The sequence below is a fragment of the Miniopterus natalensis genome, chromosome X, assembly GCF_054644295.1.
Source record: "Miniopterus natalensis isolate mMinNat1 chromosome X, mMinNat1.hap1, whole genome shotgun sequence".
Lineage (NCBI taxonomy): Eukaryota > Metazoa > Chordata > Mammalia > Chiroptera > Miniopteridae > Miniopterus > Miniopterus natalensis.
The window spans coordinates 16,625,739-16,914,096 of record NC_142103.1 but is presented as its reverse complement, the minus strand read 5'-3'; the positions used below and the strand labels follow the sequence as shown (position 1 = coordinate 16,914,096).

At 43.8% G+C, this 288,358-nt stretch overlaps 6 protein-coding genes and 4 pseudogenes across 11 annotated transcripts; 5 read left to right on the top strand and 5 right to left on the bottom strand.

Moving 5' to 3' along the window:
- Nucleotides 1–1,079: 1,079 nt before the first annotated feature.
- On the bottom strand, nucleotides 1,080–1,323 carry LOC107529331 (small ribosomal subunit protein eS27 pseudogene; annotated as a pseudogene).
- A 32,132-nt stretch (nucleotides 1,324–33,455) lies between these two features.
- LOC107529321 (heterogeneous nuclear ribonucleoprotein K pseudogene) lies at nucleotides 33,456–35,170 on the top strand (annotated as a pseudogene).
- A 1,857-nt stretch (nucleotides 35,171–37,027) lies between these two features.
- On the top strand, nucleotides 37,028–70,521 carry SLC25A43 (solute carrier family 25 member 43). Its single transcript, XM_087813650.1, has 5 exons — nucleotides 37,028–37,302; nucleotides 43,913–44,154; nucleotides 47,439–47,611; nucleotides 68,158–68,292; nucleotides 69,244–70,521. The coding sequence occupies exons 1-5, from the start codon at nucleotides 37,028–37,030 to the stop codon at nucleotides 69,442–69,444; spliced, it is 1,026 nt and encodes a 341-aa protein (XP_087669776.1). The 3' UTR covers nucleotides 69,445–70,521.
- A 9,352-nt stretch (nucleotides 70,522–79,873) lies between these two features.
- Nucleotides 79,874–82,639, top strand: SLC25A5 (solute carrier family 25 member 5). The gene is made up of 4 exons (XM_087813651.1): nucleotides 79,874–80,055; nucleotides 81,057–81,543; nucleotides 81,766–81,906; nucleotides 82,274–82,639. The coding sequence occupies exons 1-4, from the start codon at nucleotides 79,945–79,947 to the stop codon at nucleotides 82,429–82,431; spliced, it is 897 nt and encodes a 298-aa protein (XP_087669777.1). The 5' UTR covers nucleotides 79,874–79,944; the 3' UTR covers nucleotides 82,432–82,639.
- Nucleotides 82,640–129,551: 46,912 nt separating this feature from the next.
- Nucleotides 129,552–147,918, bottom strand: STEEP1 (STING1 ER exit protein 1). Its single transcript, XM_087813435.1, has 7 exons — nucleotides 147,772–147,918; nucleotides 143,292–143,409; nucleotides 135,217–135,258; nucleotides 133,373–133,511; nucleotides 132,562–132,651; nucleotides 131,882–131,974; nucleotides 129,552–130,836 (listed from the first exon to the last, which is right to left on the bottom strand). The coding sequence occupies exons 1-7, from the start codon at nucleotides 147,893–147,895 to the stop codon at nucleotides 130,774–130,776; spliced, it is 669 nt and encodes a 222-aa protein (XP_087669561.1). The 5' UTR covers nucleotides 147,896–147,918; the 3' UTR covers nucleotides 129,552–130,773.
- Nucleotides 145,390–146,401, top strand: LOC148090422 (glyceraldehyde-3-phosphate dehydrogenase pseudogene; annotated as a pseudogene).
- Nucleotides 147,919–157,504: 9,586 nt separating the features above from the next.
- UBE2A (ubiquitin conjugating enzyme E2 A) lies at nucleotides 157,505–167,357 on the top strand. Its single transcript, XM_087813575.1, has 6 exons — nucleotides 157,505–157,656; nucleotides 157,773–157,853; nucleotides 158,273–158,298; nucleotides 164,098–164,187; nucleotides 165,339–165,427; nucleotides 165,736–167,357. Exons 1-6 carry the CDS (start codon nucleotides 157,613–157,615, stop codon nucleotides 165,862–165,864), a joined length of 459 nt encoding a protein of 152 aa, XP_087669701.1. The 5' UTR covers nucleotides 157,505–157,612; the 3' UTR covers nucleotides 165,865–167,357.
- Nucleotides 167,358–170,227: 2,870 nt separating this feature from the next.
- On the bottom strand, nucleotides 170,228–185,467 carry NKRF (NFKB repressing factor). The gene is made up of 3 exons (XM_087829316.1): nucleotides 184,868–185,467; nucleotides 174,311–174,441; nucleotides 170,228–173,213 (listed from the first exon to the last, which is right to left on the bottom strand). Exons 1-3 carry the CDS (start codon nucleotides 185,131–185,133, stop codon nucleotides 171,256–171,258), a joined length of 2,355 nt encoding a protein of 784 aa, XP_087685442.1. The 5' UTR covers nucleotides 185,134–185,467; the 3' UTR covers nucleotides 170,228–171,255.
- A 6,500-nt stretch (nucleotides 185,468–191,967) lies between these two features.
- Nucleotides 191,968–253,751, bottom strand: SEPTIN6 (septin 6). 6 transcript variants are annotated; one of them, XR_015716479.1, is made up of 11 exons: nucleotides 253,594–253,751; nucleotides 239,188–239,302; nucleotides 230,758–230,953; nucleotides 219,419–219,605; nucleotides 216,721–216,882; nucleotides 209,035–209,131; nucleotides 206,974–207,142; nucleotides 205,508–205,640; nucleotides 203,551–203,741; nucleotides 201,062–202,298; nucleotides 192,569–196,898 (listed from the first exon to the last, which is right to left on the bottom strand). XR_015716479.1 is itself a non-coding variant. In XM_016202696.2 (10 exons), the coding sequence occupies exons 1-10, from the start codon at nucleotides 253,621–253,623 to the stop codon at nucleotides 192,201–192,203; spliced, it is 1,293 nt and encodes a 430-aa protein (XP_016058182.1). In that variant the 5' UTR covers nucleotides 253,624–253,750; the 3' UTR covers nucleotides 191,968–192,200. The 6 variants fall into 6 exon arrangements, 5 of the variants coding, with proteins under 5 accessions (XP_016058182.1, XP_016058179.1, XP_016058181.1 ...); XM_016202696.2 differs by lacking the exons at nucleotides 192,569–196,898; nucleotides 201,062–202,298 and adding an exon at nucleotides 191,968–192,213 and having other exon boundaries at nucleotides 253,594–253,750; XM_016202693.2 differs by having other exon boundaries at nucleotides 192,569–202,298.
- Nucleotides 253,752–283,884: 30,133 nt separating this feature from the next.
- LOC148090421 (large ribosomal subunit protein uL23-like) lies at nucleotides 283,885–284,569 on the bottom strand (annotated as a pseudogene).
- Between the last annotated feature and the right edge of the window lie 3,789 nt (nucleotides 284,570–288,358).

The following is a 288,358-nucleotide window of genomic DNA, read 5'->3' as shown; positions in this document are numbered from 1 at the left end:
AGGTTATAATCCATTATTATTATTGTTTATTTTGATGCTCAAGTTGTCCTAGATTTGTCCACTGGGGGCCCTCTCAAGCCTGCTGCTGTGTCCTCTTATGTCCCCATCATTTTTTGAGCACTTCCTCACTTTCTGGTACAAGATGTTCCAGGCTCCTCTGTACTTTCAATCAGCCATTTCTCTGAGGAGTCCTGGCTCCCTTTAGTGGAAAATAGTATTTAGCAGCCAAATCTGGGCACTAGGTGTAGACATTCCTATTGGCGTGGCTCAATGGTTGAGCATCGACGTGGGATCCAGGCGATCCGGGTTCTATTCCTGTTCAGGGCACATGCCCGGGTTTCAGGTTGGATCCCCAGTGGGGGGCATGCAGGAGGCAGCTGATCAGTGACTCTCTCCTCATTGATGTTTCTATCTCTCTCTCTCCCTCTCTTTTTCTCTCTCTGAAATCAATAAACATATGTTTAAAAAATAATAAAAATAAGATAAAATCATCTTTTCAAATATATATTTTTGGGGGGGAACTCTTGGCTGTTTTATTCTTTCAGTTCACTTTTTTTGGGGGGACTCTTGGCTGTTTTATTCTTTCAGTTCACTTTTTTTTTAATTAAATTTAATTTTATTTTATTTTTAAATATCTTTATTTATTTCAGAGAGAGGAAAGGAGAGGTAGAGATAGAAACATCAATGATGAGAGAGTCATTGATCAGCTAGCCCCCAACCCGGGCATGTGCCCTGACCAGGAATCGAACCCTGATCGCCTGGATCCTAAGTCGACGCTCAACCACTGAGCCATGCCCTGCCGGGCAATTTTATTTTTGTTTAAAATATTACAGATGTCCCTTTTTCTCCCCAATGACCAGTTCCACCCCATCCCTGCCCCCTCCCCAGTCCCTCTCCCCACCATTGTCCGTGTCCTTGGGTTGTGCATATATGCATATAAATTCTTTGGTTACTCTCTCCCCCTCCCCAAAATATCTCAAATATATTTTTTTATTTTTAACGACTTTACTGAGATTTTTTTTTTTATCCAAATGTGTTTATTGAGATGGTTCCCCACTCAACCTTGATTCGAAGTGCTTTTAGTGCTGCTTCCTTCTGGAGGAGCATTCTCTGAAAGCTTTGCATTTCCTCCTGTAGGCTGATAAAGGACAATGGAGCAACCAAGACACAAAACTACCGTTGTGCAGGGCTAAAGATGGTGGTGATTTTATAGCATCCTGAGCATTTCACATCATAGAGTGGGCATTGGGGCTCTGCAACAGGTGCTGCTTCTTGCGATTCCTCTCCTGGAGAGGGATGAAGGAGATCTTTAGCAAGAGGCATGTTGCTGTCGGGAGGTTGTCACTGCAGGAGAGTGAGATATAATTTATATACCATAAAGTTCACTAGTTTAAACTGTAAATTCAAAGCTTTTTAGTATATTTATAGACTGGTGGAACTATCACTGTAACCCAATTTTAGAACATTTTCATGACCCCAAAAAGGAACTTGCACCTATTAGCAGTCACTCTCCATACTCCCCAACTATAAATTGGTAAGAAAAATACAAATGACTCAAAAGAACATTGGACAAATGGAAGGCAATTACAGAAGAGGGCATAAATAATATACAAATAAATAATATACATATAAAATGATGTTCAATTTTACAAGTGATAAAGGAAATGGAAATCAACACAATGAAGTACCATTTCCCCCCAACAGATAGGCAAAAATGAAAAAGATTGATAATATCTGGTACTAGTAAGGGTGTAGGAAAACAGGCATTCTCATAGTTGGTAAGGGTATAGACTGTTAGAACCCTTTTTGGAAAATAATCTGGCACCATTTATTTACTTTTTTGAAAGCACATACTGCTGGGGCCAGAAATTCCATTTGGGGAGTCTATCCTATGGAGGAACAGTAGGTAAGGATATATGTACAAAACTGATTTCTGTAGGCCTCACAAATTGCAGAGCAGTGTGTAGAGTATGATCTTATCTTTGGGCTACGTACTACAGATAGCATTCTCACTCTTCACCGGGGAAGCTGGGGCTCACAGAAGTGAAACGACTTGCTTTGGATCCTACACACAGCTACCAAGTGGCAAGAGCCAGCATTCGTATCCAGGTCCATCTGGGTCTAAGCTTTTGGAACATCATTTTTAAGATGCAAAGTGAATTCATGTCTCAATGAAAGGGGTGGAAGTTTGTGATGCTGGAATTGAGGGAGAGAATAGTTTGTGGGGGACTGGGTTGCAGGGAACATGTAAAATTCATTTATTCATTCATCCAACAGACATTTATTAGCACTTATGATGTGACAGGCAGTTTAAATCACTGAAGATTCATCAATGAATGAAATAGAAAAATCTGTGCCCTTTTGGAATTTACTTTGGGGCGGACAACTAATAATGTGAGATGATGAATAGAACTATGGAGGAAAATTAAGTGGGGAAGGAGGATAGGGTATTGGAGGAGGCATTGCAATTTTAGAAATAGTTGCCATAAAAGGATTCATTGAGAAGGAAACATTTAAGTAAATATCTGAAGGATATGAGAGAGAAGCCATGCAGATATCTGGGGGAAGAGCATTCTAGCAGAGGGAAGAGTAAGTGCAAAGGACCTGATGTAGGAGCCTATGTATCATGTTCAAGGAGGAGCAAGGAGTCTTGTGGGCTGGGACTGAGGTAGGGAGAGGAAGAGTAGTAAATGATGAGGTCAGAGAGGGACTTGGGAGCCAGACTGTGTAAAGGCGTGTGGGCCATGATTTTACCTTATCCTCAGAACAAAAGGGGAGACACTAGAGAGTTATAAGAGGAGTGACATAATCTGAAGTACATTTTAAGAGAGTCACTGTGGCTGCTGTGTTTAAAATTAACTGATGGGAGGCAAAAATGAAGGAAGGAAGACAAAATAGGAAGCTAATGCAATGATCAAAGAGAAAGATGATTGTGGCTTACATCAGGAGAGTAGCAGTGGAGTTCTAAGAAGTGGTTAGGTTCTGAATATATGCTGCAAGCAGTCAGCAGGATTTGTTGATGATTTAGATGTTTTGTGTGAGAGGAAAGTTCTTACATGAGAAACTGGGAAATTGGACTTGCTCTGTACTGAGATAGAGAAGTCTATCAGAGGGGCAAGATGGGGGTGATGGAGACAAAGAGCCTGATTGACTTGTGTGAGCTCACAGTGACAGGACACTTTAAAACACCCATCAGGCCTGGCCAGTGTTGCTCAGTGATTGAGCATCAACCTATGCACCAAGAGGTCACAGGTTCCATCCCTAGTCAGGGCTCATGCCTGGGTTGCTGGCTTGATCCCCAGCAGGGGTCATGCAGGAGGCAACCAGTCAATGTTGATGTTTCTCTCTCATCCATGTTTCTATCTCTCTCTCCTCTTCCTTCCTCTCTCTCTAAAAATCAATAAAAACATATTTTAAAAATAAAAACAAATAAACAAAACCCCCATCAGCTTCATTCCTTAAAGTCTACTGCAAGTCAGACCCAGACATTTCAGGACTTAAAGGAGCTCTTCTAGGGTCTGCTAGTTTACATTCAGGGATAGCGAACTCTCTACCAATGAAGATCGAGACAGTCCCTTTTATCCTGAGGTGCATCTGACTAAAAGCAAAGCAGAAAAACAACAAATTCAAAAGCCAAAGTTTTCTTATATAATTGTATAGTGAATATAAACAGAAAGCCTACAGACATGCATTATGGGAGATGCCACAGGGAAAGATGTCTGTGGATGATTAAGAGAAATGGCGTCTCCAGAGTAGCGGTGGGAAATTGTGGTAGGCAGAATAATGGCACTCCAAAGATGTTCATGTTTTAATCCTCATGATTGCTTTCAAGCTAAGACTTAAAGGTTGTGAGCCTTCACCAATTTTTCTAGGGTAATGGAGCAGCCATTTCCTTTCCCTGGAAGCTGTCCCTTTTCCTCTCAATATCACTTTTACAGCCTCCTATGATTCCTGCCCTCATATTTTCAATTTATGTTGATGCTTGTCATATGTGAAAACCTTTTAGAAACTGCAACATATTACAGTAGTCTCTCCTTATCCATGCTTGCATTTTTCATCGTTTCAGTTACCTGTGGTCAACTATGTCCTGAAAATATTAAATGGAAAATTCCAGAAACAAACAATTCCTAAGTTTAAAATTGCACATTGTTCTGAGTAGCATGATGAAATCTCACGCTGTCACACTCCACCTCACCTAGGACATGAATCATCCCTTTGTCCAGCGTCTCCATGCTGTATATGTTCCCTGCCCGTTAGTCACTTAGTATCTCTGTATGTCATGGAATGGCAGTGTTTGTGTTCAAGTAACCCTTATTTTACTTAATAATGCAATGTTCACAAAACTATTATTACAGTATGTTATTATTGTTGTTCTATTTCATTATTAGTTAATGTTGTTAATCTCTTATTGTACCCATTATAAATTAAACTTTATCATAAGTATGTGTGTGTAGGAAAAAACTTAGTATATATAGGGTTCAGTACTATCCACTAGGAGTCTTCAGGCATCCACTGGGGTTTTGAAATATATCCCCCACAGATAAAGGAGGGGGCTACTGTACTTGATTTCCTTTTTTAATCCTCACCCAAGGATATTTCTTCCATTCCTTTTTCAGAGAGAGTGGAAGGGGGAGAGAGAGAGAGAGAGAGAGAGAGAGAGAGAGAGAAACACCGATGTGAGACACATTAATTGGTTGCCTCCTGCACTTGCCTGGACTGGGGCCAGGGATGGAGCCTGCAACTGAAGTATGTGCCTTTGGCAGGAATAGAACCCGAAGCCCTTAAGTCCGCAGGCCAACACTCTAACCACTGAGCCAAACTGGCTAGAGCTACTGTACTCACTTTTGTACTTAATTTTGTACTTTTTAAAACAAGGCCCCACAAATTAATAAGCTTCAGGCCCTACATATAGAGTATGGTCCTACTCACACTCTATATTCAACCAGCAAGTCAAGATGGCTATGCTGTCACAATATCTCCATAATCCAACCCCTTTTTCCCACTTCAACTGCTACTACTCTGGCCCAAGCCCCTCTTGCTTAGATTACTGCAATAGCTCTTGTCTAGTCTTCCTACTTCCTACCCATCATCTTCTCTCCTACAGTCTATTCTCAATATAGCAGAAAGAGGGATCTTTTCATAAAATAAATTACATTACGTAACTATTCTGCTGAAAACCTTCCAATAAATTCACGTCTCTCTCTGAGAAAACCAAACTCTTTGGCACCATTTCCTACCATGCTTCCCTTCGTTCACTCCACTCCAGCCATACCATCCTCCTTGCTGTTTCTCAAACACACCTCACAAGATTCCCCTTTGCAGGTTTGCACAGGCTTCTGCCTCCCCTTAGAAAGTTCTTCCTTCAGACATCCATGTGGCTTTTTCTCTCACCTCCTTCACATCTTTGCTTAAATATCACCCTTTCAATGGGCCTTAGCTTGGCTTCCTCATTAAAAATTTCACTCACTCATTGACCCATCCTCTTCTGCATCTTTGATCCCATTTACCTTGCTCCCTACTTTTTTGTTTGCCCATAGCACATATCCCTTTCTAAAACACTAGACAATTTATTTATCTATTATATTTATTATTTTTCAACTCCCCCCTCCTTCTAGAATGCAAGCTCACAAGCACAGGAATCTTTATTTTATTCACTTCTGTATCTTCAATTCTTAGAATAATGCCTGGCACCTAGTAAGCATTTAGTAAATGTTTGTTGAATGAAGGAATAAATGAATCAAAAGTGGCCCAAGCAGGAGGAAGAGCATGTACAAAGATCCATAAATGAAAGAGTGTATGGTTTATTCAAGCAACTCAAAGAAGTCTTAAGGACAAAGATCAAAAAAGAGAGTGGCCAAACTGAGGCTGGCAAGGTAGGCAAGAACCAGAGGAGGAAGAGCTCAGTAGACCAGAGGAATGATACTGAACTTCATAGCAAGGAAAATCCATTGAGGAGTTATAACCATGGGAGTGGTGTGATCATAGTTTGGAGAGATCATTAGCAGTTGTATAGGAAATGGACTGGTAGGGGGTGGGGTGGGGGGAGATGGGAGAGACTAGAAGTAAAGAGACCAGTTAAGAAACTATTGGACTATAGTTGATGACATTATATGTATAACTGAAATTTACTAAGAGAGTAGAACTTAAATGTTCTCACAAAAATGTTAATATGCGAGATAACAGATACATTAACATGAGGGGGGTCTTTTCATAATGTATACATATATCAAACCATCATGTTGTAAACTTTAAAAATTTTACAAGTTTGTTAATTATACCTCAATAAAGCTGGGGAAAATTATCATACAGTAAAATGTGTTTTAAAACAAGGCTGGTGGAGTAGAGGCAAGAGCTTATGGTGTCTCAAATTAATTTGAGTGGTGGCAGTGAACATGGAATAAAGTGGAGAGATAATAAAAATATTTAAGAAGTAGAATCAGAAAGCTGTAATGATGAGCTAAAAGAAGAGGGTCTTTGATAAGAAGCGAGTGGTCATCTGGCTTACTGCTACTAAGAGGTCAAGTGAACAAGGACTGAAAAATGTCTAGTGGAATTTAGTGACAGGGAAGTAACTGGCGATCTTGTCAAGAGCATTCCCAAAAAATGGAGATGGTGAAAGTCAGCTTGAGTGCATTGACCACTGAGTGCAGTCAGAGGAATTGCAGGCCTCTTTGCATATCTACCATGCATCTGACACTTAGTAGGCTCTCAATTCATGCCACTTTTCTCCCTCCTTTCCCTGTGTTAATGACATCGCACAGCTGCAATGGTATTGCTAATTAAATAAACTCTAGGTAAAGAAAATGTGTGAAATTAAAATAATGTCATATGTAGTTAAATATTTACTATTCCTTTGATACCAGATTTCTTAATGTAAAACATTAAATTCAAAAATTAGTGAGGAAAACAGCTGGTACTGAATATTCAGGCTCCCAGAGGAACACATTAATGAATCATTTTTAAAGCTGGACAGCTTCACACTTAATCTGTTCAAAGAATAGGAACACAGTCATTTCTCAATTATCACTTTATAAAATGAATATAAATTTCCCATTAGTCTGTTCCCAAAATGGAAATGGCCTTTTAACATTATAATAATACATGTTTGTTGTAAGCAATTCAGGCATTAACTTAGTACATAAAAAAGAAAAATGATAAAGAGTTTCAGTTTTGCAAGATGAAAAATGTTTTGTGAATGGATAGTAGTGATAGTTGCATAGTAATGCAAATGTACTTAATGCCTATCAGTTGTACAGTTAAAAAGGGAATGTAGGGGAGGATAAGGGGGGGATAAATGGTGATGGAAGGAGACCTGACTTGAGATGGTGAACACACACTACAATATACAAATGATGGCCCAGTTGGGCATGGCTCAGGGTTGAGCATCAACCTAGGATCCAGGAGATTGAGGTTCAATTCCCGGTCAGGGCACATGCCCGGGTTTCAGGCTTGATCCCCAGCAGGGGCCATGCAGGAGGCAGCCAATCAATGACTCTCTCATCATTGATGTTTCTATCTCTTTCTCTCCCTTTCACTTCCTCTCCCTGAAATCAGTAAAGATACCTTTAAAAAAAAGTTACTAAAACTTTATATACATATATATATATACACACACACACACACACAGATGATGTGTTATAAAATTGTACCCCTGAAACCTACATAATTTTATTAACCAATGTTATTCCAATAAATTCAAATAAATTTTTAAAATTCTACACTTAAAATGGCTAAAATGGTAAAATTATTGCTATATATAGTTTAGCCACAATGTTTAAAACAAAAAGAAAAAAGGCAAGGTTACTCTCTAATCCCACTGCTTAAGTTAGCATATAGAATTCATTCTTTATTTATTTGATATTTATTGAATACCTGATATATGTCAAGTACATGTCTAGGTGCTGAGAATGCATTTGTGAGCAAAACAATGTCCTTCTCCTTGTGGAGCTTACTTCTAATGGGTGAGAAAAAAATAAACAAATGAACAGGGAAGGGTGTACAGGGGTGGACAAAAGGAGGTTTACAGTTGTGAGTACACAAAAGAGTTTATTCTTGTATTATTATTTATTAATTATTGTATTATTTACTTGTATTATTTCCATACAAACAACTGTAAACCTACTTTTCCTCAACCCTGTATTATGTCAGATGATGATAAGTCATATAGAGAAAAATAATGCAAAGAGAGATTGATTATGAGTGATCGAGAGGTTGTAATTTTATACAAGGAAGGCCTCACTGATGAAGTGACATATGAGCAGAGACCAGAAAGATAAAGGGAGTGAGTCATGCAGATATACAGAAGAAGAGTGTTCCAGGCAGGAGTAATAGCCAGGCCAAGGTTCCAAGGCAGAAGTAGCTTTGGCATGTGCAAGGAACCACAAAAAAAACAGGGTTGCTGAAATGGAATAAATTAGGGGAGTGGAATAAGAAAGAAGGTCAGAGATGTATAGAAGAGCACAGATCATGTAGACCTCTGAAAGCCTTAGAAAGGACTTTGGACTTTACTCTGGGTGAGGATGGAAACCATTGGAAAGTTTTAGTTCTGAGCACAGGAAGGACCTGATGTGACTTCAGTTTAAGAGGATCACTTTGGCTGCCGTGTTGAGATTAGACTGAAAGAGGGCAAGGCAGGAAGCAGGGAGAAACATTAGCAGGCTATCACAATAATCCAGGTGAAAAATGATGGTGGCTGAGGCCAGGGTGGTGGCACTGAAGATGGTGAGAAGTGCTCAGACTCTGTACATACGTAGAAGGTAGAGCCAATAGAATTTGCTGCGGGACTGGATATAACGGGTAGATCTAAGCTTTGTGTGCCCTAAAACTTAGACAACTTGGGGTGTTCTCTGTTAAGAAAAAGGATACAAAATTAGTTGCAAAAATGAATATTTATTTAAAATGAGAAAAGAAATCACAGTATATTACAAAAATTTTTATTTACTTATTTTTCAAGTACAGTTTACATTCAATTTTATTTTGTATTCCTTTCAGGCATAAAGCATGGTGGTTAGACGATTGTTATACTTTACAAAGTGATTCCCCTGATATTTCCAGTACCCACCTGACAGCATACATAGTTATTACAATATCATTTGACTATATCTCTTATGCTGTACTTTACATCCCCCTGACTATTTTGTAATTATCAATCTTTACTTTTCAATACCTTCATCTTTAACACCCAGACCCTCCCCTCCGGAAATCCTCAGTCTGTTCTCTGTATCTATGACTTTGTTTCTGTTTTGTTTGTTTATATTGTTCTTTAGATTCCACAAATAAGTGAAATCATATGATATTTGTATTTCTCTTACTGACTTATTTTACTGAGTATACCCTCTAGGTCCATCCATGCTGTCGCAAATGTTAAGATTTCTTCTTTTTATGGCTGAGTAATATTCCATTGCATATATGTACCACCACTTTTTTATCCACTCATCTATTGATGGGCACTTAGGTTGCTTCAATAGCTTGGCTATTGTAAATAATGCTGCAATGAACATAGGAGTGCATATTTTCTTTCTAATTAGTGTTTTGGATTTCTTTAAATACATACCCAGAAATGAAATCTCTGGGTCATAAGACAGATCCATTTTTAATTTTTTGAGGAAACTCCATACTGTTTTCCACAGTGGCTGCACCAATCTGCATTCCCACCAACAGTGCACAAGGGTTTCCTTGTTTGCTGTTTTATTGATGATAGCCATTCTGATAGGTGTGAAGTGATATCTCATTGTGGTTTTAATTTATATTTCTCTGATGATTAGTGATGTTGAGCATCTTTTCACATATCTATTGGCCATTTGTATGTACTCTTTGGAGAAGTGTCTATTCAGGTCCTTTGCCCATTTTTTAAATTAGATTGTTTTTTTGTTTTGTTTTTTGGTGTTGCGTTGTAGGAGTTCTTTATAAATTTTGAGTATTAACCCCTTGCAAGATGTATTATTGGTGAATATGTTCTGCTATTCAGTTCAAACACTTTTTAGTTTGATGCAGTCCCATTTGTTTATTTTTTCTTTTGTTTCCCTTGCCTGAGAAGATATATCAGAAAGAAAAAAAAATTACTAAAAGAAATGTCCAAGATTTTACTGTTTATGTTTTCTTATAGAAGTTTCACGGTTTCAAATATTACATTTTAAGTCTATAATCCATTTTGAATTTATTCTGGTATATGTTGTAAGAAGGTGGTCTAGTTTCATTTTTTTGCATGTATTTGTCCAATTTTCTCAGCACCATTTATTAAACAGACTATCTTTACCCCATTATACATTCTTGCCTCTTTTGTCAAATATTAATTGACCATATAGGCATGGGTTTATTGGGGGGGGATCTCTATTCTGTTCCATTGATCTATATGCCTGCTTTTATGCCAGCACCGTGCTGTTTGATTACTATGGCTTTGTAGTATAGTTTGATATCAGGTGGCATGATACCTCTAACTTTATTTTTCTTTCTTAAGATTGCTGTGCCTATTTGGAGCCTTTTGTGGTTCCATATAAATTTTTGTATTATTTGTTCTAGTTATGTGAAATATGTCATTGGTATTTTGATGGGAATTGCAATGAATCTATCAATTGCTTTGGGTAGTATGGACATAATGGGAGCATGGTATATGCTCCCATTTATTTGTACCTTCTTCAGTTTCTTTCTTCAGTATCTTATAATGTCCTGAGTACAGGTTTTTTTACTTCCTTGGTTAAATTTATTCCTAGGTATTTTATTGTTTTTGATGAAGTTGTGAATGGGATTGCTTTCTTAGTTTCCCTTTCTGATAGTTCATTATTAGTGTACAAAAATGCAACCAATATCTGGATATTTATTTTGTATCCTGCTACTTTACTGAATTTATCTATTGGTTCTGGTAGTTTTTTGGTGGAGTCTTTAGGGCTCTCTATATATAGCATCATGTCATCTGCAAATAACAACAATTTTACTTCTTCCTTTGTGATTTGGATGCCCTTTATTTCTTGTTCTTGTCTGATATTTGTGACTAGGACTTTCAGTACTATGTTAAAGAAGAGTGGTGAAAGCGGACATTTTTGTCTTATTCCTGTTTTGTTTTGTTTTTTAAGAAAAATTTTTTAATATGTCTTTATTGATTTCAGAGAGAGGAAGGGAGGGAGGGAGAGTTGAAACATCAATGATGACAGTCATCATTGGTTGGCTGCCTCCTGCACGCCCCCTACTGGGGATTGAGCCCAAAACACCAGCATGTGTCCTGACCAGGAATTGAACCCTGATCTCCTGGATCCTAGGTTGATGCTCAACCGCTGAGCCACGCCCGGCTGGGCTTGTTCCTGATCTTAAGGTAAATGTTTTTAGTTTTCCCTTATTGAGTATGATGTTAGCTGTGGGTTTGTCACATATGGCCTTTATTATGTTGAGGTATATTCCCTCTACTCCCACTGTGCTGAGTGTTTATCATAAATGGGTGCTGGATTTTGTCAAAAGCTTTTTCTGTATCTATTGATATGATCACATTATTTTTATCCTTCATTTTATTTATGTGGTGTATCACACTTATTAATTTGCAGATGTTGTACCAACCTTACATCCCCAGAATAAATTCCACTTAATCATGGTGTATGATTTTTTAAGTGTATTGCTCGATTTGGTTTGCTAGTAATTTGTTGAGAATTTTTGCATCTATGTTCATCAGGGATATTGGCCTATAATTTTCTTTCTTTGTAGTGTCCTTATCCGGTTTTAGAATTAAGATAATACTGGCCTTGTAAAACGAGCAAGGGAGTCTTTCCTCCTTTTGAATTTTTTGGAATAGTTTGAGAAGGATAAGTGTTAGTTCTTTTTTGAATGTTTGGTAAAATTCACCTGTGAAGCCATCAGTTCCAAGATTTTCTTTTCTTTTTTAAATTGTATATTTTTTCCTTTTATTGAATTTTTTGGACTTTTGTTTGTTGAATTCTTTTATTATTGCTTCAATTTTATTAGCTATAATTGTTCTGTTCAGATTTTTTTGTTTCTTCTTAATTCAGTTTTGGGAGTTTGTATGTTTCTATGAATTTATCCATTTCTTCCAGACTCTCCAATTTGTTGGCATATAGTTTTTTCTAATATTTTCTTACAATCTTTTGTATTTCCGTGGTGTTACTTGTTACTTCTACTCTTTCATTTCTGATTTTATTTATTTGGGTTCTCTCTCTTTTTTTCTTGAGTCTAGTTAAAGGTTTATCAATTTTGTTTATCTTTTCAATGAACCAACTCTTGGTTTCATTGATCCTTTGTATTGTTTTTGTTAGACACTATACTACAAATTTATAAAAGCTGACAAATATTATAAACATCAGGAACTATAGAAAAATAACCCAATATTAACTTTCCGACACACCCCTGTAAGGGCTTTTTCTTATATTGTTGGTTGTGTACCATTTATTCACCTGTCCATGTGATAATTTTATAATATTTTCTATAAAAGAATAGAAAGATAATTCCTCTAGCATAGTTGATAAAAAAATTTACTTTATTATTTATGCTTTTATTTCATTTTTATCATTGATAAAGTGTTTAATTGCCATTGTGATAATATTAAAACAGCTTTTGACAGGCTGATCTTTGTTTCAGTTTACATATTTAGCTTCCTTCTTATCATATTTAAATTCTTGTTCATCAAAAATTCCAAAAAGCAAATACAAAATTGATCTGAAAATAAGTCATTTTTTAAACAATTCAAATGTATTTTAAAATTGATACTGCATGTATTGTTAAGTAATTGTATAATCAAATCACTCAGTCCATACACTGAGTTATTTATTAATATATTTGGCCTTTTTGTAACTGGAACGTTTATTTTTTTCAGGTTAGTTCACTGTGTCTGTGACTTTTACATACCCTTTCATTTGAAACTGCCAAGCTTCATCAGAATGAGTCAGATACACTAAAACATGATCCAATATGTTAAGATGGATAAAGCACAGAAATTCATACAGAGACTAAATCGCAATTTGTAGTACTGCTAAAGGGTTGTGTTCTGCAAACATAGGATTTCTGATAAATTATACTTCACAAGAGTCCCATAAAAACATGCTGCAACCATTATGAAAAACAGTATGGACTTTCTCAAAAAATTAAAAATAGAACTACCATATGATTCAGCAATTCCACTTCTGGGAATATATCCAAAATAATTGAAATTTGGATCTTAAAAGGATATCTGCACTTCCACGTTCATTGTAGCACTATTCACAATAGCCAAGTTATGGAAATAACCTAAATGTCCATTGACAGATGAATGAATAAAGAAAATATAGTATGTATTTACCATGGAATATTACTCAGCCTTAAAAAAGGAATAAATCCTTTCACATGCTACAACATGGATGAACCTTGAGGGCATTGTGCTAAGTCAAATAAGCCAGTCACAGAAAAACTAATATTGCGTGATTCCACTTATGTGAGTATCTAAAATAGTCAAACTCAGAAGCAAAGCATATAATGGTGGTTAACAAGAGATGGGGAGAAGGAGGGTAATGAGAAGTTACTATTCAATGAGTTTAAAGTTTCAGTTATGCAAGTTGAATAAGTTCTAGAGATCTGTTGTACAACATAGTACTTATAGTCAACAATAATATACTGTACACTTAAAATTTTGTTAAGAGTGTAGATCTTATGTTAAGTGCTGTTAACACAGTAAAATATGGATGGTGCAATTACAGTTGTGTATGTTGCATTATTGAGTATTTTAGTGACAGAAGAAAATTCCCATTCTGACTAGGCAGTACTGAATCTTCAATATGTAGTTTTACATATCCAGTGAATAGAAGAGTTTTCCACAGGCTAGTGTCTGGCTTTGTACATTCAAAATCTTATTTCTCTTCAACTTCACATATTTCCAGTGTTGGGTACTATAGGATGCATTAGTTTCAAGCTATGGTCTCTGGCCCCACATCATTAGTCAGCATAGCATGAGGAAAATTGTTCCTGGAAGACATCTTTATGCCAGGATGGTTAGCAATGACATAGAAATGACTGAAAGCCATGTAAATATGTCTGATCACACCCAAAATAAATATAAACCTAATTCAACTTTCTCCAAAACGTCCATAGCCGCCCAATGCCAACCCCACCACAAAATGGAAAGTGACAGAGGGAAAGCTCTGAGTGACAGAGTGGAAAGAGAGCTGTCTTAACTGATTGCAATTAAAATATTTTACTTTTGCAAAGTAAAAAAAAATCATATAGCAGTGTCATCCCATTGTTAGGGCTTTGTAAGAAGCTGCTGCAAGTGAGGGGCTCTGACGCTTAAGATTCATTAGCTTCACAATAAATTTGATATTAGGCATGGAGTGTGAGAGAAAGAGAGGAGTCAAGAATGACACCCAGGTTTTTGGCCTGAGCAACTGGAAAGTGAAGTTGCCATTTACTGAGGTATAGAATATTAAGAGAAGATTTTGGGGTAAAAATCGGAAGTGCATTTTGGGACAGAAAAGGTTTATGTTGTCTAAGAGAAGATGTCTGACAGGCAGTTGGCTATATGAGCCTGGAGTTCATGGGGAGACAGTTGGATGAAGGAGTCAATTAAGGATACAAGAGCACATGGAGTGTATTTGAAGCTGTGAGGTTGGATATGGAGTGAAGACAGAGAGAGAAAATAGGTAGGCCAGGATGAAGCCCTGGAAACTGTTTTTGAGGAAGTTGGGGAAAGGAAGAGGGATGAATAAAGAAGCCAGAGAAAGGAGCCAATAGGACCAAAAGAAACAATGAGAGCATGGGGGCCTGGGAGCCAATTGAGAAAAGTGTTTCAAAGAGGAAGGAGTGATCAACTATTTCAATTAATGTGAGGACTGAGGATTGATTGCACATTAGGCCTGAGATCGGATGTTAGCATCACTGAGATCAATGGTAATGGAGAACTTGCCAAGAGTAGGTCGGAGTGAGTCAGAGAGCATGGAAGGAGTAGAATTAGAGATAGTGATCATACTTGGTGTTCTGGGACATGTGTTTCTCAGTAAAAGACCTTGGAATTGTTCACTATCAGCACATATAGATCTATTTCACTATTTTTAAAAGTTGTTTAGTTAGTGTAAGGATAACTATGATTTATTTATCCAGGTCCCTTTTCATGAACATTTAGGCTGTAAATCTTGGAATTATAAATAATGTTGCAATGAATATCTTTAAAGATACATTTTTATGGACATGAAAAATATGCCTCTAAGATAAATTTCTGAATTCTGAAATTGCTAAATAAAGAGTATGCCCATTTTCAGTTTGAGCACATATTGCTAAATTGCCCTCAGTTGACTTTTTCAACAGTAATATATGAGAACTGCCCTTTCCTCACACTTTTTTAAGCACTGGACACTAATAATTTTTAATCTTTGTCACCCTGATAGGGTTTTAAAATAGCAACATTATTTTAATTTGCATGTCTCTGGTCACCAGTAAAGCACAACAACTGTTCATATTTATTTCCATTTGCATTTCTTCTTTTGTATTTCAACATGGGGGGACTTTGTCAATTTTTCTATTTGAGCGTGTGTTTTCTTATTTTAATCAATTTTTTAGAAACTTGTCATATATGTTGCAAATTATGTTTTCCCAAAATGTTGTTTGACTTGCAACATAATGTGTGGTGTTTTTATTTGGTTGTTTTATTTAATGTGGTCTAAGCATTCACTGTTTTCTTTTTATGGTTTCTGCTTTCAATGTAACATCTGATTGTTTTTTACAAGAGCCACAGAAATAGATTTTAAGATTATTAACCCAAAGCTTAGAGAGAACACGTTCTCTTTTCATAACTAATCAGACATCTGCAGTGGGGACAAAATTGTTCCTTCCCACCCCCAACTTTAATCAAGACTTTTCTCTTTATATTATTGGCAAAAAGACTGCCTAATTGTGACTTCTATGTATTTAGTTAATGCTTCTGTGTATTTACCTCACAATGCCCAGGGGCTAATGGGACCATATGCTTTCTCTGACAAACAAGAGAAAAAACACGAGTAAGACAGTCCATTATGGGCTTTTTAAGCCCTTTTAAAAACTATAATATTTCCAGCATACAAATTACATAAAATGGTAGCAATGCAGTTTTCTAGCTTTGAATGCATTTCAATTCATTCCATTTATAAAGTAGACTTGAAATTAAGTAATTCCATTCCAAAATATTTTTTAATCATGAGGGGTTTTTTAAAAAAGCTCTTAAGGTAAGATGTTTTTGCCTTGCATGGGTTAGAAATCACTACTGGTCCATTACATGAAATAGCTTCCATAGTATTTGAATACTGCAAGTTGAACGTTCTTTAAATGTAAGATCTGACACAAAAGAGTTTCAATGTGAACTGAATAGTTAATTTTCTTAATGAGCAACAAATCAGCTACAAAAATTGCTGTCAATTACCCACAGAATAGAGTTCTCAATCTTGTTTCTTTCCCACAATAGTCCAGGTGTTTTAGAGGTAAATATTGAATTCAGTAGGTGTCCAAAGTAAGGAAAACCAAATAGAGCATCCAGGCTGCAAAAAAAATTTGCAAAATCTTTCAGCTCACCAAAAACTGTGAAGTTGTTAAAATATCAGAATGCAAAAAGAGGTACTTCAAGCATTCCTGTTAGGGAAGCAAAACCATGAAAAACAATATTATCTATTTACTTTTTTCCTCATACTTGTCTGAGTTGGCTAATTATGAGATGATCACATTCACAGTAGAAATAAATAAAGCCCATAAAATATCTAGGACTAAACAAGAATTGAGCAGGATGACTTCTATAAAGAAAACTATAAAAACCTCTTGTAGGGCATAAAATATCAATAAATGGAAATAAATTTTATCCTTTTTTTTAATCCTCACCCAAGGATACTTTTTTCCATTGTTTTTCAGAGTGGAAGGGGGGGGGCTGAGAGAGAGAAACATCAATGCGAGAGAGAGACATCGATTGGTGGCCTCCCACACTCGCCCTGACCGGGGCCAGGGGTAGAGCCTGCAACTGAGGTACGTGCCCTTTGGCCGGAATCGAACCTCAGACCCTGCAATCGGCAGGCCAACATTCTAGCCACTGATCCAAACTGGATAGGGCAAATTTTATTCTTAAATAAGAAGACTCAACATTATAACATTGCTAGTTCTCCATAAATTAATCTGTAAATCTAACATACACCCAAACAAAATTCTAGAAAGAAATTCTATGAAGGGAGAGATGGGAAGCTTGACAAAATTATCAAAAAATGCATTAAAATCTGGGGGGAAAGGGTAACAAATGGAGATTAATCCTACTAAATAGTAAAGTGTATTATAACACCACAGTAATTAAAAGTGTGGTACAGCCCGGCTGGTGTGGCTGGCAAAAAGTGTTGAGACAACCCAGCCCCTGGGACTCTGCTATCCAAAAGTCGAGCCTGTGGACAACACTCCCACCTCATTTGCCCTAGTCCTTTTGGTGGGGGAAGACCAGGACCCAGATCATGGGCATGAGAATCTCACTAGAGCTCTCCTGGCTGGCACAGGCCTCTTTGAGCAGCACTCCCTTTCCTGTTTTCGCAATACTTGCAACACTTGTCATGTACATTTCTCAGTGTAAATTCCTAATTAGTAGTCTGGATTAGGAAGCAACCACTTGTAATTTAAGTGGAGGAATACTTACCCTAGACCTCAACAACATTCCTGGGGAAGCCAACGAAACAAAGTTTCTGAATCCTCAAATTTGAGAAACAGCCCCTAGACCTTTTCAGAAACAGATGCGAGGCCCCTGGGAGGCCCTGTTCATACAGCCAGTTGGTTACTTTCTTTACCAACTCATCATGGCAATAGGCAGAGTCCAAGAGATGATTCTGAAATGTAGGACCCTCTCTGGAAAGGTGGGTTTAAGGAGGGCCTCCAGGTGGGTCCTTGCACAAAGTATAAAGGGTATGAAAGCATATGGTGGTGGGAGAGGTCAGTTGCAAAGAGGAAGATGCAGAGTAGCAAAATAGTTACCAATGTGGGCTCTACCAGTGTTTGCATCTCAGCCAGGCCAGTTACAAACTGTGAGTCTCGGCAAAAGTTAATTTGCCTCTCTGATGCTCAGTTTCCTCACTTGTAAAATGGTATCATAAAAATAAAATTTTTTAAAAATGGGATCATAATAGCACTTACTGCTGTTATGAGAATTAAATGAGTAGTGCCACAGAAGACTTAGCACAATGCCCAGCACATAGGAAGGCACTCAGTAAATGTCACCTGCTTTAGAGGAGAGAGTCAAAGCTAAGGAGGTTCCAACAGGGAGGAAAAAGAGAATAAAAGAGGTGAGAAAGACTCAGATAGACTTTGTCTAATTCCCACTCTTTTCTTAGGGCCAACCTTGAGTATTTCAGATGTTTACCTAGAAATATATTTGCATGCTTTCTACATTTCCATGTCAATACTGATTTCCAGTCCCAACTCTGTCTTTGTCTAGCTGTGTGACCTTGGTCAAGTCTCCTAATCTTTTAATGCTTCAGTTTTTCCAAATGTAAAACTAGGTGGTTATTGTAGAAAAATGTTAAGGTCATTCCTATTCTAATCAGGTTCTACCTAACATTCTTGTCTTTTTCTTTGAGAAAGTGTTATGGGTTGAATTATGCCCCCTAAAAAGACATGTGGAAGTACCTGTGAATGAGACCTTATTTGAAAATAATTGCAAATGTAATCAAGTTAAGGTGAGGTCATTAGGATGGGCCCTAGTCCAATACAACTGATGTCCTTAAAAGAAGAATAGAAGACATACAGAAACACATAGGGAAACATTTAGCTTTGGGAAAATAGGTCAACAGGCACATAAAATAAATGATTCATTCCATTTTAACACTCATAATCATGCTATTAGAGACAACTGTCTTATGCATCAGATAAAGTTCACATACAAATCAATGTGATCCAAAATACTTTTAAAAATCATTAAACAGCTCTAGCTGGTTTTGCTCAGTGGTTAGAGTGTCATCCCGTGGACTGAAGGGTCCTGGGTTCAATTCTAGCCAAGGGCACGTACCTCGGTTGTAGGCTTAATCCCTGGCCCCAGTCGGGGTACATTCCGGAGGCTACCAATAGATTTATCTCTCTCACATCTCTCTCTCTCACTCTCTCTCCCCCTCCCTCCCTCCCTCCCTTCCATTCTCTCTGAATAGCAATGGAAAAAATATCCTCGGGTGAGGATTACAAAAAAAAAAAATCAGTGAACAACTTGATATACCTTTTAAACTATGTATACCATGAATTAACATTTCTACACTGAATTTTTTTTAATGGCAAAGACCCTTCATTTTTAAAAACATGTTTTTATTGATATTAGAGAGAGAGGGAGGGAGAGGGAGGGAGAGAAACGGTGATGAAAGAGAAAAACATGGATCGGCTGCTTCCTGCACATCCCCCACTGGGGATCAAGCCCAAAACCCCAGGCATGTGCCTTGACTACAAATCAAACTGGCGACCTCTCGGTGTGTGGGACTACACTCAACCAACTGAGCCACAGCAGCCAGGGCTCTACACTGAAACTTTCATGAACTGAAAAAACAACCTTTAACAAACTCTTCACTCTTATTTTTCTGACTTCTTGGGCATTTGATAGCAACTTAAAGTATTGTGAAACATTCCTAAGTATTTTATAGCAGCCTACAAATTTTGAGTTTCTATTATTTATTCATAAAAGAAACTTTCTAATAGACTTTAATGAACTTTGTATTAATATAGTAGAACATAAAATCACAGTTTCTTGAATTTAGGTTACTGAGCAGAAAGTAGAGCTACCAATTGTTTAAAATAGTGTATTTAATCTTTGCACACAATATAGAACCCACACCAAGGCAACTGGAAGGCGGCCTTAGTCCATATGCTTTTTTCTGAAATAATACTAAAAGTGGCCAAAAATTGTAACCTCAGGGAAACTAAAGTTTAGAGTGCCTTCATTTTTAACCAATTTCCAGCAAAATGGTTTAATGCATGCTTTTGTTTATTGGAAGGAAGGAAGGAAGGAAGGAAGGAAGGAAGGAAGGAAGGAAGGAAGGAAGGAAGGAAGGAAGGAAGGAAGGAAGGAAGGAAGGAAGGAAGGAAGGAAGGAAGGAAGGAAGGAAGGAAGGAAGGAAGGAAGGAAGGAAGGAAGGAAGGAAGGAAGGAAGGAAGGAAGGAAGGAAGGAAGACTCAGGGAGAAGACAGCCATGTGATGACAAAGGCAGAGAGGCAAGCCAAGTAGCGCCAACAATTGCCAGCAAAATAATAGAAGCTAGGAGAAAGGGGAAAAGGACTCTTCCCTACAGGAAGGAGCCGACACCCTGCTGACACCTTGATTTTAGACTCCTAGCCTCCAGAGCTGTGAAAGAATAAATTTCTATTGTTTTAAGCCACCCAGTTGGTGGTACTTCGTTACAGCAGCCCTAACACACTAATCGAGAAAGTTTTCCCCATAGCACGTCTGCCTCGTGCTATCAAACTGCGTTTCCAAGGGCCCTGCTTGCTTTCATATCTCGATTTCTAAATAAAGAAAGCTTAAGCACAGCATACTAAATTCCTGACTAAGTAATTTCATTAAATGAGAAAATTAATGCATGATATGCCAGATATTCAGAAAATATAAATTACTACACAAGTGTTATAGCAACATTCACACTAATTAACATGTCTTAAGAAAGGCCATGCCGGATAAATTTAAAAAAAAAAAAAGGCCATGCATGTGTATCAGCTAATTAGAATCATACTATCAAAAGAATAAAGAGGGCTTCTTTCAGGATGTAAAATAAATAACTACAGTACTTTTATTAGATAATTGGCAATGTTCTTTTGAACCTATTTGAGTGTTAGGAATTGATGTGTAAATTAAATGTTTTTATAGTTTAGATTTGATACTTAGAAGAAATTTAGACCATTAGAAAAAATTATTTTATTTTTAATTTTCTCATTGGTTAACAAAAAATTCACTTTTTAATATTATTAAAATATCGATTTTTGTTTGTTTGTTAATCCTTACCCAAGGATATTTTTTCCATTGATTTTTTTTTCCTTAGAGAGAGCAGAAGGGAGGGTGGGGAGAGAGAGAGACAGAATGAAACATCTAGGAATGTGCCCTTGACCAGGAATCGAACCCTCGACACTTGGGTCCTCGGGCAGACATTCTAACCACTGAGAACCTGGCCAGGGCTAAAATATCGATTTTAAAATAAAATTATGAAGCACCAGTTTCACGTGGAGATAAGAAAAAGATGTGTGCCCGGCTGGGCATGGCTCGACGGTTGAGCATCGACCTAAGATCCAGGCAATTGGGGTTTGATTCCCTGTCAGGGAACACTGTGGCTGCCGGGGCTGCTCTGACTGAGGCCCTCATGCCCTGACCCCTCTCCACCCAGGACTCTGGACTTCACAGGTTTCTGCCTGTCGTGCCAGCCCCTTTCCTGATAGCAGTTCTTCTCACAGAGCAGTGCCCCAGGACCTAGCTGGAGCATGGTCTCTACGTGTGAACGCTTTGGTGTTCATCAGCTGTGATTTATAGAAATAAAACCTTTAAACCTTTGAAAAAAATAAAATTAAGTTAAAAAATGAGCCGGGTTATGGGCTGATTCCCCAGTCGGGGGCATGTAGGAGGCAGCCGATCAATGACTCTCTCATCATTGATGTTTCTGTCTCTCTCTCTCTCTCCTTTCCTCTTTCTGAAATCAATAAAGATTTTTTTTTTTTAAAAAAGAGAAAAAAAGAAAAAGATATGCAAATACCAAGACAAAATAAATTTTCACAGAGAATGAGTTTATTTCTATTTTGTTACAGTTAGAGAAAATTGTTTTAAAATGTATTGTATGTTTGAAAAATGCTATGGTGTTTATCATGCTATGTGAAGAAAATGAGCTGTAACTCATTTCATACCTTGAAGTAATGAATGTTTTAGAGACTCATATCCACATATATATATAATTTTTTTAATTTTTTTTTTTTTAATTCTCACCCGAGGATTTTTTTCCCATTGCTTTTCAGAGAGAGTGGCAGGGGGAGATAAAGAGAGAGAAACATCGATTGAGAGAGACACACCGATTGGTTGCCTCTTGCTAGAGCGCTGACCAGGGCCAAGGATTGAGCCTGCAACTGAGGTATGTGCCCTTGGCTGAAATCAAACCCAGGACCCTTCAGTCCATGGGACAACACTCTAACCACTGAGCCAAATCGGCTATGGCTCCATATTCTTATGAGACCTGAAAAATTCTCAAAAGTTCAGAGAGTTTGATTAGAAAATGCATTAATTCCTAGATCAGAGGTTGCTAACTATAACACACAGGCCAAAATCCATCCCCTCACACTGGTCTTTGTACAGCCCATGAGCTAAGAATGTGATATATATAAATATATTTAAATGATTGAAAAAAGGGACTTCAATAATATTTTGAATAAAAAATCTAAAAAATCAAAAGAAGAATAATATTTTGCAACCATGAAAATTTATGAAATTCAAATGTCAGCTTTCACAAATAAAGTTTTATTGGAACACAGTCTCCTTTTCTCATTCATTTACATATTGCCTATGGCTGCTTGTATTAGTTTCCTATTGTATAACAAATTACCACAGACTTAGTGGCTTAAAACAACACACATTTCTTACCTCATAGTTTCTGTAGGTCAGAAGTCTGGGCAGGACTTAGCTGGGTTTTCTATTCAGGGTCTCATCAGGCTGAAATGAAGGTGAAGTTAGCCTGTAATTTTCTTTTATCATGATAGCTTGATTTGGCATCAAGGTTATGCTAGCCTTATCAAATGAGTTGGAAGGGATTTACTACAATAGTTTATATAGTAATGAGATTATCTGTTCCTTGAATGTTTGGTGGAATTCAACTATCCAAGGGGTATGTAATGAGTTATGTATTTGCTTATTGGTTGGTTGGTAGATTTAACCACTACTTCAATTTCTTTTTAATTTTTATTTTTAGTTTTATTTTGAGAGTATATTTATTAAAGCTGAGTACAGTGAAACAAAGGAAGAACTTAGAGTAGAAGAAGCAACAGGTGAGAGCTTAGGTGGAGCTGCTTTGGCTCCCTAGAAATGTTATAAGAAAGAAGTGAGCCATGCTGGGCTGCATGAATTCACTGAGAAGCAAGTCACAGTGACAGAAGTGAGCCAAGGCAGGGCTGCTGTTAGCTCACTGGAAAGTCAGAGAAAAAAGGGGGCCTTGGAGACAGGTTCAGGGGGTAAGCCTGGGATGAGCTGCCACTGCCTGCTGCTCTCCTGGTTGCAAGTCTCTTGAGGACCCTTAGAGTTTATGAGAAAAAGTAAAAAGTTCATGGCCAAGAAAAGGCATGGGCATGCTCCAGTGAGATCCCGCCTCAATTTCATTAATAATCATAAGTCTACTCAGTTTTCCCATTTTTTCTTGAGTATATTTTGGTAAATTGTAGTTTTATATGAAATGATCTATTTCATCTAAGTTTTCATATTTATTGTCATAAAGATGTTCATAAAGTTCTTTTATTATTGTTTAAATAACCTATATACTGTATCAGTCACTTTACATCTAGTCTCATTTATATTGTTTATTTGAGCCTTCTCTCCTTTTATTCCAGAGAGTTGTTTTATTCATCTTTTTAAAACAACCAGGTTTTCATAGCATTTTTAAATTTGTGAATGCATTTACAGGATAGACTTATAAGGGCTATGTCTCATTTAAGTCTCTATTTAATCAATAATGTTTATTAGAAAGAATATAATTACATGAGAAGAAATACAAATTTTAACAACAGTAATTTTCTGTTAACGTAACACTAAAGTATATGAGAGCAAGCCTATCCTGGCATATCTAGAGTGTATATTTGTCATATTTATATTCATATAAAAACTAGCATTTTATTTTGTTGTTCCTTTTGATTTGTTTTGTATTCTATTTCGTTAATTTCTGCTTTAAGCTTTTTGAAATTCTTTTCTTCTACTTTCCTGTTGTTTTATTTCTAACTTCTTGAGTTACTTTTTAGCCTTTCACCTTTCCTAATATAAGTTAGAGGTGTATATATTTTCCCTAAGTATCATCTTAGTTGTACCCTCACAAGCTGTTATTTAGTGTTTTCAGTCATTCAATTTCTAAATATTTTCTAGTTTGGGGTACAATTTTTTCTTTGGCCCACATGATATGTGATTATAAATATCCAAGTACATGTGGCTTTAAAATTATCCTCTTGTTTATTATTTCTAATATAATTTCATTGTGATCAGAGGATATGATCTTCATGACACATATTCTTTGGTATTTGTTATTTAGTTTGCAACTTAATGATCAATTTTGTTTTGTTTTTTGTTTTTTTGTTGTTGTTAATCCTCACCAGAGGATACTTTTTCCATTGTTTTTCAGAGAGAGTGGAAGGGAGGGGGGGGGTGAGGGGGAGACAGAGAGAAAGAGAAAGAGAGAAACATTGATTTGAAAGAGACAACTGGTTGCTTCCTGCATGTGCCCCGACCAGGGAAGGGGATTGAACCTGCAACCGAGGTATGTGCCCTTGACCAGGAATTGAACCCGAGATCCTTTGGTGTACGGGCCAACACTCCATCCACTGAGCCACACCAGTCAGGGCACTTAATTTTTCAAACTGTTATATATGTGCTTGAAAAGAATATGTATTATCTAATTAATGGATGTAAGGTTCTATACATGCTCTGTAGAGAAAGCCTGATAATTATACTTTCAAACCTTTCATACTTCACTGATTGTTATCTGCATAATCTCTCAAATATGAAGAAAAGTATATTAATATCTTTCCTATTTTATGTCAGCTGTACTTTAATGAAATAATCTTTACTGATTGTGTATGTTATCTGTTTCTCCTTGTAATTTTGTCTATTTTTGCTTTTTATAATAATATAATTAGATACATTCAGGCTTAGAATTGTTATACCTTCTTGATGAATTTTTCATCATGATGTAGTGATCATATTATGTCTAATAATGTTTTCTACCTTAAAGTTTATCTTGTCTGATCATATTGTGCCATCAGTTTTCTTTTGGTTATATTTCCTGGGCATATTTTTTCTGTCTTTTTACTTTCAAACTTTCTGTGTCCTTATATTTTATGTATCTCTCTTATAAACAGCATATAGCTGGATTTTTAAAAATATGGTTTATTGCATTTCTTTCTGCCACTCTAATTTGTGCTTTCTGTTTTCCCTACTTTTTCTCCTCCCCCCTTTTTTTTGCTATTCATTTGTTCTTGCAGTATTAGTATTATTTTTATTCTCTAGCTGGAAGGCCAGTGCAGGTCATCACTTTTTCCAGGCTTTTAGGATCCACCATAACAACAGGTTTGTACCTACCTCTAAGGTCCTTGCCAGGGTGTTAAGTCCTGCATTCCAAAAGAATGCCCCAAGTCAGTAAACTCTCCCTTATCCAGTCTTATGTTCTGGCCCCATGGATCAAACACTGTCCACTTCAAATCCTGTCCATGGGATCTCTCTGACTTCTTCCAATATATGTTGGCTAGGTCTTGCAGCTCCTTTGGTGTATAGACCCTTTTCTTTCTTAGCATAGATGGACCTGGAGAGTGTTACGCTAAGTGAAATAAGCCAGTCAAAGAAAGACAAGTACCATATGATTTCACTTATATGTACAATCTAATGAACAAAATAAACTGATGAACAAAATAGAAACACAGGCATGGATATATGGAACAGAGTGACAGCTGTCAGAGGGGAGGGAGGTTGGGGGGTTGGGTGGAAAAGGTGAAGGGATTAAACAAAAAAAAAGCCACCTTGAAGACATAGACAACAGTATGGTAATTATCAGAGGGAAAGGGGAGTGTGGGAAAGGTAGAAGAGGGTAAAGGAGGGATAAATGGTGATGGAAGGAGACTTGACTTAGGGTGGTGAGCACACAATGCAATAACAGATGATGTATTATAGAATTGTATACCTGAAACCTACATAATTTTATTAACCAGTGTCACCCCAATAAATTCAATAAATAAATTTTAAAAAGAAATGAGGTTAAAAGATAAAAAGAGAGAATAAAAAGGAGCATTACATAATGATAAAGGAGTAAATCCTAAATATATATGCACTTAACAACACAGCATCAAAATAAGTGATGGAAAAATGATGGAACTTCAAGGAGAAATAAATACACCCACTATTATAACTGGAGACCTCAACACTCTTTTGTAAGTAATAGATCAAACAGGCAGAAAATCTGTACAAATGTAGAAAGGATAATGAAGAAATGAGAAGATAGAACAAATGGCAGCTCTGAGAACAACTGCAGCAAGGTGGGCTATAGTTCTTCCTTCTAACTTCCTCTTCCATATTTCACCTCAGGAAGAGAGGCTTATAGGAACCTTTAACAGGTTTGGAGAAGTGAATCCATTCTGCACAAAAGGTGGACAGTGGCAGGCATGGAAGTGTATGGCTTAGATCTCCCTTCCAGAAAGAATTTGCCATATATCTGTGAGAAATATAATTAGCTGACAGCCTCCAACTGCAGCACCTTCCAAGATCAGCCACAGTGTTCTTGACAAGGCTATGCTTTCCCCTGGAAGACTCCAGCCAATGGCTGAGCATGGTGGCAGTACTAGGGCTTGGTCATTTCTACCTAATATGGGACTCTTCTGACAGGCACTCTTTCCTCCAGAACTCTACATTGGGTTGACCAAGACTTTATCACACCTGCCTCACAGTCCAAAGCAATTCTGCCCCAATTCCCCTTCTTCCCTGCCATCCTTTCAAATGTGTGAAATCTGCATTATGGTCTAGGAGATTTCCTTGCCTAATCTTGCTCTCTGCCCTTTTATCTTTCACAGCCATTATCCCCAATCAGCATCTTACATTCCTAACTCTACATTAGCATCTGCTACCTGGAGGAACCAAATTGGTACAATTAGCCATTCACCACTGCTGTCCACTTTGGAAGAATTCTACAGAAGACACTTAATCAAGCATTTCAAGAGTCTCTTCATTATGATCAAAATGTTTTCAGCAAGTTCATCAGTTGAATTCACAAGTAGATAATTCAGACAATAAAAACAATTTAATACCCCAAACTCACAATCTCCATCAAGTCATATGTGCTGTAGCTACAGTTTTTGAAAACATTGTGTTCAGTTTCCCTTGCATGGTAGGAAGATGATGAAGCTTATCATAAAAGCATAAATTTGGGTTGTTTCAAGCCAATCTTAGTCATGCTTAGGATCATTCAGAGTGAAGGGTTTTTCCAGAAAGATGCAGATTTTTCTTGAAACTCAAATAGTCAAGTGATGATTTTTCCTTATGAAAGCCAGTGATTTTCTTGGGCAAAAATGGTCCTTTATAGTCATTGCCCACCTCTTCATAAAGCTGAGAAAGAAATCCTTAACATAACTGACAAGCATTAAGTGCTTCTCTTAAATCTTCATGTGTAGTTCAGGTGGAGAGAGCTTTCGTGTGGACAACAGTGGGTGGCAGTGTTAGTTGGGGTAGATTGGACTCTGCTCTGATGGCAAATAAAGCCTGAAATTTCAGTGGCTTAACAAAAAAGTTTATTTCTTACTCATGCAAAGTCCCATGAGATAGTTCCTGTCTTAACAACTCTCCTAGATAGGTTTCCTCTAAGTGGTGAACTCAGGAGTCCAGGTTCCTTGCACTGTGCTCTGCCATTTCAGAGTCCAACAGCAGAGAGATTCAGCCTGAAAAATTATGAGGACAATTGTATGGGTTAGGCCTGGAAATGGCAGTTATCAATTTCACCCACATTTCCTTGGCCAGAACAAAACCACACGGACTCACCTAGCTAAAAGGAAAGCTGAAAAATAAAGAGGAGCACACTGATATTGGTGTACAGTCTCTGCCATAATAGGCTGCTTTTGACCAGGGTGGGGATCGAGCCTGCAACCGAGGTACATGCTGCTGACTGGATATCGAACCCATGACCCTTCAGTCCACAGGCCAAAGCTCTAACCACTAAGTCAAACCAGCCAGAGCTTGACATCTTTTAAATGCAACACACCTCATGCAGATTATATGAAAAATAGTAACAACATGGTCATATTGTGGTAGATGTGGCTAGTCTCTGGTTGGGGATGTTAAATACCAGAACCAGCCCTGCCAGTGTAGCTCAGTGGTTGAGCGTCAACCCATGAATCAAGAGGTCACCAGCTCGATTCCAGGTCAGGGCACATGCCTGGGTTGTGGGTTTGATCCCCAGTAGAGGGCGTGCAGGAGGCAGCCAATCAATGACTCTCATCACTGATGTTTCTCTCTCATTGATGTTTCTATCTCTATCCCTCTCCCTTCCTCTTTAAAAATCAATAAAAACACATTTTTTAAAATACCAGAACCATACATATCACACTTGCAGGAAGGGCTCAGCTTTATAACTCCAGCCAGGCACTCTGGTCCAGTCTTGGAGAACACCCAGAAGGGACACTGAATACCATTCCCACGGCCCCAGTAGCATAGGGCTCCATGGTTCATTGCAGCCAGCTGCTGCTGCCAACACCAGGTGACTTAGAAGTAAAGGAACACTTTATATTATAACACCCCTGGACCTTACCAGCAGGTTAGGGTGAGGTTGAGGGTTAAGTTAGGGTTAGGGTGGGTTAGGGTTAGAACTCCCAGTCCATCATGGGCTAAGTCCCAATAGCCTCAAACCTCTCTTCAAGATGTTCCCTCCACATCCTGTTGTAATGTAACTGACACCTTGGCTGTCTGCTGGCCCCTCTGAAGTGCAGGCTATTTTTCCCCTCATCTCTCTGCAGCTAAATGGCTTAGAGTGCCAAGAGGTGGAGCTGGAGCTCTCCTTGCTCCCCAAGGCCACTTTCTGACCTTTGCTCCTTCCCACTTTTGAGAAACCTCTGTCTCCTCCTTGGCTCACACCATCCCATTATTTCACCCTCTCCCCATCCTGGTGGCAGTCCTCTGTCACCCTCCTTGTCACTGCCTTCCTTCATGAAGGCTTTAGTTCTTGACTCACTGTCCTCTTTGTCCCAATTTCTCCCATCATTCTCAGTGAGTTCAACATTCACATAGCCAACCTTGTTTCCTCCATCTGTGCATTGCCAATGATCACTGCCATTTTGCAAAGCACTTCACAACCCAGAGCACCAGGTATGGGGCCTTGTATATTGAAGGACCCTGTACATCAATGCATTTGTATGATATTCTCGAAAGGCAAAACTATAGGGACCAAGAACAGATCAGTGGTTGCCAAGGGCTGGGGGTTGGGGAAGCCTTGACTACAAAGAGGCAGCACATGAGAATTCTGGGGGCTGATGGAGCAATTTTGTACTCCAATTGTGGTGGTGACAGTCACACAGATCTAGTGTTAAAACTCCTAAAACTCTATACCAAAGATTACAAGGTAATTTTACCATACATAAATTGCAAAAAGCATGGAGGTGAAGTGATTAAAATGTAGAGTTTAGTTCCAGGTCCCCAGACAGGTATCAGAAATTTATCATTCCATCAACTAGTGTTGTAAATAAAAGTACTATGTGATACCATGAAAAACCATTGAAATTCGTATTACCATAGCCTGGCAATGGGAGCAAATTAAATTCCATTAAGTGGTATATGTATCCCCAGCCCAGTTCCTGATATAGAGTAAGTATTCAATAAATGTTTGTGGAATGAGTGAATGAATGAATGAATGAATGAATGAATGAATGAATGAATGAATGAAAAGACTCACACTGTTGTTTTTTTTTAATCCTCACCCAAGGATATTTTTTCCATTGCTTTCAGAGAGAGTGGAAAAGAGAGAAAGAGAGAGATAGAAACATCGATGTGAAAGAGACACATCGATTGGTTGCCTCCTGAACATGCCCTGGACTGGGGCAGGGGATCAAGCCTGCAACTGAGGTATGTGCCCTTGATCAGAATTGAACCTGAGACCCTTCAGTCCTCAGGCCAATGCTCTAACCACTGAGCCAAACCAACTACGTTGGCTCACACATTGTGATATGAAATCTTCTTGCTTCAAACATCATCAAAAGTTTTGAAGCAGAATAGAAGGACATTCAAGCATTGCCTAAGGTTAAATACAGAGTGCCAAGGATAAAAACGCAAAAGCTGTGGAAAGCCCATTTGATAGTGTTATATTTAACTGCAAAGGTTAGAGCTGCTGAAGTCATTGTTGATACACTTGCCAAAACTGCTGCTTAAGACATGATAACTGGGGACAAAGTAAATGTTTCTGTCAGAAGCCACAGTTCACTCTAGAATTACAGATGTAGCTGGAAACATAAACTGGCAAATATCCAGTTTCTGACAAGGTTGATATTATTCACTGTGAATTGATGAATCTGCCAATCTTTTGAATTAGTTCATCTTTTGCTATTCATCATATATGCCCTGAATAAATAATTTCATGAAGACATTATGCTCTGTTAATCTTTTCTAACTTGTAGAACTGAAAAAGAGATTTCCTTTTTTCCTTCTTTCCTTTCTTCCAGGAATGCAAGTACCATGTAAATAGGAATCAGATTGTATTGTGTTTCATTCAGAACTTCAGCAAGAGTTGGTCAATATTTCAAAACTAACACCTCCCCTATAGCAAAGCCACGTCACAGAAAACAGCACACCTAATGGGAATGCTTCAGAGACAATTGGTGATGGAGGAGAGATTTTTTTTTAATCCTCACCTGAGGATATGTTTATTGATTTGAGAGAGAGAGAGAGAGAGAGAGAGAGAGAGAGAGAGAAACATAGATGTGAGAGAGAAACATCAATCCATTGTTTCCTGTATGCACCCCAACCTGCGATTGAACCCAAAACCCAGGCGTGTACCCTGAACTGTGACCTCCTAGTTTATAGGTCGATGCTCAATCACTGAGCCACGCTAGCTGGGCAATAAGAACATTTTAGAGACTCTCTCTGAACTAAAGAAGGCTTCCAAAACTGCTCAATGCCAACACCCCACTTCCCCCCCTTCTCTAACCTCTCCACTACTTTTTGAGCTCCCTTTTTTGAACTTGCCCTGCTTTTCTTCTTCTCTCCTCTCTACCACCACCTTCTATTGACTTAAGGGAAACTAAGAATAGAAAGCCAGACCAGGGTAGGCTAGAAAAAAAAACAGAAATTCTGGCAGCTGCCTTTTGAGAAAAGCTGGTCCCAGGACAAGGGGAATGAGCAATAATTTACTGTCCTTGGACTAAAACACAAAGAATCTAACTAAAGATTTTCCCAATCCTCTCCAAGACCCTGCTGGGTTGGCAAAAGAATTTTATTTAATTGTTAGAATATATGACCCTGGCTATTCTGACCTGTTTCAACTAATATACCTATTGGTTCCTGAGAGCAAAGCATCACAATGGCTAGGTAAGGTCTGCTGGAAAACTCCTATAGAGGATTTTTTTTAAAAAAACAAAGAGAAACAGACCAAGAAAAATGCAGAGAATTAGCCCACCCGCTTCACCAAGACATCCCTGAGATTTTCCCCCTGGAAAATAGACTGGACCCAAATCTAGCAATGTAGACAAAAACCTGATGAAACCATACTTGCTTTCTTTGAACGTTTTGAAAAATCTTTCAAACAATGTTCAAGATTGTCTCCAGACAGTTTTAAGTATCATCAAAATGATATAACACTCAATTCAACATTTCTGAAAGGATTAGATGAGGAGCTTGTAATTCTGATTAAATAACACGAATTAAACTGGGCAACCGCACATGTGGATAAACTAGAGACTTTGGCCAATCAATTATTTAAACCTATTCAAAAGGAAGAAATGGATAAAGCTACTAAAATTATGAATTTACTGTTATTCTCTGAAGCATTTATCTTAGACTGTTGCGATCTTGCTTCCAGGTAGTATTTTCTGTTTGGCTCAGATAAACTCTTGTAAAAATTTGCTACAGGTTTGGACGTTTCTTACAGCAACACCCCAATCATGGAGAGCAGAGCAAGACTTCTGTAATTAAAGCAAGCCCTCTCAATCTAAACCTTGCAATGCCTTTTAGAAAAGGTTCCTTTATCGTGTGTGTCATTAAATAAATATAGCACATAACCATGTAAGCCTAAAAGCCATTGTGTACCTGAGATGTCTTATACTTACAGACTACTCACTGCCCCTTTCCTTTTTATACTTATTGTTGATATCAGTTCTGGTCTCTCTGCCCTGGTTTATACCATAAAGACCACAGTTCAGAGCATTGACCAGTACCTCTCACACCCCTACGGATCAATACTACCTCCCATACACCCATATGTGGCTAAAAAAAATTGGCCTAAGGATATGTGATATATAAGCACAACACTGCAAGTGACCAACTCCAATTTCTACTTGATGTCACATTCTTGGTGATGCTAAATTTACACAAGTGTACCATGTCCTAGCAAGCCAACATCACAAGATCCCAATTCATGTTAAACAGATTTCCAAACCCATTTATTTGCTATGTACTCTTATGAAATACAACATTTTTTTAAAGAATTTTTTAATGTTTTTTAAATTTTATTTCAGAGAGAGGAAGGGGGAGGGAGAGAGAGAGATAGAAACATCAATGATGAGAAAGAATCATCGATCCACTGCCTCCAGCACACCTTCTATTGGGGACTGAGCCGGAAACCCTGGCATGTTCCCTGACCAGGAATTGAACCTTGACCTCCAGGTTCATGGGTCAATGCTCAACCACTGAGCCAAACCAGCCAGGCAAAACATGACTTATTTTTAATTGATATGTAAACACATTTTTAGAAATATATGCATAACCTGTTACCGAATCACCAATAAACCAACATTAAATTTGTGGATTTATTTCTTCTCAAAAAAATAAAGAAATAAAGAAACAGGGAAAACTTCGGAATTTTTTAAAAAAGTTATCAAAATCTGTCTTGGATTCTTGCCAACTCACTCTTAGCCCTTCTTTCCCTCTATTGTCCTCTTAGCTAAGAGAGCCATTGAAAATGTCCTTACTCAAGTTACATTCTGTAGTCAAGTAGACATGTAGTGTAGCTGATAGTGGGTGTTGCCACAAAACTGACCTAGATTTGAATCCTGATTGCCTGGTAGTAGCTGTGTGATCTTGAGCAGGTCAATCTCTTTGTTTTGGTTTCCTCCTCTGTAAAATAATAGCTAATCATAGTTAACGCGTATATAGTGCTTATCTGTATCAGTCATTGTATATTTAATTCTTATAACACCCCTTAGGGGAAGAAACTATAGATAAAGTAACTGAGGCACAGAGAGGATGAGTGACTTCCCCAAGGGCACCCAGCTGGTAAGCAGCAGGGCCAAAATTCTAATGCAGGTTCCAGAGTCCAGGCTCTAATCACCACACTACAGCCTCTCCAAATGAGGGCAATACCTACTAAGGGTTGTTATGAGGAATAAATGAGATAATGTATGTAAAGCCCAATACTTGACACTTGTCTGATAGGTAGCAGTTGTGTGTGTTATAGATTTTTTGTTCTGCACTGAGAAATCTGCACAGCTTTATCTTGAGGTAAAAACAAAAGAGGTTGGAGGGGCAGACGCCATTATCCTCTGTTTCTCTGCTGCACCAACCTCTATGTCTTGCTTACGTCCCGCTTGTTTACGGCCTATGGATTGGTGTGTCTATATAATCTAAGAAAATGGAAACTGAACAGCCAGAGGAAACCTTGCCCAACACTGAAATCAATGGTGAATTTGGTAAATGCCCTGCAGAAGACATGGAAGAGGAACAAGCTTTTAAAAGATATAGGAACACCAATGAGAGGGTTGAACTACGAATTCTGCTTCAGAGCAAGAATGCTGGGGCAGTGATTGGAAAAGGAGGCAAGAGCCCGGCCAGGAGTGGCTCAGCGGTTGAGCACCGACCTAGGATCCAGAAGATCAGGGTTCGATTTCCGGTCAGGGCACATGCCCGGGTTGCGGGCTGCAGCTGATCAAAGATTTTCTCATCATTGATGTTTCTATCTCTCTCTCTCCCTCTTCCTTCCTCTCTCTGAAATCAATAAAGATATGTTTAAAAAAAAAAAAAAGGAAAAGGAGGCAAGAATATTAAGGCTCTGCATACAGACTACAATGCCAGTGTTTCAGTCCCAGACAGCAGTGGCCCTGAGCACATATTGAGTATCAGTGCTGATATTGAAACAATGGGAGAAATTCTGAAGAAACTCATCCTTACCTTGGAAGAGGGCCTGCAGTTGCCATCACCCACTGCCACCAGCCAGCTCCCGCTCGAATTTGATGCTGTTGGAATGCTTAAATTACCAACACTATAAAGGAAGTGACTTTGGCTGCGAGTTGAGACTGTTGATTCATCAGAGTCTGGCAGGAGGAATTATTGGGGTGAACGGTGCTAAAAATCAAAGAACTTCGAGAGAACACTCAGACAACAATCAATCTTTTCCAGGAATGCTGTCCTCATTCCACTGACAGAGTCATTCTTATTGGAGGAAAACCTGATAGGGTTGTAGAGTGTATAAAGATCATCCTTGATCTTATATCAGAGTCTCCCATCAAAGGACTTGCACAGCCTTATGATCCCAATTTTTACGATGAAACTTACAATTATGGTGGCTTTACAATGATGTTTGATGACCACCGAGGCAGGCCCGTGGGATTTCCCATGCGGGGAAGAGGTGGTTTTGACAGAATGCCTCCTGGTCGGGGTGGGTGTCCAATGCCTCCATCTAGAAGAGATTATGATGATATGAGCCCTAGGCGAGGACCTCCTCCCCCTCCTCTTGGACCAGGTGGCCAGGGTGGTAGCAGAGCATGGAATCTTCCTCTTCTTCCTTCACCACCACCTAGAGGAGGAGATCTAATGGTCTATGACAGAAGAGGAAGACCTGGAGACCGTTATGATGGCATGGTTGGTTTCAGTGCTGATGAAACTTGGGACTCTGTAATAGACACATGGAGCCCTTCAGAATGGCAGATGGCTTATAAACCACAGGGTGGCTCTGGATATGATTATTCCTATGCAGGGGGTCGTGGCTCATATGGTGATATTGGTGGACCTATTATTACTACACAAGTAACTATTCCCAAAGATTTGGCTGGATCTATTATTGGCAAAGGTGGTCAGAGGATTAAACAAATTCATCATGAGTCAGGAGCTTCTATCAAAATTGATGAGCCTTTAGAAGGGTCCAAAGATCGGATCATTACCATTACAGGAACACAGGACCAGATACAGAATGCACAGTATTTGCTGCAGAACAGTGTGAAACAGTATGCAGATGTTGAAGGATTCTAATGCAATATTTTTTTTCTTTTTTATAGTGTGAAGCAGTATTCTGGAAAGTTTTTATAAGACTAGTGAAGAACTGAAGGAGTCCTGCATCTTTTTTTTTTTAAATCTGCTTCTGTTTAAAAAGCCAACATTCCTCTGCTTCATAGGTGTTTTGCATTTGAGGTGTAGTGAAATCTTTGCTGTTCACCAGATGTAATGTTTTAGTTCCTTACAAAAAGGGTTGGGGGCAGGGTGTGCAAAAACTAACATTGAAATTTTGAAACAGCAGCAGAGTGAGTGACTTAATTTTTGTTCATTGTTGTTGGTTAGAAAAGGAAATTCCCCCTATGTAATTATTGTGAACACTTTGCTTTGTGGTCACTCTAACATTGGGGAAAGGGAGGACAGGGAGGAAGAGTAACAATAGTCCATATGTCCCTGGCATCTATTCAAAGCAGTGTGCAGAATGTAATGCTCTTTTGTAAGAAACTTTTTATGATTTTTAAAATAAAAATAAAAAAAGAGGTTGGAAGACAGACAACAGAAGCCAGGGAAGAAAGGGGGTGAGGAGAAATGTGGAAGGGGAGTAATGGGGTTGTGGGGGAGGAAGAAACTTTCTTCTACCTTCCTAGGTTTCTTCAGCAGGTCTAATAATCAAATAGATATGAGACAGATTACCAAGAGAAAATAACTAAATTTGCCCTTGCCAGTGTTGCTCAGTGGTGGTGCACCGAAGGGTCTCCTGTTTGACTCCCAGTCAAGGGTCAAGGGCAGGTACCTGGGTTGCAAGTTCCATATCACTCCCCGTGGTGGCTGGCGTGTGTGGGAAGCAACCAATCCATGCCTCTCTCTCTTTTTCTCTCCACCCTCTCCACTCCACTCTCTAAAAAAATCAATGGAATATGTGGAATCTAAAGAACTTAATAAACTGATGAACAGAATAGATTCAATGACATGGAAGCATAGATGAGACTGATGAATGTCAGAGGGATGGAGGAGGGCGGGTGGGTGGAGGGGGAGAGAGTAACCAAAAAATTTATGTGCATGTATGCACAACCCAAGGACATGGACAATGGTGGGGAGAGGGACTGGGGAGGGGGAAGGAACGGGGTGGAACGGGTCATTGGGGAGAAAAAGGGACATCTGTAATATTTTAAACAATAATAAAACAAAACAAAACAAAACAAAAAAGGTGTAAAAAAAAATGACCATAAGCAAAGACAGATTCAAGAAGAAAAAAAAAGAAAAAAAAAAAATCAATGGAAAATCCTCAGGTGAGGAATAACAACAACAATGAAGAGAGAGAGAGAAAGAAAATTACTAAATTTAATTGCATACATATGTATGGGACCTTCACATAGATTAGAGAGTCAGAGACCCCACATATATGAGAGGTTCAGAGACAGAAAGGGAAAATGAAGTATATGGCATTCTCAGCTAAGGGAGAGGTAAAGCCCTTGGGGCTTTAGAAGGGAGGAAGGTCATTCCCAGGCCCAGATGAAGAGCAGGTATTCAGTAATTAGAAGTTTGCCCTGTCCTAGAAATAGGTCATAAAAAGTCGTTTCTCATGATAACTCTTATTATGGGCAAGGGCCCTAATTTAAATTCTTTAAGGGAGACGTAAAAGTTTCTCATGAGCCCTCAGGGTCTCTGTTGCCTTTAGCTCAAAATACTCCGCATACCACAGAGGCTCATCTTAGGGTGACTGATCCTGAACCCCTACAGGATGAACAGGAAGAGAGGCAGCCCTGGGTACTTAGGAAACAAGAAGTCTTGCTCAACAGCAAACAGAAACTTGCCAGCTGCGGAGCAGGCGGCAAATCCGGGAGGCTCCTCCGCCCCACCCACCGCACCCGGAGGCCGCCAGGGCGCGACGGGATTCCCCGCCCCGCAGCGCGTCCGGCCCCCATCGGGAGGGCCTGCCCGCCTCCTCCACCGAGAGCCCCGAGGTGTCCCGGGCCCGGGCTCTGCCGGCGCGGGGCGATGGCGACGTGGCGGCGGGACGGCCGGCTGACCGGCGGCCAGCGGCTGCTGTGCGCGGGGCTGGCGGGGGCGCTCAGCCTGAGCCTCACCGCGCCCCTGGAGCTCGCCACCGTGCTGGCCCAGGTCGGCGCGGCGCGGGGGCGCGGCCGGGGCCCGTGGGCCGCGGCGCTTGGCGTGTGGCGGGCCGAGGGGCCCCAGGCCCTGTGGAAGGGGAACGCGGTGGCCTGCCTGCGCCTCTTCCCTTGCAGCGCCGTGCAACTCACCGCCTACCGCAAGTAAGGGCCGGGCGCGCGGGAGGGCGGGCCCGGGGCTGGGACCGCCGGAGTTCCCGGGGCCAGGGCCCTGCCGTGGGCCCCAGCCCCTTTCCTGATCGCGTGGGCTCTCCTCTGGGCAGTTTAGTCAAAAGGTGACAACTACGGCCCCAAAGTGCAGTCCCCAAGTTTGTCACGTGCTCTTGGGATCCCTGCCTCTCCTGGTGCGGTTTTGCGGGGGCAGCCCTGGCCCAGAGAGGCTCACCGGGTTGGACGGGTGAGGAGGTGGAATGGGGCAAAAGGAGATCTGGGGGATGAAGTGAAGAGACCTCGGGAGATGGCTCCTGACCATTCCCACGGTCCACCAACTTGGAAACTGCCTTGGCTAGCCTAGGAGAGATCTCTTTGAAGGCGTGTGTGTGAAACTCTGTCTGCGTGACCAAAGCCCCCAGAAGAAAGTGTTTGGTAGGGGCAGAGGATTCAATCCATTGTCACAGGTTTCTACACACACACACACACACACACACACACACACCCCTAAATGAAGCCTGCCTTTAGGGTCCAACAGAGGCCTCAGCTTCCCCACCCCGTGCCTACTGCTCACTCCACACTGGCTGCCCACTGGCCCCATTCTTCTGTCAAGGCTTGAGGCTCACCTCACCAGCTGCTGCTTTGGAAAGGCTAATGCCAGGTGAGTCTTAAAGCTTCCTCCGAGCTCACAGATACTTTCATTTTAGCTGGAAACAAAGCCTAAAAGAACGAAATGGTAAATGATGGAATTTCAGGAAGAGATGTTTCTGTGTTAGGAAGGATGGTCCCTGTGTAGCTCATTAGGGAAGACAGTGCCAACTCCAAAGACTGGCCTTGGCTCTGAATTAGACAAACAGCCCACAGTTTTGACCACATTGTTCAGCCTTGGAGGCTCACAGTCAAAGAATGTGACTCTGGGAGGCCAGAGCTGGAAGGCTCACCTAGCAGCTGACAAGCAAGATGGAATCAACCTTTTCACGGAGTCTACCAGGCCAGGGCTCATTTCACCCAAGCCTGGGAGTAGAGTTACCTTGTCTTCCTCTGGGGAGGGAAGGCAGTGGGATCGACAGGTATTTCTGTCAAGGCTCTCTTTCCTCCCCAGCACCCTTGCCCTCAGCAACTTCTGGCCGGAAGTCTGTAAACAGCTGAGTTTTAATGACTCATCTCCCCACTTCACTGTCTTCTCCACCAAACAAACCCAGGGGAGGAAGGCAGAACTTCAAAGACTGGTTTAAGTGTTGTGTGGCTTTACTGCTAACCACCTAGTATATATACATCACTGGATTTTTTTTTTCTTAACATATCTTTATTGATTTCAGAGAGAGGAACGGAGAAGGGGAGAGATAGAAACATCAATGATGAGAGTCATTGATTGGCTGCCTCCTGCACGCTTCCCACTGGGGATCGAGCCCGAAACCCGGGCATGTGCCCTGACCGGGAACCGAACTGCGATCTCCTGAATCCTAGGTCAATGCTCAACCGCTGAGCCACAACCAGCCAGGCACATCATTGGATTTTTTAAAACAGCTTTTTTGAGATATCATTGACATAAAAACTGAATAAATTCAAGGTGTACAACTTGATATTTTGATATACATTGCGAAATGATTACCTCAATCAAGCTAATTAACATATCTATCACCTCTGTATAGTTATTTCATGTGTACGTGTACATGCGTATGTACATCACTGAATTTTTAAAACTCCTGCTTCCTCCCCTGTAAGGTCCGTAGCGTGGGAAAGAAATATGCCCATTTTACAGATGCAGAATTGGACTCAGACTGGCCATACCATTCATCAATGACACAGCTGAGCTCCTGACTTCAAATCTCCGTTACATGGTGCTGCCTTTCTCTCTGCCTTTATTTGACATTAATTTAACGAGTCTAATTTAACGAGTCTTCATTAAGTACCCACTGTATGCATGCTGCTGGGGATGAGGCAAGGATGAAAGGGCCATGGTCTCTGTGCCCCAGAACTGGAAAGCTATAGAAGAATAAGACTAGTATGTCCATAGCGTGTGATAGCTGTGGTTGAAGTACTATAAAAATAAACACTTCTGATGAAGGATGAGAAGGAAGAGATGGAAGACCTCACAGAGGAGAAAAACCATCTGAGTTTGGTCTTAGGCGAATGAGTAGGAGTTGCTTGGCAAAGATGGGGAGAAAGGTGTTGCAGGCAATGTCATGAGCAAAAACACAGGGGTGGGAAGGCATGCAGCATGACTGGAGCATAAGGTGTGTCTACAGCAGTAATGGGAAATACATCCAGAAAAGCAGGTTAGAATCAGATGGAGGGCCAGGTTAAGGAGCTTGGACTTGACTTGGTACTCAAGGGTGACTGTGGGAGACTTTTGAGGGTGAAGTGCTGTGATTAAAGCAATTCAACAGGAATAATTGCCACCTGGAAGGGGGGGGTGGAGGACCAGTTAGGAACCTATTGCATTAGTCCATGTGGCAGCTGAGGGCACCTGAAATAAATAGACTGGTGACCGTGGGAGTGGAAGAGATTTGATGCATGGGAGAGGAAGAAGAGAGAGTTACCTGGGCTTGGTTTGCTAATAATCTTTTCCCCTGCAAGATTATTTTCTTTCTGGAAACTAAAAGGTAGTATTTCAGCAAATGGCTAGGCATAGGTAGAGAGCAAAATGGTTGATTAATCATGATGTCACCCTTCCTACATAAAGATGATACCTTTGATCCATCATTAAAATATGGTTTTGGCCCTAGCCGGTTTGGCTCACTGGTTAGAGTGTCAGAGTGCGGACGAAGGGTCCTGGGTTTGATTCCAGCCAAGGGCACGTACCTCAGTTTCAGCCTTGATCCCCAGCCCTGGTCAGGGCTTGTGCAAGGAGGCAGCCAATTGATGCGTCTCTCATCTCCCTCTCTCTCTCTCTCTCTCTCTCTCTCTCTCTCTCTCTCTCTGTCTCTCTCTCCCTTCCACTCTCTCAGAAAAGCAATGAAAAAAGTATCCTTGGGTGAGGATTTATAGATGTAGATATATAGGTATAGATAGATATAGATATAGATGGTTTTGTTTTTGTTTTTCTTTTATTGATTTTTAGAGAAAGAGGAAGGTAGAGGGATAGAGATAGTAACATCAGCGAGATAGAAATATCATTGATCAGCTGCCTCCTGCATGCCCCCTACTGGGGATAGAGCCTGCAACCCAGGTATGTGCCCTGACTGGGAATCGAACCTCTTGGTTCCTAGATCCTCCACGCTCAACCACTGAGCCATACCAACTGGGCTCTTTGGTCCATCATTATACCGATTCACCTCTACTCTCTCCTGACCATGAATTTGCAAAATAGTTGGCTGGGGGTAATGGTACAGCCTATGATCATGGATTTAGCAAAGCATAAACATCCCAAATATTCAGAGAATGGAGTGGTCAAATAACTTGTCCACAAACACAATTAATGACAGACCTAGAGCTTGAAACCAGGTCTTCTGCTCCACAGTCCAGGACTCTGCCCACCGCTGTGATGCTGAAATGTCCCCTTACTTGGGTTAATTATCAAAAAAGTCCACTCAGGAGAGTCTATTAGGAGCTAGGTACTTGTAATAAGTAAATAATACTTAACACAATAGATGGCTTTCAAATACATCAAATAATACCCCCTCACCCAACTTTATACCGCAGCTGCTTGTCTGTCTGTGTAAGCATTGGTTTGGGTCCCTGCAGCTCTGAAATTGTTCATAACCAGCACCAAGTTCATAACCACTTCATGAGCTTGTGTTTGGTGGCTCAGGTGGATTAGGTTGAAGTGCTGCCAGTTCTAACTACATAGATCCAGTGTGTGTGTAATATTCATGTGGCTGAAAAGAAGGGTTTACTGCTGTTCACCAGCTTATTCAGCCTCATTGGCAAAAGCTGTGCATGTGTGTGGGGGTGGGGGAAAGAGCAAAAAGGGGAACACTGGTGCCCTGGCCAATCAGACAGGAGCTTAAGATGTGGGAACAAGGATGACATTATCAATGGCCTATTAGGGTTGCCTGCCTTGACTCTGTGATTCTAAGGGGAACGGTTAGTGGTCATTGCCTCTGTGTCAGATGGTCAGAGTCTGAGAAGGGACTGTCTTTGTGTTCTTTTGAATTTTGTGTATTTGATAGTAAGACCTCACTTTATAAGGCAATCTGGTAGAAGACAGGGTTTAGTTCATCAAGTTCATTCAACCAAAAGCTTAGTTCCTCTCTTGTTGCCCTTATTAGTCATTTCTTTAGCAGGACTGTTAAACTCTCTTATGACCAATGCTGAGTGTTAGCACAGTGTCTGGCACATTGTAGATATTCAGTAAATGGGTAATGAATTAGTTAGTGCCCTGGAAGTGCCAGGTGGAATAGGGAATACGGGTGAGGCAATGAGAATGAAGGCTGTTTCTTGTGGCATTTCTAAAGCCATCTTCAGGTTGTTCCAGTTTGCTGCGGCCCACTCCTCCAGCCAAGCATTTTCATTTCCTCAATCTCCCCTTCCCCTTCTAAGGTTACACCCCCCACCCCCCAACTTGACTGGCCAGAGGAGAGAGGAGGAGAGAGGAAACAAGGAAGTGTGCAGGCAGTGAAACTGAAGCAAATGACCCATTAGTGATTGCCAGATTTCATCACATGCATCTTGAAAAGGTAGCCGGTTAACTCAGATGACTTTCAGTTGGTACAGTTAAAGTACATTAACAAAATGAAGTCAAGATTTTCCTACAGCTTGAAGGAGATGAGTTTTTTTTATCAATGAGTGTTTCCTTGGGAGCAAGGAGCCATCCTAGAACCCCTTAAATAACTGCACCTGAACACCCACTCATTTAGGGCCCTGGTGTGCTGCCAAACTGAAGGAGCAGGAAAGAAACCTCCTCACTGGAGGCTTGCAAGCCAAAACGCTAGGGATATTCTACAAAACTTTTATTTTAGCCGAGCTCTGTTCACTTTCCTTTTATTCAAACCCTTGCTATCCCCCTCCCTCTCTCCCTCCCCACTCTCTGGCAGAAAAAATTTTCCCCCTGGTTTCCAAGTCCTTTTTTATTTTATCTTCATCTGCAAGGTGAAGTAAAATCCCTTTGTTCCTGACCAGGGAACGTGTAGGGTAAACATTCCCTTGTAACAATTTGTGCTTAGGTAGGCCCTCTTACCTGGGGGGGTGCTGCTTCCAAGAAGAGGAATTGTAACAGAATGGCATTCTATTTTGCATTTAGAAAAGTCCACCCAAAGCCATCTTTGACTGCATTGTAAAACTGCAGAGAAACACGAAAAATAATCCAGCAAACACCCACCATCCAGAATTGACAGCATGATAGTTAGTATAAAAGATACTTCAAATATCTTTTTTAATACAAGAAATAAAATGTTATAGCTCAAGCTGCAGTCCTCCTCTTCATTCTCTCTCTCAGTCCATCCCCTCTTCCACCTTCCCAAAGGTCTATTCTACACTTTTTTATATGTATCTATATCTATCCATGAAAAATATAAGGTATGATTTTGTGGGTGTTTCTTAATATAAATAGATCATTGTCGTAGACAATGACAATTGTCACTCCACAACTTGCTTTTTCACTCAACTTTATGATTTGTTTGTTATTACATAGTTCTAAGCTTATTCATTTAAACTATGTAGCGTCCATTGTATGGTGGTTTGACTCACGCTTACAAACAATGATGTATGTGTCTTCATATGTACATGTGCAAGAATTTCCCCAGGATATGCACGTAGAAATGGAAATGCTGGAGTGAAAGTAGTCATGCTTTCAGTGGTACTAGACACTACACGGTGGCCATACCAGTTTGTACTTCTATAAGCAGTGGGTGAGAGGTCCTGTTTCCATTCATCCTCATCATCACTTGATATTGTCAGACCTTTTAATCCTTGCTAATCTGCTAGGTGAGAAATGGTATCTTGTTATTGTTCTTATTTGTCATTTCCCTGACAACTAGTGGGATGGCACATCTTCTCTTTTAATTAATATATATATATTAATGTTTTTATTGATTTCAGAAAGAGGAAGGGAGAGGGAGAGAGATGGAAACATCAGTGATGAGAGAGAGTTATTGATCGGCTGCCTCCTGCACTCCCCCTACTAGGGATTGAGCCCTCAACCCTGGGCATGTGCCCTGACTGGGAATTGAACCTTGACCTCCCGGTTCATGGGGCAATGCTTAACCACTGAGCCACACCAGCCGGGCCAGCTAATATATTTTTAAAACTCATTTACTGGGGATGCTCAAAGTCATCATTTCAAGCAGTTTCATTTAAGTTTCAACAGAAGCAAAGGAATACATTACAGTTTGGTATTTACCAAGTACTTCTGCAAATTTATACCCCACAGGCAAGCCAGAGTTGACATTTATTTGGATAAAAGGAAGAAATGCTTAAAGTGAAGTGGGAAGAACTTAGGGTAGCTATAAATAAGAGGGTCGGGCATCTTTTCCTTATAGCTAACTAGAATTATATAAACATAGTAGAGTTGAATGTGTTACTCATTAATCCTAATTCATTAGTATGGTAGTTTTCACTTTGTAAAGCATGTCCAAATGCTGGAAGATGTGCAAGTAGTGTAGGCCACTCTAGCACAATCCATAGCTGATTCCCTTGGGCTTCTCCCCCTGTTTTCTCCCAGGTTTGTCATACTCTTCATGGATGACTTGGGCCACATTTCCCAGTGGAGTGCCATCATGGCTGGAAGTCTCGCAGGCATGGTCTCCACCATTGTAACATATCCTACAGACCTCATCAAAACGCGCTTGATTGTGCAGAATATGCTGGAACCATCTTACCGGGGGATCCTCCATGCATTTTCTACTGTTTATCAACAGGAAGGATTCTTTGCCCTTTATCGAGGGGTTTCCCTTACAGTTTTAGGTAAGATGGAAATTTTCGCCTTGTCCAAGGAAAAGCTGAATTCTTTGACATATATGAATGTATACCTTTGTAACTAATTAAATCCATTTTATTGAGGTCAGGGTCATATGGACACAGTCCATATAGGGCCACTTAGCTTCATTCTATTCCACAGCCATACACCCCACTCATAACTTTGACCTGTCACATCCTAGAGAAAGATGGATGATAGAGCGTGGAGGTGGCTCTGCACAAAATGATAGGAAGACAATCTAAAAAAAAAAAAAATGGTAGGAAGACAATCTCACACACTCCTCATCCAACTGTGGGAAGGAGTCTTAGTGTGCACACATGCACAGATGAGAACCACCAGGGTAGCAGTGGTAACTTCTGTGGTCTTTGGAGCTTCTGCCAGGGCTACACACACAGGTCACCTGGGACACCTAATGGCTAATCCAGCAGACTTTTGCCCTTTATCTGACCTTTTTTGCAACATTTGATGAGATTGATCACCTTTTCTTCTGGAAACTTGGCTTCTAGGACCCTACTGTCTCCGGGATGTCTTTCCTACCTGTCTGGCAGCTCTTTCTTATCTGACTCATCTGGCTCATCTGACACTGCCAGCCCCCTACATATCGCTAGTCCCCCAGCTCCTTCCTTAACTTTCCTTTCACCCTTCACACCCTCCCTAGTAGCCTCATCTAAGCTAGTGGCTTGAACAAGCATCATTGTACTCTAGTGACCCCCAATATCATCTCTATAGTAACATTTATTGGTGCTTACTGTGTGCCAGGCAGTGTGCTAAATGCTTTGCATACAGTTTCTCATTTAAGCCTCATTTTACAGAAGAGGAAATAGATGCTAATAGAGGGAAGCTAAGTGACCTGCCCATGGTCACATGGATAGAAAGTGGAAGATCCTAGCAATATAGCCCCAGAGCCCTCTCTCTTAACCACTGACTGCTACCAATTTCCAGGGGCAGTGCGAATACCTGATATTGGGCACCCCCACCCGATGCTCCCTTGGCACATCAAACTCAAGACTAAAGCTGATGTCCTTCTGTGTTCCCCAATGAATGCGATGCCTTTCTTTCACCCAGTGGCCCAAGCCAGAAGAAACCTAGATTAACTTCAACTCTTCCTCTCACTCCACTCTCACTTTAGTCATCACGTACCTCTTTGAACTGTCAAGTTTATCCCCCTTCTCCATCCCCATCTCCTCTGCCCTAGATCGCACTCTCATCAACATCTTTCCCATAAGACACCTACAAAAAGCTCCTCCTGCCTGCTCCCAGTCTTCAGTCCCTCTGTCTGCCCTGTGCACTGCGGCCAGGGTGTGGTGATCTCTTTAATGCAAGATGATCGGTTCACCACCCTCACTCCACTGCCCTCCCCAAAAGCCTTCACTGCCTCCTGATCTACGGGGAAAAGCCCTACTTCTTTATAGCCTACCAGATCCTTCAGAACAGCCCGGCTTATCTCCTCTCCTGTCACCCCTCCACCTGCACTGATACTCCAGTCATACAGAAATACTTGCATTTCCTGAAAATACCGCTCCCTTTGTACATGCTGTTCCCTCTGCCTGGACTGCCTGTCTACTCTATGTCTGATAAACTCCTACTCATTCCTCAAGACCCAGTTGAGAAGCTCTCTCTTCTGTGAAGTCCTTCCTGATTCCCCCAGGCAAAATTAACTCCTCTGATCCCTGTGCACATAAAGCACTTTGTATAGCGCCACCGCCACCCCACCCTTATGGCACCTATCAGCTGTCTCACCACTAGATGGTGAGCTTCTCCAGGAATTTAGCCTACTCTTCTTTGTATTCCTGAAGGAATAAAAGGTTCTAGCATATAACATAGGTCCTAGCACATAACATAAGCTCCACAAATGTTTTCTGAATGAAGGTAAATGGAAGATTGGGACATCTTTTTTTTTTTAATTTATTTTAAACCCTCGCCTGAGGATATGTTTATTGATTTTTAGAGAGAGAGAGGAAAGGGGAGAGAGAGATCAATGTGAGAAACATCGATTGGTTGTCTCCAGAACCCTCCCAACCGGGGACCAAACCCACAACCTAGGCACATGCCCTGACTTGGAATCAAACCAGTGACCTTTTGGTGTACAGGACGACACTCCAACCAACTGAGCCACCCTGCCAGGACTGGTACATCATTTTTAATGTGTTTATTAAATATAAATATTATACTATTCTAAGGACAATCAACCTCACTGTGTTATCCCCTTTTAAATCCCTTTTTGAGGAAGAAATGTAGTCCTTCTGTAAAATTCAAATGGTTCCCAAAGTTTCTGGAAGTTTGTGAATGTACCACCTACTGCACTCCTTGCTCACCATATTTTCCCAGAAAAGTCATGATGCCATGACATCAGTTCCAAAGGCAAGGTCAGGTAATCTCCCTCACCACTCCAGTCTCACTTTCCAGTTTTCATAGAATGTTTCTTTCTCAGCTAGAAACCAGTCCCTCCTGGCCTCCAAACGTTGATTAAGGGCAGCCACTAACTTTTTCTTATGAGAGTGATTTTCTTCCAATATTTTCTTTTTTACAATTTCAAACAACCAGAAAAGTTAAAAGAATTAGATGCACCCATATACCCACCATCTAGATGCTACAAGTAACATTTTGCTTTATCACATATCTGTCCATCTGTCCATCCGTCTAGCAATTCATCAGTCCATCCTATATATTTTTTGATGATTTGCGTATAAGTTGCAAACATCAATACACTTTACCCCTCAACCCTTCCATACATGTATCACGAACTAGATTAGACTTCAATATTTGTTTCTGGTTCTTTTTTTAACTGGTTTTTAATGTTTTTATTGATTTTAGAGAGAGAGAGGGAAGGAAAGGGAGAGATGGAAAGATTGATGAGAGAATCATTGATCAGCTGCCTCCTGCACACACCGCACCCGGGGATCGAGCCTGCAACTCAGGCTTGTGCCCTGACCAGGAATCAAACCGGCAACCTCTTGGTGCATGGGTCAACGCTCAACCACTGAGCAACACTAGCCGGGCTATGGTTCTTTTTAAAGTAAAATTTAATACAGTAAAGTGCTCAAACCCTTTGCAAACCATTTCATGCACTTTGACAAATGACACAGCCCCTATCAAAATAGAGCAGGTTATCATCGCCCAAGAGAGTTCCTTCCTGCTGCTTCGGTTGGAGTGAGTTTAACAAGCCCAGAGAGGGTCCTGTTTCCTTGCCCTGGATTCCCCACAGGCATTTATGTTCCCAAGCCAATATTTCCCTGGACTTCAGCAGCCTCCTCCTGGCCTTGTTTTGCAGGTGCTCTTCCTTTCTCTGCTGGCTCTCTTCTAGTTTACATGAACCTGGAGAAAATCTGGAATGGACCCCGAGATCGCTTCTCTCTCCTCCAGAACTTTGCCAACGTCTGCCTGGCTGCTGCGGTGACCCAGACCCTCTCCTTTCCCTTCGACACGGTGAAGAGGAAGATGCAGGTGAGGAGTGATGTTGGAGGGGGTGTGCGGAGATGCCTTGAAGTGTTAGTGGGTGGGTGACAACTGCAGAGAACACTGGCCCTGAGCAATGCCAGGTTTCCAAGATCGTGACTGTTCACACAAATATTACGCAAACCCCCATTCCAGGGCATTTCTGCTAATAACAGAGCTGTTGGCTCCAGCCCAAGGTGCTGTTTCTTTCCCATACTCTGCTTTTCTAGGGCTTTTATTACCGCCCCCCCCCCATGAGGCCCACTTTTCTTTCCTTTTTTGAAAATATATTTTTAATGATATCAGAGAGAGGAAGGGAGAGAGATAGAAACATCAATGATGAGAGAGTCATTGATTGGCTGCCTCCTGCACGCCCCCCACTGGAGATCATGCCCAAAACCTGGGCATGTGCCCAGACCAGGAATCAAACCATGACCTCCTGGTTCATAAGTTGACGTTCAACCACTGAGCCACACCGGCCAGGCCACTTTTTTTTCTTCTCTTCCTCATAGCTGCCACCACCCATGACATCAAGGCAGCCTCCTAGCTCCCTTTCCCTGGGGCCTCCACAGGGAGGAAAGGGTATTCTTGCTTTCGTAGCCACCCCTTACCTCAGTGAGGCGGACTGGAAAGAATCAAAATAAGCCAGGAGCTATTCAATAACCAAGCTCCAATAGTCCCTGACTCCCTTGCGAAGGAAATAATTACATTTGAAATGGGTCACTGTCTTAGTGGGATTGGCTCTGCATTTTCCTAATTGTTACCTGGGAAACTCACATTTTCTCTATAGACTACAGAAGCAACAGCCTGGTATCCAAGGTCCCAAAGTGAGTAACTGGCTTAGCCTAGAATCAGCCAATTTTGATTAAAAAAATAAATCAGTGGACCAAGTAAGGTTGGGAGTTACAAGCAGATCTGCACATGCACAGTGAGGGCAGGCTCAGAAGAACTCTGAGGCTTCGCATGTGCCTTTAACCCTACTTGCTCTCTGTAGCCTCCCTAGAACTCCAATCCAAGGGGTTGATATGTGTTTCTGATAAGCTGCTTGCATGTTAATTTGGAGTCAGTTGAATCCAATTTTAAATAATCAATCCCAGCTGAGTTTGTTTTCCCTCACGTCTATACCTTGTCCCCCTGCAGTCTCAGTGGCCCCTGGCTTCCCCTCTGTGGCTTTTTTGGCTGGGCTGGACCCCGCTTACCTCAGCACGAAAAAGCCTGAAGGTAGCCCTGGCCGGTTTGGCTCTGGTTAGAGCATCGGCCCATGGACTGAAGGGTCCTGTGCTCCATCCCAGTCAAGGGCATGCGCCTCGGTTGCAGGCTCGATCCCCAGCCCAGGTCAGGGCCTGTGGGAGGCAACCAATGGATGTGTCTCTCTCACATTGATGTTTCTCTCTCTCTGTCTCTCCCCCTCTCTCTGAAAAAATATCCTCAGGTGAGGATTAACAACAACAACAACAAAAGCCTGAAGGTACTTATCTCAGCCTATAAACTGCCTTCAGAATAATACACATTATGATGACGCCCAATTCTGCTGCCACCCCTTACCTCAGTATACAATCGTCCCTTTGTATATCTTCTGTAAATTTTCTGTTTATGTCCATGGCCTATTTTTCTAGGACAGTCAGCTTTTTCTACTGATTGGTACGAAGATTTTATATGTGAAAGATATTAACCCTTTGCTGTACATGACACACGTTTTTCCCAGTTTGACATTTGGCTTCTGATGCCGTTTATGCGCTGTTGTTGTACATGGTTTTAGATGTTTATGTGATTATATCTATTACTGTTTTTTGTTTCTAACTTTGCTTTTCTGTGCAAAAGGCCTACCCCGGTGCTCTGGGAGGGCAGCAAGTGCAAGCTTGAAAAGGCCAATCCCGGCATCTATTCATTGGTCAGTATAGGAGCAGCAAGCATTGCTGTTTGTCCAAAATCTCTTCGCTTTAGTAGATCAGAATGCTCTCAGGTGCCAATTAAAGGTGATCTTTCTCTCATAAAAAAACAAAAAAAAAAACCCACAATCATAGGACTATTCATTTATATAGATATTGAAATACTTTCTTGTTATAATTTTTACACTTATCACTTTAACATATTTCAACTTTACCCTGGATATGATATGTGCAGGAATCACCTGACTTTTACAAAGATAGTTTACCAATTGCTTAAGGATACATCAACCTTGCCCAGCCAGCGTGGCTCAGTGGTTGAGCGTCAACCCATGAACCAAGAGGTCACCGGTTTGGTTCCCAGTCAGGGCACATGCCCAGGTTGTAGGCCCAATCCCCAGTAGGGGGCGTGCAGGAGGCAGGCGATCCCTGTTTCTCATCAATGTTTTTTTTCTATCCCTCTACTTTCCTCTCTCTCTAAAATCAATAATTTAAAAAAGGATATGTCAACCTAAAGATAAGGCCTTTCATAGTGAGAGACAGGAAGCGCTTATTTGAGATCAAAGAGTAACTATTCGGGATGCTTTGATTCAGGCAGAAGCCCAAATAGTGTTCTGATTGGAAGGCAAAAGCAGTGGGTATTTGTGAGAAAGGGAAGGGGAACAATTACATCAATAGAAGGAAGGCATTGCTATTGGTGCAGATAACATAATGATGTTAATTCTAAACAATGTTTTTAAGTTTCAGTCCAGAAGTCATCAGTCCTGTAGTCATAATATCTGCTTTCTTGTTTGCAAGCAGTTCTTTGGAGCACAAGTTTGCTTAGGCCCAGCCCAAAGGTTGCTTTGCCCTGTTTAAACATTCTAAGGCTTGAGGCATAAGACGTGCAAAGCAGGTTTTCTGGCATGGCAGCTCTGGCTCCATTTTAAAGTGATTCCATTTATGTTATTTTTCTTTCTTTTTTTAAAATATGTTTTTATTGGTTTCAGAGAGAGGAAGGGGGAGAGAGAGAGAGAGAGAGAGAGAGAGATGATGAGAGAGTCACTGATCGGCTGCCTCCTGCCCGCCCCCTCCTGGGGGTTGAGCCCACAACCCGGGCATGTGCCCTGACCGGGAATCAAACCACGATCTCCTGGATCCTAAGTCAATGTTCAACCCCTGAGCCATGCCAGCTGGGCTATATTATTTTTCTTAATATACCATTTTTTAAATAATCTTTTCCCCCCTGTATTCTTTGATGTGACTTTTACCACATCCTCTAGCTCTCTAATACCTTTTACTACGTGGCAGGGCATCTCCCTCCTCATTGCTCTTCTTTTCAGTATTTCCATGATTATTCATGGTCATTTGTTTCTCCTGATGAACATTAGAATTACCTTGTGATTATGAATGGAATATGTTAAACCTATAAACTTGGAATAATTCATGTAAGATATTCTGTCTTTTTCAGGAATGCCATATATGTCTTTTAGCTTCAGTCTTCTTTCTTTAGATTGAACCATATGAAATTGTCAATATTCTACCTTTTGACCCACTCAAACGGTAATTTCATATGGTTCAACCCTTAGAAAAATTGACTTCTTCATATAGTAATCATGCTTTTTCTAAAAAAGATAGCTTCTCCTGGCCGGTGTGGCTCAGTGTTTGTGTCGACCTATGAACCAGGAGGTCAGAGTTCCCAGTCTGGGCACATGCCCGGGTTGCGGGCTCGATCCCCAGTGCGGGGCGTGCAGGAGGCAGCCGATCGATGACTCTCCCATCATTGATATTTCTCTCTCTCTCTCCTTCTCCCTTCCTCTCTCTCTGAAATCCATAAAAACATATTAAAAATTAAATTAAATCAAATTTAAAAGCTTCTTTTTTAAAAATGCCAGGGAGAGGTTTGTTGGGAAAGAGTTATGATATGCTAGAAGCTTTTTATTCTTTTTTTAAATTAAATCCTGGCCCTAGGAATTTCTCTTACTGTCAGGAGGGAGAATGGGCTCTCTCGCTGGTTGATTATCAGAAAATGGATGAAACAAAGGCTACTTATAGCACTGGCTACCATGCTTTGAAGATCATTTTTGGAAATAGTAGAGCCAGAGGCATCTCTCCAGCACTTTCTGCCACCTTTTATAATTTAGTGTTCCTTATGCATAGTTAAAGACCTTGAGGGGTAGGGGTAATCAATGAAAAAGGCTAAGACTCTGGGACCAATTCCAATGTGTGGGATTTTTTTCCCCCCACCAACCAATTCTCCAACACCAGCTGAGTGTCCTATAACTCAGCTCAACCCTGACACTATCTACCCAGAGACAGCATCAGATCCCACAGGTTAAGGGCTCAGTTCCACAAGACAGCCACCCCCACTTCAGATGCCAATCTCCAGTTCAGGTTGTTGACTAAGCTTCTGACCGGCTGGTTATAAATTCCCAGGACCCTTTCCCTGGGTTTGCTTAATTCACTAGAGCAGCTAACAGAACTCAGGAAACCAGTTTACTCACTAGGTTACCAGTTTATTATAAAGGATATTAAAGGATACAAATCAACAGCCAGGTGAAGAGATACATAGGGCACAGTCCCAAACAAAGGAGCTTCTGTCCCCATGGAGTTTGGGACCCAGCACTGTGGCACATGGATGTGTTCTGCTTCGCTAACCTGGAAGCTCTCTGAGCCCTGTGCTTTTGGGTTTTCATGGAGGCTTCATTACATAAGCATGATTGACTAAATCGTTAGACATCAGCAATTGATTCAACCTCCAGCCCCTCATCCCTCCCAGGAAGTCAGGGAGGTGGGACTGAAAGTTCAATCCTTGGATCACGTGGTTGATTCCCCTGGCAACCAGCCCCCATCCTTAGGTGCATTCCAAAAGTCACCACATTCACATAAACTTAGGTGTGGTTGAAAGGGGGCTGTTATGAATATCAAGACATATTTACCACTCCCATCACTTAGGAAATTCCAAGGGTTTTAGGAGCTCTGTGCCAGAAACAGGATGAAAACCAAATATATATTTCTTATTATAAATCACAGTATCACAGAGGGTTTTAGATAAAATTCAATGACATCTAAATATGGGAGTGGGGTTTCAGTGTTCCTCCAAAACTTGCGGCTTTCCTTTCTCCACCTGAGAGCTAGAACAATGACCTCTTCTGGGGGAATCTAGCCACCACTACATTCTACTCTAGAATATTTATATACATACAACAATGTACTATAAACTGGATTAAGATACACTAGAAGTGGGTTTGGGGGGGGTAAACTTGTTAATATTTCCACTTATATAGAAACCTTCTAGATAATGCACACACAGAACTTCAACAAAAAGCTTTAAATTAAATGCACAGTCATATGATTGCTGGAAAGAAAAGAAAAATCCAAAGAGGCAATTGCTCAGTTTTCAAAAAGTATGATCAGCATCCAGTTATGAATAACGTCATAAATGTCATCCAAAGATATAGAAAATGAATTCTTAGGGTTGTGGTCAAAGTGTTATTTAACAGGGGTTAATAAACATCATAATACCTTGTCCAGTCTACTTTTTTAAAAAAGTTAATCCCCAAGACAGAACCAGAGGCTGCTTTTAATTGTGAACATGCATTGCTTTCTCTGGCCATTAGATGTCGCTGCAGTAAATGGAGCATATCATCGCTATCAGAGGGCATTGGAGCCATAGAGCTAGTGATCTCTGTCCAGTTAACAACCTCCTAATCCCTGCTTGAAATACACCTTCAGTTTGGAGGATAAGAGGCCTAGAAACAATAGTTGAACTCTAAACCCTGCTGGAGTTGTTTTTTTTCCTGCAAAGCACACAATCCAAATTCTCCAAGACGAGAGAGCTTTAATAACAGTCTCCCCTCAGGTGAGTGGGCAAGGTTTGCCAGCAGAATTTGCAAGGAGGGAGCTTAGCGGGGGCAGCCAGGCTGCTCTGCCCTGAGCACACGTAATGAGAACATTTGCACCCCATTGGCTTTCCTCGTCGCACCTCCTATCAGGAAGCATGTCAGGTGTCTGTTAGATAACCTGTTGGCCAGGGAAGTTTGTCAACCCCCACAGTGACTGGCCACTTTGAATGTCTCCTTCTGCTAATGTCTTTACACACACACACACACACACACACACACACACACACACACACACACACACACATACATACATACATACATACACACACTGCCTGTTTAATGTCCCATCAAGTCAGAAGTCTCTTGAATATTAATGACAATAATCAGAAGTCTTGTTTAACTAGCTGAGCCCTTCCTTCACTGTGCTTACACTCATATTATTCCTTTTTCTTTTTCTTGACCTGGCTCCTGGCTGGCATGCTAGAGAATGGAGAGGTAAAGAAATCATGCATGTGCATGTTTTGATGGCATGGTTTCTGGTGGGAAGGGGGGTGGGTCAGCCCTTTGTACAAATAGAATGAGGTGTCCCCCACCTGGTGCGCTTTCATGGACCGACCCTAAGGCCACCCTGACTGAAATCTCCATGGCCACGCCTCAGTCCATTTTAGTTTAAGCTCTTCCAGGTATGGCCTGGCCTGTTCATCTTCATATCTCCCACAGCTGGCCCAGAGCCTGGGCCTGAAGAGGCTGGCAACACTTCGTGTGTTGAGAGAGTAGAAAGGGTAAAATATTGATGGAGATTAATTTATCTGACTAATCTATGGGCTCCTAGTAAGGACCTGCGATTCCTGAGCAAATGGTTCTCTGGACAGGCACGTGAGGAGAGAGAGAGGCAGGCTGCCCTGAAAATCTAGGGAGCAGCTGAGAACATGGGGCCTCCTGAGAGCATCAGGAGGGAGGCACCAGGCACAAGCGTGGTTCCCGCACAACTCTGCCTGCCACCCTCCCCTGTTGCCCATATTACATGTCACCATTTCATCAAATATAAAACTGAGTGTCAGCCGGTTGCTTTACACCCCAGGGGACTTTGACCCCATCAAGCTCACAAGGTAAGCAGGATTGGGCCAGGTCAGCATTTGAACTGAAAGCACATAAGATGAAGGACAAAGGTAGTCTCCGAGTGGCACAGCTGACCGGGCAGAATACACACAGTACCTGAGTGAAGGGAGGCCCCGGGCAGAATACACACAGTACCTGAGTGAAGGGAGGCCCCGGCCTGTTCAAACACAGATGCTAAGCCTGACCCAGATGCTTAACACCTCAGGCTGCCTTTGGTCAGCTGGACACTGTGGCCTCGCCAGGTGCTCCCAACGCGCCCCTCCCCCACATGGGGTTTCTCATGCTCAAGTCCACACCTGCATCCCTGCTCTCGCATTGCTGGACATTGCCACCTGGCAATCACCGCCCCACTGGCACCTCTGACTTAATACATATCAAACTAACTGCTTCCTCTGAAACTTTCTTCCCAGGGCTTTCCATTTCAGTGCCATCATGCCCCCAGTCACCCAGGCTGGAAATCCACAAGGGAGCTTTGAGTTTCCTCTTCCCCAACCCCCAATCAACCCTGAGGCCAACTGGTTCTTCATTCCCAACATTCCCAACGCCCCCACACTGGTCTTTCTCTTTGTCACTGTCCCTGCCCTAGTCAGGGACCTTGTCAGCTCATACCTAGGCTATTGCAGTAATCCTCCAATTGGCCTCCAAGATTAATTCTAAAAATGATCCTGGAGCAATAATGTACCAGGCACTGTGCCAAGTGCTAAGTGCTCTATGCTCATTATCTTATTTCATTCTTACAACAACCCTAAGAGGTGGATACTGTTCCTATCAAGCCCATTTTACAGCTGAGAACACCAAGGCATTGAAAGCTTCTGTAGCCTGCCCGAGTTCACCCACCCAGTAACTGAGCTGAAATTTAAGACCAGGTAGTTTGTCTCCAGGGGCAATAGTCATGTCAGTCCCTCCAGCCCAGCTCAGAGCTTCTTCCAGACTAACTTTCTTAAGATCTGCCTGTGTTGTCCTTTTTTGCCCCCAGAGAACAAAGGCTGAGCTCCTTGGCCTGGCATGCGGCCCTCACCAATTTTGCCACCCTCGTTGCACAGAGGCATTCCATATCGGGAGCTGCAAAATCAAACCCTAGCAGGGACTTGGAAGTAACATGAAAAAAAGAGAAAACAGGGAAGCCAGATAACACACATTTGCCCCCTAAAGAATAGGCTTTCAGATGTGTTCTGAGCCACCCAGGCTTTTGGCTTTCAAAAGCATTCTGGAGAGCTAACTGCGCTGTGCTCACAAACTGTGATTAGCATCTAAATGTGAATAGCAGGCAGGGATAAAGCGAGCCAGTGGAGGCTGTGGCAGACTCCCCTTCTCCAAAGGACGGATGCCATTTAGAAATGTGGGCGCAGTTTTTCCAGGGAGCCTAAGATCCAGATTTTCCCCCCCTCCCCCTAAAGAATAAGTGTGTTTCACATTTCAGGCACCTCTGCCTGGAGCACGTCTCTTCTGACCCCAAATAGCACATATCTGTTGCTTTTGTTTGACAGATGAGTGGGCTTTCCCCACCCCCAAAAGAGCTACCCCATCCCGACGGCTAAAGGCAGGTGTTTCGCCTTTGTAGAGGCACAGCGGGGGTGTTCCAGACCGCTGCAGAGGGGATGGCGAGGCAGGAAAAGCCAGTCAGCTAACGATGTGCTTTAGTAATAAAATGGAAGATGCTTCGTTTTCACTGTCACCCCTGCCCCCCCCCCCCAAGGGCACTGTTACTTTGTGGGATTTTTGCGGGTGAATGATGCTGTTAGTGTGCGCGTGCCCTTTGACCCAGCCAACTGAATTTTCAAAGCACTTCTGTACACGCCCCCACTGCTCCCATTTCTGCACCCTGTCGGAGCCACATCCTGAAGCCTCCTCTCACCTCCTACGGCGGGAGTCTCCTTCTGAACGCACGTAGCATACCCTCCCTATAGCTCTCGTAGGCCCGTGCAACATGCTTCCATGGGCTATAATCTTCTATGTCATGATTCCCTCTAGACTATGAGCTCTTTGCCTTTGAGACGTGTATCTTACACATTCGTATATCCTCACAGTGGGTTGCCTCTTGTAGCAGGCACTTGATACTTGTTTAAAAATGAATGAAGCTCAGGGCTGGCTTCTGGGAGGGATCTCACTGTGAGTACACAATCGAACCTTAGCTGCTGCGGGGTGAGCTCCAAGTCTGTGTGCTTGTCCCTACCCAAGTGGAAGGAAGGACAGCCTGCTCTGAGGGAACCCCTGCCTGTCCCCCGCCTATAGTCCTCGCCCCGATAATGCAGTATCTTCAATCTCCTACCTCAGCAGTCAGTCGGGTTCTGTTTATCTCTGCCCAAACAGCAGTTAACCTTTCAAGAGAGGCAACTATGCTGAGAAGACAGAGCAAAATAAATCGTGAAACCATTTGGATGTACACCCCCTCTTCAGTGCAACTCGCACTTCTCTGTGCGGTGCCTGGAAGTGCTTGACAAGTCATAGCGTCATAGAATTTGTATTGGTTAGTTTCTTGATTTCAGTAAATGTGACCTGATGTGAATGAATGTGTCTAAAGCTGTGCTTTCCTTGGTGGAGCGCTTCTGTCAGGGGGAACGATGGGGACAAAATATGGCAGGAGGAGGTAATGAAAGAGTGTTCCCTGGTATTCGAAAATTATAATAATACATCTACCATTTATTGGTCATTTAATATGGACAAGGCAGTTTATGATCCCATTCCACCCTCTTTACAGACCCTACGAAATGAGTAAACACTGTTATGATTCCTATTTTCTAGATGAGGAAATGAGGCACAGAGAGGGTGAGTAACTTGCCTAAGAGTCACATAGCTGGCAAGAGGTGGAGCTGGGATTGAACCCAGGTGTCTCCTTCTTCAGGCCCATGCTTCTTCCACCAGAAGTACAGGGGCTTGTTCCTACATTCTAGGCAATTGGTTCATTCTTTATTTTATTTTTTTCAGTTCTTTTGCCCCAGGCTTGGGAGTAATGGAAGAGGGAGAAGAAAACCTAAACTTGAGAATTGGGAGCTCACAATGTGGGGCAGAAAAAGAATTTTACTTCGCCCTAGCCAGTTTGGCTCAGTGGTTAGAGCATCGGCCCGAGGATTGAAGGGTCTTGGGTTCGATTTTAGCCAAAGGCACGTACCTCAGTTGCAGGCTTGATCCGCGGCCCAGGTCGGGTGCTTGCAGGAGGCACAAATCAATGTATCTCTCTCACATTGATGTCTCTCTCTCTCTCTCTTTCTCTCTCTCTCTCCTTTCCACTCTCTCTGAAAAGCAATGGAAGAAAATTAACTTCTACCCTTCTAAGTTCTCCTGGCTGGACTAATAACCAAATTAACATGAGACAGATTAACAGGTGAAAATCTATTACATATGTACGTTCAGGGGTCCCCTAAGAAGCTGAGACCTCAGACACACTAGGCAGTTGAGGCTTATGTGCCATTCTGGACTCAGGGGAGGGAGGCAGGGGTCTGGGACTTCAAAGGGAAAGTAGGCAGTTCACAGGTAAATGAGAAAGAGCAAACATGTGGTGAACAATTTCTTGCTGGGCCACCCAGAATCAATAACACGTATAAGAGAGTCTAACAGACTTTGTTAGATTGCTAGGGTTCGCCCAGCCTGCCACATTTAGTTTCTATTATGATGCTAATACTCCCTTCGTTTAAGCAGGATTTTCTATCTGAATTCCTTTAGGCAGGTAAGGGGGAGGGTCAAATGTTCTTTCTGAGTGTTTCATTTCTTAATAACCAGCTTAAAATAGTCAATATCCCCCAAAGTATATTTTGGAGTGGCAAACTCTGCTTCCCCTCACAACTGCAAGAGCACTTGAAAAAAAAACAAAATAGTGCGCAAGCTCAGAAATAAGCAAGAGCCTGGCTCTGGCCAGGAAATGGTTAACTCAAGTTAGAAGGCGGGGGATCGTTGGAAAAGCGGGGGGGGGGGGGGGGGGGGGGGGGGCTTGCCTTATTTAGTCCTTGGCAGCCTGGCAATGGAAGGCTTGAAGCCGGCAGACAGAATGAGGAGCATTGATCCGTCAGCAGCCACGGACCTTTGGCCAGCCACAAACTGACCACGCCGCTCAGGGACTGGAAAGAAAGGCCGACTGGCTCTCTGAGCCCCTGGGAGAGAGAGCGGGTGAAAAGCCCCAAGAGGGAAAAGGAAATCGTGATCATCACACCTGCTAGGAGGTGCTAACAGTGCCAAGTTCTCTGCCTTGTTCAAGGTTTCTCAGTAGGAACAGAGCTCTACTTCCCAACAGACCAGCTTACCTGACTTGAAGTGCAAACACTGCTGGGCTCTAGGCTGTCAGGGTCGTGGGAGAGGGTGGGAACATTACCTTCAGCTTGTTGTATTTTCAACTCCCTGTTGTCATCTTACTTTTGGGCCTGCCCCTTTGGGGACTGACTTCTTCTGCCTAAGTCAGTGGCATTGCCTGGCAGTCTGAGGTAGATGTCTGGATATCCCTCAGGCAAGGTGGCTTTGTTTGAGAGTCACTGTTAAGGTGCAGGGAAAGGAAAATGCTTCCCTTTGTTTTTTTCAAAAAGTATAGCATGCCCTAAATATGTTAGGGATGACAGTTGTTGATTGTGGAAACGTGACTGTCCCTAGAGGGTAGAGGGCAGGAAAGGAGAGAGGAAGGAGGAGCCTTCTCCATTCCCCTCTTGTCGAGTCACTCTGCCCTTTTCTCCGGACCTGACCTGGGCTTACTCCTTTGAAGAGATAAAGCCTGGGAATCAAAATGTCCTAAGCAAGCTTCTTTGAGCTCCAGCTAAACAGTAATAGCAGCTAAGGTGGGAATTTACCCCTCTCCACTCCCAGCCTACCTCCACAGTGGGGGTGAAGAGAGAGGTAGGGGAGAGGGAAACAAAGCCCCAGAAATGGCCTGGGGTCAGCCAAGAAAGACCCACAGCTGTGAGCAGACGGGTGCAGTTGCTGTCAGGAGATGGCTAGAGCTTGCTGACCCCTCCCCGCTGCCTACACCCACTTCTGTGGGAATTCCCACTGCAGCTTTAGAAACCAGTTTTCACCTCTTTTTTTTCCCACGTAGCTGTTGCTTGTGTGTGTGTTTTAACTGCCAATTTGTACTTCTTTTATTTATTTATCTATTTACTTCATTGGAAAGTATTACAGATATCCCTCACCTCCCCCTTCCTTTGCCCCCTCCACCCAGCCCCTGCCCCACCCCCTGCCCCACCCCAAGGCCTTCAACACCCTATTGTCTGTGTCCACGGGCTGTGCATATATGCATATAAGTTCTTTGGTTATGGCTGTGTGTTTGTCTTCAAGCTTCAATGGGCAGAGTAGCTCCATGGTCAGGGGTGTGGACTTTGGCTGCCAGCTCTGCCCCTTACTCCTGCATGGACCTGGGCAGGCTGTGAACCCTCCCTGAGCCTCATCTTCCTCACCTGTAAAGGCCTGTGAGAAGCATAGCGCCTCGCTCCTACGTGGAGAGGGGGGACTGAATCGGGTTAATGCAGACACCGAGCCAGGCACAGGATAATAGTCAATAAAGCTGAGGCACTGTTTTTATTGTTCTTGAAGCATCTCTTCAGAATCTACGCATGGCATTGAAGGCCTGATTAGAACTATAAAAGCTGGTCCAGGTGCGGTTCTATGTTTCCTGATTGCTATAAATACACAGATGAGTTAGCATCACTAAACCTCAAAAGACCCTCTATCTCTATAGATAATGGCAAGCTGGGAGGGTAGGAAAGTTAATTATTCATTTGTTGGGCTCCTTTAAAAGGCATTTACCTAGAGGCCACCATGTGCAAGCAACGCATGTATCTGTATAGTCTCGGCCTCCTGGAAACTGTCATCTTCCCAGTCTTTTCCCCCACCCTTCCTGCCCCATCTCATTCCCAATCAAGGTGACACTAAAAGTTGGCTCTTGCAACTGCTGCTGCGAGCACCCCACCGGCCTCCTCCTGGGCAGCTCCGGCAGCTCCGCTCCCTTGCATCTCAATTGCTTTCTCTAGCCTGGCCCAGCTGCACTTTTTGTTTCCCCACCCCACCCCCCACCAGCACGCAGGAACTTACTGTCTTCTCTTTCCAAGCAGAATACTAACCTGCTGTCCATTTGTTCACTGCCCCCTCCCGTATCCCGGGCCCTCCTCTGGCTGCTGCTGAACCAGGGGGCATGCTCTTCAGCCTGGATGGAGGGGAGGGGATCTTCTAGGCGGGCCATGCTGGGGGCAGCTGCCTGCACCCAACTTTTGAGGACATTTCCACTGCAGAGCCGTAGTGCCTCCCAGCTCTGAGCCCCTGGCTCTGCCAAGAGAAACTTGGGCCCTGGGCCGTGCGGTTCACAGTGCAGAAAGGTCCTTTTACTTCAATGCTATTGGTTTTGATTATTGAGGGGTTGCCAAATGACAAAAGCCTCCACCACAACTGCCTTCCAGGCAAGTGTGTCCTCAGATGGTTTGGGAACCGGACAGTTTGGTTTCTGACTTGGGTCCCATATGTCCTCGGAAGATAAAGTTGTTTCCAAAGAACAAGCAAAAGGTTCTGAGCTCCTGTTTGCTCCAGCTAGCAGACTCTTTTCTTCCTTTTGTCTCTCCTTTTAAGTGCCTTTTTCAAATTGACTTTATTTTCTTAGAACAGTTTTAGGTTGACCTCAAAATTGACAGGAAGGGGTGGGGGATGGGTGAAAAGGTGAAGGGGAATATGAGGGACAAACTTCCAGCTATAAAATAAATTAGCCCTGGAGATGCGGTGTACAGCACGGGAAATATAGCCGGTAATATTGTAATAACTTTGCACAGTGATAGATGGTTAATAGACTTATCATGGTATATAAATGTCAAATCACTATGTTATACACCTGAAACTAATGCAATTTTGTATTCCAACTTACTTTAATTAAAAAAAAATTTTTCCCTGGCCAGTGTGGCTCAGTTGGTTGGGCATCGTCCTGTGCACCAAAAGGTCACCGGTTCGATTCCCCATCAGGGCACACGCCCTGGTTTTGGGTCAGATCCCCAGTTGGGTTTCGAGCAGGAGGCAGCCAGCCGATGTTTCTCTCTCACATCAATGTTTTTCTCTTTCTCTCTCTCTCCCTTCTTCTTTCGCTAAAATCAATAAAAAACGTTTAAAAAACTTTTTAATTGAAAGGATGGTACAAAGACTTCCCACATACTCACTGCCCGCACAATGCATTACCCCACCAGAGTGGTTACATGGTACAATTGAACCTACATAGATATTTCATAATTTACTTTAGGGCTTACTCTTGGTGGTGTACATTCTGTGGGTTTGGACAAATGCATAATGACATGTATCCGTCATTATAGTATCATACAGAGTCTTTTCACTGCCCTAAAAAATCCTTTCCTCTGCCTATTCACTCCTCCCCTCTCCCCCAAACCCTGGCAACCACTGATCTTTTTACTGTCTCCATAGTTTTCCAGAATGTCATATAGTTGGAATCATACAGTCTGTAGCCTTCTCAGATTGGCCTTTTACTTTCTTTTTTAAAAAATTATTCTTTTTGTATTGAATGTATTGGAGTGATATTGGTTAATAAAATTATATAGGTTTCAGGCGCACAATTCTATAATACACCATCTGTATATTGTATTGTGTGTTCGCCACCCCAAGTCAAGTCTCCTTCCATCGCCATTTATCCCCCCTTTACCCTCTTCTACCTCCCCCCACCCCCCTTCCCTCTGGTAATCACCAGACTGTTGTCTGTGTCTATGAGTTTTTTTCTTAATCCCTTCACCTCTTTCACCCAGCCCCTCAACCCCCCTCCCCCCTGGCAACCGTCAGTCTGTTCTCTGTACCTATGAGTCTGTTTCTATTTTGTTTGTCAGTTTATTTTGTTCATTAGATTCCACATATAAGTGAAATCATATGGTACTTGTCTTTCTCTGACTGGCTTATTTCACTTAGTATAATACTCTCCGGGTCCATCCATGCTGTCACAAAAGGTAAGATGTCCTTCTTTTTACAGCCACATAGTATTCCATTGTGTAAATGTCCCACACCTTTTTTTTTTAATTCACTCATCTACTGATTTGGGCTGCTTCCAAATCTTGGCTATTGTAAATAACGCTGCAGTGAACATGGGGTGCATATATTCTTTTGAATTGGTGTTTCAGGTTTCTCCAGATATATTCCCAGCAATGGAATCACTGAGTCACGAGGCAGTTCTGTTTTTAATTTTTTTAGGTAACTCCATACCGCTTTCCACAGTGGCTGTGCCCAGATTGGCTTTTTTCATAGTAATATGCATTTAAGTTCTCCTCATGTCTTTTCATGGCTTCTTTTTCTTGCTGAATAATATTCCATTCTCTGGATGTACCACGGTTTATTTATCCATTCACCTAAGGACAACCAAGGACATCTTGGTTGTGTCCAAGCTTTCACAATTATGAAGAAAGCTGCTATAAATATCTGGGTGCAGGTTTTTGTATGGACATAAGTTTTCAACTTATTCGGATAAACACCAAGATCTAACCATCTAATCAGCACAACTGCTGGATCATATGGTAAGAGTATGTTTAGTTGTGTAAGAAACTGCCCAACTGTCTTCCAAAGTGGCTGTACCATGAATGGCATTCCTGTTGCTACACGCCCTCTCCAGCATTTGGTGGTGTCGGTGTTCTAGATTTTGGCCATTCTATTAGGTGTATAGTGGTACCTCATTGTTGTTTTAATTTGCATTTCCCTGATGCATGTGATGTGGAGCATCTATACATATGCTTATTTATCCTCTTTTTATATTCTTTAGTGAGGTGTCTGTTGAGGTCTTTGGCCAAATTTTTAGTCAGGTTGTTTTCTTATAAAGTTTCAAGAGATTTTGTTTTTGTTTGTTGTTGTTTTTTTGTAAATTTTGGATAACGGTTATTCATCAGATGTGTCTTGTAAATATTTTCCCCAGTCTGTGGCTCACCTTCTCATTTTCTTGATTAATGCTCTTTTAAAGTTATGTACTCTACCTTTTGCATTGCTAACATATGCATATAATACAAAACCCCAAAGGTGCACAGAGTATACATTGAAAAGTCAGTCTTCCCCAACCTTCGTCCCTTAGCCTACAAGTTCTCTGCAGACAACACTGTCACTTCCACTTACTTACCTGAATCTTTCCAAAGATGGTCTATGCAAAGATACACAAACATGTGAATTTATTTTTTTGTTTTTAGATAAAGAGCAGCTTATTACATATACTCTGTGCACCATTTTTTTTTTTTTTTACCTAAAAGTGTATCTTGGAGATGTTACATATCATATCAGTCTAGATGGAGCTGCCACATATTTTAAAATGGTGACATAGTATTCCATAGTATGATGTACTATTTATTTTTTAAAATATTTTTTATTTTTCAATTACAGTCGGTATGCAATATTACATGAGTTTCAGGTATACAACCCTGTGATCAGACATTTATATAACTTATAAAGTGATCACCCTGATAAATCTAGTACCCATCTGACACTATACATAGTTATTACAATATTATTGACTATATTCCCTATGCTGTACTTTATATCCCTGGGACTGTTTTGTAACTACCAATTTGTACTTCTCAATCCCTTCCCCTTTTTCACCCATCTCTCCACACTACCCCCCCATCTGGCAACCATAAAAATATCCTTTATCTATGAGTTTGTTTCTGTTTTGTTTGCTTGTTTATTTTGTTTTTTAAGTGAAATCATATGGTATTTGTCTTGCTGTGCCTGACATTTCATGTAGCATAACAGATGTACTATTTCTTTAACTAGCCCCGTGTTGGTGGACATTTAGATTATTTCCAATTTCCTGCTGTTACTAATAATGTTACAACAAAAAAATCCTTATAAAATACATCAGTTCCTACATGGGCAAATACATCTGTAGAATAAATTCCTAGAAGTAGGATTGCTTTGGTCAAAGGGTGGCTTTTATATATTTATAAAATATTGTTTATTTCAGTACTCATGGAAAGAATGAACAACCTGAAATGTTGCCTTGCTGGGAGACCTCTGTGAAGTTTATCACAGAAACCATTGAGTGCTTGGCTTTGAAGTATTTGTCTTTTTTTTTACCTACTGCAAGTTTATTCCTTCTTTCCCTCAATATGTATTAACATACTGCATATCAGAAATGTTGGTAGGCCTTAGGGATAAAACCACAAACAAGGCAGACATGGTCACTGCACAGTTCCAGAGGTCGGGTTGTGGCAGGGAGTACACATGAAAGAAATAATTATACACCAAATCATTACATAGTGTGTCACATGCCATGAAGGAGAAGTACAGGGTGACCAGAAGTGCTTACTAGGCTGCCAACTTTGGGGATCTGAGAAGACTTCCTGGAGGAAGTGGTATCTATTCTGATCAACCGGACAGACTCAGCAAGGCAGAGGAAATGGCAGGTTTGAAAGCTCAGAGTCAGGAAGGAGCATACATTAGGGCCAGCAGCATGGATTATAGGACCAAGAAAGGGCCTTCAAGGTCATTTCATTCCAATCTCCTAACTTGACACGTGAACAAACTTAGGTTCAAAGAACTAAACGACTTCGTCAAGGTTATACAGATAGTGGCAGAGCTGCCCTAGCTGGTTTGGCCAAGTGGTTAGAGCGTTGGCCTGAGGACTGATGGGTCTGGGGTTTGATTCCGGCCAAGGGCATGTACCTTGGTTGCAGGCTGGATCCCCGGCCCAGGTTGGGGCACGTGCAGGAGGCAACCAATCAATGTTTCTCTCTCTCTCTCTCTCTCTCTCTCTCTCTCTTCCACTCTCTCTGAAAAGCAGTGGGGGGAGGGAAATATCCTTGGGTAAGGATGATAGATGATGATAGATGATAGATAGATGATAGATAGATAGATGATAGATAGATAGATAGATAGATAGATGATAGATAGATAGATAGATAGATAGATAGATAGATAGATAGATAGATAGATAGATAGATAGATAGATGATAGATAGAGATAAATAGATGATAGATAGATAGATAGATAGATAGATGATAGATAGATAGATGATAGATAGATAGATAGATAGATAGATAGATAGATAGATAGATAGATAGATAGATGATAGATAGATAGATAGATGATAGAGATAGATGATAGATGATGATAGATAGATGATAGATAGATGATAGATAGATAGATAGATAGATAGATAGATAGATAGATAGATAGATAGATAATAGATAGAGATAGATGATAGATGATGATAGATAGATGATAGATAGATAGATAGATAGATGATAGATAGATAGATAGATAGATAGATAGATAGATAGATAGATAGATAGATAGATAGATGATAGATATAGATAAAGGCAAAGCCTGGACTAGGACCTGGCTCCTCTGATATTTTTCAGATGGTGCTATGCAGCAAAAGCAGCATGCCCATCCTGGGATCTATAGATCTAATCTAGACATCTATGGGATCATGCGGAGGGAGTGTTTAAGTTCAGGTCCTGTGACTAGCAGCCTAACATGTTTGTTTCTCTTTACTAGTAAGATACAGTTTGGGCAAATGGCAGTCTAGCATTCCAGTCTAGTGGGTTGGTTTAGTCGTCAGCAGACTTGTCTCTTCTCCAGGTTTAGATAATAAATAATAATATTAATAATGATGGTTACTTATGTAGTGCTTGCTATATGTCAAATGCTGTTCTAAGCATTTTACATGTAGTTCATTTAATCTTGACAAGAACCCTATAAGGTAGATATTATTATTACACCATTTTACAGATGAGGAAATTGAAGCTCAGAAAGGTCAAGCCATTTGCTCAACGTCACAAAGCTAGTGAGTGGCAAAGCAGGGACTCAGTCCAAGCAGTCTGGCTTCAGAGCCCATGTACTTTTCCCAAGCACTCTCAGTATCAGCAGCCAGTTAGTAGACTCAGGTCTGAGCCCCCAGCAACTTTGGGCCTACACAACCCTGGCTGCACATCAGAACCACTTGGGGAGCTTGCCAAAAATGCTGATGTCCAGGCCTCACCCTAGGTCAGTTAAATCGCAGTCTCTAGGAGTGGATTCCAATCATTGATGGTTTTGAAAGGCATCCCTGGTTAGTCTAATATGAAGCTAAGGGTTGAGAAGCACTAGTATATAGCCTTACCATTCCTTCTTCCTTTGGGTGTATTTTAGTTCAAGCTGCTATAACAAAATACCATTGTTTAAGTGTGGCTTAAACAATACTTACTTCTCACAGTTCTGGAGGCTGGGGAAGTACAAAACCAAGGAAGCAATAGATTGACTGGGTGTCTGGTGTGACCCCACTTCCTGGTTTGTAAACACCGGCCTTCTTGCTGTGTCCTCACATGGTGGCGCGAGAGAGATCATATCTCCAAGTTCCTCTTTATAAGAGCACTAATCTCATTCATGAGGGCTCCACTCTCATGACCTAATCACTTCCCAAAGGCCCTATCTCCAAATACTATCACACTGGGGATCAGGGCTCAACATATGAATTGTGGGGGCCCGTAAACATTCAGTCCATAGGAAGCAACCAGCAATACATGTTTTCTTTAGTGTTGTGAATGTCAGTTTGGTATGACACTTGTAGAGAGGCCCTGATTCACACCATACCACGAGCTCTAGTCTTTGCATAAATAGTTTATTCAGTGTACATGCTACGGCAGCCACGTTCAGCGTGGATGTGTGGTAACAAGCGTATCAAGAGCTACAATAGCATTCTCCGTGCTGGGCATCAGAAGGCAGTGCAACTTAGTGGTGTAGAGCTTCGTTTTGCATCAAACAGACCCAAATTCAAGTTGATGCTTTGTCCCTTCTGTTCTGTGATTTTGGAGATTTATCCTTTCACAGACTCCATTTTGTCATCTATAAAATCAAGCTAATAAGATAAAATTACCTATTTCATGAGGTTTTTGTGAAAATTAAATGAGCTGGAACATGTAAAGGACTCAGTGTAATGCCTGACACCTAACAGTAGATATTGGCCATTTTTTTTACTTCATGACCATTCATGTAGCTTATTTGAGCCTGGTCACAGGTAAACAGTTGTATTTGGGGGAAAGCTACTAGTGACGCTGATATTGAGGTAAATTTGGTCTGACATTATGTGCAATGAAGGATGTTAGGCCCTGAAGAGCTAGAACAGTGAGGAAGGCCCAGTACCTGCTCCCCTGAGCTCTCTGGCTGCAAGGCCAGATATTGTACCTAAATAACTCATGCCAGAAAGACTGTGCCACAGCAGAGGTCTAAACAAGAGGATAAAGCCCTAGCCGGGTAGCTCAGTTAGTTAGAGTGTCGTCCCCTTGCACCAAGGTTGCTGGTTCAATCCCCGGTCAGGGCACATGCAAGAATCAACCAATGAATGCATAAATAAGTGGAACAACAAATCGATCTCTCTCTCTCACTCTCTCTCTAATCAATAAATTAAAAATAATAAAATTTGATGTCTTTGTATCTATGAGTCTGTTTCTATTTTAAAAAAATAAATAAAAATAAGCAAGGGGATAAATCAGTTAAGACAAGGAAACGGGGGCACTTAAAAAAGATTAAGGGCATGGGAGTGTGTGTTGATCATGTCCAGAAGGCATAGATTGGGAAGGAACGTTAAGGGTGAAGTTGAGCCTGTCCCAAATGGCTGCTTCTTTCCAAGCAAAATAAGCCACAAATTTGCCAGCAATGTGTCATGACTTTACTGCCCATGGAAAAAGAAGAGCCCTGTGACAGCCATTCTTTGCCATCCTCTTGGCCAGGAGCATGGCATCCAGAGTCCAGACTTGCGACCCTGGCTACTTTGACTAAAACGTTTATTTCCCTCCTCATCCCATCTTCTGTTTCCTGCCAGGCTCAGAGCCCCTTCCTCCCCCACTGTGGAGGAGTAGATGTCCATTTCTCAGGAGCCACAGACTGCTTCCGGCAGATAGTGAAGGCCCAGGGAGTACTGGGGCTCTGGAGTGGATTGGCAGCCAACTTGCTGAAGGTGAGAAGAGTGGTCCGTCTCTACTATTTCTCCGCCTCTTCCAGTTCTAGCCTGTTCCTTTGCCGCTCCACATATAGTCGGCATGGAAATGTCCCCTCTAATACTGACGGTAGCCCAAGGCCCAGAAGTGCAGCCTGGCTGTCATCCCTGAAGAGAGAGGACCCTGTGCAATGTTGGGGCATCTGATACCCCATGCCCGAGGAGCTGACTGTTTAATGTAGAGGTTCCTACCATGGGGGTTCATGGACTCCCATGGGGAACCTAACCCCCATCCTAAAATTGTGTGGAAGAATGTAGATGTGTGTGCATATGTGCCTCTCTCTGGGGAAAGGATCCATAGCTTTCATCATATCCCCAAAACTCTATGACCAAAAAAAGGTTAAGAACTCTGGACTGCCCTGGCTGGGTGGTTGAGTTGGTTAGAGCATTGTCCTGTACACCAAATGTTGTGGGTTCGATTCCCAGTCAGGGCACATACGTAGGTTGCAGGTTTGATCCCCAGTCGGGGTGCATGTGGGACGCAGTTCATCAATGTCTGCCCCTCTCTCCCCCTCTCTCTCTCTTCTCTAAGCATATCCTTGGGTGAGGATTGAAAAAAAGAAAGAAAAAAAACAAAACCTCACATATTACATTCTTTGGGGGGAAAAAAAAAAAGAACTCTGGACTAACCTTGTACTAATTGACACATAAATGGTTCCAATCAAGACAAGCATGTATTGAAAGGAAGAGTCACATCATCTACTTGGATATTAATCCAGACCTGTGCTTCCCCAGCGCCCTTCGACTGCTCTGCCATTCCCCACCCCCACCTGCCATCTGATTCCAAAAAGAATTACCATGTTGTATTATCCACAGCCTTTAACTCAGTTTACCCAGACTCAAGTTGACTGCAGACACACTGACACTTTCTTTCTAAGATTTTAACATGGTTTTCATTTTATTTTTAAACAGATAGTTCCATATTTTGGAGTTATGTTTGGTACCTTTGAGTTCTGCAAGAGAATCTGTCTTTACCAAAATGGTTACATTATGTCTCCTCTGAGCTATAAATTGACCCCAGGGGTGGATCAGAGTTTGAAGCCCCAGGAATTACGGGAATTAAAGAAGTTCTTCAAAACTGGAAAACTAAATTCTAGAAAACCAACTCTTTAAAACTGAGTGGATCTAGAAGTGCCCTGACTGGAGGCACGGCGCAATCACGGATAAATGTAGGTTCGCAATTGCATGTGTGGAGTGAGGAGAGGGTACTCCTGTCTGCTACTCTTGGAAATGAGAAGAATCAGCCATACGCCACCTCTGAGCTCCAAACTGATGTCCCTGGGAACACCTGTACCACGGGAAGGTTCCCCAACATGGCTGTCTCCCTTATGGCATTCTGCCAGGTTTTATAACAAAAGCTAGCAGAAATGATACGTGTTATTTACACAAGACCAAAGAAAGGACATTGCCGTGACACCTCAGAGCATTGCCGTGACACCTCAGAGCAACATGCAATTGAAGTAGCTGAGCAGGGACCATGCCATGTGCTCAGTCACAGGGTCACAGCTTATACTAACCCACATCAGCCTAGTGATGCTCAATTTGACCTGAGACTTCCTAACAGAATCGCCCTGGAACTAAGAACCTCTGCTGACTTCCGAGTGTACACACCACAGTGTAAATTATGCCTTATCAGAAGCTCAATGAAGATGTTTAACATTGAAAAGGTATGACTATCATAGTTGAACCATCCTTTATTTAAATTTGAAGCATCCCAGGCTTAAATCTTGTGTTTCAGGAAGGCAGTTTTTATCACGACTGCTTAATTATGCCCCAAAAGGCCTTCTTCCAACTGCAGTCATGTACAGTTTAAGTGGCCTGAATTCTCCGCCTTTTTAACTTGCTTTGCAAGCCTACCCTGAAAATAAATTATTTAGTCAACTTAAGTTATTCTCACAAGATGTCCCAGTTGCCTAGAAGGATCAAATAGAGCATTGGATACACATACCAAAAAAAGCCATATATAACTGAAGAAACACTTTAAACTAATCATCTCTACCAGATTTTTAAAATGTCACATTTTGGATTGACTCACCTTGGGGATTCTATGTTGTTTATATAACTCCATGCGAATAGTGCCTATCTATGCATTAAAAAAATTTAATATTATGATACCAAGTTATATATATACACAAGCTTTCAGTATGCTGAAAGTATTTTTCCTTATTAAATTTATTTTTGAAATAAAAATGATGTGTTGGTCATTTATTACTAATCTGAGTTTTAAAACGGTGGTTAAATATATACTGGCCAAAATCTTTCAACTCTAAGAACCTTGGTCTACTGAAATATACCAAAATAACTCATTTTTCCAGTTGCCGTGGCAGCTAGTGTTTTATGGCGAATAGCAGTTAATAGACACATGAAAATCTCATCTGTAGCCCAATCTGTTAGAGTTTGGAGGGTGGCAACTCTTTACCCAGAGCAAACAGTTCGTCTGTTATTCTTTATTTCCCTTGAGGTGAACAACTTTTTCAAATTCTGAAAGCTGCAAAAAAAATTTTTTTTAACTAAATCTAAAATCCTAACTTCGGGTTACTTACCTCATATCAACACCTTCTGTGCATTCTTCCACAGGTGTGATGAAATAGCTAAGCTCTTGCTATTGCCACACACAGGAATGTTTTCTGAGCAGCTGTATTGATTTTTTTTTTTTAAATGAAGGAAGGAAGGAAAAGCAAATGTCTCATTTTTATAACTTCAAAACAACTCTTAAAACTCTAGCTCTGTCCCTGAAATGAACTTGCAGCTATTTGCATTTTCTCAGCAGTATGAAGGGAGTGTTCTGCTTTATGGCTGGCAGTGTGCACCACGCTGGACTAAGCACTTTAGGAGAATTATATAAAGTGTGATGCAATATTGACCCAGGAGTAATATACAGTCTTAGGGAACAAAACTTACTACATACATGAAATGGCTATGATTACAGAGCAAACACAAGCAAAGGCATGATAATGTGGTAACAGCTGTTTGCAAGACTGCTAAGGGGTTCTGTGTACACTCACTGAATCAATGATTAACAGGATCATCAGGTGAGAGGGGCCGGTAAAGAGCAGGGGTTTTGGAAGTAGTGAGTCTTGAACTAAGTTTTGAAGGAAGTGAGAGGATACTGGTTGGTCAGGAATAAGTTGGAGGGCATTACAGGCTGAAGGCAGGTCATGTGCAGTGTCACGGAGATGGAGGCAAGCAAAAGTTGTTTGGGATAGAGTAAGAGGACCGGTCTCATGCATTTATTCAGCTGCGGGGCACTCTGGACACAGTGGTACATAAGTCAGAAAGGTCCTTGCCCTTCTGGAGCTTACAGCTGAGTGAAAGCAGCAGTCAATAAAGAAATAAATGAATCCATAAGTTACGTAATTACAGATTATAATGTTATGAGGGAAATCAACAGGGCACTTTGTTAGAGACCTTTGTGGGAGTGAAGGAAATATCTTAAATCAGGGAGCCAGGGAAGGCCACTCTGAGATGTGACATTTGAGATGGGACCTGGAGGGTGAGAATGAGCCAACCATGCAAAGAACTAGGGAGAACATTCCTGCCTGAGAAAGCAGAAGGTGCCAAAGTGGTGCTGGTAGTGGGGAAAGACTTAGTGAACAGAAAATGGGTGAGTGTGGGCAGTGAGTGAGTGAGAGAGTGTCTGAGATGAGGTTGGGTAGAGAGCCAGATCATATGTGGCCATTTGGGCCATAGTAAGAAGTTAAATTTTACTCTAAATGCAGTGGAGAGTCTTTGAAGGTTTTTATGTACAGCAGATTCAATTATTTCATTTTTAAAATTTCCTTCTGATTGCTGTGTGGATAATAGATTGGAGGGAAGCGAGGCTGTGAGTGGGAAGACCAGTTAAGAGACTATTACAAAGTCCAAGTAAGACATGATGGCTTGGACTAGAATAGTAGCAATAAAGATGGAGAGGAGTGAATGGGTTCAAGACATATTTTGGAGCTAGACTCAGCAGGATTTACTGAGTGACTGAATGTAGGGAATAAAAGGAAGGAATCAAAATGACACCTAGGTTTTTGGCTTTTGACTTGACTAACAAGGTAGATAATGTTGACATTTACTAATGTGAGGAAGACTGGTGAGGGCCAGAGTTTTGGTGGGGAAGGAATTAAAAGGTCTCTTCTGGACATGTTAAATTCAAAATGCCCATGAGAAATCCAAGTAGACAGTTGTCTGGAGCACAGACTGTTTATGTAATTGTCCAAACCAGTTGTGGTAGACAGAATAATGACACCCCCCCAAGGGTGTCCACACCCTAATACCTAGGACCTGTGAACATTTACCTTATGTTACAAATGGGACTTTGCAGATGTGATTAAGGTTGAGGGAAGGAGAGAGAGAGAAACATCAGTGTGAGAAAGACACATCCATTGGTTGCCTCCCCCACATGCCCTGACAGGGGCCTGGGATCGAACCTGCAACCAAGGTATGTGCCATTGACCAGAATCAAACCCGCGACCCTTCACTCCACAGGCTGACACTCTAACCATGAAGCCAAACTGGCTAAGGCTAGGTTAAGGATATTAAGATGGAGAGATTATCATGGTTTATCTGGGTGGGCCCAATCTAATCACAAGTCCCTAAAATTGGAAGAGAAAGGTGGAAGAGTGGGACAGAACAAGAGGCAGAAGGAATGGGACATGAGAAGAACTTGATTCACCACTGCTGGCTTTGAAGACAAAGGTGTCCAGGAGTTAAGGAATGGGAATGGCCTCTAGAAGCTGAGAATAACCCTCAGCTGACTGCCAACAAGGAAATGGGGACTTCAGTCTTACAACCACAAGGTACCGAATTCAGCCAACAACCTGAATGAGCCAGGAAGCAGACTTTTCCTGACAGCCTCCAGAAAGAGACACATTCCAGTCAGACACCTTGATGTTAGCCCAGTGAGACCCACATCAGACTTCTGATCTCCATAACTGTAAGATAATAAATTTGTCTTGTTTAAGCCACTGAGTTTGCAGGAATTTGTTATGGCAGCAATAGAAAGCTAATAAAGCGGGACACTATTAATAATAATGTCTAATGTCAGAATAATAAGCATAAACCAGAACAGTCCTGGGCAAACTGGGACAAGTCTGGAGTTCAGGGGAGAGTGGTGACAGGAGACAGAAATTTGGGTGTCATCAGCAGATAGATGGCCTTTAAAGCCAAGAGACTGAATGAGACCGCCAAAGGAGTGGATGGCAAGAAACTCCTGGGGGAGGGGGAAGCAACAAAAAATGACATTGAGGGGATGGTGGCAAAAGAAAGGCCTCAAGCAAGATGTAGAGGAACTGGAACTCTTCTACCCTGCTGTTGGGGGATGTAAAATGCTACAGTCATTTTACAGTCTGGCAGTTCCTCAAGTGAGTCAACATGGAGTTACCATATGGCCTAGCAATTCCACTCCTAGGTATATACACCAGAGAAAGGAAAACATATGTCCACATAAAAACTTGTACAGGCATGTTTATAGCAGCATCGTTCATAATAGGCAAAAAGTGGAAATGACCCAAATGTCTATCAAGTGATGAATGGAGAAGCAACATGTGATATATCCATAGTAGGAGAAAGGAACTGACTATTGATACACAAAAAGCATGGATGAATCTCAATATATATGGAAAGAAGCCAGATCTACCCCCCAAAGGGTACATACTTTATGATTCCATTGATACAAAATTCTAGGAAAGATAAACTGATTTATAGTGATGGAAAGCAGATCAGTGGTTGCTTGGGAGAGGAGGGATTACAATGGAGCACAAGAAAATTGAGGGTGGTGATGGATATGTTTACTATCTTAACTGTGATGGTTTCAGAGGTGTATATGTATGTAAAAAACTTAGCAACTGTACACTTTAAATATGTACAGTTTTATTGTGTGATACCTCAATAAGACTGCTGTTTTGTTTTAAGCAGTTATCCCAGGGCTGGAATTTCTAAGCCTGCCCAGAGGGGCCAGAAGTGAAATCCTTGGGGCAGGGAGAGAGAAAAGGGCTTCAAATGCTGGGCGGAGGAGCTTACGTTTGACCCACTAAGCAAAGAGGAGTCACTGGTTTCTTGAGCAACATAGGTGATGTGATTAAAAACTGGACGTGAGCAAGACTGCTCTGGAAACTGAAGTGAGAGACTGCAGACAACAAGATTGGCCCACAAACGAGCATTGTCTCCTCCTCAGTAATCACACCACCAACACGAGTGTGATGCTAGGATCTTCCATATTGCAAATGCAAGCCAGGTCTGAGAACTGAGAGCGTTTGATCTGGGTACTTCTTAGAGGCTCAAATCCTGCTTATATGGGCTCTGATATGGTTACCAGATTATAGGTGGGGCCCTTACCAAGGATGGAGAACTGGCTTAGTATCCTTCTTAAACAGGGGCGGAGTGGCTGGTCATTAGCATTTTTCTTAGTATTAATGAAATCTAACATGTATGGAATGCTTACTATGTACCAGACTTTGTCTATACATATATTACCTCATGTCATTGTCCCTACAGTATTATTCTCATTCCCATTTTATACCTGAAGACACTGAAGTTTAGAGAGGTTAAGTAACTTACCCAAGGCCTGACAGCAAGGGGCAGAGCCAGTATTTGAACTCAAGCAGTCTGACTCCAGAACCCACCCCGTTGACCACTGGGCTAAATTATCTCTTTTTTTATTTTGTCCCAGATTCCCAAATTCAGATGCTCAAGTCCAATTCAGTCTCACAGATACAAAAGCATATAGCCATAGCATCTTAGAATTGGGTGTAGAACTCTCCAGCCAACACAGCAATCTCCTCTTCAGTGTCCCTAACAAGTGGCCAAATCCACTCTTAACATTTTCATCAACAAAGAGTTCCCCACATCATAAAGCAACCCATTCCACCTTTAAGTAGCTGGTATTTTAGAAAGTTATTTCTTGTTCAGCTGAAGTCTACTTTCATGAAACTTCTACCAACTGGTGATGACTCCATATAGAATGTCTAATTCTCTTCTACCTGAGAGTCCTTCAGTTATGAAACAGGATGTCCCTCCTTCACCCAAAGCTCTTTCCCCATTAAATATATCTCTCATTCATTCAGCCATTTCTCATATGACGAGATTTATAGACACTTCCCTTTCCTGACTGCCTTCTTTGAATGTTCCAGTCTGTTAATGTCCTCTTTAAACATGGCATCCAGAAGAAAGCATAAAGCTCTATGGACCAACCAGCAGAGGCCCAAGTGGGACCGAAAGTCCACCTGATCAGTTCACCACCATCCTCTTGGCCCAACTCAATACTCATCAGAATTTTTTGGCATTGTCACCTCACAGTCAACTAAGACCCCCCAGTTCCAACAATGCTACTTTAAGCTGTAGCTCCTCATCCTTAAATATCCTGCACTAAATAGAGCATTGGAACCCTTTATGTGGCCCTTCTTGTTTTATAAGCCTGGGTTTACTCTGGCCTTAGGCCCTTCTGACTCAGTTCCTAGAGGTCTATGATACACTTTGGTCTTCCTCCTTGAAAACCTAGCCCTCCTTCTGTCATCTACATATGTATTTCAAAATCTAAGCTCATCAGAGAATAATCTGTGAGGACACTTTAGTTTATTAGATCTCTCTCCCTTTTTAATTTCTCAATGAACTTTTTCTAAGTTCTTATCTTTGGAATTTCTTGCCCTCTTGAGCTATCTTTCTCTTTAGATGCTTGGCCAGAAGATCATATTTATCTTTTCTCTGTTCCTTTTGATCTCTCTCTCTGTCTCTCTCTCCCTCCCACACAAACACACACACACTTTAGTTAACCCATCTGACCATGCCTAGCATTCTTTTGCTTAACAGATCCAGATGGCATGGTCAGTTTCCCCAAGATTCTTGACATTTTTACTTTGCTAACCAGATCTTTCTTATTTATTATCAGGATTAAGTCCAGTTTAGCAATTTCCTCTCTCTGCTTCTTCAGTCTTCTGAGAACTATAATTATCAGCAAGAGAGTCTTTATCTAATGTGTTGCTATTGGAATAATCAAACTTGCAGCAGATCTTGGATGGCTTATGTCTCTGATCACTATATCTCGCCTATGTGATGGTTTTATGAAGTACTATTCAGAACTTTTATCTACAATCACTTTCATTTCTCCCTTTCATTTTCACTGAATGTTTTTCACCCCCCAGGCAATGAATTACTGGTTATGCCTTCTTGATATATTATTGCTCTGCTCTCCTTTTATATGGTATCTCCCTGAACAGGTTTACCCTTCCTTTTCCAGATGCCAGTCAGAAGTCCCATTCTACCAAGTTTGAATAATACCTATAAAATTGTTTTCCTGCCTGTATTAACATTTTACATTCACTTTAATACTCATATTCTGGGTGTTGGTACAACTAACTGAGGCCTTAGGTATCATTTCTGACCCTCTTCCTTGTTTTTTTCTTGAGAATTACTAGCCACTGCCTTAGCTTTAGTTCCTTTTTCTTAATTACACTTGTAGTCTACATTGTTTCCAGAAACACAGTAGTTACTAACACAGAACTCCGACTATGCCTCACTGGAGGAATCCATTTTTAATGAATTGACCAGCCATATGTCATTATCAACATCATTATCATTAATATTAGTCTCTCTTTTCCTGGGCTCTCGCTACTGGTTTCTTTTTTCTTCTTTTTACTTTTTAATTTTTTTAACCTTCAGACATAACAAAAAAAAAAGTGTTGCCAAAAAACAGTATGAAGAATTTCCATATATCCTTCACTCAGCTTCTCCAAATGTTAACACCTTACATAACCACTGTAACTAAGAATAGTATTGGTAAAATACTAAAACTAATTCACAGATATTCAAATTTCACCAACAGTCCCCCACCAGTCCATTTTCTTTTTCTTTTCTTTTTTTTTAATATATCTTTATTGATTTCAGAGAGAGGAAAGGAGAGGGACAGAGAGAGATAGAAACATCAATGATGAGAGAGTCATTGATCGGCTGCAGCCCGCAACCCGGGCATGTGCCCTGACCGGGGAGCGAACCCCAATCGCCTGGATCCCAGGTCGACGCTCAACCGCTGAGCCACGCCCGGCCAGGCAGTGTCCATTTTCTTTTTGCTGTTGTTGTTAATCCTCACCCAAGGATATTTTTTCCATTGATTTTTAGAGAGAGTGGATTTTTTAGAGAGAGTGGAAGGGATGGGGGGGCGCACAAGGACGATGACGACGGACGACATCAATGTGAGACACATCAATTGGTTGCCTCCCGCCGGGTATTGAACCTGCAACCCAGGTATGTGCTCTTGAATGCATATCAAACCCAAGACCCTGCGATACTTGGACTGTTGCTCTAACCACTGAACCACACTGGCCAGGGCCCGGTATCCATTTTCTTGTTCAGAATCCAATCCAGGATCACACATTGCATTAAGCTGTCATTCTCCTTAGTCTCTCTTAATCCGTGATAGTTCCTCAGTTTTTCTGTTTTCCATGACCTTGACACTTTTTAGAACATCTGACTCCTTCAAGTACACCTGCTCATAGGCAACTAGGAGAGCTCCAGTTCACAGTGGATTTGGAAAAATACCAAGCCATAGCATGAAGTTGCTTTTAAATGGCCCATCTTATATTTCATCTTCAGTAAAACTACATTTAGGTACCCAAAGACTGAGAAGGGAAAATTTCTATGTAATTATTTGACTATTTTTGTGGAGAGATAGAAATCGGACCAGAGCAAGAAAAGAAGTGCTTGAAACTGTAAAAGGAATCGGAATAGAATACAATGGGGACCTCATGCTCCAAGGGAGTAGCAGGTGTGGCCTTGAGAGGTAGAAAGGGGGTAGATAAGCGATAGACCTGCATTTCAAAGAGTAATTAACATTTGAATAAAATGCATTAATCAGAAGGGTTCAAACTAGAAAGGTTTTGAATTTTATTTTGAAATGTGTTCTAAAAACCACCTCCCTCTAAATAAAATGCTCTGTAGTTTTGCTTTACCTGTTAATTCTCTCCCTAGTAGAAGTAGAGGAGTGACTATCATTTTCAAAGAATATACTGTATCATTCTCTGAAACTGTACATCAAGGTTTTGCATCCACATGAATGACTAATTACAATCAGCTACTGAGAAAATTAGCAGCCTCTCATGAACACAGGTCAAAGATACCCCCCAAAACTTGCTCTTCTTTGAACACTTGTGATGCGTGCTCCTCGGGTTGGGTTGCTAGGGTTCTCGGGAGGGCTAGCAAATTGCAAAGTATATTTAAAGGACCTGACAATCCTGGAGGAACCCTAGAATCCGGTCCTTTGATGGAAAGATTTGGAGAAGGTGGGAGAGGGGAGGAAAGGAAAGTGAGGGATACACCCGTCTTCAGCATGCTGGACACCTAGGGTTCAGCTGCAATTGGAGTTTTCAGGAGTTACCCTTAGTCTTATAAACATTGTTGTGATCATTTAGACAGGATTTCTGATTAACTCTTGGCTCCTGTTCTGAACCTGAGAGAGTGCGTTCAAACACAAGTAGGACACGTGTGGCAAAAGCTTACCCAGCGCAGGGATTAAGGGGCTCAGTAAGCACTTGTCCATTGACACAACGGTCTTCAATCTAAATCTAATGATTCCTCTACACTCTTTTGGAGTTCAGGAATCTACTCAATCCAAGAGGACTTTACCTGGAGTCTGGGAAGCCAAATGCCAACCTAGTTCACACAGCCCCTTAACCTTTCCTGTACAACCTCCGTATTTGGCTTCTGGCTACAATAATTTCCCCACCCCCAGCCAAGTCCTTTGGACTCTCCTCTGCCAATTCTCACCCAGCAAGATCTTTGTTAAACTGTATTTGCAAACCCGGTTCTGGAGCACATTGACAGTGTCCCAGCTATGCTGTTCCTCCCAATTTCCTCTGGTTTCACCCACAAAACTTCAGGGCAGTGCCAGGTCTAGAGTGAGGAAGCACTTGCCTTGGCTCAAAATTCAAGGGCCGCCAAATAACTTAGTAAGCAAAATAAGTGATTTTTAAGGCACTCTTTTAAGAATTCAAAAATAATTGAAAAATTCACGATGAATTATCAAAATTTAAAATAAAGACAGGATACACACCCCCCAGATTTGTATGACCCTGCCTCACTTGTCTCACCCTAATCCCAGGCCCGGGAGCTCCAATGAAACTTTGTTTACTAAAACAGGCGACGGGCCAGCGGGCTGCAGTTTGTATTAAAATTTTAAAATGTTGCATTACAGATTATTTATCTTGATTACCGAGTTGTGTCTTTTGTTTGTTGCCATTCCCTTAAATCCTGCGCCTCACCCTCGTCCCGGCCCTGCTCCAGAGGTTTTTGTCCAGGCACCTGGTGACCTCAGCGTCCCTCCCCGCTCCCAGGGTCCAGCGTCCGAATCCCGGGTATTCCCTAGGGCCGCCCCTCCCTCAAGGCAGGTCAGCAAAAGCCGAGCAGCCGGGAGGGCGGCCCCGGACGAACTCCGCGGCTCCTCCCCCGCCGCGCCCGGCCACTCAGCGGTCCCCAGGCGCAGCGCGCCGCCAGCCCGCCAGCCACGCCTCCGACGCCGGCCTCGGGGCGCCGGCTCCGCGTATATATATCGGCCATTTGCTTCGCTCCGCCCCAGAGTCCCGGAGTCCAGCCGGCTACGATCCTAGGCCCGCGGTCGCCAGCTTCTGCTTTCCTTTCAACATGACAGATGCCGCCGTGTCCTTTGCCAAGGACTTCCTGGCAGGTGGAGTGGCCGCAGCCATCTCCAAGACAGCGGTAGCGCCCATTGAGCGGGTCAAGCTGCTGCTGCAGGTACGTCCTGGGACCAGAGAGCCTGACCAGGAAGTGGGGGAGGGGACGGGAAGAGGGTCGCGCAGAAAGTGGCGCCCAGGGATTGGGGGGGGGAGCGCGAAGTCTTCAGATAGGGTCGGGAAGTGGCAGCGTGGGAGCCGGGGTGGCCACAGAGGCGGACCAAAAGGCAGACTTGAGGAAGGCTCTTTAGTGATCTGAAGTTGCAGATCTAGGAAAGGGTCACGGGTGGAGGGAGGAGGTGACGAAGGCCGGGGCCTCGGCACCCCACAGGCCGTGAACTCGGCCAGGGGTGCCCGGCAGTGGCTAGCTGTCTCCCCGGGCCTTCGGGTCAAGGGCAAAGCCTGGAAACCGGCGAACACCTAGCCTTACCGGAGACTTCAAGGTCGCCGCAAGGAGATCACAGCCTTGGGGAAGCCACGCGGCCGGTAGAGCGGCCGCGCTCCTGCCCGGCCGGAAGCCCGCGCCGGGAAGCGCGTGTGCCTGCTGCGTCCGCCTCCGCCTCCGCGCAGCCGCCGGCGCGCCCCGGCTGCCGGCCTGCGCGGCGCGCTCCCACGTTCCGGCTCTAGAGGGCGCACTCGGACGGGGAAGGGGCCTGGTGGCCCGCGGGTCACCTCTAGGAGAAGAGTTGGGGTGGAGCGGGAGGGAAGCGGCTTTGGAGAACCGAGGCGTAGGCCCTGGTCACCAAGGTGACCGTGCCCTACCTGGGACTCGCCTTAATGCCTCTGAACCTGGGTCTGACCTTTCTCCCAGGTCTAAAGGGCACGGGTCCACTTGAGCGTGCCCGCTCCCCACCCAAAGGGGTGGAGGCTTAATACCTGTAATGATGCCGGTCACCTCTTCCACCTAGGACAGCTGTGAGAGGGCTAGGAGGGTCCAGACTGTGATACAGAAGACTCAATGGGGAGGCTAAACTTAAATCGAAGTGAATGAGATGATATACTCTCTTCCCTTTTCCTTTCTCCATGGTTACAACTCTCCCTGTTGGTCTCCTTGTCTCTCAGGTGCAGCATGCCAGCAAGCAAATCACTGCAGATAAGCAATACAAGGGCATTATAGACTGTGTGGTTCGTATCCCCAAGGAGCAGGGAGTCCTGTCCTTCTGGCGTGGTAACCTGGCCAATGTCATCAGATACTTCCCCACCCAGGCTCTCAACTTTGCCTTCAAAGATAAATACAAGCAGATCTTCCTGGGTGATGTGGACAAGAGAGCCCAGTTTTGGCGATACTTTGCAGGGAATCTGGCATCAGGTGGTGCCGCTGGGGCCACCTCCTTGTGTTTTGTGTATCCTCTTGATTTTGCCCGTACCCGTCTAGCAGCTGATGTGGGCAAAGCTGGAGCTGAAAGGGAATTCAAAGGCCTCGGTGACTGCCTGGTTAAGATCTACAAATCTGATGGGCTTAAGGGCCTGTACCAAGGCTTTAATGTGTCTGTGCAGGGTATTATCATCTACCGAGCTGCCTACTTCGGTGTCTATGACACTGCAAAGGGTAAGTTGGCTATGTGCTTTGAAGCTGTGTTCTTGTGGGACAATTTAGGAGATCATTATGCCCTCCTAATTTTCCAGGAGCCAGAGGTTTTTTTGTAATTGCTGAAGGCAGCTAAGGTCATCCAGTACAATCCTTGTGACCGGATGAGATGTTGGGAGGATGTGGAAAACAAGTCAGTAAAAACTCTGCTTTCTGGTAAAGGCGTCTTTTTCCTATTCTCAGGAATGCTTCCAGATCCCAAGAATACTCACATCTTTATCAGCTGGATGATTGCACAGTCTGTGACAGCAGTGGCTGGATTGACTTCCTATCCATTTGACACTGTTCGTCGTCGCATGATGATGCAGTCAGGGCGCAAAGGAAGTAAGTTCCCCTTGAGCAGAAGAGGGTGTGGGGCATGGGCATAAACTAGCGATGCCTGACCTGTGAAATGGCAGTCTGTTTAGAACATGGGGTGGGGTTGTGTCTGCTACATACTGCAGTTGCCTTTGCCTGGGCCCTTTGGATGCCTATGAATGAGGGTGCTTAAGTGGCATTACAGGTTAAGTCCAACGGGGAGTCTACATATTGCTGTTCTCTAGTCACAGCATTAATATTTCAGCATTTCCCAGGCTAACCTGTTAATGTTGGGTTTAAAAAAAAAACAACGGTTAGCTCTTAGAGGTGGGGCTCTGGTTTAGTCCAGTAAATCAGCCTTTTGTCACCAACTCCATGTCTGTCTTCTTTGCAGCTGATATCATGTACACAGGCACGCTTGACTGCTGGAGGAAGATTGCTCGTGATGAAGGAGGCAAAGCGTTTTTCAAGGGTGCATGGTCCAATGTTCTCAGAGGCATGGGTGGTGCTTTTGTGCTTGTCTTGTATGATGAAATCAAGAAGTTCACATAAATTATTTCCTAGTCTTTCCTCCCCCAACCCCCGTGAACAGGCATGTTGTATTATGTAACATATCTTTGAGCATTCTTGACAGACTGTTGGTTGTCTGTTTCTCAGTGGCAACTATTTACTGGTTGAAAATGGGAAGCAATAATATTCATCTGACCAGTTTTCTCTTAAAGCCATTTCCATGATGATGATGGGACTCAATTATATTTTTTATTTCAGTCACTCCTGATAACAAATTTGAAGAAATAAAAAATATCTGAAATATAATTTTGTTTGTGGTTTATTTGCCTATAAAAATCTTATTTTTTTAATTTAGTGAGTGCTACATTTGAGTGAATACTGCATGTTTAATAAATACTACAGTACCTCCTAAGACATGGAGAGCTTTCTTTTAAAACCAGCCTTCAGCCAGCCATACACTTATCAAAGAATAGCTTGGTTGTATGACCATTAACAGTCTCAGTACATTAGCAAAATAAAATTCAGGCCCACTGCATCCAAAAGCCATTGGTCCATGGCCTATGTGTGGTCATAGCTGAATGAGCTTTCTCCAAAAAGTAAAATGTATCCACCTTACCTAGTCCTGTGGTTATTAATCAAGAAATACAAGCTGAAACGTTAACTTTTTTTAAAAATAATTTTTTAATGGCTATATATAGAGAGATTTTTTATGGTGGTTAATCCTCACCCGAGGATATTTTTTCCCATTGATTTTTTTAGGGAGAGGAACATCGATGTGAGAGACATCGATTGGTTGCCTACCACATGTGTCCCCACAGGGGCAGGGGATCAAACCTGCAACCCAGGTACATACTGTTGACTGGGAATCAAACCCACAACCCTTCAGTGCACAGGTGGGCACTCTAACCACTGAGCACACAGGCCAAGGCTGAACTGTACACTTCTTTTTAAAATAAGTTTTTATTGAGCAGAGAGGGAGATAGAGAAACCTCAATGATGAGTCATTGATCAGCTGCCTCCTGCATGCCCCCTACTGGGAAATCGAGCCCACAACCCGGGCATGTTGCCCTGACCAGGAATGGAACCAAGATCTGGTTCATGGGTCGCTGAGCCACGCCAGCCAGACAGAAATGTTCACTTTTTAATGGTTACTTGTTCTATGAATTGCATCACACTCAAAAAGAATTGTAAAATATACAGTAATGAGAGCAATTTTCGTCCAGTTGCCTTCCCTCATCCATCTTCACCTAGTTCAAGCCATTTTAATTTAATCCCATTCAAAGCAGAGGATTAGACCTGGCACAGTTACACAGTGCTGAGACTGCAGCGCTGTTCAAGATTACAGGGAGATCTAGGCAACTGCCACGACCTCGAAATTCATTTTACAAAGAGGAAATGTGTCTGCATTGTGTCTAACGTGCTAATATTAATAAGCCCAGTCAGTGGAGGACATTTATGTTTCTTTTGAGTAAGCCCTTATTTGAGATCCACATGAGAGTTTGCAATTTTTGTAGCGTTTAAGCCTCAGAAATCCAGTAGGTTTTTGCCTGTGACACAAGATTTGTGAATAAAATCGCCATGGTTGTCAAGCCACAACATTAAGTGGAAAATGATAGGTGATTCACGTGCACGTTCCTGAGGAACGTCACACATGCTGGCACATTTCAGCGCAGCTCACTAGGGGTCTGCGTGGCATGCAGCACTGCTCAGGGGACCCTAGAGGGTTTAACCACCTGAATCATACAGCTTAATTGTTAAGAACTCCTCACAATGTATACATGTCAAAACATAAAGTACATTTTACATATATACAATTTTAATAAGTTAAAGATCTTAAAGTTGTTTTAAAAACCCACAACTCTCGTTCTGGTATCAGAAAGGCCTGGATACTGCCGTTTCATTGTGCTGTTGGGCAAGTTACCTAATTTCTCTAAGCCTTAGTTTCCTCATCTATAAAATGAGGATAATATTGCCTGCCTCGGGGGGCTGCTGCAAGAATTGAATAATTTAGGCAAAGCATCTGCCATAGAACATACATAATAAGCACTCTCTAAATGGTAACTATGATCATTATTAAGAGACAGTTAAGATTTTGGGGACTCCAGAATCAGAAGTACCGGGATTTGAGGCCCTGGCCGAGTAGCTCGGTTGGTTAGAGCATCGTCCCCATACGCTAAGGTTACAGGTTCGATCTCTGGTCAGGGCACATACAAGAAGCAACCAATGAATGCATAAATAAGTGGAATGACAAATTGATGTTTCTCTCCCTCCCTCTCTCTCTCTAAAAATCAATATCTTTTTTAAAAATTATTAAAAAAAAGAAGTACCTGCCCTGGCCAGTTTGGCTCAGTGGTTAGAGCATTGGCCCATGAACTGAAGGGTCTCCGGTTTGATTTCAGTCAAGGGTATGCATCTCGGTTGTGGGCTCAATCCCCAGCCCAGTCTGGGCATTAGCGGGAGGCAACCAATGGATGTGTCTCTTTCACATCGATGTTTCTCTCTCTCTCTCTCTACCCCCCCCCCTTCCACTCTCTCTGAAAAGCAATGGAAAAAATATCCTCGGATGAGGATTTAAAAAGAAAAAGCAGAAGTACCTGGATTTGAATCCTGGCCCTGCTGCTTACCTTGCTGTATGACCTTGGGCAAGTCACATAATCTCCCCAAGTCTCAGTTTCCTCATCAGTAGAACCGAGATACAATAGGGCCAGCCCTATTTCCTACGGGTGTTTTGGGGAACATAAAGCACATACAACAGTAAGTATGGCACCTGGCATCCAGTGAGCACGCCAAAGGGAGTTTTTCGTAATTAGGCATCCATTTTGTTGAATGAAGATTTGCCCAAGCAGAGTCCTCCTTAAGAATGAATTCAAGCCCACTTTTCTTCTCCTGCAACAGCCTAGACATAGTATATTGTGTAGAATTTCTATAAAATAAACTTCAGCTTAGGTCTTTTTCAGTTGTAGATTTTGACCCTGAAAGGGGCTAAGAGGCTCTCCAGTTAGGGCTACAAACCACAATACAAGAGAATTCAGGCCCCCTTTATGGTTATTACAATAGATGGAGACTCACAGAGCTGCAGCTATTAAAATAAACCTAGGACTAGGCATTAATGATCAGAAAGGAAGAAGTGGTGCCTCCTACAATTGGGTGGCTGATATAAATGAGGCAGTTGTTGTTTTTTTCTGTTCTTTCTATTCTTGTTGTTCAATGATTTTTGAAATTTAATTTAAAGACAAAGTGGTTTTAATCTCTCCAAGCTGTGCAGGATAGTGCTATAGAATTCATTACGTCCATTATGCTCATGCGAACATTGATGGTACACAATCTTAGCAACACCCTAATTTATGCCGTTGTTTTGTTACTATTCAATGCATAACAGGATGCGTGAAGCCTGATTCCAGGTGAGAGAGCCGGAATACAGGTCAGCTTGCGCACAGCCGAGCTTCCCATTCCAGAGGCCCCTCCAGTCACTGGAGGCAGTGTGCTGCCGGGGCTCCGGACCGCCGGAGGAAGAAACCGGGGGTGTCTCCCCACAGGGGCGGTTGTCGTGTGGATGGTAAGTCATTTAAGCCATTATTTTCATATTAAAAGACATGCGGATATGTTAGAGAGTCTATTGCACAATTTGAATGCATTTTTAAAACAGAAGATGCAGAGAGTTCTTGTGTACAGAGAGGGGACCATTCCTGGCACTGCCCCCAGACCCCTGGGAGGACCCACTCAGCCTCTTCTGCTCTGATGGATACTTTGGTAGGAAATTTTTTAAAAGTACTGCTGTGCCGGATGATAGATTTGTCAAGCGTCAGTGTTACTGCAGTAAATTTCATTTCTCCTGTGAACTTTGTGAGCATAGTATTTCTATTTTGTCTTTTAGGGCTTTAACACAGTTAGTATCTGTGCATGGTAATCAGTCAAATTGTAAAGAGAAGATATAAAATGAAAAGCAGATATCTCCCCGTCCTGTCTTTCCCAACCGTAGTCCCCCTCCTCGAAAGTAACCATTATGAACAGTTTCTCATCTATCTGTCTAAAGAAAATGAATGCGTATTGTTGTAATAGTAGCTGATTTGTTTGTATCTGAATGATATTCTCACCGCTTGCATTCAAAATGGCATGATTCTTTTAGACCGTGGGGTGCCAGGGCTCACAGATGCTATCGGAGGCAGGAGGGTGGGGAAGGGGTAGCTTCTGGGCTCTGAGCAAGGATTTCTAAGTGTGACCCTCTATTGAAACCCTAAACCAGTACTTTCCTTTCGAGTTGTAGCTTTGGTCCCTGAGCGGGGCCCGTCACTTCTCACATCAGAGCCTTAGTGTCTCCTCTGAAGTCCCTTCCAGTTTGAACGTTCTCTGGCTCCATCATTTTTACATAAAGCAGAATCTGTGAAAGGACTGGGATTAGGTGATTTAATCCTTCCAGAGAACATTTTAAAATATCTAACAGAGTTGTAAGTGAATAGTCTCTGACTCAGAGCAGTCATTTGCAGACTGTGTGGGTGGGTTGGCATTGCAAGTAAAATTACTAATGTAAAGATTTACATTAATTTCGGGACCACGAAGCCGAGCAACAAAATTATAGCTCGGAGTTTGAGTCAAAGGTGATCTGATTTACCTCAAAATAATTAACATCTGTCTCGTCAAAGCCTCATCTTATTCCGTGTAATGTGCACTTCGGTATGCAGGTGGAGATTTATTTGCACAACAAATATTGGACACTGCAATTTCTGAACACACAAAAAAAGTGCCTTGTGTTCCACTCAAAATGTTTGGAGGAGCTTTCCCATCATTTCAGCCATTATTTGCTTTATGTGCAGGTGAACAAGTTCAGATGCATGGGGCTCTTCTTAACCAAAGGCTTAAAAGAGCTTTGGTATCCTAGCAACATATATAAACAATGTTCAAGTGACAGATTGGGCAGTTGTTTTCACTGGACCCTCTTCGGAGACAAAACTGAGTTCAATTAGAGGAGTCTATTAATTCGTGTCTTTTTCAATACTGTCAAGGAAGGAAACCGTGGAAGAGGGGTCTTATTTTATTTTGATGCTGAGCATCCAACCTGGCATTTCATTTCGGGCAACTTTTGTAAAGCAGGGAGGAAATTTGGCACTGCTGAGATTTAAGAGAACGTTCAGAATCTGATCATATCACACGCTGCACTGTCTCTAATGTTTTCACTCTCCGAATGGAGATATTTGTCGCCGTAAAGACATAACCAGAGCAGAGTTTGCGCTAAATTGCTATTGACAGATCAACTTCCAAGGGCTTTGTGTTTGGGAGTGAAAAGGAAAACTCTTCTGTCTAAATGAGCCTCAGTGCCCTCCCTGCTCTGCGCTGAGCAGAGGCAGAGGCAGAGGGACTGTGAAGCTAACGATGCTTTAGCTTCAGAGCCACCCCTGGTATGGGCCCCTTCCCAGTCCCTGGAAGTACCATAGCAACATATTCATTTAGATGAAGGCATATGGAGCCCATCCTGTATATCAGGGCAGAGGTGGGACCTAGTTTGGGACATGCTCATTGCCTGATCTCTCTGCTGCTCCCCATCTTCCCACTCACGTTGCGCTCATGAGAATCTTTTGCGCTAGAGGTCTCATTTTCAAATACCAAAGGTCGTCACCTGACAGCTATCCAGCTTTAACTGCTTTGTGCCTCAGTTTCCCCATCTGGCATAGATGGATAACAACAGTACCTACCTCGAAGGAGTAGTGTGAAGATTAAAGGGGTTAATATATATAAAGTGCTTAAAATATTGCTAGGCACCTGCTTAACACAATTCTCCTGTTATTATGACTATTATTGTTTTATTGGAATACTTCAGTTTTTATTTCATTCATGAGACTGCTGTAATAGATTTATCTCTGACCTACAGATATTCTAAAACAGTCTCAAGAAAAGATCACATGTACTATAGAAAATGAATCAGAGAGAGAGAGAAAGAGAAAGACAGAGAGAGAGAGAAGGGAGGTTGTAAAGAAAGAAGGGAGCCCTTTCTTTCTGAATGGAATGAATAGGAACATGTGGTTATAGTGAGAATCCTAAGCTGTAACTCAGAGCACGCACTTTATTTACAACACTAATTATGAAAGAGAGCAAAGACCAAACATAAATCTGTCCTGCCTCACACCAGACCCAACTGCCCTGCTGGTCCAGGAGCCACTGTGTGATCACTAGGGATCCATTTGCTATTATAGTATTTCAAGGAATCCATGAAGTCCCGTCCTGACCACCTAATCCTATGATTTCTGTCCCTAGGGAAAGAAGCTGCTGGGAAGAGGCAGTGTACCCAGATCTTGGGAAGCAAAAGATTGCCTTTTATTATGCAATTAAGTTCTAGGCCCAGGAGCCCATTTATTATTTTAAAAATTGAGCCTTGTCATGGGTTTACTCTAGAAGTAAAAGTCAGGAGGTAAAGGGGCTTGGGGTACTGGGTAAAAGCATGCTGCTTGTGAATTATGACAGAAAGCTGGGAGTTTGCCCACTGCATTTGTAATCCCACTTGAACTCCATGCTTCTGTCTTGGGTCACATCACACCTCGTTATGAGTTACTGCTTCAGTTTGTCCACGAGGAAAATTGGAAAGCAATTTTTCTTCAGTTACAGTACAATTTCTTAAATATACTAGGGACTGTGGCACTTTTCAGGATTTGTAGAGCTAGACAGATTGGATTAGGTTAAACCTGCTTCTCAAAAACAATCAATACAACCAAGTACCAGTGATTTCTCTAAAACTTACAGAATCAGGATCATAGCTAATTATCGTGACCTCTTATATGCCAGATATTGTGCTAAGCACTTAACATGGATTAATTCTCCTGAGCCTCTCAACAACCTCGAGAGGTAGGTATCATTATTAACTCCATTTTACAGCTGATGAAACTGACGCTAAGAGAGGTGGGGTAACATACTCTGAGCTCTCTCACCCTATAGAAGGTTTCAAAGAGAGCTTCAAGGCGATCCTGTCCAACTGTTTATTTGGAGTCATGAAATATATTAAAATATGAAAACTAACTAGTTTCAATACCAACAGACAAAATCCACATGACAGATATTATATAGAAACTGTAATAACCAAAGCACTGTCTGCAGAATCCATTTTTAAAGTGTTTTTTAAGTTTTTCTTTTTTAAATATGTTTTGATTGGTTTCAGGGAGGAGAAGGGAGAGGGAGAGAGAGATAAAAACACCAATGATGAGCCCGGCCGACATGGTTCAGCAGCTGAGCATTGACCTATGATCCAGGAGATCACGGTTCGATTCCTGGTCAGGGCACATCCCCAGGTTGCAGGCTCGATCCCCAGTAGGGGGCGTGCAGGAGGCAGCAGGTCAATGACTCTCTCAACATTGATGTTTCTATCTCTCTCTTCCTCTCTTTTCCTCTCTCTGAAATCAATAAAGATATATTTTTAAAAAATCAATGATGAGAGTCACTGATAGGCTGCCTCCTGCATGCCTCCTACTGGGGATGGAGCCTGAAACCCAGACATGTGCCCTGACCAGGAATCGAACTGTGACCTCCAGGTTCATAGGTCGATGCTCAACCACTGACGCTCAGTCCATTTTTAGAGTATGGATTATTTTCTTATTTTCAGCCAATTTAAGAATTATTGTTGTAAAAAAAATTCCTTGAGTTAAATTTGATTTAATTCAAGTTTTGTTTCTGTTTTCAGGACAGACCTTCCTTTTAAATGAAGGCTCTTAGCAAAGAAGGCTGAGCCTCCTCTAAGGTTATGCGCTGGGGCTATTGGGCCATTGGGTAAGGCCCCACTTGACAAACACAACCACATGATGAGGTGGTATTTGACACCCCCTCACTTCTCACCAGGGCTTTGTCCATTTTATTTGATTGCACCTTATATGGAGAGATAGTACATGCACCTCTTGCTTTGCCACTTCTATGCATGCTCTGCAGTCCCAAGCCAAGCCACTTGCTATTCTCTAGCCATGCCATTCATTTGCATATTTTCTAGTGTTAATCTAAAAATAAAAGGCCTTTCAAAGTGAGAGGCAACATGCATTTATTTGAGATCAAAAAACAAAAGATAGCTATTCATGATGAACTGATTCAGGCAGAAGCCCAAACATTGTTTCAATTATGGGACAAAAGCAGTGGGTATTTATGAGGAAGGGAAGGGGAACAATTACATCAATAGAAGGAAGGCATTTCTATTGGTGCAGATAACATAACATAATGATGTTAATTCTAAACAATGTTTTTAATTTTCAGTATGGTAGTCATCACTCCTGTAGTCATAGTATCTGCTTTCTTGGTATTTTTGAGAACAGTTCTTTGGGGTACAGTGCTGCTCTAGGCTCAGCCCAAAGGTTATTTTGCCCTGTTCAAACATTCCAAGGCTTGAGGCGTAAGACATGCAAGGCAGTTTCTCTGGCATGGCATCTCTGGCTCCATTTTAAAGTGGCTCCATTTATTATTTTTTACACTAGCTCTGTTGTACTATTACTTTTCCCAGGCATGCCCTGCCCTGCCTCTCTGCCAAGCCATAGTCCTTTAAGACCCAGCTAAGAACACACCTCCTCTGCGCACATGCGCCTTCCCAGGCTCCAGCAGCCAGCACTCTCTGCCCTCTTAACTGCTAAAGTAGTCTATGTCAGCTCCACGAGGGCAGGAATTTTGTCAGTTTAACTCATGGTTGTAGCCCCAGTGTCTGGAACAGTGCATGGCACAGAATAGGTATTTAAGTAATCAGTGTTAAGTGAATGCATTATAATGTTTATTTCATGGTATAGTAACTAAGTGTTCATTTGTCTGTCTCCATTAGAGGCTATGTCTTGTTCTTTACATTTCTAACATGGAGCATGGAACATAACACATAGTGAGTGTGTGGTTAATGTCCTCTGGAGGGAGAAATGGATGAGAGGATGAATGAACAACAGGGGGAATCTGTTCCTCTGGTATGGCAGAAATGACTTTTGTCTGGATCCAGCCCCTTGCTACCTGGGAGCAATTTCACAGTAATAAATTGTGGAGGGCCTTCCTAACTTGCATCTGTTGCTTTCCCAGCCCCTGGGCTGAGTGGGGGAATCTGGATAGAGCAGCAGTTTAGGAATCACCGGGTTCCTGGACTGCTGCTCTATTGTCCATGCTGGAGTATTAGAGAGCCAGGGCCTTGGGACACCCCTCCTCCCCAAATCTGTGTACAAAACAGGACTGACTCCACATCAAGTGTATCTACCATCCTGTGAACATAGGCTGCCTATCTGATCCTGAACCCCTAACACGGAGCCTTCGCATAGTAAGTACTTGATGGCTATCTGGCTGTGATGGTGACAATGCTGATCACTGTCACACAAGATGACTCAGGCTACTCCAAAGGGGGAGGAACAGGCATGCTACTGGGGCGCCCGAGGACGCTGCCATCAGAGATGTACCGACTGCACACCCACATGACTTATTAGGGCTGATTAGACCAGACATACTCCTGGGCTTGATGTTCCAGGCTCCTAAGACAGTCCCAGCTGCTGAAAGCCAGTGAGAGCCCCAGAGTGAACATGACCTTCTTTAACCTGCTCCGAGAGCGAGTGGGTTTGTTCTCGCTCTCGCTCTCGCTCGACGCTGCTCCGCCCCAGGGGTACGCCAGGGGCCTGGTCTCTTGCTGCTCACCTATCGTTTCTTGAGTGTCTACAGTGCAGGCGCTCTCCTAACTGTGTGTGGATCCTCTCACTTCATCCTTTCAGCAGCTTGGTGATGCCCATTTTCCAGACGAGGATAACTGACGCACCTGGCAAACCACAAACAGCACCCGCAGCGGAAAACCCTGAAAGCAGAGCCCACACACACACACACTTAGAGCCAGGAAGCAGCACAGGACAGTGTGGTGCCCGGAAAATAATTGGGGAGGCGGGAGGAACGGGAGTGGTTCAGGCCTGTGTGGGGCCAACCAACGCCAGCAGCAGCCGTGTAAAGAGAGGCACTTGGTAGAGTGGTTAAGGGCCTGAGTCTGCCTGTTTTCACATGTGAGATCATGGGCAAAGTCTGAGCTTTCAGTGCCTCAGCTTGCTCAGCTGTAAAATGGGGTCAAGAACAGCACTGTAGGGCGCTTAAGATGCGTACTTGCAAGGCTCATGGAACAAAGCTTGGCTGCTCTCTCAGAAGCCAGCCTTGTCCCTTCGGGTGCAGGTTTTTCCTGGGAAACTTTGTAGGGGGCGCTCTCAGCGGGTAGACTATAATTGTCCTTGCTGCGGCCACAGGGAGTGGCAGGGGAAAATGCCCCGCCCGCCACCAGTGGGACGGAAGACAACTAAATAGGAGGGAGAGTAGGGCTGGGGACGCGCTGAAGGGGAAACGCGGCCTTTGCTGGCTTCGTGGCGACTGAGAGCCGCTGGACGTGCGAGGCTGGAAGACAGATGCGGCTGAGGAAGCCCCGGCGCAGCAGCCGCTGCAGCCACGACGAACCCGCGTCGCCACGCCCCGGGCGGCTCTAGGCGCCCTGTCGCCTCGGCTTTGGCGCCGTTGCCCGCGCTGCTGGCAGTACTGCGCCCTGCACGCAGACTCCTCTCCACCTATCACCCGCCAAGCCACCGCCTCCAAGAAACCTGCTCTGACCACTGCAGCCAGTCTTCCTCCTGGACCCCCAGAGCGTCATCCACACTTGCATAATTTAACACTTGGATAGGTGCTGGCTGGTTCCCTAAGTGTTGGATGTCTTGGGTCCACAACATCGTGCCTTTTATTTCTCTCCCCCCATCACACACGGCCCCTGACACAGCCACGTTGCAGGTGCCCAGCAAACACTTGACTTGCCTTTATGAGGTCTCTCTGTAGGCCCTCCCAAAGGAGACTCTCAGGGGCTCTGATGTCACAGAGCCCGGGGGAGGGGCCGCGGGGGGCGGGGAGCAGAAGGCGCCCTAGCAGAATGCCTGCCTGGCCTCAGTTGCCGTTTTGAGCCTTCCCTAACCACGGAGAATCCGTACAGCCCGCCTTTGGAGGCAACACCTTGGTCTGCAGGGGAGCCCATTGTTTGCAAACGTTTGCTGAGCCCAAGCTTCTGTGCAGAGCTCTGTGCTGGGCACCCAGAACACAGAGAAGTGGTATAAACGGTGCCTGCTCTCATGGGAAGCAGCACGGAAAAAAGGAAACGAGATTTAGAGTCACAAAATTCCCACATACTAGCTGTGTGAGCTTGGGCACGCCAGTCACCTCTCTGAGCCTCTGTTTCCTCCGCCGCATCACTGAGGGGGTCTGGAGTGGTGTGGGGTAGGGGTGGTCAAGAAATACTGTAGCAGACCTATAATGTTTTCACTGTCATAAGAAGAATATAATCACCTACTAAGTAATTTTAATTACACTTAAAAAATTTTTAATCCTCACTTGAGGATATGTTTATTTTTTAAATTATGTTTTTTATTTTTTATTTTTAGAGAGAGGAAGGGAGAGGAAGAGAGAGAGAAACATCAATGTGAGAGAGAAACATTGACGAGTTGCCTCCTGCACACCCCCTACTGGGGATTGAGACAGAAACCCCAGCATATGTCCTGACTGGAAATTGAAACCTCAGACCTCTCTGCACTCAGGCCAATGCCCGACCAACTGAGCCACACCGGCCAGGGCTAAACTACATTTTAAAGTTGAAAAATAAAATGGAATGGTAGTGTTTGAGACAACCAAATGATAAAATATTTATAAAAGCTTTGTTAAAGAGACTCCAGAACAGCTCATCACTTTTCTCATTGCTAAAATACATAATAGGCACTCAGTAAATGCTTCTTTTTTAAAAAATATGTTTTTATTGAGTTCAGAGAGAGGAAGGGAGAGGGAGAGAGAGATACAAACATCAATGATGAGAATCATGGATGAGCTGCCTCCTGCACGCCTGCTACTGGCTTGAAACCCAGGCTTGTGCCCTGTCCGGAATCGAACCATGACCTCCTGGTTCACAGATCGATGCTCAACCACTGAGCCACACTGGCCAGGCAGTAAATGCTTCTTGAGGAAAATACAGTGTTTCCTGGGTGATGAGGTGAACAGTCAATTTAAGGTGTCAGGATCCATATATAAACTTGAAAGTCAAGGATACAGGAGTATCTGACATGTGCCAAATGACTTGTCCAGACAATTGAGTTGTCCAGATGACAAGTGTTGAATGACGTCAGAGAGGGGCGCAATCACCGTAGGCAGGGGAGCCTATCCCAGAGTCCAGCCTTGAGATGATCCTTGAGGACTGGGTTGGATTTTGATTAGAGAGGCATATGGAAGCCCATCTAGTCAGAGGGAATGGTATTAAAGGTGCAGAGGAAGGAAGGTATGAATGGTTGGGAACTGCAAGTGGGGAAGGCAGAGACCTCTGCTTTTGCCCACTGTTGTACCCCCAGTGACCAGTATGGTACTTGGCACATAGTAGGCTCTCAATAAGTGTTTGTAGAAGGAAGGAAGGGAGGGAGGGAGGGAGGGGGGGAGGGAGGGAGGGGGGGAGGCAGGGAGGCAGGGCGAAAGGCAGGGAGGAATCCAGCCAAGCTGAAATCAAAACCTCCCACAAATCATGAGGGTCAGGTCAAGCAGACAGACACTAGCACACCGACGCTTGAAGTGAGAACATGGTCTCCCCCACTAGATTGGAAGCTTCAAGAAGGAGGGACAGAGCCACATCTGGCTTGTTCATCCCTATATCCTTAATATCAAGAGTAGTAACCAGCACATAGAAAAGGCTCAATGAATATTCATTGAAGTGAGTGAGTGAGTGAATGTGGCAGTTTGTGGAAAAGGCATGGACTGGGTTTGAGTCCTGCCTCTGCCAGTCAGTGCCTGGGTGACCTCAGGCAAGTTGCCTAACATCTCTGAGACTCATTTACTTTCTTTCTTTTTTAAAATATTTTATTATTGATTTTTTTTTTTTTAGAGAAAGAGAGAAACATCGATTTTGTTGTTCCACTTATTTATATGTTCATTGGTTGATTTTTATATGTGCCCTGACCAGGGATCGAACCTCCAATCTTGGTGTATCAGGACGATGCTCTAACCAACTGAGCTACCCACCCAGGACTCTGAGACTCATTTTCCCTTCTGATAATAATACTACCTCACAGGGTTGTCCTGAAGATCCAAAGACATACATGTATAAAGTGCCTGCTGCCACCCGCAAGGACACTTGATAGCCACCCTTCAGTTGGAGCAGATTTTAGAAGAGTGCTTTATATACAGTAGACAGTCAGTGAGTATTTTTGGCTGAGAGAAAGGTTGGGGACCTTGAACTTTGTGCCCTGTAAGAAGTGGGGAGCCTCATATGTAAAGTGGAGTGTTGGCTGATTAGCATGAAAGTGCAGGGGAGGAGGGGCAGGTGTGGAAGCTGTAGTAACTGTGAGGGGATTAGGATTAGGGTGAAGGCAGTAGAGATGGAAAGAAAGGGACCATGGGGAAAAGTGGTTCAAGGGGCCTTGTTATTTTGAAAGGAGACTGCTGGCAGATGCCTGCAAACTAAAAGGGGAGATAGGTATGAGCTCAGAAAGATGCAGAGAACTGCCAAGTTGAGTTTTACTGCTAAAAAGCAAGGAGCTATGCACTGTCTGGGATCCCAGTCAAAAAGCAGAAGAACCCAGAAGACTCACAAGATTTGCAGGCAATGTTATTTTTTTCAGGAACGTTAGAGACAACATATACTTTGTTTTTCTCTTCTCCCAAAACGTCAGAAAAGCTCAGTCCACAAGGGGGCAGTGATATCAGGAAGAGTCCAATTTCCATGGTAATATGGTGATTTAAAAGGCAATCTTCCCTCATAGATGCTCCAGCAGTCCAAACAAGCACCAACAGGATATTGGTGTCATTCATTCCCCGCACCTGATTATCAGGAGTGGCACTGCCAGGAGTGTGCGAGTTGTGGCATGGCCATGAGATGAGCACTGCAAAGCTACACAGTCCTTGCCTGACTACACGGGACATCAGTTATGGCTCAGACTTGGAGCTGCCTTCCACGTCTAGCTCCTGGCCGCCTCACTGTTTGCATCTCCCGAGCAAGGCCAGGGAAAAGCAGAGAGTCTAATGCCCAGCAGGCCTGATGGTATGAGCAGAGCTCCTGCAAACTGAGACCAATAGGGCAACTATCCACTCCAAGCAGAGCCCAGGATGGAGTGTCGGGAGGTAGAAATTAAGAAGACATGAAAGATTCCTTTAATGAACTGAATCTAATGGAAAAGACAAACTCATATTGGTTCAGAGACTGGCTCTGGGATCAGAACTACTGGGGTTTAGATCCCAGCTCTACCACTTCTTAGCTCTACGTCCTAGGCAAGCCTCTTAACCTCCCCGGCCTTGATTTTCTCATCTGGAAAATGGGGAGAGTAATGAAAGCACCCATTTCACAGGGTGGTTGTGGGGTTTCAATGAGATAATGTGTAAATGAGATAATACCTGGCAAGTAGCATTTGATAAATGGTATCTGGCATCCTTGTTATTGTTAGTAGTAACAATAAAACAATATGGTACATAGTGAATACATAAAAAAAACTTGAAAGACACAGTGGTAGGTGAGTAGGAGGTGGGTTTACCCTGAGTTGTTGAAGGTGAAGAGGTAGGAGTTGTGAGAGAAGAATGAGAGGGGATTCCAGGCAGAGAAAGAGGGGATGTCTTCAGGGTTGCCAGGTGACTTCACTGGCCTGCTGGATCTGCATCGCCAAGGACGGAAGTTGCTGCAGTGGGGCTGAGCAGCTGCAGGACCTGCAGGGCCAGATACAGAAGGTTGCTTAGCTCCTCATCTCAGCATTGAGAAGCTAGGGCAGTGACATGAGGTAAAAAGTGTCTCAGGTGACTGTTAGAGAAGTCTCTTGGTCTCCAGTATCAACATTTTAAATATTTTTTATTGATTTCAGAGAGAAGAAGGGAGAGGGAGAGAGAGAGAGAAACATCAATGATGAGAGAGTCATTGATCAGCTGCCTCCTGCAGGTCCCCTTCTGGGGATTGAGCCCGCAGCCTGGGCATCTGTCCTGACTGGGAATCGAACCATGACCACCTGGATCATAGGTCAACGCTCAACCACTGAGCAACACCAGAATAAAGGAGTCGTAAACTTCCTTTGTTCTGAGCCCCATACTGGTATCTAAAAGTCCAAGATGAGACTCAATGGGACCTCAAAGTCAGCTTCTACACACAAACCCTCAGCTTTTAGCTGCAAAATGCTAATCCTCAGGCCAGTGTCCTCCCCATTCCCACCCCAAGGCAGTAAACTAGAAGGAGGCTCTTGACATTTTCAATCCCAGTGCCTGGTCTAAGGCTTTTGTTTCCGTGCTGATTTTATAAGCTTAACTGTCCCTGTTAGCAGATCGTTTTCAGGCCCTGATTCAGGGACAGCAGAGCTGGGCTCATTTCCTGTCTGCCGGAATGGTAGGTACCCATATAACCTTTGGTTACACGGGCCCTCAGAGAGAAGCCTTAGCTTAAATAGCCCCAAAGAAGAGATCATAGAAAAGCCTTTTATATTTAGCTTTAGGATAGTCTAAGTGATTTTTTGGCAGCACATTTCCCTTCCTAAATAGGGTTGGATTAGGCTAATATTAAAATTAACTTTATGAGAGGCAGCACAGCAGAGTAGTTAAAAGCCTTTATAGCAACCGCGGTTATGGGCTCATAACCACATGGTCTGGTTTCCAATCCAGTCACCACCACTTACTAGCTGCTTATCTCTCTGAGGCTGAGTTTCTTCATCTGTAAGATGAAGATAGCTAGTCTCTCTTCCTCCTTGGGTGTTTGTAAAACACTTGGCCCCATGCCTGGCCCCTGGAAGCATTCCATAAAGGGGGCTGATCACGGTTATCACTATGTTGTTATGATTTAAAAGGCAGCTTGAAGGGAGAGGCACGTGGGGGAAAGTCAGACCAGGATTGAAAACTGGCAGAATACAATCCAGAAAAAAACAGCCCATGCTAGAAAATTGAGGTGTCCACTTGTTATCTTGAAAACCACCAGAACCTGCTTTCTCGGCGCTTGTTCTCAGGCTTGCACTGGTTCCTCAGCAGGTTTAGGCTAGAGTGAGCAGGTGGCTTTGGCCTGTGACCAGCTGGGCACAAAGCCTGTTGGGAAACACCTCCCCATGCCGGGGGCAGGTCTGGCCGGGGACAGGTGTGTGTTTGCAAGGTGAATGGTTGTTACCACGAAATCACCTCTGTCCACGAAGCGGGGGAGGAGTAGGCCAAAGTCTGAGGAAGGACAAATCACTCTGCCTTGGGCAGGGCTCACCTGCCTCCACGTTCTTGCCAGATTATCAGTTTGCCCATGTGACGGTTTAGAAAAGAGACTCGAAAACATAGGGCTTTTTTTTTTTTTTTTTCTAGCTAGGACACAGTAAAAGGGTCTCTGAGAAATCACTGTCATGGCTTTAGCTTAACTCTGTCCCACGCCAGGAAGACAAATGGGTAAATTCAGTCTTCGTATTCTGGTTCCTCCATTGTTCTCAACCAACCTAGCACTTTACACACATCCTTGTGAGGCCTGGTCTTGCTATTTATGTCTCCATTTACACATCTACATAGTTGTCTCTCCCTCTAACCTCATCTATTTTATATATTTTTTTTATTGATTTCAGAGAGAGGAATGGAGAGGGAGAGAGAGATAGAAACATCAATGATGAGAGAATCATTGATCGGCTGCCTCCTGCACGCCTCCTACTGGGGACTGAGGCTGCAACCCGGGCATGTGCCCTGACTTGGAATTGAACTGTGACCTCCTGGTTCATAGGTCGATGCTCAGCCACTGAGCCACACCAGCCAGGCTGACCTCATTTATTTTGTGTGTGCGTAACATGTGCCTCTGATACCAAATTCACAAGGCATAAAGGGTTTGCAGTGACAACTTAGTCTCCTTCCCACCGCTGTTCCCTAACCACCCACGGGTAATCTGTTACCACATTCTGCTGTTCCCCTCCAGAGATAATCTATGCGTATGCAAGCATGTATTGTTAGCACAAGTGGTACCATTCTTGCTCATATTGGTATTCCCAGTGCCCAGCAGAGTTCCAAACACATAGGCCTTCAAAAAAAGTTGGGTAGTTGAATGTTTGTTTGCTCCAAAGTTTGTGGTTCTCATTCCAGCTGTGGGTGTCTGCACTGTCTAGCTGATATCTCCACGGGCATATTACCATGTTGCCTGTTTGGACTTGCAGCTCTGCCTTTACTTTCTCAGGACTGAGATTTACAAAGAGGCCACTGGGGCCTTGCTCCCTCTAAACAACTCATTATCTTTCACAAGACAACTGGAAACAACACCCTGATGCACTCATTTCTTCCCTGCTCTGTTCAGTGTCAAGCCAAAGCTTAACTCTGGCTCCACTTAGGTGGTGGCTGTTGCCTGAGGGTCTGGTTAAAGAGATGTTGATGCCATGCTCATCTTTGGGGAGTCTGTAAACATACTCAGCTCAGATTGTTGACTCAGGAAATAAAATGCAGGAGTTGCTGAACCACTGTGGTATGCCTCAGCCCCTGCCACAGCTGGCTTTTCCAGAAGCATCCAAGCATCTGGACAGTGCCCTCATTCATATTTTCCCCCTTCTCTCCATATATATAACCTCCTCCAAATGTGACTAGGGGCAGGCTGGACTCCCTCACTTGATCCATATTTTAAAAAGTCTAAAGAGCCTGGCCAGAGTAGCTCAGTCAATTGAGTGTTATCCTGTGCACCGAAAGGCTGCTGGTTCAATTCCCGGTCAGGGCACATGCCTAGGTTGAGGGTTTGATCTCCGGTTGGGGAACATGTGGAAGGCAGCCAATCAATGTTTTTTCTCTCTCTCTCTTCCTCTCTCTAAGCATGTCCTTGGGTGAGGATTCAAAAAAGCCTAAGGAATAAAGGAAAGGGGGAGTAGGAGGGTTTCTCCTTGTCCTGCTCTGTTCTCACAAGGCTGGCAAACCCAAGGAGGCAGCAGGGCCAAATAGAACAGAGTCTGGAGCCACACTACCTGGGATGGAGTCTTGACTCTGCCACTTACCAGCTGTGTGACCTTGGACAAGTTATTTAACCTCTCTGTGCCTCAGTTTCTTCAACCGTAAACTGAGCATAATAACTATACCTACTTTAAAGCATTGTTACAAGAATTTAATGAGTTAACAGATTATAAAGCATTTAAGACAGTCCCTGGCATACGGTGAGTTTAAAATAAAAATAAAAATTTTATTTTCTTTATTTTTTCTTCAGTTATTTTAATGACACAATGCATGAATATATCTGTATTTTTAAATTCAGCCATGCATTGTACAGCCCCTCCTAGTTCCCTAGGCAACCACTATCAACAGTTTGGGACATGTCCTTCTAGACTCTGGTCTTTGAATATATGTGCAAATAAGTATACAGCACTTACATTATTGATAGATACCATCAGTCTACTTTCCACTAAGATTGTGGCTACATACCTACCAGTAGTGAGGGGGTCTGTGCTCAGTCCTTCAACTGTGGATGTGGTCAACCTTTCTAATATTTTCCCAACCTGGTAAGTAAAAGTCAACTCATGGTTCCAAGCTGTACTTCTCTGATTATGTAGAACTCAGAGTTGTCAGTCTTTCCCTCTATGTTAGTGTTCCTGTGTTAGATCCATTTCCTCCATCCCTTGGCTGTAAGTTTCAAGGCTCTCACTTACTGGTCTGGAGCCCCTTGGTGTATTTTTTTTCCTACTGGGAAAAAGCTGAATGCTATGTTATATGGTGCATCCCTCACACAGAAGGGAAAATTTAAAGAATAGCCTGTATCTAGGCTAACTCCTGTATAAAGGCAAAATTGTGCGAGCTAAAGTCCTTCCTACACTGAGTTTTCCCCGGGACTGCTCTTGGGGCCTCACTTTGCCTCTAGATGGCTGAGAAGAGCTTCCCCAGCCAGTGCCTTCTGGGAAGAGTTGCTCTGGCTGCTAACCTGGATGAAGTGCTCAGCTTCCCCAGATGTGTCTGCTGTTATGGCAATGGGTCTCAGCCCCTGCAGGGGCCACAGAGCATGATAACAGCCTAGAATCCACGTCCAGGTCTCGGTAGTTACCAGAGGTCATCCTGCCAAATCAGCAGGCTGTGCTCCACACAACAGAAATACCCTGTGCTTCTCAAAGGGCTGGATTGGTAGCCCAGCTCCTCCTAAACCTTCTCTCCAGGCCTCTCCTGTTTCCGCATTATCCCAACAAAAGAGCGTGCCTTCCCAGTGACTGAGCCCCAGAGAGACTTCCCAAGTCAGCTCACCTAGGCCAGGTGTCCAGCTCGGCCAAGGGATCCTGATCCTGGGGAGGTTCCATGTTAGGAACCAGGGACTGTCACCTAGGAAGGCCTCAGGGCCTCAGGATGGGTCCTGGACAGCTCTCAATTGCCCTCAGAGACTGAGTCAGGTTTTGGCATCTCTCAGTGACAGGAACCCTAATAACCCCAACCCATCTACCTGCATTCCCTATGCCACGTGCTCAGGCTGGGCCCAGCTGTGCCAGAACAGCAGGTGCTCAAAAGGCACGTCACCTGGTTCCCAGGTGTTGCCCACACAGAGTTTAGTGCAGGTCTACGGACAGGGCGGAAAAGGCATATCTTTAACAACCAGTATACAACTATGGACTCATTCAGCAAAACTTTGTTGAGTGACTGTTATGAACAAGGCCCTTTGCCAAGTATGTACTGAGGGGAGGGGGAGAGGACAGATACAAAGACAAATTAAGTGCGGTCCTTGCCCTTAAGGACTTTGTACTCTACCAGAGAAGCCAGCCATATATGTACTTAGCTATAACGAGACCAAACTCATTCACTGATTTGACATTTGCTGAATACATATTCTGGGTGGGGCACAGCAGAGGAGAGGGGAAAAGTCCTACCCTTAAGGAGCTTATATCCCAATGAGGGAGGCAGAGAAGAAGATTATTACAATATACAGATGTTCCTCAACTTGCAATAAACCCATCATGAGTTGAAAATACCCTAAGTGGAAATGCATTTAATATACCTAACCTACTGAACATCATAGCCTAGTCTAGCCTACCTTAAACATCCCCAAAACACTTATATTACCTACAGTTGGGCAACTATCTTCAGTTCCATCTCAGGAGTAATTGCCTTCCTCGTCTTCTTACCAGAAGCAGAAGACAGTTTTGCAGACATGATGGGATGCAAAATCACAAAACAGAGTATCAAAAACACGCTGGCCACCCAGCACACTATAGAGTATTGGTCACTTAACCTTATGATCAAGTGGCTGACTGGGAGCTGCTGCTGCCCAGCATCATGAGAGGTATCATACCGCATATCGCTAACCCAGGAAAAATCAAAAGTCAACATCTGAAGTAAAGTTTTTACTGAATACATGTTGCTTTCACACCATTGTAAAGTAGAAAAACTAAGTCGAACCATCGTAAGTTGGGGACTATTTATAGTGTGACAAGGGTGTGATAGAGGTGAGCAGACAGAGCTTTGAGAGTGGAGAGCAGGAATGCCGAATGGACACTTGGAGAATCTGGGAAAGCTTGTGAGAGGAAGTTCCACCTAAACCAAGACCCCCAGCTGCCACTTGGCATGGCTATGCTGCGAATGGCGCCCCCCACCCGGAGTTGTGCACCACCGTTTGTGGGAGTCTGGGCTGAAGGACAAATAGGAGTTATCCGAAGGTCCTTAGCAGATGTGGTGCACACAAAGTGGCTCAAAAGGCTAGAGTGCAAGGGCCAACTCGTAAATGTGGATGGAGGGAGTGTGGGAGTTGGAAACTCCTTTTTCAGCTACTATGGTAAAGACTAAATTGGACACTAATTATCAATGGATGTTAAATCTAGGGTAGAATTTAATGAGAAGCAGGATATTTGCATGGTCTTAAAGTATCTCCCCAAAGATTGCTTATTATAGGCAGGGGAGGAAAAAAAAGTAGCTAGAGTAGAGAAATTGGGCACCACCTTGAACTGCTGATCAAAATTAGCATCACCAATGAGAGACAGATGTATATTTCAGTGCCTCCAGACCAGACACCAGTGTGCCAGCAGAGATACGTATCTAATGTAACAAAATATCAGGCAAACGCAACACGGGGAGCATTCTCTTAAAAAATCTTAGCAGGAAGGGAGTCTATATCCTTCAAAAATAGCAAGGCCATAAAAGCCCCCCAAATCCTTTGGAATGTTCCAGATGAATGAAGGCTAAATAGAACAACATAATGCAATACCTGACCCTAGAGTAGCTCCTGTACGGGAGGGGAGGAAGTCTTCTAAAGGACATCGGTGTGCTCGCGGATAAAAGTGTAATGTGGACGGTAGATTCAAGTATTGTAACACTGTTAGATTTATGAAACTGATAGCTGTACTGTGGCTACAGAGGAGGATATCTCTATACTTAGAAAATACACACTGAGTATAGGGATAAAGGGTCATGATGTATACAACTTACTCTCAAATGCCTCAGAAAAAAAGTATGTATGTATGTGTGTATAAAATGGATAAACGTAAAAATTGAAATGGATAAACATAATGTGCGTGTGCATGTATATATAATGTATATACATGTGTGCAAATATATGTATATGTGTGTGAGTACATTTGTGTGTATATACAGGGTATCCCAAAAATATGTATACATACTTTAACAGCTGATAGCTCAATTTTGAAAATGAAATGTATTTTAATAAACATTGTCTTTATAATTATTCAAAGTGTGTGTATACATTTTATGGGACACCCTATATATCTATACATGTATCTAGTTCTTCACATATATATATAATGTATGTGTGTGTGTATGAGTAGAGAGCGAGAACTCAAATGATAAAGGAAATGGGATAAAATGTCAACAATAGGTGATCTGGGTAAAGGGTATACAAGTGTTTTGTACTATTTTTATTTTTGCAATGTTTTGTAAATTTGAAATTATTTCCAAATAAAAAGTTAAAAAACTTATGACCAAGTGTCAGGTACAAAGGGCTACAGGGTGGAAGAGTGATGAGACACGAAAGCAGCAGCCAGATCTTTTCCCCCCAGTTTAACTGAGATATAATTGACATATAACATTGCGTAAGTTTAAGATGTGCAACGTGATCTGATACACTTATATGATGCAAAATGATTATCACTGTGTGTTAGCTAACACTTCCATCATGTCACATAATTATCATTTCTTTTTTGCGCTGACAACATGTAAGATCCACTCTTAGCAACTCTCAAGTATATAATACAGTATTATTAACCATAGTCACCAGGCTGTACATTGGATCCCCAGAATTACTCATCCTATAACGTGAAGGGACTTGCACATCATAGTTGGAATCTGAACTTTATCCTGAGGAGAATGAGATACACATAACAGAAATACTCAGAAAAAAAGGACCTTGCACCACAATGTTGACTCATGTTTTGTTTCCTAATTTGTACCTTCCTGGTAGTTTACACATTTGGGAGCATTATCACGTGCAGTGTGTTACACAGCTGGTATGGGGACAGCAAAAGTGTATTCTTAACCGAGTACAGGAAGCAGGAAGTGCAAGGACAAAGAAAAGATGGAGCCTGGCTGGCGTGGCTCAGTGGTTGAGCATCAACCTATGAACCAGGAGGGTCACGGTTCGATTCCTGGTCAGGGCACATGCCCGGTTGCGGGTTCAATCCCAGTAGGGGGCATGCAGGAGGCAGCCGATCAATGACTCTCTCATCATTGATGTTTCTATCTCTCTCTCCCTCTCCCTTCCTCTCTCTGAAGTCAATAAAAACATATTTAAAATAAAATTTAAAAAAACTTAAAAAGAAAAAAGAAAAGATGGGCCCATTGCAGGCTGAACAGAGAGAGGCATAGGGGTAATTTTCTCAGCGTCTGTTAAGCTTGGAGGACATTTCACATTAGAGATACAAATATGAATGAGACACAGTTGTCCCTTCTCAAGAAATCTGGTGGTGTCACCATCCTAGAGGACAGGTTAGGTAGCGTCCTGGTTTTGTCAGAGGTAGCCATGAGAGGGTTTGGGCTTCCACCTGGCCTTTTGGGCCTGGGCCTGTGGAGCTGTGGCTGGCAGGACTGTATAGGGGGCTATGTCTCAGCTTTCCTCGAGGATGCAGGTACGGAAGAGAGACACGTGTTTTGTAAACAATGACCGCATTAGGGGAAAACCCTCCTTCAATCTCTGAAGAGGATTAGACATAGCACCTACCCACCCAGAGCAGAAGTGTGGAGCTGTTACCTCCTCAGGTCACAGGTCTCAGAGGAGAATAGGGGCTCTTCTCCAGCCCCACCAATTTCCTCTCCCCAGTTTCTCCCTCCCATCTGGAAGGAAGCCCAGAGCACATTTTGGGAGATCTTAGCACGCTCCCTCTGACAAACCTTCGCTGGGAGGGAAATGCAGTCACCTAGTCACACTGAGCTGGCTAGTTGAGACCTCTCCCTTCCCCAGAGCTTCGCCTTCCTCAGGGCAGTCTTTCTTCAGAACCTAGGCCACTCCTTTTCTGTAAGCCATTTCCCCCGATTCCTGGGAATCCCCTCTGGCCCTGTGGACATGCCCATTACCCTACTCTGGGCCTTCCCCTGAATTCCTCATTGGTGTCAAAACTTCCTTTCCATTTCACATCCCTTCCTTTCTGCCAAGGAAAATTTGGTGCCAGTAGGATAAATCAGATAAGCTAGGTTCTGCTTAAAAGTGAGCTAGTGCCCGGCTGGCGTGGCTCAGTGGTTGAGCGTCGACCTATGAACCAGGAAGTCACGGTTCAATTCCTGGTCAGGGCACATGCCCGGGTTGTGGGCTCCATCCCCAGTACGGGGCGTGCAGGAGGCAGCCGATCAATGACTTTCTCATCATTGATGTTTCTATCTGTCTCTTCCTCTCCCTTCCTCTCTCTGAAATAAATAAAAACACACTGGGGGTGGGGTGGGAAGTGAGCATAGCTAATATACCAGCACATGTCCCTAGCGGAACTTCAGGCACCTACAAATTGAGAGAAAGACAGTTTTGGTCAGGCGGGCCTTCTTGCTGCTGTCTTGGGCCCCTCCTTCAGGACTGGGTTATGGACAGGATGGAGAAGGAGTGGGGGTGGGGCAGGGATGATGGGGGAACTGGAGGCAAGACAGCTCATCAAGAGGTTGTCACTGTACTTCAAAAAGACAGAGCCTGACCTAGTCTTGACAGGGTACACAGGGCTAGGTTGATGACGGGAAAATGTGCAGGACAGAACAGGCCTGGCTGGGTGACTGAACATATAGAGATATTCGATAAGGGAGCATGGAGATGTGGGATAAGGGAGCGCCCAGGTTTCCTGCTTGGCTAAGCAGGTGAGTGATAGTGCCATTTACTGAGAAAGAGATCATCTGGCAGGCCAGACTGTGGGTTTGAAGAGGAAGGAAAGGATGACAAGTGTGGTGGGGTATATTAATTTGAGCTGCCTGTGGGGCATCTAAGTGGGGCTTTCCAGGGGGCACTTGGATGGGGGTGGGGTTGTGGAGCACAGGAGCAAAGTCTGGCCTGAAAACAGAGTTTGAATATTTTACCACACACAAACACACAGACACACACACAGAGAAATACACACAGACACCAAAAGTTCTAACTTGGTTCACTCACAGGGTCATTCAGCCCAGTGCATGTTCACAGAAGAAGGTGTGGATGTCCTCCTTGGAGATAAGAGTAGAGGGTTCCTGCACAGTGGTTGTACAGTCCCTCCTTAACAATCATTATGCATAATCATAAGGACAATAGTCACAGTGGGCCCGGAGATGGCTGCCTATTGAACCTCCAGAGTCGTGCCTCCCTGCAGACTTCATAGTAGGCCTCTCCTCCCCCCTTTTTTTTTAAAAACATGTTTTTATTGATTTCAGAGAGAGGATGGGAGAAAGAGAGAGAGAGAAACATCAATGATGAGAAAGTCATTGATCGGCTGCCTCCTGCACGCCCCTACTGGGGATGGAGCCCACAACCCAGGCATGTGCCCTGACCTGGAATTGAACCGTGACCTCCTGGTTCATGGGTCGACACTCAACCACTGAGCCACCCCAGCTGGGCAGGCTTCCCCTCTTTTCCAAGCCCCTATGAATAGTGTTGTGAGAAGACATTTGCTGGAGGATGTGTGGGAATGCTGGTGTGTGTGTTGGACGGGGCAGGGGCGCTTGGCATAGAGTGGAACACTCGTAAATCTGTAGTTTGATTCCTTCCCTTTCAGAGTGTATTGAGCCCTTAGTGTCTGTGTCCTCACCCTGGTCAATCCCCATCCCATGTGCTAACGGGAGGGCAGCATCGTCCTCTCACCACACAGGATGTTCTCAGGCTGATGCTAAGAGCAAATCAGTCCCAGTCAGCACTTCCACCAGCTTCCTAGGCACAGGGTGGAGCAGTGTGCGTGGCGGTGGGGGGCAGAGGTGACTTTCCTCATAGGTTGGAAGGAAAACAACTGGTGCCTGAACTTCCTGGTTATAGAACATCTGGCTCATCAAAACCTGCATATGCACAGGGGTAGGGATTGGGGAGTTCCCCTCCCCCAAGTGTTAGCAATAATAAAGGACACTCCTTTTACAAGATGACTAGAGAACTCCCACACAGGACTCCACACTGGGCTCTTGTTTCACCAGGAAGAACTCTTGAATGTCAGCTAGGCTGTAACTCATTGATTCATTCAGTCACTGAGGGCTGGTCTTTGTACTGAGTGCTGGGCGGGGTGGGGCTGGGACTGTGTCCTTGGAGCGCTGTCAGCCTAGGTGCAAACACAGAACACTCGATTGTGCAGTGACATCAGAGCAGCATAACCCAACGCGGCCTTAACTGCATCAGAGCAGTTGTGCCTGAGAAGTTGCCCCGGGGGTAACCCAGAGTATGGAGAAAAGTGCAAGTGGCTTAGGAGGAGACAGGGTTCATTCCAGGCCTGCATGCAAAGGATGGCCCAGATGCTAGACGGGCTTTCCACCAGAGAGGGGCACATTCCAAAGCAGACTGAGCCAGCAGCAAGAAGCCCGACCACAGACCCACCGTCCCACTGCCACCCGCTCTTGCTGGAAAGGGAACAGGGCACAAATGCTGACTCCAAGAGTGAGCACCAGGCCACCCTCAGGGGTAGCTCCCAGGGCTCTGGCTGACATCTGAGAGGCGAGAGACAAGGGTTTGGCCCCCCTCCCCTAGCTACAGTCTATAGTATCAATAAATTCTGTTGACAGTAAATGCCAGCCCAGCCAGAAGCAGGGCCAAGAGAACAGAGGGCTGAGCCAGAGCTCCCTGCCCTCACTCCAGCCTTCTCTTCCCCTCAGTCTTGAGTGCTTGCCCAACATGCCTTCCAGAGTTGCTGTGAGTAGCCCTGGCTCTTTGCCACCACTTTTTTTTTTAGGCAGAGAGAGGCCACCCATCCATGGAAAAGCATTATCAATCTGTCCCCAGTGCCCTCATTCAAGGTGGCAGCTACGGTTAGTTCTAGAGTTCCCTATCCACGGAGGTGGGCTGGGGGTTCTTGAATTAATGACAAAGTAGAGTAGGATTAGGGACGAGGGTCATTCAGGACCTAGAACTATACTCAGGCCCAGGGCTGTGCTGGAGCTGGCTAATTCTGGCACCTGAGAGCCAAATGCTACATGTTCAGAAATGTTGTGAGCTGGTTGTTAAACACAGCTATTGTTTAAAAACATATACAGCCCAAGTGCCTAACAGTAGATGAGGGGTAAAAAAGCTGTGGTACATTTACACAATGGAATACTATGTGGCTGTAAAAAAGGATCCCTTACCCTTTGAGACAGCATGGAGGGACCTGGAGAATATTATGCTAAGCAAAATAAACCAGTCAGAGAAAGCCAAACATCACATGATCTCACTCATATGTGTAATCTAATGAACAAAATTAACTGATGAACAAAACAGATTCCGAGACATAGAAGCATGGAACAGACTGACGAATCTCAGAGGGAAGGCGGGGGTGGGTGGGGAGAGATTAACCAAAGAACTTATACACATAGATGCATAACCCATGGACTCAGACAATAGTGTGGTGATGGCCCAGGATGGGGGGTATGTGTGTGCCAGGTTGAAGGGGTCAATGGGGGGAGGGGGGAAAAGGGACATCTGTAATACTTTCAACAATAAAGATAAATTTAAAAAAATAAAAATTAAATTTAAAAATATAGTTACAATGAAATAAATTCTATTAAAAACTAAGGTAATGCCCTTAAACTCATCACTTCCTAATTTTTTACTACATTTTACTATTATCTGTGCACTTGACATTATATATTATCTGTATGGTTGAAATACTATATAACAGTTTGCAATTGTACCTGAGATAGGCAGCTTGAAACCAGCCTTTGTGGGAGTATTTACAACTCAGAAAGCAGTAAATGCTACAAACTGGGGCTTGATTTGTTTTGTGGATTACCTGGACCTAAGAAAGTGATGGGGAAAATGTTCATAATGCAGATTAAACACAGCTGTGTGCCACGTAACTGTTGCATTGTGAATCATACCAAAAAATGAGGAAATAATCTTCCAGTGTTTGAAAACCACTATCCTATTCAGCAGTCACTCACATTATTGAAGAATTAATGAAATTTCTGACATATGTCTTTGTTGTTTCACACATAAATGAAAATATCAGCCAACACTCATACCAGAATTACATTTGCTCATCAATTGCCAACCACGGGTTGGCTACAAATACAAGAGTCTGGGAAAAATGAATGAAAGCATTCTGTGAGAATCAGTTGGCCACTGAGTAGGAAATAATATTGATATCATTGTTAATATTAATAAATAATATGGGTATTAATATTATCCATTTTTAATAATATTGTCGGTTTTATTGTTATGTTTAATTTGTGTGGTATACATCCTTTATATCGGTAACATTTATAATTAACTCCTTTACACAGGTACATACACACACTTCCCCCCAGAGAGCCAGCTGTTAAACATTCACCATCACACCACTGGTTAAGCCCAAGGTTCAGAACTCCTTTGGCACCAGAAGCACAAGGTTCAAAGGTCCACGAGGTACTCCAACCCTGACCAAAATCCAATAGAGAACAGACACGTGACTGAAAAACATCTATATCTTTTTTTAAAAACCTTTTTTAAAAAAATCTCACTACCTTCCTGAAAGTAGGGACCTTGCCTCTCATTCATAGCGACATCCTTGGTGCCTGGTCAGTGCTTGGCACGTAGGAGGTGCTCAGTCAATTCTTCCAGAAAAAAAGAAATGGTTCTTCTATGTCAACTAACTCTGATCTAGCTTCTTCTTACAATAGCACCCGGAGACGACCCTGACAGGAGAGCCAGGCCTGAACTCCTTACCCTGGGATTCCCCTCCCCACACGTTCCTTGCTTCACCCTCAGTCTGAGAGGACCCCCATTCCATCCAGCATGCTGCACTGGTGCCTGACAGGAAGGTGCACTGCTTTCTTTCCTGGCCGCTGGCTCTCTAGAAGCTGGCCTGGACTAGCTTGGTGCCTCTGCACCTAACACACCACTTGGTCTAGGAGGAAGCAAAAGTGTGTGGAAAACATGACGGTTGGTGAGGCCGGCTGGGAAGAAACACTGCAGCTTCTGAAAGGCTTGGATCAACTCATGGCTGACAGTTTCCTAAAGGACTCAAGAACGACGTTTGGGTGTTTGTATCCCATGATGCCCTTGCCTGAGTCACCCACAGCGTGGCATTTTTATACTCCTGTGTTCTCATGTCCTTCAGATGCCCTGCCTCAAGTCCGCCCTGCTGCGCATGCCCACACCTTCCCACATCCTGAACCGCTGCCCAAAGACAGGCAAGGTGAGCTGCAGAGTAAAGCCTGGCAGCTTCCAGGGCTCGGACAGGAGGCTTCTCAACCCGCCCCCCCCTGCTTCCTATCCCCAGCTGCAATGTGGGTTCAACTCCTGGCCAGTGTTAGCCCTCGGCCTCTTGCTCTGCCTGTATTTTCCGGTGCTCAGAAAATGCTGTGGAAACAATAAGGCTGGCATTTTCCAACTCTGCCTCCACACTGCAGAGATGAGATGAGCCTTCCCAGTGTTCTCCTCCTGCTACTCTTCTGTTCAGAATGCCTCCAACTGCCTGCTATTTTGCATGTAAATTCATGGCCTGACCTTCCAAGAGAAGCTATCATTAATTCGGCATTTACTTTGTGCCAGGCATTGAATCTGAGCATGGGATTCCCTGAACACAGTAGCAAGTCTCGGATGGCCCTCTGCTGTTTGTCCGATGAGCAAGTGAGTAACAACCCTTTTCAGAACAAACCTGAAAAGCAGGCACTACTATTCCCTGTTCTACCAATTAGGAGATTAAGGCTTAGGGAAGCTAAGTAACCTGCCCAAGGTCATGGTTAGTAAGGGGAAGAGTCAGGGTTCAAACCCAGGTCTGTCTGACTCTAAGTCCTGGAGATACATATATATACGGCTCTTAAAGTCTCCCCCACCCTCAGCCTCCTTCACCCAGGAAGGTTCTTGACTAGCAGACACAGTCCTCTGACATCTTTGGTTCCAGTCATTCCTGTGGATATAGCTGCAGCCTTCCACGCAGAGGGCAAATATTCCAGCTGCCCCATCAACACGCACTGCCTGCCACAAATGGCTCATACCCCAAGGGTTGGCCGTATAATGAGGTGGCTGCCCCTGGAAACTTCCACAACCTTCCCGTGAGCAGCACACCCTTGGCCAGTCACAAGCCCAGGCCCATCCCTGGAGGATGCACTTCCTGGAAGTTCTGGTGGTAGAGGATTTCCTTTTAGGGAGCTGCTGTGCAGTCCGGAACCAGAGCGCCTATCAGCAGACAGGACGGCTCCACCTTGGCTCCGCCTTAGCTCCACCTTCCACAGTGTGGGCTGCTTCCAAGTACCCCACTCCGCTCCTATGGAACCTACTGACCTCTTGTGGGCAGAGTGTAAATGCACTGAGGCCAGACAGCCTTGGAGGGCTTGGCCCTCACTCACTTTGTTGCACTCCAAGAGCTGCGCTCCCATATCTTCCTGTTCATTGGAAGCCAGCTAAACCCCATCAGGTTTGATTTGTCTGACTGCTGCAGTGGGTAGGTCTCGACCTCGTTGTGCCTCTGTTTCTTTATCTGTAAAATGGGGATAAACGGAGGCCCCTACCATATTTTAAAACCCGACAAACAGCTTTAATTGGGGGAATGTGAAGGTAGATTCAAGATGCCAGGGCTCCGGGGGGGCACTCATGAAATCCTTGGTACCTGACCAGAATGATTAGGTATTATTGGACAATGTTAATGAACCTTTTTCATGTCACAGTAAACAAAGAACATATCTGTCTAGCACACTGGGATAAAAGGAAGCCACCGGAGCTGGTGCAGAGCTGGCTCGGGCTTGGCCCAGCTACCCCAAAGACAGAGGGCATGGCATCTCAGCCTTCCTAGAATCTTTTAAAAGGATTATTTCAAAGCAGTTCTTTCCCCTCTTTCATATAAGTCAGCCAGCAAAGGGTTTAGGTGGGTGGCCCTGCCTCTCAGAGACCTGCAGTGACCACAGACACAGGTGGGAATGGTAGCTGAGCAGTCGGCCAGGGTCCTCTATGCCTGCCCTGCCCTGGCCATAAGGCGGAGCTCTGCAGGTTCTGACTCAGTGTGCACCTTTCCTAATGCAGAGAGGCGAGGACATCACAGCCACCCCACACACCTCCGGGCAAAAGCAGATTGCATCATAGGACAACCAGAGTCTGTCAGATACCAAAGACAGGGTGACTGGCCAGAGCAAAATGGTGAGAGGCGCATGCGTCTTCTGTCTCCCCTCAAACCTCTTGTTCCCTTTCCTCTTCCTGCTACCCACTCACGCCTCACTGACGCATTCATCCAAAAAGCCCTTAAAGAGTGGCAACTCACCCTGGCCAGTTTGGCTCATTGGTTACAGCTTTGGCCCATGGACTGAAGGGGTCTCAGGTTCAATTTCAGTCCAGGGCACGTACCTCGGTTGTTGGCTTGATCCCCGGCCCTGGTCAGGGTGCATGTGGGAAGGCAACCAATGGATGTGTCTCTCTCACATCGATGTTTCTCTCTCTCTCTCTCTCCCCCTTTCACTCTCTCTGAAAAAGCAATGGAAAAAACATCCTCAGGTGAGGATTAAAAAAAAAAAAAAGAGTGGCAACTAATTGCCAAACCCCATGCCAAGAAATGAGATTACAGGTTGGAACTCTTGGCTTCAAGGAACTCAGTCTGGTAGAAAGACATGGAAAAAGAGGAGCTGAGCAGGGATGTGATAAGTCCAGTGGTGTCTGTAAAGAGGAGGCAGGTGCCATGGCCTTAGGCAGCCCCAAAGTCAGGCAAGTTTGCAAGGACACTTGAAGAATGAATGGGAGTTGGGGGGAGGAGAAACTGGGAGTAACAAGGCAGCTGTCCAGAGAGGACATGTATAAAGGAGGCATTGAGATATGGGAGAATGAAACACGTTCAAAGCACTTCAAGCTGTCCAGCTGTGCTGGAGTATAAAGTACTAGATGGGGGTGGGGGATGGGGGTGGGGGTGTAATGAAGTCAGGCAGGCAGCAGCCAGGTCCAAGAGGTACCAGTTAAAGGAGCTTTTACTTTATTTTAAAGGCAACAGGGTCCCCTGGGGCATTTTTAAACAGGCAAGTACCATATCCAAATTACTTTGAAAAAACACTGCTCTGGCAGCAGAGAAAGGGGCAGGGTCTTTGAGGCAGAAAGACTGGTGAGGAGGCTGTTGCAGTTATTTGAGTTATATAGGTTCCAAGCCCAACCTAGGACATTGTCAGGGAGAGCACAAAGGAGGGATTTGAGAATCCTTAAGTCAGCAGAATCAACAGTGTGTGGTGGATGATGGCAAGTAGGTGATAAGAGAGACAAGTTGTGCCAAGGGAAGTGCCAATTTTCCGGCTGGAGTAACTGGGTACATAGGGGTGTCATTCACTGAGCTCCGGAACACAGGGAGGACCCAGGCTGGGGCAGGGGTTGGGGGCCACTGTGGATATGTTGGGTCTGAGGTACTTGTGGGACATGGAGATGGGGATGTCTAATAGCTGCTTGGATATAAAAGTGTTATCACTCGCCCAGCCAGTGTGGCGCAGTGGTTGATCATCGACCCATGAACCTAGAGGTCACTGGTTCGATTCCCAGTCAGGACATAAGCCCGGCTTGTGGACTCAATCTCTAGTCGGGGGTGTGCAGGAGGCAGCAGATCAATGACTCATCATTGATGTTTTTATCTCTCCCTCTCCTTTCCTCTCTGAAATCAATAAAGACATATTTGAAAAAAAACTCAGCATATCTCTGATTAAATTCTGACCTTTAAAAAAATATGTTTTCACTTAGCAGCAGGGGTCTGGACTAGAGATACAAATTTGGGCATCTTCAGCATATGGGGGTAAGCCATGGTTATGAATGAGATGATGAATAGGAAAAGAGGGCTAAGGATGGAGCTCTGACGATCACAAGCATTAAAGGAATGTAAAGAAAATGGGAGAGAGCAAAGTGTCCTACAAATGAAAGGAGGAGAGAATGGCCAGCAGAGCCAGGTGCATCAAAGAACTGAAATGAGATAGGGTTGAACAAGGAGAGAAGTTTCAATGGAGCGGTGGAGGCAGAAGTCAGACTGTAGTGGGCTGGTTCCAGAAGTTTAGACTGTGAAGGGGAAGAAACAATAAAAGCTAGAAGGGGACTCTGAATTTCTATGTGGAGGGGAAGAGACAGTGAGAGAGGGAGAAGTTGAAGTTACAGGAAAGAGAGAGGGCAGAAGTGATGGAACAACAAGCAATATGGTTCTTAGGGGAGGCGCAAGGGGAGGTGATGAGAACAGGGCCTGAGCACGGAGGTGGGGGTAGGGGTCTGCCTTTGGCAGGAGGAGGGAGTTGGGGTAGGAGAAGAGGGTATTGCAGGTTGGGTTTGCTTCTCTTCCAGCCCTGGAAGAGAAAGAATTGGAGGGAGACGTTGGGCTGCACTGCAGGTGTGACAAAGACCTCGGCCAGTGCCATGGGAAGCTCTGAAGCTAGGAGTTGGGATCAGGGGGCCAGGCCTTTATACCCATCAGTCATTCGCTGGATGCAGGCTGCCCTGGAAAGGGGCATGACATTGGGCAAAGCAGCTGTCTTCAGCTGAGGCAAACCCCAAAGAGGTCTGACAGCTGAGGGATGTCTGCTGCAGGCACTGAGCCCTTCAGTCCTGAAGGTGTCCAGGGTAGCACATACAGTGTCCACTACAGAAAGGAAGGGGGCGCTATTGCATTTGAAATGAATCTGTGGTTCATTTAGTAAGGGGCTGAAGGAGTTCACACTGGTGGCCTGAGTTTGTCCTGTGAAAATGGAAGCAAGTCCTTCTGCTGAAAAGGGAGGCTGGTGAAGATTGGGGGCTGGAGGAAAGTGGAATGGTTGTGGGATTGTTATCTCAGGACACTGAAGAGGAGCTGAACAGGGACATACGATAGGATTGCCAAGTGGTGTTGGGGTCGTTTTTTTTTTTTTCAATCCTCACCAGAGGACATTTTGTCCATTGCTTTTCAGAGAGAATGGAAAGGGGGAGGGGGAGAAAGAGAGAGAGAGAGAGAAACATCAATGCGAGAGAGACACATTGATTGGTTGCCTCCCACATGTGCCTTGACAGAGGCCGGGGGTCAAGCCTGGAATCAAGGTATGTGCCCTTGGCCAGAATCGAACCCTCCACCCTTCGGTCTAAGGGCCGGTGCTCTAACCACTGAGCAAACTGGCTAGGGCGGTGTTGCAGTCGTAGTTGAAACTAGAGAATGAATCATTTTGGCAGGCCCAAATAGTGTGCAGATTTCACGGTTTTAGTTCATTTACACCAGGAGATGTCTATAATAGAGAAGAACATGTTATGATACTGTGTTCCTTTCTACCTTTCACAATCTTTTCACCTATTTCCTAAATTCTCAGTCTTTTTCCTAAATTATTTCCTAAACAAGACCTACATTCAGTAGGTAACTGTTGCTTTTTTTTTTTTTTTTTTTTTAAATATATCTTTATTGATTTCAGAGAGAGGAAAGGAGAGGGAGAGAGAGAGATAGAAAAATCAATGATGAGAGAGTCATTGATCGGCTGCCTCCTGCACGCCCCCGACTGGGGACTGAGCCCACAACCCGGGCATGTGCCCTGACCGGGAATCGAACCCCAATCGCCTGGATCCCAGGCCGACGCTCAACTGCTAGGCCATACCCTGCAGGGCTAACTATTGCTTTTGTTATGATGTTACTTATTCTAATGGCACCAATCTGGCCAATGGCAAATAAAACTATGTAGATATTAAAATATTATAAACCAATCAGAAAAATTATTTCAGAGTTGACATTAAAGAAAATAAACACTTGTGTATGAGCAGACAAAAATTACAGGAGTCAGGATTAAACCTAATTAGCAAGCAAATACAAAATGTAGAAAATTACAAAGGAAAACAAATTATGAGCTACAAAGGAAAAACCACTGCTATAATGGTGAAACATAAAACAGGTGGCCCATCAGGCATCAGAATGACAAAAGAGAAGTACACTGCCCACTTAAACGGGCTTTTAAAATCCACACAGGAAGTACATGGGTAATCACTCAAAAATGGTATCTTGCTGTTCGGAGAAGAAAGGGTCCCCGCATGAGGGGGAATGGTTAGACTTAAGAACTCCCTCGGCTGAAAGTGTGGGCTAGACAGCCAACTGTGCCTACCTCAGGACACCAGCTTGGCATCTATGACTAACTATGAGTGAGTAGCAGCAACTTTTATAACTGGCAGTAGCAATGTGGTTCCTAGGGGGGAAAAAGAAATAGCCAATTCAAGAACAAAGTCAGCATTTGTGATGGGGCCTCACCCTGCTTCCCTGCACAGTTGCCACTGAGCATACATTTTAACAAAGACTTCGCTGCCTGAACTGTGACTCTAAGTGTAGAAATTTTAGGACACAAAGAAGAGCAGACCTAGAGGAGTTGCTCTTTAGTAGGTATCACCTCGATGCACCCTAAATCATTCTAGATACAAAGTGAGTCAATCCTGCTTCCAGCTCTGCCTTAGAGAGATGGGGCTCCCCACAGCCTCAAGGCCCACCACTCTCAGTAAATATCATCTTACAGCTCCTTCCACCACCTGCCTGGCCACTCAGTATGATTTCCAGGAACTCCAGTTACTGTTCCACATCCCTTACTCCCAAGTCTTAGGAACACGCATGCATAGAAAGTACAGGTGATCTTTTCAAAATTTTTTATTTTTCAATTATAGTTTATACTTAAAATTATTTTGTATTAGCTTCAAGTGTACAGCATAGTGGTTAGACAAACATTTACATTATAGATGGAGTGCCAGACAATAAAATCAGCAACAAAAATATTTAGGGTTTTAGGGGGAAAGCAAGGAAGGATAGGAAGTATGGGGAGGTGATAAAATTTCAGATAGAATGGAGAGCAAAGACCTTACTGAGAAAATGACATTTAAGTGAAGACCTGAAGCAGGTGAGTGAGCAGGAAAAGCAGATATTTGAGGGAAGAATGTTGCTAGCAGAGGGAATAGCAAATGCAAAGGCCTCAGGGTAGGGAGTGTACCTGGAGTGTTTGAGGGCGAGAAAGGAGACATTGGCGCTACAGGGGAGTGAACTGAGGGAGATGGTAGTTGAGGTCAGAATGAATGAATGAACAAGTAGTGGAGATTGTGCCTGGTGCTTGGGAGCATGGGAACCAAACTGGTCCCACAGTGTGGAAGCCCTCCAAATCCTGCTGTAACTCACAAGGGAGAGGAGAGGCCCCACAGGAATGCCTATTAATAACTCACTCTCATGGATACAGACAACAGACAGCCAGCTGTCAGAGGGGAGGGGCTGGAGGGCTGGGTGAGAAGGGTGAAGGGATTAAGCAAAGGGAAAAAAAGACTCATGGACACAGGCAACACCAAGGTGATTGGCAGAGGGAAGGGGGGTGGGGAGAGGTAGAAGAAGGTAAAGTGGGGATAAATGTCACTTAACTTAGGGTGGTGAACACACAATACAATATACAGATGATGTACTGTAGAATTGTATACCTGAAACAATTGTATGTAATTTTATTAACCAATGTCACCTCAATAAATTCAATAAAAAAGTTAAAAATAGCTCACTCTCTCCAGCTCCATTCCAAAGGCATGACTGGATTCTCGTGACTGGACTCCCTACTCCACCCCAAACCCCCAGCCACCTGGGAAGATCCTTGAATTTCCTCCTCCTCAGTCTGAGATTAGGGCTAAACCTGCAGGAGCAAACTGAGATTATAAATTGACCTTTAGCTTTTAGATAGTCCATCCTTCTACCTCCAGAGAGTACTCTACTCATTTGTCCTTTGGGATAGTGAGGGCATGATGGGCTTGTGGCCACCTGTTCCCTCTAGTCCTTCTCAGATTAAAAACTTTCAATTAGGGTTTTTAGACAGCAAATTCTCTTTCAACGTCCCACTTTCCCACCTGCCTCCCTCATTCTGGCTCTACCTTCAGAGGCAAAAAGATAAGTGACCCTCCCCTCCTTCTGGGATCTCTTGTCTGAGAACTATGGCTTGCACTGTTTCCAAGAGTCCAGTCAAACCCTCTATTATATGAAAGATGATTTGTAGTTCTTCAGATATTTTGATATGAGCTTTATACTTTTCAGTATTATAAATATCCTTACCCAATCTGTATGTGCCCTGATCAGGGATCAAACCCACAACCTTGACTTCCTATATTTATCCCTAGGTATCTTTATGCTATTATAATGACTTAATATTTATTTTTTTTAAGTTTTCAACTGCTTGTTGTTTATATACAGAAATGCAATCAATTTTTGATATTGACCACATGTCCAGCAACCTTTCTAAATTTATCTATCAATTCAAATGTTTATTCTTCAATTCTTTTGGATACTCTATGCACACAACTGAGTTTTCTACAAATGATGACAGTGTTATTCCCCCCCCCCCATCTTTAAACTTTCTATGTCCTTTTCTGCTCTTATTGCACTGGCTAGGATTTCCAATTCAACAGTAATACAGGGAATCCTTGCCTCAGTCCCACTTTCAGAAGGCAAGCTTTTAAGTACACTTGCTATAAGATTTTTAAATAGATAACTTTTATCATAATTAAGAATTTTTTCTCTATTCCTAGTTCCTCATTTCCATGCGTATACTTACAATAAATCCCTATTACTTAAGATAACTTGAGAATGTTTCCTAACATCTAAAAGAGCTAATTAAAACAATGATAATTTTGTCACTTTCATTCAATATTTATAACTCTCAATTTTATTTTTGACACATTTTTTAATTAAAAATTTTTTTTCAATTACAGTTAAAATTCAATTATTATTTTGTATTAGATTCAGATATACAGCATAGTGGTTAGACAATCATATACTATACAAAGTGTTCCCCCTGATATTTTTAGTACCTACCTGGTACTGTAGTTATTACAATATTATTGGCTATATTCCCTATACTGTACTTTACATTTCCATGACTATTTTGTAACTACCAATTTGCACTTCTTAATCCCTTCACTTCACCCAGTCCCCAAACCTCCCTCCCCTCTGGCAACCACAGGTCTGCTCTCTATATCTGAGTCTGTTTCAATTTTGTTTGTTCATTTTTCTTTAGATTCCACATATAAGTGAAATCATATGGTATTTGGCTTTCTCTAACTTATTTCACTTAGCATAATACCCTCTAGGTCCAACCATGCTTTCACAATTGGTAAGATTTCACTCTTTTTTATGGCCAAGTAATATTCCATTGTATGTGTGTACCACTAATTTTTTATTCTCTCGTCTCTTGGTGGGCACTTGGGTTGCTTCCACATCATGTCTATTGTAAATGAACATAGGGGTACATATATTCTTTTGAATAAGTGTTTTGGGTTTCTTCAAATATATGCCCAGAAGTAAAATTGTTGGGTCATAAGGCAGTTCCATTTTTATTTTTTGAGGACCTTCAATAGTTTTCCATCAGTGGCTGCACCAATCTGCAATCCCAACAACGAACAAGAGTTTCCTTTTCTCCACATCCTCACTAGCACTTGTTGTTTGTGATGACAGTCATTCTGACAGGTGTGAGGTGATATTTCATTGCGGTCTTAATTTGCATTTCTCTGATGATTAGTGACATTGAGCATCTTTTCATATGTCTATTGGCCATCTGTATTATGTCCTCTTTAGAGAAGTGTCTATTCAGGTCCTTTGCTCATTTTTTAATTGGGTTGTTTGGTTTTTTGGTGTTAAGTTGTATGAGTTCTTTATACATTTTTTTATATTAACCCCTTATCAGATGTATCATTGGTGAATATGGTCTCCCATTAAGTAGGTTATCTTTTCATTTTGTTGATGGTTTCCTTTGCTGTGCAAAAGTTTTTTAGTTTGATGTAGTTCCATTTGTTTATTTTTTCTTTTGTTTCCCTTGTCCAAGAAGGTATATCAGAAAAAATATTGCTAAGAGAAATGTCAGAGATTTTACTATGTTTTCCTCTAAGAGTTTTATGGTTTTGAGTCTTACATTTAAATCTTTAATCCATTTTGAGTTTATTCTTTTTTTAAACAACCTTCACCTGAGGATATGTTTATTGATTTTCTAGAGAGAGAAAAGAAGAGAGAAATATCAATCAGTTGCCTCCCATATGTGCCCTGACTGGGGATTGAACCCACAACCTAGGTATATGCCCTGATTGGGAATCAATCCTGCAACCTTTTTGGTGTATGGGATGATGTTCCAACTGAGCCACCGGCTAGGGCAAGTTTATTCTTGTATGTGGTATAAGAAGGTGGTCTAGTTTCACTGTTTTGCATGTATCTGACCAATTTTCCCAGCACCATTTATTGAATAGACAGTCTTTACCCCATTGTATGTTCTTGACACCTTTGTCAAATATTAATTCACCATATAGGTGTGGGGTTTTTTCTGGGCTCTCTACTTTGTTCCATTGATCTATATGTCTGTTTTTATGCCAGTTCCATGTTGTTTTGATTGCTATAACATTGCAGTATAGTTTGATATCAGAAAGTGTAATACCTCCAGCTTTGTTATTCCCAAGATTGCTATGGATATTCAGGGACTTTTGTGGTTTCATATAAATTTTTGGAGTATATGTTCTAGCTCTGTGAAATATCCCATTGGCATTTTGATAGAAATTGCACTGAATTTATAGATTGCTTTGGGCAGTATGGACATTTTAATGATGTTAATTCTTCCTATCCATGAGCATGGTATATGCTTCCACTTATTTGTATATTCTTCAATTTCTTCAGTGTATTGTAATTTTTTGAGTACAGGTCTTTTACCTCTTTGGTTAAATTTATTCCTAGGTATTTTATTTTGATGCAGTTGTAAATGGGACTGTGTTCTTAGTTTCCCTTCTCTCTTTGCTATTTACACTTATATCTTTTGGAATCTTACGCTGTCTTGTGGCTTTGAAAAAAATCTATATACTGAAAACTCCCAAATTTATATCTCTAGCTGGACCTCCCCAAATAAGCTCTAGATATATATCCAACTGCCTACCAAACATCACCACTCTGACAGCCAATAGGCATTTCTAACATATCGTGTCCAAAATACGTATTATTGCACTTATCAGGGAAAGTTTCAGGGGCAGCTGATCCCAAGCCTCAGTAGTGTCATCAAGGACTACATTTTCTCCTTCACATGGCTCTGCCATCCTCAGTGGTTCAAATTTGCCCTCAGGGGTTCTTCTTCATTTCAAGATGGCTACAAAGGTCAACACCACATCCAAATGCAGCAACATCCAGAGGCCCAAAGGATTGGCTCTGCAGGTCTCTGATCTAGGATCAGGAAATCTGGTAGGCAATCTTTTGAGTCTGGCTTCTTTAACCTAGCATGTTGCATTTGAGAGTCATTTGTTTTGTTGCAGGAGTCAATAGTCCATTATTTTTATTGCTGAGTAAGTATTTCTTTCAATTGTTTGGATGGGCCACAATTTGTTCATCTATTCACCCATTAGAGAACATTTGACTTCTTTCCAATTTTTGGTGGTTGTGCATAGTGCTGCTATAAATATTCACACATGGGTTTTTGTGTGAATGTAAGTTTTCATTTCTCTAGGTTAGATATCTAAGAGTAGAATTGCTGGGTTATCTGGTAAATGTATATTTACTTTATTTTAAAAGTTGCCAAACTTTTTTTCCAGAATGGCTGTAACACTCTGCATTCCTCCCAGCAATCTATGAAAGTTCCAGTTGCACTGAACGCTCACTGGCACTTGGTATTGTCAAGTCTGTTTGCCAGTTTTTCAATCATTCTAATAAGGATGTAGTAGTATCTTACTGTGGTTCTAATTCGCATTCCTGACTGGTGACAGTAAACTTCCTTCCGTTTACTCGTTACCCACATAAACTTCCTTCCATTTACTTGTTACCCACATAGTGCTTGGCTTCCCTTCCTCCCCATCTCAGTAAATGGCACTTCAATTCACCCAGTTATTCTAGCCACAAATTGAGACACTGTCTTTGATTTCCCTCTTTCCACAGCCAATCTATCAGCTGGTCCTGATAACAAAATCTCCAAAACACATTCACTTTCTCCAACTCTTCCTTCACTACCCTGATCCAACCACCCTCATCTCTCACCTGGACTATGAGAATAGTCTCCTAATTGGTCTCCCTGCTTCCATTCTTGCCTCCCAACAAGCCATTCTCCATGTGGCAGCTAGAATGATTTTATAACATAAATCATGTTACTCCTTTGCTTTAAAGTCTCCAATAATCTCCCACTGTACTTTTAAGATCCAAAATCCTTGTTTGGGCCTGGCCCATGGCTCAGCAGTTGAGCATCGACCTATGATCCAGGAGACTGCAGTTCGATTCCTGGTCAGGGCACATACCCAGGTTGCAGGCTTGATCCCCAGCAGGGGGCGTGCAGAAGGCAGCCAATCAATGACTCACTCTCATCACTGATGTTTTTCTCTCTCTCTTCCTCTCTAAAGTCAATAAAAATCCTTATTTGGGTCTGCAAGGCCATACATGGCCTGGCTTCTGCTCACTCCTTGGACCTTACCTCTTGCCACCTGTTTGCCCTCTGGCTCAAACAATCTAGTCGCACTGGCTTTCTTTCTGTTCCTCCAACATGCTAAGCTTATCCTTCCATAGGGCCTTGGTATTTTCTGTTGCCATCATCTGGCCTGCTTTCCCCCTGATCTTTATTTACCTGGCTGACTCATTGTCGTCTTCCGGTTCTATATTGCTCAAATGGCCCCTCCCCAGAGTCCATCCCCAACCATTTGTCATTCTCTATCATATCACACTATTTTAACTGATCACTTTCTTGTTCACTTGTCTGTCATCCCTGTCCCCAGAATCTGAGCTACTTTCTTCTCCACTATATTCCCAGACCCAAGTACAATACAGGAGTCCTCACTTAACATTGTCAATAGGCTCTTGGAAACTGTGACTTTAAGCAAAATAAATTCTAAGACCAATTATACCAAAGGCTAACTGACATAAACAAGAGTTAAGTTCCCATGGCATATTTCTGGTCACAAAACTTCTAAATAAAGACCCAAAACACTTCTAATATTAAACATCAAAATAAATGTGAGCTACGTATCTACTTAAGAAAGATGAGTAAAAACAAGTAAGATCATTCTTTTCCAATCCACTTATTCCAGTTCAAGATCATGGGTGGCCAGAATATTTCCTGTTAGCTCAGGGTGCAAGGCAGAAACCAACCCCGGACAGGATTCCCTTCTATGGAAGGGTACATCATACATACCTGTATTCACTCAGACCAGAACACTGTAGACATGCCGATTCACCTCACATGCACAGCTTTAGGATGTGGGAGCACCGAGAGAAAACCCACACAGACATGGGGAAACATGCAAACTCCACAGACAGTGGAGGCCCTGGCTGGGAATCTATTTTTTTCCTCATCAACATTATCACCAAATGACATTGAATGAAATGTTATTCAGGGACCTTCTGTATCTAGCACGTAATAAATAGTTAATATGTACCAGTTGATTGACTAAAAGGTAGATTAACCTTGAGCAGGAATTGGGGCCACCAATTCCTCTGACACTAGAAAGAGAAATGGCAGCTGACACAAATAAACATGCCCCTACATTCTTGGTGCTTTGGGGAGGGAAATCATCTGCTGAGAGAGTTTGCAGGCACAGAGGTTTGGGGAAAGTGGTGGGAGAAGAGTCTAAATTATTCCTAAGAGAAATAGGAGACTTGCTGACCCAAAACACATAGAAGAAGGGTTGACTGGCGGTGGTGAGATTATCTGATATTAGAACCATAAATTCACAATAGCAAACTCCACTCATTTACAGGATATGAACCCTCATCTATTTGGGTAAAAGATCAGAGAAAGCAGATTGCAGGACTGATTCTAAATTGGGTGCTCACAAGGCATATGTTATCATATTAAAAGGAGGTAAGATTAATCTATTTATTTTCTCGATGGCTGCTGTAATAGAAATCAAGTCCAGCGTCAATCAAAAAGTTTGATAATTAGGAAACATTTCCAGTGGATTCAAATATTTGGGCATAATATTATTACCCTACAGATTTGTGTAAAATGGTTTTTAAAAAAATTATAGGTCTGGCCTGTGTCCACCCAGCTGTAATTGCTGTCACTATAATGAAGGGTTGCTGCCTCTCACCCACTTCCCAGATCTGTTGCAATTCCAAACTGGTTTACCTTTGAACCAAGAGTTAACGCATACCCTTGGTATTGCCACAAGTATGTAATATGAAATTTCTTTATGACCTTCCCCCAAAGGCCTTTCAGCTATTTTCCAGAGTTACTGTCAACTAGAAAAGGGCAATACTCGGACAATGGCTCTGGGGAGTCAACATGCCACTGTGAGACAAGTCAGACTGGGAGTTTCGGGCACGGGGTCAGGAGATAAATGGAATTTCAGCCTGAGTTCATATCAGAACAGGCCTAGTGAGTTTGCAAATACACCCTGAGTTTATTTTCCTTGTTTAAAAAGAGGTAAGGTTTACAACAGCACCAGAAAAAACAAAGTACTTAGGTATAAGTTTAAACAAAATATTTGCAGGATCTGTACATGAAAAACTATAAGACACTGATGAAAGAAATCAAAGATCTAAATAAATGGAGAGATATAGCGCACTCATGGGTTAGAAGATGCAATGCTATTAACATGTTAATTCTCCACAACTTGATCTTTAGATTTTACACAATTCCAATCAAAATTCCAGCAAGAATTTTGGAAATACCAATAAGCTGATTCTAAAATTATATGGAAAAGCAAAGGAACTAGAACAACCAAAGTAATTCTTAAAAATAACAAAGTGAGAAGATTCATACTATCTGATTTCAAGACTTAATAAGGTTACAATAATAACTAAATGAAGATAGTGTGGTATTGGTGCAAAGACAGACAATAGACAGAAAAGCCCAAATATATAGTCAACTGATTTCTGACAAAGGTACAAAGGCAACTGAGTGGTCAAAGTCTTTTCAACTAATAGTGCTAAAAAAATGGACCTCTATGTGCAAAAAAAACCTTTACACATGCCTCACACCTTATATAAAAATCAATTAAAAATAAATCATAGACCTAAATATAAAATATACAACTGCTAAAGAAAATATAGAAGAAAATTTGCACAATCCTGCATTATAAAAGGTACAACACTATCAAGAGAATGAAAAGACAACCCACGGACTGGGAGATGTTGCAAATCACGTATCTGCTAAAAGAATTATATCCAGGCTAAAGAGCTCTTAAAACTCAACAATAAAAAAACCCCAGCAAAGCCTGTGTGGCTCAGTGGCTGAGCATCAAACTATGAGCCAGGAGATCATGGTTCAATTCCCAGTGAGGGCGCATGCCTGGGTTTCTGGCTTGATCCCCAGCAGGGGGCGTGGAGGAGGCAGCCGATCAATGACTCTCATCATTGATGTTTCTATCTCTGTCTCTCCCTTCCTCTCTCTGAAATCAATAAAAACATATTTTAAAAAGTTTAAAAACGGGCAAAAGATCTGAACAAACTCTTCACAAAGAAATTATACAGAGAAAAATTAGCAAATAAAAATATGTTCACAATAAAAAATTACCCAATTAAAAATGGGCAAAGAATTTGAATAGCCATTTCTCCAAAGAAAATATAGGGTGTCCCAAAAAATGTACACACACACTTTGAATAATTTATAAAGGCAGTGTTTCTTAAAATATATTTCATTTTCAAAATTGAGCTATCAGCTGTTAAAGTGTGTATACATTTCTTTGGGATACCCTGTATACAAGTGGTCAACAAGTATATAAAAAGTTGCTCAATGTCACTAATTGTTAGAGAAATGCAAATCAAAACCATAAAATATCACCTCACACCTATTAGGAAGCTGTCATAGATCAGAAAAGACTAAAGAGGCACAACAGCTAAATGCAATGTGGGCTGGAACAGAAAGAGGATGTAGCAGAAAAACTGATGAAACCCAAATGAAGTCTACAGTTTAATGTTATTGTACCAGTGTTAACATCTCAGTTTTGACCAGTGTAATATGGCTTTATACAGGGTGGGGCAAAAGTAGGTTTACAGTTGTAAGTATGCAAAACAGAGTTCATTCTTACATTATTATTTACTAATTATTGTATTATTTTCCATATGAACTATAAACCTACTTTACCCCACCCAGTATATATCAGTCTGCTAGGGCTGCTATAAAAAAATACCAAAGAGTGGGTGGCTTAATCAATAGATATTTATTTATTTCTCACAGTTCTGGATATTGGGATGTCCAAGATTAAGGTGCTTGCTGATTTGGTGAGAGAACTATTCTGAGAGAGACAGACAGACAGACAGACAGACACATAGAGAGATGGAGACAGAGTGACAGAGACAGAAACAGAGAGGCAGAGAGATACACAGAGATAGACAGAGACACAGAGACAGACTGAGACAGTGCCCTCTTCTGAAGGTACTAATCCAATCATGAGGATCCCACCCTCATAACCACATCTAAAGCTAATTACCTCCCACAGACCCATCTCCAAATACTATTACAGTGGAGGGGGGGGAAGGGCTTCAACATACAAATTTTTGAGGAGGGCCACAATTCAGCCCACAGCATTATATGATGTCTGTATTAGGGATACCAGAGTGAAGAGTATGCAAGCGCTTGCTGTACTATCTTTGGAACTTTTATGTAAATCTAAATTTATTCAAATTCCCCCCCCCAAATATATCTATACTGATTTCAGATAGCAGAAAGGAGAGGGAGAGGGAGAGAGAAAGAAACATCAATGATAAGAGAGTCATTGATCAGCTGCCTTCTGCATGCCCCCTACTGGGGATCGAGCCCACAACCCAGGCACGTGCCCCAACCAGGAATCGAACCGAGATCTCCTGGTTCCTAGGTTGAACGATGCTCAATCGCTGAGCCACGCCAGCCAGGCTGGGCCAAAGATTTTTTTTTAAGTGAAAAAAATCAAGGTAAGAAGAGTTAAAGGTGCTGGTAAGGAGACTTCAGATCATCAATCACAGGATCAGGCTGGATTAAAGGGAAGAGAGATGGTGATGGAATCGCAATACTGGGAAAAACAGGAGGATCAAGGTTCTGTGAAGTTGGAAACAGGTTTAGGTCACTGTAAGTGATGTCTTTTCTTTCCCTGAGGAATACAGAACATTAAAAGCTCAAGTGCAATGGAGTGTGCTTCATTATAATCGAGTGAAAAAGAAGAACAGTCAGGTGAAGCAGAAGAATAAAAGATCAGAGAAATAAAAAAGGGAAGATTTTTCCTTCAGAAAGGCAGGTGGTCCACAGCCAGTGGTCAACATCAGCTCGTTTTTTAGCAGCTTCTCAATTTCTCTTAAACAATAAAATTATACTTCCAAATATCAGTGGAAACATAACAATTTACCATTTTAACACAGTTGATCATTTAAAATCCAAAAAATAGAATAAGAGTCTGAAATTTCAATATGCCTCTTGATACTAACATTAAAGCACTGTAATCGCTGCTAAGATACAAGTAAATAAAGACAACAGAGAAACGATGTCAGGTTATTTTAATAACTATTTCAATATGAAGGAACAAAAAATGGAGAGCACATGCTTGTTTGGCGCTAATAGTGTAACAATTTGCAGTCTTAAAGATGAAGCAAATTGCATAATTTGAACCAGATGTTGAAATGGTTTAGGATTGGTACCCAAGAACAAACATTTCAGAAAAGATGTAGAAAGGTAACCACACATTCACTACAGGAAGTCCTCTATGCAATCATCTCTACATTGCACTTTACTTGGTTTCTCAAAATGAAATTGTGATCTGTTCTCAGTAATATATATATATTTAAATCCCACAGGAGATTCAGCATAGTTGTATAGTCAGATTTCTGGCTTTATCACTCACTGGCTATGGGAACTTGGGAAAATGAAAGTCGCAGAGCCTCAGAGTAGATATCTATAACATTATAATGGCAGATGGTACAGTAGCCCCCCCCCCATCTGTGGTTTTTCTCTGTGTGGTTTTAGTTATCCACCGTCAACCATAGTCTGATAATATTAAATGGAAAATAAGTTTTAAATTGCATGCTGTGCCAAAATCTCATGCCTGGGATGTGAACCATCCCTTTGTCCATCCATACTGTACATACTCCCCACCCATTCATTAGTTTCTTAGTAGCCGGCTCAGTTATCATGTCGACTGTCAAGGTATTACAGTGCTTATGTTCAAGTAACCCTTGTTTTACTTAATAGTGGCCCCAAAGAACAAGAGTAGTGATACTGGCAATTTGGATATGCCAACGGAAGCCGCAAAGTGTATGTATACACAGGAAAAAACATAGTATATATAAAGTTCAGATATCTAAAGGAGTCTTGGAATGTATCCCCCACCCATGGATGGGGGGGGGGGGCGCTACTGTAGTTAAACCTCTCTCATGAGATTATCTTCTTGTTTAACTTAAGGTAATACGTACACAGTGCTTTCCATGGCACTTGACATAAAGTACTCAGGAAAAAGTTGCTAGTATTATTACTACTACTACTACTAAAATAACACCAAAATTATCCTTCAAATCTAAAAACAAAACAAAACAGGTTTGAAAGCAGTGAGAGAACAAGAGTAGCAATGATAGGAGGTTGTGGAAAGAGAACAGAATACTGGATTTTGGTGTAGAGGACATCCAGGCTGTGGTCATGGCAGTTTGTGGTTAAAGTGGCGTAAAGGTAAAGGTCACTGTTTGGAGTTGAGGTCAAGGAATTGGGCGGACGTTGAGGCTGGTTATCCACATGATGCCTCATTATCTCTCAGAATGAGGACAGGAAATGAGGTGGAAAGGACAACTCAGTTGCAAAGACCTCACTAGATGCAGGTGATACCTTGTAATACACGCGAACACATTAAAAAATGAATACAAATACTACATAATGATATCACTGGAGCAGTGCAAAATTAAATATTTATATCTATAAGACTCCTCTACAAATAGCAAATGTGAAATAAAATACCCGACATACACTTTAAAAAAAAATCTCAGCATCCTTTCTTACTCTGTAATATCTTCCTCCCATGTTCCCACACACAGCAGTACTCTTAACTACTGGACAGGATGGTAGCTCCCCTGAGTTGCTTACTGAGATTCCATTTTCATTCAGATCTCAGCTATTCTACCCCCTCACTCCATTCTGGCTTTTGCTTCTTTAGGTACAAAGTCTGACAACGGGTGGCTCATTTATAGCTTTCATATTTGAAGTGAACGAAGCTTTATGCACATTCTGGCTTTTTATGGATTTTCTCTGACAGAAGAGATTCAAATCATAGCTGCTACCTACCAGTCTAAGAGAGTCAGAGTCACCTAAAAGGATCTGATGTGCTGTAACTTTAAGTCTAATTCATGCCACTTTTTTCTATAACACATCATAATATTTTTTCCAAAATCTTAAACATTTTATCAAAGACCAGCTACTTCAGAAACTAGAGACACTTAAGCACTGATCTATTCATATAGTTTCTTTATAGCTAAAGAAGTTTACATCAAATGGACAAAAAATAGTACAGAAGACCCATATATAGAAAGATTTAAAGCCCTGACTGGGTAGCTCAGTTGGACAGAGCATCGTCCCGATACACCAAGGTCAGGGCACATACAAGAAGCAACCAATGAATGCATAAATAAATGGAACAACCAATCAATGTGTTTTTTTTCTCTCTCTCAAATAAATAAATAAACATTTTTTAAAAAGTTTTGAAAATCTCACCTTTAGAAAGCAGGTCAGATAGACTCAAAGAACTTGCTGAATGTAGGAAACAACATAAAACTTTTTGCTGGGGCATAAAGGTAGGAACCAGTCCATATGGTCAAAAAGAAGTTATTTTACCCATGGACACAGCCAACAACAGTGTGGTAACTGACGGGGAGGGCAGTGGGGGAGGTGAAGGAGGGCATGGGGGCAATAAATGGTGAGGGAAGGAGACTTGACTTGTGGTGGTGAACACACAATACATTGTACAGATGATGTGATGTAGAACTGTGCACCTGAAACCTGTATAATTTTGTTAACCAGCGTCGCCCCAACAAGCTCAATAAAAAACAAACAGAAAAAGTTCTTTTGCCTTCTGGCCTAAATGCTTGCCTCTAGTCTGGGTTCAGAGAAAGGTCCTGATCACTTGAACTGGTTGTCAATCAAAGTCCCCTTCATTTTTGCTTTCTTGGCTTCCAGTTCAGCCTGGGGAGGAAGAAAAGTATATGTCCTGACCCGTGACATGAAATCCTTATTTTCCTTCCTTAGTTTAACTGCCCAAACACTACCCCTCCATGCTCATTTAGTATACAAACCTGAACAGTGCTTCTAAAATCCTTATGAATCTCTAGCAATTGCTTTCCGACTTTTCTGATGTTATGGCACACACAGAAAATGATACTCTCCGTATGACAAATTGGGGCAAATACACAAGGCTGCAGTCAAAGGTGATCAGTGCAGGGATCCCCCAGCTCCAGGACCCCCGAAGGGCCGAGGGAATCAATCAATATTGGGGTACACTAGTATCTTATACATGGCAAAACAGAAAGAACAACACTGTTCTAGAACAGCTCTACTTAAAGTTGTGTGGTCCATGAACTGTTTGTTATTGGTCTGTGCGAGATATGTACAAAAATTGACCCGGCCAGTGTTGCTCAGTGGTTGAGCATCAACCCATGAACCAGGTCACAAGTTCGATTCCCCGTCAGGGCACATGCCCAGGTATGGGGCTCAATCCCCAGTGGGGGGCGTGCAGGAGGCAGCCAATCAATGATTCTCTCATCATTGATGTTCCTATCTCTCTCTCTCTCCCTTTCCCTTCCTCTCTCTGAAATCAATTTAAAAAAACATATTTTTTTTAAAAAAGAATTCTTGCACAGATAAAATTATTTTTAAAAAAAAACACAAAACAGCAATGACTAGCCCCAATCCTAGTTCTACCAATGTAGCACTATCGTGTGCCATCACATCCTGGGAAAGCATCATAGGCTCCAATCTTTAACTCCTGACCTTAGTCTACAAGTAGCAGATTAAAATATCATTCTACTTAGGGCTAGCTAACAGGTACTATCATTCAAGAGCCTGGAGCCTGTGGTCTGACAGTCACAGCCCAGAGTTAGACACCTGGCAGCCAACTACATTAGTAACCCCCAACAGACTTCCTAAAAGATTTTCCTGACTGCCAGAGGATCTTTCCAACCAAGAGATCCAAATAGTCCAGCCCAACACCTTGTCACTACATGTCACTCACCAGCTCCTGCAGCCGTCGTTTGCTCATGCCTTTGCGCTCCAACTGTTTTTCAATCACTTTGGCATTCTGTGCATATGAGTCAGCAACTTCCCTCTGAAGGGAAAAGAGAAGAGTCCTTAAACCAGCAGTCACACCAATGGGTAACAACAGAGACCTTAAGTAGCAATTTATACCACTCAAATTATGAAATTATCACTGAAATGGCAGGGCTGCTCCCTTTCAACTCTTCAGCTTTACAGTAATCCAGGAGAGTTCAGGTTTCAACGAAACCATTTAAAAAAAAAAAACAGATAACATCCCTCTCTGTAAACATAATTATACTGAAGTACCACAAAGGTAATTGCTGCTACTGCTAAGGGTAGACTCAGGAACCATCAGAGCTGGACTGGCAGGGACCTGAAATCATTGAGCCCAACAGTGTTTAAACTGAAGAGGGATGAGGGATTTACCCCTAAGGCATCTCAAAAACACTGTATGGGAAAAAAATCACTGATTTAGTCCAACTCCCTGGTTCTCATTTTACAGATGGTGCTGGGATCCAGGGGTGCAGGAACTAGCCGGTATCAGTTTCTTACAGGCAGAGCAGTCTCTAAATATTCTGCTACTGGGATGCTCTAGTTCTAAAGCCCCTTTCCTTTCACACACCCCAGTCCAATTCCCTTGAGAGCCAAAGCACTTACAGCTTCAATCTCCTCTTCCTCTTCATCAATAGTAGACACGGTGACAGAGCTGAACTTGCCCATGTCTTTAGTCCGTTTGGTCATCATCACCTGGAGTCATAGAAGAGGAAATCAGTCTAGATACAGCAAGAGGCTCTGAACCGCGTGTGTGTGTGCATGCAGGTGGGCACATGCCTGGGTGCTGGGGAACGTAGTTTTGGGGGGAGTGGACATCCACCTCTTTGAAACAGGCTGGCCTATCTAAAAGTGCCAATGTTTTTATTTGCATTATATTTTTCCAACATTTCTCATCAAGGGTTTTTACAGTACATTTAAAAAATAGCCTGATTCATTCCATTTTTAATTGTTTACACTAGAAGAAGAATTTTGGAAGGAAATAAATGTGAATAAAAACCATATAATTTCTAATTTTACTCATAGGGTAGCTGTTGGAAAGAAGAAACACAATATTATGCACAAAAACGGCATTTTCTTAATAAAGAATGCATTCATAAAGGGCAATTTCTTATGCACTATAACCTTATTTTAAAATTTAGGGCTAAATCCATAGCCATATATTATTAATCCTCACCCAAGGATATTTAATTGGTTTTAGAGAGAGGGGAAGGGAACAAAAGAAACATCAATGTGAGAGAAACATTGATTGGTTGCCTCCCATATGCGCCCCAACCAGGGATCAACCCACAACCCAGGTATGTGCCCTGACCAGGAATTGAGCCCACCACCCTTTAGTGTATGGGACAATGCTCCACCCAGCCAGGGCAAAATCTGTAGCTATATTAACCAGTCTGTCTCCGTCAATGACAATTACCTTCTTAGGAGGCTCTTGCTTCTGCGTATATATATTCGTTTTCCCAAAACCCTGGCCAAACTTGACTACTGCTCCATCCACAATGAAGGTCACGGGAGCATTCTTTGGCTGGGACTGGTAGAAGAGTGGCAGTCCACACCTGGGAACAGCAGAGTGAGTCTCTGGGAGGCCTCAGAATTCAGATCCCCGAAACTGACTTGTAAAGAATGCTCAGATTTCAGGAATATTTTTGTTTGTGGCATAAACTAATGATGTGCTCTTTCCAGTGTTTCCCAAAACTACCCAATAAGAATCACTGAGGGTGCTTGTTAAAACTGCTGATCAGATGCCTACACCCCATCCCCAAAAGATCCTGATTCAGCAAATCTGGAGGGGGGATGGCTTTGGAATCTGTCATTTTCCTCAGCATCCCAAGTGATTCTTATCATCAGACAAGTCTGATAAACACTGGCTCCTGCTACTGATTGCTTTCTGGTAAAAACTGCTGCCATTCTTCCCAGGTGGCTGGGTAACTAGTCTGGAGGTTTTGTCTAGTTTTGTTTTTGCAGTATTGAGAGGGCATGTAAAGGCTCCACTGCAGTGGTTGGCTCACAAATTCCTGTAGTAATCATCCTACTTTCTTTGGCTGGTCATTTTTATTATACTTTTTCAGCTAAATGAAGACCCATAAGATCTGATAAAGCAATTTAATGAATCCAGTGTGGCTGTGAACTAAAAACATCTTCTGGGCCATCACCCTGCTTTAATTCTCCTTGTCTGAGTCTTCTGAGAGCCAAGATATAACTGTGATTATGAAACAAGATTAAACTTACTATTGTTTAATATTCTATTAATCGAAACTGGAAATATATATTGCATTAAATAAACTTCTGGGGCCTGGGATCCTATAACAGGCTTTATAAATGGCCTGGATTAAATTCCTCTGTTACATTTACCGTATGACCCAACAATCTCACTCCAAGAGGAAACACATGTTCCCACCAACATTTATACTAGAATGTTCATAGCAGCTCTATTTGTAATGGCCAAAACCATTCAGAACTCAAATGCCCTTCAACGAGTGGACGGTGAAACAAAGGAATACTACTCAGCAATAAAAAAGAACAAATTACTGACATACATAACAATTTGGATGAACCCCAAAAGCATTATGCTAAGTGAAAGAAACCAGGTGTAAAAGATACAGATTGTATAGAGTAAAACACATATTATAGAATTTACATAAACTTTTAGAAAAGGCAAAACCACAGTAACAGAAGGCAGATGGGTGATTGCCAGGGGAGAGAGACAAGGAAGGGCACATGGGGTACTGGTAATGTTCTGTATCATGATAGTGGTGGTATTACATGACTGCGTGCTTTTGTCAAAATCCATCAAAAGGTACACTTAAGAAGGGCAAATTTTATTACATATAAATTACACTTCGACTTACGAAAATTATTTATGTTAAAAAACCTATTTTTGGCCCGGCCGGGAGTGGCTCAGCGGTTGAGTGTCGACCTAGGATCCAGGCGATCAGGGTTCGATTCCTGGTCAGGGCACATGCCCGGGTTGCGGGCTCAATCAATGACTCTCTCATCATTGATGTTTCTATCTCTCTCTCTCCCCCTCCTTTCCTCTCTCTGAAATCAATAAAGATATATTTTAAAAAAACAACAAAAAAAACCCCACACCTATTTTTGTGGCCAGCTGGTCAGAGATGTAACTTTAGTCTCTTTGAGAAGCATATTGTTATTTGGGTAGAAATTATATGGATAAAGATACAACAGAGAATTGCATCCAAATAATTCTGTTCCTAAGCCTCTACTTGCTTATGCTCAGAGAAACCCACTGTTAATACTTACTTTGCACACTTCTTCCTGTACTGTCGTTCAATGCCTTCAGGCCTGCACAAAAAATGGAAGTTAAAGAAGAAAGATATGAATAAATCTCATAACCTACCAACATCACAATCTCATTACTTCAAATGCTAAAAGGGCCTTTCAAAATTTTTCATTTCGCCCTGGACGGTGTGGCTTTAGTCAGGCATCATTCCGTGCACTGGGAGGTTGTGGGTTCAATTCTCAGTCAAGGGCAAATGCTGGGACTGTGGGCTCAGTGCCCGGTGGGGGGCATGCAGGAGGCACATTCACACCGATGTTTCTCTCTTCCTTCCTCTCTCTCTGAAAATCAACAAACTATTCTTTAATTTTTTTTTCATTTTATAGATCAACTGGTTATGAAACATGTATTGATTATTTAAGCACTCCTTCCCCCTAAAAACATTTACTGAGCCCCTAATAGGGGTCCAGCATCTCCCTGACAAAGGAAGAAGAGGAGCAGTAGTATAGTCATAGCAGCTTAGTCGCAGTAGTGACGACAACAACAATAGAGGTAACCACTTGTATAGCTTTTACTAAGTGCCAGGAGCTGTTCTAAAATGTACATGCAGTAACTCATTTAGTCCTCACAACAACCCTGTGAGGTAGGTCATACTATCATTCCCACTTTACAGATGAGGGCTCCTAAGCACAAAGCAATCACATGATTTGCCCAAGGTCTCAGAGTTAGGAAGGAGAAGAGACTGAATTCAAGCGCAGGCCGTCAGGCTCAAGAGCTCACAGGGCGCTGCCCCAGATGACCAACCCACCTCATTGCTTCACAGAAACCTGGGGCTCATCCTTGATGCTTCACTTTCCGTCATCCCCCACACCTATGTATCAGCAAATACTGTGCATTTTATCTCAAAAAAAAAAAAAATCTTGAACCTGTTTACTTTTATCCACCTTCGTGCTACCATCTGAACCCAGGCCACCACTATCTCTTCACTGGACTGTGGTCACAGCTTCCTGACTGGTCTCCTCACTTCCCCTCCTTTTGTTTGTTTCAATTTTTGAAGAGGCAATATGTGTACATGGTATATACAGAGTATAAAATGAGAAGTAAATATCCTCCCCACCCATCCTCCTCCCACCCAGTTTTCTTCCCTAGAGGCAAATACTGTTTCCGGTTTCTTCTGTTCCTCCCAGAGATAATGGATGATACAAGCAAAGAATCCTTATTTGTACACAGAGAAAATACATTTTTTTCTTTTCCTTTTTTAGACAAGTGTAGCATATCTTACACTGTCCTCTACCTCTTTGTTCACTTAAAAATGTATCTTGGCATATATATCCTTCCCCATCATTGATAAAGAGCTGCTTCATTCTTTACATGGTCTGTACTGTATGCCTTTGTATGGATGAACCAAAATGTATTTTACTTGTTGGATAAATTCCTAGAAGTGTATCCACTTTAAATTCTGATAGACACTGCCAAATTACTCTCTAGAGAAGCTGAACCAATTTACACTCCCACCACCAACGTGAGAGTTGTTTCCCCACAGTCTCACCAACACAGTATGTCATTAAAGTACACTGCTGCCAACCTGGCATGCGAAAAATGTGATCTCATACATTGTAGTTCTTTTTTTATAAAGAGTGAAGCTAGGCATCTTTTCTTTTAAAAAATATATATATATTTTAAATATGTCTTTACTGATTTCAGAGAGAGGAAGGGAGAGGGAAAGAGATAGAAACATCAATGATGAGAGAGTCATTGATCGGCTGCCTCCTGCACGGCCCCTGTTGGGGATCAAGCCCACAACCTGAGCATGTGCCCCGACCAGGAATTGAACCTCGATCTCCTGGATCCTAGGTCAATGCTCATCCACGAGACAAGCAGCTGGGCAGGAGGTCATGGTTTGATTCCCGATCAGGGCACATGCCTGGGTTGCGGGCTTGATCCCCAATAGGGGGCGTTGCAGGAGGCAGCCAATCTATGATTTCTCTCATCATTGATGTTTCTATTTCTCTCTGAAATCAATAAAAACATATTTTTAAAAAAAATAAACATCCAATAAATATGGATTGAATTACTTTAAGAATTCAGTTCAGTGAGGAAAATTATAATCATGGAGGTAAGCTCTTAAATGGAGGAATGTATACAATGTAATGAGAACACAGAGGTTGGAGCTGCCAATCTGTCTGAGGCAAGCATGGAAGGCTTCACGAAGTGGTGATGTTCAAGCTGACAGTCCTGATAGAAAATGGTATTTCAGGCAGAGGGAATACTATGTGCAAAGGCAAAACAGCACAACATATTCTGAGAACTACAAATAGTCTGTTACTAGCCCTTAAAAAATCAAAGGAGTACTACAAATCTTACAGACAGAAAGATATGAAGATCAATTGTATACCAACAAATTAGATAACCTGGATAAAATGGACTACCAACTACCAAACTACCAACTACCAAAACTCACTGGCAAAGAAATAGAAAATTTAAATAAAGCACAGGCAATCATAGAATAGATAAATGGGACTTGATTAAAATTAAAAACTCTGTGACCCAAGGAATACCATCAAGAAAGGGCAAAGGCAACCCACAGAATGAGAAAAGATACAGTGCCGCTGTTTGGAATGGAACTCCAAAGTCTGTGATCTCCACCATCTTTAACACTTTGCTTCCCAGCCCTGGGCGGTTTGTCTCAGTGGTTAGAGCGTTGGCCCGCGGAATGAAGGGTCTGGGGCAGAGTATGATTCTGGTCAAGGGCATGAAATAAAAAAAAGCCAAAAACAAACACTCTGTCTCTCTGCTTACAAGTATTACTTATGCTGAATGTGCTCCCATTTGCTAACATCACTGGACTAGGACACTAGCAATATTTCCTGTTTTGTGTACCTCACCGGGTTCCTACCAGAATTCTAAATTCAACCTCAGCCTGAAGGGAAAGGTTCACTCTGTAACTGACTTCTAGAATCCTAAAGTCAGCCCATCTTATAAGCTGGAGCTTTCAAAGCACAGGACTATCCAACCAAGGGGCTTATATTTCCCAATGAGTTAATCTTCAAATACCTATGACAAATGGGATTTTGTCAAGTTTATAAAAATTGATCAAGTACATGGCAGGGTTCTTACTCTCATCTTTTTAAGAAATTGAGGCTCTAATGTAAATGAGACAAGGCTTTTAACTGCTATGATTATTAAAAGGTGATTAATATGAGCTGGATATTTAGACTAATTGCCCTTGTTGTCTTTCCTACTCTTAGTCTCTAGGAAAATATGCGACAGGGAAGGCTGAAATCCAAACTAAACATTCTCCCTGGTTGTGGCAGACTGCCTAATGTGGCCCCCAATGATCCTTGCTCCTTGCTATTGACACCCTTATACAGTCGCCTCCCACAATGAATAAGGCTGACCTGTGACACCAATAGGACACTGCAGAAATGATAGTGTGCAATTTCTGAGTCTTAGAGATAAAAGATACTGTGGTCTCCGCCTTGCTCTCTCTTGGGTCACTCACACTGTGGGAAGCCAGCTGCTATGTCACAAGGACACTCAAGCAGCGCTATGGAAGATCCCTGTAGTGAGGAACTGAGGCTTTTCCCCAACAGTTAGCACTCAGCTGTCAATCATGCAAGTGAGCCACCTTGGAAGTGGAACCTCCAGCACTAATCAAAACGTCAAATGACTGCACCCACAGTCAGTCTAAACCACAGCCTCATGAGAGACCAGAACCATCCAGCTAAGCTGCTCTTGAATTCCTGACCCACAGAAACTACAGATGATAAATGTTTGTTGGTTGTTTATAAAACATCAAGGGCATACCAGGAGATGAGGATGAACAGGCAGGCCAAGGCCAGATCACAGAGAGCCTTCAGGCTTAGATTTTATCCTGCTAACCAGAATCTTTTAAACTGTGCTCTGCAATGACCCCTAAAGGAAATCAGACAGGGGAAGGGAAGGAATCCTTAGGAGGTTGGGCTCACCTCTTCCCCAATCAGAACAGCTTCTTGCTTATTTATACTTCTGGGGAAGAATTTCATTTGAAGAAAGGACTGTCTGAAAATGTTTCAAAGGCACTGCTATAGGTCATGAAGAGTCACTGAAAGATTTGAAGCAAGAGACTGACATAATGTGCACTTCAGATCATTCAGGCAGAAGGAAAGTAAAAGTAAAGACAAAAAACCAGGTAAAGGCCACTTCAACAGCCTAAGCAAGTGATGGGTGCTGGAATGACGGCCGGGCTGAATGTGAGGAGGCAGCCACAAGAGAGATTAGAAGGCAGAACCAACAGCACACGGTGAGTGAGTGGATGTGTGCAGGGGACTGTGGGGCAGGGATGGATGAGAGGAAGAGAGGACAGGCACCCAGATTTCTGCCTTGGGCCACTGCATGAGTGGTGGTTTCAGCATAGGAGGATGAAAAAGAAATTGTGTTCAGCTGATAGTTACAGAGACCTGACTGCAGTGGCTTCAACACAAGAGTTTGTTCTTGTGTAAAGGAAGTCTAGAGGAAGGTGGCTCCTGGCAGCGGTTGAGACCCAAGACTAGTATGGCAAAAGCTCTGCAATTCTCGTGGCCTTTCCTTCCCAGTCCCAGGATGGCTGATGGTGCCCCAATTATCAAGTCCGTTTTCCAAAAAGCAGGAAGGAAGAAGAAGAGTAAAAAAAGGTCTTCCTTGGAAGCCCCGCCCAACAATTTCTACTTCCATCCCTCTTACTTTGCAAAAGCTAAGTCTAACTCAGAATCTTAGAGGGTTTTTTGGGGGGGGGGGCTGGAATATGTACCCTAACTTTATAGGCACTAGTATATAGGCATGTATAAGAGAAGATTTAGGGTGGTACTGAGTGAACCAATCTGCAGTATTTTCCATGAGAGAAATGATGAGCTTGGCCTTAGTCATGTTGGATCTGAGGCAGAACATCAGGTGAGGAGGTAGAGTAGGCAGTTATAAAGTTCTGGGTACAGGAGAAAAATGTAGGCAGATTTAGATCTTGTGAGTCCTCAGCATGTAAGTGTAACTGAGGCCAGAAAAGGTGGTGAGAATGTCCAAGGACAGTATAAAGAGAGAGGGGAGAAAATCAAGGTCAGAGCCCTGGGGAAGACCAACATTTAAGGGACAAGTAGAAGAATCCAGAAGATGGAGAAAGCCAAAGAAGTAGGAGAATCACAAGAGCAACTTCACAGAAATCAAGGAAGAAAACGGCATCATGGGAGGCACAGGCAATAAAGATACCGACAGAAACTCACCCACTGATTTGCAACTGGGGGAAAGGTAGATGAGGGAAAGGGAGGACTAGGTAACAACAGTGTCAAAGGAGAGGAACTTTTTTTTTAATATGTCTCAAAGAGAGGAAGGGAAAGGGAAAGAGAGACAGAAACATCAACAATGAGAGAGTCATGGATCGGCTGCCTCCTGCACGCCCCCCACTGGGGATCGAGCCCACAACCTGGGCATGTGCCGTGACCAGGAATCAAACCGAGATCTCCTGTATCATAGGTTGATGCTCAACCACTGAGCCAAGCCCAGCCAGGCAAGGAGAGGTACTTTAGAATGGAGAGACTTGGAGATGGAAAGTGTTGGGTTCCAAGGCCTGTGTTGGGCAGACTGCTTTATTTTCAGTAACTGGTGTTCCCACACTAAGCTGGCTACAGAAGAGGAAGGGTAAGGAGCAGACCAAAATTCCACCCTGGCCAGTTGGGGAACACACTAGACTGGCCATGATTAGAGCAGGAACTATGTCAACCAAGGGGGAAATGTACCATGCCTTGTTGGTAAACTCTAAGAAGTCTGTGGCCCAACAGTCACTTGGCCAGAGGCCACTGGCCTGGGAAGTACCCCAACACTAAGGCTGGGCCTAAAACTGGTGAACTTCCAGGATCAGGCTGACTGAATTCCAGGGTTTCTACTTCAGCCTAGGGCCACACAGTCTTCTGGCCTAGAACTGAGGGCATCTGCCTTACAGTGTCATAGGTGTCTGTGGCCTAGTTGTGTTATTAGATTACTTTCTGTATTAACTGAATAATATATATTCTTTTAACATATATAATACTATTATATAGTATTATATTATATATGTAATATGCTACATAAATATATAATTAATAATTTACTGATCTTAAAGATAGCCAGTTAATAATTTTCAAAATCAGAAACCTAAATAAAGATTAATGGAGGAAGAAAATGCACAAGAGAATGAATTAGCTTTAGATAGGGCATATTATTTATAAACCTTCCTATATACCATAATGAAATGTTTCCCCAATATTTCCTGGAGAACATCCCTTTTACTATCCTAAGTTTTATTAAGATGTGTGCCCCTGGTTGTATCTTGTATATAACCAAAATTTTCTTCAACTGCACAATTCTGGAAGCCGAGTTGTCACAATGGTGCTTGATGCCTTATTTGCTTCTGAATGTCACTGAGCAGTGGTTCCTTTTTTCATTAGTGCGGGCTGATAACAGTTTGGTTTCTTAAATAAACACAGCTAGATGTCAGCCTGTAGTTTTTTTCTAGTTCAACACCAGAATATAAACTCCGTAAGGGCAGGGTTCTTTCCTTGTTTACTGGCTGTACTGGGTTGGATAGTGCCCCTTAAGAAGTAATGTCCTTCCAGGAACCTCAGAATGTGGCCTTATTTGAAAAGATGGTTGTTGCAGATATAATTAGTTAAGATGAGTTCGTGTAGATGAGTAGAATGTGTCCTTCATCCTTAATCCAATGTGACTGGTGTCCGTATAAAAAGAGAAGAAACACAGGGACAGAGACACAGAGAGGCGGCCATATGATGATGTGGACAGAGATGAGAGTGATGCATCTACAAGCCAAGAAATGAGAAGGATGGCTAGGAAACACCAGAAGCTAGGAAGGGGCGAGGAAGGATCCTCCCCTAGAACTTTCCATTTGAGCATGGCTTTGCTGACACCTTAATTTCAGACTTCTAGCTTCCAGAACTGTGAAACAATTTCTGTTGTTTTAAGCTACCCGGTTTAGCAAACTAATATACTAGGATATCCCAGGTTTGTAGGAAGTACCTGGCACATGGTAGATCAAGAAATGAAATATTTGCTAAATGAATGGATGTACTTTTTAATTCCCTAGGATTGACCTCTCTGTGACATCTGGCACCTGTTGATGACCATCCTCCCCCCGCACACATTTCTGTCATGTCCTGTTTTCCACATAAGCAGGTTCTCCTGATTCTGCTCCAATTATTATGTCTGCTTTTTAAATGTCAATGTTTCCCCGGAGTATATCTTTAGTCCTCTCATCTTCTTGCTCCACAATCTTTCTATGTAATTTTATCCCTTCCCAGGTTTCAATTCCCCATATGTACCAACGACTCCCAAATCTAAAAGAGATCTAACCATGTCACTCCCCTACTTTAAAAAAGGAGATGGTTACTGCCCACAGGTAAGGTCGAAACTTGTCCACTTCAGCATTTTATTGTCCTCACCCCAGGAGGCATGAACTCCTTCCTGTAGGGTGACCAAGGCTCTAGCCACAAAGGACTAACCGAATTGCCCAAGCACACATATTTGATGCTTTTAATGCTTCCATATTCCCTTCATCTGGAATGATCCTCATTCCCCTCATTTATTTTGCAAAATCCCTGTGCAAGGCCAAATACAAATGCCACCATCTATTTCTACCTTTCCTGACCACCATTCAGGCAGGATAAGCCACTCCTATCAGTTTCCCTGTAGCCTTCTGTTCACCACACCAGTATTTTATCCTATCACATAGGTAGCCTGTTCCCTCACTGAGCCATGGCTCTTTAATGGTAAGAATGGTACTATATTCATCTTCACAGCTGCAATCCCTAGATCTGTGCCTGAACATGGTATGCTCCAAGAGATTACAGGCTGAAAGAACTTGTTCTACTGGCAAAAAAATATATTACGGCTCTCAAATGGCAATAGAATCACATCTCAGCACTATTTCAACAAAACACAATAAAGCTGCTGCGGCATTAACAGAAGTTAGAGATCTACCATAAATATGAATGCATTGGGCCCAAAAGACCTGTTCGACACTAGATGGGCTATTTACAGCCCTCAGAACTAGACCCCAATCCAATAAGGAAATCCTAGGCAGAGAACATTGACCTCTTACCTGCGAAGATACATGGTCTCCTCATCTTCTGTGTTACAAAACTTGTGGGCGTGTTTGGCAGCATCAATCACCCGGGACCGATCCCGGGGCCTCATGGGCAATTTCTCCAACTGACAGTCTGAAGTAATGAAGAAAGATTTGGTCACTAGAGTCATGAAATAAACCCTGAGGCAATCAGGAGTTTTCAGTGTAAATTTTACTATAATTACTATGCGTATTGAAGCCTATTACTGAATTTTCCAACTAAAAATGACTTGCTGTCAGGAGACCTGGATTTTAGTACCAGCGTTGTTACTACCCTGGTGATCTTTGGCAAATCACTTCTTCTTTCTGGGGTCTTTTACTTTATTTGAAGGATGTATAGATTATATTATCTCAAAAGTCCTCCCCGGCACTACAATTCAAGTTTTGAGTATTTCTGTGATTCAAGTGTCATGGTACACTTGGTTTGTGTTATAAAGCATTAGAATCAGAAGAAATAATCAAGCATCCTCCAATGCCTATGAGGAAAGCACTGGGAAAGGTGGATAAGTTCTTAGAAAAGGAGAGAGGGTAGGTGGTATGCTATATATAGTATGCAAATGACTCATCCCAGTTAGAGAAGTTTTAATATGAAAACACACAGGAAATAAATTAGGTATAGTTATAAAACAGATGGAAAATTGATATAATGCCAATTAAATACCTAAAGGCTCATAGAGAATTCAAGTGATCAGAGTAATTTGAGATTAACAGAGAAGGTGGAGGGGGAGTTAGAGATCACCAGGCAGTTTGCACGATAGCTCATTGCTCTTCACATCGACCTGTTGAAGTAGACATTTAGTATTCCTAGTTTAAAGATGAGGGAATTGAGGTTTAGAAAGGGTAAGAGATCTGCCACGCATTTAATAAGAAGCAGAATAAGAATTCAGACCCAACTCTAGGTGATCAAAAGAGAATTCATTTATTCCACAAATATGTGAGGGTCCTCTGTATACCAGGCACAGTCCCAACACTGTGCTGGGAATTCAGCAAAGAGCAGAGCAGACAAAGTGCCTAACCTGATGAAGTTTACAGTCTAGCAGAGGAGGCAGAAAACTTAAAACTAATAATTATATAATGTGATCTTGGATAATGCTACATGCTAATAAAAAATTTAGGAAGATTGTGGCCAGTGTGGCTCAGTGGTTGAGCATGGCCCTATGAACCAGGAGTTCATGGCTCGATTCCCGTGGTCAGGGGCACATGCCTGGGTTGTCAGCTCGATCCCCAGTAGGGGGCGTGCAGGAGGCAGCCGATCAATGATGACTCTCTCATCATTGATGTTTCTCTCTCTCTCTCTCTCCCTTCCTCTCTCTGAAATCAATAAAGATATATATTTTTTAAAACATTAGGCAGAATATTAAGAGGAAGAACAGTAATCTCAGACAGTGTTAAGTGCTACCAAGAAAAGTCGGGCAGGGTAAAAGGACAGAGTGACAGGGGTGTTATTTTACATAAGGTGGTAGCCAGGGAAGTTTTCTAAAGTGACATTTTAGCAGAGACCTGAATGAAGTAAGGAAGCACCAAGGGAAGAGGGGTGGAGGCAGACAAAATCCCAAAGGTCCTGCCTGGGGGCAGGAACATTTTGATGTGACAGAGAAACATCAAGAAGGCCACTGTGGCTGAAGTGCAGTGAACAAGGGGAAGAGTGTTATGAGATGAAGCCTGAGAGGTAGCTGGGGGTCTGATCATGCATAGTCTTGGCATGGACTCTGGTTTTATTCTTGGTGTTATAGGAAAACAGCAGTTTGAAACAGGACTCTGGCTGCTGTGTGGAAAAGAGACCACTAGGGACAAAAAGTAGAAAGCAAGGGACTACTGTGGAAATCCAGGTGAAGGATAATGGTAGCGTGGACTTCAGTGGTAGAAATGGAGGTGGTAAGAAGTAGCCAGGTTCTAGATAGCTTTTCAAGGAAGAACCTGCAGAATTTGTTGATGGACTGGATGGATGTAAGGTATAACAAAGAGAGAATTCAGCTCTAGGCTCCTCCTGTTCGTCAGACAGCCTCATCTTCCTGCAGAGTGCCAGCTACAACCCTGAGACACGATGGTGAACCGGTTTGTCTGTACTGGGCGCCTGGTCACCAGGGCTGTTTTTAACTCTGGCAAAGGGGATACTGTTGCCATCAAGACCCCTTTATTGACCTCAATTACATGGTCTACATGTTACAGCGTGATTCTACTCATGGCAAGTTCAAAGGTAGTCAAGGCTGAGAACAGGAAGCTTGTCATCAACGGAAAGTCCGTCTCCATCTTCCAGGAGCGAGATCCTGCCAACATCAAATGGGGTGATACTGGTGCTGAATACGCTGTGGAGTCCACTGGTATCTTCACTACCTTGAAGAAAGCTGGGGCTCACTTGAAGGGTAGAGCTAAGAGGATCATCACCTCTGCCCCTTCTGCAGATGCTCTCATGGTTGTGATGGGTGTGAACAATGACAAGCATGACAACTCCCTCAAGATTGTCAGCAACGCCTCCTGAACCATCAACTACTTGGCTCCCCTGGCCAAGGTTATCCATGACAACTTTGGCATCGTGGAAGGACTTGTAACCACAGTCCATGCCATGACTGCCACCCAGAAGACCATGGATGGCTCCTCTGGGAAGCTGTGGCATGATGACTAAGGAGATGCCCAGAACATCATCCCTGCTTCTACTGCCACTGCAAGACTGTGGGCAAGGTCATCCCTGAGCTGAATGGGAAGATCACTGGAAATGGCCTTCCATGTCCCTACTCCCAATGTGTTGACTGTGGATCTGACCTGCCACATGGAGAAAGCTGCCGAATCTGATGACAAGAAGGTAGTGAAGCAGGTGTCAGAGGGCCACTCAAGGGCATCGGGGCTACACTGAGAACCAGGTTGTTTCCTGAGACTTTAACAGTGACACCCACTCCTCCACCTTCTATGTTGGGACTGGCATTGCCCTCAATGACCACTTTGTCAAACTCATTTCCTAGTATGACAATGAATTTGGCTACAGCAACAGGGTGGTGGACGGCCTCCAAGGAGTAAGAGCCCCCTGGAACACCAGCCCCAGCAAAAGGAAGAGAGGCCCTCACCTGCTGCGGAGTTCTTGTCACAAATAGATCCCCCAACACGCTGAAAATCTCCTGATCTCAACAGTTTCCATCCCAGACACCCTGAAGGGGAGGGGCTTAGGGGCACCATCAATAAAGTTCACTGTACACAGCCAAAAAAAAAGAGAGATTTCAAGCATGATTCTGAGCCCTGTCCAAGTGGCTCAGTTGGTTGGAGCATTGTCACATACACCAAAAGGATGTGGGTTCGATTCCTGGTCAGGGCACATACCTAAGTTGAGTTCAATCCCCAGTCGGGAGACATATGAGAGGCAACCTATCGATGTTTTTCTCTCTCTCCCCCTTCCTCTCTCTAAAAATCAATGAAAACATATCCTTGGGTGAGGATTTAAAGAAAGAAGAAGAATTCTGAGATAATGACTGCAATAGGGAAGACTGAGGGGAACAGTGGAGAGCAGGGAGTAGGGTATCATGAAATCAATTTGAACATGATTTCTTTGAGAGGCCCATTAGACATCCAAGTGGAGACATGGAATAGGCAGCTGGAGTTTGAGGAGAGGTGCAGGTTAAAGATGAACATTTGGGAGTTATCAGCATATAGATGGTATTTAAAGCTTGGGAATGGTTGAAATCACTTAGGGAGTGAGTACAAATTGAGAACAGGTGAGAAGACTGAGCCCCAGGGCCTTGCAAGGCCTAAGTCTGAGGCAGAAAATGGAACCAGACACTGAAAAGAGGCAAAAATTGAGGTAGAAGGAAAATCAGGAGAGTGTAGAGTCTTGGAAGCAAATAAAGTGTTTCAAGAAGGATGGAGTGCTCATCTCTGTCAAATGCCTCTGAGATGGGGACTAAAATGATCGTTGATTGACCACTGGAAGTGGTAATATGTTATTAACATTGACAAATGTGGTTTAGACGGTGAGGGGGGAAGGAAAGCCTGTCTGAAGTGAGGTCAATTGGGAAGTGAGGATGCAGAAACAGCCAATGTAGACCACCTCTTGTAGAAATTTTGCTATTTTAAAAAAAGCAAAGAAATGGGGTCATAGCTGAAGGAGAATGTAGGATTAAGGAAGGGTTTTATTTTCATTTCAGATAAGAGCTATTACTGCATCTAGAGGCGGAGTGAGAGGACGGGAAGATAAATCTTTTTTTTCTGAAGGAGGAATTAATTTTGAGACATCTGGATACAAAGTCACAAGGACAACGTTAAACAGTAACCAGTAAAACCGCCCCCGAGTCGCGTGGGGATGTGTAGGGAGGATTTTGATGCAGAAGGAAAGCCAACCAATTTTCAAAGAGCCTGAGAAAAATCACACTTGAGAACCGGAAGTTTCGACCCTCGCAGAGCACCACCCCTCCCCCCCTCGCCGCCCCCCCCCCCCCCCCCCCCCGTCGCCACCAGTTCCCCTACTACTCACCCAGCACCAGAACCATCTGGCCGCATAAACAGTAGTAGACATGGAGGGGCTTCTCACCGTCGTCATATTCCTCCCTGTCCCGGGTGTCGGAGCAGACGACGGACCGCGACACAACTTTAGGCATAGTTCCGAGGAGAAACCCGCAAACTCTGCGCCAAATACGAGTCGCGCGGAAATGACGTCACAAACGCTCCTTGAGCCTTCTCCCTATACTGACGCCGATCACGTGTCACTGGTAGTCACGTGAGCTTCCGGGCTGTCTCATTAGGCTAAGAAGCCCGGGGGCGTCCCCAGTCGCCCAGATCCTCCTTTGCCTAGCCTGTTAACTGGAACTGCTTTGCAATATGCATAATGCAGATTTTAGGTGTGCCTCTATGATTTTAATGGCTATATTCAGGTTGAGTACCTGATGAAGTAGAGACATCTTTTTAAACCTGAGATATAGTTCACATAACATAAGATTCACCCTTTTAAAATGTATAATTCAGTGGGTTTTTAGTTTGTCCACAAAGTTGTACAACCATCACCACTATCTCATTTCAGAACATTTTCATCATCCCCTCAAAAAATCCTATGTGGTTACTAGTCACTCCCCACCTCTTTCCCAGACCCTGGCAACCCCTAATTTACTTTCTGTCTCTATGGATTTGCCTCTTCTGGACATTTCATATGAATGAAATAATACGATATGTGGTTGTTGGTGTCTGGCTTCTTTCACTTAACATAATGCATCCATGTAGTGTGAATCAGTAAAAAGGAACTTCATTCTTTTTTATAGCTGAATAATATATTTTGTTCATTCATCAGTTGATGGACATATGGGTTGTTTCTACTTTTTGGATATAATGACTAATGCTACTTGAACATTGGTGTACAAGTTTTTGTGAGGACATATATTTTTACTTCTCTTTGGTGTATAGGAGTGGAATTGTTGGGTCATATAGTAACTTGATGTTTAACCTTTTGAGGAACTGCCAAGAGTGTTTTCCAAACTGGCTTTACCGTTCCCACCAGGAATCCAAGTAGGGGAAGGGCTTCTGATTTCTTCACGTCCTCACCAGTGATTATTTTTGTCTGTCTTTTTTATCATGGCTATCCAGGTAGGTGTGAAGTGGTATCTCACTGTGGTTTTGATTTCCCTTTCCCTGAAGGCTAATGATATTGAGTACCTTTTTACATGTACTGGTCATTTATGTATCTTCTTTGGAGAAATGTCTATTCAAACCCTTTGCCCATTTTTAATTGGGTTATTTGTCATTTTATTGTTGAATTGTATGAGTTGTTATATATTCTGAATACTGAACCCTAATCATACGAATGATTTGCAAATAGACGCATCTTAATGATCCTGTTTGCCACAGATATAAGAGAACATCTTCCACCCTTCCTTTCCCCAACCTAGAAACTCTCCCAGAATGCTTTTTGTGGAGGACAGGATCCTGCAGCCATCCAGAATAAGGACATTGAGACAGTTTTACATCAAATAACTTCAATAACCCAAGTGATGACACCAAAACAGTGGGTTTTTAACAGAATTTACTGAAGATAGCAGGAGCTTATGACTAGAAAATTGACAGGTTGGCTGGAAGAAGTGTAGTCTTCAAGAAAACAAGATGTAAACCAATGGGATTTAAAGTGATCTGCTAGCCTTCAAACAAACATGAGTTAAATAAAGTATAAAAGAAATATCAATGCAAGTCTTAAAGAATCAGTGTTTGCTCCTAGGTCTTAGTCCAATGTCATCACTATGATTCTATGTTATTCAGTATTTATTGATCTTCTACTGTGTGTTAGGCACTGTGCTATATACTGGTTGTATAGTGATCAATTATAAATAATATCACCCCTCGTGTGGCTTGGTCTAGTGCAATGGTGGGTAAACTTCTTCCGTAACCCAATAGTGGGTAAACTTCCTCTGTAACTTCTTCTGTAACGGGCTAGAGAGTAAATGTTTTAGGCTTTGAGAGCCAAGAGGTAAAATCAAGAATTTAGGTGCTTGTATAACAAGAGAGAAAACAAATTTTCACAAATGTTTCATTGATGGAATTAAAAATATAATAATTGGGTTTTGTAATACAGGTCTACTAATGAGCAGAATGACATTCTTTGATGGAGAGGGATAACATTTCAAAGTGAGTGTTCCCTATCATCAAAATTGGCTTCAATCTCAATATACCTTTAAAGGTTTTTATTTTTTTTTAAATATATCTTTATTGATTCCAGAGAGAGGAAAGGAAAGGGAGAGAGAGAGAGAAAGAGAGAGAGAGAGGAGAGACATCAATGATGAGAGAGTCATTGATCGAGCCCACAACCCGGGCATGTGCCCTGACCGGGAATCAAACCCTGATCGCCTAGATCTTAGGTCGACACTCAACTACTGAGCCACGCCCGGTTGGGCCTCATTTTTACTTTCTAATAAAAGTTTACAACTTGATTTTCCAAAAGAGTCAACAAATTGCATGCACCTGTTAATAAAGGTCTTGAATAATATTTAAAAATCATTTGCAAATATTCCTCTGTTAATACTTATCTGTAATGAGAGTTTGTGTATTTCATCTTTAAAAAAATTTTAACACAGATAAATGCTTCCAAATACTGATATCCACCCACAGCAACTGATTTTAATTGAGCATTTCATTTCTTAGGAGGCATTTAGGAAATTCAATTAGATTCTTCTCTTAGTATTTGCCTTCTAGCCTGTCATTACATTACAGAGTACGCACTTCCAATGGAAATTTAGGTGGAAGCTCCTCAAATGCACAAATTAATTTTGAAATATAGAAATTTCCTTTGCACTTTGCATCAAGGTCTGAAAAATGCGACTGGAACTGTAGTTTGAACTCAGAAAAGATGTCTACTGCAAATTTGTGTGGGCATACAAATCTTTATTTTTGTTTCAATTTTTTAGAGCACAGGAAGTGATTAAAATAACTTGACATTACTTTTGATACAAACAATGTTAGTTGTCATTGAAATGAATTTACTGCAGAATAAGTTTCACATATAAGCAGTGTTTTGCCTTGTAATCGTAAGGTAAACTCATTAAAATGATCAAGTCTAGAGGAAAAGCTAGAGGAATAGAATAACCATGGATGGCATTTAAACAACTTACATTTTCTCAAGCTGTGTTCATTTGTCCAACTAAGCCCTTCTCTGCTCCGCACAGATTTGGAACGCGTGTTAGCAGATTCTGCTTCAGGTTGTACTGAACTAGGGTTCTCTTGACTTCTTTGGAAATATTCTAATTTGCAGTTGTCCCACACAGACTACCCATGCAGGCCAATTCTTCCATCCCTCTAAACTCAGCGTTGATTCTGAGTAAACAGCTGAACAGTATTGGAAACATCTGTGAACTCATCAAGAGCCAAGGAAAACCACTTGCTCTGTTTGTTTATTTATTTATTTATTTATTTATTTATTTATATTGATTTGAGGGGGGAGGAGAGAGAGAGAGACATCGATTTGTTGTTCCGCTTATTTATGCATCATCGGTTGTTTCTTGTCTGTGCCCTGACCGGGGATTGAACCCTCGACCTTGGTGTATCAGGACGATACTAACTGAGCTAACCGGGCAGGGCTGCCCTGTTTTTGTTTTGTTTTTAAATGTGTTTTTTTTAATGTTTTTTTTTTTTAGAATATGTCTTTATTGATTTTTAGAGAGAGAGGAAGGGAAAGAAATAGAGAGATAAAAACATTGATGAGAGAGACGCCTTGTTGATCTCTGCCTCCTGCACGTCCCTCACTGGGGATCGACCCCTGAAACTTGGGCATGTGCCCTGACCAGGAATCGAACTGGTGACCTAGGTTGACGTTCAACCACTGAGCCACACTGGCTGGGCTGCCCTGTTTGTTTGTTTTTCATTTCTATTGATATCTCTTCCAATGTCCTTAACTCTTTGAGCCACTGTTCTTGTTGAAAGGCTAATAGTCTTTAAAAAGTTTATTTTCCTTGGACACATTTCTTTGGCTTCTGCAGTCAAACACAATTTAATTAACTGACCATCAGTAAACGGCTTTCCTTCCTTGGCTAAGAAATGAGCCACTCAGAAACTCACTTTGGCCACAGCCGCATTTTCATGTTTTATTTTTGTGAAGAATTCTGCTATGATAAGATATTCATTCCATTTTAAGCTTTCTAATTTTTCTAGCCATTGCTCTCCTGTGAGCTGGGAACATTGCAATGAGCGCTCAGTTTGGTAATGTCCATGTATATTGTATTCTTTGAGCAATGCTACAGTATCACTGTTTAATAAACAAGGTGCTTTGACATCTAATTGGATAACCAAGTAATCTACACTTAAAAGCATGATATTCAAAATCCACTTTTATTTTCTTGTTTTGACATGATAGGCATGCACTTTTAATTTTTTTAAATGCCACAATATGGTGATATGCGTGACACTCAAAACGCTGTTGAATTTTAACTGCATCACTGGGATTTGTAGTGGACCAACCAAGAGTGTGAAGTGATGAGAGGACCACATGCGGTCTCTGTCACAGCTACTCAACCCTGCCATTGTAGCACAAAAGCAGTCATTGAAATTTAAATATCATATTGTCTTTATGTGTCATGACATATTATTACATATTCTTCTTCTTTTGATCATTTCCCACCATTTAAAAATATAGCTTGCAGGCTGTAGGGAAAAAGATGGCAGGCTTGATTCGGTGGATGTAGCTGGTTTGATTGAATTCCCATGTGCAACACTGTAGCCATGTGTAGTAGTTTCCTATTGCTACTGTAACAAACTACCTAGTGGCTTAAGAAACATAAATGTATTATCTCACAATTCTGGAGATCAGCAGTCCAAAATCAATCTTGCTGGTCCAAAGTCAAGATGTTAGCAGGGCTGGTTGCTCCTAGAGCCTCCAGGGGAGAGTCCATTCTTTGCCTCTTCCAGCTTCTAGAGGCTGCCCCCATCCCTGGGCTCCTCAGATGGTGGCTGTATCACTCCAGTCTCCGCTTCCATCCTCACATGGCCTCCTCTCTGAATTTGGACTCCTCCTTCCCTCTTATGAGGACCCACATGATTACATCAGGCCTACCATATTTAATCCTGGATAATCTCCCCATCTCAAGATTCTTAAATTTAACCACATCTCCAAAGTCCGTTTTGCCAATTTAAGGTAATGTATTCACAGGTTCCAGAGATTAGGATATGGAGGTCTTGAGGAGGGGAAGGGGAGCATTATTCAGGCTACCATACCAGCCTTTGTTTCTCTTGATTCAACAATTCAGCTGGTAGTAAAATCCTATGTTCATGCCCCAACTTCCCCATTCCACTAAGCTTCACCTTTTCTTTCTCCTCTCACTCCTCCACTCCCCTTCCTTCCCCTCCCCTCCCTCTCCCTCCTCTCTCTATCTCTCTCTCTGCTCTCTCTCCCTTTCTCTCCCTATGTCCTAGGGGCTATAAATGAATCACATAGTACTAATTTTTAAAATGTTTTTATTGATTTTTTTTTTTTTTTTTAGAGAGAGAGAGAAAAGGAGAGGGGGAGAGAGAAACATTGATGTGAGAGAAACACTGATTGGCTGCCTCCTGCACGCCCCCTACTGGGGATCGAGCCTGAAACCCAGGCATGTGCCCTGACCAGGAATGGAACCCTGTGACCTTTTGGTGCGCCAGGCAACTCTCAACCAACTGAGACACACCGGCTAGGGCCATATTACTACTTTCATTGCCAAAAGCCACACTGTGACAACTTGTTTCCTATGTGATTTCCTTGACTTGTCTTCTGAGATTATTGGAGTCGAGGCAGACCTTGTGTTTCATTTTCTGTTTTCTTGGTTGCCATTTGTACTACGTTTTATCAACAGAAGTGAAAACTAGAGGCAAATAAAATTCCTTGCCTTCGCTGGCTAACAGAAATACAAACTCACAGCCTCCTAGGCAGGAAATGGTGGTTTATCCGGTCTGCCCTTCCAACCCAAAATAGTTCAGCAAAATCACAGTCTAGTCTGCATTTTGAAAGCTGCATAAATGAACTTCTACAATTTCCCTGGTCATATACTCCCATATTTCACAGTCCTCCTTTGAGGAACATTCTCAAATCCTTGCCTATGGACATTTTGGAATAGTATTTATCGTCCCTGAAGCTGCATTGCCAGCACACTTTAAACTGAAAAGGATTTCTGGTTTCTGATCCCTGCTTTGAGGCAAGAGGGACACTTGGCTTTGAAGAGGTTATTTCTTCAAGATGCAGAGGTGGGAAGGAGGTGGAAGGACTGCTTGGCCAACTCTGCCGTCGTTGGTGTGTTCTAGCCTGACGATCATCTGTGCTGGAGAATACTCTGCTGTGTTGCCTCTTTGCTATGACAACCGTGCTTCTGATGAGGAATGGGGGGCTCTGTGTTCCCACAGTGCAACTGCACTGTGCAGTCAGGGTACTGTCCCCATTCCCTGCTGCCATGGGGCTTCCTAACTGCTTTGGTTCATGCTCCTGAGTTTTCTTGGAAGGAAGAGCAAAGGGAGTTCAGAAAACAGACAAGCCCACAACAAACTCAAATACATCTCTAGGCTTTGATAACTTTCAGACATTTATATCCAGTGTCAGGAGCTTGCCAGTCTCTTTCCTACTCTCTCGTACACGATATGCCAACTTCTCAGCAGGAGGTTTTCAACACGTCTCTTTTAGGCTCAGACACCTATGAAAGCTGCCTATCAGGCCTAAATTCCTCATCCTTGCATTTGAGGCCATTTAACCAACTTCCGTTGCCCTGACTTTTCCAAGCAGAGGCTTCCCCATTCTCTGTTAGCCATGTTAAATACTCAGGAACCTGAGCATATCCGTTCTTTTTTACAGGCAAAAGGAAAGAAACCATTATTTGTACAGTTGATCCTGGAAAATATATGGAGTTTGTATGATGCTGTCTTTTAAATGCCGTCTTTTAAAGGTTAATCTGCCCACTATCCTCAGAACATGATTTAGCTCCATGTCCTCGTTCATGCTGGGGCCCTCGTAGAAACTACTTGACTCCTCTCCCAAGCGCTGCTTTCATCTCTTTTGAAATAAAGTTGAAATAGATCTATTCCAGGGAGCTTGTTCTAACCACAGCAAAACCATGCGTCCCCTGCTGTGCAGTCCCTCATCATTTGTGGATTCACATGCTTCTGCTATGTATCCTGCTGCTCCTCAGGTAGGCAGAATTCTCCAATGCCACCCTCTCCTTCAAGATTCCTGGCTATTAATGTACACACACCTTCTTTCGGTTACTCAATCAGGCACTAATCTAGACTCTCCTGTGAAGGAATTTTGCAGATGTAATTAAGACCCCAAATCAGATGATTTAAATTTTTCTATTGATTTCAGAGAGAGGAAGGGAGAGGGAGAGAGAAATAGAAACATCAATGGTGAGAGAGTCATTGATCGGCCGCCTCCTGCACACCTCCACTGGGGACTGAGCCCACAACTCCGGGCATGTGCCCTGACCAGGAATCCAACGGTGACCTCCTGGTTTATAAGCCGACACTCAACCACTGAGCCACGCCAGCCAGGCTCAGATCATTTTAAGAGAGGAGCTTATCCGGGGTGAGCCTGACCTAATCAGATAAACCTTTAAAGTGAACTGGGCTCTTTCTGAAGAAAGACATTCAGAGTGTGAGAGATTTGATGGGAGAAAAATTCTCTGTTGACTTTGAAGATGGAATAGGCCACATGGCAAGCAATGTGGGAGACCTCTAGGAGCTGAGAATGGTCCTTGGCTGGCAGGCAGTGAGAAAATGGAGGCCTTAGTTTTCTAGCTGCAAAGAACTGAACTTGGCCAACAGCTTGTGGTAATTTGTTAAGCAGCAGTAGGAAACGAATGCATTTGCTTTTGTAGATCTTGCTTTTGTTGATTTCATATGTGTGTATTAGTCCAAGTTTCTAGATGAGAGGGAGAGGATTTTAAAATTTATTTTTATATCTCCTTCACACCACAGATACAATGTGAGGTTATGGGGAGACTTGCCTTAACTGATATTTTGGAGTTAATGGGAGATATAAATCCTTGGCATGAAAGGTACCTGTTGTTAAGTAGCAGCTCGAATTACTACCATTGTCAAGTACTTCCCATGTTAGAAACAAATCTCTGCACATCTGATATCTCGTGGATATCTTCATGTGTATGTCTCATCATTCCCATGAATTCAGTAAGTCCCCAAATTCCCTCTCCCAAAAGTACCCCTCCCCCCGTCTATTTTCAAATTGTGTTTGTGGCACCTTCAAACCTCCAGTTGCCTTTGGGCTTAGAACTGCAGCCATTGTTGACTCTCCCTCTGTCTTTCCCCAAGTCACTCTGGTGCCATGTCCTTTCCATTCTTCCCCTCCTTTCCATTTTTATTGTCACTGCCTTTTCAGTATCTCTTACCTAGAATGCTTCATGAATGTCCTAGCTGTTCTCCTGGGGCCAATCTTTGATTAGCACAATTGTAATCAAGTCACTTCTCTGCTCATCCGCTTTCCAAGAAATCCATTAGTTTGGCATTCAAAACTCTCCAGGACCTAACCCAGGCCTAATTTTCTCATATTTTAAAACATTCTTTTAAAATAAAAATTTTTAAAAAAAGTGTTTATATGTATTGATTTGAAAGGGGCGAAGGGAGAGAGAGAAGAAACATCGATTTGTCATTCCACTCATTTATGCATTCATTAGTTGCTTCTTGTATGTGCCCCGACAGGAGATTGAACAGGCAACGTTAGCATATGGGGACGACGCTCTAACCTACTGAGCTACCCGGCCAGGGCCTCACAAATTCCTAAATGAGTATTTTGCCTACCTTCTAAGTTATTTGGGGTTGACCTTTAAAATGTTTTCTTTAAAACTGTTACTGCTTTTGCAGGTCCGCATCCTGTGACTCTTCCCTGCAACCTGCAGCTTTTTCACGCATCTTCCCATCACCATTAGTCCAGGCCCGCTGCCCTCGCAGGTCTCCGCAGCCGGACATTCTCAGGCCTTGGATTCTCCTGAACATAGAGCAGCCGCTTGGCTCGTTGAACTGCCCAGGGAAAATGTGGTTCCAGAACCAAATTGTGAGTGCCCAGAGCTGAAACCTCACTCTTGCCTTAAAGCTCTCATTCGTTTTCTCCAGGACACACACCAGCACCTCATTCTGCTTTGGGGTGATCCTTGGCCTAAGTGTTGGGACCCAAACCCATCCCATTCATCCCACAGAAAAGGGACCCACAGCGCCCTGTCATAGTGGAGGCCGATTTCCTCTTGTTCACGGGTCACACGCAGCCCCTGCCCAGTGTCCTGTGTCCCCAGAGGATGTGCAGGCATTGTTCCCGCTTTCCGAGGACCTTTGGAGCTGGCTCCGCCCAGTCCTCCCCCCAGCCACCCGGCGCACTTTAAGTGATCTGGTCTTTATAAAAAGAAAGAAGGAAAGAAAAAGAAAAAGAAAAAGAAAAAGAAAGAAAAAAAAAAAAACCACGAAGAAAAAGCTTCCCAGGATTCTCTTAGACTTGACAGGTGGGGATGGAGCCCATGCCGCCACCCGATCCCGGTGAACTGCAGCCTTCGGTCCCAGCTTCCGACTGCCTGGGCCCGCGTGGCTTGGGCTGGGCTTTAATGACCTAAGCAACTTTCCTCGCTCCCCCCCCCCCGGTATTGGTACAGCCTGTCCGGCCCTCAGCGTTCAACGTCCCCCCCCCCCCCTCCTTCCAGGTTGGTTCAGCCCCTGTCTACTCTGGGGTGGTGCTTAGCCGGCGCCAGACCGACCCTCGACTCCGTAGGGGCAGTGCGGTGCCTCTGGGCGCTTCCTCCCCGGCTTCCCCGGCTCCCTCAGCCGCGTCGGCCTCCTTACCCTCGGCGGGGAGCCGCGATCCCGGTGTATGCCCCAGCCCTGACCCCGCTCGAGACATGTCTACCCCGGCTCGGCGGCGCCTCATGCGGGACTTCAAGAGGTAACCGACAGGGACGGCGGCGGCCGGGGGCTGGCAGCGGGATCAGGGCGGGTCCCGGGGCGGCCCTGGGGCGGGGGGGCGGCCCGCTAACGGCGCCCCTGTGTGTTTCTCTAAAGGTTACAGGAGGATCCTCCCGCCGGAGTCAGTGGGGCTCCGTCCGAGAACAACATAATGGTGTGGAACGCGGTCATTTTTGGGTGAGTCTGCGTTCCGGGCGTTGGCGACCCATGGGAGATGCTAGGTGGCTCTTCTTGGCTCCCTGGGACCGGCCCCTGACGAAAGCGGAGTGGGAGAGGGACAGTGTTGGGGTCTGGCCGGGCCTAGGCGCCTCTCCGGAGCCTGTGCCTCGATTAGCTCGCTTCCCGCTGCCGGGGGAACCGTTTGGGGTTCTCAGGGGGGCGGGGCGGGGAGTGGCGGCGGTTAGGCTCGGCGGCCTGCACTCGGTTTCTGAGCCCGAAACACCTATTCGGAGTGAATTATCCAACCCGGGAACCCGGGCTTTACCGGAGGTGGAGCTGACAGGACTTGGCAGAGCCCGGAATAGCCATCTCGTAAAATGAACCAGGGAGTGAGGAACCCCTGAAGCGGGAACTGACTGTTTTTCTCTGTATTTCAGGCCCGAAGGGACCCCGTTTGAGGATGGTAAGAGAATTTCTTTACACACACCTTTCAGGAGCCTCATCATCTGGGGAAAGGGTTCCTAGTCCTCCTTGGAAGTGCCTCTTAGGAACCCGCTTCTCCCTAGCCTCTGCCTACTAAAGGCCTGAGTGGAATCCAGTATGTAGCAGGTTGTTCTGGCTATTGTCTCCTTCACTAGAATTCACCGTTTTTCTGGTTTGCTTCTATAAGAAAAACCTCAGTAAGGAAGTCACTTTTTTAAAGGAGCTTCACAGCACCTATGTTAAACACTCTTGAGGTCGGCGCTGTGATCTGCCAAATTCAGCCCCCCATCAAGATACTGAGCTGGTATCAACCCAACCACTTGCCGGTAGACTTAGAGACCCCCAGAGACCATCTGGTTAGCTTTCTACCACAAGGCAGGAACTGTGTACAGCAGGTGCTTAATATGTTTCTTGGATGTTGAATGGATGCAAACATCTCTTAAACACAACTATCTGGTTTCTACAATCTGGCATTGAATGCCTGACAGCTTCACTGCTTGCTCTAAAATGTTTTTTAATGCCCAGTTTGAGTGTAATATTGCTTCTTATTTTTAAATGAGTTTTCAAAGATTTAAATTTGACTTTAAAAAACACACATATTAATTCTTTTTAAAGATTTTTTAAAAAAAACTTTCCATTTTGAGGTAAATACAGATTCATGTGCAGTTGTAATAAATAATACAGACAGATTATGTTTCCTTCACACACTTCCCCACCCCCTTCATTGGTAACATTTTGAATGACTACATTACAATATCACAAATTGGAAATTGACAGTGATATAGTTTTATGTGCACTCAGTTGTGTGTGTAGTTTTTTGAAAGTTTAATTCATTTGAAAGATGATTAAAAGTGTTTGAACTACTGTTTGACATCTTTAATATTTGACGTATTTTTAAAAAGAAAAGGATCTTTCTCTTATTCTTTCTCAATGACTTACCTTCCTTTAGTCATGTAGCATTTGATTCTCTCTCTCTCTCTCTCTCTGTCTCTCTCTCTCTCTCTCTCTCACACACACACACACACAACTCAGTTTGAAGGTAGGAACAAAAACGTTGCAAGCTTCTGAGTACATACTTATGCTGACAGTTTGGATCACTTTTTGGTGCTACTAGTCCACAAGGTAGGTCAAGATCAACCAATTCTATAATTTGTCTCAAATACTCAGATTCCCCTAGGAGGCTACAGAGAGTCACCTGAAAACTTTTAGCTTACTGTCTACCTTCATTCCTTGGGTAAATATCAGTGCTCTTCGGTGCTGCAATGAAAAGAAATGACAGCAGGAGAGAGGGATCCTAAAGGCACGCTACTTTGGTGCAGTAAATCATTTGAACTGATCCACAGCAAGACTTAATTTTGCTCTACTGCATTGGTGCTAGTTCTTCCTACCTAAGCTTTATGTGCAGATTAGCTGTGTATTTGCTTTAGCTTTAGCAGGCTCTGTTTTCATTGGTTTCTTTTTTCCCCCTCCTGATTTCACCTAGACTTCTTTATGCTGGGCACAGCTTTATTAATAGTACATCACTTTGCTGGGGGTTGGCTACTTAAATATTTCAAGGGTCCTTTCTCTTGTTTTAAGTGCTATGAATTGAAAAGGTACTTATGGAATCCATTATCTACCTGGACTTTCCCTCTTGACATTAATGACTCTGTTTTTGATGATGTGTATCTCCATCCTGGCATTACTGAAAGGAATTACTCAGACTAAATGACAGGACTCTTTTCTGATTCATTCTATTGAACAGTCTGCTATCCAAGAATGTTTCCTCAGTGTCTAGAACACTGACTATGGCTACAAAAAATGTGACCATTTGTTAAAACCCCTCCTTTATGATTAGGGAATTTACTGGAAAAGACTGATTAGGGACAAGTGGCATGGTTGATTTTGCTCTGTTTCCAATGTATTCTATAGATTAACAGTCCCAAAACTATTTTTGCTGCTTCCTGGTAAACCATTGGTAATGGAAGTTTCTGGAATAGCCAGGCCCTAGTTATATAGATGAAATCTTGAGAAAAACAACTCTGATTTAACTTCACACACTTGAAGTAAGAGAAAAATGTTTCCAAGAACTTACACTACCAGAGCACTGAGGGGACACTGCTTCCTCATCAGAGTATTTGGGGGGGGGGGGGGAGATGCTGAATACAAACGCTCTGGAATAAAGCATTCTCCACATTATCTAAAAATTGTTAATAGACACAGGAAGATACTAGTATTTGCTTTTCATAATAGATGTATTCTTAAGAATTTGTGTGTAAGATTTTTTTTAAAAAAATGAATGACTTAAAAGCAACTAAGAATGTTTTTAAGGTAAATAAATCCTATGATAGAGTATTTGGGTGTTATCTTAAAAATTTGAATTTTTAGTCATCAAAAAATGTTTTAAGTACATGTACTTTTCTTTTTTTCTCTTTATTTTATTTTTTCCATCACCATTTATCCCCCCCATCCCCTCTCCTACCTCCACCCACCACCCTCCCCCTGCAATCACTACACTGTTTTCTGTGTCCATAAGTTCTTTATCTTTTTTTACTTTGCTTTCTTTTCAGGGGTCACAATCTAATGGCAAAATGGCAGAAAATGTCTACAGAGGTGTTTTCTTTGGCCAACACAATATTTTCAAAATTTTGAATTTGTGAATGTCTTTAGCAGAACATAAACTTGTTAGTTTAACCATATCACTCCCTATTGCCATACACCAGTCATTTAATACATTTATGTAGTTTTCCTGGTTCCTATGTATGGATGGACTAATTGATACTTTCCTTACAATATTTTGGCCTCCTCAGGGACTTGAACCAAGTCAGCACAGGTTTAAGTTTTCAGTTATTTTAAAGCCTCGCCATCTAAATATTCAGAGGATAAGCTCTAGCCTCAATTGTGTAATATTAGTTCTAGGATTTTTAATTTCTTTAACATTTGTTTTGCATCTCAAAAACTGCACTGGGGGTTATACTAAAGAGGTTCTGATCGTTTAATGTGGCTAGAAATATGAAATATCCCCTTTTAAATACATACTTTGAATAAGATCTGGGTAAGTCCTAATTTATATTCAGGTAGACATAAACAGGTAGACAAGATATTAAATGAACTGCTTTAAGAGGCTTGACTCTTGGGTAGCTAGCTAGGTAAGCACCTTGTTGAACTTCTGGGCAAGTATTGGACAGAAAGCTCAAGTCAAGGGTTTTGAGAGCCACCAACATAGGTACTCAACTGGCATTTAACTGTGAGTGTTTGATGTAGTTCAGAAATAAAGTACTATTTAATATTTGAATCCATTAATTGTATATTTCGTACTAATAGTGAAGTTTGGGTTTTGAAGTTTAGAATTACTATTATTTATAAAGCACTTATTTTGTGTCACTGCATATTTCCCTCATGTAAACTTTACAACAATGTTATGTGGTGGGTACTATCATTAACTCCATTTTACAGATGAGGAACTTGAGGTTTAGCCAGGTTGAGTGGCTTCCCCAGGTTTCACAACTAGTAAGTAGCAAAGCCAGGATTTGAGCCTAGGTCTGTGTGACTGCAGAGTTCCACTTATGCCTCCTTGTGTGTTGCTTTACTACATTTAGGTATTATATTTAATGGTTGTTTTAATTTAAAGTACCTGAGAGTGCCATGTGCTATGAAATCTGCCCAATTTTAGAGCAATTCCTTAATGATAAATCTCTCACCTGTAATTAAATCAGATTTCAGCATCGAGCCAAATGTGTTTACACTTGAGATACGTACAGCAGCTCAAAGTTTTGAACTCTAACGCTGATACCCACTTTTTCTTGCATATTATAACATCAGTAGTACTGAAAAGGAAGAATATGCTTTCTTCCTCAAAAAGAGGGAGATTTATGTCCAGGTGGTGATAACTGTGAAGTATGTTCTGATGGACTAGAGCATGTTTGTCCAGTCCAGAATATTTTACTCTGTTCTTAGGGAGCAGCAGCCTTTTGGGTATGTCTCTATTTGTTGCATTTTAAATTAGTCTGAAACCTTGTGATATGTTCATACGAAGGGCAACTTTGTTAGCAAGTTGTTTCCTATGAGCTTGCTGGTAGAAACTAAACTTGTTGGTACTATTCTTTGAAACAATTAGCAGTTGAACGATTGTAGTCTTTTCTTACTTAAGTGGTAATAAACCTATTGATGGAAGCCAGAAGAAAATAAATTGCCTACTCTGAAGGAATCAGTAACGAATTACATTCTTATCTGAAGTGTGACCTATTGTATTAGATAGAATAAGTGATTTATTTCATGTACCTGAGTAATACAGTAGAATATGCATCACCTTATACCAGATAGTAACTGATTCCACAAGTTTACTTGAAGAGATTTCAGTCAGGGAAAAATAGTTGCCCAACTGTTTTCTTGAATTTATTAAACCAAATTAAAAATAACATTTTGAAGGAAATAATTTCCTCAATCTCATCATCCTACAAGTCTTGAATGAGATCTAGTTTGTCCTTTCCTTATAAGTCTGTAACCTAGTATGCTTTAGGGCCTCCTGCTATCTTAGTTGACACATGTTCAAGAAAAATAAATTCTTTTCAGTAGTGGCCTAAACTAACATCATTAGAAAGATAAATTTTCTGGAGACACGAAAGTAATCTAATGCACTTTTAAAATTATTTCTGCCATTAATTCCCTCCATTAGTGTGAATGATTGAGTTGATTTTATAGTGAAGTACTTTGTGAATCATACTCAAGGGTTTTGAGAAGGACTGTGACTTTTTTTCTGGTTTACATTCAATTACATTTTCATTATAGAGTTGCCATTATATATGAAAAGGAACCAGTGAACACTTTTATGCCTGTTGCCTTCTATTTTAAAAATAATTTGATTATTTGTGTTTCTAGCTTTTTGAACCCTTTTAACCCCATTCTCTCCAGTCTACTTAAACTCTCTGGAGAGCTTAATATGGCAGCTGATTCAAACAGGCCTTTAAGGTCTTCCAGTTTTCTAAAGAAAGAAGGCCAAATTTTGGCTCTAGTTTCTTGTCATTTTATTTTATTTTATTTTATTTTATTTTATTTTAAATATATCTCCATTGATTTCAGACAGAGGAAAGGAGAGGGGGAGAGAGAGGTAGAAACATCAATGATGAGAGAGTCATTGATTGAGCCCACAACCTGGGCATGTGCCCTGACCAGGAATCGAACCCTGATCGCCTGGATCCCAGGTCGACGCTCAACCGCTGAGCCACGCCTGGCGGGGCTAGTTTCTTGTCATTTTAAAGATGCCTTCAAAATGCACAGTGTTCAGGTAGTAATTTTGAGTTAAAGATGACTGTTTTTAAGTTTGACAGAAAATAATGTCAAAACAAAACAAATCACCTTTGCGTGGTGGTTCTTACAATACTTGTCCATTTTTTAAAAACATGTTTTTATTGATTTCAGAGAGAGGAAGGGAGAGGGAGAGAGAGAGAAGCATCAATGATAAGAGTCATTGATCGGATGAGAGTCATTGATCAGCTGCCTCCTGCACACCCCCTACTGGGGATCGAGCCCGAAACCTGGGCATGTGCCTTGACGGAATCAAACTGTAATCTCCTGGTTCATGGGTCTCTGCTCAACCGCTGAGCCACACTGGCTGGGCAATACCAGCCAGTCCATTTTTAGAGCAATTCCTGGAGATGTATCTTTTAGCCAGTCTCCCTATATCTTTGCATTATTTCATTTAACACTTAAAAAAAAAGTCACAAAACATAGCATTGAAAACAAAATACTACTGAACAAAGCGATAACTATGTTTTCTTAAACTTGTCTTTTCTAACTACAGGAACATTTAAGCTTATAATAGAATTCACTGAGGAATATCCAAATAAACCACCTACGGTTAGATTTGTCTCTAAGATGTTTCATCCAAATGGCAAGTATCACTTTTACTACAGTATTTTAAACCACTGCACCGTTTGTTAGGGAGGTATTCTGCATTCCTAGGGATTTGTCTGTGGTACCTGAGTATTTAGGCATCCTGCTGTTTCCTGAAAACTGAACGTGCTCATGGTGCTCTGTTGCCGTCTTCAGCTATAATCCTAGAATGAAAGCAGGGGAGCTGCTTTGCCTTTGCTTGGAGTCTGAGAGTCTCCTGATTTTGATTATCTTTATCATTTACTTATTAAACAAAAATCAGGATGCTCTTGAGGTTTCCTTTTAATGCTAGGCCAGATTGGGTAGTCTTGTGTTGTAATTTTTTCACTAGTGTTTAAGACAGGGGTGGGGAATGTCTGGCCTGTGGGCCATATACCGCCAGCGAAATCATTTGGTCTGGCCCTGCCAAGGCAACCACAGGTGGGCCTCGAAATTCAATAAATCTAGGAGCTTTTTTCATAGCTAATTTTTAAGCTGATAATTTTGTATGGCCCGCGAATTATGTTATAAATATCCAAATGGCCCTTGGCAGAAAAAAGGTTCCCTACCCCTGGTTTAAGACAATAGTTTTCAACTTTGGGTGTAGATCAGAGTTACCATAGAACACTTAACAAGTATAGATGGTCTAGCCCCAGTCCAGACCTACTGGACATCGGATTCTGTGGTCAAGGGCCAGGTATACAGTAGTATATGGGAAAAGCACCACAGGTGATTCTAACTTAACATTTTCTTTTTTTCCCTAGTAGTAAGCCTAGAACAACTTGCCTTTTATCCAGGTTAATATTTTCTAGGATATTGGATTGTCATTTCATATAGGAGATAGAGTTTACAAATTTGATGGAATGAATTTCTCACAGGATGGCTAGGGACCCTATTAGAAAATGTTTACGGTTTCCTGGATAATGGCGCACTCTTTTCAGAAGGATCACTAAGTATCTCCCAGTTTTATACTGATTACATTTGACATTCTCCTATCCTGATTGTTTCACTAGTAATGCTTAAGACTCGTTAGGAAAGTAACCAAGGAATAGCTTAGGAAATCTTGTTAAACCTCAGAAGCAAAGTATTCTTGACTATCTCTGTCTTAACTATGCTGTTAAAATCATGATGGTTTTGTTATGTTTAACACGCATACTTCTCTGCCCTTAGTCTATGCAGACGGTAGTATATGTCTGGACATACTTCAGAACCGCTGGAGTCCAACTTACGATGTGTCTTCCATTTTAACATCAATACAAGTGAGTTTTTCCTTCATGTGACTAACTATGGGCTTTTTTATATATCTGTATTAGCAACTGAATTGTTTTTGAAAGTCATAACTTAAGGTAAAGAGTAGGTCATTAGGACCTAAGCCAACAGAATACATATATTTTTGCCCAGCTACTAGCAGATTAGTGTAAGTCTAGATTAGTATGCTGAGAGTAAATTCAGCTGTTATTTAGAACAATTCAATTGGCTGTCTTAAATATATATATACACACACACATACATACATATATATGTATGTCGCATCTAGGAACTGACCTTTTACAAATTGTCTTTCTAGTCTCTATTGGATGAGCCCAATCCCAATAGCCCAGCAAACAGCCAGGCCGCTCAGCTGTATCAGGAGAACAAGCGGGAATATGAAAAACGTGTTTCTGCGATAGTAGAACAGAGCTGGCGTGATTGTTGACTCGGGTGCAGCAGCAGAAGAGGCCGGGCATATGAAACATACATATTGATGTTTGTCACCTTCCTGTTCCTCAGTGTCATTACATTTACTTCATTAAAAGCAAAATAGTTATTCTGCTGTTTCCATCTTCCCTCGCCAAGCTTTTCCTACCCCTTCTATCTTCTCGAGCATCAGAAACACCCTCTATGAGATCAAATGTACTGTACCTGGGTTACGTGCAAAACTTGCTAATGCTTCATTCCTTTTCTGTTGCATCTCATCTCCAGCTCTGGGGCAGTATTTTGTTACCGTTCTTTACACCAAGTGTTTTAAATGAATTGTTATACAAGTCATAGCTTGATGGCTTGATGACCAGGATGTGATTTTTAACAAAATGACTGCTGAAGTGCTTCATCCTGGCTAAAACACTCATGTTGGACTTAGAAGGGAATGTTTGGAATATGGCCTATAGAAAACAGGGAAGTGTCCATATAGACATCCATTTTGAGAGATGAAAGTTAAAAATGCTATGTTTCTAAGATCTAACCAATATGAATTATACGGTGAATTTTTTTTTTTTTAGAAAAACAAACATGTCTTTATTGATTTCAGAGAAAGGGAGAGGGAGAGAGAGAGAAACATCAATGATTAGAGTCATTGATCGGCTGCCTCCTGCTGGGGATAGAGCCTGCAACCCGGGCATGTGCCCTGACCGGGAATCAAACCTCGATCGTAGGTTGATGCTCAACTGCTGAGCTACGCTGGTGGGGCTACGAGGTGGTTTTTATCGGTAGGAAGGAGAATGTGAAAGGGCTCAGCCAAAGGAATTCAGCAATTGTAGTGACTGACACATCCTCTCCTTGCAAGAGAGTCACTGGGCACACCCATGTGAAGTTTCAGGCTACAGTCGGCCTTCTGTATCCACAGGTTCCACACTCACAGATTTAACCAACCACAAATTGAAAATATTCAGGGGGGGTGGTGGTATGTTGTCGCTGATGTTTACTAGGTAGTTAAGCCTCTGGTGGTTGTGCGTGTACTGATGGATACCTAGGGACGACTGTACTGGAAGTCTTCTGGGGTTTTGCTTTTTAAAGAGGTGTGGGAGCAGAGGAATGGAAACTCATGTTTTTAATGTGGGGAAGGTAGGTGATCCTTTAATCTTTAATCTCCCCTCAGTTTTTCAACTTTTAATTAACCTAATGAAAGGAGCATATCTGTGGCAAACTATTTTCCACGCAAATCCTGAGTTCATGCTGCATGCTTTAGTTTCTTCTTCCCTTTCAGTGTTCTAAGAACCTTCAAGTCCACGTTTGCAATCTTTGAGTATTTATACGTTTAAATAGACAGTACCTTTAAGTAGCAGTGTGGGACAAGGCTTGTAAATGTTTTGTCTAAATGTTCCATTGTCACCTTGTGTGCGTTTATCACTCTTCTAAATCTAACTGCACAAGTAACCCATGTAAAAAATGTACATTTTTCAAAACTTGTAAATAAAAATAACCTTAAAATTTTGTAGTCAAGGTATAATTATATTTAAACAGTATGAACTTTTAGTATTATTGGAATCACACACCTACTCATTTCCCCCCTTGAAATAAACCTGGTAAAGGCAAAAATACAGATTCTGGAAGAGGGAAAATAATACTGTTGGAGAGGAAACTCTTTTCAGTCATAACTATTAATGCTTTTTAAAAAAAATTTTAACAGGATATAAAACTTAAATAAAACAAAGCTACTTCAGCATTAATATTATTATAATCAATCTAAATAATGAAATGGGTAAGGGGGGAGAATAAAGAAACCTGGATATTTACCAGCACCCTCAGAGACCAGCACCTAACTTGTTGATTCTGACATTCACCTCCTTTAAAAAGCCCTCGCTTAAAAACAAACAGTACCAAACTATTCTAAGATGGTATTTTCTGTCCTGTGTAAAGTTTGGGAGTACAGGTATCCTCAATCAAGTTACCTTGCTTAAACAAAACTCTTCTGAGAAGCAACCTATTTTTTTTTTTAATCCTCACTGAGGATATTTTTTCCATTGCTTTTCAGAGAGTGGAAGGGAGAGAAACACCGATGTGATAGAGACACATCAATTGGTTGCCTCCTGCACACACCCCGACCTGGGCTGGGGGATCGAACCTGCAACTGAGGTACGTTCCCTTGGCCGGAATCAAACCTGGGACCCTTCAGTCCATGGGCCGATGCTCTAACCACTGAGCAAACTGGCTAGGGCCTATTTCTTTTTAAATAGATAATGACAGTGACTTTGTGGAACCTTACCTCTGTTTGGTGGTGGGGGACAACATAAAATTAAATCCTTATGTCTTGTTCCCATTCATCCATTAAGACAAGGCACTTAAAGGAGGCTCAGTGTGGCAGAGTTCATTCTACACTGACCACATTAATTGGTTTGTTTCACTTCGGAGCAACATCCTTAATTGTGCTTAATGTTTTGTCCATTTCTGCTTCAAAGAGAAACACATTAAATTGGTCTCCACCTGATACATTAGCTTTACATGTACTTTTTTATCCTATTGTGGCTGGGTACCTTATTGACACTGCTAATCACACTTTAAAAAATTAAGGTGAGATCAGGAATGTGAAGGTGTATTTTTTTTTTTTCTGTATACCTGCTAAGAAACACTATTTCCAAATCTCTTTCGTGGAATAATCCTTTCAAAACCTTACAACAGTCAAGAAGTTGACTTCCCAAAGCATCATACCCATGGTAAAAGGTACCAGAAACCGTTCATTTGACATTTAATGCTAATTTGCCTTTTTTTTTCTTTACAATCTATTTTTACAAATGCCTCAGGCTGCCTGCATATAATTATAACAATAATAAAGGTAAAACAGGTTATGTGAGGTCCCTTTTCAAATGACAGATCTGAACTTGAGTCTTCAATTCTGCACCTGTTGAGGTGGGAAAGGGGGTATGAGGAACACAAGGAGTAATTAGAGCCCTTTATTTAGGACTGATCACCTTCAGGGATTATTCACAGTAAAGTGATACATTGTATACTACTAAAAAAATATCCCAACAGAATGCATAAAATTTTCATTTATTTTGCAGTCAAAAGGGAGGAAAAAAATCTAACATCTGTGAAACTCGATGTGTGTGTGTGTACAACTAAAAACAGTTTCTTAGTATAACATTTAAGTAACTCAAATAAAATTTGAAATGGTTCGGGTACTGTGCAAGGTTACTAGGTTAAAAACGACGATTTCAAAGGGAAAATACAGGAACCAATAGGGGACAAAACGGAACAGCAAGATTGTCAGCAGCTCATTCTTGCCAAACCCATTTCTCAGCACACAGTTTTCAGAGTTAAGTGACTTCACCCTATTTCCACATCAATGCAAAGCTGCTCTAAGAAGTTGGGAAATCTGGAGCCTCAAATCCAGAACCAAGTATGTACTTGGCCCAATACTTGGGAGCCTTAACTATAATGGCATTAAGATTCTGTTCTGGTGAACTTATTAAATAAACCAGATTTATATGTAACAGTTCCCTACTCCTCCCTCCCCCAAAAACTCATTTTGGGAAGAGGAAAGAAATGGAAAGAGAAATGAGTTTTTACATTCTTTAATCCCCAAAGCTACCCTTATTTGAGAACTGAAGGATGATCTTTCTAACTCACTAATTGAACCATAGCTTCTCAAGGTTGGTATGAGCCTCATAAGTTAAAAAAAAAAAAAAAATTATAAAAACATTTTAGCTTAGCTCTCCTTGCCATTGTTAAAACATTAAGTGCCAAATAAAAATGCACACCTCACTTCTCTTTCTACCATTAGGAGAGGCCACACACTGTAGGCGAGTTACTGGAAAGCAAGTATCACACCTGTGTTAATCACTGTAGGTGACTGAAAGTTAGAGAGACCCAGGTATAAAAGTTAATCCCTTTATACTTTTAAAATACTGATTTACCTACAATGGACAGCTTCTTAATGTAAAATATAAAGAAAAGAGAGGAAAGGAAATTTCTGTTTATTGTGGATCATTTTACATGTCAAGCATGGTGCTAAATGTTTTAAGACACTTTAAAACCTCATTGTTCTAAATATTTCATTGGAGGTGTTTAACTATCAGCATTAATAATCATTTCTGAATATTAACTGTGTGAATATTAGTACCTGATTTATCTGAGATACAAAAACAAAATCACATAAAATTAAACAGCCTGAGACTGGGTTGCAGCCAGCAGATTGGTCCATAGGAAAAACATGATTGGGTGACTGGTGAGCCATCCCTACTTGCTAAGTCACGTTCATCCACACGTGCTCTGGTGTTGAAATACTTTGTGCAAACATCACTTCCCCTCTCCAAAGGCCCAAAGTGTCACTATGAGGCTGCTGCCCAGAAATAAGCACGCCACCATTTCGATCAACTTGGGCTCCTTTTTATTCAGGAAGCGCACACACTCTTTTTATATACTTTCTTTTTACATTCCAGATAAGCGAAAATAGCTGTTTTAAATATGTTACAAAGTTGGCTTTTGGAGCTTAGTAAGCTTTCTGAGAGAGGGACCAGCCAACTGACCTTTTCATCAAAGCACCAGTGTATCTTCAGTCTTTTACTCAGCTCTCCCACAGCTCTGGCCGCCTTGGATGTGCCACGCATCCAAACCGAGTGAAAGCTACGATGGGGAGGTGCTGTGATGTGAGTCCCTGCAAGGCACCACGAACAAACAGTTCCAGCTTCCTTTCTTCCGAGTAAACCAAAGACTCTGAAACTTTTCAAGTGCTCTCTCAAGTAGTGCTCTCTCAGCATGAAGACTAGAATTTGTTAAAATTGATATATCACAAGGTACAGTACATCACTTCCAATATTCTGAAAACCACATGAAACCACATGGCAGAAGTTATAAATAAGCGAACACTAAATTTACTTTAAGAAAGTTTTACATCATTTAGTTGATAAGGACATTTACACGTACAGCACAAGTTACTGTTAAACATTCTATAACTGGCTTCACACAAAGATGAAAATAGATAATACAAAATGATCTGACATTTTAAGTCTGGAATTAAGACTGCAGTTTTATTGTAGTTAATATCAATGTCACATATTGTTGCGGATTGCTGTGCTATGCCCTTCAAAATGGGAATTTCTTTCTAAGGGTGAAATTCCATTTGGATCTGCGCTCTTGCTTTGTACAAACTATGAAACTCTGAGGGACACAGCAATATCAAAGACACAAACGGTAACTGCACAATATCATCTGCTGGGTTAAGCTAATACAAGTGGACGGAATTTTTCAGGTTCCGATATCTAATAAAGCACTATATGAAATGAACAAGGTGAAACATCTTAAGAATGAATATACTCTGCAACTGGAACATGTAGCATTTCTTTAATTCACAGATATGCCTCATCAGGCACTGAGAAAATAAATTAGTAAGATCTCAATTTGCTTGAGGCATCACAAGCTCGTAATGCCCCACTTGGCCTTCCTGTTTGAGCTGATCTAGTAGGTCTTCCTTCCGTCTTTTTCGACCTACCACCAGGTACCTATCATGGCCTACCCCATGAGACTTACTCTTCAGCCCATACTTCTGGGCGATCTGATGAATTTGCTTGCGCTCGTCATTAGTCAGCTCTGTAGAGAAAGTCAAATCCGTGTGACTCTCTGAGCGGGCGTAGTTTCTGATGATCTGCTCAATATCTCTCTTGGCAATCTTATTGACCCTCTCTACATCAAGCCCAAGCCCTTCCCGCTTATGCTGCTCTTTGACAGAAATTGGCTCCCGAATGCCCTCTCCAGATTTACCTAAACCGCCACCCGTCCAACCCATCTTTCTCAGCAGCTGATTCCCTATGTTATCTTCTTTGATTTGTTGCTTGTAGGCCTCCTCTGCCGAGCGGCCTTGAATTTCGTTTCTTGAAATCACATCTTCGATAGCTCCCTTCTTCAAGTTGTTAATGACGGTCGGCTGGGTCTTCTTGAGGGTTTTCACAGCTTCCCCAGCAGCTTCATATTTGACAGTTTTCTTCACCCCAACTGCTTCTGCAATGACTTCACTCTCCAGAATCACCTTGCACTTCCATCGGAGGCCTGTCATTCTTTCATAGACGTATTCAACTGTCATTCGGTTAAACTGAGCTGTGTCGTTGAGCGTGCACACAGGATTCGAAGAATTCTCGTAAACTACGAGATCCTTTATATCTTTCTTCTTGCCAGATCCCCTGGGTGAAGAGCCTGTTTGGCACTGTGAACTTTTGACAGATGGGTAAGTGGGTTGTGTTTTTTGAAGGATTTTCAGAGCCTCATCAGCAGCTGCATGTTTACTTGTTTTCTTGGTTCCATAACCTTCAGCTAAGCAATGATCTTGCAAAAATACTCGACAACGCCATGTACGATTTGGCATCATCTCATATTTGTATTCAACTGACATTTTGTTGTATGAGGCAGAATTGTTAAGGATGCCAATAGCATCGTTTGCATTTTCGGTAAGGACAAAATTGGTCCAGTGTTTGGCGGAAGCATTATAAATCGGCTGCCCAGAGGCATCTTTAGCCAGCACCACCAGCTCTTCTGGTGGCTTCAGAGCTGGGGGAAATTCATACGAAGGCATGCCAATCTGACACACCACAAGGTCCTCTCCAAACGTGTGCTTGAATTTCCGCCGGATAACCCTAACTTCAATGCGCTTCTGCAAGAGTTTTACAGCTAGCTCAGTAGCGCGATCCCTGGACCCATTCTTGCTGCCAGCATAACCTGTAGTTAAGTAGATATTTTGGCATCTAACTTCACAAGCATAACCATCTGTTAGAAGTTTTTTATTTTTGGGGATGTCAGCAGGGGGGATTTCTTTTAAAGGAGCATATATATACTCAGGATTTGTCTTACATGCCTGAATACAACGAGTTAACATGTATGTGTAATTAATTTTATCAGATCCGGAAGTCATCTCTGGATTAGAAAGGTTGTTCCAGATAGTCGCTGTTAATTTTTCAATAAAATACTGCTTCTCAGCTACCACTGACTCAGGAAATGTCTGTGACAGTGAAGGTTCAGGAGCTGACTGCGATTTTGCCTGCTGTGGTGTGCTGCTTGGGACATGGTTCCCACGGTCAAAATACATTTTGGCTGTTACAGGCTGCTCTTTTGTGAAAATAAATCCTGATGAATCGCAATACTGAGAATTCCCATCTTGTACACTGAAAGAGTCTTGAGTATAATCTTGGTAGATGTTTCTCGGCGCGCTGGCACAACGTGTTTGTTCATTTACCTCTTTTGTTTGAGGGCCATAAGGATCTTCCTGTCTTTCATCTTTTGAACTACTAGCTACAAAATGTACAGGCTCAAAACGAGGTCTCACATGGAATTTGGAACCGGCTTGCTTTTTAGGAGGATTTTGACCTATAGAATGAGTGAAATTTACAATTCATTAAAAAGGGAATATTTTTCAAAGAACCAAGCAGGAAAATAGTACCAACCACATTATTTGCAAACTGTGTTGTTGGTACAAGATATTTCCTATAAAAAAAAAACTTCAGGTCATTTAGGTGGAGGGATTCGAATATCAATGTAAGTTTCTGGCCTAAGGAGGGACGTTTCCTGCCCTTCCATGTGTAAGGGAAGGGACTGAATAGAAAATATGCCACTGAATCAAGTATGCAGGGCACCACCATGCATGAACGGTAGATCCTTTTGCATCTAATGAGCTAAAGCACAGGGGAAGTACACCGAGTAAGAAGTTGTTCTAGTCTAATCTCATGCCACCTGTGCTGAAAAGCTCCCTTCTTAATGGAACAAAGGGCTCTACTGCAACAGGGATGCTGACCAGAGGCATTTACAAAGCTTCTCTTTCATATTAGAGGTGAGTGACTCTGTGATGGTGCTTTACATAGCTGTGACCCAAAATCAAATAAAAATAATTATCAAAAGATCCTGAACGCTTTCAACTTCAAAATTTTAGTTCTGGCCTGTTCTGCACAAAAGAGTGTTCGCTATATTTTATTTCTAGAGCAAGCAACAGCTGGAAACTAATGATTTATGAGGGATATCGAATTTAAAGCTATGGAAGAACTCTGCTGAGGCCATACCAGACACTAGAGCTTCCTCCCTATAACACTGTTCGGTAGAAAGCTGGTCCATCTTGGACCCATCCAAGAGGATTCAGTTACTTAGATGCTCAAATGAACAGAGTATAAGGTTTTTCTATTTAGAGGGAGGTTCATGACCATGGACTTCAAGGATAGCATTATAGTGTGACTTCAATATTCTTAGTCTTCAGCTCTATTTAGCATCCTCAAAAAAACAAAACAAAAAAACACCAAAAAAACAAACAAACCAAAAAACAAAACCCAACTGTACATAGCTAAAAGTTAAAATTCTTTTACATTTGTGGAAGATCCAATGTTACCAATGTTATACCACACCCACATAGTTTTAAAAAAAAAAAAAAGGCCATGTTATTTCTTCAAACCGCACCTTCCAGCAACAAGTATACTCACCATCATATGTTGAGTGGTGACGTTTTTGACCTTTGGAAGGTTTGGACAGCATCAGATCGTATGAAGGCATCTCCCCAATATCAATACCTTCAGCCATTTGGAGAATTTTTTCCATCAAGCGTGGGCTGTACCTATTTAAATTAATATAATCTAACATTAAAACAGATAAAAATGTAGTTTTTTAAAAAGCTTCTAAATGAGCCAATTTTATAACTGTTCCCACAGGACTTTTTCAACAGAGTATCTTGGCTGTAAAACTAAAGAATCTGCCCTAAAATACTTACCATCAAATGAGTAATTATGTTAGTCATTATGGGACATACAAACATAAAACCAAGAAATTTAAGCCCAATATCATCAATAAATCCACAAACAACAAGTGTTGGTGGGGATGTGGAGAAAAGGGAATCCTTGTGCACTGTTGGTGGGAATGCAAGCTGGTGCAGGCACTGTGGAAAACAGTATGAAAACGACCTCAAAAATTTAAATGTAAGTGCCTCATGACCCAGCAATTCCACTTCTGGATATACATCGGAAGAAACCCAAAACACTAATTTGAAAGAATATATGCACCCCTATGTTCACTGCAGCATTATTTATAAGAATCAAGATTTGGAAGCAGCCCAAGTGCCCATCAATAGAAGAGTGGGTAAAAAAGTGGTGGTATAGCCCTAGCTGGTTTGGCTCAGTGGTTAGAGCACCAGCCTGCAGACTGAAGGGTCTTGGGTTTGATTCTGGTCGAGGGCACATATCTCGGTTGTAGGCTCAATCCCTGGTCCCAGTCGGGGCAAGTGCGGGAGACAACCAATCGATGTGTCTCTCTCTCACATCAAGGTTTCTCTGTTTCTCATCCCCCCCCACACACTTCCCCTCTGTCTCCTACTCTCTCTGAAAAGCAATGGAAAAAATACCCTAGGGTGAGGATTAAAAAAAAAAAAGTAGTGGTACACACACACACACAGAGGAATATTATTCAGCCATAAAAAGAATAAAATCTTACCATTTGTGACAGCATGGATGGACCTAGAGGATATTATGCTAAGTGACATAAGTCAGACAGAGAAAGACAAATACAATATGATTTTACTTATAGGTGGAATATAAAGAAAAAAATGAAGGAACACACAAAATTGAAAGAGACTCATAGACACAGAGAACAGACTGTTGGTTGCCAGAAGAGAAGGGGGGTTTGGGGACTGGGTTAAAGAGGTGAAGGGATTAAGAAGTACAAATTGGTCGATACAAAATAGTCACAGGGATGTAAAGTACAGAATAGGAAATGCAATAACTATGTATGGTGCCAGGTGGGCATTAGAAATATTGGGGGGAACACTTTGTAAAGTATATGATGGTCTAACCACTTTGCTGAACACCTGAAACTAATACAAAATAATACTGAATGTAAACTATAATTGAGAAATAAAATTTAAAGTTCTTTTAAAAAAAGAAATTTAAGCTAAGACCTTATCTTTGTTTGAATTGAAAGTACCCATATAAACTCATGACTCTTTTCTATCATATGCAAATAATGACATTTTTATATTTATAAAAGTACTAAGTGTGTTAAGAGCTGCTGGGTTGTTAACATCCAGATTGTGATCTCTATCATTTCCCATGAAAAAAAATCAGAGTCCTTAAAGAAATGACTGATTCCAAGTCCGGGGCAAGAAATACATAAGATGAACCTGGAAGATATTCTTGTGTCTGAAAACAAGGAAGCTGTGAAAGACTTTGGGAATTGTGTCAAATGGACTCTGAAGCCAACTTGAATAGCCTCCCACTGGCAAAGTAAGCCAGCTTGAATATCAATAAGAACAATAACAGCAGTGGATTGAGACACATCAAGTACGTTAAAAATCCATTAGCTCAAAAAGATAGTTACAAACTCATTACTGGTCACCTTTGGAGGATGGTAGGAAATCAAGTCATTATTCCAAAAATGGGTAATATTAAGGAAGAAAGTAAGTATTTATCTGGCATTTTCCATACAAATTATATCTCAGAGCAACTAAAGAGTTGATGAAGAAAATCTCTTTTACAGAAGCAGCCCAGCTAATAAGTGTAGAAATTAGACAGACTACTACCACTTTGCAACTCATAATACAAAATAAATGATCATCAATGGCTGCTAAGCCTATTAGGTCCTTAAGCTGATGGGGAAGAGCCCAGAAATAGACCCGCACAAACATGCTCAACTGATTGCTGACAAAGTTACAAAAGCAATTGAATGGAGGAAGGACAGCCTTTTCAACAATTGGTGCTGGAACAAGTGAGCATCCACAGGCAACAAACAAAACCTCAACCTACACCTCAAATTTTATACAAAAATTAATTCAAGCCCCACCGGTGTGGCTCAGTGGTTGAGCACTGACCTATGAACCAGGAGGTGCGGGTTCGATTCCCAGTCAGGACACATGCTGAGTTGGGGGCTTGATCCCCAGTTGGGGCATGCAGGAGGCAGTCCATCAATGACTCTCTTTCATCATTGATGTTTCTATCTCTCCCTCTCACTTCCTCTCTCTAAAATCAATAAAATCATATTTTTTAAAAAGAGGAAGAGCTAATAAAATGCACTTCATCAAAATTAAAAACTTTTGCTCTCAAAAGACCCTGTGAAGTGGATGAAAAGACAAAAGACATGAAGAGAACATTTCACCAAAAAGAAAATACAGACTGCATATAAGCACATTGAAAAGATGTTTGATGTCATTAGTCACCCGAGAAATGCAATTTAAAACCACAATGAGATATGACTATACACCTATCACAATGGCTAAAATAAAAAATAGTGACACTACCAAATGCTGGCAGGGATGCAGAGAATCTGGATCATTTATACATCGCTGGGGGGAATGTAAAATAGTATCGCCACACTGAAAAACAACTTGGAAGTTTCTTATAAAATTAAGTGTGTAATTACCACAAAATCTACCAATTACACTCTTGGGCATTTATCTCAGAGAAATGGAAACGTATGTTCATGCAAAAACCTGTACATGAATGTTCACAGCAGCTGTATTTGTAACAGTCAAAATTTGCAATCAGCACAGATGTCCTTCAACAGGTAAGTGGTTAAACTCTGGTATACACATACAATGGAACACTACTCAGCAACAAAAAGGAACAAACTATTGACATATGCAATCTTGTGTATGAGTGGGAGGGAATTGGATATAGTTATAAAATGTGAGGGATCCTTTTGGTATTGGAACTGCTCAATATCTTGACTGTGGTAATGGATACACAAACCTACACATGTGATAAAATTGTATAGAACACACACACAGGAGTACTAGTAAGACTGGGGAAATATGAGTAAAATCAGTAGATTCTAACAATGTCATTATCCTGGTTATGATATTACATAATAATTTTGCAAAATGTTATCACTGGGGGAACTGGGTAAAGAGTACAGGGCAGCTCTTTGTATTCTTTTGTACAACTGCATGTGACTCCACAATTATCTCAATAAAAATTTCAGTTAAAAAGTTGACAGGGAACTTTTTAATATCATGAAAAATGGGACAAGCAGACATGTGTCCCCTGATGTCCGTATCACACGATAGGACAAAGAACGATCTATAAAAGTGTTCTTGCCCACCAAATAATTGAACCTGAAACTAATCAAGCCTCTAACTCCCAGAAACATGTTAAACACCACGACAAGAACCTAGCAGGCCAGCCCTGGCCGAGTGGCTCAGTTGGTTGGAGTGTTGTCCCATACACCAAAAGGTTGCCAGTTTGATTCCCAGTCAGGGCACATACCTAGGTTGCGGGTTTGATCTCCAGTCGGAATGCGTACAGGAGGCAACCAACCGATGTTTCTCTCACATCGGTGTTTCTCTCTCTTTCTCTCCTTTCCTCTCTAAAAATCAATAAAAACATATCCTTGGGTGAGGATTAAAAAAAAAAATCTAGCCAGCCAAATCCAGAATGAAGGAAACACTATGTGACAACCCAATTTCTTCATCAAATAAATAACATGAAAATAAAAGGAGAGGGGAACTGTTTATAGGTTAAAGGAGACAGATAATCAGATACAATGTGTGGACCTTGTTTGGATCATGAATCAAACAAGCTGACTGCAAAAAGACAGTTTGAGAAAAATGGAAAAAAACTAAACATGACTAGGCACTGGATGATTTTAAGAAATTATTAATTTTGTTAAGCGTGAATAAAGGTATCATGACTCTATTTTTAAAAATTCTTATCTGGTACAGATACATACTGAAGTATTCACAGGGGAAATGATGTCAAGATTTTCTTTAATATAGACTATCTCCCACAGAAAAACAAACAAACAACTGGGGGCAAAATATATGAAACAAGTAGGATAGCATGACAGGCTGCTGAAGTCTAGTGATGGGTGCTCATTAAATTTTCCTACCTTTGTATGTGTTTGATTTTTCCATAATAAAGAGCTTAAAAACACACATTTTTAAAAAGGGCTTCTTAAGCAGTAGGTTGGCTGCTTGACAGGGTATCATTTTACTGCAGAGGAACAAATATGGGCTCAAGTGAAGTTTTTGTTATCACAGGGATCTACACACCCTTCCTACCACCAGCCTTTCCCAGCCTAAGATGAAAAAAGATACCCCTGGTGGCATTTGGGAAGAAAGTTCTGAAAACAAGTAACTATCACACCTTTACATAAATAGATTCTGAACTTGAAGGAAGATAACGAAAGTTTCCACAACCATCAGATGTCTTTCCTTGTGAAGCGGAGAAGTCAAGACATAGTGGCCTTCACTGACAGCTTACCAGAAGCAGGCCCAGTTGTGATCTGCACTTCAAACTGATCATTGCTGCTGCTGCTAATACCAGTATTTAAATGCCAAGAGTACTTTCATTTACTCTTATCCAAACATCAGAAAGCATGGCCTAAAATGTCATATGTTCTACATATCACTTCCAATCAGATTTGCAAGTTTAATTTCCAAGGTACGAGATGAAAACAAGAGATTATGAAAATGAGGCAGCAGCCCGGCTGCTGTGGCTCAGGGGCTGAGCGTCGTCCCATGCACCAAGAGGTCACTGGTTTGATTCCTGGTCAGGGCATATGCCTGGGTTACGGGCCCAATCTCCAGTGGGGGGCATGTAGGAGGCAGCCGATTGATGATGTTTCTCTCACATTGATGTTTCTATCTCTCTCTCCTTTCCTCTCTCTCTAAAAATCAATTAAAAATATATTTAAGAAAATGAGATAGCAGTCTACAAATCCTAAACTGGTAATGACACTTTTGCTACCAAAATTGGTACCACAACCAAGCCACTCACCTTGAATTGCAGTCAAAATTCTCCAGGCCTTCAATTATAGCCTGATTCCAAACAGGGTATAAAACTGTAAATGGCAAGCATGTCATAATCCAGTGTGCATGAATGAAGTATCTGCAGCTCACTCCACACTCACTTTTCTCTCAGGTTTCCTGCAGCACTGTTAATGATTATATCTACTGTTCCCTATTCAGTACACTTGCCACGAAATTCAACATCACCCATAGGCTACAAAAATAAACCTTTCTGTAGGCTGCCAGAACGGGCAGCTTCCCAGTCCTTTATTAGGAAGTCCTAATACTGAAGAAACCCAGCTAGCTCAAACAATAATGGAGAAGGCCTTATAGTGTCTTAACACTTGACTATTCTAAGAACAATGCAAATAGCAATCTAGAGTCTTAGACCACTAGCATTTCATTCCCACTTCTAAAATTCTCCAGAGTAGCTATTCAGGGATAAAGAAGCAGTTCCACAAATTTGAAATGAGCCAAAACAAGAAAACTTTCAGTACTCTGTTTTCTATAGTGTATTTTTTGTAGTGGATTTAAAAGTAACATCTTTGCTCCAGAAGTTTTAGAGAATACACCAAGAAAAGCACCTACAAACCAACCACTGATAATTTCACTAACATTTTGGGGTTTACGTTTTATTCCTTTTTCTGTGTTTTCCATACTACTCCCCTCCCCCCATCACTATCAACTCATCTATGTTGATTTGCAGTCTGGTGAGGGTTTTTTTGGTTCTTAATTTATCATAAGCTTTTTCTCCATGTCATTACCACATGAGATTCAGTATTCTATCTTTGGAGGGATGGTGATGAAAAATATCATTAAGGCAAGTATAATACAGTAATTTTAAGATGATGAATATTATATATGTAACTCTGTTAATTTACCAATTTGGTTGTAAATACTTACAAAAGAAAACCAAAAATCTCCAGCAGGTATTTAGGGCTTTCAAAGGTAGCTTATTATGTACCAAGCTTTTGGAAATCAGGATGTCATTCAACTGTCCCACCATGCATAGCACATAAAAAGATGATTTCTAACAGACAAAGATATCTGCGTTCATGAATCTTACATTCTTAAACAAAAACAGGTATATGTAGGTGCATATTTATGATATACAATGGCACCTGAAGTTTAAGAAATATTCAGTAATAGATGCTTTCAGAAAATTTTAAATATATTAAACTGGGTCTACTAAGTCCAAGTAAAACAGCTGAGGTTTGAAAACTCAGCAAAGATTAAGATTGCTAAGTATAAAATTATTTATTCAAAACTATTCCTAACATAAGTGAATAACACAGTCAGATTACTGATAAATCTTTTGAAAGTTCCCACTCACGCTTCATTAGCTGGTGACTGATGCCCTCTATCTACTGTGTGCAGTTAGTTTTACAACATGAGCCCGCTGCCATCTGCCTTGCAAGTATCTGACACACATCAACAAGGAAGAGAAGGGACAAATAATCAAGGTGGCAAAGCTGGTTTCATTTTAAGATATATTTTCCTGATTAATTAATATTGCATCAAAGATCAATAGGCCAGGATTCTGATTCTAATCCTAGTGATGAAGAATGACTGGAAAACTGAATGCTCCAGTTAACCAAACATTCTGCTTTATTAAATCAATCTATCTATCTATCTACAATTTTAAGTAAAAATTGCACAGATCCCTAGGCATTCCTATGAATAATTATGTAAGTGCTATAGATGTAGTTGGCTAGAAGACTAAACTAACTTTTCATTAGCCACAAGATATATTTTAGAAATTGCTTGCAGAAAAGAATTCTTGACAGATTACTTACTTTTATGAAACAAACAAATAAAAAAGTGAAGAGAAATAATTTCAGCTATATGAGCTTCCTGGTTGCCTGGACTATGATGGAAAATGATGAAAAAGCAGATTGGAAAAAATTGCTTTATCTTATCCTTTGTTATGAAGCAGTGGTTCTAATAGTGTAATCTCTGGATGGCATCACTTGATTAGCAGCATTACCTGAGAACTTGTTAGAAATGCAAATTCTGAAATTTTGGGACTTCACCTCAGACCTACTAAATCAGAAACCCCAGGGATGGAGCCCAGCAATCTGTGTTTTAACAAGTCTGGCTGATGATTCTGATGTCTGCTTAAGTTTGAGAACCACGGTTAGAGAATTAAGATACATACAGTATTCAAACTTGTTCCTTGAAAACCAACACTACCACCAAAAGGAATGAAACATGGTTTGCCTTCCTGCACATCTGAGCCCTTCCTGGCTTGGTCTTTTGATCAGGGAATTTTCAAATCTATCCTTGATCAAGGAGTTACTTCAGAACTGAAACAGAACACAGTAAGTCCTGTTAGAAGGAGAAAAAATGTGCAACAAGTTCTCTTCTTGCTATTGTTTACAATCTGTTCTAAAAGTCACGGGATGGACCCTGAAGTTTAGAATAGGCTGTTTCACCGGCTGGTGTGACTCAGTGGTTGAGCATCGACCCCTGACCCAGGAGGTGACGGCTTGTTCCCCTGTAGGGGGCGTGCAGGAAGCAGCTGATGGATGATTCTCTCTCATCATTGATGTTTCTATCGCTCTCTCTCTCCCTTCCTCTCTGAAATTAATAAAAACATACATATTTTTTAGAATAGGTTGTTTCACTGTGTATTTTGCAGTTCCCCTGAGAGGAGTCTTCTGTCACAAAATAGACCAGAAAACAAGAGCTCCGCCAACATCAACATTAACAAGTCTATAGATTTTCCCACCTGAAGTTGACAGCTAACATAAAGCCTGACTAAAGTGGAAGACTGCACTTGGTTCCTGCCTTCCACCATTCTTTATTGCCTCTTCTTTCTCCTATATCTCAACTAGATATAATTCAAGCATTACTTTTCTGTTATGCTATTTGATAACATTATGGCAACTTGTATTGACTAAATTGACTTAACTACAATGTAGTATATATACTACACTATATACTATAGTATATATACTATACACAAATGTGCTTTGGCGAGTGCACACGCGCGCGCACACACACACATACACACACACACACATATAAAATGCCCTGGGAGCTTGAGCTTTTAACACTGACCACCATTGGCCTGGCTTGTGTTTTTTAATACCCTACTTATATATAAGATTGCCGTTCTTGGAATGAAATCCTGAAGTATAATAATGATGTGGTTTTTGTCAATTACTTGCTTTCACACCTGGTCCATCCTTCCCAAATACAGCAACTGCATCTCAGTGGAAAGAGTATCAGAAGACTGTGGGACCTTGGAAGAGTCACTTAACTTCCTGGCCTCCATTGATTTAGCTGTAAAAACGAGACACCACCTAATTCCCAAGGCTGCTGTATTAAGTGAGATACATAAATTTTTAAATATTTTGTACATTATAAAGCTATACTCATCCATTTGCTCCACTCATATTTATTGAGCAGCTATTATGCAGAAGGCACTCTTCTAGGCGCTGAGAATAAAGGTGTGAATGAGACCTGGCTGGCTTGCTCACTGGTTAGAGCATCGGCCTGCACATCAGAGGGTCCAGGGTTCAATTCCCAGTCAAGGGCACGTACCTGGGTTGCAGGTCCGATCCCTGTCCCTGGTCAGGGTGTGTGTGAGAAGCAACCAATAGATGTGTCTCTGTCATATCTCTGTCACATGGATGTTTCTCTCTGTACTCTCTCTCTCCCCGCCCTTCTCCCTCCCTTCCATGCTCTCTAAAAATCAATGGAAAAAATATCCTCACTCCTTGGGTGAGGATAAAATTTTTTTTAAAAAGGTGTGAACAAGAAAGCATAAACCCTTTCCCCAAAGGAGCTTGCATTCTAGTGGGAAGGTAAGATTTACTAACACAAAGGATGGTTATTATCCTACCATGTAAGATATTTTTTTAGGATTCTGATTCCCCATAGCCTTCTGTGATATTAAGATCTATGATAAAGGTACCTTTTGAACTGTAAGAACAGCATTATTAAATGAAGGTCAATTAGATTTTTCTGACTTGATTAATAACTGAGGCTTCCCCAGTTGTAACCAGTTCCTCCAGTGAAATAATCATTATCTCTGGAGACAGAAATTACACTAACCTAGAGAAGATAAAATATATATATATATTAATTTCTGTGATGAGAGCAAAAGCAAAGCATCATCCTGAATACTGTGTTTAACAATTAAGGGTAGGAGTGGACAATCCTATTTTTCAGTATCTGTTAGCCATTCTTGGACCTGAATTGGCTGAATCTGATGTGATAATTTTCCAGAATTTCTCATCCTTCCTAATAAAAAATTCACTGTGAGGCAAGTGTCAAAAAAAAAAAAAAAAAAGCCTCTCAGTCTATCAAAGAAATTATCAGTCTAATGTAAGACTGACTGAGGGGTTCTGAAGTACAGGGGTCCAAGTAGTCTTGTTAAAAAAAAGAATGCGTTGTAACCATACTGCAGTCTCCAGTCTCCATCAAATGCAGAGAGCTTTCAAAGAGGCCTGTTCAGAATTCGCACCAGGTTTTAGAAAAGGGGGGAGGGGCAAACACACAAGCAAACACTCACACACCCCTAAAACCTCACCCGAGGCCAAATATTAATCCTTCTTATTACAATTAAGGTGAAAGGAGGGCAATCCATTTTTATAGTAGATATATCCATTTCTTTGTTTGCGTCTACACAAATTATGCGCAAATCTACAAGCAAAGCGGACCCTGCGGCTGAGACACCTCATACAAACCGCCTCCTCAGGAGGAGACAGTAAAACCCAGCTGGAGGGCTGTTGTTTTATTTAATGGGGATGGAAAGACAGCGGTCAGGAGGAGACTAGGATTAGAACAGCAGCGTCCCCACCCCCATGGCCCCCTACAATCCCCGACTGTAGGATATTCTCTGCGGATACCGCATCCTTGGAAGGTCCTACGCAGGTCCGAGGTTCTGCTATTCGTCATTTCCCACGCCCTCCAGAACCATCGCCACAATGACCACCTCTACAATGGTGATGGTTCCTCTTCCAGGCACACCTCTATCTCCATCCCTGGTCCTGGAGGGGCTGCTCCCGCGACTCCCGCACCCTTCTAGCCGTTATGTTATCCCCTGCCACCTCACTCGGCCAACCCCCTCCCCAGCCAACGGTGTCCTCCAGCACCTCCAGCCTCTAAACCCTCATCCCCATCATGCCCCAGTCCCTATCCCAATCCCCATCACGGACGGATTCCCTATCTCGGTCCCTTAACCCAACCCGAACCCCATCGCCGACCCCCTACCCCGGTCCTTTAACCCGACCCGACCCGACCCGCGCACCTTCCTCACCTGCAGCCCAGGAAAACGTGGTTGGTCCAGGCGGCGGAGAGCGCAAGAAGCTGGTCGAGGGCAGCCCCGGGATAGCTGTGCAGGTGCCGACAGATGAAGCTGCGTCGCAGAGCCCACTGCCAGTCACTTTCGTGGCTATAGCGCCACTGCTCCAGCACTGGCTCGGGCGGGGGCGGCGGGAGGGGCGGCAGCGGCGGCGGCGGGAGGGGCGGCAGCGGCGGAGGCGACAGGAAGTCGCCCCCCAACAGCAGACGTCCGCCAGCCATCTTCTCCGCCCCCAAGCAGGGCCACCAGGGATGAAGCCGCCGACTACCGACCTGGAGCGAGCAAGCGGGACCCCGGACCGGTGGGAGGGGCCAGGTGAGGAGGGGCGCGCCGTGGCGCGAAGACCAACTCTCAGGGGACTAGGGTGTGCGCATGGAGGGCGAATGTTAAAGAGGAAACGGAGCTCACGTCCCGACGCCGGGGCGCACGCCGGCTGCACTCCTCCAACTCGTGGAGGGGCCGGAGGACGCCCGCTGCAGTCACACGCGCGCCGGAACGCCGAGCCAGGCCCCGCGCTCCTCACTTTCAGCCACCCGCAGACCCACGCTCTGCGCGGGGAGGAGGGGGAAAGAGACCGGCTCCCTCTGCTCCCCCCCTCTGGGTTCCAGCCTACCTCCCCGCGTGCAGACCGCCGGTTGTAAGCCAGCGCGCATGCGCTGCGGCTGATCCCTAACTTCCAAATCCCGCCGCCAAATATCGCGTGATGTACAATTTTCCCTTCTATGATGATTACGGGCCTTTGACGCACTACGGAGACTGGCGGAGGGAGGGGACTCCGGGAAGGAGTTTTTGGAAGGTTCTCAGAGTTTCTGGAACCTGTTTCCATTAAGTCCCTGGAAGACGACTCAGGTGATTATTGCAGCAATGGCTCCCTGACGCTTTTCTCTGGGTTTTGAGCAGTGACAGCGGGGTGTTTTTTGGGAGGGACTGAGGTTCAGAATGGATTTTACACCTTTTTAAAATGTCAGCACTCCGAGGTTCCTTTTCTACAGAGGACAGTGTGAAAAGCTATGTGCGTCATGCACCGTTAGCTTTGTGTATTATTGTGAAAACGTAGGAAAGATGAAATACTTGCAAAGAAAATCATCCACAGCGCCACTTCTCAAGTCAGCCACTTTTATGTGTGTAGTGCATTCCAGTTGCTGACAAATAAAGCCACCGTGCTTACACAGTTCTAATCATGATTGCAAGTAATCTTGCATTTTCTGTAGCAATTTAAAATGTGCAAAATATTACAAAATACAAAAGGCCCCCCCCAAAAAGAGGCTTAAAAGCTGCACAGCAACATATGGCAAAATCACTGTATAGCTGAACATATGGCCCTACCAGTGCTGGAGTCAGTTCTCTCAATCCCTGTCTGCCAGCCTGTTATTAAAGTAATTTGTCAGTGAGTGTCTGTCAACTGGAATTTACACAGCACCTGTTGTGTGCTCAATACAGGTGGGACAAAAGTAGGTTTACATTGTTTATATAGAAAATAATACAATAATTAATAAATAATAATACAAGAATAAACTCGGTGTGCCCTAGCTGGTTTGGCTTAGTGGTTAGAGCTTTGGCAGAACTGAAGGGTCGTGGATTTGGTTCCAGCCAAGGGCATGTATGTCCCTTGCGGGCTGAATCTCAGGCCTCGGTGGGTTGGGGTGAGTGCAGGAGGCAACCACTTGATATGTCTCTCTCACATTGATGTTTCTCTCTCTGTCTCTCTCTTCCACTCTCTCTGAAAAGCAATGGAAAAAGTATCCTCTAGTGAGGATTAAAAAAAAAAAGAATAAACTGTATTTCTCATACTCACAAGTATAAACCTACTTTTGCCCCACCCTGTATAGTAGAAAAAGGAAAAAATGCCCGGCCGGGCGTGGCTCAGCGGTTGAGTGTCGACCTAGGATCCAGGCGATCGGGGTTGGATTCCCGGTCAGGGCACATGCCCAGGTTGTGGGCTTGATCAATGACTCGCTCATCATTGATGTTTCTCTCTCTCTCTCCCCCTCTCCTTTCCTCTCTCTGAAATCAATAAAGATATATTTTTTAAAAAAAAAAGAAAGAAAAAGAAACTGAGTTTTCTCTGTCCTCTTAGAACTGATTACAATTATGCAGGAGAAATAGCCCTGCATGAAACTCAATGTCCCACTGGCAGCAGGACCATTGGAGGAAGTGGCTTTGACCCATTGCCCTAACTTTTTATATATATTTTTTATTGATTTCAGAGAGAGGAATGGAGAGGGGGAGAGAGATAGAAACATCAATGATGAGAGAAAATCACCAATCAGCTGCCTCCTGCACTCCCCCCACCGGGGATGGAGCCTGCAACCCAGGCATGTGCCCTGACCAGGAATTGAATGCTGACCTCCGGGTCCGTAGGCTGGTGCTGAAGCACTGAGCCACGCAGGCTGGGCACCCCTGTCTAACTTTTTAATTACATATATTTCATTATATGACACATGTGTAGGGGCATATTGAACTGAGAAAAGCAGAACATCACTTTTCACACTGTTTCATAATGATTTATTTCCATGTCCATCTTGCCCATTTCCTAGTGAGTGTTTTGTCTTTGACTCTATGGTAGGAATTCATGTTGATTGAAATAATGGTGTTCTTTGAACCATGAAATCAAAACAATGAGTAGGAAGCTTAAAGATCATAAATTCAAGTCATTGTTGTATGAGTGAAAAAAATTAAGGCTGGAGAGGTGAAATGATTTGTTGAAGACTGTAGATACTGTAGCAAAGCTGAGATCATAATCTGGGTCACTTGGCTCCTCATCCAGTGCTTCTCCAGCCATTTGCCATTGCATTGCCCTGTTGTTGCTTTTTAATTTCTTCACAGCATATATCACCTTTTGAAATCTTTTTAAAAGTTTGCCCCCTGCCCAGTGTCAGCTCCATGAGAACAAGGAACTCACCTGTCTTGCTTTTAGCAACTATGCCTGGCTACTGTGGGCACTCCATAGATATTTCTTGAGTTAAATGACTGACTGAATGAGTGGAGGCTCTTCCCACTGTCCCAATCTTGTGAAATTCATTCTCTTGGAGTACATTTTAAGATGATTTGTTATTTTACCGTTAGATTAATTTCAGCCTAAGCTGCCAACCTTCATCAACAGCATTGCCATCAATACACGTCTTTCCTAGAAAAAGATTTGAGAAAATAAAAGCTACATCTTCTCAGCTTGGATGAAAACTTGTTCATCATTTAGGAACAAATAATTGCAATCTGACTTTTGAACTTGGATTACAAAATGAAAGGCAATGAAACTGATGTTAGAGGCCATTTATTTTGGAACAGCCAAAACTGGACTCCATTTGAAACTTCCACTATGGAATATACAGTTTCATCTCTAGAAAGCAAAACAAAAAATTTGCATTATTTTCCATGGCTTTATTTCGCAAATCCTTCTGATCAAAAAATCCTTCAGCCAACCTATCTCAGCCCATTCCCTTCTCACAAGCCACAGATTTCTCAGTGAACAGGAATTGAAACCCCCCTAAGCCAGGGGTGGGAAAGGTCTGGCCGGCAGGCCATGTACGGCCCGCAAAATCATTTGGTCTGGCCCTGCCAAGGCAACTGCAGGCAGGACTCAAAATTCAACAAATTCAATTAAATGTTTGACCAAATATAGCAGGCTAATTTTTAAGTTGATAATTTTGTATGGCCTGCGAATGAAGTTATAAATATCCAAATGGCCCTTGGCAGAAAAAAGGCTCCCCACCCCTGCGCCTAAGCAGAAGTAGATTGTCTGAAAAATGGTTGAAGATAGATACATAAAGGCATCAATTGCAATCCTAAAACAATCCAAAAAACCTCCTGTAGTCATCCGTCCTCCTCCCCTCTGCCATCTTTGTTCTGAAACAGACTCCTGCCACTGTCTTTACACTACAGTACACACACACACACTCTCACACACTGACAGATCTGAGCTTCTCTCCCCGCCCTTTCCTATGGGGGGAGTCAGTGAGTGATCAAAGGAGGAAAACTTGGAGGCTGGTTAAGCACCACCCCTATAAACTATCCCAGAAATTAGATCACCAGAAGTTCTTGACCAAAATAGTCCACACTACAATATCCTCTTGAGGAGTGTTTACTAACGGATTAAAAGCAATAGCTAGGAGCTCCCACTGGCCAAATCTTGGTAATCTGAGCACCAGAATTATTAAGGACAGTAAAGAACCATTGAAAAAGTATGAAACCGTAAGTCAACAATGATACTAAGTTGATAAATAATGGAGGAAAGGGAGGGCCTTTGCTTACAATAGAATATCATGAGCCGACTGTTATATATGAAGGGAGTGCTGGAGTTGGAAAATCATCATTTTGTAGATTGGTTCAAGCAAGAATTATCAATAGATGCTAAATCTAGGGGGAAACTTTTGATGAAGAGTAGGATATTTGTATGGACTTACAGCTTCTCCCCACAGATTGTTTGTTAGTAGCAAAAAAAGAGAAAAAAACAGTAATTACATAGTGGAGAAGTTGGGCAACACGTTGACCCAAATGAGAACAATCTATTATTTAAATGGGACTTCAAAAATATCAATGTCATAGAAGACAAAGAAAGGCTGTTGCAGATGAAAGGAAACTAGAGACGGGACACAATGGGTGATCCTAGACCAAATCCTATATAGCAAAAAAAAAAAAAAAAAAAAAAAGCTATAAAGCATATTATTCAATAGATTAAAGTAGTGTAACAATGTTAAATTTACTGAAGTTGATCACTGGCTGGGGTTATGTAAGAGAATATCCTCATTAGTAGGAAACACCCACTGGAATATTTAGGGGTAAGGGGCCATGATACATGTAAATTACCTTCAAATGGTTCAGAAAAAATATGTACATCTATCTATCCAGATATATATATATGCACACATATATCTATGTATTATCAAGAGAGAGAACGGGTACAAATGATAAAGCAAATGGTGCAAAATGCTATCAAGTGGTGAATCTAGGCCAAGAGTATGTGGGTATACTTTGCACTATTCTTGTAATTTAATTTCAAAATTAAATGCTAGTAAAGTGCAATAGTTCCCTACATTGGTGAAGCATCTCAGTCTAGCTACCTCTTAATCACTTTTTGTTGTGTGTCCAGCACTGTACTGGGCCCTCTGAATAGCTATAAATGATGTTCCTACCCGTAGGAAGCTTAACATCTATTGAGGAGGGAAGTCCCTGAAAGAGAATGCAGATTATAAAAGTTCAACTAAGAAATTCAGAAATAGGGAAGAGATCAGAATAGTGGATGGGGCCAAGAAAGGCTGGTCAAGGGGAAAGTAGGGCCTGAGCCTCGAAGGCAGGATTTAAATCAGTAGAGGATAGTTCAAAGTCAACAAATCATTTGCGTAACGCAGGGAGAGGCCTGTGCAGAGACTGAGTGTACTGGAAGGAGACCGGGTATTAGGAAGTATTGGAAAATATAGTTGAGTTAGTTAAGATGGGGCCAGTCTCTAAGTTCCTCAAAAGCAGCATCTAACTACATCTCATGCCAAGTATCCCCCGTAGCGTAGGGCACTGGGCCAAACCCATAGGAGGTGTTAAACATACCCTTACCATTTGATGAAAGAATAATTTGATTAAGCCCAAAACCAAGGTAAGGAGTTTGTTCCTAATCCTATATATAACATACATATAATTTGTTATAGGTATTGAGCCCAGAGCAGGGACTTTCTAAAGCTCAAGCCAAACAAGCTAAGAAGTAGTGGACTTGGATGAACACCGATGGAAGGTAGGTGTAGGTGGCAAAACTAATGTTCAAATGCACAACTCTTTGAAGGGGTACCCATGTTTTAAAAGAATGGTCTTGCACAAAAACTGTCCTTTCAGTAAGGGGTGAATCTCCTGAAGTGGGGGCATTTCAGACAGGAGAGGACACTGCTTAACCTCAGTGCTTAAACAGGAGCCCTGGTTGCTTGGTCTTTTTGAGGGCATTAGAGGCCCAGTCCTCTCCCTAGAAGTAGTTGGCATTCTCACCTGCTCAGTGACCCAGGAGCAGGATCTCATCGACACAGCAGGCCCCTACTTCCCACCTATGCTCTCCCAGAGCTGTGTGCAAATTTTAGTCAAACCCACTCCCCACCCCCAACTTACATTAAAACTTCAGCCACTTGTCTTCATTTCTGATTTCTTTTGACCGGCCAGTTGCTTCTAACACCTTTAGTCTGATGATACATCAACAGGCACTAAAATGCATTAGAGGTGGGGCAAGCAAACTATGGCCTGCAGGCCAGATCTGGTCCTACTGCCTGTATTTGTATGACCGTCATGCTAAGAATGTTTTTTACACTTTTTAATGGTTGGAAAGAATCAAAATAATAATTCAGGACATGTGGAAATGAAATTTGCATGCGAGTGTCAAATTGCAGTGTCCGTAGCCATGGCCAGTGTGGCTCAGTGGTTGAGCCGCCATTCCGTGCACCAGGTTGCTGGTTGATTTCGGGTCAAGGGCACATGCAGGAGGCAGCTGATCAATGTTGTGTTCTCACATCGGTATTTCTCTCTCCCCCTCTCCCTCTAAAAATCAATAAACTTCTTAAAAAAAAAAAATTCAGCATCTGTAAGCAAAGTCTTATTGGCACACAACCACACTCATCCTTTTACATACATACTATCTATGACTGCTTTTGTGCTGTATTAACGGTTGAATAGTTGCAGAGACCACATGGCCTGCAAAGCCTAAAATATTTACCAGCTGGCCTTTTACAGAAAGTTTGCTGACCCCTGGCTTAGAGCAGTGATTCTCAACAGGGGGCTGTTTTGCCCTCCAGGAGACACTTGGCACTGCCAGGAGACATTTTTTGGTTGTCACAACTGGGTGTGGGGTGAGGTACTACTAACATCTAGTGAGAAGAGATGCTGTTAAACATACTACAAAGCACAGGTCCCTACAGCAAAGAATCATCTGTCCTCAGATGTCAGTAGTGCTGAAGTTTACAAACAGTGGATTAGAGGAACCTAAGATACTTCTAGCAAAGGGGAAACTCCATTCTTAATAAAGGGTACCGTTTATGGAACATCCAGGTCTTTAATTTACACGAGCTCATGTAGTCTTCACAATCATCCTGACAGTCTTCTTTCACAGGGAAGTTTTAAACACAGTTTGCCCACAGCGCAGGTGGCTAGCAAGGCTGTCCTGCTGCAGAGCCTGTATTTTTCCACACCTCGGTGTCTGTGGCTACTCAGTGACGTCACAGGCTATCGTTGTCTCACTCGGCTGCCCCCTAGTGTGCAAGCTGTGCAGACGCAGGCCAGTGTCATTTCCTTCAGGCTGGGTACCAAGAGGATATGGACCACTCTGCTACTCCCAGCATCTGGCGAAGGAAAGGAAACCCCAACTGGATGGCCAGCAGACTTTGTTTTGTGGGATCTGGCACTCCACTTCCTCCATCTGTTATCCTAGATAATGAGCTCAACGGATCAGTTAAATCCATGCCAATAGAGGAAAGGTGGAGGATTCCCATCCACCCCCATCCCACCCCCGTGGGAATTTCAAGCTCAGATGAAGGAAGGAGGGGGCACAGCAGCCCACCTAGGAAGTTTGCAAATGGGCTGAGGGTGCCTCCCTGAGCCCCTCAAATCATCCACTTGTAAGGCAGACACCCACTCCTAAAGCAAACCGTGATGGGCCGCATCACCTAATGGTTTAAGATCAGATCACACAGCCGCTGAGCATTTCTTTGAGTTTTATTGAAAATTGACATGGACATTAGAAAGGTATCAAGCTAAACAGTGCTGGTTTTGGGATGTTTCTCCTGGCGAATGAAAGCCCCAGAGGGGCAGTGACTGGTCACACCTTTGAGCAAAAAGAACAAAGGAGAAAGGAAAACACACACACAGATTCCAGAAAACATGCAAAGAGGCTCTCTCTCAAGAGACACTGGACAGCGGGATGGCGATGGTTATGGGGATATGTGGGAAGGAGCACACTCACATGGTATTTTGATGCAAGTTAAACCAACGAATTCAAGGCAGATTTGTCAACATCAAAGCTCTCCAGCCAGATCCCAGGTTGAGCAGAAACCTCTCTCAAAACCCCAACTAGCCCTGGAAGGTTGAATGGATTAATTTTGCTCTCACTAAGCTTAAAACCCCTCCCACCTTTACTTTCTCCACTAGTGTTAGCGGATCCATTTCCCCCTTGGTGGGGGTCTGCAGGTCTGAGAGTGCTGGAGATACAAATGTCGCTTGACTTTCTCTTCCATGCTCAGAAATGTTTAATAGTGGCCGAAGACCATCAGCCCACCGAACCGGAGGTTTCATGTTTAAAAGGAAAAATGAGAAACCCAAACGAAAACTTGTGAACAGCACTTCCACACCCACGGCTGAGGTCTTCTGCCCCAGTCACTTACACTTGGGTGAGTCGTCCTGCAGTTGTCCCTCTGAGGTTACACTTGGTCCACTCTCCAGCTCTGACGGTTCTTTTCCTGCCTTGTTAGGTTAGGACAAGACACTTCCATTTAAAATACCATGTAAGTCAGGAGAGAGCTTCTTGCCTGGACACAGGGACACATGAACACTTGCTGAGTGTGGTGTGTGTGTGTGTGTGTGTGTGTGTGTGTGTGTGCGCACGCACACTTTGGGGGCGAGGGGATTGGTTGGTTTCTGGTTTGAGACAATGTGGAACCCTAACTCTTCTCTAATGGCAGTCTTCTCCTTTAGATTTAGTGCAGCTGCTGAAGACAAGATTAAAAAAAGCTGGAGAGGGCGAGAGAAAGAGAAAGAAAACATGAAATTAGCCAAAGAAGAAGGACGTTCAAAGTAAGACAGGGCCAGGGGAGGGTGCAGTGTGAGGCAGGACAGATTACACTTGCAGAAGACAGGTTAGAAACAGGGTCACTGGCGGACTGTCGCCACCGGGAAATCTGCTGAGAAGGCTTTAAGGACACCACACACCGGTTTATAGCTTCTTGTTTTAATTAAAAACAAGCTCATATTAACAGCCACATGGGAACGCCGGATGATTAAAATAGGAAACAAAAACAAAAGTGATCTGCACTGCAGCGAACTTTGTGGCTTAAGAGAAATGAGGTGTGTGTGTGTGCACGTGGGGATTTTTTGGGAAAGCCATTCCATTCCAGTCTGCAAAAATAAGAGCACAGACCATTTTTAATGACTGGTTTTGCTTCACCAGAAGTAAACAGAGTAGTTAGGTTATTTTTTTTTTAAAATAGCAACGATTGTACTCATTAGAAAGCCTTTTCATGGAAAGAAAAAAAACCACCTTTCTGTCCACAGTGAGAAAACTACCATTAGCAAATGTCACCCCAATAAAAGTAATAAAATAAAAAAAGAAAGAAAACTACCCAATAAAATGACTATTTTAATTCTTTTCATAGTGTTGGTGGATTTTCTAAAGGCCTTATGCTCGCTCACAGTTTAGATTTTCTTTTACCAAACTTTGTCTAGAGTGCCTGTTAAACATACGAATGCCTGGGCCCCATTCCAGACTTCCAGGAAAGCTGAGCAGCTAACAGGTGCTGGTGACCCCTACTGTCCGCAGAAGCACTCCGTTCACAGCTGCTCTGGAGTCTTTTGCTTTGCCTGCCCCTACCCACCCACCCTTGGCTATTTTTCTATGGGAAAAATACCTCCAAGGCCCTCTAATACTAACTATTCAGTTTCTCTGAGCATCAAAAGACCCTGTCTCCGGGATCGTGAGCAGATTAAAGCCCTTTGTGAAATGGATTGGGAGTCAGAAGACGCTGAGTTTGGGTCTGGCTTCTGCCACAAAACAGCACAGGGACCTCTGGCAAGTCCCTTCACTTCTCCAGGCCTCAGTTTTCTCTTAAGAAAAAAGTGGGTCATGTCTGTCTTGCGAACCAAAATTTCTCCCTTCATCCAAAATTCCTGCCTAGTCTCTGAAGTTCTCTCAGGCTGCGTGGCTCTAAAACTTGGGAAGTTTTCAGAGCTCCTTGAGCCTTAAGTACTGATGTGTAAACAAATGCAAATGAGGGGGCTATATTTGTGATGCAAATAATTACCCAGGGGGGATGGAGACCAGTTGGTTATTTTAAGTTTGGGATTTGTGGGAAGCAGCTGTGAAACTGGACTGGAAACATCAAAGCTGCAAATAAGATACCTTTCCCCAGAAGACCTGACAGCCCTAACTTAGCATTTCTCTGAGCCACTGGCTGAGTATCCAAGTTCTTTTTGTCTTTTTAAACTGCCAAGCATAGTCTCCTAAAATGCTCTACTATGAGACTTGGATTTTTCAAGAAAGTAGCTTAAGCTTTGGCAGTAATCCCTTCATACTTGCCTGTGGCCACCAACAAATCAGCGACTCACCAAACAATACACATCAAAACTGCGCCATTGCTTTACCAACAAGAAAAGGTAAAGAGTGTGCATTCACTTGCTTTTCATTTTTTCTACTTTTCCCTTCCCATTATTATCTATTATTGAAGAGAGAAACCCTCTTCCCATTCTCAACTCTTCAAAAAGGCCTGAATTATTTGGCATAGCCTTGTTTCGAAAGAAAGTAACTAAACAAACAAAACAAAAAAACTCTCAAAAAATAAAAAAGAAGTTCATGATCAGTGCCAGTGAGACTGGGAGGCAGAAGTCAAAAGAGGTGGGGCTTGAAGTGGAAGAACATGGCAGGGACAGGGGACCCAGCTTCCTGGCACCCGGAGGAAAGCTGTCAGTTAAAATAGGAACCTTGGCTTAAAGGGCTAAATGGAGTCCAGTCCAGCTGTAGCGGGGAATACTATTCAGTACACAGCCATGGGTTACTGCAAAGGAAGGGCAGAGAAAGGGCGTGTTAGCCACAGAGAATTGCCAGCTCACCTCCAGCTCTCACTCTCTCGCTGGCCAAACACCGAAGGCCACTGTGCCTGACAATGGGGCGCTCCTACTTCAAAGGGTTTCCCAAAGGCATTATGGGATGGCCCCCATTATCAGAATTGGGCCTGGAATATTTATAAAACATCAAATCCTTAGACTGGAGATAAAGTTAGGGACCTTTCAAGGAATAGAATAACACTTCTCTCCAGATGATAATCTCACCTCTACTTATTGGGGGGAAGGGAACATGCAAAATGCAGATTAAAATTTAGCATCACATTCACCAGAGAGACAGGAAGAAGACTCATCAAAGCAAAACTGAAAACATTGATTCTTTGACCACTCAGTTTGGTAGTTTGTGACATGGCGTTATTATAGCCGCTACTGGCCCTGTCTTTTGGGGATGGTGTGGAGCCCTAAGGGAGATTACATAGGAGATGCCGACACGCCTCAGAATTCCTTAAGCCTATCATTCAAGACACTAGGCAGGTAATAATATTCAGGTTTATTTCCCTTTCTGCATCTGTGGGGTACCCAGAGTTCGAGAGAGAGGAAATTTATGCTATTTTCTTCAGCAGTCGTGTTTTCTGGGGCGGGGGGGTTGGTGTAGATAAACTTATTCTAGGTTTTTAACACAGCTGGAGTACAGTTACTCTGAGCGAATCAAAACTGGAAAGGGCTGAGCTGGGAGGCCATAAGGAAAAGGCAGCAAAGGAGCTCCTTCTGGAGCCCTCTGAGAAGGAACTAGGGTTCTGCTGGGAGGTAGTGGGTGCTCAGGGAAGCCCAGTGACTAGGGACTAAGGGGGACGGTCCTGCTGGACTGGTGCTTACCCAGCCACAGTGGATGCAAATACCTCGGGGAAGGGAGCAACCGTCAGACTCTGAACTGGGAAACCCGTGGTGGAGAGTAGCAGATGGGACCCTTGAACATGTTACACTCGGGCAAAGATGGGAGATGGGGAGTGGATGGCTGGGGGCACTGGGAGGGGCGGGGGGGAGAGGGAAGCGCGATGCGTATCTAAGCCACATGACTGCTGGCTTCTTGACCAGGGGCCAGACACCATCCTTAGACTCTCAGGCTTCTTTCTATATACTCTGGCAGGAAGAGAGGAGAGGACACGGGTTGTGTGCCCCCAGTCGTGTTAAGGGATAATTAAAGAGAGGGAAGCCCAGCTCTGTTGTGCAGGAAAAGGGTGTCTACAGGAAGCCCAAACTGAAAATGAAAAGAGAAGTTGGGTTAATGGATGGATAGATTAATGTACCAAAAAAATGTTAGAAGAAAACTGTTTGTCGTGATGACTAATGGATACATTAGAATATACGGCTACGTTAGGTGGTCTTAAGGTCCTATCTTGCATTGGCTCCTGAACATGCTTTCTTGCTCATATACCTACACACACCTCTGAGTGGCAGCAGTAATGGGATTAGCTGGCAAAATAATTCCCAACAGTCTCAAGAGTATGTTCTCTCTCTTATTAATTCCCAGGTCCTGACTGATGCCCCCACCCAGACACCCTGTGCGGGAATACCTTCAGCAGATCTCCAGGTGCTCTTGGGCCCCTGCACAGAGCACCAGGCCCTCAGCTGTTGGCTGCCTTGTCCCATTGGGAAACCCAGTCAGCTAAGTGGCACCCTGGGGCAAGAGCTGTTTGAAAAGTGTCTGCTTCAGACCAGTTACCTGAAAACCTGAACTGTGGAAACCCATTACTGGTTTGCATTCACATAGCACTTTGACCCTTCTTTCATTTAAACTTCATCCTTGTGACATAAACAGGGCAAGTAGTATCCATCCCCATATGACATATGAGGAGACTGAGAAACACAGGGAGATCGACTGTCTTGCCCAGATCACAAAGAAAAAGACACGGCCAGAATAAGAGCCTGAAACCTTTGGCTGTTTAATCACACCATAGTGTCCCTGAGAGTGCCTTGGCTGTGGATCTAAGCCTGTTTTTTTACCTGAAGGATACATTTATCTCATTAAAGACTATTAGATATTTGGGGCCTGGCCGGCATGGCTCAGTGGTTGAGCGTCGACCCATGAACCAGGAGGTCACGGTTCGATTCCTGGTCGGGGCACATGCCCGGGTTGCAGGCTCGATCCCCAGTAGGGGGTGTGCATGCAGGAGGCAGCAGATCAATGACTCTCTCTCATCATTGATGTTTATCTCTCTCTCCCTGTCCCTTCCTCTCTTTGAAACAAAAAACCCCCCACCCAAAACCATACTTAAAAAAGAAAAAGACTATTAGATATTTGGAAGAGGTAGTTAAAAGCATGTGCATATGTGACTATGTTTGTACAGTCACTTCCTCAGAGTGAATACATCCATACACCTCCACACCACACACACACACACACACACACACACACACACACACACAGGCACGCACGCACATGTGAATGGCAATTTATACCAAAATTTGGAGTTCTACATTCTTGCTCCATTCTGCTACTAACTCACTGTGTGATCCTTGGTCAAGTCTCTTAAATTCCCTGCTCCTCCATGTACTCATTTTGTCAACTGAAGACTATTCTTTCCCTACCTCAAAGGATTGTTGTAAGGCAAAAATGAAATATTATGGGGAAAAGCACTTTGAAAAGTATTAGAATGTTTTATATGAATGCTCCTCCCTCACATTATTCTTTGTTTACTTCCTAGGGGAAGGGAAACCTAAACAGCACTCTTAGCCTATGTTCTGGGCTTCACAGGGAGGCTGACATATTTTGATACGTGTACACTCTTCCATATACTGTGCACCCCCCAAGAGTCAGGGGTCAGTAACCACTGAGATATACACAACTGTGTACAAGTCACAGAAGAATGATTTCCCTACAGTTTCAGACAACTACAAGCAGTGCCTCAAGCAATTTCAGGAACAGTGAGGAACAGTAAGCCGCACTCTATTTAATGAGAGGTGGCCTTTGCGATCCACCCTATGAATGATGGCTTCGGGGAGCGGACAGGCTGCCTTTGCTGCTTTCGGGTCCCGGGGAGCCAAAGCCTCTCTGCCCTATTTGCTTTGGAACTGCTTTTGTGGTCTGGGGAGAAGCCTGCCAGGAAAAACAACCTACTTGGGTTGAGGTTGGCTGTTCACGCTGTTTGCTAATTACCTCTCACTTATAAAGTAAGGCGTTAATTATAGTTTTGCTAGAATTCATTTTAGTAATGGCCACTAACAATGGTTCACTCAGGGAAATCTGAACCAGGTTGTGTCAAACCGTATTAATTCAGTTTCATTAACTGAAATCTAACTGACCAGAATACATCTTTTCTACTCTCCTCATTGAAAATGGGGCAACAGACCGGCTGGCATGGCTCAGCGGTTGAGCTTCGACCCATGATCCAAGAGGTCACAGTTTGATTCTTGGTCAGGGCACATGCTCAGGTTGCAGGCTCGATACCCAATAGGGGGCATGCAGGAGGCAGCCCATCAATGACATCATTGATGTTTCTATCTCTCCGTCTTCCTTCCTCTCTCTGAAGTCAATAAAAACATTTTAAAAAAGGAAAAGAAAAGGGGGGAACAAAGAAGATACATGTGAACTGAGCTTCTACAGGTGTCAGACACTTTTCAAGGCACTGGGACCGCAGCAGAGGACAGACACTCTGGGAAGTGATAGTCTTCCTGAATGGAAACCTGCTGTTTAATTCCAGTCAACTAGCAGGGGCTCTAAAGACTTGCCTTTAAGCTAGACAATAAATCTTTTCATTGTTCTTTTAGGGTTGTTTCCTTTGGCCCAATTTCATGGCCTTATGTTTCAGAAGCCTCTATGGACTTCCTCTTTGGGACTTGCTTGAAAATAGGATGTTTTGCCAGCTGCCCGAAGTCCCCAGGGCAATAGCTGCGGCAATCAGTTTGGTGATGAACAGCCAACTCACCATTTAAATCATAAACTATATTGGTGAGTGGGGAGAAGCCAGCCCTCTCAATGTTTTATATTCCCTGATCCAAACAAACCAAATATAAAGGCCTTTATGAGACAGCTGGGGTATCCTGAACACTGACTAGGAATTTTATGTTAATGAACTGTTAATTTTGTAGGTATGATAATGGTGGCACTGTGGTTATGGTCTTTGTGTGTGTGTGTGTGTGTTTTAAACAGTCGTTATCTCTTAAAGATACATGCTAATATATTTGCAGATTAAATAATGTGGCATTTGCTTTATAATAATCCAGCAGATTTGGAGTAATAGACGAAACAGGATTGGCCCTGTGTTGACAGTTGTGTGGGGGCTGGGTTGTGGGTACCTGGGGCTGCACTGTGCTATCCCTCTCTTCTTTTGTTCATGTTTAAAAGTTTCTATGGTAAAGTTTAAAAAACAGTAATAAGCTTAATTGTGTTAAATTAGACATATTTAAGTTCCCTCCCTATCTACTACCTGAGTCTAGAAGAACAGACAGGAGGTGCTTAATCATTGCTATAATCATCCTATAAATCACTTGATGCCAGGGCCTGCTTATTCTCTTCCGTAGATGCAACATGTAGTGCTCAGGAACCCATCTTACCAAAGGTAGGTGTTCATGAAACTGGTACTTGTAGAATTAAATGTAAGGAACTTTCTGTAATATCTGAGAGCTCTTCAGTTTCTTCCACTTTCATTATGGTTTGGGGGGGAGTTACATAGCCAAAAGAAATTTGAGAACTTGAACCCTCTGGATAAGAAACAGCCACCAGAGGGAAACAGAGAAGCCAGTTTCTGTTAGCTTGGAACATTCCCAAACCTGGAGGACAATGCCACTGTGACAAATGCAGGACAGGGCTGCTGAACCCAACGGTTTCCCTCCTCACTACAGTCTAGTTAATTTGGAAAGCAATGATTAAGGCTCTTTAAGGAAAAAAAAAAAAAAAAGGCCAAGCTTTAGCCAGTGTGGCTCAGTGGTTAGAGTGTCAGCCTGCGGACTGAAGGATCTCAGGTTCGATTCCTGGTCAAGGGCATACCTTGGGTGCAGGCTCCTTTCCCAGCCCCGGTCAGGGGTGTACAGGAGGCTACAAATCAATGTATCTCTCTCACTGTCTCTCCTCCTCCCTTCCACTCTCTCTAAAAAAATCAGTGGAAAAAATATCCTCGGGAGATTAACAAAAAAAGAAAAAAAGGCCAAAAGGGAACCTCAAATATTGATCCATCCTTGCTACCCAGCTGTTCTAGCAGAAGTCTGAAAATATCCCACTTTTAATCAGGCAGGCAAACATTCCACATGTACACTTGAAACCACACCAGACTCTTTCTTAATAGTCTAAGTCACAAAAGGAAACCATCTGGGACAATGAGGCAGCTTCTTTTACGGTCGGATATGTGTGTTGGTGGGGGTGGGATCTGGGGAGATGTGTTCTAGGAGCCACTGCCAGTTCTATTTAGAGTTAATAAAGCTTACCAGGACCCTGGGTTTCATGCAGCATGCAGCAAACAGCAGAGTTAACTGTAAAACAGTAAGAGCTGATGAAGGTGGAGTGAGCTTGAGGAGAAACCAAATATTATGAGTTCACACCAACAATGAAGAGTTAGAGGTCAAAGGAGATTAGGAGGAGCAGGAGGGCACGTGGGGAGGGTGGGCTGGGAGCGAGCCCTGCAACACGGGTACTATTCCTTAGCCTCCTTAAGGGAAGCCAAATGAAATTCTAAATATGTGACCCTATTACATCCAACCACCATCTCTCAAGAAGTGTTACCATTGCCACTTGCACCCTCATACCCCACCACTGCCATCATCACTATGGGACCGGAGTGACATAGGCCTCATGAAGGGTCTTTCAGAAGCCAGCTAACTGTTTAAGGGATTATGCAAGAAGCCCAGGCCTGGGGCCACTTACCCATCTGGAAGTATGAAAAGAGGACAGTCTATTGGGTCAGGCCCTTATTGCTAATACGAGGGGCACAGGCACTAAGGTTTTTACCCATTTCGAATTAGAAAAGGGCACCGTCACCAGCCCCAAATCTTTCTGAGGACTGTAAAGAGGGTCTTCTGTCTGGGGTTGGGGGAGGTCCAGTAATTTGAGGCAACTGGGAGAAAACCTGGTGTGGGAGGAACTTCCACTAACATCAGAATAGAGAATATTTATAGTTTAGCGTCTGTCAGTGGGTCTGAACAAATGGATCTTCTAATTCCTGCAAGCAGGCTGTGAAACTACCCCAGGGATTGAGTTAACAAATACCGCAGGGCTATGAAGGCAGCAGGTTAGAGCTGGAAGACAAATTTAGACTTTTCTGATCTTAAAAATAGGAATCCATTCCTGCTGGCGCAACTGACACACTACGACAGATTGGTTAATATAGTGTTTCCCAAGAGACTTTTTATCTGGCCAGTTGAACTTTATCCATTAAGTAATACCAAAAAGAGTTTGTTAGTCAGTGAATTTGACATACAGTGTTATGGTTCACTAACAAAAATCTTTAGACTAACATGAAAATGTTCAAATTATACTTACGAATAAAGAATAATAGAATTGCAAAACTGAGTGCCTTCAAATATAAAATATTTTAATACTGTACAAAAGTCACTATTTTATTCCTAAGTGATGAGCCAGGCACAGAGGAAAGGAAGATGTTTCTTCCTGGCAAATATCCAATAGTTGAGCCCTGGCCAGTGTGGTTCAGTTGGTTGGAGTGTCGTCCTGCACACCAAAAGGTCACAGGTTCAGTTCCCCGTCAGGATACGTACCCAGGTTTCAGGTTCTATCCCCGGTCGGTAGGGGCGCCTACAAGAGGCAACCGATCGATGTTTCTCTCTCACATCGATGTTTCTCTCTCTGTCTCCCTCTCCCTTCCTCTCTCTCTCTCAAAAAAAAGTCAATAAAGCCATATTTTTTAAAAAATCCAATAGCTGAGTCAGGAACACACATGGCTAAGAATAGAGGGCAACGACCATGGACATCTTTCAGATCCTCAGACCCCTTTAATAAGGACATTGCCTAACACTCCATCTGAGGGCTTCTGAGTCACATTGCACAAACGACTTCTGAGCCCAAGGGACCACTGGGTTTTTTCCTGCTATGAATAGGTCCCGTCAGAAATGCTTTTCTCTTCTCTGGTTCTGGGATGAGGAATGGGTTGGGTCAGGATAATTGGCCCACACGGTAACCAGGAGCCCATACTACCCCCACCTTACCAAATACCAGGGGAGGGAGATAGATTGTCAAATCATTCCCCAGGCTGAGGATGGCGCATCCAGAGTATACCAGCATCTGAGGGTTCCCCACCAAGTTTTTAGTTGTACCTCAGGCCAGGAACAACTAAGCGGTCAACAGGATGGACAGCAAAGGGGTGAGAAATCAGAACTGGGCTCCAGCCTTCAGCAGCAGCAATGAAACTCTGCTGGCTGCAACCAGGGAGAACTGAGGCAGACAGAGGCCGGCCTGCAGGCACCGAGAGGTGAACACCTCCGGATGGGATGCGCAAGCAGGCCTGGAAGCCCCATCAGCTCCGACCTCTTGGGGAGAAAGAGCGTGCGAAAGGCTTCTGCAAAGACCCTCTCTCCCACTGCCCTCCACCTGCCCTCCTTTTTGTTCACTTCCTTATGACTTTGCAGCGCTCACTGTTTCCTCCCTTCTTCTTTCTACCCTCTCACATTCCTTTTGCCTTTCTTCTTCTTTCCCTCCCTCTCCTCCTACCTGAGTCTGCAGGACATTCCTAAGCAACCAAACAGAGAGGCTGGGCCTCTGGGGCCTACTCTCAATTCCTCAAATTCAGGGAATCTGAAGATCCCGCGGGGACACCGAGACCGGTTACGGGTACCCAAACTGGTCTAACAGCCCGCAGCTCACCTCTGCTCACCATCCCTCGCCCCCTCGGCGCCCAGGCCCCACCCTGAGGGGATGAGCAGGAGCAGAAAGAAGCCACCACCCCAGAGCCCCCCCCTACACTTACTTTTTCTTCTCTTTGTCCCTTTTCAGAGTCTGAGAGCCGCCAGCCTGGGAGCCCTGGGACTGGAGCAGCTCGGCCGCTGTCTTTCTCTGTTTGAAAGCGTTCACTTCGTCATCCAGGGATTTCTTCTTGTCCTCCAGCTTCTTCTTCTCGTCCTGGTGCAGTTTCTTCAGACGGTCAAACTTCTCGTGCAGCTGGCAAGAAAGCACAGGGCGTTTGGGGAGAGTCCCCCGTCAGCAGCTCACAGCTAAGCTGAGCCCAGGGTGACCGGGGACGGTCCGACAGGGTTGCAGCCCTGCAAGCACCCTGGGACCTTAGGAGACATTTCTGCTCGCGACAGCAATGGTGGCACCAAAGGGCACCATGTTCTGGATAGTCCCCTTGTCCTGCCATTTTACCTCCAAGTGTCTGCTCCTGAATATGGTCAGAATGGTGTGTTCTGCTTAATCAAACATTTCATTTAAAAGAGTTACCACAGCCCGGCCAGCATGGATGAGCATCGACCTACGATCCAGGAGATTGTGGTTCAATTCCTGATCAGGGCACAGGCCCGGGTTGCGGCCTCGATCCCCAGCAGGGGTCAGGCAGGAGGCAGCCGATCAATGATTCTCTCATCATTGATATCTCTCTCTCTCCCTCTTTCTTCCTCTCTCTGAAATCAATAAAAACATATTCAAAAATAAAATAAAATAATAAAATAAAATAAAATAAAATGAAAAAATAAGATAAAATAAGATAAAATCAAATCAAATCAAATCAAATCAAATCAAATCAAATCAAATCAACACCCTTGTCCTGGGCTTTGGTGATAACCCTAGAGAATCACAGCAGATTATGGGGAAAGAGACTTGGGAAGTGATTAAGTGCTTCCCTTCATCATCAGCTTCAAGACCCAGAGAAGTGAAGCAGTTGTTGAAGTGACCAAAACTGTAGTTGAGGCCACTTTAATCGGGCAGCACTGGGTGCATTGGTAGGGGGACCTGGGACACACAACAACAGTTAGGGGACTAACTGCACTCTATTAGGCATGGCTTCAGTAATGAGAACCCCAAGGGTACCATCAAACCTTAGTTTAAGAACTCGCTAGAGCTGCACAGATGTTTCTTTAATGCCACCATGAAATGGAACAGAAATGTTCAAATGACTAGGAGAATGCCCCAGCTGTTACTGCTTCAGGTTTCAACAAGGTACCAAGGACTGCCTGGGACCATCTTTCCCTGTGGCCGTCAGGGAGCAGCTGGGATGGGGCAGGACAGCCAAGAATCAGTTGGCACCTGACCTCAAGGGGCTACATTAGGTCTTGACTCTTGAGCAGTGCTGCCCAATAGAATTGTGCGGAGATAGAAATGTTCTCTATCTGTGCTGTGCAATGCGATAGCCACTAGTCACATGAGGACTGAGCATTTGAAATGTCCCTGAGAAAGTGAGTTTTAAACTGTATTTATGTTTAAATAGCCGCATGTGGCTAGTGGCTAGCGTATGGACAGCATTGCCCTAGAGCAGGGGTGGGGAACCTTTTTTCTGCTAAGGGCCATTTGGATATTTACAATATCATTCGTAGGTCATATAAAATTATCAACTTAAAAATTAGCTGTGAAAAAAGGCTCCTAAATTTATTGAATTTTGAGCCCCGCCTGTAGTTGCCTTGGCAGGGCCAGACCAAATGATTTCACGGGCAATATACGGTTAGCAGGCCGGACGTTCTGCACCCCTGCCCTGGAGAATCAAGTAACACAGAATGAGAAAACATCTGGCTTTGGGGAATGAGGGATTAAGAAGCCACACACTTCTCGCAGCCCCCTCTGTGCCAGCCAAGGCAGGGCTACAGACAGACGCCGGGCCCGATTCCTTCCTGGAGGCTGCAAGGCTCTGGCTGGCTGTGCTCTCAGGGCAGAAGCCCCTGCCATGCCTAAGCTCAGCCTCCTTTCCCTTCCTGCCTAACACCTAGGCTCCCATTTACCTCTTTTTCTGCCTCTTTCAGTTCAGCTTCTTTCTCTTTGACTCTCTGGACGAACATCTGTCTCATCTCCTCTTCTTTTTTCTGGAGCTCTCCTAGGAATTCATTCCTTTTGGCCTCATATGTCTCCTGTAAACTGCGAACATGGTCAGGTTAATTCCCTCGCCTTTGGAATGGCTCTTATTTGATGAAAACTGGCCCCAATGATCCTCCCTGGGTCCCCCCATCCTCCTGTCCCCGATTTTGGGAGAGGCGCAAAAACAGAACCACAAAACTATGGGCAGCTGGCCTGGCGCGTGACAGCAGAATCACAGGACTGCTTGAGGGTGATGCGGCAGCTGAACTGGAGTGATATTTAGAACTGAGAGTGACTTAGAACAGCTGCTTCTATACTCTCATTTTACAGGTAAGGAAACAAGCCCAGAGAGGTGAGGTGACTTGCTCAAGACCACACAGCTAGTTAGAGGTAGAACTGGGACCGGAAGCTGGATCTTTTCTCTTTTTACTCTGGGTCCTCCGACTCTACTCAGCTCCCAGGTCCTGGCTCTGAAACTGACCACATTAATAAACGATTGCAATAAACACTTGATGAGCCCAGCCGGTGTGACTTAGTGGTTGAGCATCAACCCATGAACCAGGAGGTCACAGTTCAATTCCTGGTCAGGCTACATGCTCGGGTTTCAGGCTTGATCTCCAGTAAGGGGTGTGCAGGAGGCAGCAGATCAATGACTCTCATCGAGGCTTCTCTCTCTCTCCCTCTCCCTTCCTCTCTCTGAAATCAATAAACATATTTTAAAAAATAAAAATAAAATGTGGGGCTTATGTCAGACATCGTGCATACAGATCAAGCACTTATACTTGGCACATTGCTCCTATCAGCAGAGTAAACTGCTTTCAAAAACATCCCTCTTCTCTGGAAGCATCTTAGATTCTGATTTAAGAAGTATGTCAATGACTATTAACATTCTGTGGTTAAAACAAAACCTGCACTTGACAGTGAATGGAGAGCCTCAAGTTCTCCAGTGCATGTACAATGACTGCTACCTGATCCCGTCTGCTTTTGATGATGCACAGGAAGGTAAAGAACACACTGGACACCTGATGAAGAAAGTGGGGCATGCAGCAGGCACAAACTGCCCACTGGGGAAAAAGGCCGCAGCTGGGGAAAAAGGCCGCAGCTCAGGGCCCCTCTCGTAGAGCTGGCTGCAGCTGCCGTGTGTGCATACTCATAGCAGTGAGACTATCGGCCTTGCTAGGCCTCTGGGCCTCCTCCGTGGCCCAGTGCTTGCCAAGCCTGCCTGGCCACACCTCCCCTGGGAAGGCAGAGAGGGGCTGGCAGGTAAAACTGGCAAATCACTGAGTCCTGATGCTCCTGGTCTCAGCACCTGTCTCTCACTCCCCCGTGGATGCTCCAGGGTAAAGCTTCCACACCCCCTGGGTTGGCTGGGCTGAGTTGGCATGAGAGATACCTGAAGGGTTTGCTGTCGGGGTCAGTGTCCTTGAAGCCCATCTCCTCCAGCTTACAGCGGCGGTACAGCTCGTAGTGCCGGCTGTGGGTCTGTTCCCGGAGGTCCTCCATGTTCACCCGAATCAGCATCTCCCGCAGCTTCACGAAGTCACAGTGGGCCTCGTTTTCAACTGCATAGCAGGGGGTGGGGGATAGAAAGTGTATTGAAAGGAAGGCCAGGAGAAGCAGAAACAGTAAAATGAGAAGCGAAATGTCATGCAGCGCCATGGCCTTTCAATCTGTATATAGAGCCTGCGAATTTGCCACCTGATTTGCTTTTCTACTGATAAGGCAGATGAAAAGTGACAATGATGAGAGCAATGGAAAACTGCGATACTATAAAAAAATCTACGAAGACATTTAGTAGCACCTCAACCCCAACTCGCCAATCAGACACGCACAGGAAAGCTTGCCCAGCACCACTTGTAGGACAGTGGCACATGCATGTTCGCCACCTGCCCGATAAATATTTGTGGAATCTCTGCTCCCAGAATTGTATGAGGCACTGGGAATTCAGAAACAAGACACGGGATCTTGCCCTCGGCAGTTTAGTGGGACAACAGATGCAAATAGACAAATACAATACAATGCAAACATTGTGAAAATAATGGCATATAGCTAAGGTGCAGTGGAAGCCCAGAAGAGGGAGCCTAAGAACTCATGGGAGAGTGAAGGCTTCACCAGAGAGGCAACCGCTAAGAGGACTCTTGAAGGAAGAATCGGAATTTATCAGGTGAGGGAATAGTTTTTTCAAGGTCTCAATGAGGTTAGGCAAGGTTATGTAGCTAGTTAATTGTAGGGTTAGGATTCCAATCCAGGTTATCTAAAGCAGAGGAAAAATGCCTGGCAGGCGTGGCTCAGTGATTGAGTATCGACCTATGGACCTGGAGGTCACGGTTTGATTCCCGGTCAGGGCACATGCCCAGGTTGCGGGCTCCATCCCCAGTAGGGGGCGTGCAGGAGGTAGCGGATCAATGACTCTCTTATCATTGATGTTTCTATCTCTCTCCCCCTCTCCCTTCCTCTCTCTGAAATCAATAAAAACATAAAAAAGAGAGTATTCTCCATCATTAACAAAAAAAAAAAGAATACCAATATATCCACGGCCCCAGTGAAATATGACCAGCACCTTAGAAGCTCCCTTTAAGGCCCTTCCTGAACTCATGCCCCTCCTTCCCCACCACACTTAACCCGACTTTTGGGTTTATCATTCATTTCTTTGGTTTTTTTTATAATTTTACCACTTACATATGAATTCCTAAAGATATATATCTTGTTTAGTTCTATTGAAATTCATGTAAATGGAATCATACAACATGTATTCTTCTAGGACTTATTTAGCTCAATGTTTCTGAGATGCATTCATGTAGATGTAACTATAATCCATTCCTTTTCGCTGCAGTATAATATCCCGTTATATGAACATTTCGCAATTCACCCAATATATTATTTTTATTGAATTTTAGAGAGGAAGGGAGAGGGAGAGAAACATGGACATAAAAGTGAAACATTGAATGGCTGCCTCCTGCACGCCCCCTACTGGGATCGAGCCCAAAACCCAGGCAAGTGCCCTGACGGGGATTCAAACCAGCAGCCTTTCGGTGCAAGGGACAATGCCCAACCAACTAAGCCATACAGGCCAGGGCCATCCAATTTATTTTTAATAGATATCTGAGTTGTTTCTAATTACTCACTACTATGAACACTGATTTGGACATTGTTGTCTGTCTCCTGGTGCACTCGAGCAAGTACACATGCTCTCTTACACACTCCTTCCCACCTTGCACCAGGCACATTTGTTTTGGTTTTAGGAATGCTTTCTCCATTGGAGACAGAGAGCCTACTCATGGCAGAGAATCCAAGAGCCAGAATTTGCCTGCTGGCAACTCCTGCGTCTGTTTGAGGCCCAAGCTGAAAGAGTAGAGACTGGGGACAAGTCAGGGACTGGTCACCCGGTGGTTGGGGACAGGCAAAGAGACAGACAGAAGGGGCTCCCTTCTCCGTCTCCTGGAGACTCACTCACCCTGCACCGTGCCCCAAGGGTACTGTCGGGCCTTCATCATCTTGTTCCCTATCTTCAGTTCTTCTGTGCTGCCGATGACAGCAAAAGGCAGGTGGGCCTGAAACAGAAGGCAAACGAAGCTCAGAACTCCAGGGGAAGGGCGGAGCTCCCACAATGCAACTGCTGCTCATCTCCTGGGCTTAGGACCCTCACACTGCAGTGCCCCTCACTATCGTCCACATCAAGAGGCAATTCTTAAGCTCTCGAGCTGCCTGGGGATAAGGCCTAGTCCAGACTTTTGATGTCCAGAGATTCACGATAAAAGGTAACAATGACATGGCCCCGATGCATAGGGAGCAGACAAAAAGAGAAAATCAGCAGAATTGTAAACAGATACACAGATTAGCTAGCTCTTCAGTATTCACAGTTGCTGAGGGGAAAAGCCTTGGAAGGTGGCTGAGTGGGATGAGGGTGGCTGCGTGTGGATTGAGAGGCTCACAGGGAACAGGGGTACTGGGATCACTGCTCCCCCCCTTCCCCAGAGTGCTAGAGCCCCGGACATAGGTATATACCGAAACCACCCTGCTGAGCTGTATGCTCCTCATTCTCGTCTTTCCCTGGAGGAAGAGCTCACACTGAACTCTTGAGCCTAGAAGTCAAGCCATAAGTACTTATCCGCATGCCCATGACTGTGCTGGGTTCTGTCTCAGGTGCTGTAAGGGACACAAAAGAAGTAGAAGACACATGCCCTCACCCTCTAGCTTACAATCTTGTTGGGGAAGCTGGATATATATACCCCAGATCATGTAAGACAGAATATGAGCAAGGGCTCAAACGTATCCTCTGGTGCCCTGCACATAGTAGGTGCTTCATAAATACTCCTTGAATAGCAGTGGCAAGGCCATGGGGATGGTAGAGAGGAAAGAAAGACCAAGTATAAACAGGGGTCTGAGCTTGGTGCTTGTGGGGGTTAATGAGGAGCAGGGTGTGGCGAATGAAGGCTCTGGGGGTCAGAGAAGAGGCAGCTGCCCCCAGTCGGCATGTGGGGCCTGGGAAAGAGCCCCTTCTGCAGGGAGCTGACCAGGTTATAAGTGCTTAGTGACCACTGGTCAAATGGAATCACTGAATAAATACTGTTTACAAACCAGGTGATTCTGAGCCGGGCTTTCCCTGAAAGGACTTTACGAGGACAAGTAAAAAGTGCACTGGAGCTTTCTTAGCCTGCTTGGAGAAACAGGCCTCCATCGCAGATATTTTGACCCATTGGCTCCTTCTTCCATTCTGTAAATATTTACTGAGTCCTGCTATGTGCTAGGCATTAAAAAGAATCCAACATTAAAAAAGTTCAGAGCCTGCCCATGGAGAGTGCACAGCCTGGGAGGGGAGAGACATGCCAACAACGATAACACAGTGAGGTCCAGATTACAAACAGAGGTTCAAGGGCTGGAAGAACACAAAGGAGGGAGCAGATAACTTTGTGGGAAGTCAAAGCAGGCCTCACACAGTAGGCAGTAGCAATCATGGGAATAGTATTGTAGCTACAGAACTGAGATTAGCAGCAACAATTCACTCAACTCTATGTACTCTACACTGGGTGCTCTACGTTGCATTATCTCATTGAATTTTTACAAAAGTTCTTAAGGTAGATTTTTTAAAAAAATATATATTTTTATCAATTTCAGAGAGAGGAAGGGAGAGGGAGAGAGAGTTGAAACATCAATGATGAGAGAGTCGTCATTGATTGGCTGCCTTCTGCATGCCCCTGACCGGGGATCGAGCCTGCAACCTGGGCATGTGCTCTGACTGGGAATCAAACTGCAATCTCCTGGATCCTAGGTCGATGCTCATCTGCTGAGCCACGCCCAGCCGGATGAGGTAGGTATTTTTATTATCCCATTTTATAGAAGAGGAAACTGAGGCCCAGAAGGGCTAAGTGACTTACTAGCAAGCAGCAAGGGGTGGAATCCAGATCTTCCTGACTTTAAAGCCCACCCCTGCTGGTCTGCCTCAGCCATTGCAGGGTTAGAGCAGCAGATGAGGTGAAACCCTACGATGAACTGGTTGTATAGGGTCAGATTTTTTTTTTAAATCCTCACCCAAGGATATTTTTCCAATGCTTTTCAGAGAGTGTGGAAGGGAGAGTGGGAGGGAGATACACTGATGTGAGAGAGACACATCGATTGGTTGCTTCCTGCACGCACCCCGACCAGGGCAGGGGACTAGCCTGCAATCAAGGTACGTACCCTTGGCTGGGATCAAACCCAGGACCCTTCAGTCCACAGGTCAATGCTCTAACCACTGAGCAACACTGGCTAGGATGCAGGGTCAGATTTTAAGAGGCAGTTCAATTCTGGGAAACCTGTGGGAAATGTTTTCTGTTTATTTAATCTGTGCACTGATCTCACAGCTAATCCTTCCTGTCCATTCTCTTCTAGCTCTGCACCCCAAGAATGTTCTTCAGAGTGGAAAAACCCAGGACTTAATCGGGAGCTCAGCTCCAGGACATCTGCTAATCTCCCGAGCTGCCTGGCCACGCAGCTGGAGTGGCTCTCCCTCATCCTCTCTGAGTATCATCTCAGGTCGCCCCTTCCCACCCTGCTGAAACGGGGACATAGGAAAGAAGGAAAGAGGGAAGGAGAAGGTTACAGATATGGAAGGTAGGCAAGGGATGGAGTTGGGAAATGTTTCATCAGTCCTGGTAGGGAAATGAATGAATGAGGGGTCATCGGGCATGGAAACATGGGGCATCAGGGAGTCACCGAAATCTCGAAAACCCTGCCCAAGGCCAGATATTTCTGACCTCTGCCAGCTGGCTCTGCCAGGGAGTCATCTGGGTACAATTCATTCCCACTGAGGAACCCAAGACAGGTTGGGAGCCTCAAATCCACCCCCAAACAGTTTCTGGGAAAATGCTGTCCTTCCTGCAGACACCCCAAAGCTTTGACCACAGGATACAAAAGAGCCAAGGGCAGCAACGGCGGAGGGCTAGACTGAGGGAGGAGGTGAGAAAGAGAAACAGCACTGGGCTTATCCCAGGCTCGAAACTGAAAGTGATGGAGGAGGCTGTGTGAAGTGGGAGGTATTTCTCCAGGCTCAAGAGAAAGAAAAAAAAAAACCAACAAGAAGAGAATAAAAGAATAAAAAATGTCAGTATTCCCTTGGGCCTATGATTTTTTATCTCCAAAGGACATTGTTAAGTAGAATAACAGGGTCACTTGTTTCCCCTCTTCTTTAAACTGCTGTTATTTTACCCCTCCCCCTTCGAAAATGCGCAGCCCCCGCCCGGGCAGCTCCACAGGGCTCCGGGGACCTCCCACGGCCCACTCCTCTGCAACTGGCATCCAAGTCTGTTCTGATAAGCATATGCAAGGATATCATTTCCCAGCGCTCCCAGGAGGACTGCGCTGGATTCTCACAACAGTCTCACAGGGCAGTTATTACCAACCCCACACGTTGATTTGAGGGAGTTGGCAAACAGAAAGGTTAAATGAGTTGCCTGGGTCCCTAACTCTCAGCGCTTCGGATGCCAGCCTCCCCCAGTCACCCAGGGCCGCCTGCGCGCTGCCTCCTGACTAAACTGGCATTTGCTGGAAGTCAGCTAACCTTGAAGGGCAGGGAATCCTGGGGCCAGGCTCTGGCCCTCTTTCTGCTGCTCTTGAGGGACTGAAGAGCAGAGAGAAGGTACACCCATCACACTCCCAGGGGTGACACTTGGTATGTGTGGGCCCGGGGAGGAGACTCTGATGGATGCAAGAGAGTGCTGCTGCTAAAACAGCTACAGACACCTAAGGGGAGTCCGTGGAGCTCCCTCACCCAGAAGACCTCTGATGAGGTGCCCCCAGAGGTCAGATGCCCCAGTCCCCGAAAACTTTACCAAGAGATAGCCTCAAGCTTCATCTTGTGAGTCTAGTCCCAGATTCACTACCTTGCCTGTCTCATGTCTACCTTAAATTCCTCTTGGCACATCTGAAAGTGTTTGATGCTCCAATTGGCATGAATGATTCTATTCTGGTTCCACTTTGGGAGAGCAGATGATCGTTCCCCTCAGCCAGGTAAAATCCAGACTGTCAGGGCCCTTTTCTCCTTGTCGGACAATATCCCAACTGGGAGTGGCTTCCTCCCAGGGTGGACAGCATTTCTGGGTCGTGCCGCCGGTTATGCTCACCCCCACTTCAGGCGCCTACTGGCGACTGAGCAAGAGCGTTTCCTGACACTCAAGTCAACCCTTGGTGATTCCCACAAAAGTGTGTGCAAACAACAGAAATGGCACTGCTGCCTTAGGAGAAGGAACAGGCTTGTGCCTGTGGGTCTCCCTGTGACCCTATAGGTCACCCATGTGACCAAATGCCTTTATGGGGGTCAAACCTAAGACCTCACAGGTGGCCAATCAAGTGAGCCAAGTAAAGTAACTGGGCCTATTTCCTGGTCCTTGGCCACGGTTTGAGCCACGCAAAGAACAACACTGAATTTGAACAACACAGCAATTTTTAGTATGAAAGCCTACAACCTTGAGAGTTGTCAGAGCTGGGGTTGAAAGCAGCATGCCACAAGATCTCTCGCTCCCTTGTCTTGCCCCCTCAATCTGAAATCAGGGTTTCCAGAGCCACCCATAGGTCAAGGGGGAGGCTGAGACCTCATTACCACAAGAGGCTTCTTTCACTTCTTCCAATCCAGTTCCCATGGTAATTGGCTGGGGTGGATGGGGCTGTGGGGCTGGAGTCAAATCCAGAACTGAAAGACCAGCACCCATTCCTCCTACCACCCAAGCCCAGGTCTCTGATGATGCAGCTTCGTGTACCACGGCTTGTCCGAAGACCCTGGGGAGTTCTGACAGTTGTAATGGTGGTGGGCACGCTAAGCAATACCATGTATATATTTTATAGCAGCAACTCCTCATCCTGTCCCCCATCACAAGACACATAACCCATAGCGTTCACATGCATGCGCCCCTCCCACAGGCATGCCCAATTCCAGGCACACTAGCTGGAAGCCACCCCTTTCTTTCCAACTCAGAAAAGCATGGTGGAACGCCAAGGAACAGATGCTGAGTGATGTTGTTATAGGGATAACCCTAAATCCACTAAACCTCCAGTTATTAAAAAAAAAAAAAAAAAAAAGTAATGAGTCATGGGAATGTAATGTACAGCACGAGAAAAATAATATTATTGTAATAATTTTGTATGGTGACAGATGGTTACTAAACTTATGGAGGTGATCACATCATAAGGAATACGTCAAATTGCTGTGTATGTTATATACCTGAAATTAATATAAAATTGTACGTCAACTGTACTTTTTAAAAAATATGTTTTTATTGATTTCAGAGAGAGGGAGAGGGAGAGAGAGAGAGAGAAACATCAATGATGAGACAGTCATTGATCAGCTGCTTCCTGCACGCCCCCCACTGGGGACTGAGCCCACAACCCGGGCATGTGCCCTGACTAGGAATCAAACTGTGACCTCCAGGTCCATAGGTAGACGCTCAATCACTGAGCCATTCAGGTCGGGCTCAACTATATTTTAATTTAAAAAAAATAAAAATATTTAAAGTTTTTCAAAGTGAAATACTGGCAAGCTTTGGACAATTGTAAGAAAGGACCCCAGTCCCACTGGCTTAGCTCAGTGGTTGAGCGTCGACCTATGAACCAGGAGGTCACGGTTCGATTCCCAGTCAGGCACATGCCTGGGTTGTGGGCTCGATCCCCAGTAGGGGGCGTGCAGGAGGCAGCCGATCAATGGCTCTCATCATTGATGTTTCTATCTCTCTCTCCTTCTCCCTTCCTTGCTCTGAAATCAATAAAACATATTTTTAAAAAATTATAAAAAAATAAATAAATAAAAAAGAAAGGACCCCAAACACCTTCATAGTCCAAACAGTGTGGTTGAGAACTGTTGCTTCACAGCACAGGAAGTTTCCAACCTTGGCCGTGCCTGCTCTAGGTTCAAACAGGAGGGCAGAGCTGAGCTGAGAGAAGCCAAAATGATTGTCAGTCCCGATCCACAATGTAGTGAGATGTAGTTTTGTGTGACACCATGAGATAGATTTCTGAGAACTCTAAGCCCCTCTCCATTCTTAGCAGAGCAAAACCACAAGCCTGAAAGTTGCCCAGTGACTTAGGCAATCCAAGTTTGAAGATATCTATGGGGCCCTATGTGCTGAGGTGACAGGCGCTTCTAGACATCAGTGCCAGTGACACCAGATGACGCTTCTCTCTGGGCCCCCATTTTCCTGCAGGCTAAGCACCCTTTCAGGTTTTCTCACTGCGACAGAGCCTGGTTTCCATTCAAACATCCTGACTTCTTGAGAAAGTAAGCGCTAATCTTTTCATTTGTATTTGAATCCTCATGACTGGTCAGAGGTGTAACTCCACCTACCACAATCCACACAGCCATCCTCTTGGGTCAGATTTGTCAAAGACGACGAGGGACTTCTAATAACAAACATATCTCGGGTGTATTGATAAGTAGGAAGTCAGAAGAGAAAATAACTTGCTGCCCTGCTATGCTAATTTGTTGGCCAATTCATCGGAGGTGGCAGCTGATGCTCTAATGATAACTTACCAGGCAGAGGCAGCAGGAAAGTTTCTAAAAATGGCCTTTATTACAAGGCTTTCCTGAGTTTGGCCATACCCAGGCATTATGTCATTAGGAAAAACTGATGCCTCTCAGTAGAGAAAAAAGAAATCTGTTCCCAAAGCAGAGGCTTTCTGCAAGCTATTAGCTGTCTCCTTGAAATCATAACATTGAAGATTTCACAGCAACAGCATCAACACATTGTAAAGAAGCATGAGGCGATGTTTGACTGTCTGCCTTCTTCATTACTCACCCCCCTAGTAGGGGAGAGTGGGGGAGGAGAGGCGAGATGGCAAGCTGCTTTTTTCCAAATTCATTGACACTTAATAAACCAAGGCATAATGCTGAGACTTAGGAAAAAACATCTTTCTAGTAACCGGGAAAACTGGAGACTATACATCATTTTTCCTCCCAGGGGTAGAGGGCTGATTATCTGAGCAAAGATCATCCCTGAGTCTCCAAAGCAGTCAACATTTTTAGCGTTTTCTTCTTTCTTAAAATATATATTTTTTTCATTGGTTTCAGAGAGATGAAGGGAGAGGGAGAGAGAGACATAGAACATCAATGAAGAGAGAGTCATCATTGATCAGCTGCCTCCTGCAGGCCCCCTGCTGGGGATCGAGCCCAAAACCCAGGCATGTGCCCTGACCGGGAATCGAACTGAGATCTCCTGATTCATAGGTTGATGCTCAACCACTGAGCCACACCAGCCGGGCTAGCCTTTTCTTCTTTCACAGCATCAATTGTCATGGTATTGTTTTGGTCAGAGACAAAGAATGTTTACCTCTCCAGGAGTCCCTTGGGGGCTGCCTGGCTCAGACCAGAGCAGCATTAAAGAGGAGGGTGGAAGGAGAGGTCTGAATCCCCCCCTCCAGACTCTTCTTGGAGTCAGCCTTTCCCTCCTTCAGTCTCTGGCTATTAATCTCTGCACCTCTGAGGCTTAGAAGGAGCCACTGCTAGGAAAGAGGAGCTGTCTCGTTCTGGATTCTCTCTCAAAAAATACCTGAGACTCAGATAACCATAAACTGATTACACTAAAATAGATGGTGAAGATCTCTGACAGCAATTTGGTGGAATAATATTAGTAACAATAAGCACATGGCCAGCACGTTGAAACCCTGTGCTCCCACTCACATTCATGGTTCCGTTGATCTCTGCCACTGACTCGTCATCTGTAGGAAACTGGTAGATCTGGACCCCGTTGCTGACAAGCTCACTGGTGATTTTGATTTTGAACTTGGTTAGCTCACTCTTAGAAATGGCATCGGATTTGGCAATGATGGGGATGATGTTCACCTAGGGAAGCGGGGAGCAAAGTGGGAACATTGTTGGTAATCTGCAACTGAGAGCAGCACGGTTTAGGACTTTCACCAGCTGCCAGAGAGAGCAGCTCAGCCCAATGGTCTAGGACTGGCCACCTCTGTAGCCAAATAATATAATCAATGACAATGAGTGCTTACAAAGTGTTGGCTGCTGAAGTGAGTGCTTTAGACGGATTTACACAATCCCGACAATAACCCTCTCAGGAGGTATCATTACCACTATTTTACCAATGAGAAACTGAGGCATAGAGAGGTTAAACAACTTGTTCAAGGCCCCAGAGCAGGTAAGTAGCAGGACTGGGATCCAAATCCAAATGTAGCCTTATTCGTAAGTTCACAGTCTTAACCATGAGCTGTCTACCAGCTCAGATCCAAATTGATAAGCTGTGTGATGGCTTAATATCAAGGTCACTGCTCTGGTGATTTGCAGCAGAAAGATGACAGTTTGAAATCTGTGGTTGACAAGGGGAGAGCTAGCCACTTCTTGCTAACAGTAAACTGTCCCAGGCCATCCAGTGCATGCCAGCCCCAGCCAGGGTGATGGAGACCCACAAGGGGGATGGCAGGGCGGAGCTCAGTGAAGATGCACACCTGGCCCTCCTTCTGGCAGCGAACACCTATGAACCAACCCAGTTAGGTGAAGACCCTCTCAGTTACCAATCTGATCTGAGACATATTCAAAAAGAGTTATGCGCCTGAGTCTCGGGGTTCATTTCTGCATAAAGAAAGCAAGCATAAGCGCCCAATTTCAAACAGCAGAAGGAAGGTTTAATATCACCTCCAAATTCAAGCCACCTGAACCCCGATCCCTGAAATTCCTTTAAGAAGGGACAAGGCTTTTAGTGCTGGAAGGTAAAGAAACTTGAAATGCACATGGGTTAGTGAGACAGAGTGCGCCCAAGCTCAGGGTCACATGGAGAGCAGTCATTCCTGCCAGCAGCCTCCAATGGGGTGGCAATGGCTCGTGCTGGGGCCCTGAGAAGAGCTCTGAAATGGGGGCTTGGGAGCTTTAGGCTTCGAAGACAAATTCTGCCTCCTTTGCACATTGCCTCAGGAGCACCTCTAAAGACTAGTATCACACAGAGCTTCAGGTGAAAGGTCAGGGAAAGACTGGACCTTGGAGGTACCTCTCTTGAAGTCTTTTCTGGGAGGCTTGGGGGCCAAAGCCCTTGCCAAGGGGGGAAGAGCAGGCAGAGCCAATTCGCTTCATCACTTTTCATCACATCTCCACCCACACACTATAGACATATGCCAAAGGCTGCTTACTTAACCTGCCCACTCACCAGGCCACTAGCCCGTGGCTCTCTGCTGCCCTATACGCGGCACACAAGGCATGGCCACATTTCCAGAGCAGCCTTTTACTCGTGGGCGGTGAGCTCATTGCTGTGAAAAATGAAAAATTGCTTCTGTTCTGATTATAGCTGAAATTCAGTTTTTATAGTGGCCATGCTACTGAATAACTGCATATAAATTAGATTTTTGTAAAACAAACAAAAAAAAACACCTTGGAGTCAGAAAGAGCTCAGCCTGAATCCCAGACCCATTATAAGCTGTCTAACATTGAGCAAGATGTTTGACTCTCTGTGCCTCCATTTCCTCATGTGTAAAATGGGAATAGTAACAGTATCTACCACATTGAATAACTAGAAAGGTGAAATAAAACAATGCATATAAAATGCTCACCACAGTGCCAGGCACCTATAAAATATTAGGGGGAAATGTACTAGTAATTAGGTTTTTCAAAGAATTCCATGGTCAATTCTTTTGTACAGCAAATAATCCTTTAACGTGACGAATCACTAATTTACACCTGGAGTGGGATTTGCATTTTTCATTTTCTCTTAAAGCAGGACATGCCTGATTCCCACGGCCATCTTTCTCGGGTATGGAGATGCCACAGATCTGAATTTGAATCTAGACTCTGCCAACAACCAGCTTAATGACAATGGGCAAGTCACTTAACCTCTCAGAGCCTCAGTTTTCTCCTCCGTAAAATGGGGACCAATGGCAGTGTTTGCCACATAGGGTTCGTGTGAGGATTCCATGAGATGATCCGTGAAGCAGTCAGCACAATGGTGACACATGACAGTTTAACAGATGTCAGCTGCCGTTATAAAAATCAGTATTAATAACAAGAAGAACTTTCAAAGTCAAGTTTGCATGTTTGATTTTAGTACAGTTAACAAGGGGACAAAGTAAAAACACCTTTCCATTGCCAAAGCCCACGCCCCGAGACCAGGACAGCTATCCTGCTTGCGTGCACCCTTGTGCCCAGGAGGGAGCAGGCCAGAGAGACGGCTCAGGGCAAACCTGCACCCCGTGCTGGGAAAACAGAGTACTGGGCACAGGTTCTGGATCTATAGCACCATCCTTATGGAGGAAGGGGGAATGGAGGATAGAATGAAGAGGCCATAAAACCTCTCCTGGAAGCTGGCCTCTACTTCGCACGAGACCGGTAAGAGTGATCCAGTTTGCCCGGCCTCCCCTTGCTCTTGCCCCTGGCTCCGTACCTTGCTATCCAGCTTCTTCATTGTCACTAGGTCCAGAGACTTCAGGGAATGGCCCGTGGGGGCAATGAAGTACAAGCAGGCGTGGATGCGGGAGTCGTGGTAGGTGTGCAGGACCCTGCGGATCTTCAGCTCCTCCTGCAGGTAGGCTTCGAATTGGGCATCGATGAATTCCACGATGGGCTTGTAGCTGCAGGGGAGAGTAGGGCAACGGCCCAGCCACTTCAAAAATGTTTTTGTTTGTTTTGTTTTTTTGTTGTTTGTGTGTTGGATGGTTGGTTGGTTAACCCTCACTCGAGGATATTTTTTCCATTGATTTTTAGAGAAAGTGGAAGGGAGGGAGGAGAGGGAAAGAAACATCAATGTGAGAGAGACATTGACTGGATGCCTCCCAAACAAATCCCAACTGGGTTGGGGATCAAACCTGCAATCCAGGTATGTGCCCTTGACCTGGAATGGAACCCACGTGTTCAGGCCAGTGCTTTAACCACTGAGCCACACTGGCCAGGGCAAAAAAAATGGGGGGTTTGATACAGTCCCTTGTAGAAGTTTAAAATGTCCTTGGTAATCTGACTCTCCCCATCTAGCTGGATTTCTCCATCTCCCCTCAGTGTGCTTCCAATCCCATCCGGCTAGTCACCTCCTTGGTCCCATGAGCCAAACTTACATCCACCTATGCGCCTTTACTCTGGAATGCCCATTTCTCTCTTCTCTTCCCAACCCTGCCCTCCCAGACCTCAGGGCCCAGTTGAATGGCCACTTCCTCCAATTATGCCAGAAATCCCCTCTGTGCGAGATACCCAGGGGTGGCCAGGACCTCTCTGTGACCCCAGTGCTGGGGAATCCTGTCAGAACACTCTGGGTTCCACTCAGTCTTGCAAGGCTCTCACTTGGCTCCCCTAAGGTCCAGATATTTTTCCAGTTCTCATTTCCTCCAAGGTTGTGGCTTTAAAATCTACTTGGGCAAGCCCTGGCCGGTGTGGTTAGTGTTGGCCCATGTAGCAAAGGGTCTTCGGTTCAATTCCCGGTCAAGGGCATGTACCTGGGTTCACTCCCTGCCCCTGATTGGGGCGTGTGCCAGAGGCAACCAATCCATGCGTCTCTCTCACATTGATGTTTCTCTCTCTCTCTCTCTCTCTCTCCCCCCTCCTTTCCTCCATTCTTTCCTCTCTCTCTGAAAGCAATGGAAAAAATATCCTCAAGTGAGGATTAACAAAAAATAAAATAAATAAAAATCTATTTGGGCAAAATTTGATAAAGATACTCCCCCCACCGCAGCCCTCACAGGTATACCCACACACCCGAGCTCACTGAGTCTCCACCACACACAGCCCCTCTCTGCGGCCCTCAGGTCTGGCCACGACTTCATGGACAACAAACAGTCCTGGCTCCTCCCTGTCCTAGGAAGCTTCTCACCTCTCCCCCAAGCCTTTCCTGCAGCCCCGGGAGCCTCTTTCTGCTCTACCTGGGTCAGCTTCACCTCAGCTCCGCCTGTTCTCATCTCCCTGTCTATCTGCTGCCTCTCCATCTGGGGCTAGAAGAGGCCGGGGGCAGTGAGTCTGCAGATGCCACTGCCAGAAGGGGACCTGATCAAAGGAGGAACAGGACCCAGCCAGTGCCTCCTACCTGCAGCAGCCCTCAACCTGAGCATTTTTGAACGATCCCCCTTTTAGAGAAGGGAAAACAGCTTTTAAAGAAAGAATCACAGAATCCTAGGTTCTGGGAAGTACATGCAGAGGAGAGATTCAGGTGCAGAGTACCTCTGGAGCCCCAGAAAAAAAATCTAAAAATATAGTCCTTTCTTTCTTCCTTTGATCCCTGAGCCGAACATTGTTCTGAAGGGTCATAGCATCAAAGAAGCTCTTGGTTGAAGAGATCTTTAGAAGGTTCCTGAAGAATTAGGAGTCAGGGTGGGGGGTGCATCCCTTAGACTTATCTGATTAGTTTGTGGATGATTGGCTGGTTTGAATGATCTAATCGTGGCATGATTCATTTTTTTCTCCATTACAAAACTTTTTTTTTACTTCAGTATTTTGCTCTATAAAAGGGATCAAAAAAGGAAAGAAAATGTGCATTTTTAGCCCCCCCCCCCCCGAATCTCTAATAATACCCTGGGCCTATTTTTCTGCTGCTGCCTCTGGCTCTAAGGGTCTCTAAAGAGGTGTATGAATCAGACCAGCCAAACTAGCCCACCAACCAACAGGATCTGGTTCAATCTAATCCTAAATAAGTGGCTCATCTTTGTCTCCTCAGGGTCCAGCATGGAATTTGGAATAGAGTAAGGCTTCCACCCCAGTTCCCCAGTGGCTCATCTTCCCACAGTGGCCATCTCTCCCACCCCACTCTGTTGTGCTCAATGGACTCCAGTCCACGGTAAACAAAATCCTGTACTGTACTCCCATAGGTGACACAAAATGCCTCCTTCCTCTAAGTCTGGCCCACGGGCCATATATGGCCCTCGAAATCATTTGATCTGGCCCTGCCAATGCAACCACAGGCAGGACTTGAAATTCAATAAATCTAGGAGCTTTTTTCATGGCTAATTTTTAAACTGATAATTTTGTATGGCCCGCAAATTATGTTATTAATATCCAAATGGCCCTTGGCAGAAAAAAGGTTCCCTACCCCTGCCTAAGTAATACCTGTCTCCTCAAACACGTTGCTTCTCTCATATCCTTCTCAACTGGAAATTGCTACTTCTTTCACACCCAAGTTCCAAGGGTATGAGGGAGGAAAGGGAGTTTTCTTCTGACTAGTTCTTTCCTGGCTTACTATGATCTCTTCCATCTACTACAAAACCCAGCTCCAGCTTCCTATACCCCTCCTCATCACTACTGTTTATCTTTTACTTTTTAGGGCAGGAATTCTTAAACATGAATTTGGACAGGAAAAAGCACACATCTCTTTCACTAAACTCTAACTAAAGTTTAGCATTTTCTTCAGGTACAAACATTGGCAACACTCTACAGTAATTTTAGCAGTACCCAAGATTTCATAACCGTAATGTTTTCTAATTGGTTATTGTTGGATGATGAAAAGTTTATGGCTTTTGACAGGCCGGCATGGCTCAGTGGTTGAGTGTCAACCCATGAACCAAGAGGTCCCCGGTTTGATTCCCAGTCAGGGCACATGCCCGGGTTTCGGGCTCGATCCCCAGTAGGGGGCATGCAGGAGGCAGCCGATCGATGCCTCTCTCTCATCGATGTTTCTTTCTCTCTATCCCTTTCCCTTCCTCTCTCTCTGAAATCAATAAAAACATATTTTTTAAAAGTCTATGGCTTTCTGCATGTTTATTTTGAAATTGGCTACCTTACTGAACAATTGTTCATTCGAATTGTTTTTCACTTGATTACCTTGGGTTTGCTAAACAAACACATTATAGAAAAATAATAATTTTATCTCTCAGTGAACACTTCAGTTTTCATCTTTCTTGATAATGGTGAGCAGTCCCTTCGTGAAACACTGTCCTCTGGCTTCACTGCCACCATTATATCCTACCTCTGTATCTCTTCTTTCTCTCTTGCCTTCCCTTAAATTCTTGGCCTGTTTCTGTGGTTCCACCCTGGACCATCTTCTGTTGTCCTTCTACACATTACATGCACATTGCCCCTGGGTGGTCTCATTCCCATGGCCTCACTTATCACCGTCTTCCTATCACACTTCCTAGACACCTGGAAATCATCCTAGTATCTGTCCTTCCTCCCCCATGTGCCAGCCCTCTGCCAACACAGCCATCAGAGGTTCCCTGCTAGAAACCTACAAGATCTGGTCACAGACACTGTACCTGAACACCACCATCTCAGGCACCAAAGCCAAGATGCCACAAGGCCAGGTCTACCGGAACAATGCCAAAAGTGACGACAGCTAATTCACTCTATCACCATCCTTCCAGTCACCTCTACACTCATCCCTGTTCTGCTCTACCCTCCACGGACTCGTCCCCCTGCAGATGTCTTCCTTCATAAACATTTCCACTGTGCCCTCAGAAACCCCTGTACAATGATAAATGAAAATGCCTACTCTTTTGCCACTCGGAGTAGGAGAGTGTGATCCTTGGACCAGTAGCACTAGTGTCACCCGAGAGCCTGTTAGAAATGCAAAATCTCCATCCAGTGCCCAACCCAGACCTACAGACCAGAATCTGCATTTTATTAAACGCCTCCAAGGCTTCATTCGGTGCAGCATGAAAGTCTGAGAAGTGCTGGCTTATGTCATCTGCCTCTTTATAGAACTTGTCTACCTCTTTGCCTTAATGGAAACCTCATTCTTCCCTGGGGACACCACAACCCTGAGGACGCCAATACTTGGAAGCCCTCTTCAGTGTAGGAGTCTCATTTTCCCACAATTGGTGTATGCTGGGGTCAGTGGGGTAGGCATTCACAGGGTGCCCCAGAGCCACTTTTAGACTGTCGCCCTTCTGCCTGAATATAAAGCCCTTCCTTCATGTGAGACCTCCTCCATTCTCTTCTGGTGGCACCTGACCCCATAGTGTTTCTCCCCATTCTGGGTGACTGCAATGTGCTTTGGACAACCCATCAGCCTTCAACCTCTTTATTCCCTGACTGCCTCAACTTCATAACCTTTAGCTCTCTCTACTTCAGCTGCCTACACGCCTTACCACTGGCCAAACCGGTTTCATCCAAGACATCCTCTCTCGGGCAGCCCACACTATCTGACCACAACCTCACATTTTTCCAGCTCTCTTTTGCCTTCAGTCCTCCTAAGCCTGATTTTTCACCCCGTAGAGTCCTCTGGTACTTTAACCTCTCGTTTATCTCACAGGATATCAGCCTCTTCCTGACCTCATCTCCTTCTCAGCCCAGGCTCAACCCCATAACTGATGACCTGAACCACTTTTTTACCAACACCCTCATTCCCATTGTACCCCTGCCTTCTATCCTACTTGCCTAGCAAAACTGCTGTGCTGACTAAATGTCAGGATCTGCTCTTTCTGCTCCTACACCACTGCTGCTGCAGTTGGCTAGAAGCAATCACAAAACTGTGGGTCTTGGCACCACTACAAATTCATGGCCTCCAACCTCATATGGGCCTTTAGAGCAACATGACAATCCCTTTACTCAGCTTTCATTGGCTCCCTTCCCATTACCTTCATGGACCATTCCAAGCTTTTACTACTTTCTTCAAGCTCCAAAACTTATTCATAACCCCTTCACTCTCACAAGATGGTCTTACCTCCTATTTTACCAACAAAATTGGGGCCATCAGACTCACACTACCCCAACCTAAAAGTGGAACTGCTGGATCACAAGGTATTCACATTTTACATTTTAATAGATACTGCCAAATTTGCCCCCCAAAGAGCCGCATCAATTTACACTCCCAGCAAAATGAATAATATTACCTGGTATTAATGGATATGTTTTTATCTTTAATTTTCGCAAATCTGATGGATAAAAAATTTTTCAGTGTTTCATTTTGCATTTCCCTAATCAATGGTGAAGTCAAATGAGCATTATTTCATATGTTGATTGGTCATTTATATTTTCCTTCTGTCAATGACAGGTTTATTTCTCATTGAATTATAGAAGCTTTTTTACATTGTAGAAAAATCCTTTGTCTGTTATACAAGTTGCAAATATTTTCTCCCCATCTGTAGTTTGCTTTTACTTTTGTTTATGGTGTCTTTCAATATACAAAAGGGTTTTTGTTTTAATGAATTTCAATTTGTCACTCTTTTCTTCTACAATTTTTGGATTTTGTGTTATGATTAGAAAAGCCTTCTATACTCCTAAAGTTATAAAAACATTCCCTTTTATTTTCTCCTTATATTTTTAGAACTTGTTTTTAATCCAACTGGAATCTATTTTTGTGAACGATGTTTGTGTAGGAGGGTCTCGTCTTATTTTTCCCTAATGCATGGCCTATTTTCCCAGCACATTTTCTTGAATAGTCAATTCTTCCCCTGATGGCTTACTTATGCTAAATTCCCATATAAACATGACTTTGATCTTGGAATCGCTTTTCTGTTCTATTACTCTTTTTGCTATTCTGATGCCTTTACTTCCTTATCTCCCATCCACTTAGGGCAATCTAGCTTCTACCCACAATTTCCCTGGAATTATTATTCCTAAATGTGTTAATGACCTTCTTGTTGCCAAACCCAATGGATATTTTTCATTCTTTATCTTCCTGGACACCATTCATCATTTCCTCCCATATGGTACATGATACAACACTCCCTTGATTCTTCCATCAATAAAAGTCATGATCATAACAATATCTTCTGTTCATTAGTTACTCTATGCCAGGCACTGTTGAAGCTTTTCATATGCCGTACTTGTCCACTATGCCTCACCACAACCCTCTAGGGTAGACAGTAGTTTTATCATCATTCCCACTTTACAGGTGAGAACACTGAGGCATGGAGAATTTGTGTCTAGTGGTACAGTAAGCCCTGACAGTTGTTTTCCTCTTTTATAATGCAAGTGCCTGACTTAAGCTTTGATTGCCAAGGCAGCCACTTCAAAGTCCGCTATCTGAGTAAACAGGTCTCCAGCCACTTAAAGATAAAGAGCCAGGATGGCCCCCCCACCTCAAGCTCCTTTGTTTTAGGGATCTTGGTTGATTTCCATAACTGAACTTTTAGACCACTAGTTTTTTTCTTTCTGCACTTTAAATTCCTGCTCTTACGTTTGTTTGTTTTTAAATCCTCATCAGGGGATATTTTTTCCGTTGCTTTTCAGAGAGAGTGGAAGGGGGGGGGAGAGATCGGTTGCCTCCCACAGGTGCCCCAACTGGGGCTGGGGATCGAGTCTACAACTGAAGTACGTGCCCTTGGCTAGAATCGAACCCAGGACCGACTCTTAAGTTTGCAAACCAAAGCTCTAACCACTGAGCAAAACCAGCCAGGGCCCTGCTCTTATGTTTTATATCCACTGAGCCCACAAAACCTTAGCCTCGCACCCTCAACCACAATCAAAGCAGAACCCCAGGCCCCTGTGCTCTCTTTCCCTCCCTGTGCTCTCCAAGACCTGTGAATAATAAACCTCCCTCCCTCCAAGTTTCCTGGTGGTTGATGCCAAGGGTGTCTTCCAATCATAATAAGAACCACAAAGGCCAATCAATCCAGCCACAAGACTGGTGCTGAGACTGGCACAAAACACTTGTCCAAGATCCCTGGGCTAAAAAAGTGGCAAGATGGGATTTGAACCTAGGTCTGCCTGAGTGAGACCAAAGCTTAGTTCCTAAGTCTGCCCCTTTCCAGCCAGTCCTTCTGTCTCCCTCTTGGGTTCCTTTTGCTCCAGCATCTTTTCTAGGGCGGCTTATTCCAGGGAAAATGAATGATGGCATCCATCACTGCTCCCCTCAGGTTAGCGGTGTACCCGGGGAAGGCAGGCATTCTGATGCCATTTCCATGCAGCTGCACTGACCTATCTACGCCCAAATGGCCTTGTCAGTATGGAGGAAACACTGGGTTTTTCTTTATTACAAATCCCTGGAGCTTACTCAACCTCTGCTCCCCAGCCTAGTTTCAGGGAGGCTTTTCGTTCCTACTTATTTGAGTTTCTCTTACAGGATCCCCCTTATCCACAGGGAATATGGTCCAAAACCCCCAGGGGATGCCCAAAACTACAGATAGGATGACCCCTGAATGTGCTATGTTTTTCCTATACATACACACCTGGGATAAAGTTTAATTTATAAATTGGGCACAGTGAGAGATTAACAAGAGTAACTGATAATAAAATAGAACAATTATGACAGTATACTGGCCCCAGCCGGTTTGGCGCAGTGGTTAGAGCGTCAGCCCACAGACTGAAGGGTCTCGGGTTTGATCCTAGTCAAGGACACGTACCTCGTACCTCGGTTGCAGGCTCCATCCCCAGCCCTGGGTGGGGCGCGTGCGGGAGGCAACCAATCTCTCTCTCTCTCTCCCTTCCATTCTCTCTGAAAAGGAATGGAAAAAAATATCCTCTGGTGAGGATAACAAAAAAAATTAAGCCTGGCTGGGCATGGCTCAGCAGTTGAGCGTCAACCTAGGATCCAAGCGATCGGGGTTCGATTCCCGGTCAGGGCACAGGCCCGGGTTGTGGGTTCGATCCCCAGTTTGGGGGGGCGTGCAGGAGGCAGCCGATCAATGTCTCTCTCATCATTGATGTTTCTATCTCTCTCTCTCCCTCTCCTTTCCTCTTTCTGAAATCAATAAAGATATATTTTTTAAAAAAATTAAACAGTATGCTGTAATAAAAGTTATGTCAATGTGATGTCCCTCTCTCTCTAAATATGTTATTGCACTGTCTATACTGTACTCACCTTTTCACTTAAAGAAAGCACATTAAGGCTTCTCTTCGGCATATCCGAATTGCCAGCATCCCTACTCTTGTGTCTGGGGGCCGTTATTAAGTAAAATAAGGGCGACCTGAACACAAGCACTGCGATACCGTGAGAGTCGATTTGATCGCATGGGAGGGTCACATACACAGCACGGTTACCCCGGACAACGGGAGGCTGTGACCCGCGTGGGACACAGCGGAATGATGCCAAGATTCCATCACGCTACTCAGAACGGTGTGCAATTGAAAACATGAACTGTTTATTTCTGGAATTTCCTATTTCATATTTTCAGATCATGGCTGACTGCAGGCAACTGAAACTGCAGAAAGCGAAACCACAGGTAAGGGAGACTAGCGTGTCTGATTTTGTATGAGTATGTATCATATTTATTATAATCAGGAAAAACAATACGGATGTTACAAATGTAATGGGAGTGGATTAGCCTCTAAGGGGCTGTATCAGTTCCATGCCCCCAAACCATCATCGAGGCATTTTCCAATGTTAGATGTGCTAAATGTATATTATTGAGAACTGATAGAAACTTGACCGAGATCCCGAGCGAAGTGCAGCTGAGATTAAGCACTCATATTGTGACCCAAATCTCCCCTTTCCAGAGGGTCTAATTCATTCTCAACCAAATAAGATTCGCACAGAAAACAAGCCTATAAAAAGCAGAGGTGTCCTTTGTTTAGAATTTCAAACGGAAAACAAAAATCAGTTCAATTTTTAAGAAGCTAAATATATTTATTCATTGTAAGGAAATGAATATGACTGTTGTAACTTTAAGGGACAAACAGGAGAATTTGGGACACAATCCATCTAAAATGCAAGGGAGTCCTCAAAGAATGAGCAGAGACTGCTCAAAATGGTGAATGGCCTTTTCTGGGATAAGCACGTGTGATAACCATGTGACTTCCAGTTAAATGCAGATGGTGTCTGATCCCCTCCCCATCCCTCGCCCCAGCCCACATCGCAGCCTCATCTCTGAGCTCTCCCCACCCCTCATTCACACAGCATTCTCAACACCTCGGACCTCCTCCTACCTCTCTGCTTATTCTTGAACTGCCTCTTTTAGGGTGTCTTTTCCTCCATCTGCTGGCTTAACACCCTAAGGTTTTTATCTTCAGCCTAGTGTTCATCTCGCTCAATTCTGATCCCTAGGTGATCTTACATGTGTCCATGGGTGGAACATATCACCCATACTTTGTTAACCCAAATCTCTATTCCCAGCCCAGACCCTTCCCTGACCTCTAACCCTGTATATTCAGCTGCATAGTGCTGAAGGTCATCATGCCTCTTCGTGGTCCATACACAACTCAAACTCAACATGTTCAAAACAGAGCTGGTTCCCTTAAAAGCTGTCCTCTCTTACTGAATGATGCCACCATTTGTCTACTCTCCAAAGCTGGAGACCTGGGCCTCATTTTAGATTCTTTGCCTTCACAACCCCACTCCAAGTTCTGCTGATTCTCCCTACTACTCAATATTTATCAAATCCGTCTCCTCGTCCCTGTCTCAACACCTGATTTATCTCTGGCCTCGTCCAATTGGTTCAACAGTCTCCTAATGGATCTTCTTACGCTCCAGTCTACCTCAAAGTACCTTCTTCAAAAGCCAATTAGATGATAACATTCTACTTTTTTTTTTTTTTTTTTTTTAATGTTTTTATTGATTTCAGAGAGAGGAAGGGAGAGGGAGAGAGAGAGAGATAGAAACATCAATGAAGCCCAGCCGGGCATGGCTCAGCGGTTGAGCGTCGACCTAGAATCCAGGCGATCGGGGTTCGATTGCCGGTCAGGGCACATGCCCGGGTTGCGGGCTTGATCAGTGACTCTCTCATCATTGATGTTTCTGTCTCTCCTTCTCCCTCTCCTTTCCTCTCTCTGAAATCAATAAAGATATATTTAAAAAAAAAAAAAAGAAGAAAGAAACCTCAATGAAGAGAGTCAGTGATCTGCTGCCTCCTGCATGCCCCCTACTGGGGGATCGAGCCCACAACCCAGGCATGTGCCCCAACCAGGAATTGAACCGTGACCTGGTCTATGATCAACCATTGAGCCACGTCGGCTGGGCTCATTCTACTTCTTAAAACCTTTCAGTGGCTCCACATCTGCTTGTTCTCTGATCCCTCCAGGAGTTGGTTCCTGCTACCTCTTCAGGCTCATCTCGTTTAGTTTCCCCGCAGCTTACTCCAAGACTAGCTCAGGAACAAACCCAGGCTTTGTGGAGTCTTAAGCTTATACAATTTGAAGGGCCCTCCAAGAAAGATAATATAACATTATGACTAAAAATTAGTTACAGGGCCTCGAAAGGGGCTTATGTAAGTGAGGCCCCCAAAGTTTAAGTTTCATTAGCTTCACAGTCAGTCACTCTGCCTCTGGTCTGGCCAAACAGAGCAAGCTTCAGTTCCCTAGAATATGCCACAATCTTCCATATCTCTTTGCCTTTGTATAAGCAGTTACATTTGCCTGGAATGCCCTTCCCTCCTTGCCCTTGTCTGTCTGGTAAAACAGTTCATTCTTCAAGGGCCAGCACATGAGCCACCTCCTCTGTGAAGGTTTCCCTGACCGCCCCCGCATGGAATTGACTGTTCTCTCCTTCATGTTCTCATTGTCATTTGTCCTTTACCTTGTACCCTGTCCTTTACAGAGCATATCACTCAACAGAACTGATTTGTTTAAAATCAGTCCTCCCCGGGAGTGCCTCAAGGGCAGAGACAAGGTCATTTTTTTTCAGACAGTCAGGGCACAGCAGTACCTGACACAAGGCGGGTAAATGCTCAGTAAATGCCTGCCAAATGGAATGGAGACCTTACCGGTGCATACCAGAAAGGCACCCTTCTTTTGGCAAAATGTGTGGAGTAGAACAGTTGCTGTAGACAGGGACCCTGGGTGGAGGTGGCGCTAATAAGGGATCTGCTACCTGCCTACACCATTCCCAGTGGAGCTCTAGGCAAGACCATGACATCTGGGGTCTCTCCAAGAACGCCACCGTGACCTATTCGCCGCAGCCTCCCACCAGCCTCCCCACCCCACCCCCTTCCTTACCTGTCCTCCTTGTTGATCTGGTCCCCAAAGCCCACTGTGCTAACGATTGTGAGCTTTAGCCCCACGTTGCTCTCTTGGAGGTCATAGGTATTGGACCGAAGCTGGACACCTGGCTGTGTGTGGGTGGCGGGCTCCCCCTCGAACTTGGTGTTGAACAGGGTGTCCATGAGGGTGGACTTGCCCAAACCTGTCTCTCCTGAAAAGCGAAAGGATAAATTATGGTCCATTCACACAGGGACCGTGAAGCCACTCCACATCATGTTTTGGATGCAAATTCATTGACACGGGAAAGTGTACCTGATAAGACACTAAGTGAAGAGCACATAGAACTATAATGGACTGTTTGATCTCAGTTAAGGGAAAAAAACCTCAAAGGAACTACACCAACATATTAGCAGCAGTCATCTCAGGATAGCGGAATTGGGGTAATTTTCCTTTTATTCCTCATTTTTCTGTTATGTGAACATTGAGTACACATTGCTTTTATAGTTAGAAAAAGAAACTGTTCTAGGCAATGATGGAGAGGTAGTTATGCCTAGAAAAAGACTGGGAGGAAATACAACATATTCTTACCAATGGTTATGTCTGGGTGGTGGGGTTATGTGATTTTCATTTCTTTCTTTATGCTTTTCTGTATTTTCCAACTTTTCTACGAGGAACACGTACAGCTTTTGTTATTTTAAAAATTAAAAAGCTTATTTTAAACTTTAAAAGAGAGGGACAGCAGTCCCTCATCGAATAAATATCCCCTCAGTCCCCATGTCACCTCCCTGCCAGGACCAGACAGCGCTCTGCAGATGCCCCAATGTGTGTCCCAGTGGGGAGACTGTGTGGCCCTCAGGCTTCTCCTCCCCTGGGGTTGAGCAGTCAGTGAGACCATTTTTAGCTAATGGGCAGGGAATTTAGCAGGCCACAAATTATTCCTCCCCTTAAATTTCAAACAAAGCAGTCATTTGTTTGTTTAACTAACAGGCTGCAGGGTACTCATAAATTAAACCATTGGAATTTCAAAAGTCTTGACTTTCACACCAAGGGGACAAGTGGGGGAAGGGCTGTGGGGGTGAAGGTTTGGGGAGGTTATTTCTGGAAGATCTGAGGGAGGTCAAGCCACTGCCATAAGCCAAGGGGTGTTCAGGAAATGAGAACATTGGAGGGAAGCTGGTGGCACGGGAGTTAGGCAGGTATCAGATGGGAGGCCACCAACTGGGCTGGGCACTATAGCCGCTTACAATCTCCTTGGATCCTAACTGTATTTGGCTCCCCACCCCACCCCAAGCAATTCAGGAATACAAGATTCAGTAGTTAATTACCTAGGATTCCCTTTTTATTTTTTTAATCCTCACCTGAGGATATTTTTTCCATTGCTCTTCAGAGAGAGTAGAAGGAAGAGAGGGGGAAAGAGAGAGAGACATTGATGTGAGAGAGACACATCGATTGGTTGTCTCCCGCATGCGCCCTGACCAGGACAGAGGACTGAACCTGCAACCGAGGTAAGTGCCCTCGGCTAGAATCAAACCCGGGACCCTTCAGCCCTCGGGCCAATGCTCTAACCACTGAGCCAAACAGGCCAGGGCTGGACTGCCTTTTGAATACCTAGACTACCCTGCCATTCTGCTCTCATCAGCCCTTCTTCTCCCCCCCACCCCAACCCTTGAGATGTGAGCACTGACTGTCTTTACAGTCAAGAGCGGGTTTTCACTGGGCAAATCCTCACCTGGCAAATCCCCCCTAGTGACTGACCTCATGTATCTACAAAGCGGTCCAGGCCTAGAGTCAGAGCTGCCCGTGGCTTAAGTGCAAATGGTCCATCTCCCCTCCACCCTCTGGGTGTGTCCAGCTTTGGATCTTCCATGACTGTTTTCTCCCAAGAAATGACCTATGAGTGCAGGAGGTGCTTTTTAAACTGTCTGTTGATGAGAGCTTCTGTGTGTGGTGAGAGACAGAGAACAAGGAGAACATTCAATTCAGCCAGCTACCCGGCCCCTGCCCAATTTCATAGCCAGGTCTGACTAATGGGCTTGATTGTCAGGGTGCAGGAAAATGGTTCTGCGCACAGATCAGGTTTCCAGCCAGGGTCTGCTGTACCTCTTAGCAGCAAAGAATCTCCCAGAAGAGGCCCCTTTGTTCCTCCCTAAAGGAACAGGAAGCATTTGGGTCCCAAGAAAAATGTGGTGAGATGAGGCCTTTGCAATGGGAGGTGACAGACTTGGCCAAGCAACGGAATGTATCACCCCCTCCCTGCCCAAGGTGGGGGTGCAGCTAACTGAAAATGGGGCCAGCACCTCTGAGGTGGAAACACAAGGGTGGCTGCCACACCCTAACTTCCCTTCCCTCTGGGCGCTGAGGTTCAAACTACATTTTAGCCTCTCTTTGTACACTCCCATCTCCACCCCCTCCTCTGTTCCCTGAGCTCTTTGCTGAAAGCCTAGAGTGGTAGGCCCTGCCTCCCCAGCACCCGGAGCTGCCTCCCTGGTTCTCTGATCCTAAGCATTCTCAGAGAGCAGGGGAGGGGACAGCTTCCTGTACTCTGGAAAGTGCCCAGCTCAGGCTCGCACAGGCATCAGGAGCAGGACTACCCAGAGTGAGGGGCCCACCCTGTTTGCACAGCTGAAGAAATAGAGGCCAGCAGGCAGGGCAGGGCAGGGCAGCAGGGAGTGGCAGCAGGGAAAATGACCACCCGAATGCCTGCCAGCACAAAAGGGCTGCGGAAACTAGATGCCCAATGACGAATGTCTGGAAGAAAAGGACCCACAGGTATCTAGGGAATCGTGATAAATGCAACACAAGAAAAGCGCAGAACATCAAGTGAGCTCGTCCCATGGCTATTGAGTGCTCCCATGTGCCTTCCTGTCAATATGGAGCCTGGGGGTGGGGAGGGGGGCCCTCTCTCTCAATGGCTGGCACAGGCTCAGCCTGAGCCTAGGATGCTGTCCCCTCCCATGCTGCCCTGCGCCCAGTACTGAGTGGGAGGGAGGGCACATGGAGCCTAATTCAGATCAGCTCAGCAGATTCCACAGCCCTGCAGGAAGGTGGGGATTGGCAATTAGATTCCAGCAGGAAACCTGAGGAGTCCCTAGGGGTCAATTTCTCTCTCCTCCTCCCTCCTCATAGTGGAGCAGTTTCTTAACCCTTTTTAAGTCATCACCACCAGTCAAGAGGATTTCAACTCACTGCAGATAGTATTCTGGAAACACCAGATTTTTAAAAAAGAATTTTGATTTAAAACACGTACTATGAAATATGCTTTTTCAAACTATACTCCCTGGGATAGTCCGATGTTGACCTCTGTACCCTGAGTTCAAAACCACTGTAATAGCCCTGGCTAGTGTGGCTCAGTTGGCTGGAGCATCATTCTGTGCACCGAAAGGTGGCCAGTTCAATCCCTGGTCAGGACACATGCCCAGGTTGGGGGTTCAATCCCTGGTTGGGGTATGTGCAGGGGGCAACTGATTGATATTTCTCTCTCTCCCCCTTCCTCTCTCTAAAATCAATTTTTTAAAAATGTTAAAAAACAACACTGTAACCAAAAAAAAAAAAAGCTTAGTTAGCCCTTTTCCTCATTTGCTGTTGATATTTGTACCCTCTGGCACCTGTGCAGTGAAGTTCCTGTCAGTGATGAAATACAGAGTCCCAGCGACATTATCACTAAATGACTGTGTGGCCTGAGCAGAGCCCTTCCCGTTCTCTGGGCCCCAGTCTCCTCCTCCATAAAACGAGCAGGTTAGAGTAGTAATAATAATAGCTATCATCTATGGAGCACTCATTATGAGCCAGGCACTGCTGTTAATACTTCATATTTCCTTATTTAATCCCCCAAATGAGCCTAAGAGGTAGATACTATTTGTCCTTAATTTACAGATGGATTAACCAAGCTACTCCCTAGCTGTGAGCATTTTCCCGCATTCTCAACCTCTCTGCACCTTACCTTCGTCATCTATACAGTGTAAAAAAAGCAACTGGTCCAGGGTTACAAAGTAGTAAGTGGCAGAGCTGGCACGTGAATCGAGGCAGTTTGGCACTGGAGCCCATGCTTATAACCAATATGCTCTGGCGCATCCCATAGGCATGATATGTTGGCTCATTCGGTCACTGAACAAATATTTACAAAGCCTCTAACAGGAGCCAGGCAGAGTTTTAGGGGCTGGGGATACAGCAATGAACAAGACAGCCCCAATCCCTGTTCCCACAGAGCTCACAGTCACATGGAGCTAAAGTCCCTTCCAGCTCCGAATGGTGGAATAAAGCAAGAGAAACGGCTCTGAGTTCCAAAGGGAGGTGCCCGAAAGGAAACTCTCCAGGAACTCCAGTTGGCCAGGGAGCCTTTGGACAGGGACAAGGTCATGCCTGGCTCGGTGACCTTGCTCCGTCTCCTTCCTGATCTTGCAGAGCAAAGTGCTGTGCTGGAACTGGCTCGCCCAGCTTCCTGCAGCTCTTCCCAAGCCCGTGTGCAGTGACGTCAGGTTGGCAGCAAAAAGCAGCTATGGCGGCAGGAACGACACTATGGAAATGGGCAAATGCTGCCCACCGTGGCAAGTTTCCCCTGAGCGCAGACTGTGAGGGTGACCGCTGCTGGCAGCCAGGCTTAGGTGAGCAGCTGCCTTTCACAATCGACCCCTGACCTTGGTAGAATGCTAGCTGCCCTTCCCCTCCTACTTCAGTGAGCCTCAATCCTGCTTCTCTTCTATGCTTTTCCCCAGTTCAACCAGGCCCAGTTGCGCCTGGAATCCTGAGCAGCCTCAAAGTAAATATTATCATTATGACTCTTTGTGTTTCTCGCAGGCATTACTGTTGCTGGCACATTCGGTGGTCTGAGTCTCTTTGGGGCTCTTTCCCAGCAGAACATTTGTACTGCTGGCTCTGGTGGCTCCTCTGAGGCCTCCTGTACTGTAGCTAGGATAATGGGATCCTAGCAAATTCCAAAGCTAAGGGACCAGTAGATATTTTTATGGGGGGAGGGGAACCTTACCCTACTCAGTAATTATTGTCAATCCTAGAGAATCTATTGAAGAGGAGTCATAATATGCTCACACCCATGTGCTTAGCCCTCCAAAAACGATCATTGTAGCCCTGGCTGGCGTGCCTCAGTGGTTAGAGCGTCGGCCTGTGGACTGAAGAGTCACACGGGTTCAATTCCAGTCAAGGGCACGTACCTGGGTTTCGGGTTTGTTCCCCCGGCCCCAGGGCACATGTAGGAGGCAACCAATCGATGTGTCTCTCTCACACATCAATGCTTTTCTCCCTCTCCCCCCCACAAAAAGAATCAATGGAAAAAATATCCTCCAGTGAGGATTAACAAAAAAATAAATAAAAAATAAAAAATAAAAACAATCATTGTAGGTGTCGTTTACTGGTACCCTGACATATAAATTGGGCTCTGGATTCATAAAAATTCTCTCTCCCAACCCCAACATGCACATGTGAACACACCACACATGTACATGTAGTACATGTCGGGTACCCACTCTGCTGGGCTTGGGCCTATGCTCGGCAGCCCAGCACGAAGATAAATAATACTGTGCTAAAAATAGCCTTGGTCTCTGTTAATAATGGCAGCTAGTGCTACCATAATTTTACACTTAAAATGCCTTATTAGAAAAGAAAAGAAAATCCTTTGGGGGAACATATTCTATGCCCAAACAGTCATTAAGGGAGTAAACCTGACAGTTACGCACAGGCGGTAGGCAGGCATGAAAGCATGGTCACTGAAAGTCCTGGGAGAGAAAAGATCACCTTCAGCAGCCAAGCTACAAACCCTCCGCCAAGTCAGCAGCAGCACCTAGCCCTGTGGCTGGGCTGAGATTGCAGCCTTAGAGCCACTCTAAGCTGCTCGTGACCTTGGCCCAAATTGTGGGTTCTCTGAGCAATGACAGGGTCACAAGCACAGTCAGAGAGCAGAATGCATGAGTTGTAGGCTCTTTTGGATCAGGGATGACGAATGAAATTAACCCAGTCCAGGCTGGTGCATCAAAAAGTTGTGCCTGCAGGGCTAAGAGGGTAGCTGTTAGGACAGCCATTTTCTGAAACTTGACAGGATGGGACAGAAAGAGACAGGGTGAATGCTTGGAGAGGAGGGTCTCCTTCCTACCCCTCCCCTCTTGTGGGGTCTGTCCCAGGCGGTTGAGCCAGGCCACCCCCGCAGGCGCACACTGAAGCAGTCATAGCTGTACAATGCCTGGGTGGGAACTCAAGGATAGGGGTTTACTATTTCTCCCACTCACTTTGCCATGAGCTCGGCTGTCTCTTCCTCTGGGCCGCAGGGAGCCTGGGATTCACATGTCCAATTACCCTACAAGCCCGCCCTCAGAGAGCTATTCTGATTTCCATGCCCACCCCCCCACCCCCCACCCGCCACCCGCCACCTAAAGCTTTACTAGCCCACCCAATTGGCTGAAAGGTTGCTTGGTGTGATCCTGTCGTTTCACTTCTCATCTCCTCAACTTCAGTATAGGTCACGCAGAGCTCTGGGAGGAATGCCAAGAGAATCTAGTATGTTTGTTCAGACATATTCCGTAATCAAATATTATGTAAAATAAGTTGGCCATCAGCCAGAGATTGGAGAGATTTGGCAGTGCCGCTATTCGAAGCGATAGCATTTCATCTTGATGTCAATCACCATGACTTCCATTTATTTTGTATCCTTCTTCTAATCATAACCATCGGAGGATTTCTGGCATTTGATGAATTAACAGCCTAGATCTGGACTCTAAGGCTCATGATAGGAAATTCCGTGAAGCACTTAATTTCATTTCATTGGTTCCAGAGCTAGTACATGGGAGTCAGTCATTAAGCTAGTGAGCGAGCCTAGCTGACTGCCTGCCATCCACATTTAGAAGTAACTACGTTGTTTTCCACTTGCCCTTGAGCATGCAGTTATTCCACAGAAAATGACATGGAAGAGTGCTGGGGACAGAGGAGAAGGAAAACAGAGCCCAAGAAGATGAATGACTGTAGTTAGAAAACAGTTAGACTACATTAAAGAGTAAAATGTTGCCCAGCCAGTGTGGCTCAGTGGTTGAGCACCGACCCATGAACCAGGAGGTCAAGGTTCAATTCCTGGTCAGGGTGCATGCCTGGGTTTAGGGCTCGACCCCCAGTAGGGGGCATGCAGGAGGCAGCAGATCAATGACTCACCATTGATGTTTCTATCTCTCTCTCCCTCTCCCTTCCTCTCTCTGAAATCAATTTAAAAAATAAAATAAAATAAAATAAAAAGAGTAAAATGTCCAATTCAGGAATGGCTCAACATGATCCTCAGCATGAATGAGTTTCCCACACTCTCTATACATGAATAAGAAAAGGCAATTAGCAGAAGTGTTTGGGTGTTTCAACCAGCATGAAAACTGGCTTTACTGTGGTATTATACAATTATTAAGGTGTGGAGGTAGGTCATTGAAAATATGTAGGTATGCTCTACTGCACTGTATAGTGAAAATTACATGCTATGATCGTGTTTGCAAATTTGGGAGTTTTTAAGGTCTAAGGAGAGATTCTTAAAGAATGTCAAGGAACTTCTGTTCCTCATATTTGGTTGGTGCTTGAGTTTCTAGAATGCTTTTGTGTTCTCAAGACAGGCAGCTAGCAGCAGTTAGAGAAGTAGGGGGAGGGACAAAGGGTCAGCCAGACCCGGGTCCTTGTCATGGCTCTGCCACTTATTCTGTGTTGCCTCAAGTAAGTCCCTTATCCTCCTCAAGTCTCTGGGTCTCCATCTGTTCAATGAGGATATGATTGCCACTCACTGTGCTCACTTCGCAAAGCCCTAGTGAGGACCCAAACTGCTAATATGGGAAAGTATTTGAGAAGCATAGTAAGTGGTTCCTGTGGGGTTAACTCATTCGTTCCTTTCACAGACATTATTGAACCCTCTGTGTGCTGTGATTAGCATATCAGAGGTGACTAAGATATGGTTCCCACATTTGAGACTGAAGGCCCAGGCAGAGGTATACTTAAAGGGAATAAAAGAACTTTGCAATACGGCTGTGTGGTCACTGCACTTGAGCTCCACCTGCACCAAGCACAGCAGGGCTGCAGAGGAAACAGACAGACCCAAACCACTGCCCACAGCTGGTGGGCAGGCACCTTTCTGCAGCCATTCCCTCCCTCCCAGTTCTGCCCTGGCTCGTTTTCTACAGTCAAAACGAACCTGACAGCAATAGCTGAGCCAGACAGATCCCTTGCAAAATTTCCACTGGGTGTCACACAGCTCAGTTTCCTGAAAGGTATGACTCCCATATTCTTATCTGACCAGGGGGAAATGTCATTACAGCCAAGTGTTTGCAAAAACAAGCAGAGAGATAAAAGAAGAAAGAGGGGCGAAGCACTCTTGCAGTAGATCAGAATGACATACTATTTAACCTAATTACCTGCTAAGCCACATGCAGCCATTAAGCATCCATATTCTGTAATAGAAGTGTCTGCTGTGGAAATACTCACCCACACACAGGATGTTGAAGCAGAAGCCCTGGCTGACTGACTTATTCACCAGCTGGTCCGGCAAGCTGTCAAACCCCACATGTCCAGCCAGGGGGACAGTTCGGCAACCTTCACCCTAATTTGGAAGGGGAGGAAGGGGAGAAAATGAAAATGTGCTTACAAGCAATCTGGGCTTCACTTCTCTATTCAAATAATCTCTGTGCCAGGAAGTAGCACCCGCCCAGGCTCCATAATGAATATCACCAGAGTTCCAGACAAAGCAAACCACAGAGGGTCTTATTAGGGGCGGGAGGGCAGGGCCAGGTGATGGGACCTCTGGCGCCGGAGGTTCACAGACTTGGGTAAACTCTCAACTCAAATCACTTACAAGCTGTATAACCTCTTGGAGACTCCGAATCCTCCTCCATCTGTCATATGAGATAATATTACTTATCTTACAGGTGACTGGGAGACTCAAATGTGCTCACACATGTAACAAACTTAGAACAATGCCTGGTACATACATGTTCAGGAAACATTACAAAGGGATTTCGATGGCTCCTCTTTCTAGGGCACTTTGGGAATCTACAATGGTGCCACCATGTTGAGGTTAAGAGACTAAGCTTTGACAAGATATGGAAGCAACCCAAATGCCCATCCATAGATGAGTGGTTAAAGGAGCGGTGGTACATATACACAATGGAATACTACTCAGCCATAAAAAAGAACGAAATCCTACCTCAAGACAGCATGGGTGGACCTAGAGGGTATTATGCTAAGTGAAATAAGCCAGTCAGAGAAAGACAAATAACATATGATTTCACTTATATGTGGAATCTAAAGAACAAAATACATGAACAAATCAGAAACAGACTCATAAACACAGAGAACAGGCCGACAGCTGTCAGGTGGGAGGGGGGTTGGGAGACTGGGTGAAAAAGGTGAAGGGATTAAGCAGCACAGGTTGGTGCCAAGTTACAGAATAGTCACAGAAATGTAGATTACAGCATAGGGAATATAGTCAGCAATATCATGATAACTATGTATGGAGCCAGAAGGGCACTTGAAGCAGTGGGGAACCACTCTGTAAAGTACATGATTTTCTAACCACTTTACTGTACATCTGAAACTAATACAGAATACTATTGAATGTAAACTGTAATTGAACATTTTTTTAAGTGGAAAAAAAAAAAAAGAGACTAAGCTTTGAATTCAGGGAGGTCTGAATTAGAGTCCCACTACCTCCACCTTCTGACCTTAGACAAGTTACTTAACTTCTCAGTGTCCCCATCTGCAACATGGGGAACTAGTGGTTACTACCTCATAGGACTGGTGTGAGGATTAGAGAGGATAATACTCCTCAAGCTCTGAGTGTGGGGTAAGCACTCCATCAACAGTAGCTGCTGTTCTTATTCCACTGAGGTTATCCTTCCACCCAGACTCCCCAAATACCACGCGGGACGCCGTGGCACACCAGCGGCTCACTCCAGCGAGAGAGAGCTGCCTCCTTGCTTCCTCTGGTTCAAAGCCATTTGTAGCTCTGGAAAGCAGAGGGCCTTTGCTTCTTACTGTTAATTGTTTTACAAAACAGGGAGAACCTCAAACTGGGGCAGGCTTCCAAGGAGCAAGGGGGAAGGACAAAAGGGGCCTGCACGTACTAAAAAAAAATGTATTAACTGCCAACGGCAGCAAGGGAGGGGAAAGGGGAGAAGGAAAGCTGGAGACACTGAGCTAGACAAGAGGGATGGGCCAGGTAAGCAGTCAGAGTTTCTGTTGGGTGGGGCAACACCAAGATTTCCATAACCAGAAAGGTGCCAAGAGTAATCCAAGAAGGACATGGTTAGTGCCAGGAGGCCAGCGCCAACATCCCAGGCTGCTAGCAGGCAGCTCCTAGCCTGGACTGGACCTGCTTTAAGATTAGGTCCATAAAGGTACACTTTCACACTGAGAAGGATGGGCTGCACTGGTGGGGGGGAGCCTCACAGCAGCTGACATTGTCAGAACTGGTTCCCAGATAGCCCCTTCACCCAGCTTAGGATCCCCCTCCCATTGGTGCCATCAGATACTCCAAGAGTGAGAGACAGGGCTAGGTGCCAGTGACTGCCACCTGGCAAGTTCATTACCCTCACACATCTCGCCCCCCACACACTCCCACTGGAGTATTCTTGGAACACAACCATCTGCCATCATTCAGCCCGGGTTGGAGTATTCTGGGTCCCAGTGGGACACCTGAAGACAGCTGGGTTTCCTGAGGGGCCCACATCACTCAGGGCTCGTTCTACATTCAACCTTTTCCATATCCCCTCGCCTCCTTTTCCTTATTCTTTTTACCAAAGCAAACAAAAAGATGTAAGTTTCCCACTGTTTGTTCTTGGTCCTCAACACTGCAGGGAGACAAGACTTACAAGCCAATATGCTTTCTCGATGGAGCCTCCTACATAGCAGAAATTGGGAGGAACTGAGAGTTGAGGTTTCCTGAGCCATATTTTATCGCCCCTGGATGCCTCTTCCCGTCGCCAAATGCAGCACCATGAAGCTTCAAGTGCTCCAAGGCCTCTGGTCCAAGTGCCAAAAGGCGAGGAAAGGGAATTTTCAAGCTGAAGACAGTGGAGGGCAGTGGGGAGAACACCACACCTTATTCTTAAAGATTTACTTCATTGTCAGACTTACCAAGCACCTCCCATGTGCCCACCTATTCCCTCTCACCTAGCATAGTGCTGGAAAGGGCTCTATTCTCTAGGCCATGAGATTTGAGGGCATTTTGAGTGTTTTGAGCAGGGAGGGCTATACAAGGAGCGTTTTCGAAAGATCATTCCAGAGGCAGGGTCTTAAGTGATTGGAGGAGAGAGTAGGGATAGAAAGACATATGAGCACATGACTCCAATAATGTTGAACTAGCCGAGTGGCATCCAGGCACTGTGACAATAAATGCTTATTGAAGTGAACTGATCTGACTTGAGACTCAGGAGGGAAGAACAAATTCGAGAGATGTCCTAAAGAAGGGATGAGACTCAATGAGTGATTGGGCAGAGGGAGTGAGGGAGAAATGAGACCTCTAAGGCTGCAACATTCTAAGCCTGGGAGCTTGGATTGATGGCACCATGGCCAGAAAGAGGGAAGGCAGGAAAGGGGGTTTGTTTAGTGGGGAAGTTGGAGTCTGGTTTTAAATAAGCTACTACTAAAAAAAAATTACATTTATCACGTTTTTGTTTTATAAAAGCAATCAATGTTCACTGTAGATATTTTAGAACATGGAAAATTATAAAGGAGACAATCACAATCACCCATATTACTCTCCAGAAATAATCACTGTTAATATTCAAATGGACTTCCCTCCAGTCTGTATATCTTTTTGTTTTTTACAAAATAGAGATAATTCTATACAATCCTTTTCATAAACTGACTTAATAACCTGACACTCGAGATAGTGTGGATGTTTTCTTGAGTAATTAAGTATATTTCTTTTTAAAATTTATTTTTCAATTACAGTTGACATTCAACATTATTTTATATTAGTTTCAGGTGTATAGCATAGTGGCCAAACAAGCACATAACATTAAGTATACTTCTAAAATATTACTTTTATTGATCACATAGCATTCCATTGTAGGACTTGACCAGATTTCCTTAACTAGTCTCCCACTGCTAGACATCTAGTGTGCTTCCAAGTTTTCAGCAACATAAACAATAATTCGTGTTCTTACAGATTGCCATATCTCTGATTATTTCCCTAAGTTAAGTTCCTAGAATTAAAGCCCACTGGGCCCAAGGGCACACACATTTGAAAGACTTTGGTACACACTGAAACTCAAGAGAGAATAGTCCAAATGTCTCTCTCCACCATCAATATACAAGAGTGCCTGTTTATGCATACACAGACCAACGCTGAGTTTCTGAGGCTTTTTAGCTATTGTGAATTGAATCACAGAAAAATGGCATATCATTTAATTTGCACATTATTATTATTTTTATTGTTCAACTATATATATGTGTGTGTGTGTGTGTGTATACATAAAGTATATGCATATATCTATGTGAGTTGCCTGTCCTTATCTTTACCCATTTTTTAAAAAATAGGTGTTTGTTTTTCTCTTCTGAATTTGTAAAAGCATTTTCTATATTAAGGAAAATAAGATGGTTTTGATTTTATGTGAGATATCCAGGGGAAGAAATTCAATAAGTACTTAGTAATACGGGATTGTAGGCTCCAGGGGAATTCAGGCCTGGGATATAAATTTAGGAGTGAGAGGTATGAAACTGATGTGTTCCCCAAGAGCTAGTACAGGGAGAAAAGAGCTAAAGAGTGAACGCAGGAAATGCCCACAAGTAGGGAATGGGGAGATGAAGAGGATTCTTCCAAGAGGAAGAAGTGATCAGGTAAGGAAGAGATGACCCCAAAGTTTTCTATCACTGGAGGCCAAGGTTGAAGTCAGGAAGAATGACAGGGAAACAACCGCCGATCTGGATTTGGTGAAGGTCACTGGTGACGTTTAGAATCCTTATTTTGTTGGTATTTTTTAACCCATTGTCCAATATACCTAAATTAACTGGAAGGCTAGGGACTAGGGAACATGGAATCTGGTTAATGTGTTGTTGTTTTGAGCAGCAAACTTTTTGTCTCAATGCTTGTACTTGAGAGAGCTTCAAAAATGTAGTATTTGTATATACAGTTCCTGCTAGGAAATCCTGTCTAGCGAGTGCCATTCACTATTCCTTTGATGAATCTTATAAAATGTAAAGGTCATCATTATGAATATCAGTCCTCATTGTTCAGAGCTAAATATGCAAAGGTCAAAAGGACAGGACACTGGACTGAATGTACACAGATCTGAGAACAGCCCCTGGAAGTTTCTTACCCCTTCCTCACTAAACCTCTGATATCTTATCTCTTTCCTCTTTCTCCACAAGGCGGCCTGATTGATTGTGGTCCCCGTTTACTCTGATTGCAATTAATTGAACGTCCCCTGGATTAAAATGTTCACAAGAGGAGATGGAACCAGCAACTTGGCCCAGCATGTCTGACACTAAAACCTCAAGTTGTCATTTTGAGTAGCAGGTGGGACCATGTTCAAGGCTTGAAACTGAGATGCGACAAAGGCCACAGAACCAAAATGTTAAACAGTCCATCTCCAGTAACCCTGCAACCTCTGCTCGGAATCTATTCTACAGAAACTCATATATCTATACAAAGATCCATGTACTACAAGAAAATTCATTGTGACCATTTTTATAATACTGAAAAACTAGGGAAGAAAGGTAAATGTTCAGCAATAGGAAAATATGTAACTATATTATGGTACAAGCCTATTCTGGAATATTCTGCCGCTGTTAATTAGAATGAAGTAGGTCTATAGGTGCTGATGAGTATCTCCAAGACACGTTATAATGCAGGTAAAAGAAGTTCTAGAATAATAAGCACAGTATAAGCCCATCCATGCAAAAAAGTCCCATATGTGTGCATTTGCACATAAAGGTATGTGAGTGCATGGAAAGGGGACTGAAAAGTCACCACCAAACCAAGAACTGTGGCTACCTCAGGGAGGGGACTGGAAACAGGGGCTTGCTGAGGGGGCTAGTGAGTCTGCTTCCCTATTGTTTGATTCTTTTACAGCATGAATGTAGTCGCACATTAACCTATGTAATTTTAAAACATTTTTAATAGAAAGAAAGGGTTCTCACTCAGCTCTGCAGCAGGGGCAATGGAGAGGTAAGCGTCCGAGGGGAGCTAAAAGGCAGGCAAAATGCAAGGGCGCTCCCGAGGCCTGGGAGAGCCCCACTCCCCTCCCCAATTACATTTCCTGTTTTCTGCTCATCTGCAGTCACTTGCGGTTTTGAAATCCGTTATACCACATTTCACATCATGGGCAGAAGCACCGCTCTCTTTCTCTTCCGCCTCCTCCCCCGAGGACACACCAATTTCGTTTTTTAATTGAGTAGTCGAAGGTTCATGTTATGAAGAATGAATTATGGTGGTTCCAGCTGTGCATCTTTCTCCCACTGCTGTTATTCTGCAAATAAAGAGTCCCATAAGCACCCACATGGGCGAACCCTGTGGCCCTCCACCGCCTGCCCGTCTTGCGACCTCTGTGGTCTGCTAAGCAAGCAGTACCAAGGCCTCTGGGAACTGAGCGTGCATCTGTGTCAATGGAGAAATTCCTGCCTCCATTTAAAACTGACGTGCCTCTGCCCCGGCCAGGGAGCTCAGCTGGTTAGAGCATTGTCCCCATACGCCAAGGTTGTGGGTTCGATCCCCGGTCAGGACACATATAAGAATCAACCAATGAATGCTTAAGTAAGTGGAACAACAAATCGATGTTTCTCTCGAGCGCTCCTTTTCTCCTCCCTCCCTCCCTAGAAGTCAAAAGATTAAATTTAAAAAAAAGTATTCAAAAAAATAAAAATAAAACTGAGGTGCCTAGGTTAGTAGCTGTCATGCTGAAGGATGAGACCAAAGCCAAAAGTCTGGAGCTCATTGCCGATGACCGGGCTTTCCCCAAACTTCCCCTCTAGCCTTTGCATGAAATGTTAGGAAAGGGCAGAAACACTGAAATAAGATTCTCCCCACATGTCACTTACGGGGGGGGGGGGGGGCGGCTTTCTCGCACCTTCTCTTTCTCCATCTCTATTCCTAGCCCTGAACTCCAATCTCTGATAGACCCTGCAAATCTTCAGAATGATCAAAATCAGTGAATAATTTGATGATGCACGATGGGATAGTAAGCAGCTGATAAAAATATTTTCTAAGAATATTTAATAATATGGGGAAATGATTACCAAATACTGTCAGGCAAAACACACACACAAAACAAAACAAAACAAACTGTATAGACAGGATATACAGGATCATCCCAATCATGGGGGCAAAGTATATATGCATTTTTATTTATTTATTTTTTAATCCTCACCCGAAGATATTTTTTCCATTGCTTTTCAGAGGGAGAGGGAGAGGGGGAGGGGCGGAAGGGGGAGGGGGAGGGAGAGGGGGAGAGAGACAGAGAGAGAGAGAGAGAGAGAGAGAGAGAGAGAGAGAGAGAGACATCGATGTGAGAGAGAGACATTGATTGGTTGCCTCTCGAAGGCACCCCGACCGGGGCTGGGGAACAAACCTGCAACTGAGGTATGTGCCCTTGGTTGGAATTGAACCTGGGACCCTTCAGTCCACAGGCTGATGCTCTAACCACTGAGCCAAACCGGCCAAGGCTCTATGCATTTTTAAAAGCTTCAAAAAATACAACAAGATGGTGACAATGGTTACTTTGGGTGGAGGGGCTGTAAGTGTTGTTGCTTTTCTGTGTTTTCCAAATTTTCTACGGTAGGCATATTTCACTTTTATAATCAGAATAAAAATGTTTTTTTAAAAAAAGTTCTATGATGATATTTTCCTAGGCAGGAAATTGGCCTCAGATATTGTAGCAAAATCTTCAACTACAACCAAAAAGGTGCTTTAAATATAGATAAGCAGAAAATTCAGGTGCGTGCTCAGCTCTCAGGAAGCTTTACTGTAATATAAAACATTTATTTTACCAATAATACAAAAAACCCTACTACCCTCATAATATTACCATTGTATATACATAACATTATTATACAGTGTAACTTATTATTATAAATATTCATGAGAACCAGAAGTAAAAATCACATATCCTGAAACGCTAGCAGCGAGTCTTCAAGTAATCAAGTGGGTGACAGCCCTATCTGCTGCCTCCACTGTTGTCAAGGGCGTAGATGCCACTGTATTATCAGTCATAAGAACCACAAAAACACTGAGAAGTGCCCAGAGGTTAAAAAAAAAACACAACCTCCAACGTGCATCACACATCAAATATCAGGATTTCCCTCATGCTGATTAAACCAGGAAACCGACAGTAGTAGCAATGCCCTGAACTGGGAGAGAGCAATTTGGGGGCTTTGCCAAGGAGAAATAAAGCTGCAAAAGCTGGCAGCAATCCCTTATGGGGCCCAGAAATGGCGTTCATGGAGGGGGCATCTTAAGGGACCTTGGGGATACACAAAGGAGACCATCCCTCACCACACAGGGAGAAGGCCCATTTGGGGCAAATCCAGTAGATGAAACTCAGGATTTTAATCCACCAGATCAATTCCAGAGTGGCTTTTCATTCTATGAAAGGATCCACAGCAGGATTCTATTAAAGAGCCAGCTCTCCTTGTGCATTTAAAATGGGACTCAAAAGACAAGAATTCAGCTGCCATGTACCTTTATAGGAAGACAAAGGCTATATACACGTACACGGACAGACAATATCTGAAGGGTTTGTTTCTAGTCCACTTATAGAGACCCTGCTGAGCTAAAAGCCCAGACTTGCCTTCTCTCCAGATCTCTCTCCACTCAGCTCAAGGAGTCTAAGCAAGGAAGGGGTGGAGTAACATTCTGTCACCTCATTCAGAAGCAGGAGCAGGCAAGGACCTAAACGAAATTAGGCTGGAAAACAAGGAAACATAAGAACCATACAATGGTTGAGCTGGAAACGCCCTTAGAAATCACCTAATCCAATCCGCTCGGTTTACAAAAGGGGAAACGGAGACTCAGAGAGAGGAAATGACTTGTCCCGAGGCAGAGTGATTTAGTGGCGGAGAGTGGTGCTGGGATCCAGGGCCCTGCCAAGCAGACTGCCACTCTCAAATGGAAAAGCTGCCTCAAGGGGCAGATATAGATTTTCATGCTGCTAAAATTCCAGGACATTGGGTTTGTGGCTTGATGCTCAATCGGAGGGAGAAGGCTCACAGAACACGAGCCACAAGCCTATGGGCTCCCCAAGGTGGCTGTGGCCCGCTGGAGGGTGGCACAGGAGGCAGCAGATGATGCAGAGGGCCTTTTGCTCCACTTTTGCATTCTCTCTCCCATCTCCCTCCCTTCTGACTCCAACCTAAGCCTCTAAGCCTCGCCTGGCCAACCCCTAGCTCTGCTCAAGAACCCAAGGGCTACCTAACCCAACAAACCAAATTCTTAAGTAAACTATCTCCACCGCAGTCCAGGGGCGACCCCCTGCTCAGGGTGCATCAACTTTCCCACAAATACCAGACAAGATTCCCTTCAAGCCAGGCTATTTAAACCGAGTTTTCTAGGTGTTCTGGACATTGTTATCTCCAATGTACAAAAAAAAAAAAAAAAAAAAGGTTTACTCACAGGCCTTTGGATGAATGCCCAACTGTCCTCTGGGGAGCCTGAATTTGCCTCTGCCTCCATCTGGTCTCATTTAAAGGGGATCTGAAAAAATCTAGTTCCTGCCTCAGCGCCAGAGCTCAGACCTAGGGGCCTCTGCTGTGAAAGGAAACCCAAGGCTACCTCACACCTCATCAATGGCCATCAAGGGCTGAGAAGGCCGTTCTGCTCCTCTTACCCCAGGGCCTTCATTAGGGGTCAGCGAGGGCCCCGGCAGAAGAAACCTGAGCCCTGAGTCCTGTCCCTGAGAAGGCCTGCAAATCTTTTCCCCAGTCACCTTTAAGTGAGTGGAACGGATGACCCAACTCCGGCCGCCTGAGAGCACACTGCATAATTCAGCAGATGGCTGCCTCTAACGAGAAGACACTGAAGGAGAGGATAACATTATGTCTCACCCTCCTGAGCATGTGGCCTCCTTCCTCCGTGCAGGCAACAGAGAAACCCACGGTTTCAAATCCCAAATCGAGGCAGCAGAAGCCTCCTCCTGCCAAACCGAGGAGGAAGGGTCTGTGTTTCTAATTTATTCTGCCGCCCCCCCTCCAGTTGTTACTTAAAATAATCCATCATTACATAGCTGGTGGCTCCAAGATTTTTATTGAAAGCAATATGGGAGAAAAAAAGAAGGAAAAACCCATGGCTGTGCTATCTGGTTTTAAGCTGAGATTCTTTTTAACATCAAGAGTCTTCAAAGCACCCAAGTATATTCTCCTCTGACCCCCATAAGTGTGCTGGGCAAGTGCAGTGAAAGAGAGAGAAGAGAGGACGTGGCAGGATTTTTATTTCTTAGAAACATCATGAAAAGACCAGACGGTTTTTTAATGAATCTGTGTCATCTGGTAGGTGTTTTGTTGTTTTATCCACTGACCAGCAATAACACTTTGGACTAAGTCACTTGATCTCCCTGTACCCATAAAATAAAGAAGACAATAATACTTGTCCAGGAAGCTGTTGGGGAAAATGAAATCATACAGATGGAAGTATTTTGAGAGCGTTGAAAGAACCATTTATACTTATCCGTGGGATTCCTTTTCTTTTCTCTTTCTCTCTTTCTTGAATGAGGTTTTAATGTTCATGCAATAGAAACCCTACTCCATTGTTCACGCTAACACAAAACCCCAGCTCTGATAATCCAGGAGCGCAGGCAAGTCCAGAAATCAGTCCCATTTCATTCCGGATACCTTTTTCCAGGGGACTTTGCTTCCTAATTAGTTTTGCTCGGGCTAATACAATGGCTTTGCTCCCTTCCAGCACACAAAGGGAGGGGCCGTACTGAATAACAAAGACGGCAATTAACAGAAAATTTACAGAAGAGACACCACAAAGTGAATGCTATGCACATGACTGCAGATCAAAATCTCATGGTACTTTACAGACAAATCGCTCAGCTGTGATGCAGTTTTGGAACAAGAACAGCGCTAACATACGTTTCCGGGATTTAGGATAGGAAAAGGAAACGGGGCTCATTCCTGCCTCTCCTCTAGAAGCTCTGGGAGGGCAGCATCCTATTTGCCTTGGCCACACTAGATCCCCAGCACCTGGCACAGGGTCTGGCAGAGTCTCTGCCCAATAAACACACGTTGAAGAAATGAATGAAAATAGAAGCGTGTGAATTAACAAAGGAAATGTTCCCAGCCCAGTAGCAGAAGTGAGATCTCACCCATCTTCACACCTACCCTTTTCCTAGTTGAAGCCCTCAGGAAGCCTTTCTGGTCACACACCACCCACTGCTGATGAGGTCCCCTTGTCATGAATTCTCATGGCAGGCAGTAGCTCTCCCATGCAGCACTTACCCCATGGTAATTATATAGTTATTGGTGTCTGCCTCTGCTACCAGATGGTAAACTCCTTGAGGAAAGGGACCATGTGCATTTGGGGGGTGTATTGTCATTCCCCTCCAACTTTTTATTTTGAAAAGTCTTGAACACAGAAAAGTTGGGAAATAGTACAATGATCATCCATATACCCTTGACTTAGATTCCATGTAAATTTTCTTCAGTGCTATATCCTCAGCAGAGGTGTGGGTGAATACTGGGATTTTTTCTCCCTGTTCAGGGTAAAATATTATTTTGTGTGAAGTGGTGGATATGGCTGAGGCAGGGAGCTTCAAAGGGAATCAAGGGGAAATGCCTTTTGACAGCAAGCCCAGGGTGCAGCCACCTGTAGGCAGATGCCCTAAGACACTTGCCCCAGTTAGGGCAAAGCTAGGCCCTGCAAGCTCTTCCATTAGGGAGAAAGACCATTGCCTGGCTGCTATTGGAAGAAAGCATCATTTCCCACATTTTGGATTGTTTCAAGCCAGAATCAAGGTTCTTTCTATGGGCCAGCACTTACAGTCTGTCACTCAAAATGAAACACTGAAAGAAACAGCTCAAGAGCCAGCACATGCACTGTGCCTGGCTAGGTTACCTGGGACAAGTCATGTATCCTTGGAGGTGGGACCATCCCAAGAATCTGCTATAGTTCTCTAATTATTGTGTCCACAATTTGCCTCTCCAACTAGACTATAAGCTTCAAAGCCAGGAACTGTTTACTACCTTTTTTTATATAGTTGACCAGGGCTAGCCATGGTGCGCGACATTTAGCAGTCAATCAAATAAAACACCTGGGGTAACAACAGAGAAATTGTTTTGTCATGAAGAATCTTTGCAGTGTTCATTCAGATGGGATGGGATTGTATTATGTACAGGAGAACTGAACTTGCAAGTTGCATGCATGCCCAAATAAGGGCCCTACCCAACAACTCTAGGGCCTGTTTTAGTCTAGCCAGAGTGACCCTCAACTGACTCTGGAAAGGACACACGAACACACACACACACATACCAGAGGACTACTTGCATGGCGCCATGTCTCAGAGCTCACTAGACAGAACTCTTAAGCCAGGCATACTCAAGTTTATTCCCCAGTCTTCTCTTCCCAACCCCTGGATACGTGTGCCCTGGAAGAAACAAGCTGCAACTAGACGTCCAAGGTCTCCTGAGTTAATTCCATCTTCCCCTGGTGAATTACAACTTCTTGCAGACACAAAGGAGAGCAGAGAGACAGATGACACATTAATCAAGAGCTTCACAGGCTGCAGGAGGGGGGCATAGAGAGTGACGTCAGTTTTCCCAGAAACCCATTTATCACGATAACAAGGTCTCAAGTGCTCAGGCTGCTCTTTGAGCTTCAGAATCTGGCGTACAATTATGTTCTTCATCACACAGTACGGCAGGGCCGGCCAGAGCAAACTGGAACCATGTAAAGCAAACTGAGTGGCCTTAAACTACCCCCACCTCCATCTGCAGAACAAAGGGATTTCTGCGTTGTGTTGTGCCTGAGGTGAAACACAACCTTCTAGAAAGTTCCCCTGCGTAACATCTGCCCTGCAGTCCTAATTCAGGCAAGGGGACTTGTGAAAGCTAGACAGGTCAATGCAAATTAATTAGCTGACAAGAAAAATCATTAGCATCCTTTTTTGGTCACTAAGGATGGGGCAAGTGTAATCTAGGAGACTAGTTCTTCTACTTAAGCCATGCCACGTCTAAAATACAGGTAAACGAGGAGAAGAAAAGCACTCTGGGAACCCTCAAAACACTTAAAGTAATAGATATTACAGTGCCAAGCTTGGGGAAAAGAGAACTCTCTCAGTTTTCCTTATCCCAGTGCATCCTATCTACTCTGAGTTCTTCCACATCATGAGTACATAAAGAGCTCCGTGCCGGGGTCTGCAGGGTTAGGGGGAGGTTCCAGAGTAATAACTCTGCCCTTCCAAACAGGGACAAGAGGGTGGAATAAATGCATACGCATCCTGAAGAGAAAACACATGGATTCCAGATTCAGATTTTAAAAACAAATCAATTTTAATTACACCAAATATCTAGAGGCTGTTTTTTTTTGCACTGGAATTGCCTTGCACAGACTATTTCCTTAGTAAGTAAAACAGGTTTTAAAACATGTGTGTGTGTGTGTGTGTGTGTGTGTGTGTGTGTGTGTGTGTGTGTGTGGAGATTTTCATCAAGTAGTATTTGGTGTCATGGGATTTGACCTACCTCAATTTCACTCTCCTTCCTGGCCTCAGGGTGCTGGTAATTGTGGGCTTCTGAAAATTCCAGAAACCCATGGATGAACAGAAAGGCTAGGTTGTTCCCCCAAATGGAATCATCCCCTCCCTTTGCAACCAAACTTCTGGTCTAAAACAACAAACAGGGAGCCTCGGGTCACTTCAACATGATTTACGTGTATATCTCAGGCTGGAACACTTTAGTTCTTTAACTGAAGATTTTTTTTTTTCCCCTAGAGTCTGTTGCCAACAAAAAGAGAGACAGCGCCGTTTTTGCAAACCTCACAGTTATTTTCCTGAGTCCCCATAGAAAGAAGCCAGCTCCACAGGTTTTGGCACACAAGCCCAGTTCCGCTGAACACACACCATCACAGACCCCCGGAGGCCCGCACAGCCCAGGTCAGGTGCTCAGAAACCTGCCCAAATACGCAGCCAGCCACCTACAGGCCAGCGGACTGCACCCCACACAGACGCGCCAATGGGACCCAGAGGCACGCAGCACAAGCACAGAGGCGTTTGGACGCACAGCCTGAGGTGAGCACACTCAGAGAAACTGGCCAACTCATCTAGGGTCGGAGGGCAGCGGGGTGCCGCCGCCCGCGGCGCGGGGAGGCACGAGTGCGCGCGCGTGCACTCGGACGCGCACAGTGCTCCACACTCACAGGCGCAGTCACATATGTAATGCATATGGAGGACCCCTCCCCCCGCCAGTCACTTCCCCGCCCCCCTCACCGCTCACCGCCTCCTGCCCCGGGCTAACCCCAGGCCCGGGCCCCTCTTCCTAAGGAGGCCGGTCCCGGAGGGCGGCTACGCGCAGGGGCGCGGCCCCGCGCTCTAGAAGCCCGGCCAGGGTGCCGGAGTCGCGGAGGGCTGGGCGGCTCGTGCAGCCATTCATTCGGCAACGCCCCACTGGCGGGACAGCGGCTGCAGCGAGGGAAGCGGCGGCGCTCACTGCAGATACTGGGCAATTCAAGTTCGGCCGCCGGCCCTCAGCCTTGGCCAAGCCTCCCACCCGCCCGCCGCCGCCGCGTTCTTGGGGACAGGCTGGGGGACTGAGACGCTGATCGCGGGAGCAGAAGTCCCGCCGCACCTCGGCACCTGGATGCTGCCCACTGCCCTCCTCGCGAGGGCGGCGGCGGTGGCCAGGTCTCCCCCCGCCCTGCCCAGGCCCCTGGTCCGGGTGCTGGCACCCAAGCCCTGCACTCACCACCTGGCGAGCTATGTCGGTCGCTGCCATCGCTCCTGCGTCCGCCAGGGCTGCCACGGGCGCCGCCGCAACGGGAGCTCCAGCACAGGAAACAGTGGAGCTCCTCCGACAAAGAGAAAGTGTTACACTTCGGGCGCGACCAAGTCCTGTGGGGGAGGTGCAAGGGAGGAGCCCCCTCGCGGCTGCTCCAACCCCAACCTCCCCTCTAACGCCCACCCCCTCGGAAGAGAGGTCTGGGGAGGGGACGGATTTAACACGCCGCTTCCCCCTACCCACGCGCTTCCAGTTCTCCCTACAACCTCAATCGCTGGCCGTTGCGAAGGGGGGCGGGGGCTCCCCTCCGTGACCACGTCCTGCCCCCCCCCGCCACTGGGTTCCGTGGTACGTCCCGACCTCTGCTGAATTGTCACACCCCCCTGCTCTCGCCTTACATCCCTGAGTCCCCAGACCCCCGGAGGCTGGAGGGGAGCCCCCGCCCCTCTCCCTCCCGCGCACAGCTCAGCGGCTGAGCTCTGCAGTCCTCTCTCTCTCCCCAGCCCCCTGGACCCCTCTTCCTCTCCACCGAGATATCAGGGTGCTGGGATGCAAGCCCCTGCCACTGGAGTCTCGATGCTCCACCACACCTGACTCGCCCCCCCTCCCCCCGCAATCGTGGCCCTGGAGTGTTGCTGAGGCCAGATGGGGGCAGCTGCTGCGGCACCTGCAGCTCCATAGTGGAGCTTAGAAAGGGGACGCTGGGGGGAGCCGCCCTGCCGCCCTGCAACTGAGCTGTGACGTGCGGAGTCCGAGGCCAGCAGTCCAGAGACCAAGCGCCCCTTCTGCCCTGGGATTTCTAAGCCTCGGGTACTGTGGTCTGTCATGCCGTGGAGCCGAGTCACCACTGTTAGGTACTTAACACAGACCGGCCCCATGCCTCCTCTCCCACCCAGCCCCAGATGGTCAGCTTGGGAGCCGAGGTTCAGACCGCCCACCCCTCCCTGCCTTGCCCAGACCAAAGGGGAGTTAGAGGAGGGGCTTGGGGATGAAGATCAGCAGCTCTGTGGAGAGGGATAGTCCGGAGTGAGGGGGAGGGGCTGCCTCCTGCGGCTCTGTCCCGCCCCCTGATTGCCCCCTAACCTTGGGTGAGCCCAGGAGAACCTCCGAAGGCAGAGGCTGTGCCTGTCTGATTTCCTTTCCCTCCTGGCCATCCACCATCGCGGGTCCCCTCCTTTACCCTTGGCACCTCTCCAGCCCTGATTCCCCCTTCCTTCTCCCCTGGGAGTGGCCCCTTGCTAGTTCCCTGGGACTGGCGAACCCTGACAGATTTGGCGTGCCAGAGACCCGAAGGGGCGGAACACTCCAGTCCTCAAAAGGGCAGATGCTCTGGTCTCAAAAGGGGACCCAGACCCTAGAGAGGCACGTGGGACCGCGGGGGGGGGGGGGCGGAGGGAGGAGAGGCAGGCTTATGGGCAAAATACTGGGTCCGCAGGGGGTCCAGGATGGGGGCACGGGAGATGACCCGGCAGCAGCCCAAGGCGGGAGCAGCAGAGGGGGAGGCAGGAGGGAAGAAAGCAGCAAAACAGGAACCAGGGGGAGAGAGGGAGAAGGGAGGCAACCCAGTGGCCTGGGCCTGTGGGAAAGGAAAGGCTGCAGAGAAATGGGGTGGCCACATGAGGCGCTTTTCTGGACCTTGATTCCACCTGCCAGGGCAGTGCTTCTCACCCCTGTTTTGGGAAGCTTCTTAAGTGCAAAGTGCACCTGGAGAGCGAACAGTCTGCACAATGCATCCCCAGTGCCTAGCTCGGGGCCTGGCACTCAGGAAGCAACAGATTAAGCGTGTCCTGAACAGGAGGCCAGAGGATTTGGATGCGTGTGGGGGAGTGGGCATACAAAAGAAAGAAGAGACGTAGGAAGGCTGTGTAGGAGGAACCGTTGGAAGGCTGGGCCCGGATCGGATGGGGGCGGGGAGTCAGAGTTGACTGGCCGCTTCGAGGATGGTCTTCCCTGGCAAAGGCTGGAGCGCCGTGGACCGGGAAGGGCCAGAGGTTACTACTTCTGTTCTGGACACGGGGTTGGGTGGTGGTGAGACCAGGAGCACGCATTTGGAAGCCAGAACTGAGAGCTGATACCCAGAGTGGGGGAGGGTCTGCAGAGCTGGGCAGGTGGAGTACTGGGCTCCAGGGAACCCCGCCTTCCTCCGGGTGTTCTGCCCTCCCGCTTTAGTGCTCCCTGCTAACCAAAGCTCCGCAGATTTCAGCCCAGCGCCTTAGCGCAGAATCCTTAGTAGCCGGCCAGTGTGCCCCACTCTGCCCTCCTGTCCCTAGGGACCCTCAGAACTTCCCGGAGTCCTCCTCCTCCGAAACACTGGATCTCTCAGGCTAGAACCAAGTGTGTAATTCAAGTCTCCAGCAACCCTTTCATCAATCCAAGACCTGCCACCTGCATCTGCAACCCCCCCGGGGGGGGGGGCTGGGCCTCCCAGTTTCCTTGGGGTGTGGGTTGGTGTTGATGTATGAGGAGGTGTGCCTTTGTATGTCAGTGTGCTTGTCTGCTGTGTCTGTTTCAGTATGTGTCAATGTGTGTATATTTACTCCTATGCATTTACTCCTATGTTTGTATTGGTGCATGTTGGCCAGTGTGTGTGTATTTCAGTATGTCTGTATCAATGTGTATGTCAGCATGTAATTTCAGTGCATCGGTGAGTATGTAAAGGTGTGTATTGCAGTATTGTGTGTTGCTCTGTGTCAGTATGTACATGTCACTGTGTGTATTGGCATATGTGTCAGTGTGTGTATGTCAGTGTGCATGGGTATGTGTAGAGAGGTTTTTAGCTCACTATGTTCTGGGCTTCACATACCTTATCTCACTCAATGCAGTGGGCCAATAACTGAGAGATGTGGATTATGTTTATTTCAACAAAGAGGTTGGAAACTCACTGGGTTTGTGTCTCCCAGTCTTTGGTGCTGGGTGGACAGGAGGACTCTCGTGAGTGGTCAGTTTCTTCCGTGATGAGTTTGACCAAAAGATCCACTTCATGCCCTGGCTGGTGTGGCTCAGTTGGTTAAGCATCATCCTGTGCACGGAAAGGTCTCCGGTTTAATTCCTAGTCAGGGCACATATCCAGGTTTCAGGTTTTGTCCCTGGTCAGGATGCATCCAGAAGGCAACTGATTGATGTTTCTCTCTCCCTCCCTCCCCCCCCTCTTTCTCTCCCTCTCCCCCTCTCTCTTCCTCTCTCTCTAAAATCAATTTTTTAAAACATCTCCTTCATGAAGAGGCATTGTGGACCCTTGGGCACTACCATGAACAGAACATGTGTTCGTGTTCCATGTGTCCTCAAGGGGTCCCTTGGGCCCAGCACAGTGTCTGGCAGGTGCTCAATCAAAGTTTGTTGAATGACTAAATGAATGGAAGCATGTAAATGTGGTGTTTTCAGTGACTCCACTGTCCTTAAGGAAGCTGGAGCAAGCAGCAGACTTCCCAGAGCCAGCAGGTGACTGTCATTAGCATGCTGATGTTTGTGGAACCAGACTCCCCGGGGAGGGGAAATGGCCACCCCTGCTGAAAGGAAGTGGGCCCTAATTGGAGCCAAGCTTTAGGAAGGTCACCCTGACTGCTGGGGTAGGAGGTACTAAGACTGGAGGGGGGGCAGCGAGGGGGAAGAGGGCAGTGAAATGGAGCTAAGAGCTCAGGAAAGGGCTTTGTCCCAAAACCGCTTCTTTTGGAAAGAGAAGGATTCGTCGAGTTGGTCTGAAGTGAAGAAACTGAGAATGATCTGAAAAGTAAGACCAAAGAGTGGGAGGAGGGGGACAAGGAGAAGCGGAGGGGAAATGATCTGGGATTAACCAAATCCAGACAGTGCAGATAGAATCTGAAATCCAGTTAAGGGGCTAAATCAAGGTGAATTAAGGACTCCTTTGTGCACTTACCTGCTGCCCTTGCTTTCGCATTTGTTTATTCTGGTGGTTCTCAGAATGTGGTCTTTGGAGCAGCAGCAACAGCAGCACCTGGGAAGTTATTAGGAATGCAAATTCTCAGCCCTGCCCCCAGCCTACTGAATCAGCACCTCCATGACTGGGACCCAGCACTCTGTGTTTGAGCAAGTCCTCCAGGGGTTTCTAATTTAAGTTAAGGTTTGAGAACCACTGGTTTATCTGAAATCTAGCCGCGGAAGGATGAGACACAGGACTGATAAGGTTTGGCAGGATATCAAGGGAAAAGTTTGAAGCCTGGGCTGTAACAGTAATGGTAGATCCTGGCAGCATAAGGGTATGGAGTGCCTAGGGCTGGGGAAGGGGTGCAAAAAGGGTGGAGAGGGGACCCCTGTAGGGAGCTGTGGGGTTCTAAAGGTAAACTTTGCCTCCTTTGCAGTTTTACTCCTTTATTTCACAAATATGCCCTGAGCCCCCACTGTACATTAGCCACTATGCTAAGTGCCAAAGAACTCCAGAAAAAAAAAAAAAAAGGGTGACAAGGACCCCTACCGTGACCTGACAGAGTTCCCAGGCCGGTTGCCAGACAGCTCCACAAACAACCAGTAATGTGATAAGCAATATAATCAGTCTGGAGCAAGACCCTGGGGAGGCAGGAACCCAGAGAGGTGAGGGGAGGCACCTCGAAGCAGAGTCATTTGGATAGTCTTGGTATATGAGTAGGGGTTTATCTGGCCAGCAAGGGGGGCGGGACAGTACAAGATCAGCATGTGTAAAATCACAGAAAAAAAGGACAGAGAACAGTTAGGGAATTGCAAGTCTCGGCCTGCCAGAGAGAGTGCTAGAGGGGGCACAGTGGCTGTAAATGATGCTGGAAGATAAGATGGAGTCAGATCACCTTGGCTGGTGTTGTCAGTGGTTAGAGCATCGGCCTGCACATGCGAGAGGCAACCAATCCACGTGTCTCTCTCACACCGATGTTCCTCCCTCCCTCCCTCCCTCCCTTCCACTCTCTCTCTCTAAAAAAAATGGAAAATATCCCCATATGAAGATTTAAAAAAAGGGGGGGAGTTCAGATCTGGAAGGTCTCATTGGTCCTGCCAAAGAGCTTAGATTTTATGTCCCAAAGTAGGGGTTCTCAAGCCGTGCTCTCCAGGGACAATGCCTGCTCACTCTGGAACCATACCCAGTGCAAATGGGATGGATGCTCACAGTAAAAATAAATAAATAAATAATCGGTTAATGGGTAGAAATTTCTCTATTTTAACCATAAATTTTCCCTAAATCTTTGACAGATGCTCCTGCTTATCTGCTAGCACGCAACAAAACAAATGAACGAGTAGCAAACGAATATTAAACAGACAATCCCAGGATGGATCATGCTTAATTCGACAGTTAATTTTTTCATGGACATCTGTGCTTATGGCTATGATCTTATACTGCACACACACACAGTACAGACATATTTTCTGCTAGTAGAAGTGTTCTTTTGAAAAGACTTTCATTTCACATGATGCGATTTAATAGATCAGTTATGTCATGGCATCCCGATGCTGTACCACCTGAACCAGTTGGAGAAACTAATTGTTCCTTAGATGGCAAGGAGCCACTGAAGGGTTTGAGCAGGGGAGTGATAGGAACATACTTGCAATTTTGAAAGGTCACCCTGGCTCCAGTTTGGGGAATAGATTGACACAGAAAGCGATTAAAGCAGTTAGAACTCAGGAGTCAGAATACTATTGTAGCAGTTCTGGCTAGAAATGATGGTGATGGTCACAGTGACATTGGAGTGGAGTGGCATAGAGGGAACAGAGTCAGCATTAAAAGGGGCCACCATTAAGGACCTTGTGTGCCATGCTAAGGATGCTGAAATTTCAACCTTTAGGGACTAAAGAGCCTTTGAAGCTTGCTTTCTTTTCTTTTCTTTTTTTAAATAAGTTTGTATTGATTTCAGAGAGACCAAGGGAGAGGGAGAGAGAGATAGAAACATCAATGATGAGAAAGATGCCTCCTGTACACCCCCTACTGGGGATCAAGCCCGCAGCCCAGGCATGTGTCCTGACCCAGAATCGAACCGTGATCTGGTTCATAGATCGATGCTCAACCACTGAGACACGCCTGCTGGTGAAGCCATGTTTCTTAATGGATGGTGCCTGAACCAACTGCAATAGACTCACCCATAGTACTTCTTATAAATGGAGAGGCCTAGACCGCACCTTGGACCTGCCAAATCAGACTCATATGGAGAAGTATGGGTTTGTTACAAGCTTTCCAGGTGGTTCTGAGCGACATCACAGCTGGAGAACCACTGCATGAATGGTTTTTGAGCAGTGGCATGACACAGCAAGATCTACGTTTACACCAATTACTTGAGCCACCACATGAAGGTATGGCTGAATGAGGGCAAACTTGGGACAGGGAGACCAGTTAGGAGACTACTGTGATAACCCTAGTCTGGCTTTACACATTGGGCAAGAGCCAGAGCTCAAGAGAAGGCTGGGCTTGCTGCCCACATCATGATATACTAGGTCTCCTTAGCCCCCGATTCACTCACACTGATGTAGACAAATGATACAATTTTGTGTTTCCTCAAACAATTCTTGTTTGCCAAAATTAGTCCGCAGAGGTCTTCCTAGAGTCACAGAGTTAATCTAAGATGTGTAATCCTGTAAAATGCACTGCATACCTACTATTCCTAGGGCACTGCCCTGGGCACTGTGGGAGGTATAAAAAAATATAAGGGATGGCTTCCGTCCTCAAGGTACTTACTGTTTAAGTGGGGAGTCTAGACAGATACCCACTAAAAGTCAAGTAGTTGTCTGGCCGGCATGGCTCAGTGCTTGAGCATCCACCTATGAACCAGGAGGTCACAGTTCAATTCCCAGTCAGGACGCCTGCCAGGGTTTCAGGCTCGATCCCCAGTGAGGTGTACAGGAGGAAGCCAATCAATCACTCTCATCATTGATGTTTTTTTTTCTCTCTCTCCCTTCCTCTCTCTAAAATCAATAAAAACATTAAAAAATAAATAAAAGTTAAGTAGTTAATGCCAGATGTGTCATAAGGCAGTGTCCAACATATGGTAGAGACAATAAATATCAGCGCTCTGTTTCTCTACCTGGTGGTAGTCACATGGGTGTTTGCTTTATAAATATTGGTCTTTGCTATATCTTTATGCTTTAGGAACTCTTCTGGGTGTGTTACATTTCACAAGATAAAGTAAGGTTAAGAAAGGTAAGAAGTTCTGTGAGTTGAAGGACATTAATCAGCAGCCCATAGACATGGTACAGAATCTAGAGAAACAAGGTCTCTATCTTGCAGTCCTCTACAGATGAACCACAAGCCCTGTGAAAGGACTAAACTAAGACACAGATGGATAAAATATGGTAATAACACCTTGCGAGATACTGGCTTCACCATCACCACCATTAGTCATTGATTAAAATAAGGTCTTTGTTTGTATCAATCTCTCAACACTTTGCATTTAGATACTGATTTATCTTTGTATCCATACACATGTGCATATGAACGTGAGGGCTTGCACGCATACACATGCATACACACAAAGAACATCTTAGTCCAAAACAGACTTTATGGGTCAAAAATTAGGAATAAAATATCAGGTTCAAAAGAGAATTCAAATGCTATTGCTAGTGGATTAACATAATTGTTGTGATTAAGCTTTAAATATGATTCTTAGCTTCCTGGAAGCCATAGCAAAAGGAGAAACACTAGCTGGCCTACTTTTATGTATTTCCTATACGAAAGGATCACTAAGTGATTTATTGGTCCCACAAATATTAATCGAGTACCTATTGTGTGCCAAGTCTTCGACTAGGTGCTGAAGATCAATGGTGAGCAAAAACAGACTTGGTCCTTGCCTTCATGGAGTTTATGATCTAGTAGGAAAGACAGACAAATAATCAAATAATCACGCACATAAATGCAAAAATATAACTGTAATAAGAGCAATTAAGGGGATGTTTATTATGCCCTGAGAACCTATAATGGTAGGGGGTGGTGGTGAAGATTTGACTCAGCCTAGCATGAGGTTTCCAAATTCATACAGTTGTTTTTTTAATGAGGAAGCAAGTAAGTATAGCTTATCTGAAGAAAAAAAAGCCATAAATATTCATTATGACTTAATGTCAGAACTTGTTTTCTAACTTGGTTCTTATTTAATGTTACAGATAATGTTATCTTTTTACTCAATTAGAGTTTACATTAAATATTATTTTGTATTAGTTTCAGGTGTATGGCATAGTGGTTAGACAATCACCTATGCCCATGTCATGGGTCGACGCTCAACCACTGAGCCACAACAACTGGATGAAGTTTGCTTTCATATGATATTCCCCACTCTCCCTCCTTGACCGGAGCCTATAACACTTATGTGGCCTTTGCTGAACTGGAATAGTATTGAGGGTTTTTATGACCATGGCAGGTTATTAGTTAACGCCATGCTCCATATTGTGGAACTCAGGGACTCAACAGAGTGCTTTTTGACATGTTAGCAAATAGTCAAAACTGCTTTCTGAGGAAGATCCGTGCTTCACTGTAAGTAGTTTCATGGCCTACTCCAGAGGTCCTATGACCTTCCATTTAGGTGAGGCCAGAGGTCAAGCTTCTCAACTTTCATAAGAGAACATACCAGCCACAACCTCTATTGGTTTCCAAAATAAATAGATTTCTTTCAATAAACAATAGAGATAAAATACTAGTTCTCTAAGCCCTTATCAGAGATTACAGGTTTAAATCACCTTCCATGTAGTTCTGATCACAAATCTAGACAAGAAAACTGATATTTTGGGAAAGTTTGTTTAAAGTGGGGTGTCCACAGTTTTTTCCATTGTAGGTCGCATAATAATAAACTTAGCTATGTACAGGCCACATAAATGGATAGTGATAGTGAAATATGGCTTATTGGCTATTCCACAATATGGATTGTTGGGACAGTAACACAAAAGCATACAAAAAAGTTTAACTGTATTTACGCAAAAGTGTGTATTTATAGGCCTATTGTTGATCATTGGTCAATTTTGATTGATTCAATGAGAGTAGAACACTGATATTTAACAAAATGAACTGCGGAAGTGGGAGCTATTCAGTCTGGGCCTTTCTCATGCTGATTCCAAAGACAGACTCCCAATAGGGCTTCACTTTTGTTAGTTTTAAGAAAGAGAACACACTTCAGCTGCATCAGGAAGACCTTAACCTTGTCTAGACCTTGGCCATCCCACCCAAGTGGTTGGGATACTGTTTACCTGAAAAATTCTTGGTGGATCCAGTTAACTGAGCTGAATGTTGATACACGATAGTGGTGGGTTTGATAATTTAGTCATGGCAGAGTATAAGTAAATAAATGACAGCCCAATATTTGTACTCTCAAGGCAACCATAAGATGTCTTTTAAATTGTATTTTGTTTGTTTGTGAAAATAAAAGACTGTCTGTACTAGTCAAAACCTATGAAACAGATGAATTGAGTGGTATGTGAATTAAATCTCAATAAAGCTATTATATTAGAAAAAAAACACACTTGTCAACCTGACCATCCCATCATCTTACCTTAAACTCAGTTGGGCCCTCTGCACCCTACCATGGCTTTTACACAGAATGCAGGACAGTCAACCATGTCTGGCACCTGCCAGGCATGGCTCAGGCCTGAAAGCTGGCTCTGATCCTGCTGTTACTACTCTGCTCTTTTTGGCTTACAGATTCCTGGCTCTGCATGTCTAGCCTAAGGTAAGAGACTCCCTCCTCCAGTCCTGGGCTCTTGGGATCCTGTTGTCTAAACTCTCCTCTGCACCCCTCCCCCCACATACAGGGAAGGAAATCCTCACAAATGTAACTTATTTTCCACCAAACATAGTGCAGCATTCTTCAAAATCTACGAATGCATCGAAGACAAGACAGCTCAGCAATGGAAAATGAGTGGTTTCCAGTCACCATCTGCCCAATCCACATGTCCAGTTGGAGCCTGCATTTCCTTGAACAAATCAATAGGGCTTTTGTTTGTCCCCTACAGTTTCAAGTTCAGTGTGTTCAGATGTCTCATCACATCCCTAAAAAAATATAATCCTGTGAATCACCGGAGGTCTCACAAATTGGATTTGGGGACACTTTTATTCCAAACAGTCCTTGATTGGAGATGGCAGCTCAGTAAATCTCCATGCTTAGGATCAATCTCTTCTAAATAGCTCATAAACTGCTCATGATCAAAGACATGAGCACAGAGAAAGTTCTTCATTGCTTTCTCCATCACATCATGTGGTGAACTGGATTTGCAAAATTCATGGCATGAGGTATGAGGCAATGACAGCTGGGCCCACCAAATTTCTCTTGGCTTGAAGACATTATTTAAATCATGTTTGCCTTTCAAAGAAGATGCTCCATATATAGCAAGTGAACTTTTCCATGTTTAGAACTTTTTCAAGTCCTTACTTTGAGCTGGTCAGAAGCTCCTAATTCATGTGGGTTGGCATTTAAAAAAAGCACAGACTCTGGAGCCATACCCCTTTGGTTTTAAATCTCCGTATGCCTCTTGCTAGCTATGTGATCTTAAGCAAAATGCTTAACGTTTTGTGCCTCAGATTCTTCTTTCCATGTAAGATTCAGATAATGATCATAAGAGTACCTATGCTATGGTGCTGTTATGAGGATTAAATATGTTTAAATTTGTAAAATGCTTTGAACAATACTGGCATACAGTGAATGCTGTAAGTATTCATTGTTAAGTAAATTAGGTTAGTTATTTTTGCTAAAAATCTAAGGCAGGCATACATACCTCCTGCCGCTTTCCCAGGCAATGTTTGGGTGTGCAGGCTTCATGTTAGACACCCTGGATAAGGGATATACGATTCATGCCCTCTCTTATATACTCTAAGTTCTATTCTTCAGTCAAATTAGACCACTTGAAATCTATATATTTGGTAGTCTTTGCAGGAAACACCTTCCCTGAGTTTTACTTCAAATGCTAGGTCTTCAACTTTCTTCAAAGATCGTTACAATAGTCACATGAAATGCTTTCTGCTGACTATTTTAAAAATGTTGAGGACAATATCCAATATAGCACATATTTGCACCTCCAGGCAAAAGCTCTTCTCTGAGTTCCAGCTTCATGTATCCAACTGCCCATCTGGCATCTCCATTTGGATATTTCAAAAGAAACAAACTCAAAAAATCTAAGAAAAAACACATCATTTCCTCCCCTCTCGACCTTCAACCTGATTTTCATCCAGTGTTCCACTTCTCAGAAAGTGGTAGCCTCACTTATCCTGTCCATATGTCAGAATCAAAGAGTCATCCTTGATCCATTCCTAGATATACACTCAAGAGAAATGAAAACATATGTCCACACAAAGACTTGTACATGAATGCTCATAGCAGTGTTAATCATAAAAGCCAAAAAGTGGAAACAACCCAAATGTTCATCAATGGATGAATGAATAAAATGCGGTATGTCCCCAGTAGGGGCCGTGCAGGAGGCAGCTGATCAATGACTCTCCCTCATCAATGATGTTTCTCTCTTTCTCTCCCTCTCTCTTCCTCTCTTTGAAATCAACAAAACATATTTTTTAAAAATATCCACTGTGGGCAAGGGTTGAGAAAATGAGCACTCTCATACTCTGGCTACTGGGTGTGTAGATTGCTATGTCCTACGTGGAAGACAATTGGACCTTCAAATGTTTACTGTTAGGCCCCACAATTCTACCCTTGAAAATTTATTCCAAGAAAATGATCACTCGTGTGCATAATGGCATACACAGGAGGATGTTTAACGAAGCACTGTCTGTAATAGGAGAAGGTTGAAAACTAGCTAAATGTTTAACAATAGGATATTAGTTAAATCACGGTGCATTCATCCAAAATGATTAATATGTTCATAATAGAATCTTGAGTAAAAATAAGAAGTTACTAAAAACTGTGATGGAAAGATCCTAGATTTTCTATTTAAATAGTATATAATATAGATATCTAAATTCAAAAACTGCAAAGATAAATACCAAGTTATTGACTATGAGTTTCTTCTGGAGTCTTTTTATCCTATATAGTTCTATGTTGTGTTAAAATCTTTTATGAAATGTACTCACGTATTGCTTACATAATTGAAGAACTTTCAAATAAAAAAAGAAAAAGATAGAACATCAAAGGTAAATATACATATATATGACCATTTGTATTATATATATATTTGTACTATGTGTGTGTGTGTGTGTTCAGATCATATATATATGTATATATATCAGATCATATATATATATGAACTGAACTGCCCTAGCTGGTTTGGCTCAGTGGTTAAAGCTTCGGCCCTCAGACTGAAGGGTCTCAGGTCGGATTCCTGTCAAGGGCACATGCATCGGTTGCAGGCTCGATCCTCAGCCCCGGTCTGGGAGCGTACCGGAGGTAACCAATCGATGTGACATCGGTGTTTCTCTCTCTCTCTGTTTCCCTTCCACTCTCTCTGAAAAACAATGGAAAAAATATCCTCGGGTGAAGATTAATAAAAAAAGGATCTGAACTAATAATTATGAAGGTATTAACAGTAGTTGTTCTGGGTTGTGGGATTATGGGTGACCTTTATGATCTTTTTGCTTGCCTATATTTTCTATAATTAGCATTTATTATTTTTATAATAAGAGAACACCATAAAATATATTTCATTTAGGAAAAAACACAGATTACAATGAGAAATAGAGGCCGAGAGAAGGTTATTTATGCTGGCTAGCCAGCCCATTATCTTCTGGGAAGCAGATCTATGTTGGGGACCACATTTTCATCAGAAGGTTGCTTAGTGACCATAGAACCAGAGCAAAGGGCTTAGCTAGAGGGCTTTAATGTCCAAAGACAGCAAGTGATGACAGCCTGATGTGCTCATCTCCCCTGCGGTGATACATTGCCTGCCCCGAATAAACTGCCTTTAGAACAGCCTGACACACCTGGTGCCCCAAGAATCTACCCCAAGATTGTTCCACCCCATTGCACTGGACCCTCCCTGCTTGTGTGCAGCTTAACTTCACCTGACCATGTCTCTGACTGACAGGAAACTCTCAGCTCCGCAAAGTTTCAAATCTGCCTGGATTCATAATCCTGTACTCCCAGGGCTCATACTAGATTGCTGCCCTGGCTCTAGTCCCATCCTGAGACACACATACATTTTTGTCCTTAAATTCCAGGACACATCCCTGTGGCGTTATACTAAAGTACACACATCATAAGTTATAGATCAATGAATTTTTAAAATATGTTTTTAATAATTTCAGAGAGAGGAAAGGAGAAGGAGAGATAGAAACATCAATGATGAGTCATTGATTGGCTGCCTCCTGCATGCCCCCTACTGGGGATCGAGCCTGCAACCCAGGCACGTGCCTTGAGCAGAAATCGAACCCTGATCTCCTGGTTCATAGGTCGAAGCTCGACCACTAAGCCACACCGGCCAGGCTAAATCAATGAATTTTTACATACTTTTACATACACCTGTATCTATGTATCCAATTCATGATGTAGGCCAATTCATGACCCCAGAAGTCTCCCTCCTGACCCCTCCCAGTTTATCTCCCCAAACCAATTCTCTGACCTCTCTAGCACCTTACATAAACATGTTTTTTACTAGCTCTTGTGGGTTTCTCTTACCCGCAATCTGAGAGTCCTAATTCAACGTGTTTCAGACTGTAAGTGGCAACCCATTAGTGGCTTTTGAAATCAATCATTTTCTTTTTCATAAAATAGAGAAAATATCAGAGGGCATCCTAGGTAATCAAGGGTATTATTTTGAAACTTTTACGATAATGTGTGTCTGTGTATGTGAGTGTGTGGATGCTAGGTCGCGATGAAAAATGCATTTTACAGTGTGGGTCACATTCAAAAATGTTTTCAAAACACTGCATGAGCTCCCACAGGGGGTGGAGGAGAATTGCTGCCCCTTCTCAGCCCCACGCCTGGAGAGCATTTCAGCTGACAGGCTATGAAGTCTCTAGGGGGACATGTGACACCTCTCTGCCCCACAGGCTTCTCTGTGAGGGGACTGGCTTGCTCCCTTCTGGGCTGAGCCTATCCATCAAGCCTCTCTGTGTCTCAGTGCATCAGGGGAGAAGACAACCAGGCCAAGCCTGGGCTAAGTTAGACAGTTGGCCCTGGGCAGCACCTCCTGATCTAGGACTGCCCTGGGGCACTGCCCTCCACCTTGCCTGGTGCGTTATCTTGGCTGCTCTAGGTGAGGTCCACGGTGGTGGAGAGGAAGGCAGCCTGGGAAACAGAGACTTTTAAAACGAGTTACATGGGGATTCTATGTACCGATCTTGCAGGTTTTGTGCAAGCTTGAAATCATTCCCAAATAAGAAATGAAAAAAAATAATTTAGAACGAATAACTGCCTTCTGGAGACTCCTTCTCTCCTATGGGCATTTCTGGCTGGGAAGGGGAGGGTAACTCTGTGACAAATGGGTAGGGGTGCTTCCTGGGGGCAACTGAAGCCTGAGTCCTCTTTGCTGCTATGAGTTCATCTCCACCGCATACTGTAGGTTTCTAGATAAATCCGATATTAATCAATATAGGTCTTACTGCCAGGTTGGGACAGTGGTTTATAGCCGGGGCAGAAACCTCCCAGATATGTGACTACTCTCTAGAAGTGCCACCCTCTGATTTGCCCCCATCTCCACTGTCTGAGAGAGGTGCACGTCCCTGTACGGGTCCAACTCCAGTCTGTCCTCAACACAGCAGCTGAGGGACCTTTTCAAAGCACAGGTGTGTCACTCCTCTATGAAAAACCCCGCAATCACCTTATCTCCTCATTGCCTTGCCATGGCATCCCAGCCTCTGTATGATCAGCCCACGCTCACCCTTCTGGTGCTTTCTCCTGGAAATGCCAGCCTTGCCCAGGAGAACAGAACTACCCCAGCTCCCCCACGTTTGGTGCAGTTTCACACATCTGTGCCATTGCTCATGTGCTTTCTTCTACTTTGGGGTTTTTTTTTTGTTTTTTGTTTTTTATGCACATGGAGTCTCTGCAGGCTTCGATGCCTGGCCCTGGTCACATGGATATTAGGGTGTCAAACCCACTTTTTCTGACCTCTGTGTCTCCTGCACATCCTGCTCTCTCTCTCTCTTTTTAATGTTTTTATTGATTTCCGAGAGAGGAAGGGAGAGGGAGAGGAAGGGAGAGGGAAAGAGAGATAGAAGCATCAGTGATGAGAGAGAGTCATTGATCGGCTGCCTCCTACACACCCCCTACTGACCAGGAATCCAATCTCAATCTCCTGGTTCATGGATCCACGCCCAACCACTGAGCCACTCTGGCCAGGCTTCCTTCTACTTTGAAAACCCTTTCTTCGTAGTTGCCTACTGCTGATTGCTTGCTTAGGTCTCACTCATTCTTTGGGACTGGGTTCAAGTGCACTTCCCCTCCACCTACAGTCTGTGCCAGGGCCCCTCCTCTGTGCTCCTATGGCACCAGCGCTTATGGCTCTCAGGAGCTCCTCATGTTGTCCTGAATTTCCTATTTGTCTGTCTCCCCTGCTAGAGGGCAAGGATCGCGTCAATCCTAGTCACCATGGGGTCCCCAGAGCCAGCACAGTGCCTGCCACACAGTGCGGGGTGTGCTCAGCAAACAGCCAGTAAACAGAACTAAACTAGTGAGTGTGAAGCAAACTGAGTCTCCCAGTGGACACGTGCGTTTACTCTGACACCGCAACCACTCACTGTCAATATGCAGTTGGCTTTCCTTTTCTTTTTTTTTAAAGTGATTTCAGAGAGAGGAAGGGAGAGGGAGAGAGAGACAGAAGCGTCAATAATGAGAGTCACTGATCGGCTGTCTCCTGCACACCCTCTACTGGGGATCGAGCCTGCAACCCAGGCATGTGCCCTGACTGGGAATCAAACTCATGATCTCCTGGATCCTACTAGGTCAGTACTCAACCACTGAGCCACACTGGCAGGGTATTGGCTTTCTGACCTTACCCCTAATTAAAGTAGACTGGGGCCTGGCCCGGTGTGGCTCAGCGGTTGAGCGTCGACCTAGGATCCAGGTGATCAGGGTTCGATTCCCGGTCAGGGCACATGCCCGGGTTGCGGGCTCGATCAATGACTCTCTCATCATTGATGTTTCTTCTCTCTCTCTCTCCCTCTCCTTTCCTCTCTCTGAAATCAATAAAGATATATTTATAAATAAATAAATAAATAAATAAATAAATAAATAAATAAATAAATAAATAAATAAAGTAGACTGGGGACCTGGGGTATGATTTGAGTCATACCTGAAAGAGTCCCCCATCTCCAACGTAGCTCCCATCTCCCTACATGGCTAAAAGGGGACTGTTTCCACTCCTCTAATGCAAATGCCCCCGGGAGAGGTAACACATTTAACTGGTATTTAGTCCTTGATCCCCATATGTGACTCCATTTACCAACTCAGTTCTTCTTCCTGATAGAAACAGCGCAAAATAGCTTGGATCCCAGGTGGTAGATGCTATGGTAGAGGTTCCTAAAAAAGAAAGAGATTCATTTTTATTCCTTCATTCTACAGATATTTATCAAGAAGCCGCTATGTAGTCAGCAGTGTGCTGGGAACTGAGGACACAGCTGAGAGAAGGGCTGACACCATCCAGCCCTCATGGAGCTCACAGTCTAATAGAAGTCAAGAGTTAAGAATTGCATATAGCCTGGCTGGTGTGGCTCAGTGGTTGAGCAGCGTCGACCTAGGATCCCGGAGATCGCAGTTTGATCCCTGGTCAGGGCACATGCCTGGGTTGCAGGCTCGATCCCCAGTAGGGGGTGTGCAGGAGGCAGCCGATCAATGACTTTCATTATTGATGCTTCTGTCTCTCTCTCCCTCTCCCTTCCTGTCTCTGAAATCAATAAAGATATATTTTTTTTAAAAAAAGAAGAAGAATCACATGCAGCCAGTTTGGCTCAGTGGTTAGATTGTCGGCCCCTGGTTGCAGATTCCCCACCCTGGTCTGGGTGCGTGTGTGAGGCAACCAATCCATGTGTCTCTTTCACATCGATGTTTCTCTCTCTCTCTTCCTCCCTCCCTTCCACTCTCTCTAAAATATAGATGGAAAAAATATCCTCTGGTGAGGATTTTAAAAAATTTATTTTTCTCGGGACATTTACAACTAGCCTACTATAGTTGGGCAAAATCATCTGACACAAATATATCATGTAATTTATCATGTGTATTGCTTTCATACCATCGTCAATTTAAAAAATCGTAGGTCGAACCATCATAAGTCGGGGACCATTTGTATAAATAACCTAAAAAGTGCATTATGATGGGAAAGAGGGGAAGTAGCAGTGGCTGGAAAGGGGTGTAGTGGAGTCGAAGCGGGGATGGTTTGTTTTTTCATGAGAATTCTGAGCAGGCTGTGATGCAAGCTCACTTGGAAGCAGCACTGGATGGTGGAAAAGGCTTGGGCTGAACCTCAGTTTATATCTCATCTCTACCAGATGGAATGAAAGTTAGAGCTCAGGCTTGGAAACTAGACTGCCTCAGCTCTAACCCCAGCTCCATACTTAGACTTCACGGTGGGGCTCTGGGCCAGTTACTTGTTGTGCCTTGGTTTCCCTTTCTGTCAAATGGGCATAATAATAGTACCCACTCCATAGGATTGCTATAAGAAATGAGATAATTCATGTGAAGTGCTTACAGCATGGAGTGCCTGGTACATAGTTAGTGCTTGCTATGCATTAGCTGCTATTTTTGTTGCTATTTGGCAGTGGCTATGTCAGTTAACCTCTCATCTGTCAATCAACCTCCCATTTAACTTATCAGTCCTCATTTGATTGCTCTAAGAGTTCAAAGTGCCTGGCACATAATAGGCATTTAGTAACAGTCAGTTTCCTTGGTTGTTTTTATACTAATACTAATATTCAACATATGAATGTCTACTATATGCTGAGCATTTAACCTATTACTTTAATTATCTCAATTATCAAGACAACCATAAGAGAAAGGTGTGAAAATGGGAAGCAAGTATCCTTAGTTTACAGATGAGGAACTTAAGGGTCAAATACATTGCAACTGGCCCAAGGGCATTTACTAAGCGGCTAAGCTGAGATTTAAACTCCTGTTTCTTTTTCAAATATTGATGCTGGAGTGGGTGGTGGCCAGTTGTTTGTGAATTCAATGGCTGATCCCTTATTGCTATGTGGCTTAAGACTGATTTTTCCTCACTGGCTGGAAAGGCTTTCTTGGTTTCCTCTAGGAGTAGGAACACTTTGCTGCCCCCTTGTGACCCATCAAGTTCTTACCTCCAGGTTCTACTTTATTGGGGGGAAAACACACAAAACTAACTGTCTTTTCTATTACAATAATTTCACTCTAGGAAAAGGGGTTGCCTTCGGAGAGGCAAGGAAAACAGGTGATTAGGCTTGCCTTTTGTTATTTATTTAGCTTTTTTTAATGCAGAGAAGAAAATGTCAGTGTCTCTCAACCAAGCAAGGTGGTGTCCCAGGCATATCTTTCCCCCAGGAAAAAAGCAAGACAGCAGCTAACATTGCTGGAGAGGGACGTTCTGATGGTCAGTTCAGGGTGGATTTCTCCAGGCAGGACTCCCAGTTTCTATCCCTGTGGAAATGTCTTCTCCCTCCATCACCATGTCTCAGCTCCCCGGAAAGCTGATACCGGTATCCCATCTGCTCCCGACCCTCACAGGCAGGATCTGGGGGATAGATGGGAGGGCTGCCCCAGCTCCTGGTTCTGCCACCATTGCCTTATTTACCTATAGGGGACCCTGGCCTGCTGGGCACATTTGCACTTCTGAGAACCTGCTTGTGGATGGGGGCAGCATGGGGGATTAAGCAGAGCCAAGCTTTCTAGGGTGTCTGGCGTGGGCACCCCACTGTCAGCCATTCATGGAATTAAGACAGTGGGCAGGTGGCTGCTACAGTGTGAAGATCCACTGGTATGAAATGGAAGGAGCAGCATGATTTCATTCATGTATTTTACATATGCACAGTTATATATTATGTTTCATATACACACATGCATGTGTATTGATGACATGTACATACCAGAGGAAATTATGTCAAAACATTAACAGTGTTTAGCATCTAAGATGTAGGATCGTGGATGGGTTTTCTCTGCACTCGCCAGTATAGTATTTTCTAAATATCCTCTAGTAAATATATGTCTGATTCTTGGTCCCATTCACCTTAACAGAAACCTGAGCAGCCAAAGGGCTTACAAGTGATAGATTTAAAAAATTCAGTCCTGTTATCTCTAAAACACATGATTAAACTAATCAGATCATGGCTACTAATTTTGGAGTTTGTGACCAAGAAGTTAGCACCTGTTTCTAGAAAGTATGGATGAGGGGACAAGATGTTGAGGTCAGTCTAGAGAAAAGAGGAACATCCCCAGTGAGGGGCATCCTGAGGACATCTACAGGGAAAGAGATGGTTCCCTCTTTCCCTCCTTTCTACTTCCATCCTTCATCTGCTGGTTCATTTACCCATTCAATCAGCAATCATTTACCAAAAACTGTGCAGGCGCTGAGCTAGGCCTTAGGGAAACAGGATGAGAAGACATGGTATCTGTCCTCAGGAAAATCACATAGAGTCAAGCATTAATTGAGGCATGTACAGGATGCTTCAGGGTCACCAAGGGACAACTGGCTAACTCTACCTGGGGGCATGGGGGCTTCACAAAGGTGAAGACAGTTGGGTCAGGTCTTGAAGGATGAGTAAGAGTTTTCCAGGCAGGCTAGGAGGAGGAAGGGCCTTCCAAGCAGAGGGAGTAGCACGGGCAAAGGTACAGAGATGTGAGGGAGCACTGTAGGATTTTTAGCTGAGAGAGTAAAATAATCAGATTGATTCATTCTTTGACCCAACATATGAGTGCTATGCACTACCCTGGGTGGTGGGGATGACAGCAGTGAAAAAACCAAATCCCTTAATTCATGGAGCTTACATTCTAGTTGGAGGATCACAAAGAGCCAAGGGATAAAAATCAAGCAGGGGATGATAACAGAGAGGGAGCAGAGGGTGGTTTTAGACAAGGGTGGTCAGAGAAGGCCCTCCTGACCAAGTCACATTTGAGCAGGACTTAATGAAGCGAGGGAGCAGGCCTGGCTAGTGAGTGGGGAAAGGTAACACCAGGCAGAGGGAACTGCAGGTGCAAAGGCCCTGGGGTGGGAACATGTTTGGTGTGATCGAAGAACAAGCAGGTGGGATTGGGGAGTACTGGAGCAGCATGAGGGGTTTGGGGTGGGGGATGAAGTTGGTAAGAGATGGGATTAGTGAGGCAGAGAAGGACCCGATCATGTAGGGGTATGTGGGCCACAGTGAGGGGTGGACATCTCATTCTAAATGGGGTGGGAAGTGTTTGCTGAGACTGCATGTTATGGTATGAGAGGAAAGTGAGGTGTCAGGATGATGCAAGGGCTTTCACCCAAGCAACTGGAAGGATGGAGATACTGTTAAGTGAGACAAAGGACACTGGAAGGAAGCTCAGGAGGACTTCAGTTTGGACGTGCTACATTTGAGAGACCCATTAGATCTCTCATGCTGAGGCTGTTGAGAAAGCAGCTGGATCTGTCTGTATGAAACCCAGAAGAGAGGTCAGGGCAGCAGGTGTCCATGCTGAGGGGCGTTTAAAGACCTAAAATGAGATGAGATCTTCGAGAGAGTGACTACATAGAATTGGTCCAAGGCCCAAGCCCTGTGACTCTCCAACCTCCACATTCTAGAAGATGAAGAGAGGAGGAGCCAGCAGGAGGCACTGAGGACTGACTGACTAGCTAGTGAGATCAAAGGAAAACCAGCAGATCCAAGGAAAGAGAGTTGTAAGGAGCACAGAGTGATCAACTATATAAAATACTGCTGAGAGATCCAGTTAGGTAAGGACTCAGAACTCACTGCTGGATTTGACAGCAGGAAGGGAAGACATGGATTACCTTGGCATGCTCCCATTTTATGGGCATGCAACCTGTGCAGTCAAGCAGGGCCCTCGTGTCAGCAGGGTCCTGTGCTGATCTACTGCTCTTCTGTGACCATCTTAAAATTCATTTACTCTCTCTCTCTCTCTCTCTCTATATATATATATATATATATATATGTGTGTGTGTGTGTGTGTGTGTGTGTGTGTGTGTGTGTGTAATAAATGACTTTTATACACGCACACATATATATCTCTATTGATTTCAGAGAGAGGAAGGGAGAGAGAGAAAGAGAGATGGAAACATCAGTGATGAGAGAGAAACATCATCGATCAGCTGCCTCCTGCACGACCCCTGCTGGGGATCAAGCCTGCAACCCAGTTATACGCCCTGAACAGGAATCAAACCTCTACCTCCTGGATCATAGGTCGATGCTCAACTGCTGAGCCAGACTGGCCGGGCTTAAAATTCTTAAATAACTTTTTGTAGTGAGTTGAATGATGAGCCTTCTCCTAAAAATATATCCACACAAAATGTGACCTTATTTGTAAAAGGGGTCTTTGAAGATGTAATTAAGGTAAAGATATTAAGATGAGATCGTATTGGATTAGGATAGATCCCAAATTCCAATTACAAGTATCCCAATGAGAGAAGAGTGCAAGAAGACTCAAAGAGAAGGTGATGTGAAGATGGAAGCAGAGATAGGAGTGATGTGAGGGGAGCAGAGTTTTGCCACCCCAAAATATGCTTTTTGAGGATATTATTTTCAGCTGGTTATTTTTAAGAAACAAAAGACTCAGAAAAGAACCTTTGACCTTCCCCTAAATGCATAAAAGAATTTAGATAGAGAACCTACTCCAGGAAGAAAGCTATCTTCGTAAATAACTACCATTTAATATGAACCAGTGTGTGATAGACAGGAAACAACCCAGCAAAGATGGTTTGATTAAAGTCACCTCTGTGTCCCATTGTTAAAGATGGCCTAGCAAACATTCATTTACCAAACATTTGCTTTCTCACCTCCATGAGAATTGCCTTTCTGCCCTTTGAAGTCCCAAACCACTACCCCCCCTTTCTCCTTAGCTCAAGATGGTATATACGACCTAATTGCCCAGTTTGTCCCAGGGTCTCATATTCTTCAAACTATTTTTTTTAATTCTTTTTTTTTTAAATTCGTATCCACTGATTTGAGAGAGAGAGAGAGAGAGAGAGAGAGACTTTTGTTGCTCCACTCATCCATGCATTCAATGGTTGCCTCCTGTATGTGCCCCAACCAGGGATCAAACCCACGAGCCTGGCATATTGGGAGGACACTCCAACCAACTGAGCCACTTGACCAGCACCAGGGTTTCATATTCTTATGGAGCCCTGTGTATACATACGGAATAAATTTGGTCATTTTCTCCTGCTAGCTTGTCTCATGTCAACTTGATTATTAGACCAGCCAGAAGGACTTAAAAGAGTAGAAGAAAATGTATTTTTCCTCCCCCACAGATTGCATCTATAAACCAAGAATTGCCTGTGGCCGTGAGAAGTTAGGAGAGAGTCATGGAAGAGATTCCTTTTCAAAGCCTCCAGAAGGAACCCACCCTGATGACCCCATGACTTTAGACTTCCAGCCTCCAGAACTGTGAGAGAATAAATTTCTGTTGTTTTTAAGCCACTCAGTTTGTGGTAATTTGTTACAATAACTCGAGGAAACAAATACACTTTTGAACAAGCCCCCCACCCCCCCCCCCATTTTCACTTTGCAGTGGGCCCTGCAAATTATGTAGTCAGTCCTGCCTTGGCAAGTGTGGATTTCGAGGCTTGGTGGATATGAACTTGATTGGAATGTGTTCAAGAAACAATGGGAGGTAAGGAAGTAGAGACTGCCAGAAAAGACAACTTGAATTCCAGGGAGTCTTGCTGCAAAGGAGAGCACAGAAGTGGGTGGTGGATACTTGGGGAGATTGGATCAAGAAGGTTGTGGTCTTCTTAAAGAGAGGAAACATTACAGCATGCTTCAATGGGGATGGCAGTGCTCCGTAGGTGGGGAAAGGAGTTAGTGATGCAGGAACAGGAGGGAACACTTGCTCAAGCAAAGTTCTTCCAAGGGAAATAATTGACACATTTTATCTTTTTCCCAAAAAATCAGTGTTTTGTGTCTTAGTTGAAATTCTGCACCCACACCTCACACAGCAACAGTAGTATCTCTTGTCAGCAGTATGTTTACCAAGAGTGTTCACATCAGTGATCTCATTTGATCCTAACAAAAGGCCCATGAGGTAATGAAGTAACTCCTTTCATGTCCATTTTTCAGATGAGAAATAGAGACTCAGAGAGGCCTAGAGCTCTAATCACAATAAGGTCTTTCCCTCTCTCCTTGGCTGCCCACTTAAGCCAGTTTTCAAAGTGCAAGGAGTGGTGGAGGCATGTCCACTCATGAGTGTGGAAGCCAGGATCACTATTGCAGGTGTTGGCTGCTTCTCTCACAACAGCGATGCAGGCCAGCCCTTGGCAGGACTCCTTTCCCAGAGTCAGTCTTAGAGTGGGCCAGCGGGCAGGCAGCCAAGCTCATGGAGAGCACCCACTTGGAGCCAAGAGGCCTGTGAAGGGCACTGCAGGGACATGGGGTCCAACAAGCTCAGGCTGTGTGCCTCTGCCCCAGAGAAGACAAGGGCACTGAGAGGGGACAGAGGCCACAGTCAAGGGCCGCCTTGAGAACCACTCGAATTCTCCATGTGGCTGCTGAGCAGCTGAGCAGGGACGGGCAATGGCCGCAGATTGAAGAGCGCCCAGGGGCAGTGGCTGTCGAATTGAGGCTGGATCAGGATGGCAGTTTGAGGTGCCCGTTGAAGGAGGGAAGTGACAAGCTGGGCTGAGTGGCAGGAGTGGGTGGGAGGGCAGTCCAGGCTCTGGAGAAAACAGCACATGAACTCTCCGTTGTGACAGTACACTGATCAGAGAAATGTCACTCAAGGGCCTGGAAATGGCGAGGGAGGCACAAAAGTGATTCTTGCTGCAGCCTCTTCTTCACTCCAGAGCTGAGGCTGCAGAGCAAAGTAGGTAGACTTGTGCCATCTCAGCAACATTGTAACAAGCACACGTCACGTTCAATGTTTAGTCACCAAAGTCAGGACCCAGATACTAAGAGGGGGGGCAAAGGATGGGCAGGGCCAGCAGGTGCCCTGCAGGGCACTTGCCACAGACAGTCAGGCAGGAGCCCAGGGGAGTAAGGGGGCTGAGCGGCTCCATTTGCAGGAGGGGAGGGCCAGATACTGCTCTCTGCATGACCCATAAAGAAAACAAGCTCCAGGAAGAAGAAAAGAAGCCCAAGGCCAGTCAGGGAGGCCAAAGCCGAATCAGGATCACAAAACAACACTAAATCCAGCTCTCACTCACTGAGGCTTGCCGCTTGCCAGGCATGTGCTACATGCTGTCTTTGGAAGAGCTACTTCAATTCTGAGGACACTACTGGGAGGCAGGTGTAGCTAATATGACCCCCACTTTAGAGATGAAGAAGCTGAGGCTCAGTGCGGTGCCTTCAAAAGTCACATAGTTAACTCTCCAAGCTGGGATTCAAACCAGGTCTTTCTGACTCCAAAGCCCATTCTGTTAAGTCTCCCCTGCAGGGCTGTAATAACCATTCAATGAGATAAAATATGATATCAATAAGAGTAAAAATAATTGTCTCTTATTGAGGACCTACCATGTGTTAGACATTGTTCTAAGCTTTTACAGGCAATAAAGGACCCATCTAATTGTCACTGCAACCTCAAAAGGAGGTATTATCATTGTTATCACCCCCCTCAACAAATGAGGAAATCTGTTTGCATACAATGAGGCAGAGGGCCCAGTTTTTGCAAATTGCCCAAGGGCTTCTGGATGGGGGCTGATCACCAGAAGGACAAAACCATGATTAGAAACTAAATTTTCAGCTTCACCCTTCATTCTCCAGAGAGGGGCTGGAAATGGAGTTAATAATTGATCATGCCTATATGAAGAAGTCTCCATAAAATCCCAATGGTGGGGGGTTTGGAGAGCTTCCAGGCTAGCGAACACGTCCACACCAGATGACACACCCCAACTCCGTGGAGACAGAAGCTCCCGCACTCAGGACCCTCCCAGACCTGGCCCTATGTATCTCTTTGTCTAGTTGTTCATCTGTATCCTTTATCATACCTTTTAATAAACTGGTAAACCTAAATAAGTGTTTCCCTCAGTTCTGTGAGCCGCTCTAGCAAATTAATTCAACCCAAGGAGGGTGTCGTTGGAACCTCTGAGGTAGTCAGAAGGAAGAGTGATAACCTGGGTTTGTAACTGGTGTCTGAACTGGGAGGGATGGCAGTCCTGTGGGACTGAGCCCTTAGCCTTTGAGATCTGATGCTATTTCTGGGTAGACAGTGTGAGAATTGAGTTGAATTTTTGAACAGCCTGCTCGTGTCCCAGAATTGCTTGTTGGGGTGGCAGAAAACCTCCACACATTTGGCAACCAGAGCGTCAGAAAGGGAGTGTTCTCTGTAAAGGTAAAGGCAACACACAGGGAAGGAACACACAGTAGAGAAGAACTGGGTTTTTCCCTACATAGGAAGGAAAAAAATAGGTTTTTCTCTACATCAGCTTACATGCTGCCGAATCCAAGGATCAATTTTTTCCCTCCTCCTCTGACTTGTCTCATCTCATAAGTGATAAAGTTAACCTCCCCCTTCTCCTCCAGAACACCACACTCTCTTGGCTTTTCTCCTATCTCACTGGTTCTCGGTCTCCTTGGTGTCTCCTCAGCTCCCGACTCCTAAATGGTGGAATGCCCCAGGGTTGTGTCCTCAGATCTCTTTTCTTTCCTAGTGTTTCTTAGTGGCCTCATCCAGACCTGTGGCTTGAAATCCTGGGCATGGCTCTTGTCCCTGTGTACTAGACAACTCCCACATTCATATCTCCAGCCAGCACCTCTGTCTTAAACCCACATGTGTATACCCAATGGCCTCCTTGACATCCCCACCTGGATGTCTAATTGCCTCGTCAGATTTAGCAGGCTTAACACCAAATCCCAGATGCCTTCCTCCCAAATCTGCTCTGCCCACAATCTCCCTCATTTCAGAAATGGTGACTTCATGCTTTCAGTCACTCAGGCCAAAACCTTGGGGTCATCTCGCACTCCACATTCAATTCATCAGAAAATCCCATCCGTACTCTTTATTTTAATCCTCACTGGAGGACATTTTCATTGATTTTTAGAGAGATGGGAAGGGAAAGAGAGAGATGGAAACACCTAAGTGAGAGAGAAACATCGGTTGCCTCCCACATGTGCCCAGACTGGGCCAGGGATTGAACCCAAAACCTAGGCAGGTGTCCTGACCTGTAATCGAACCAACCACCTTTCAGTGTTCGGGATGATGCTCCAACCAACTGAACCATGGTGGCCAGGGCTTCAAGCACTCTTTTATAGACCTCCTCTCATTGAATCCTCACAATAGCACGGTGAGGAAGTTATTATCCTCTCCACTGCACTGGTGAAGAAACTGAGGCTCAGGGAGATTGACTTACCAAAGAGAGCAGGCTGAGTAAATTGCAGAACTATGAATTCAGTAAAAGTTCCTGGTTCCATAACCCATACTTTCTACTCCTCCACTCTGCCTCGAGTCCCCTCCCTCTCTCCCACAGGCCAGCCCTTCAGTTTTTAAAAAATATGTTCTTATTGATTTTAGAGTGAGGAAGGGAGAGGGAGAGAGAGAGAAACATTGGTCAGCTGCCTCCTGCATGCCCCCTACTAAGGATTGGGCCTGCAAGCTGGGCATGTGCCCCAACTGGGAATCAAACCAGTGACCTGTTGGTGCATGGGACCACACTTAACCATCTGAGCCACACTGACAAGGGCCCCTTTGGTTTTTTAAAGACAACTGTCATTTACCCATGAACCTTCTCCTCCTCCAGTTAAGCATTCCCACTTCTTTCAGCCATTTCTCATCAGCTGTCCCTTCACTCCTCGTCACTCCTACAGATGGGCACCAAAACCTCAGCACAAGAGTCAAGGTGTGGTCTGGCATGTCCTGTCATGCAGAGCAGGCGCCTTGTGCCCTCACTCACTTTGGTCTGAACACTGTTCTGCCATTCCCGTAGCCTCACATCAGATTCCTGTCTTGGTAATGAAGTCTCATCAGTTTGTTGTCTTACTCGTTTTTCACTCATAAATATGAATAATTTCCATATGTGTTTTGGTCTGTTTTGTTCCTTTACAAATCTTCAGTCCCCAGGAGCCCTGAGGAAACAAGCATTATACGAACACAGAAGGAGATGCGTGAGGCAGCCCCGACATTTAATTATACTTTAAACAGTGTGGAGAAGTGGGAAACCTCCCCGACTGGCTAGATTAGGCATGCGGACCCTATCTGTCTTTGGAAGGAGTGTGTCCTCCCTCTGGATCTCGATGAATGAAACCATGTCGACTTATTGCATCCGTGTGGATTTCCTGCAGCTCAGAGCTTCTGGCAGACAGGAAACTAATCAAATGACTATTCTTCCCAGCCCGCTCTTGCCAAACTGGCTGCCAGGGGACCCTAAGAACAGAACTGATGATGATGCCAGCTGGCCAACTGGAATGGGTGATTAAACAGGGGCAGATTTTTCCTTGTGACTTCAGGGAGCAACCAAATTTCCAAAAGCATGGAAGTCATCCTGTGATAGGTAATACTGAGCTGTAGACTTCAGGGGCCTAGAGCACCCAGAAGGCAGCTGACCCTGATACCTTCACTGTCTTGGCAGGGCCAGGCAGAATCCTTTTTCTTCAAGGGGTTGATAATCTGAGCAAGATGCCAAAGATGGCACACAAATCCATTAGGAATGGCACTGGGACCAGCTGCAGTGCTCTTTCCCTCTCCCTTTCCCTGTTGTTTGTGGGCACCGCTAGCCACCCATTGGAAGAGCGGACCTAGGCACACTGTCTTCTCTTGAGAGCCTGTGCCCAGCTTGAGGTCCTCCTTGCCCCCTCTACTAACCTGGACCAAACTTCCAGCACATAAAAGGGATCATGCTTGTCCCGGGCGATGTGGCTCAGTTGGTTGGGCATCATTCTGTGCATCAAAAGGTGGTTCGACTCCCTGTCAGGACACATGCCCAGGTTGCAGGCTCAATCCCCAATTGGGGGGCATGCAGGAGGCAGCCAATCGATGTTTCTCTCTCTCCCTCTTGCTTCCTTTCCCTCTAAAAATCAATTTAAAAATCTTTAAAAGGTGGGGGGGAGTTCATGCTCTTAGAGATCAATTGTGAGTCACTTCCCACTCTTGCCCTGACAGATGAAAGCAAAGAAAGAGTGTGATTTCCCCAAGGCCACAGAATGCACAGATGACAATGACAGACAGCGTCAGTAAAGTCACAGGTCCTATTTTTTTGATCTCCAAAAACAGAATGAATGATAATGAGGTGCAATACAAAATACCACCAAAAATTCTTCAAGTTGCCGGGCCAGCATGGCTCAGTTGTTGAGCGTTGACCCATGAACCAGGAGATCGAGGTTTGATTCCCAGTCAGGGCACATGCTCAATCTTTAGTAGGGGGTGTGCAGGAGGCAGCTAATCAATGACTCTCATCATTGATGTTTCTATCTTTCTCTCCCTCTCCCTTCCTTTCTCCGAAATTAATGAAAAGATGTTTTTAAAAAAATGCTTCAAGTTGAGATCTCACCAGGTTCTGCTCATTCTAGTTGGAACAATGTTCAAATGAACTCAACCCATATAAGGACCACTGAAACACTAAAGCCAAGGCCTGGAGGCTTGGATCATTTACAAAGATGCTGAAAACACAAGCAGGGGACTATCTTCTCTCATTTATTTCATACAAGTGGCAGGACGAGCTGCTGTGAAACAGGGCTCGGATGGCAGAGTTGAGTATGCCTCCAGGAAAGAGCTCCAAGACCAGAATTCTTTCCTCTCTCATGCTCCCCCTTGTCTGAAATCTCCACCTTTAGAGCCACTCCTCCAGGTTAAGGTATTTCCCTATCACAAGGCAAATACAGGGTTGGGAAACGTAGGTTTACAGTTATGAGTACGTGAAACACAGAGTTTATTCTTGTATTATTTATTAATTATTGTATTATTTTCCATATGAACAACTGTAAACTTACGTTTGCCCCACTCTGTATTTCAGAGTATAGGCTACTGGCTAAACATCTGCCCCTTTGAGCCACACTGCCTGGGTTTGAATCCCAGCTCCACCACATATTAGCTGTGCAATCTTGGATGAGTCAGTTAAGCTCATAATTGCTCTGTACCTCAATTTCCTCATCTATAAAATGGGGGTAATACTGAAACTCATAAGGTTAGTTTGAGGATTCAATGAGTTAATACACATAAACTTGGAGCCGTGGCTGGCACATAAAAAGTGCTCACCAGATGTTAACTGTTGTCATTATGATGGGGTCAGATTGTGAAAGGCTTTGGATTCCAGGTGAACGAACTTTGAGGGCTCAGGTCCTGCCTGGTTCCGAGCCTCTACTCCTCCCCCGTCCATGACTGGAGCCACTTTCTGAGTATCAACGAATCCTCTTGCTACAAGCTCAGCCCTGCCCAAGGCTCTAGGCCAGAGAGACATCAGCATCTCCAGCCAATCACTCTGGGATTCTGCCTGGGGTCACCCTTGATGCCTCAGTTCTGACTGCTAAATCCTTGCCTTTTCCCCTGTGTTTCCTTTGGGGACCTTTAACCTAGATGGGAAATTGAGACATCATCATCTGAGAGCCACTCAGGATACTATATGATAGTGTTGAGTTGGGTGTTACAGACTACAAGGATTCTGTGAAGGAGAGAATGATTGGGTTTAGAGGAGTCAGGCAGACCTGCCTGGAGGAAACAAAGCTGGAATAAGTAGCATTTGCTTTGGTAGAAGGTGGGAGGGAAAAAGTAGAGTCTGGTAACCTGCCTAGACCTTTAGCTTAGCCTTCTGAAACTCATCTTATAACCTAGTTCCACTTCCCACTCCTCACTGTCTATCCTGTCCCACAGCAGTTAGCTAGGTCATGTCCCAATGTATCTGGGAAGATGGCAATGCGTGCTGAAACCGAGGACAGCAGTGGCATCTCTGGATGGATGGAACAGCAAGCACATCGATGTCCTCTGTTGATGGACGGTTGGAGTTCCTTGATGAAGCCCTTGAAATAAAACTGGCGCTGGGTCTTTAAAGCCAGTATCATTATCATTTAAAGCCAACTGCATCATTCTTCTCAGGGACTCCCAAGAGGAACAAGATGAGGCCTTTATTGTCTTTCACAAACCCTCAGCATCAAGTTCAACTTGGAGTGAATCAAGTTGTTCCCATAATCCTTCGCAAACCAGCTCACCACTCCTCTAGCTTGGAGTTGACCACTCCTGCCCTCAGATGACAGGTCATGGGTGACAGATCATGGGCATGGATAGTAGACAGAATTCATCTGTGCCAGTGCTTCTCAAACTATCTGCAGTGGATGATAGGTTCCTTTTTTTTTTTTTTTTTTTTTTTACAGTGAAACATTTTTATATTTAGAATTAGCCAGCTGGACTCAGCTTAGATGATCCCAATTTTGTTGGCAACGTCCAAAGCATCATAGTCGGGAGCCAGTCGAACATATGCCTTCTTTTCTCCATCAGGCCTGATCAGGGTGTTGACCTTGGCCACGTCAATGTCATAGAGCTTCTTTTTTCTGAAAAATGTGTTTTTATTAATTTCAGAGAGAGGGAGAGAGAGATAGAAACATCAATGATGAGAGAGAGTCATTGATCGGCTGCCTCCTACACACCCCTCACTGGGGATTGAGCCTGCAATCTGGTTATGTGCCCTGACGGGGAATCAAACCATGACCTCCTGGTTCATAGGTTGATGCTCAACCACTGAGCCACACTGGCTGGGCTCATAGAGCTTCTTCACAGCCTGTTTGATCTGGTGCTGTTGGCCTTGACATCCACAGTGAACACAGGTGTATTGTTGTCTTCTGTCTTCTCATGGCTGACTTGGTGGTGAGGGGAACTTGACGATGGCATAGTGGTCAAGCTTGTTTCTCCTGGGTGCACTAGTATATTTAGGCTGCCTTCGAAGCCTCAGTGTCTTTGGCCATCGGAAGGTGGGTGACGTGTTGATCTTCATTTTTGTGGCTGTGGATGCCTTTCTGCTCTGCTTTCTCTGCCTTCAAAACCTTTGCTTTGGCTTCAGCTTTGGGAGGGGCAGGGGCTTCCATCTTTGCTTTGGGTTCCATCTTCCTGAAAAGGAGGCTATTTCTTTTTGAAATTTACAATCTGGCCGATTGAGAGAAACAAGATGGCGGCGCAGGTAACAGCTGCACCCGCCGCCTCCCGCAACCACATCAGAATTACAACTAAAATACAGAACCACCAGCACTCAGAGCCTCCTGAGATCTGGCTGAACAGGAGCCCCACAACCAGGGACCTGAAGAAGCACTGAAACCGGTAGGAGGGGCGGAGACGCGGGCAGATCGGGGCTGAATCGGAGACGCGGCCGCGGGCCCACACCCGGTGCCCCGGGGTAAACCCGGGAGGGAATCTCGGCGGTGGGGGTTTCCTGGAGGAGCAGGGCCCCCAGCTCAAGGTCCCAGGGCCGGGAAGAGACGTCCCCACAACTCCAGGCTGTGAAACCAGCGGGTACTGTCCCTGAGGGTCGCGGAGGCCGCGGGAGCCCCAGCAGCTCCTCTAAAGGGCCCGGCACGGACTCACCCGGACGCTCCCTCTGAGCCCAGCGCCGGGCAGCGGCCTGAAGGGACCCGGGACACTCGGGGAGGAACTAACCTGCCTGAGATCCGGGCGAGAGGCGGAGGGCGGCTTCCTCCCGGGCAGAAGGGCCGGCAGAGGCCATGGCTCCTGTGGCAAGTCCTCCCCGCACAGCCCGCAGGCAGGCGCCACGTTTGAATCGCCAGCACCTGACTCACACCTTTGGCCCCGCCCCGTGATTCCCAGAGGCCCCGCCCCTCCCCACCTGCAGCTCATCCAGGCCATTTCCAGGGGCTTTTCTGTGCAAGTGGCCTCTCGAGCCTCATGCTTAGGACTTTCCTAAAATCTCTCAAACAAGCAGCAGCTGCCCCATGCGGCTTGATAAGTGCCCCAGGCCTGGCACTAGCGGCAGCTGCATTGGCTCATAGCTGGGCCTCTCCTGGGCACCACCAAGCCCAGCACAAGTAGCAGCCAACTACAGTTTGCTGTGTAGCTCATGCTGGGTGGCCCTGGGCAAGGCACTGGCACAGGCTGACTTTGCACCTCCAGGGAGGCCCCAGAGACAGTGCACCTGGTAGTCGGACTGGACCACGCTGGATTACAACCCTACCAATCCACAAGAGACACACTCAAGGGGCGCACTTGGTGAACACCAAAGCTCCACTGAAGTAAATCCTGCTCCATAGGGATGTCTCCAGCACAGCAGCTCTTTGGCTGTAGTTGCAGCTGGTCCTCACAGCTGATTGGCCTGGCGTCCTCCCAGTGATGCCAACAGCAACCAAGTCTCAAATACAACAGGACAGGGCACACAGCCCACACAGGGGAGCACCTAGAAGGCCCACCTCAGGTGACTGGGGAGGCTGAGCCATTGGACCCTACAGGACACCTACTACACAAAGCCACTCTACAAATTCCAGGAGTCATAGCAGCTCTACTAATACATAAAAACAAACACCTGGAAGCAGCCAAAATGTGGAGGCAAAGAAACATGTCACAAAGGAAAGAACAGAAGAAATCTCTAGAAGAGGAACTAAGTGAAATAGATCCAAGCAAGCTAACATATAGGGAGTTCAGAATTTTGGTTATAAGGATGTTTAAGCAGACTATTAGGGAAATAACTGAGAAAATCGATAACATAATAAAGTACCAATTTGAAATGAAGGCTACAGGAATTGAAATGAAGAATAATTTGCAGGGAATCAACAGTAGAGTAGAGGACTCTGAGAATCAAATCAGCAATTTGGAACATGAGGAAACAAAAAACACCCAACCAGAAGAGCAAAAAGAAAAACGAATCCAGAAATATGAAGATAGCATAAGGAGCCTCTGGGACAACTTCAAGAGGCCCAACATTCATATTATTGGGGTGACAGAAAGGGCAGAAAGAGACCAAGGAATTGAAAACCTGTTTGAAAAAATAATTACAGAAAACTTCCCCTACCTGGGGAAAGAAATCGACTTACAAGCAGAGAGGGTCCCAAACAAGAGGAACCCAAAGAGGCTCACAGCAAGACACATCATAATTAAAATGCCAAAGGTTAAAGATAAAGAGAGTATCTTAAAAGCAGCAAGAGAAAAGCAATTAGTTACAAGGGAGCACCCATATGACTGTCAGCTGATTTCTCAAAAGAAACTTTGCAGGCCAGAAGGGAGTGGCAAGAAATATTCAAAGTGGCGAAAAACATGGAACTGCAACCAAGATTGCTCTACCCAGCAAAGCTGTCATTTAGAATTGAAGGTCAAATAAAGAGCTTCACAGATAAGAAAAAGCTAAAGGAGTTCATCACCACCAGACCAGCACTACAGGAAAAGTTGAAGGGTCTTCTTTAAGAAGAAGCTAATGAACAAAAGAATCTGACCAACTAAATAGATCCAGAGACATTGATGCATGCAACAGACGATCATATTTCAGAGGAAAGAGGGAAGGGGGGTGGAGGGTGGGAAGGGATTAACCAAAGAAATTATATGCATATATGCATAACCCATGGACACAGTCAATAAGGGGGTGAAGGTCTGGGAAGGGGGTGGGAGCGAAGTGGAGGGGATCACTTGGGGAGGGGAAATGGGATACCTGTAATACTCTCAACAATAAAGATAAATTTAAAAAAATTAAAAATAAGAAAGACAACAGCTAACAAACAACAAAAAAAGAAATTTACAATCTGTCATGAACATATACTTTTGTAAAATTTAAAAGTCATACACTTGGATGCTGCAGCAATATCAAAATACTATGAACATTTCTAAACACTCAATTTCTTTTCTTACTTCATTGGACTGGCACTAGTCCACAGGCTGGCACCATTCTAGGCCTCTCTGGTCTCCATCTGCTCAGTGAGGAGAGGCTGACAGCATGGAGAGTGGTCTCCATGAGAAAGGCTGGCTCTGCTGAGATTCTGTCCATTTCCTTCCCAATGCAATGATGGAAGAGATGTCAGACTGGTGGAAGATCTGCCACTTGCTAGCAGCCAGGTGACCTTGAATAAGTTACCTGACCTCTCTGAGCCTAAGCTTCTTCATCTATAAAAAGAGGATAATGTCTAATATAATAGCCCCCCCTTCTTCATTGGGGATACATTCCAAGACCCTCTGTGGATGCCTGAAACTGTGCATAGTACCGAACCCTATATATACTATGTTTTTTCCTATATATCCATATCTATGATAAAGCTTAATTTATAATTAAGCACAGTAAGAGATCAAAAACAATAATAGCCCAGCCAGCATGGCTCAGTGGTTGAGCATCGACCTATGAACCAGTAGATCACGGTTTGATTCCCAGTCAGGGCACATGCCCACGTTGCAGGCTCGATCCCCAGTAGGGGGGTGTGCAGGAGGCAGCCCATCGATGATGTTTCTCTCTTGTCATTGATATTTCTATCTCTCTCTCCCTCTCCCTTCCTCTCTCTGAAATCAATAAAAAAGATATAAAAATATTGTCTTTTCTATTTACCTCACAGGCTTGCTACCTGGGTCAAAGAGATAATTTAAAAATATGAAAGCACTTTGAAAACCATAAGCGCCCTAGCCGGTTTGGCTCTGTGGTTAGAGCGTTGGCTCTCAGACTGAAGGGTCCCGGGTTCGATCCCAGCCAAGGTCATGTACCTCCGTTGCAGGCTTGATCCCAAGCCCCGGTCAGGGTACATGTGGGAAGCAACCAATCGATGTCTCTCTCTCACATCCATGTTTCTCTCTCTCTCTCTCTCCTCCCCCTCCCTCCCTTCCATTCTCTCTGAAAAGCAATGGAAAAAATATCCTCAGGTGAGGATTAAAAAAACAACAAAAAATACCCAAGGGATTATTATTCCCGGCCTTACATA

Bases quoted from the DNA above. Each gene is read 5' to 3' on its own strand.
- SEPTIN6 (XM_016202693.2), bottom strand. From the start codon at position 253,623: ATGGCAGCGACCGACATAGCTCGCCAGGTG. The intron at 219,606-230,757 runs GTAAGGAAGGGG...TCTCCCCTGCAG, and splicing joins CAGATCAACAAGGAGGACAG to CTACAAGCCCATCGTGGAAT. The intron at 209,132-216,720 runs GTGAGTGGGAGC...CTTCTGTTTCAG, and splicing joins AGATCAACGGAACCATGAAT to GCCCACCTGCCTTTTGCTGT.
- NKRF (XM_087829316.1), bottom strand. From the start codon at position 185,133: ATGGCTGGCGGACGTCTGCTGTTGGGGGGCGACTTCCTGTCGCCTCCG. The intron at 174,442-184,867 runs GTGAGGAAGGTG...TAATTTAAATAG, and splicing joins CACGTTTTCCTGGGCTGCAG to GTACAGCCCACGCTTGATGG. The intron at 173,214-174,310 runs GTGAGTATACTT...CTCATTCTATAG, and splicing joins TCACCACTCAACATATGATG to GTCAAAATCCTCCTAAAAAG.
- STEEP1 (XM_087813435.1), bottom strand. From the start codon at position 147,895: ATGCCTAAAGTTGTGTCGCGGTCCGTCGTCTGCTCCGACACCCGGGAC. The intron at 135,259-143,291 runs GTAAGAGGTCAA...TTTTTTGTGCAG, and splicing joins GAGACCATGTATCTTCGCAG to GCCTGAAGGCATTGAACGAC. The intron at 131,975-132,561 runs GTAAGTGCTTTG...TTTTCCCTTCAG, and splicing joins AGGAAGAGGAGATTGAAGCT to AGGGAAGTTGCTGACTCATA.
- SLC25A43 (XM_087813650.1), top strand. From the start codon at position 37,028: ATGGCGACGTGGCGGCGGGACGGCCGGCTGACCGGCGGCCAGCGGCTG. The intron at 44,155-47,438 runs GTAAGATGGAAA...CTTGTTTTGCAG, and splicing joins GGTTTCCCTTACAGTTTTAG to GTGCTCTTCCTTTCTCTGCT. The intron at 47,612-68,157 runs GTGAGGAGTGAT...GTTTCCTGCCAG, and splicing joins CGGTGAAGAGGAAGATGCAG to GCTCAGAGCCCCTTCCTCCC.
- SLC25A5 (XM_087813651.1), top strand. From the start codon at position 79,945: ATGACAGATGCCGCCGTGTCCTTTGCCAAGGACTTCCTGGCAGGTGGA. The intron at 81,544-81,765 runs GTAAGTTGGCTA...TCCTATTCTCAG, and splicing joins TGTCTATGACACTGCAAAGG to GAATGCTTCCAGATCCCAAG. The intron at 81,907-82,273 runs GTAAGTTCCCCT...TCTTCTTTGCAG, and splicing joins GCAGTCAGGGCGCAAAGGAA to CTGATATCATGTACACAGGC.
- UBE2A (XM_087813575.1), top strand. From the start codon at position 157,613: ATGTCTACCCCGGCTCGGCGGCGCCTCATGCGGGACTTCAAGAG. The intron at 157,657-157,772 runs GTAACCGACAGG...GTTTCTCTAAAG, and splicing joins CTCATGCGGGACTTCAAGAG to GTTACAGGAGGATCCTCCCG. The intron at 157,854-158,272 runs GTGAGTCTGCGT...TCTGTATTTCAG, and splicing joins TGGAACGCGGTCATTTTTGG to GCCCGAAGGGACCCCGTTTG.